The sequence below is a fragment of the Pteropus medius genome, unplaced genomic scaffold (genome assembly GCF_902729225.1).
Source record: "Pteropus medius unplaced genomic scaffold, Ma_sr-lr_union100, whole genome shotgun sequence".
In the NCBI taxonomy this organism is placed as follows: Eukaryota; Metazoa; Chordata; class Mammalia; order Chiroptera; family Pteropodidae; genus Pteropus; species Pteropus medius.
Window position 1 is genome coordinate 16,915,859 of NW_024346667.1, and position 249,827 is coordinate 17,165,685.

The window sequence follows — 249,827 nt, forward strand, 5'->3', positions numbered from 1 at the left end:
TGTTACTCTATTGCCTCATGTTCAGTGTCTGAAAATCAGTTTCATATGTTTTCTCCATTTCTTTAGTTGTTTTATGGAGGAGGATATATTTAATCCCTGTCACCACATTTTGGCCCAAATCTAAACTTTCCTAACTTTATAATTTGTTTGCTTAATCTTTGTCTCGTTTTCAGTTATAATCCTATAAGGTCAAACATCTCCAAGTATTTTTTGAGTTGCTTTCTACAAGTTTTTATTTTTGTTCAACTATTATTTTCTAATTGTCATTATGATTTCTTCTTCTACGCATGAGTTATTTAGAGTTGTGTTTTTAAGTTTCTAATTTTTTATTTTTACTATATATCATTGCATTGTGATCAGAGAATATGGTCTATATCAGGAGTTGGCAATATTTTTCTGTAAAGAGCCAGATAGCATATAAATTAAGCTTTGTAGGCCAGTGAGTCTCTGTTATTACTATTCAACTTTGCCATTATAGTGTAAAAACAACTGTAGACAATTCCTAAACAATGACCAGTACTTATTCCAATAAAACTTTATTTAAAGAAGTAGGCGGTGAGCTGGATTTGGCCCATAGACCATAGTTTTCTGACTTTTTTTTCTATATGTTAGTACCTAGTTGAAATTTGAGATATGCTTTTGCCTAAAAGAATGTGCTCTCCACAGAAGTGAAATCAAAGTTCTATACATGCAGTGGGTAAACTGTTAATTTAGTGTTATTCATTGTTTTTATCTATTGATTTTTATTGACTTTCTGTCAATTACCGAGAAATTGCTAAAATATCCCATTATGATTGTTTTGTGCTTTTCTTCTTGTTGTTTCATTTATTTTTGCTTTATATATTTTGAAGCTGCCTTATTAGGTGCATATCATTCTTATAAATTGAACCTTTTATGATAATATAGTAATTTTCTTTTGAAGACTATTAGGCAAAAATCATATCTAGAGATAAAGAACATTAGTTTACTGCAAAGTAAAAGCACTCTTAGAGTAAATTCTCTCCTCTATGTTGTCTTCTTGGTGTGTTGGAGGCTCATTCCAACTTGTAAGATCCAATTATTAAATATATAGGATTTTTATAAACTGGTTGTTAGAACATTGGAACCTGAAATCAATGTAGTGAGAATATCTATATCGTAGAGCTTGCAAATGCTACAAATCAAGGCTTTTTTTCTCCTGAAAGCCAGTATGTCAGCAAACCACTGAGTCTAATCTACTCTTTAAAACTTCCATTGAATTTTTTCTCCTTTAGGTAAACTCCTTTTTGAAATGGAAACATACATATAGAAAAGTGTCAAATCATAGTTGTTCAGCTCAGTATTTTTCAAAAAGAGAATATATTAATGGGGCCAGCATGCAGATAAAGAAAGGGAATATTTCTAGTACTCTAGAAGTCTTATTCTACTATTACCCCTCATGAGTAACTTCCAACTTTTAGCATTGCAGATTTGATTTTGAACTATATGTAAATGGAATCATGGTATGTACTCTTATGTGTCTCTTTTTGCCCAATACTGTGTTCGTGAAATCTATGTTGTTGCACTTAGTGTAGTTTGTTTACTTTGTTCATTCTCATTGGTATATTCTGTTATTAAAATATTCCACAGTTTATCTGTTCCACTGTTCCAGTGTTTGGATATTTTCAATGGAGCTGTAGTGACCACTCTTCTGCATATCTTCTGGTGAACATATGTATGAATTTCTATTGAGTATATACCTAGAAGTGGAATTTTTGAGTCATAAGATATGCATATGTTCAGTTTTAGTAGACAATGATAAACAGTTTTCCAAATGGTTGTACCAGTTCACACTCCCTGCATTACTGTATGAGTGTTCCAGTTGCTCTACATCACTGCCAACATTTGGTTGCAATTAGTTTTTAATTTCATTTATAATGCTCTTTACTTATATAGTTCCAAATGTGTTTGAAACTGTTTCAAATATATTTGAAAGTTGGAAGATATGCATGAACTAAAGATAGAGAACTTGTGTGTAGTTCGTGATATTCAAGAAAATATAATTTTTAATAGTTGTTTGATAGCAATTTACACTACCATCTTTTACATAAATGTACAAGCTTAATCTTTATAAAAATCCTATGAGATCAAATAAGTGTATTATTATTTTCCTTTTATAGAAGAGGAACTGATGCTCAGAGCATCTGTGATGTACACAAGACCAAGGTAAAGCTAGACTCAAACACAGATGTTCTGAGAGGTCATCCTAAGTGCTTTCCATTTCTCTCACTGACGATTCATATCAGTGGGCTAAAGAAAAACCCAATGTGCCAGTGGTGCAGACAAGCTTGATTCTACTATCTAACCTATTACGGATAGTAAATATTATTTTTATGCACATATTTTGTGTATAAAATTGATTTGCCAAAGACTTTGGATCCTCAGAGTTGAACAAGATATATTAAGGACGTCCATCTCCTCATCATATTTTTTATTTAATGAGTTATGGGCATACATATATAAACATGATAAACATTATGGGATATTTGATAATCATAAGGAATTAGAATAGAGATTGAGTTTTGAATTTGTAAAAAAGTCCACACAATTAACTCAACAAAATTTTTGAGTGCTTATTGTGTGCCAAGTCCTGTTTGAGGCATTGGGACATAGCAATAATAAGATAAACAAAGCCTTACCCTTTGGAGCTTAGCTTCTAGTGGGGGCAACAGAATCAGCAACCACAAATATAGTAATGATTGCAGATAGATATAATCCCATTAAGATAAATGATAGAATAAATTATAAAAGTTATAAAGCCTGGCAGAAGAGAATAGCTAGATTTAAAAAGTTATTTTTAAAAGGGCAGGAAATTTATTTTCCAATTTAAAGAATAATAGATATGTGAAAATGGGGTTCAGTGTGAGGAGAGGAAGATCAGACATGACCTGAAGCAGGCAGGATCTCTGGGCCGAGGGGTCAGCAGAAGACAAATAGGTGGCTAAAGGATTGATGATAAGCGAATGAACTGAGATGAGAAAGTAAGACTTTTCTAGAAGGAAAATCAGTCTCATTAGCAGTCCCTTCTTAGAGAAGAATATTACATTGCCTGCCATGTGACTATAAGAGTTTTCTGTTTAGTGCTATTTAACATGTAACAGCGTCAGATTAGTGTTTCCTGAGCTGTGTGTATCACTGAGGTAGGTAGACAAGATATTTTTTGAGTACAAGGATAAACATTTTTCCTTTTCATGGGGAAAGAGGTCCATATTGTCTTAAGTTCCTCAGAAACAGATCCTGACACAGGGATTTGTGTGCTGGTTATTTCTTAAGAAGTGTCTCCAGGCAAGGCTGGCACAGAGGAGGGTTGGGGTAGGACAGGGAAGGGTGCAGTTTAAGGCAGAGTTTTCAAGGGTAGCTTCAACCTGATCTCCCAGGGGAACGTGAGGAATTGCCCAGAACCAAGGTAAGAGAGCAGGAATTTCACACCGCTCAGGCATTGGTTAAATGCCATCCCAGGATGTAAATTCCAGGCTCTGTAAATGTGGATAAAGTGGCTCTGATAGCTCAAGGGCAGTTTGTCAAACAAAAGTCACAAGTGTTGACTATTGGAAGCAAAAGCACACTGAAGCCTAGACAGTACACAAAAATGTTCAAAAGTGATCCGAGGAGAATAGTGTACACCACAAATATTGTTAAGAAAATGTAACTAGCACATCAAAGACAATTTAATTTTTTAAAGTAAGTCATTTAAAAGAATAATATCAAGTAAAATAAATGATACATAAAGTAAAAATGGTTAAATTGACACATGCTGGGTTTTTTTTTCTCATTTATATGCTGCCGTCAGCAGTTTAGTTACCATTTGGTGGTAGCTACTTCAACCTTTGACATTCTTGATGTCATTCCCAACACAATGCTAATTCTTCCTTTTTCTGTGAACTCCTCAACACTTTGCATGCGGCAAATTTTTTGCACTTCATATATTGCATAAAAATTATTGATTTAATAATTGTTAATTATTAAATAATAAACTAAAAGCTTTGTTAGAGCAATAACTGTCATAATCATCTTTTGCATTTCTAATATCTGGCTTCATTTCCTGGCTTACAGTAGGTAGTCAATAAACATTTGTGGAGTGGGTGAATACAGAAAGCCTTTACAGCTTGTGGAAATTCTAGAAAATAAATTTTATCTTCAGTATAAAATTTGTGTCTTGTATTAACTAGACAAAAGCAGTTAAAATGATAAACTCTCTCTAGCAAAAGTAACTGTGCCTCAGCAGATAACTTTCACATTTGGCACAAAAAGGTTCCTACCTGAAAATGGAAACTTAAAACTTTAGTTGAGAAAAGCATTCTTGATTAAGAGCACTTGATTAAAAAGAGCTCATTAATGAAAACAATACTATTTTTTATGAGGACTAAGCTCCCTTTATGTTACCCTGGTTTGGTTTCACGCTTCAACAAATAGCACCCTTTGGCAGTCACGGCTCCTTGCACTGCCAAATGCAGCATTCGTGGCTGGTCGTGCCCTTCCTGACGTCATTCTGGAAGAGGTCATCAGCTAATTAGCTGCAAAAGCTGGTCGTCATTCTTGCTTCCAAGCTCCAAGTGGTGCTGTCTAATGGCATCACAATAACTAAAAAAAAAAAATATGAGGGTTTTTTTTTTCTTGATATTAAAGAAATGCTTCTGAGAACATTGAAACTTAGGACAATTATAATGGAATGTATCTGATTAAAGGTGACCTATAGGTATTCAGGAGAGCAGAAAAAAAATCTCTCTGGGATAGGATGAATACTTTGGGCTTTTTCCCCAGATTAGATGTAGAAAAAATGTCTATTTCTCAAATTTTAGCTTCTCCCTCTTCAACTCCCATCCCCTAACAATGTTTCTGTTATTTGTCATAAACAGTACTACTTACGGCTTCTCACAAAAGTGGAATCTGTCATCTAGGCTTCTGTACTCAAAGCGCTTTAACTTTTTTCTCTGAAGAGTCACCACCTTCACTCTGCCCCTTGCCTGCTCGAGCCCCTACCCCTACCCTCAAGAGGTCTTGTGTGTCTGTTTTCTACTTGTGAAGGCCATGCTTTGATTTTCCAAGGCAATATCTGGTCACTTTAGAACTTGTCATTTATGTCTATGTAAATCTATTAATAGGTCATCTTTTCATCTTTTAAGATCAAAATTGCTTAAAGAAGCAACTCTGGATTTTATGTCCTATTGCAGACTAGAAAGGAAAGGATCATAGAAGAGGGAAAATTATTTCTGAAGGGGCCCCCTGAATTATAGTGTATTTTAGGTCTTACCTTCTTTTCCATTCCTCTTTCTGGGGATGAATTTACAATGTAAAGCTTTTAGCTTGAAGATTCAAAGAGACAACTAATTTGTGATTTAGCCCAAGGCCATTACAAAATACAACATAGTCTTTAAGGAATAAAACACCAAAAAAAAGACTTTAATTATGGGCACAGAACTTTGCAATGGAAATCTCATGTTTATTTAAAATAGGTACTCACCTAATTGAAGTCACAAGGAATAACTCACTAAGTTTTGAGTCACATAGTAAGGAAAGGGACTATATTTAGTTCCCCTTGGTTTCCCTAGGGTATCCAGCATGGAACTTCAGAAATTTATTGAATTTAAATTTTATTAATATTTGTGATGCAGTTAATACAAAGAAGAGTCCTGCCTCTTCAGATCACAAACTTTTGTATAAAATGGTAATATACTCTGAGAAAGTCACTTAGACTGATGAAATTTGTTCCAGAAAGGTGGTTTCTAGCCTGGTAACCTAGCTCAAGTTATAAATCTAGACATGTTACCTTTTTTGGTAACAAACATCAGTTGGAAAAGAGAAGTTAAAACACAACAACAAAAAGACCAAAGCACCTTGTTCATTTCCTTTGACAAAACCTAATAATGGAGGATTTCCTTGTTTTTTGCTGTTTTCCACCCAAAAGCTTGCTCATGTTGTTTAGCCTTACTATTCTGGTGGTGGTGGTGGTGGTGGTTATTGCAAGCAGAAAAGGAATTTTTTAAATATTGAGCAGATCAGGAAATCACGAGGAGTATTAGAGAACCATGCTTGAGAGATCATCAGGACCACAGGGTATCCACGCATCTGGAACCACAGCCTTCATCACACCAAAAAGCAAGTGTAGGTAGGATGCTACTGCTTTGAAATGTGGATACCTCTCTTCACATCACCACTTTCATCAGCAGCATGCAGGACTGCTGTCCTGCTGCCCTTGAAAAGGGTGTTGCCACTACTGTCAACAGAATGGATTCTTCACATTCTGTCTGTCTGTCTGTCTGTCTGTCTCTCTCTCTCTCTTTCATCACTGTCACTGCTCCTGGTTCGAAGTCCTGGGTAGGAGCCTCTCCTTGGCTAAGTCTGTCACTTAATCATTCTCTATTTGCAAGGGAGAATGGGAAAATGAGTACAAATGTTTACAAAATCTTTTTTCTTATCTAATCTTTATAATGAAATGAGGGTTCTGTGTCTTTCCATAGTCACCCAAGGAGAATTTCCCCCAAATAAGAAGATTCAGATCTTGTACCGCAAAATAATAATTGTCAACTCTAATCCGTTCCTTTGCCTACCTAATAGCCACACACATGCACTTTTTTTTTTTTTAATTAAAGGGCATTTACCTAACCAAAATACACAGCAAAAACACATTTCTAACACATTCTCTTTCTAATGGGATATAACTCAAAGTCTTATTAGTCACTACAAACAGCTTCATTCCTACACTAGTTTCATAACAACCTTGTCTCAATAATCCACAACCTATTTAAGTTTTACTCTTAACATACTCTATATAAAATAATATAGAAAAGGGAGAAAGAAACTTTCAACTTAATTGAAATATATAAACATTCATATAAGGAAAAGAGGTAGATACTCTTTATTCAACATATTCTACAGAAAAACTATCAAGCAAACGAGAAATTTTGATCAATATAGAATCTTAGTATCCTATTAAGATGTAAAAACAGACTTTAAAACTGTTCATTTCCTGGTTAGAATTTGAGTAACAACTATCTTTGTAATTTATCAACAGAAATATAATTCCAAGTTTCAGTTTGCTCTTAATAGAATGTTAACATTTTATTGAGATTTATGAATTCATTATTCTTGTAGATGATTTAATTATATAGTCTTCTCTGTGTTTTGCATACAGAATTGCAATAAGCAGGACTTCCAGCATCATGAGGGTTCAAAATGAAGCATGAAATCTGTGGTTAAGTTACATAAACAATGATGTACTTGAAAAAGCCATATATATGATACCTATCTCCAGAGTGTCTGCCTACTTCAAATAAAATAGTAAACATTCCTCTTTTAGTGTGCAAAATAACACTTCTTAAAAATTCTCTCCAGAATTGAATAACATGGGGTTCTGACTTCCTTTTGAAATACTGAATCACCAGACGCATTTTTATGTCTTCCTCTAGAAAAGTTTTATTGTCACAGACATTTAACTCTTTTCTGCAAGTAAAACAGTGCACTGGAATCAGAATAAAAGCTGGAATGAACCATGGAGAGACATAATCTTGTCAAATACCCTCCTATTACAGATGAGAAAGACGGCCAGTAAGATGAGATTATTTTCCCAAGGCTACATCTCTAGCATCAGCATTATTGTTCACAGACCTTATGGTAGATTCCTCTTGGAATCTTTGTCAGAGGTGACAGTGGTTGAAGCAGGTGTGAGAGTCATATGAAACAGAATTACTTGTAAAGAATTTTAATCTCTTATAGACTCTCTCCATCTCTGGCATCCCCATGCTATGGTGAATACTATGGTCTTTAGATTGGAATTTTATGGACCCACGATGAGAATAACATTAGCAACCCTTTATTCTTCAGAATACTATCAAATATTTTATTTAGAATCATTGAATTTTTAATTGAATGGTGACATAGACATCTAGCTAGTGGTATTCAGTCTTGGCTTCATAGTGGAATCTCCTGGGGAGATTAAAAAATCACTGATGCTGATTTAACCACACAGATTCTGATTTAATTGGACTCAGGTGTGGTCTGGGCATTAGAACTTTAAAAATTCCCCAGATAATCCGAATGTACCATGGGGGTTAAGAACCCTTGATCAAGTCTAGCTACTCCTCAACTCTCTTCCACATTCATTTTGTGAATAAAGTGAGACTTGGAGAGTCTGAGAGTTTATGACTTCAATTTAGCCTTGTTTTCCTGATGAAGAAGTAGGGCCAGTGACTGAATTTGAGATTTTCACCAGCAGGACTTCTTTAGGCTGTCAGAACACCGAAGCATCTGTCCTTGCAGTTCCTGGAATGACCACACGAGACAAGTCTCCATTGTTGGATCAAGACATCTGTATAAGGTTGGCATGAATTACCCCCATATCATAGATGATAAAATCAGTGGTCAAATAGATTTTCATAAGGTCACATTTTAGGTTCTATGCGAGCTTTTGAATAAAATCCTATTATAATTACCTCTAAAGTACATCCAAATTATTTTATTAGAAACCGTATTCCTTAGTACTTAAAACAATTGATTCCCAGCCTCACTTATAAATTAAGTGAAAAGAAGTATTCTTAAAAAGTGAAATGTATAAAGCGATACACTTTTTCCCTTGTGGCCATGTACAGTTAACAAGGGTTTGTGTGTGTGTGTGTGTGTGTGTGCGCGCGCGCGCGCGCGCATCAATAATTCATTTGTAATGCCATCCATATATAAAAGGATTTTTGTTATAGTAAAATCTCATAAGAAACCTAAAACCTAATGGGAAGTATTGAATTAGTATGAGTAAAATGCATGAGATCATAGGTAAAAGGATCATACATAAATAATGCATTTGTAAATTCTATTCTGAGAGTGAACGGTAATTTTGGTTTCACTGGGAAGGCTTGTTTGAGTCAGCATTGCCCTATGAGCCCACTGGCATTTGGAATACTGTTGGCAGAATTCTTCCTGTCACCACTAGATCTGTGGCTAGGGCCTGGCATTGAAGTGGGGTGTGGGGACGGTATAAAGGAACAATGCCTTTGGTTGATGAGAGTCGGGTGAGTGCATAAAAATGGGCCATGCTTGATGGTAATTCACAGTGACTCACACTCCAGCCTTTGAGGAGACAGTCACATATTTCACACTGTTGCTTCTTTTTTTATTATAAATCTAATGATTTTTGAAAACGTGCCACTCTGGGCAGGCAGCCACTTCCTTAGTGTTCCAGTCTCCTTCCAATTCCTGGCCAAACCTAGAAACTAGTGGGTGTGTTCCTCTTTGAGCCCCTGCAGTAGACCCTGGCTATCTGCCTGCTGATAGACAGTCCCTGTACCTGTTGGGTAGGGAATTGTAATTGGTTATAGTCTTGGAAATTTGACAAACTGCCCACGAAACCTGCTACCCCCATCCTTTTTCTATAGTAAAGGTGAGAGAAAAAGGTCTAAGAATTGTGTCTCTTATGGATATGATTGATTTCCATAGATATATCAATAGATATATCAATATGTGCATAGATAAATAATAGTTCTCTCTCAATCTGTGTGTGTGTCTGTCTATCCCTCTCCCTCTCAGCAAAGAAAAAAAAATTGAAAGGAAATATACCAAATTGGTAAAGTTGTCTTTGGGCAGTAGATGGGTTTTTTCCACTTCCTTGTTACTGTGCTTTCTTAAGGTTCTATTATGAGCTATTTTATTTATATTTAAAAATATAAAATATTTTCTTGTTAAGTATAAACCATCTATCCCTTTGCTCTGTGGTAAACAGTCTAACTGAGGTGCTCATTTACCTTAAAACCAAGAAAGTGAGTTACTTAAACCTCTATTCTTCACAGATAAAGTGAAAGATTGGCTTAGCAAAGTATATTTAGAGAAAGTTGGGAAGTTCAAAAGATATTGCTGGCTATAAAAAGGCAACGTGAGGGATCCTAGTGATGATAAGAATATTCTGTGTCTTGACTGTATTGATGTCAATAGCCTGGTGGTGATATTGTTTTTTTTTTTTTCTTGCATGATACCATTGTGATACCATTGGGAAAAATTGAGTAAAGGGTATATAAGATATCTTTATTATTTCTTATAACTTCTTGTGAATCTACAATTATTTAAAAATAAGTTTAATTTAATTTAATTTTTTTTTTTTATGCCTACAGAACCTGGTCTTCCTAGGTGGTCTCCCATCCAAGTACTAACCGACCATGCTTAGCTTCCTTCCGAGATCAGATGGGATTGGGCTTGTAAAGGGTAGCATGGCCGTAGACAAGTTTAATTTTAAAAAGTCCCTAGAAAGCTCTGGTATTTCTTAGGTACATTAAAGACAGAAAGCTTTATCATTATTATTCATCTCAGAATCATTCTGGGGGTGAATATTTAATATTCTCTTTTCATGATTTTCATATAAAATTTTTGTTGCCACAAATAATACCTGAGGCCACAGATATGCACTTCAGAATAACTGTGAATAACTGGAAGAGTACTTTGTCAAATAAGAATATGTGTTGTTGGGACCCAAATCTCCATGGGCCTCATGTTTCAGCACATCTTTTGAGCAATGCAGTGATTGCTCTTCATTGATCTCTTCAGGGAGGTTTGTTTAGCCAACAGCCTTGGGAGGTAGAGTGTCTCCCTTCAGAGCAAAGGACAGGCATTCTTATTACCCATTGAAAAAGATTTAGGTTGCCTAAGTTCAGAGTTCCTCTCTGTAGCACAACCCAGTGGCTATGCAAGTGTCATCTGGATCTCTTTGTGTCACTTTGTAGGAATTGGGGCTCAGGGAATTAGTGTAAAAAAGCTGATATCAGGCTACTTCTACTGCTGTAAGTTATACATTGTTCTTTTCCTCTGACCCAAAAGTCTCATGTCTTCTATCAGCATCCATGAAACTATACCAGGCTAACTTGTTAAGTTGCAAGTAGGGTAAAATCTCAGACCCTTCAGAGTTCTTGACAGTTTTGTTGATGAGGACAGAGATGTCTTTCTGGAATAGGAAGGATGAGGGCCTTATAAGCTAGCTAATGGGATTTGGAGAAGATCCATGGGAAATGGCGGGGAGCATGCAGATGAAATTTTATGACCAACGAAGAAATAAATTATTTTCCACTTTATTTCTACTAATGAGGAGAAATTGGGAATTAGGTTGCTAATAGATGATAAGTTCAAAGACAGTTGTTCAAATGGCGCCCTGGTGGTTGCTGACTGTGCTCCAGATGGAGGACCTCCCTGTCAATCTGGCAGTCAGCTTCAGGTCCACACTCCATTGTAACAACTAGTACCAATATTTATCCTGGGTAAAGGACAGAAGGTTTTTCCCCTTTCAAATAACAGTTGCTGCAATCTGCTCCTACACTTAGTATGAAAGGAGGGAAATTCATGACTATTATAAGCAGAAACTGGGTATATCATTAGAACTTGGGCTGGTTTGTGAAGGAGATAGAATACTTTGGGAAGTATATCTATGTTTATGAAGAAAGGCTAGCAACAACCATGTGTCTTATGGCTCAAACCCTCCGGTAGCCCATCTGAACAACTCTAGATCTATTTGGAGACTAGAGTAAAAGGTCTCAGATTTTTTTGTAGCGAGTCCTGGCTGCTATTTAGCCGTCTCAGGAATGTTTCTCTGAGACAAACTAGCTCCCATAGAAAACCATAGGTGAGGCATTGACTAGGATTTGGGCTCTATCTGCACTGGATTGAGTTTATTTAAAATGCTGATCAACTGAAGAATGAGAATCTGATTTAAAGAAATATAAATACTTGTGGTCAGTCTTGCCACCCTGAAAAATTCACCTGACCCTGACGTGGAATACAAGATAAGAACATGAGATGTATGAGTAATGGGCTAACAGTTGTCCCAGATTATGGTGAACTCCTCGAAGAAGATCACAGTTGTGTGAGCCATACTTGCATCAGAAGAGGGTACAAACCCCATGATCCCAGGAAATAGTGTGACTGTGGCTGCAGAGTCAAGGGTTCTCAAGGCTGAAAAAATAGTATTAGCCATGAGGATGTCACCACCCAATACAGAGCACTGTGAGGGCTAAGAACAATGGAAGTTCACTGAGTTGAGCAATGAGCCTCTGCTATACTGTTTGAAACAAAGTAAATGAAAAACCTTGTTTAATGGACAGAGGCTCTGTATTAGTCTGCTCAGGCTGGCATGACAAAATACCATGACTGGGTGGCTTAAACAACAGACATTTATTGCTCATAGTTCTGGAGGCTGGGAATTCCAACATCAAGGTGCAGACCAATGGCTCCTGGTGAGAGCCCTCTTGGCTTGCAGCTGATGCTTTTTCAGTGTCCTCACATAGGGTAGGGGGCAGGGGTAGATGGTGGGAAAGAGGGAGAGAGAGAGGTAGATATCTAGTCCTTTGTTCTCTTTTTTCTTATAAAGACACTAATCTTATCACGGGGGCCCGCTTTCACGACCTCATCTATACTTAATGACCTTCCAAAGGCCCCTCCTCCAAATACCATCACATTGGGGATTATGGATTCAACATATGAATTTCGGAACAACACAAACATTCAGTCCATAACGGTCACTATCAACTTTCATGCCACGGATTCCTCTCTTCCACTCTACCCCCATCTCAGTCACTTGAAGGAGGAAAAGAATTAGAGGTAATGCTGAGGTCTCTCTATCCACAAGGGGGATCAAAGGCCACACTCAACCTGTCTAAGTATAGGGATTTGGTGTAAAGGAGAGGTTTAAAATGTTATGGTTCTGTTGGATATGGGTGCTCAAGGCAGTATCCTATCTGGTCCTGTGAGAGGAGGGGGCTCCAAATTCAACTGATGGAATTTGGGCAAAAGAGAAGGGAAGCTAAAGTGGACTTGTACCAGGGAGATTTGGGTCAACTCAGCATACTGTTGTTATGGATTCAATGCTCAATGTATAATTGTTATTATGTTTTACGTACTTGTATTAAAAGGTCCAGAGGGGGTTCTTCCAATAGAAAAGAGCCACATTTAGAGAAATGCTAGTGAAATACATACATTGCTCCGCAACCCACCTCCCTGACCCTCCTGGGTGGTCTAATACAAACTACAGAATTCTAAGGCAGAACAGACTTTATTAAGAATTTAAAGGCAGCAAGGATCATAAGATGCAGTATCTCAACATAATAGTCCTTTACAGCCAGTGACAAAAGCTAACAGGAGCTGGAGGCTTACAGTAGATTATTGCCAACTGAATTCAGTTGTTGATCCCAATGCCCCGGCTGTTCAGACATTGTGACTATAACCGAATCCATTACACAGACCAGCAGCACTTGGCATGCTGTCTTGGACTTTGCCAATGCCTTCTTTGCCATACCACTGGCACTTAAGAATCAAAAACAGTTCCCATACACAGTGTAAGGTAAGACCTCCAATATACATTTGCAGTATTCCTTCAGGAGTACCTAAATTTCCCTGCTATGTGCCACTATCGAGGAGTCTGAATTTAGTGCAAGTGCCTCTACCTCTGGTGTCCAAACCTTTCGTTATGTAGATGACATCCTGTTGATTGGCAAGTCAGAAACAACAGTCTCAATGGTTTTGACTGTGATATTATCATACCTCTGCCACCAGGTGAAGCTGATAAACTCTGACAAAATACAGGAGCAAGCTTGCCAAGTAAAATTCCTTGAGACTATTTGGGCACATTACAGTGCTGTCATTCTGACAGGGAAAAATGGCTGTCTCTTCAGCCCTACCACCACCATCGAAAAGGATGCCTATTACCTTAATAGATTCTTTGGGTATTGGAGACAATATATGCCTACTGGGTATTCAAGTTGTTCCTTTATATCAGGAAACTGAATGAAGCCTACATTAGAAGCTTTCCAGTGAGATGTGATATGCACTCTACCTTTGGGGCTCCACAATTATAATGAATCCTCTGAGCTATAAATCTCTGAGACTAATTATTTTGCTGATTGGATCCTCTGAGGCAGCCTCCACTCAGAGTCAGTCCTTTGGGTTTTGGACTTGTCACTTCCATGAGATGGTGACCAGGTACACCCATTTTGAAAAGCAGCTCTTAGCTTGCTACTGAGCTTTGGTTGAAACTGAATGCCTTATCCATGGAGGTCTCATGACTCTCCATCCTATGTTCCCATTTTGTGTTCGATCAACTTTGACTCAGTGACTAATATGGTAAGAAGGCCCAGCAAGCCTCACTTGTCAAATGGATATGGTACGTTTGAGAACACAGCTTGCCTGCTCCCATAGCATGTTGGCTTTACCTGAAAAAGTGTATTTCTTTGGGGGAAAACTTCATCCCCATTCTACCACCTGAAGCAAATCTGCTGGCTCAATGGGATGCTTGACTCATAGTGGTTCCCCTAAGTGCCTGGACCTGGTTCACTGATGATTGGCTAAACCAATACCTGACGATATCCACTGGGCTGCCTTGTCTGTTTAACTTTAGTACCAGCTATTACGAACCAAAATGTGGTCATTCTACTCTGTGAGCAGAAATCAAACGCATTCTCATAACTCAAGCCAGTACTCTTCTTGATGAATCTAGTTATATTTTTAATGTCTTGGGCTATAGTCAGTGACCTAGATGCACTTTGAAAATTACAGACTGGCAGATTAAAGACACCTATCTTTGGGGTTGTGAACTATGGAAACAAACTGTGGCTGCTGGTGGAACTGTCTGGGGTATTCACATAGATAGCCACACTCAGGGCCCATTCTCTGATGAGACCAGCTGGAATCAAGTTGTCAGTTAAGCCTGCACCCCTCAGGTTGCCACCATGGCTGTCTGGATCCAGCATCATACTGGACACAGCAACATCTACGATCACAGACTTGGCAAAATAAAGAACTGTTTTTGATGCAGAGGCCACCACTGCATGCCAAGGTTGGGATTTCTGCCATAAGTTGACCCGTGGCATTGAGGTGAGGAAGGCCACATTGAATCAATTGGCCCTTTCAGGGGCTATTGTTGACACTTCTTAGGTTACAGCATTGTTATTATAGTTGAAACAGTTGCCCATACCACGATGGCACCTGAAACTTATCTGTAACACGTTTTTGTTTTTCTGGATGATTTAATTCCAGTTATGGGACACCTTTTATCACAAAAGCTATTCAACAAAGTGCTGATAGTCAACATTTTCAGTGGGCATTCCATGCTGCCTACAATCCACAGGCATCTGATATTGTTAACCAATGGAATGGCCTCCTCAACACTCAACTCAAAAAGATTTCTGAGTCAGTTGTCCTCACCCCATCGAGGTTCCTACACCTGTGTATGGCAGTTTGGTTACTGAATCAGCTGTCTCCAGAAAGTGATCATCTCCTCTCAGCTGCTTTATAGATAATATGACAAAAGTTGTGGGGAGATCTTTTTTTGGAAACTCAGGATTCTGCCCTAACAATACCTGGGTATGGTGTGTATCTCTCTTTCCCCTAAAGCAAATGTTGGCTGGCCTTGTTTTTACATTGTCTGGGTGGCAGCCTGTTCAAAATGGGGCCTTGGGATATCAAAATTAATTCTGCTTCAGATATCTGGATCTTCTTTTTGGATGGACTTGTTCTAGATCATCTGGATAATGACCATTTGGTTGAGTACACTGCTCACTGAGTCCCCATGTTGGCCTACAGGGGCCAAAATGGAGAACATAAAAATGTCCTTATCCTTCTTGCTCCTACCTTATCTAGACAAAAGGTCTAGATGCAAGTGGGAGATAATTAGAAAAAAATTATAATTACTAGAATGGATGCACTGATTTTGTGGTGGAACCTGGGAAGGGAATACCTCAGACCCCGGTAAGTACAAGGGAGAGAAGGACAATAATAATCTTTAAAAGTCACCCCGAAGCCTTCCCCATGAAAGAAAGTGCCCTGTGCATTGAGTGCCTTGTCTTTAACTGGCTGCCGGGTCTGCCATCCACTGCTGCGCAATTCTGACCAGAATTTGATCTCCATTCAACTTAACCTTGCCAAGAAGTCTAATGACAGCAGCAGGAGATAGCCCCAGTTCTTGCAACACTTGTCAACAACTCTGGATTCTTTTTTAGGCATCAATCATTCCATGTAGCAAATAGATGCCACTCTACGAAAGGACAGATCAGACTGAGTCAGTACCTCCAAAACCATGAAGTAGACTCAGTTATTCTGCTGCACTGAAGACTCTAATGCCTACCAGCCAGCCAGCAGACTATGATCTCCAACTGATGTAGGTCTCACGTGAGTGGCACCAACAATTGTAAATGCATTTTCTTTTTAGGGTACCATGTGCATTCCAGAGACTATAATTCTTATGTGGAAGCCAAGCATTAACTTGCCTCCCTCCTTGATCTTCAAGTGTTTGCAAAAACAAAACTTTAGCCCTGGAAAATATTCAGATAATTTCAGCTTACCGGCCAGCATTGTTATAGATGAGAGAATTACTCAAGACTTCCTCCTGTGTAAATGCTAACACATCCTACTCTAGTTGGAATAATGCCTCGAGCCCAGGGGATTTCCAAGGTAGAATCTGATGGTTTATAGAATTTGTTCAAATAGGGACTCGGGGATATAGATGTGGTTGACTTTGTAAGTTGACCTCATCCTGGTGCTTGGAGTCCTGTTAATAGTAGCTTTAATTAAATATTGTCTGAGAAAATTTGAATAGATTTGGTCTTAGCATCTGTCAATCAGAATAATCAGTGCATGGGATATTCATGAGAAAATTTACCAGAAGCTGAGAAAAAGTATATTTACAGATTAAGAATCTTGAGATAAGATTATCCAGATAGGCCCTATATCAAATGACAAGTGTCCTTATATGAGACATACTGAGGAGAGACATAGGAGAGAAAAGGAAGAAGAAATTAGAGTGACACAGCCACAAGCTAAGGTACACCCAGCTGAAACAGGCAAAGAAGGGTTTGAGCCTTTGGAAAAAACATGGCTGTGCCAATAGCTTGATTTCAGATTCCTGGCCTCTATATGAGAATAAATCTATGTTGTTTTAAACCATCCAGTTTGTGGTAATTTGTTAGGGCACTCTCAGGAAACTAACACAGTGGTATTGAACTGAGGATTAGATATTGTTGAGGCAATTTTTCATGAGTATCTTATTTTTCTGTGTGTCTTGCAAGCAAGGCACTGATTGCCCTTTGTTCTAGATTATCCTTCCAAGGAACAGTCTTGGAAGATAGCCATAGTGTCTCCCTTCAGAGCAAAGGACAGGTATACAAGTACTGCCTCTTATAAAAGATTTAGGTTCCCTAAACTCAGGGTTTCTTCCCTGTAATGCAGTACACTGTGTGTGCAGGAATCTTCCTGGCCCTATTCACATCACTTGTGAGAATTGGGGCTTGGAAGACTGGTGCAAAATGCTGATGCTTTGGCTACTGCTATTTGAGTTGTAAATTGTCTGTTGTCTCTAACCCCAGGAGTCTCCTATCTCCTACCAGCATCCAGGAAACTGGCAGATCAACTTGGTAGTGAATGTAGATTAAATCTCACCCTCTTCACAGTAACTGACAGATATTATTCTTAAATCTTCTGTAATTAGTCTGTGCGTACCACTTCAGTTCTGTCCCCACCCTCTGTAAGTGCCTAATTTAATTCTGTTCCCCCTTACAATTCTCTAAAATTACGTGAACATTATTTGTCAAAGAAGCACATGAATTGTAAAGAGGTTGATTTATTATAATAGTTTATATTTTCATCAGTTAGAGAAGGGGAGTAAAGAAGGAAATATTTGCTTTTGAAAATCTGCTGAGTCAAGGAGTGAAGACGTTGATGAACGTAGGAACATGAACAAATTTTATTATTTTTACAAAGTCATGTGTAGTCAAGAATCCTTTAGTTAGAATATATCATCCCTACTTGTCACCTCAAATTAAATGGAGAGTTGATTTGTTGACAACTTTTCTTCAGGCAAGAGACACATTCTGTTCCCAATTACCAACCCCACCCCAGCCCCAGAGCCGAGATAAGGACTAGTATTGGTGCATGTTGAACTTTATGAAATGACTAATTGGTGCCATTTGTGGTTGTATGTTATAAATGCATCATATCAACAATCCTGTCATCATTCAAAACTAGGCAGGAGAAGGGAATAGGAAGCATGTTTTAGTTAACAAGCCTAAGCTGGTCAAGGCAGCCTGTAGGCATAGTCATGAAACTGTTGAAGCTTGTCTCTCGCACCACCTACTCCTTTTCTCCTTTTAGCACCTTTCTCATGCTAGCTCCCAGCTCCAGTCTGTGGTGCCAAAGCTCTGGTCCTCCCCCAGTCCCTAACATACCGTTAAAACATACCTACCCAAGAATTTCCAAACTGTCTTTATGGCAGAGTTACAGTACCTCATTCATCCTTGTTTGCTTTCCAGTTAAATCACTCAGGAAAAGCCTCAGAAGACCCAAGTGGGCAACACTATAGACTGAAAGCCATCCATGTGCTAAAACCTGGGAAACTGTATCTTTGACGGGTTGAATTGAGAAATCAATTTCTATGCTGTGTACACTCTGCCTTTTTGAGGAAGCGGCGGGGATTGGGGGGTGTGGCCATCAAGAAGTGGGAGGTTTAGATCTGGCTGTAATCTTCCCCTAGCTTTAAGGTAGGGAGGGTGTGAAAACCAGAAGGCTAGACTGCACTGCACAGCTTCCTTCTCATCCTTGCAAACTGTGCTGCCTGCCTGCAGGACTTCACTCTTGACACATTTATTTTGTGACTTCCACTCCCTGTGAGCAGCATGGATGAGGGTGGAGGGTGTGGGCCGTCAGGTCCTCTGGAAAGGCTCAAAGGCAATAGGGGTAGTACACATGAATAGAGCCTCTGTTTATTAATCTTTTTTAAAATGGAGAGAGAAACCAACCAACAGTGACAACCATCGTATTAAGACTCTCAGTCATAAAGGACAAAAAAACCAAATCAAAGTAGTTTCATTAAAAATGGATTTATTGACTCATAAAGTCCAGGTGTGGGTACATATCAAAGGCTCAAGAAACTCCACTGCTGCCAGCATGTATCCCCCCCTTTCTTTCTGTGTCTCTGCCTCTTCTCTACCTTCAGCTTTTCTGTGTCCGCTTCCTCCTCTCCTATGCATATGGGTGTCTTCCCTGTGGGGTAGGGGTTAGAGAGCTCCAGGCTTCTGTTATCCTTGCTTAGCAATTTTAGAAGAGAGAGGATAGTTTTCTTCAAGTACTTATATATAATCTCCAAGATAAGGACTCTCAGTTCTAGCTTAGGTCACATAACTGTCTGGGGACCACTTTCTGAACTAGGTAGGCCTGGGTCACACACCCAGTCCTGTACAGTGATAGTCCCCCCGGTGCTACTGGAATGAGGCAGGCTAAGCTCCCCAAAGGATGGGCAGTTCTTTTGGGTAGGGGGAGAATGAAACAGGGGCGTGGAGAGCCTAGCCAAATCTCAGAATAGTTAGATGCCTGCTTCCAAAGGCTCATGCAAATGCTGCTCTGATATGAAAAACCTAGGTGTTTCCACATCTGTACACATGGTACTTGAGTAGTTTACCACTTAATCACACAGCTGGCCTGGGCTTAGTCTACTTATCTCTGGAGTTTTGGCCAATTTCTGATTACTAGTGTCAGTGGCAAGCACTTTACAAGAAACATCCACTGTCAAATAATGCTGCATCATGTGGAACTGAGTCCCTTTATAAGTTTCAAGGAGAACAGGGCACTTGAAGCATTGCTGACTTGATTGCTACATCTTATGTCACACTCATTGGCAATCATTAGGCTAGGGGCAGCAAATAGTGGCCTACATTCTGCCACTCCCCACTCCCATGCTCCTAGCAGATATAAATAATAAATCAAAGCACTCTTTCCCCCTGAGCCAGAAGGGGGACCTCAGAATCATTCCAACGTCTCTAGACAGTCACTCCCTGGTATGTGAGTTTATATTGAAGTGAGACCTATTCATTATTCCTGTGCTATGTTGTCCCAAGCTGATTGATAACCTGTATTATGCCTTGAGTAATCAGCTGAGGGAGGACCTATATGTGAAGTTTCCATTGGTAAAAATTGCATATAGACTGCACTAGATTGAAAAAGGTGTGTGGGCCTGTGTTCTTTGCGGGATATGGCAAATGCTGAATAGTGAAAAATCCTCTTTTATTAAGACATTGTGTGAAAATGCATACTAGAACAATATGTAACCTTTCAGGCACAACAATGTTTTTCAAGGTAACAGATGTCTAGTAGATATCCAGATATTTTCCAACTCTCAGTATATATGTTATCTTTCCAGATTTCTTTATTTAAGGATGAATAAACTGAAAAAAAAAAATAGGGGCCATAATTTTTTTTTTTAAAGTATGAAAAGCCTGGGTCTGAAGATACAGAGCAAATCTATATTTTAAGGAAGGTTTACTATAGGAGAAATGGAAGTCAGCCTTGGAAAGCAGCTTCTTTGTGATCTCAAACAATTATAAGAAAATACTAACTTTACAAAATAATATGAAAGATACAAAAAAGCAATAGATTTGACTGTGTAAAAAACAGAATTTTAAATGTAAAACACAAATTTAAGAATCTTTCCAAAAACATAAAAGCATCAGGATGAAGAACATAAATGATCTGAATTAAAAAACTAACAATTTAGTATTGGATATATATATACAAACCCACTCTAGGTCCAGATAGTTTTATAAACGATCTCTACCAAACATTTAAGGAATCTTTATCATGTATATACCATTTTGGAGAAAGGAAAAAGAATAAATTTCTCCAACTCATCTGTGAGACTACAAAGATTTTCAATATCAAAACCAAATAAGAACAGGAAAATTATAGGCCAATTTTACTAATAAACAGATTTTTAAAAATATCTCTATAAAATATTAGTAAATCAAATCCAACAATGTATAAAACAAGAATATATCACAACCAATGCAAAGATATAGGATGTTTTCATATTAGAAAATCTAATATCATTTAACGTATTAGCAGATTAAAGAAGATACACCATCTCAGTAAAGCAGAAAATGCCCTATGTAAAGTTCAGCATTCATTTATAATTTATAAGAAGAGATTTAAACTAAGACTAAAAGGGAATTTCCTTAAAATAGTGAAGAGTATCAGTCAAAAATGTACATCACACGTGATACTTAATTTTGGAATGGCAAATCTTTGCCTTTACAAATCAGGAACAAATATGCCAGCTATCAACATATCTATTCAACTTTGTACTGGATGGAGATCTTAGTTGTACAGTAAGACAAAGAAAACAATAAAAGGGATAAGGCCAAAGAAGGAAGAAGCTGGCCTTTCATTATTCACTGATAACGTGAGTTTCTACATAGAAAATCCAAGAGAATCTATAGAAAGATTTTTTTAAATGTGTTATTAAACACTTTGTATGTGATATATTGGTATGCGAATGTGTGAATAATACCGAATGCCTATCCTCTGCCAGGTACTGAGCTCCATGCAGGGTATCCAGTCATGAGAAAAAGATAAAGACCCTGCCTTCAAAACTCAACTAGTGAAGGAGACAGGCATTTAAACAAAATGATAATATACAGTGAGATAAGTGTTGTTATAGGGGGAGACTTGGAGGTTGTAGCAGGAGCCTCTAATCCTGTTCAAAGAGAGGCAGGGGGTCAAATAAATCTTCCCAAAGAAATTTTGAAATATGAGCTGAGGTTTAAAAGCTGAAAGGCAGTTAGGCAAAGAGCTTGGGGAAGAGTGTTTTAGCAGAGAGTGCCATTCTGAGGCGTGAGAGAGAGCATGGTAAAGAAATTCTGTCTAGCTAGAGGTGGTGAGACAGAGGTGAGTGTGAACGCTTAGGCAAAGGGCCTTGGATGCTTTGGTCAGTAGCTTAGCATTATCCTAAGGGCAATGGAAGCCATCTGAGGCATTTACGCAGATTTCATTTTAACGAAACTACTCTAGCTGCAACGTGGAGAATAAATAGAGAGGGTTTGCCAGACTGAAGCCAAAGAGATGGATTAGGGGAAAATTGCAAAAATCCAGGCAAGATGATGATAGCCTATACAAGGGTAGAGGCTGGGAAAAACTGGATACATTTGGGATATAGTCAGAAGAGAGGGTTGTAGGACTAGGATACTGGTTAGATGCAATGCATGATGAATGGTATTCAAGTTTCTTGCCTAAAGTATAACAGACTGGAAGGAAATGCAACAAGATGTTAAAATGATCTGTTGTGAATTTATGGATGATTTTTTTTTAAATATTATTTCCTAGTTTTCTATAAAGTATTACTTTCATAATCAAGAAAAGGTGATGAATAACTATTTTCTTGATCCTAATATCTATTCCTGAGGATTCAGTTATCTTCTAGGAAAACTTGTAATGAGTTGTCCATATGCTCTTCTCTCATGTAAAATATTTTTCTCTCGAGTGGTGGTTTCCAATGGCAATTTGTAATTCCAAAGGACTGCATTGTTTGGAAGCTAGCAGTTAATATGAAAATGTGGTAAAAGCCCAAGTTTTGCAGAAACAGGGATCTCTACTGCTTACTAGCTTAGTGGTCTTGGGAAAAGTCACCTAACATCTCTCTCTGGATTTGCTACCTATCATACTTTCAGTGTCAAAATAATAATGTGAATGAAAACACTTGTCAGACACCATACAGATGTTAGTAGTTACATGGCATTGCCTACAGGTAAAGTTCAAACTCCTTTCCTGGCCCTTAGGTCCTTAAACAACTTTCTTGAAATAAACCCTCCAATTCTGTCTTTTCACACTTCTCCCTTCTGTAAAGTACTCCTCATAGCTATACTTCACTTTCTCAACCCCTTGTACATTTGAGTCTTTGCAAAGGTTGAGGCTGGTTAAAGTCACAGAACTATGCTTTAAAATGATACTCAGATGCTAAACATTGTCTTGCAGCAGCTTTTTTGGAGAGTTAAAACATTTAGGTGAACCCTTATATTCAAAATGGTGCCTTGTAGCTTAAGCGATCATATGTTTGGTTTTCCTGTTATCCTGGCATCTCATGCATTTTACATTTATCTTGAAAAACTGCCCTTTATTGTGCTCAACTTTAGAAACTTTAGATCTATTTGGTCTCCTAAATCCTGATGGACTTTGGATTCCATCCCATGGAGCTTAGAGTTAGGGCAAATGATCTCTCTTTGAACTTCAGTTTACTTATCTGTAAATTGGAAGTAAGAATATCTACATTGTGGTGACATAAAACATATTCATAAAGTGACTGGCACATAGTAGGTACTCAATAAATCAATACCATTATTCCAGAGGTGCTGTAGTAATTAGTCCAATGATTTTGTATTTTCCAAAAACAAGCAAAAGTACATTATTGTAATCAATATGACCAGCTTTTGGTGGAGAAAGAATATAGATTTATTTTTTAAATGATATTTTCCATGTTCTTATATATTGTACAATTTTCTGTGCCCGGTCTATGTAACTCTTTCATAAATTCACTGGATATAGTCCAAGTAATGACTAACTATTCAGTCAAGACAAGAAGTTCTCCAAATCTTTAGCACCCACCAAATAAGTTACTTGAGAGAAAACTTCATCTTTGCACCCGTTATTTCTCTCAATCTATTTTATATTTAAAACTAGGTTTTCAGACATAATGGGTAAAACTTAGCAAAGCCACAGAGAAAGGAAAGGTGGAGTGTTAACAACCAGTAGAAAATTTATCCATCAGTCTTCATCCCTTCCTGACATAAGATGACATACACTTTTAATTAACATGTCCCCCTGGGAAGTACAGAATAAAAAAGAACCACACATTGTGTAAATAAATACAAAATGTTTCTTTAAAATTATATTAAAATTAAGTTTTACCCTTTCAAACATCCAGACCATGAACTGAGTCTCAAAACCTTCAGAAGCTACTTCCTCCCTTGGGATAAGAAAGTGTCAGTAGCAGCAGCTGTCAAGTGCTTCAAAGGGCTGAGATGAGATAAGGCCCAGTATGCCTTACCCAGGACAAGGCTGGACTTCTGGGGCAACACAACATTTCTCAGTTGGCCTTTGGGAGAAACAAGCATTTCTTTGCCCTTTTCTAAGATCAGGGAAGCAAAATTCCACTGTCCATTTTTCCTAGAATTCTGGCAAGAAATGGTGTTCTAGAGGCATTCATGCACCTGCCTTGTGAGGACTTTCAACCAGGAAGCAGGTCCACAAATAGGACAGGCACATGTGATGTGAGGAAAACTCCACAAAGAATTAGTCAGCGAGATGTTATCTTTCTTGCATAAGCAGCAATGTTCCTGTGGATTCTCTTTCCCAGAGATGAGTTAGCCTCATCTCATGGGAAAATAATTCCTTTCTCTATCTATGCTTGGGCAGCCCTGTGAAAATAAGTCAAATTAAACTATTGATATGGCCATATCAATCTTATTCTCATTTTTTTTCTGAGAGCCATAGGTTGTCTTGTTCATAAACTACTTGAAATAATTTTAAGAAATTATTTCATTTTTAATTTTTCTTTTTCTACTTTCTGATGCCTTTCTTTGACATTAAATGAAATAATTTATTTACAAAGAGAAATAGCTTTCAGATGGCTTTTCCCAGATGAGAAATTTCCAGAATAGGCTGTAAATTAAGATAATCAGATGCACCATTTCCCAGAGATGAATCAGGATTTCAAATGTTTTGAGGACTTTGTATAGAGCTTTTAAGACCTTCTAAACTATGTCTTCATCGCACCTCTATTTTTAGAGTTGGAAGAGCGAAGACACTTGTCTATTAAAAACGAAATGGAATCCTTGAGAATTAGATGTCAGTGGGTCTCCAGGAGAGCACACTCTGTAGCAGGAACACGAGCTCGCCAGTCACATGTTCAGGCAGTGAGTCTGAGGCTGTTTTGGCTACAATTCAAGTAAGCATGCCGCTGGCCTGGAGCCAGAATCATGAGCTGCAGAAACCATTTGCACTTTGGACTGCCTGGAAAGCGCCAGCAGATTGTGAAGCATGCACATACAGGTAACCTCTCTGTAGGGCTCATGTACTTTCTACTTGAACTCCAGAACCACATATTCTTTCTTTTCCTACCCAGTGAATTTAAGCATATTCACATTCTTGTGCTTAGTTTTTAACAGAAGAATTGGCACAATACCTGTATCTTTATACTTCATTGCAGGAGAAGCATTTGCATGGGTTTTATTAATTTATGAGCTGAAAAATCATATAAACTGTTTATAGTTTTGGAGTGAGACATGAAATCAAGAGGAGACATTTTGCATACATCACAGGCCTGAGGATCAAGTTCATGGGTTTTGTTATCTTTGTTTTACCACCTCATGAAGGGACAAAAGGGTAGGATGATTAAAAACTACAGGCTTTAGAGACAAAAACAGCCAGTAATCTACTTCCTGTCTCTACTGCTTATCACCTGTGTGATATCTGGTAAGTAATTTTTTTTTATGTTCATCTGTGTTTTGGCGATAACCACTAGAATCTCCTTAGGTGGTTGTGAGGATCACATAGTAACAATATTTGGCCTACGGTGGTCAGTAAATAGTAAGTTCCTTTCTTTACCCCAAAGTTTAACCCAACAGCTCAGGAAAATGTTATTCCAGCCTATTTGTTAAATATGTGATAACCAAATGATCCTTTTTGAACACCAGACATGCACAAGAGCACAAACATTATCCCCATCATGTGCTCAGTACTATTAGGTACGCTGAGAAATATTTAAAAACTGAAGTATCAAAATAGTACAGCTCAATAAGAAAAAGGCAACCTAATTATGCAGGGTATATAAAGAACTTTTACAACTCATCAACAAAAAAGACAAATGACCCACTTAAAAAATAACAAAAGGTCTGAAAAGACATTTTTCCAAATAAGACGGCCAACAAGCACATGACACGATGCTCGACTTTACTGGCCATCAGGGACATGCAAACCAAAATTACAGTGAGATAACACTTTGCATCCGCTAGGATGGCTATACTTAAAAAAAAAAAAAGATGTAATAAGAAGTATTAGAAAGGATGTGAATAAGCTAGTATCCTTATACACTAATGATAGGAATGTAACATGGTGTAGCTACTTTGGAAAACAGTATGGCATTTCCTCAAAAGGTTAAGTATAGAGTTACCACGTGACTCAGCAATCTCACTCCTAGGTATATACTCAAGAGAAATGAAAACACATTCACACAAAACCTTATACATGAATCTTCATAGCAACATTATTCGTAATAGTCCAAAGTGGAAACAATCCAAATGTCCATCATCTGACGATTAGATAAACAAAATATATACCCATATACTGGAAGTTATTTAGCAATAAAAAGGAATGAAGTACTATTACATGCTACAATGTGGATGAACCATATACTATGTGAAAACATACTAAGTGAAAGAAAGATCACATATTGTATAATCCCACTTATATAAAATGCCCAGGATACCTTAATCTATATAGACAGGAAGTAGATTACTGGTTGCCTAGGGCAGAATAAAGAGGGTCGTTGGGCAGTGTATTGATTTCTATGGCTGCCTTAAAAAGAATCACATTGGGTAGTTTCAAACAGAAATTTATTCTCTCAGTTCTGGAGGCTAGCAGTCCTAAATCAGTGTTGATAAGGCCACACTCCTCCTGAAGGACCTAAGGAATAAGGCTCCAGGGACCCAGGGAAGAACCCTTCCTCACCTCTAGCTTCTGGTTGTCTGCTTTCTTTGGTTTATAGAAGCATCATTCCAGTCTCTATCTCAGTCTTCACATGGCCTTTTCCTCTATGTGTCTGTGTTTCTGCATCCAAATTTTCCTCTTCTCATAAGGACATCATTCATACTGATTTCAGGGCCCACTCTAATCAAGTATGACCTCTTCTTAACTGAATTAAATCTGTAAAAAAAACTGCTTCCATATTAGGTTCTATTCCATATCTCGTGTTAGGACTTGAACATATCTCTTGGGGAACACAATTCAACCCACAACATAGAATGGGAAGTGACTTCTAATAGATATAGCATTTCTTTGGGGAATGATGTTCTAAAATTGATTGTGGTGATGCTTGCCCAGCTCTATGAATATACTAAAAAACATTGAATTGTATACTTTAAATAGATGAATTGTATGGTTTGTGAATTATATCACAATAAAGCTGCTATTAAAGAAGGAAACTAAAGCACTGTCCCTGCCCTACTGTAGTTTATGGTCTAGTTAAGGAAGCCAGTTTGTTCATCTGAAATAAGGGAACGAGAGAAGTCACTAAAGAATGACATGTTAAGTCATGTACTATGATGATAGATACTGTAGACTCTTAGAAAAGGAGGAGATGAATGAGAGCAGCATAATCCCAGAAACTTCATAGGTGAATTGGGATTCAAATGGAACCTCGAAATATGAGTAGGATTTAAAATTACTTCTCTGGGGATTTAGAATGGCTTGAAATTCCCTCACTATCCAGTGCTGTTTTGTCTCCAGGTATTTACAAGAGGGGTCTCCACTGCCCTGAACACCCCTTCCTGCTACTCTCTCTCATACCCTGGGGCTGCTTCTGACTGCTGCTCTGGGTTCCAGTCAGAAGCCAGGTCCCTGGCCTGCGGTGCAGACACTGCCTGCATGGCAGGGTGGGATGGACTTTTCCGGCTTTCTCTTCTGTCTGCTCCTCCCCAGGGCAGGGTGGAGAGGGGCCACTTCGCTAAAACTGATCCTGAGAGGGTGGTTTGCTGGTCTTTTCCATACTCTACTGGGGCAGAAATCCAGTCTCTACAACCGGCAAGAAGGGGCGGTCAGGCTCTATCTCTTGCACAGAGCCAGGACTCTTGGAGGCGGGTGAGCGGGAGGAAAGTGGTGGGGTGAGGAGAGGAAGGGAGACGGGGGAAGGCCAGGGACCCATGTAGTTCTTGGAGAAAGAAGCGCTGGTTGCCCCTGTGTGTACTGAAGGGGATCCATTTCCCTGGGGATAGTAAAGAATTGGTTTTTTTCATCATTTTCTGGACTCTAGTGGCTGAGGGCAGGAACCGAGTCTTGTTCATTATAGTGTTTCTCAGCTAAAGCACACCTCCTGGAGCATAGTGGCCCTCTTTAGTATTTAATTGAATGAATATATTATTCAGTTTATTTCTAGCTCTTAGGCACGGCTTTAATGTTTCACTTAATACTATCTTAATTTCAGAAGAAAATGTAATAGGTATTTATTGTAGAACACTGTAATCATAAATCTTGTTAGAGAATGCTTTTCATACATTGTACCAAGGTCAGGTAAAAATCAGGATAATACATTAAGTATTATTTTAAGTAATGCTATTAACATTACCTAAGGCTATCATCATCATAATATGTAGGATATTTTCTCATAAGTTCCCTTTTTTCCCAAGAAAAACATGGGATATTTTATAACAAATTGCATATAAAAATGGACCACAGAGTCTCAAATTTAATTGAGCATTAGAATACCTGGGGTGTTTGTGTAAAACACACATTCCTGAGTCTCACTTTTGGAGATTCTGATTAATAGGTCTGTAGAGGAATCCAGAAATCAGCATTTTTAATAGACACCTCCAGTGTCTGATGAAGGTGGTTCCCAGATCACACTTAGAGAAAACTTGTGATAGAATCCCAAAACTGAAAAATCAGGATCAAAAAGAAGAACATATAAAAATGGTACGTGAAAGGATCAATATGGTGTCTCTAACATTGCTTAAATTTATTTTGAGGTTCTTGGAAACTCCGGCCTAAATAAGAAAGAGGTGATAGTTACATGGCTCTATTGGAAAAGTGAAAGTGTACTATTCCTTAGGATAAAAGTGTCCTCCTAACGCTAGATACTAAACATAATTTTTTATTAGTGATCTTTACCAAATAGATGCCCAGGTTTACTCCTAGGGTGCTTGCAAGTCTGAGCACAGAAAAAGATGTTTACTGAGTGGGAGGCTGTTATCAGTGGCTCTGTTCTCAGGAATGCAGCAGCAGGAACCATGATAAAGCCGCACGCAAATAAGTTCTGTGCAAGAAATATTTATTTGCCAGTTATTATGTGCCAAATATTCTGCTAAATCCTGGTCGAACAGCATAAGAGAGAGCCCTGCTCCTCAAAGGCTGATGGCCAAGTGACACAGGAGCTGGCAGGAGAAGCCAATGGTTGTGAGCCGAGCAGGCAGCTCACTAACAGATGAGCAGAGTTCAAGTCTAGGAAGTGGGCTGTGGAGAGTATGGAAGATTTGTCTGACATATGCATGGGAAATACCAAGGTTGGATGGAGGCAGGAAATTGTGCCTTTCAGTAGGGTGTTTCAGCTCACAAAATTAGGGGCCTGGCCTGACAGGAGCCCCAGCAGGTCAGAAAAGGTACCCTAAGTGGTGATATCCAGCATGACTGGTCTTCCACATGAGTTCCATATTAGGGTATAAGAATAAATTATATTTAATCAAAATTACTCTTGTAAAATTCCTTATGCTGTCTATAAAATAAAAGATACATATATATAACATATGTAGAAACATGTGGTATGTAACAAATAGAACACATGCAAAAGGGAGTTTTTACTTATTTTAAGTTACATCATTTAAATAATATCCCTCTTCTTACTCACTTTCCAAGCATAAATGGTTGCTTCACATAAATTAAAATCATGTATGATGAGATGGCACAGAAATGAATAATGTCAATAGAATTGTTCTTTTGCAACAAATACAAAAACAGATTTTATATGAGTGGTATACTTACAGCCCTCTTCAATAAAATCTGAATGCTAAACATTAAAGTATAACTCAGTAAAGATGATTCTCGCATTAACCAATGAGTTATTGGGGTCTACAACATAGGGTTTCGAGGGCTAACTTGCATTAAGGTACAATTTAGAGAGCCTAGAATTGTTGAATTCTAGATACTTCATCTTATGACATTCCCAAAATACTACCCCTCTGAAGGGCTTTGTAAGAGTTGAATGGCAAACAGTTTAATATTTACTGCCTGGTAAATGCTGAGGTACTGGTCTTCTCTTTCTGATTCTGTCCAGTTACTTTAAAAAAATCAGCGAAGGAGATTGATGTTCAAATATAGAATTGTAGAGCCTGTGTTTCTGCCAGAGTAGAAAGCTATCCCACTTTCACAAAGAGGTGAGTCTACACATAAATAGAGATTTTTCTCAGGTACAGCTTTGGGCCCACCTTAGTACTTCAGTGCTGTATATGTCACCCTTAGATCCTGAGTTCCCTTAAAAAAAGGCAGAAATAGTTTTGGTCTGGAAAAATGTGCAAAGTAGATGCTACTAGTTGCCCACTATGGACATAGAAAACCTTAAGGAGTGGATTATCTGATGGTGGATTATCATGGCATATCATAATATTTAGTCATAAAATGTGTTAGGTTTCTGATCCCAGTCTATTTCCAATTTGCTTGCATTTCATGGCTAGGTTTTGGCTTCATGTCCACATTCTCCCTGACACCTGAACCTTGGCAGTCCTTATGTTAGAGTCCCCCCTTTTCAGTGTTGACAGCTCATAGTGACCTCACTTTGCTCAACAGCAGAGATAGGCTAGCTCTTTTAAAGCTAATCACCTATGAATAGGATTCCAAGACAGTATTGTCCCAGAGAACCTGAATAGCAGAAATCTCAAATACTTTAAGCCAGCATAGAATAATTCTGTTACTTCCATGCATTCTAAATATAAATTTTCCATGTGCAACATTATCTTACTCTAACCATAAAGAGTAGCTGTTAATTGTGATTTGACTTATATGAGGTTTACTTTATTATTTAATTTGAAGAGATTATAGGCTTCAATGAGCATTCACACTTGCATTTTTTTTTTACCAAGTTTCAAATATACATATAGGTGGGCTGCCTTTGAAGTTGATCTGTTGGGCCAACCCTACGGTTTGAATTTCTATGGCACCTGTTTTGAGGTAGTCCTGGGGTCTTTATTGGCAAGACTCCTGGGCCAGTCTTAAGATAGGTTTTCTTGGCATATAATCTAATACATGAGACCAGTCCCTCCCAACAGGGGTAGGTCTTGACAGAGATCAAGGTAGTTCTAAAGCTATAAGCATTTTTCTAAGATGTCATCGCTATCTCAGACTTTGTAAATAGAGCATGGCTCTAGTTTATCTACAAAATAGCCTACAATGTCCATGGATTGACCTCGGATGAGCCCGGAGATACCATATTGAATTGGGTTCATTGTAGAGCAGACAGAGACTCTTAATATATTAGGTAGTGACACCGGATCCTCAGAGGTGAGGACTGCCTGTAGACCCACCTGCATTGAACCTGAAAGGGAAAATGTCAACATGGATTGAGTGCTTGGGTGTCCTTCTTTGCCATATCTAACGCTAGGTCCTTTACATATGAATTCATTGGACCTGATGACATATGTAAGATTCCATACTTCCATTAGATCAGGAAACCGAGGCATCAAATGATTGGCAATTTGCCTGAGGGTCATATACATAGTAGGTGGCAGAGACAGAATTCAGATCTGCTGCTGCCTCCACATTACCACATTGGCCTGTCATCTTGGAACTATTATGAGAAAACTTATTATAATAGTTTCTTATATTTCCTATCATAAGAGGTTATAAGAAACTAACATGAAAAAAATGTGTTTTGTGTGTTTAGATACATAGATGCTTAGTGCTTGCTGTATAAATACTTTCTATACTGTTTTATTCAAATGAACTATCAGGTATGTGAAGCAGTTCAGGCCTTGAACTCTACCATTTGTTTCTCTTTCCCTCTAGGGCTTTCATAAATAGAAAGCCTAGATGGTAAGAATCACCAGTCAAATGTGGGTCAGAGCATAACATTTATATCAATGGTTTCATATGTAATAAATGGTGTTATATTGGTAAGTGGCTGAGCAAGGTTTTCAAAAAACCATGTTGGAGAATGAGGCTTAGAACTGAAGTCCGTTGGGGTCCTCTGCTCCCTCCCAAGATCTAGACTTTTGCAGCCCACTTGGTCCACTTACAGAGCAGCCACAGAGGACATCAAGCTGGCCTCATCCTCCCAGTTGCCAGAAGAGAGAGGAAAGAGGGAAGTAAGAGTACTCTACACACTGGGGATAGGAATAAAAGGGGGTTCACAGGCTCTCTGATGGCCAGTAATCCCAAGAGAGGCACAGGCTACCTGTGACCTGAGACATGTAATCCTGTCTTCTAGCAAGGCATGGCCCAGGGAATGCCAGGCCCTCATTCATCGTATCTGCTGCCCCCTCCCCCACATGGGAATGACAGCAGGTGCCTTCGCTCCATGCTCCCCTCTCATGGCAGGGAACAGCAAATCCTGTCCTCTTTGGAAACATGAACAGGGATGATAAACGTTCTTGAGCATTTGAGCTATGCTGAGAGCATGACTGAAAACCAGAAATAACAAGAGGCTTTGAGCCAAGACGGGATCACAGCGACTATCTCGTTATCCAAGCAAACTTTTCATGCTCAGAGGATTTCATAGCCTTGTGAGTGTTTACCCTGAAGCAGGTGGCATAATGTTTTCATAACACAAAGTTTTTCACAGTATTTGTTTGATATAAATCTATATTAGCTTGCTCTTAAATTTTCTTATTTTTTGCAGTGAAATACAGTGCTTTATTGGAAAGGATTGTCCTATTTTGTACAAAATGATTCCAAATACATTATTTTACTAGTTTACACTAACTTGCATAGTCTTGAAGTAGGTGTGTCAATATAGCAAACACTGATGTTGCAACTACTACCAAACTATAGCAGCTAGAGGATTATTTTTGGTTTTGCATTTTATTTGTAGAATAATATAATTTTCTATAGTAATTACAAATTTACATCATTCCTATTACCAATTTGATGCTTGAGCTTACTTTTCCAGTAGCACAAAGTGTAGCTGTCATGCATCAATTACAGTAGCTAGCACATATGTGGTGCTGACCATGTGCCAGACACTGTTCTCTATACTTAATTCATTTTATCCTTTCCACAATCCTACAAGGTACTGGCTAGTATTATTAGTACCTTTACAGATGAGGAAATCGAGGTAAATAAAAAGTTTGAAACCTATTTGTTTTTATATGAGATGGAGATATAGTCTATTACACACATACACAGTTTTTTTTTTTTTTCACTAGCAGAATGTGTGTATTATTGTGTGTGTGTGTGTATAATAAATTCATTTCTCATATGCTCCCTAACCCCCACCCTCCACCGACCCCATTATCAACATTCCCCACCAGAGTACTGTATTTGCTACAGTTGTTGAACCTACATTAAAACACATTATCACCCAGAGATCAGAGTTTACGTTAGGGTTCACTCTCGATGTTGTAAATTCTCTGGGTTTGGACAAATATATAATGACATGTACCCACCATTATAGTACCATACAGAGTAATTTCATTACCCCAAAAATCTGTGCTCTGCCTATTCATCACTTCTTTCCCACAGGCCCTGGCAACCACTGATCTTTTTACTGTCTCCATAGCTTTGCCTTTTACAGAAATGTCATACTGTTGGAATCATACAGTATATAGCATTTCAGATTGGCTTCTTTCACTTACTGATATGCATTTAAGGTTCCTCCATGTCTTTTCATGGCTTGATAGCTCACTTCTTTTTTAGCACAGAGTAATATACCATTGTTTGAATGTACCACGGTTTATTCATTCACCTATTAAAGAACATTTTGGTTGCTTCCAAGTTTTGGCCTATTATGAATAAAGATGCTATAAACAACTTTGTGCAGGCTTTTGTGTAGACATAATTTTCCAGAAACTTTGGGTAAATACTGAGGAACATGATTGCTGGATCATGTGTCAAGACCATGTTCGGTTTTGTCAGAAACCACTAAACTGTCTTCCAAAGTGGCTGTACCATTTCGCATTGTCACCAGCAATGAATTTTTGTTGCTCCACATCCTTGATAGCATTTGGTTTTGTCAGTGTTCGGGTTTTTGGCCATTCTACTAGGTGTGTAGTGATAATTCATTGTTTTCATTTTCATTTCTCTGATGACACATGATGTGGAACATTTTTCCATATGTTATTTTCCATAATTTATTTGGTGAGGTGTATGCTAAGATGTTTTGGCCCATTTCTTAATTAGGTCGTTTTCTTATTATGGGGTTTTAAGAGTTCTTTGTATATTTTGCATAACAGTCCTTTATCAGATATGTCTTCTGTAAATATTTTTTCCCAGTCTGTAGCTTGTCTATTCACTTGATAGTGTCTTTTGCAGAACAGAAATGTTTATTTTAATGAAACCCATCTTATCTTGTTTATCTAAAAAATCACCAACAAACCCAAAATCATTTGAATTTTTTCCTATGTTATCCTCTAGGAGTTTTAATAGTTTTGTGTTATACATTTAGTTCTGTAATCCATTTTCAGTTAATTTTTGTGAAGAGTGTAAAGTTTGTATCTTGATTATTTTTTTCTTTTTTGCTTGTGGATGTCCAGTTCTTCATTTATTGAAAGACTACCTTTGCTCCATTGTATTGCCTCTGCTCTTTCATCAGAGATCAGTAGCCTGTATTTCTGGAGGTCTGTTTCTGGGCTCTGATGTGATAGATTTCAGTTGCATTGATCTATTTGTCTATTCTTCCACCAGTGTATTACTGTCTTAATTATAGTAAGTCTTGAAATTTTATAGTGTCAGTCCTCTGACTTTGCTTTATTTTATTTTATTTTTTCATTCAGATCGTATTGGCTATTCTGGGTCTTTTGTCTTTCCATGTAAATTTTAGAATCAGTTTTTTTCTTTTATATCCAGAAAATAGTGTTTTGAAATTTTTATTGGGATTCCATTGACTCTATAGATCAAATTGGGAAAAATTGAGATCTGGACAATATTGAGTCTTCCAATGCCTGAACATGGAATACCTTTTCTTTTGTTTAGTTCTTTGATTTCTTTTATCAGAATTTCATAGTTTCCCTCATATAGATTTTGGACATATTTTGTTAGATATATATCTAAGTGTTCCATTTTGGGGGGTGCTAATGTAAATAGTATTGTGTTTTTAATTTCAAATTTCACTTGTTCATTGCTGGTATGTAGGAAAGCAACTGATATTTGTATATGAACCATGTATCCTGCAGTCTTGCTACTGATTAGTTCCAGGAGTTTTCTTGTTAATTCTTTTAGATTTCCTACATAAATAACATGTCATTTGTGAACAGAGAGTTTTGCTTGTCCCTCTCAATCTGTATACCTTTCATTTCCTTTTCCCATCTTATCACATTTTCTAGGACTTCCAGTACAACGTTGAAAAGGAGTGGTGAGAAGGGACATCCTTGCCTTGTACCTGATCTTAGTGGAAAAGCTTCAAGTTGCTCGCCATTAAGTATGATATTTGCTGTAGGGCTTTTGTAGATGTTATTTAACCAGATGAAGAAGTTCCCCTCTATTTATAGTTTACTGAAGGTTTTTTTTTAAAAATCATGAATGGGTGTTGGAGTTTGTTAAATGCTTTTCGTGCATCTATCGATATGATTGTGTGATTTTTCTTCTTTAGTCTGTTGATGTTTCATTAACTGATTTTCAAATGTTGACCTACACTTGCAAACCCGGGATAAATCCTGCTTAGTCATAGTATTTAATTCTTTTTATACATTGTTGGATTTAATTTGCTGTTTTGTTGAGAGGATTTTTGAATGTACGTAAGAAATATTCTGTAGTTTTCTTTTAATGTCTTTGTCTGGTTTTGGTATTAAGGTAATTCTGGCCTCATAGAACAAGTTAGAAAGTATTTGTTTTGTTTCAGTCTTCTAAAGGAGATTGTGGAAAGATGATATTTCTTCCTTAAATGTTTGGTAGAATTCACCAGTGAACCCATTTTGGCTTGGTACTTTCTGTTTTGGAAGGTTATTAATTATTCAGATTGTGTATTCATTTACACCATTTTTGTTTATTATGGAAGTTGCATTTTATTTCTCTAGAAACACCAAATTCAGCTTTATTATCTATGAACATTTGGGATATTTGTTTTCTAATAGTCAAGTCATGTAGTATATGTGATATATGTTAGCTCTATGTCTAAACCATTATTGCTAAGTTAGGAAAATTATAAGTAAAAAAATCTTTAAAAGTCCATATTACATTAAAGATTTAGGAAAATTGGAAATTATAATATTTAAAATTAAGAGGTTTAAGCATTTAGAAAATAAGTTTAACATTCATCTTCAGACACTGGTTTTATTTCAACTTGACGGTAGGGATATCATTCTGAATGGGATTGACTCAGAGAGATCCCTGATGTGAACCACCCAGATTGACCTGATCACATCTCAAATAAAAGTTGGCTGGAAGGACCTGGATTGTCTGTCTTTAATCATGTCTTTGCATTCTTCCATTATCACAAACACAGTATTTAATGTACAGGTGTCTCTCCTCTGTAGTTTTGTCCTTCCATTGCAGTTTTGCCCGATTCCTCTCCAGCCAAACTGCACAACTAATACTCGGGAACTTCCTGTCACACTTCTTGGTTTGATCCTCTCTTTTTCACATGTCATATCTTCTTCTTTCTTGTTAACTCCCTTTTTTGCTTGAACACATCATCACATTACTTCTGCAGAAAAATACTTGAGAAATAGGCTGAGTGCTTGCCAGTCTGAAAATATTTTTGCTTGTTTTCTACATAATTGGTAGATTGGTTGGTTACAGAGCTCTAGGATAAGAATCATTTTTGTCACATATTCTATGAATGTTCTCTAAATGTGTACCTCAGCAGTGCTCTCTCCTGTCCCAACTCTGTGTAACCGTGAACTCCTTCTTGAGTGGAGCCCTGGATATGGGAAGGAAGGATACGCAGGGCCTTTGGTGCTGTGGGGGGGTTCCATTTTGAAGAGAACCATGGACCTTGACATCCTCCAGGCCAGTGAGAAGTTGAGGTCTCAGAAAGGTGCCTGGAGGCAAGGGTCAGAGCTCCAGAGTTATTGGAAAGAGCTTAGCCCATGGGACCTATAGATAAAAGGAAAGATTAGAGGAAGAACCACCCTCCTGACGAGGGTGGCCAGATTTAGCCAGAGAGAAAGGGGATCAGGAAGGAAAAGAAATAGAGAAATATAGGACACACAGTTAAATTTGAATTTCAGATAAACAATGAATAATTACTTTAATACAAGTCTGTCCCATGTAATATATTTTATCTGGCAACCCTACAGCTGATACAGCTGTCTCTGGAAGGACTTGTTGGTCTCTCTGGCCCTCAAGAGTGGCTGGTGTATTAACAGGGGAGCTGAGTCCTCTGTATCTTTGAGGCTGGGAGAAAACTAACCTTTGTAGCTGAGGAATCCAGGGAGCAGAGAAGCTTGGAGGAGAAACTGAGAGTTTTCCAGCTGATACCTTGTCTGTCCACAGGGATGGAGACCACTGAGCCTCCCATAACCCTATAGCTGTTGCTTAAGACTTAGCCCTAGGGTGGATAACATTGCAAGCTGCAAATAACAAAGCCAGAGAGAGGGGAGTGAACTGCGCACCCTGGGTGGGCAGCTGCCAGCAAAATAGATAGGCTGGAGGAGTGCATAGCAACTTGAACAACAACAGAAAATGTAATTAGTGCAACCACGGGGCTCCAATTAAAGCATTAAACTGCTATCACTGGAACTCAAGAACATGATTTTTAAATTTAAAAATAGAGATGTATTGAAAAAGAGTATGGTAACACTTGAGAAGTGAACAAAGGCCTGGAAGAAGAAGTGGGAAAAAATCTCTCAAAACATCAAAAAGTTAGAGACAGAAATCATAAGAGCAAATGTAATGTAATAGAACCAGAAGATAGATCCCGAAGTCGTAGAAATAAATAGGAATTTCAGAAGGAGAAAAATCAATAGAAGGAGGAAAGGCAATGTTTAAATTGTGGAGAAAATATTACAGAGCTAAAGAAACTGCAGATAGAAAGGCTTCTTTTGAGTTCCAAGGAAGGAGTGACTTAAAAAAAGGGAAAACACTAGACATTCCAGAAAAATATCCTAATTCCAAGGATAATGACAAAGTTCTATAATCTACCAGTCAGGAAAAAACAAGTTATTGATACAATAAAAAGAATCAATCTGGCTTTAGATTTCTATCTGTGACTCTGAAATCAGAAGACAGTAAGATGATATCTACTGACAACTATCAGTGGGTTAAAAAGCAAAATCCAGTCACATGTTACTTAAAAAAAATCACTTTAAACAAAGTGCTAGAGGTTGAAATTCAGAGGCTATAAAGAGATACCATCAGATAAGTAGAAACCAAAAGAAGTCATCTGACTATTAATATTAGAACAAATAGATTAATATTGATATTATATATTCATAAAAAGGAAAATTTATAAAATAGGTATAACAATAGGTATAAAATAGGTATAACAATTGGTGTTCACCAATCAATATAGTAGCTAAATATATAAAGCAAAAACTCTTAAAAGAATGTAGCAAAAGTACAGTTTTAATAGGAAATTTTAATACATCTTTTTCAAATTAGACAAATCTAGCAAACCAAATAAGAACAGAGGAATAGAATAAAATAACCAACAAATTTGACCTAAAAGATGTATGGAATGTTACATCTCATAACTATATTTCTTTTGTATATAGTAGAACATTTACAAAAGTTAATCTTGTCTTTGGTCCCAAAGAATATCTAGGATATCTAAACCGATTCACAAAAATAGAGATTTTATAGGCTACATTCCCTAATTGTAATAATTTTTTTAAAGGAATAATGAAAAGGGGATACCTAAAAAAATCATCTCTACTTGGAAATTGAAAACAACATTCTAAATAACTGTTCATTAAATGTGAATAAAACTGAAATCAAACCCCTACAAAGCAATGATGGAAAAAACTTCATACCAAAACATACCACAGCTCAAACTATTCCTATTGGGTATTTATAGCCTTAAATTCTTTATTATAAAAATAAATAAATAAAGAGAAAAATAAACTTAGAGTTCAATCTAAGAAATTAGAACAAGAACAACAAAATGACCCAGAGTTGAAAGAGAGAGTAAAGATAGAAATGAATAGAAAATAAAGCAAAAAGAATGAGCACAGCTAAAAGCTGACTCTTATGAGACACTCCTCTAAGTAGATAAAGTCCCTGCCTGAGGAAGGAAAGTGCAGGGAGAACAAGTGAACCACTAGTGTAACAACGGGTGTATTGACTTGGCCAGGCTTCATAGGGTGCAGTCAGGAAACAGCTTTGTTTTCTCCCACTACTGCCTCACACATTTTTTTTGTCAGAAATATTTTCTTGCTCTTGGTAACATTTCTGGTGGATCTCATGGCTTTTCACCCACTTTTGATTCTAAAAACAGTCTCATTTTTAGATATTTTGTAGTTTGATCCATGAAAACCTCAATATCTCAAGCTATTCAATGCTTTCCTTCTTTTCCCAGCTCAGGGCTCATTTACTGCTTTCTAGACCAGAGACGAGGGTGTGATCGCCCATTTTACATGCGCCCTCTCTCCTCCCATGCCTCCTCCACGGTTGGGGCAGGGAGTATGTGGAGAGGAAAAGAACTAATCCAGCTGGCACTATTTGTACTATTCCTTTTTTATTTTATTTTTAATTTATTGAGGTAACATTAGTTAATAACATTATGCAACATGATAATTCAATATCTGTATACCCTATTGCGAGCCCACCGTCGAAAGTCTAGTTTTCTTTCATTATCATATATTGTACTATGTCTTATGTTAGTCATGTGACACATTTTCAACTTCTGGTCCTTCCTTGGTGTAAAGCAGTTGAGACTTCAGAGATTTCCCTTGGAGACCTCCACACCATCACTTTTCCCTGGAGCAGCGGACAACACTCGCCAGCTGACCTCTCTAAAACGCCTCAGCCACCCCCCAGTGCCTTGCCCTCCGCCTTTTGGTTTTTTAGGGGGAGGGGAGTTGTGTTGTTTTGTTTTGTTTTGGAATTCAGTTCATCCTGGCAAGTAACACTGTTTCTAGATGACCAAGCCCTGCTAGTTCAGGTACTATGAAAAAAAATAAGCATGCTTCTGTCACATGCAGAAATACATTTTATTCATTGCAGCCCTCCCTCCCTGCCCTGTTGTAGGGACTGCTCCAGTCCACCTGCCTCCTCCAGACTCCTTAAGGAAAGACACAAACTCTGGCTCTATAAAGTGACCCTCAAATTTAAGGAGACACAAGTCAGGCTCTCCTAATGGCCCCCTACGGTGCTCTGCCCTAGTCTCACCACCAGGGAGAGAAGTGCCAGCCTCCTTTCCTATCATACGTCTATGCCTACAAGTATATTTCTTAAAGCTTGCTTCCCTTGGCTTTTTGTGGGAAGTGAGGAAAATGAGATTGCTCCTCGCGCTGCCCATCTAGGCTGGCAAATTCTGCTTGACTGATTCTCTTCAATTCCAGTTTTGAACTTGTAGTTTTCTTCTGTCAACTGGAGGAGTGTGTTGAGGTAAGTGATGATGTACAGTGCCAAAAAGCAAGGAGGTTCTCAAAGAATTTGGGGACATAGCAAAAAGAATACAGAAGCCAGCTTGAATGCCCAGGAATCTGGGACAAATTGAGCATCAAAATAACTAAGGAATGCCTATAATTCAAAACCATGAGAATATATATATATATATAAGTACATGAATAAATTGAAAGTTTGATAGGAGAATATTTACTTGTCTCAAAATATTTCCTAAGAAAATATCACAAAGGGAAAGCATAACTTTACATTGGAGAAGACTGGAAGTCACCATCTTAAACAAGTTGTCAAATTGGACAACACCGAATCCAAATCATGTGCCACCTGATGGGATGCTGCAGGAGGAACTCAACTTCACTTCTGTGAATTCTTTTCCAAAGGTGCATAACCTGTACCTAATAATGAGGAATATTTTCAAACCTAGTATCTGGCTATGATCTTCAAAAGAATTCAAGACTGAAAAATGATTTCCAAGTCGAAGGAGATTAAAGAGGAATGAAATGTGTGATTCAGAACTGGATGGACTTTTGTTACAAAGAATATTATTGGGGATGATGATGATGATAATTAACAAAACTTAAGGGTAGTAATATGTTAATGTCAGTCTCAATTTTGATGGTTTTCATGGCTAGGTAGGAGAATATTTGTGAGGTGATGGGTCACCATATTGGTAAGTTATCTCAGATGGCTCAGAAAAATGAAAGTTTTTTATATTTTACTTGCAACTTCTCTGTAAATTTGAGATTGCTTCAAAAATTTTTCAAAGTAAATTTAAATATATAATTTATATGTAAATATTAAAAATATAGAGAGCAAAAAGACTAATTCCCAATTGGGAAAAATATTAACAATGCCAGTGTCAGATGCAGCTAATATTTTTAATATACAAAGGGCTCTTATGAAATTGATGAAGACTAACGAACTCAAATAAGGAAATCCAAATGACAAGTAAACAATAAACAAATAAAAAGAGGTTACCTCATTAGTTGTCAGGGACATGCAATTTAAAATATTAATACGATATCATAAGGTACCTACCAAATGACAAAAATTAAAAAGAATAGCAGCCAGCAAGAATGACTTCGGGACATGAATGAGTACTTTCATGCTTTGATGGTAGAAATTTAAATTGTTTAGTTTTTATAGAATGAAATTGGGCAATATCTGTTAAAAATATGTATTCCCCTTAACCAAGAAATTCTATCCTGAGGAATGTATTCTCTATATAAGAAACAAGAATGTTTATTGCAGCTTTGTTTTTAGTAAAAACAAACAAACAAACAAAAAAGTGAATGACTACTAATAGGAAAAATGATTGGGATACAACCATTCCATGGAAAACTATGCAACTATTATAAAGGATAAGTTAGCTCTATGCCAGTTGACTAAAAAGGGACTCCTACAGTATATTTTTAAGATGGGAAAAAAGCAAAATAGAAGGAAGTATATAAGATATCCTAATTTTTAAATTAAGTCAACTCAATATATGTACATGTCTTTTATATATGGTTACAGAAGGGGTGGATATAGGTAAGAAAAAGAAGATGATGAATCTTAAGGATATTGCTCCATTTTGTCTAATTTCTATTGCTCTACATACATTTCTTATAGTCTGGGTTAGTTGATTACTGAGGTGCTAACAGTTTGGAAAAATCAATTGAAAAAGACTGCTATTGTGAAAATAGTGAGAAGTAATAGTCTGTAGGTCTACAGCCAAGCCCCAACTAAGAAGGCTGGGATCTGAGAAAAGGAGCAATTGGAAGTAGGACAAGTGACTAACATGCTCAGAAAAAAATGTTGATAGTGAGGGAGATCCACAAAAGCTTAAGATAAAACTCACAGGTGATGACTATTTACAAAAGCGGGTGAAGAGGTGCTGAGTAGGAGAGGAAGATTCCAAACAGAGTCAAACATCAGAGGATGTTGCGGGTTAGGAATGTGAAAAGACCTAGGGTCAAGTTCTTATGGTAAGAATCACACGTAAGTGGAAGATGAGTCTGGAGCTTATCACAGAGAGGTAACAGTGCTGACAAAGCAGTGTAGTTGGGTCGGGCCCTCATCTCGTTCTTCCTCCTGTATGGCAGTTCCAAACCTTCATCATTAAAAGGTTTGGGCAGCTTCTAGTGCCAATAGAAACGTAAGAAAAACAAAAACAACAAAGATAATAAACACAAGATTAAAAAATATAGAATTCTGATGTTAAGAGAACAATGCTCCTAAATTTCTCGGTGTAAAATAATCACATTAGTCAATACTAAAATTAATACTGATATTAATATTAAGACTAGTTAAGCTTTACTGAGTTCTTCCTTTCTAACTGCCATGTAAATATACTAAGCACTCTCTTTTAAAACATATTATCTCTTTTAAGCTTCAGAACAATCTATGAGGTAGGTACCATTATCTCCATTTTATAGATGATGAAACTAAGTCTGATAGAGGTTAAATAACATTCTTAGTCACATAAGTAAAAATGATCAGAGACAAAACTCAAATGCAAGTCTATCTGATGATACAGTTTTAACTATTCTGTTTGTAGAATAACTGATATTTACAACGATGGCCTGGAGTCATCTGTAAATGTTAATTTTTTGTGTCTTTTATTTCAAAAACTCAGGGAAACATTCTGTATTTCTAGTATTTTCATCAAAAGTTGGTTTTCCAAAGTGACCCATTCTTCAAAGATTCTGGGTAACTGAAACTTTAACTGTACTTTGCAGCTTCTTACTAGATTTCAGTAATTAGAGCTGTACAAATTGATTGAAATTGAGTTGCAAATAAAATTTTTATGAATGCTATAAAATATATTGGTTATAAATTCTGAGTACTACATAAATTCTATTGCATTTCCTTGCAAACTTCAATTAAAATAACATTTTAAATGTTTTCGGCAGGATTTTTTTTTCTAAATAATACTTCAATACGGTCTTTTCCTTGGCAATCTGTGTGATTTCCTGGAAGTTCCTGCTGAGTATACCCTTACTATGTAAACATAAAACTTGATTCCCCCAGTAAGAGCATCAGCCGTTTGCAAATGCCAACTGACTTTATAAGCAATTTGCAGCCTGTGAGTAAGGTCATCCTCTTTTTTCCATATTTTCTCTAATGCTTGTAGTATGGGCCACAGAACTCTTAGTAAGGCTATTTTCAAATTCTTTGCTTCAAGACCTCTAGATCTTTTGACTAAACATTCCTTCATTTTCATGGAGCAAAGAATCTGATTTAAAAACTCTAGCCAGCTTACCTGATTACATTTCCTCCAATATGTCAACTTAGCCATAACTGCTTTGAACATCTAACCTTTCCTTAACCCTCGTCACATTCATACAACTACACATAACAATATATACAGTTCCTTTTCATTTATCAAAAGAATGAATCCTTGGGGAATAAAGATTTGACAGCTCCTGTTACGAGGTAATTGTAATACTTAAAAAAGAGAGAGAGAAAGAGATGAGACAGATGGTGTACACTGGAGACATGTGGAAGTTTGCTTGAAAAATAGCTTTAAAATTCAATTGAGACTGAAAAGAAATTATGCAAATCACCATTTTTGCATAAAAGCATCATGGAAAACAAGGAAATTATTTTAATTTTCAGTCTTCCACAATCTTGTGAAAGAGAAAGAATGTCAACCGGACTAATACCATCTAGATTTCCTATTAAAAAAAAAAAACAACTCTAGCTACTCATCTGAATTATAGAAAAAAGATTATTTTGACTGAGATGATTAAAAACATCTATATTGCTTAGGTCTAATTAATATCAACCGTTAATACATTTTTGATGAGTTATTCAGTATTTTTATTATATATTATGTAACTTACATAGGGAATTCTTTATAAGAAATTTATTAGGTATTCTATTTGATTAATTTATATAGCATAAATGATGGAAACGTAATTTAACAAAAATTATGTTTATTACTTTAAAAAAGATCAACTTTATATACTTGCCTGATTCATACATTTTACACACATAAAGGCATGTACAGGAAGCTATGAGGACAGAAATTCTGTAAGAACAATGTGATGGTTGGGGTGAAAATTTTGGCGGTATAAGTTGAGGGGAATGAGGGGCAGAAAAATAGTAAGGAAACTGATTTCAGTGAAAGGAGGAAAACCACGTACTGAATTCAAGCAAGTTTTTAGAAAAAGAATTTGAAGTATGCATGATCAATATGCTTTTGATATGCCATGACAATTATGCTTTTAAGAACATGAATTAACACATTTATTTAGGAGCAAAAAAGAAGGTAAAGCGGTAAGACATAGACAAAAGAAAATGTTATGATGGGATCATTTCTACTCATTATGAAATTGTGGAATATGCTTGTATTTGAGTATACATATGATTGAGAGTGGATAAATGGAGAAAGGCCCATATTTTTTGCCGATTATTATAATGAAAAAAAAATCAATCTCATATTATGAGCCTCCAGTGAATTCATCACATATTTTCTGCACGTGCATGTGTGTGTGTGTGTGTGTGTGTGTTTAAGCTGGTCTATTTAAATGTATTAAAAAAGTCCATCTTTATCTTTAATTTGGTCAGAATAAAATAAGTCTGAAATTGATAAATAATCTTTAATATATAAAGATGGGTTACCAAGCAAGATTATGGAATTTCATTTCCCAAAGATGGTTAAACCAGTTTGGGTTAGGTAAAGTTTGCTTAGACTCAAAACACCACTTCAAGTTTAAACTTTTAAAATAATAATGGAATTTGACAAGAGAAAGTATTTTTAATAGGAAGAAATCCGGTTTACTTTCCTCATATAGGTTAAATTTATCTTTGAACTTGGGTCAGGAATATATTAGGAGCACCTAGTTTTACACATTTTTTCATTGAAGTTTAACAGTACTAAGCAACAGGACCTTCTGAGGCTTGATGTGGGTGACCCACTTGTAGGGTCCTGGGGTAACTTGGGGCCAGTCATGAGTGTTTCTCTGGACAGGCTAATATTTTGGCTCCCTTTTAAACTGATATTCTTTAAAAATCTGTCGAGCATTTATCAAGAGGAGAAGCCAAGCACCAGAGGGTAGAATGGGCAGGAAAGTGGGAACAGACTGGAATGAATGGAGGAAGCAACATTCAGTGGCTCTCCTGTTGTCCCCAGCACACCACCAATGGTTTCAAGCTCCCATATTCTCAACAAAACCCAAACCTTAGATGGCCCTTTATAGATTAGCTTCCCTCATCAGTGCCTGGGTACCTCCCTTTTAATGTGCTTCTGGGTGACTCTAGTGTTTCTCATGTTATAGTCCCAGCATCACCTATATTAGAATCTAATTCTTGAACCTATGTGAGACCTGCTAATTGAGAATCTCTAGGGAGAAGGTTAGGGTGTCTGCATTTTTAAGGAGCTGTGCAGGTGCTTCTGACTGCACTAAACCTCAAGAACCACTCCCTGAAGGCTGAGTTGGACTTACAAGTCAGCTTAGAGAACTCTAGCTCTCCCCAGGTATTCTGCTGTCAAACAGCTCCTCAAATGTTCAGACCTATTTCTAGAAGTTGGAGGAAGATGCCGTTGAGTTACCTCCCACTCATCAGTCTTTCTCCCTAGCATCCATTCTGACTGAACTGAAATCCTTGGAGAGTGCCTATAAATACTCCATCTGCTCTGTTTTTTTTTGCCAGACAGTGGATTTCACACCACCTTCCCACTACTGTGGACTAAAATAGCTTCTCTGGGCTTGCCTGACTCTAACTGCTAAGAGCCCTGTTTCCTGACAATTATGGCACCTCAGACCATTTGGCTTTGTACAAGAGGATTCCATTGCCTTTGGGTGTCCTTTATGCAGTTAGGATGGAGATAAAAACTTTTAATGCTGGAAAGAACCTTAGAGATAATCCAACCCACTCTCTATATGAAAACAGATACAGACAGATACACATAGAAAAGGAGGCAAGAAACATTTTATCAAGTCTTTACTATGTACCAGAAAGGTGCTGTGCTAGTTCAGTAAGTTTTGTCATTAATTTTTTACCATGAGCTTTCAAAATGGATAACATATCCATTTGTGTACATAAGGAAGTTGCACTCGGAAAAAAATAGAGAAATTTGCAGTCATTCAGTTAATAGGTAGATCTAGGATTGAGCCTAGATTATAAGAAAAATAAGAACTATCATTTATTGAGCACTTACCATGTGTTGGGCATAGTTCCAAACATTCTATTTTTATTAACTATGTAAAGTTGCCACAAAAACCCTGAGGGAGGTAGTGGTATTATGCCCACTTGACAGGGAAAACTCAGGCACAGAAGATCACCCTTGGTAGGGGAAGAGCCTTTGTTTGACTCTAAAGCTCTCTCCAGAATCAAGTACCCTGGAGAGACTGGACACAGGAAAAGTAGTTATCATCCAAGTAGGAGACAAACAGACCTGAAATAAGGATTGGGAGGAAGGGACAGATTTAAGAAGCACTTCTGATGATCTCTGCATCATCTATCTGGGTGAGAGGTGGATGAGGGAGCAGAGGGAGAAAGAGGAATTGAAGATAGCTGCATTTTCTTGTTTGCTTAATTAAGAACATGGTGACACCATTAAGTAAGACCTAGAATGAAGACAAACTCGCATTGCATTTATGTTGTTACATAGCTGTATTTAGCTCTTTTTCTAGCTTAGCTGTGAAACGTATGAGAAAATCGTGTCCTCATCTACATAAAAATGTGCTGATTGATTATAAAGAAGACTGTCAGTGGATTTGGGAACATTGCAGGACAGTGAAGTGCTAAATATATATGTAGCTTTAGGATGGCAGTAATTATAATTCTATACTTGATTAATTTCTTATTTAAGAATTATTCTCTGGTACCCACTATGGGTTGGCTGTCAAGGATACTATGGTGAAGAAGACCCAGTGAGTCCATGCCTTTAGGAAGCTAATATTCAGAAAAGGAAGACAGGCAATAAATAAGGAATCAAAAATTAGGCTGTGAGAAGTACTATAAATGGAGTGCCATGGTAAAGCATGATGGTTTAGGGTCCAGGTGACATAGGGTCCTGTTAGATGTGGAAGCCATTTGATTCCAAGTATGATGAGAAGAAATTGATGAGTTTTGAGCGAGTAATAATCTATCATGGTTTTTTTATAGCTCACTCTGAATGTCATTACATTCAAGGCAAGATTGTGACGATAGGAATGGAAGCAGAAAAAGCTGGTTAGGAGGGCCAGAGGCAAGAGTGATGATGGCTTAAATAAAGGTGCAGTGAAGGCAAATGGATGTGGGTAGAAACTGAAATATATTTTGGGGATAGCTGGCAGACTTGTTGATGGAGAGAGATGAAGAAAAGGGAGAAATCAAAGATGACACCTAGGTTTTTAGTTTAACCAGCTGTGTAAGTAGTGCTATTTACTAATATTGGGCAACTAGAGGAGGAATTAGTTTTGAAGGAAAATGATGATCAAACTCATGTATGTATATACATATGTAAGCATGATACCAAAGCTTATCAAAGAGTGCTCTGGACTGGGAATTTAAAAGCCTGATTTGTGTCATATCACTAAGAGGAATAACTTCTCTACACCTCATTTTTTCCCATCTGTAACATGGGGATGATTATATGTGTCTTTGCTGGTTCAGAGGAAGGGATGCTGAGAAGATAAATGAGATAACATATAAAAGTACTTTGAAGTCTTGGGAGGATAAAAACTGTGTAAATCCAAGCTATCATTATTTAAGTACAGGGTGTGTTTATATTTTCTATGTATCTACTCAAAGTCATAGGGCCCATAAGTATATCACACTTACATTCTTCATGTTCAGTTCTCAGAAATGGCAAGATGAACATAATTTGTTTCTCCAGCTGTCCCTTCACCTAGAGTGTTTTCTTGACAGAATTTTGCAGTTATTAATGTTGTCTCAGACTTTTTTTACAACCCTGGGAAAAAAAGGGGGTTTTACTCAGTATAACTCAGCCTGGGTAATTTTTGGCAGATAATGATCTTCTTTAACAGAGGTGTACAGATTACAAAGAACCAACATGTTGTCTCATTGACTCTTCCAACAACACTCTAAGAAAGGTATTTTTCACCATTTAACAAAGGGAAGTTGGCTCAAGAGGTTAAAATAATTTACCTAAAACTTCATTTTACAGCTGGAGTAATTAAGGCTAATGAAAGAGTTGTGTTCTAAAAAAACATAGTGGTTACCAGAGGGTAAGGGTTGAGGAGGAGTAGGGAGGTAGATGAGATAAAGGGGATCAGATATGTGATGACAGAAAGAAATCTAACTATGGGAGGTGAACACAGTGTAAATATATATATGCCTTACTGTTAAAGTGTACAGTTGAAACTTACTGGATTTAGCTAACCAACGTCACCATAAAAAATAAATAATAAAAGTGAAAAATTCATAACATTCACACACACAAAATATATAGTGAACTAGCACCAGAGATGCTCAAAGAACAGCAGCTATGTCCCAGATAATATTCACGGGATGGGTGTGCAATCTTCTTTGATCCCTGTAACCTTCTATACACTCTTCAGTTCTTTGATAACAGGTCTAACTACTGATTTTTCTTGCCCAGTTTCAAGAGCTGCCATCCCACCCATGACCTTGTGTTAATGTTCTAACTATAAACAAAAGAAGAAACAAAAATTGTCCCTTGCTCTCCAGAGTAATTACACGATTGACAATATCATCCTGCCCTTGGGAGGAGACATAGTGCACTTAATTGTGCCTGAGGTGATGTACAAAAGAGAGGACCTTGGAATAGTGGAAAGACAACTGGACTTGGAATCCAGATATGTGAGGTTGAGTCTTGGTTCAAAATTACTTATTTGTGACCTGGGGATGAAGTGAACCTATTGGAGCTTCAGTTTTAATAACTGTAAACTGCATATACTATTTCTGTTTACTTGCTATAATCTTCTAGTCAGCCTCACCTTCGTCTGCACAATTCCAGAAGCACAAGTATATGGTCTAACTAGTCGCTTTCAGAATGCCTATTTTGTAAATCATTGCATTTAATATTCTCTATTCTGTTCACTTCTTCCCTTTCTCAGCAAAAATGCATGTATATTTGCTCACTTCTAATAGAGGGGGAAGTGGGCTATTTTGGTATTCATGCAGTATGACTCTCAGCATATTAGTCTATTTAGAACAAAGCTAAGAAGGAATGACATACAGGGTTGCATGAGGATTGAATTAATGCATGTAAAATGTTTAGCACAGTGATGTATACAGTGAATGATAATTGTTAGCTGTTACAATTTTTTCCTACTTTGGTGATTTGTCTTGAATGGGTTAGCTGTGGCTCTGGCTGGAGACTAGAGGATAAACTGATTCCCTTTAAAAATGCCCTCCTGGTTCATCACCAGGTAAGAGTTTCTTACATAGTATCTGTAACCTTTCTCCTTATTGTCTCCTAGTTTCTGCACACCTAAGAAGGTATCTGGGATAACTTTTTGTAAGTTGATGGTAAATACAAATAAAATAACGACAACTTTGAGATCAATGACAAAATTTCAACTTTTTTTCCTCTGAATTGAGTCTGAAAAACAAACTTCAAAACCTGTGAACATGTTTTTTAAAACTACATTTCAGAGTTTACAGGTGTGTGTGCCTGGGGCAACCAAAACAAAGATTACAGTGGTTATGGCTGCCTCCCAGACTCAGATAAAAGAGGCGCCTCTCAGCTAGCTTTACGTGCCAGCTCACCTGAGGTCACACTTTGAATTTTCCCCACTTAGGGCAGATAGAACAGGGCCTCCCAAGGCTGGGTTTTAAACCCACACTACTGTTTTCCCAGCCTCTCTCCCTTCCCGTTTTGAGTTTCTGGGTCAGCAGTCCTCAACTTACTCGGGCGGGTGTCCCGGGGGAGGCAAAGTGGTGTCTGGGTGCAGGCAGATGAGAGCAATGTTGGGCGGCGGTGGCCCGGGAATCGGCGGGTGGACAGCTGCCCCGGGACTGTCCGCGCACTCATTCAGCATGCCGCCCTCAGACCTGAGGAGTCACAACTCTAGGCTCTTATGCTACGCAGTGTGTCTCCAGGGCTGGGCGAACCGCTGTGAAGCGCAGTGGGGTAGTTCCCGCCCTTTCCCGGGACCCAGCCCCTCCCGCCCCGCGCGCCCGGTCCCGGGCCGCCCCGCAGCGCGGAGCAGGGGCAGGACGCGGCCGGCCCCTCCCCCGTGGCCCCTTCCTCCTTCACGCAGTCGCCCCCCCAGCGCTCCCCGCTCCAGTGGCTTCACTCGCAGCGAGGCGTGTGCCCCCAGCCTTCCTCCGCACCGCGCCCCGGGGCCCCAGCTTCCCGGACCCCCGGCCCTCGCCGCGCCCCCTCGGCCCGCCCGCGCCTCGCGCCCCGGGGCTGGCCGGTCCCGCGCGCAGGACCTCGGCGCTGGGAGGAAGCCGCGGGGGCCAGGCGGTGCGGCGCCGGATCCGGGGGGAGGCGCTGTGGTGCGGGGCGGCCCCTCGCGCCCCGGGCGCCGGCTGCGGCCCGGCCTCCCCCTCCTCCTCTTCCTCCGCCCTCTTTGGCGGGGAAAGTGGGAGGTGGCGGCGGCGTGTGTGTGCGCGCGTGAGGGGGGCGGTAGAGAGGAGACTCCGGTGCCGCCGCCGCGTCAGAGGCACTGCGAGCGGCGAGCGCCGCGGGGCCGCGTCCGCATCGGCCGCCGCCACTGCTGCGGGGCCGCGAACAAAGAGGAGGAGCCGAGGCGCGAGGTAGGGCGCGAGGACCGGCGCGGGCAGAGCCCCGCGGGGGCGAAGGCGCAGGTCGGGGCGTCCCCTTCTCCCCTTGGCGCTGGTCAGGTTCTCTGTCCTCCACCCTCGGGTCCCTGTGGGCCCGGAGCGGGGACCTGCGGGAGCCGAGCCCGCGGCCTCCCTGCCCTCTCCCGGCACGAAGGGGCTCCGAGCCGCGGGCTCCGGGCGCAGCCCTGCCGCCGCCGCTCCCCGCGGGCTGCGTCTCCCTGGGGACTCCCGCCTCCTCGCTGCGGGGTTAGAGCTGTTTCCCGGTGCCACTTTTAGGGGCTGACTTTCGCAACTTAGGGCTGAGAATTTATTTTTAAGTCCTTGAAAACTTGCAGCGGAGAGATTTTGTGTCCGGCCTGACCGAAAGGGAGGCGGAGATGAGGCTGTTGAATGAGATCCCCATTCAGGCACCCGCCCGGCCGCAGCCCCAGGCCGAGACCGTCCCCTCCCCGGTGCCGGCGACACCTGGCTCTGGGGTGTGTCTGCGGCGCGCGGCCGCCGCGCCTCCCTGCGCGTCTGGAGTACCTGTGCCGGGCAGCGTGGGAGAGGGGCGCAGCTCGCGCGCTTCCCCCGCCCCGGCTCTGTCAAGAACAGCTGTTGACGCTCCCATCAAAATCTTTTTACCCCCTTTCTCCCGGGCATTCATGTTTACATTTATTTTGGTGTGGTGTGAGACCATCGCAGTCGCTGATTTGAAGGCTTTTTCCTGAATGGCCTCATTTTCATATTATGCCCACAGTTTTCAGTCCAGCATTCCATTGTCAAATTCTTTTGGTGATAATTTTGCCAGATTTTCTGAATGGGATTAGGACAGGCTGTTCAGAAATCTGTTTCAGAGTTTGTCAAATACTACCCTGAAGGGTGCTTTTGTGTTTTAGCTGCTTTCAAGCAGATCTGTAGTTGTGTCCTTTAGAATTGTCACAACCTTCAGCTCATTTTGGTTGGGCACGATTAAACAGTTCTATTTTTTGAGGCCAGTGAAGAAACATGTGCATTTAATATTGGGATCATTTACCACAAGTGATCACATGAGGCATGGTTTCTTAAACACTAAAGTGCCTTAAAAATTGAGAATTTTGTTGGATTTAAAAGTAATTTCAGGTGAGGAAACTTTCACTTGCTTCTGTTCAGCTTTCATATGAGTTGAGGATTTTATTAAGGCAGCTAACATCACTTTGAGAGCTGAAAAAAATTATGTTTTTTTTTACAGTTCATAAAGCCTATTTATTACAGGAACCCTATATAGTACTGGATACCTGTTTCTGCACAATGAACTCCTAGATATCACTAGGGATTAATTTCGAATTGTTTTAAAAGCCTATTTTGTTTTTAATTGTTGACTTTGGAGTTCAGGAACCACATTCCAAAGCAAAGCCACGCTATTCAGAGGAAGCACTCTTGTGTACTTTTTGGTTCTTGGCTCCTCTGTGAACCTTTTCCCCAGTTAACAATATGAATTTTACATCTTTTCTCTCCTCCAACCTTGACTCCAGAGCAGAGTCTGAAATGGATGTTACATGAGTCACTTTAAGAGCTGAATACAACTATGAACATTTCTGAAGCTTTTCCTCAGTAAACTAGATAAAGATGGATGAGTCTGCCTTGTTGGATCTTCTGGAGTGTCCTGTGTGTCTGGAGCGGCTCGATGCTTCTGCAAAGGTCTTGCCTTGCCAGCATACGTTTTGCAAACGGTGTTTGCTGGGGATCGTAGGTTCCAGAAATGAACTCAGATGTCCCGAGTGCAGGACTCTCGTTGGCTCGGGTGTTGAGGAGCTTCCAAGTAACATCCTGCTGGTCAGACTTCTGGACGGCATCAAGCAGAGGCCTTGGAAACCTGGCCCTGGTGGAGGCAGTGGGACGAACTGCACAAATGCATTGAGGGCTCAGAGCAGCACTGTGGCTAACTGTAGCTCAAAAGATCTGCAGAGCTCCCAGGGTGGACAGCAGCCACGGGTGCAAGCCTGGAGCCCCCCAGTGAGGGTGAGTAGCTTGCAGAAGCAGTTTGGTGAATGACAGTGGTGATGAGCTCATTTTTTTTCTTTATTCTTTAGGTTGATGTTTTGTAAATCAGCTCATTGCTGAAAAGCTACACTTACTATAACAGATAGGAAATTATGCTTCAGGATATTTTCCTTTTGGAATGAGATTATAGATGAATGATAAATTTTCTTGTTTTAAAATTTTTCTCCAGATAGTCGGTATTACCTTTTAAGATAAATTTTGGGGAACTGGTAGCAGTTTTTTGTGCCCATTTAAAAATGGAAATTTATTATGGTTTTGCCTTTTTGATGAAGTTGAGAGAGTTATAATCACATATGTATATTTGCATATATTTATGGATATTATAAATATATGTGTGGGTACCATAAGTAGGGAGTCAGGCCTTAATTTTTATGTTGCTTAGAGCTATTCTATTGGTTTTATGAATGCACAGCACAGAATTTACCGGTTGGAGGAATTCTAAACAAATCATGGCCACAGGTAGCAGAGTTTTGTTGCTATAGCAACAAAATGTCATTAGGAGTGTGCTAAAACAGCAGAGAATCTGGCTTTATGTTTGGTTTTACAGGGAGTGAAATGAAACGTTTAATCAAAATGATTTTTTGGGGGGGTTGGGGCTAAAATAATTTTAAGTAAAGCTAAAAATTTGAACAGTTACCTTAATTTAAATTTCTAAAGAAATTTAATGCATAAGACCTTACCTTATTCAGAAGGTAAGTTCTTCTGAATAAATCTGAATTTATGTTGTGGGTGATGGCACATCTCATCTTTGTAAAAATAAAAAGTAGTGACAAACATCAAATAATTAAAACAATTCCGTTTTGGTTGGAAGAAAAAATTTGATAATTGGCCAAACTGATAAAATCTATTTTTAAAGAACGTAATGTGGAGAATATTTTTTTTTCAAATATTCATAGTAAACAGTCACATATGACTTCCTTCATTTATGTAGAAACATCCCATTGAGATGGCATTAGATAGTATAAATTCACAGATGTGACTATCAGACCTTAACAGTAACAGCTTTATAACCATTCCCTTAGTTCCTTCTCAACTCATCTTTTAAAATGATGTATTTATATCACTAGATGTAAATTATGTAAAGTGCTTTAATCACTAGAAAACAGTTTCGTCACTAGGCTATCAGATTTCTTTTGATTCATATTTAATTTTTTTTTTAACGTTGGTGACGACTTTGGATTAGGAAGTTTTTCTTTCTGTATTTGAAATCTACATGTAGAATTGATCAACTTAGATTTTTCTTAGATTTCCTTTATTTTATGGAATTTACTAGTACCTTGATTAATGGATATGGATTCATGAATATATTAATCTCAGAACCAGTGATCAAGTTGATTATTTCTGAAATATCTGACCTAGGCCTGCTTAACTTAATTAGGGAGTAAATTTGTTTCTTTGGAGAGATTTTGTTTCCTTGTTAATTAGACAAGAGAAGCTATAGCTTCTGGCTATGAATAGAAATATCTTAGTGGTTGACACTGGTCTACCTGTTGTGAGGAATGCATTGAAGTTTTTGATTACTGATAAAAAAAAATTAACAAGAGGTCTCAAACATTCAACTTAACATTTTGTTTCTAACAGAAATTGACTAAGTAATGCTGTAACGTTCATTTACTTGAACTGCTAAGCTCCCAAAATTGAGTTTTACTTTTCTTAGGTAAATTATTGTGAGATTTTGATGATGTTAGTATTATTTTTCTGGCTTATATGGTTTTCCTAATTTCCTGTTTCATCTTTAGCATGAGAAAATTATTCACCAAGAAGCCCAGCTGAACTTGAGCCTTATAACTGGGATAACATAGTTGCGATTGATAAAACAGGAGAGATAATGTCTGTTACTTTTGGGGTGGCATGGAGAGTGGAAGACAAAAAACAAAGTTTTTCAGTTATCTGAGTTTTGGAGTTGATACAGATTGCTATAATACTTATAAAAGGAACAGATTTTTTTTCCCCTAGTCTAAAATAATTTCTCATTAGCAGTTAATAGTAGTACTTTTTGTTTTCAAGTATTCATAACAACCAGGGCTGCATAAATAGACCAAGTTTCTGAAAAGTAAATACATCTCAGAAAGTACTCCTTTAAAAATAAGAAATCTATAACGTACAGACGTGTGGAGGTTGTAATATACTTCTTCGGACACTTTCCTGAGGTGAGTGACCATAATAAATCCCAAACGTGCATCCTTCTCCCTTAGATGTTCTGACACGACCAAGTGGTGCATTAGCCTGTTTCCACATGTTGCACAAAGCTGAAAGTGATAACATGTGGAATGTTGCTTCAGTTTATTAGTTATGTTCTACGTTCCGTTAGATTGTGACCATGTGGCTTCCTCATGTGTTTAGCTGGGGTAGATTGAATGTTATCAGCAGATTCGAACATTTCCAATGTGTGACACACATCTTGTTCCCAGAATTTTAGTGTTTCCTGCCTAATATGAAGGAGAAAATGAAAAAGCATTGGGTTGGAGTCACCCTGGGGATCCTTCAGTTCTTTACCCCAAGTAAAGAATTATTGTTGGTTTTAAGCCAAAGTCGAGGAGTGGAATGAGCCACAGGGAGAGGGTGACTGCAGATACCTGTTTAATGGACTGAAAAATACCTGCACATACACACACATACAGACACACACATGCAAAGTGAGATATGGATAAGATGTTTAAGTAATTCCTTTAGAATTATGACCTAATAGAATTTCCTGCTTTCTGTGTGTGGTTCCATTGGTTCAAGATCCGTATCTGTGCATGTATCTATCTAGATATTGTTACTTAATAATTACTGATTTCACATTGCCTCTACCTCGGATTGAGTTTATTCAGGAAAAATATATCACATGACCATTGATTTACAGTCATTTATACTTTATTTCTTCTTTCCTTTAACAAATATTTATTGAGTGCCTATAGGTGCCAGGCAGTGCCCTGGATACTAGATAGATAGTAGTGGATAAACCAGATATAGATTCTTCTTATAAGTTTATGAGTATGTGTCAGTCTCTTGGGAAAGACATTAACATAATCACAAGCAGGTCGGTAAGTGTTATGATAGAGAGCTAAGGGAGAGGATAGGAGAAAGTCTTGTGTTAAATGTGAGGGTAAATTAAGTGCCTGTAAAAATTGTTTGGTTTCTAGTTACCCCCTCAAATGCTCAATATGTGACTACATATGAGACACACCAAAATTTTTGGAGGAGAGGGAAGGAAATACCAGAAGGGTAGTACTGCTCCTTTGTTATATCTCACAAGTTCTCTTGTAAGTGGAGTCTAGAGAGGTTGCTTTATTGGGTTTAGTGGGGTCTACATGAGACATCTCCCAAAGGGAAGGCAGCAGAGGGAGAATTGAAGGAAGGGAGGAGGAGGAAAAGGGAAGACAACAGTGTGATTCCAAGTAGGATATGGAAAGTGGTGCTAGCTGTGAATTGCCCAATGGGCCATCTTTGACATCCAGTTAGTGTATAAATACCTGTGGAGAGTTTCTTCAGGCTCATTTCTGTGCTATAATCTGTGCTGGGACAAAGGTGGCATATTAATGCATGTTTCTTTTTAAAAAAAGTTTACATTTTGGGGAGGAAAAACACACAACAAACAGTAAATAAGGCAGCATATAGCGAAATGCCAAACTATGGGATAAGATATGGAATAAGTACAATGACGTTTATATCAGATGGCCTTAGATAAGTGGTCAAAGGATGGAGTTAAGTGTGGGTCAGAGTGGACAGGGACACAGCAGGACATGCTCCCCTGATGTGGAAGGTTCAGTCCACATGCTGACTAGCAAAGGAATCGACGTCTCTGCATAGACCCGGATGGTGTCTGCGTTAACCCATACTGGACCCAAGCAAGATATTTCCTGTGGTTTGGACGAGGGAGACGTTTGAATATTTCCGAATGGCTGAGTTGAAGTAGAAAAAGATGTTCGTTTTTGCCAAACAATATGTGTTGCAGACATTTTTTTGATCTCTTGTTTTACAATTTCATCCGTGATTGCTGCTTGATCAGCCCTCGTGTCTACCTCATCTCTGACCTTTACTTTATTCCTGAGTTAGGCCCATTGGCTCAGGGCTGGGATTTGAAATGGGCGGCAGGCAGGGACCAGGAGGAAGTCCGTGGTGCACATTTATTGAGAATTATAAAAAAGAAATGCTTAATAATTTTTTTTTTTTATCAAAAAGTATCATGTAACCATTATCATATAAATCTCACAACTCTCTGGGGTTAAGTATCATTATTTTAAAAATTAAAAAGAGTATAAATTTCAAAAGTTCTGAAAAACATTCTGGTTATTTAAAAAAATCAACAGTATAGAAGTAGATATTATGAATTGTGTAGATTCTTCCAGATCTGTTCATATATATTTATATGTGTATGCAGTTAGTTGTGTTATTTTTTATGTAAATAGAATTTCATACTTTGCATATGTGGTGACTCAATAGCTCATTTAATATATCTGGGAAATCTTTTCATGTCTGAGCATATACATCTGCCTCATTAAAAAAAAAAAAAACTGTTTAGGGAGTGGCTCTTTAGGAGGTGGCTCCATAGCGTAGTGGTTAGCTCTTCTGCTTTACATGCAGAAGGTCCTGGGTTCGCACCCCAGGTGGAGCCACAGACCATACCCCGGGTGCGCCAGGCCCCGAGCATGTAGGAGGAGACACCCCGCCTTCAGAGATCCAATTCTTAAGGGGAAATGCAACATCCATAGGTCAGGGGTGGAAGTGGTGGTGGCGGGCGCGGGAATTAAAAAGAGGGGAGGAAAACACCTCTTCATTAAAGTATAATATACATACAAAAAAGTGCATATAATTCATTGAATTATCTTTTTAAATGACTACATAATATTTTCCTCTCCATTTTAAAAATTAAAGGTAATATATATGCTCTAATAAGAAATTTAATGGTGGAAAGGATATAAAGGAAAAATCGTGGCTTCTTATCTCTGTTTCTAATTTCCAGGGGTGACCACTGTGAAGAGTGTTCTTTTTTCCCAAGAAAAAAAAATTATTAGAAATTGGATCACATTATACACACTAGTCTGCAATTTGAGGTTTTCTGTTTAATGGCATATCTTTCATAGCTTTCCACATCTACTCTCATTGTTCTACAAGAAGGCATTATGTACTATCATTCTCATTTTATGGACAGGGAAAGGATAGCCAAAAGAGGCATAATAACTTGTCCAAGGTCCCCTAACAAAGTGATGGACACAGGATTTCACCTTAGGTCTGTCTGATCCCAAGTCCTTCTTTCCCTTAACCTTACTTTACTTAAGTAGCAAATGTTCTTCCTACATCCTCATGATAAGTAGTGGAGGTTCTTTTGTTCCCACCATTCTTGCTGCATTTTTAGGAAACAAGTGAAGCTCCTTTACAGGGCTAGAAAAACAGACTTTCTTTAGCCTAATGTATGAGAGGGGCTTGATTTGGAGGTCAGAAATCCTTCCCTCTAGTTTCAATACTGCCATCAACCAGCCATGTGGCTTCGTTTCTTCAGCAGAAAAATGCAGAACCTTAGGTTCCTAAGCTCCATGCAGGGAGTAAGGAGACAAGGATTGCTGAGTTGGTTCATCTTTGATTCTTCAGAATCCTTCATGGTATCTGATACATAGTACACACTCAAAAGAGATTTACTGAATGTGTACTCATTTCCTAGGGCTGCTGTAACTAAGTGCCACAAACTGGGTGGCTTAGAACAACAAGTTTATTCTCTCGAAATTTTGGAAGCCAGAAGTCTGAAATCAAGGTGTTGGCAGAGCCATGTCCTCTCTAAAACCTTCAGGGGAGAATCCTTCCTTGTCCCTTCCTAGTTTCTGGTGATTCCTGGCAATCCTTGGCTTCTTTGGCTATAGATACATTAATCCAATTTTTGCCTTCATCTTCACATGGCTTTCTGTTCTGTGCATCTGTGTCCAAATTTCCCTTTTCTTATGACAGCTGTCATGGATTAGGGCTCACCCTAAATTAATGTGACTTCATCTTTACTTGATTATATCTGCTAGACCTTGTTTCCAGAGGTCACATTTATATATCCTGGGAGTGCAGACTTGAACCTATCTCTTTGGGAGACACAATTCAACTCATGAATGAGTGAGTGAATGAGTGACATGAATTCTAATCACCCTCTGGGGATCCTCAGCTGTACATTCTCTCATCAACTGATGTGTACTTAACCCCTTTCTTTGTGCTGTTTCCTCACAATCTGTATAATAGGCTTAACACTTTCTCTCCCTATTTATAGGTTGTTTTGTAGATAAATGCAAGAATGGATGTGCAAACATTTTGAGAATTATAAAGCCAATGTAAATGGATGTATCATTAGTAGTGTAATTATTATAAAAATTATCAGTCTCACTCGCAAAGGAATATGTCATTTCTGTTTGGAGTGACAGGAACCTAAGTAATCACAAATGGATGTCATATTTGGATATAGAGCTACATAAAGGCCATGAGCTCAGTTATTTTGGTCCTTTATGAGAAACAGCCTGATGAATGGCCATTCTCTTCAGCTACCCTTGGGGGTTACCCCATTTCCCCCATTTATGTCACTGTTTCCTCAGCCCATTCTTATTTCTTCTCTGGGTGACAGAAAGAGAGGAATGGAAGGGGATATCATTCTGTTGTTGCTGGCTGGGCAGAGAAAGGGAGGAAAATGGGGGAAAAAGCTAGTTTTGTTTGAGTTATAGGTCCCTGCTATTCTGCTGTTCTGTGAAAAGTCCCACCTCTGGCCCCCGGTTCTCTGACTTCAGCCCCTCGCCCCTGGCTTCAGCATCAGCTGGTGTGGAACCTCTGTAGTTTGTCACTTCTCTGCCTGCCTTTTCCTTGCCTTGCCCTGTCCTGCAGCCATGGCCTGCATTTTCCAAGTGGCTAAGAGGGCCAAGATGGGAGAAGTGGTAGAATAGAAAGGGGGAGAAAGAAAGCAGGACTCCTGGGCTGTTCTATTTTCTTCCTTGAATTGCATTTCCAAGTTGCTTTCCCTGATTGCTCTTTTTGCCCCACAATTAGTCTCTGGGCTTCTAAAGAGGAAGAGTAAAAACAGAGGTGCTCTAAAAAGGCATGAAGGTAGGGGCAATCTGTTGGTTCCCACCTCTGACTCTTTTTCTGTTGCCTGTGAGACCATTCCAAGAGCCCCTGGCCCCACTTTGTATGCCCCCGTGCCTTAACTCTGCACCTCTGCCAGGAAGAATGCCTGCTTTTCCCCATTCTAGTCAGGGACTACTTTGTTTAGTAATCCATCCCTTCTCTAGTTTATTGCTTTAACCTGAGACAGTACATGACAAGCCTTATACACTCTGAGGTCAAAAGGCAAGTGCATTTGCAATTCGCTTTGTAGCAGGATTCTTCAGGAGGATCCACAGTAGTAGAGCAACATCATATGCATAGTATAGTGATGCATACTAGTGATAGAAATATTACACTCAGAAACAGCTTTGCTGGTAAGACCCCCTCAGTATGGAACTGAGACCCTTCACCCTCTCAAAGCTTTTATCATAAAAATGTTTATATCTCTTCACTTCTTTTTTAATTTCAGGGACTTCTGAAAGTGGTAACCTTAAAAAAGAAAAGTTATGAGCCCCGACCACCCTTTTAGTGGCCCTGCAATTCTTTGCAGTGTCTGCGCCTGCCAATGCCTGTTTAAGAGGGTGGTAGCAGTTGCTTCATGAATGGTGACATATGGGTAGCTGTAAACACAGCCAATTTAAAGATAGACATATGAGTGGGCTCTTTTCGGGTAGCTGAGAAGGGAATGGAAGTGCCATTTCAAAGGGTTGACAGTAGCAGTTAAATAGATTATTTGCGTTGTGAAACATGGGAAAAGAGAGCAGTGGGAGGATGTGCAAATGAATGTTTAAGTTATATTAAATATAGTGAAGTAAGGCAAGGACTGTCAAGCATAAACATTTTTCTGTTAGCCGAAGGAAATAATAAATTCCATAAAGAATTTTTTTAACAAGAAAAAAAAACCTTTGAAACACTTGCAGGTTTCACTCTTTATAATTCAGCAATGAATTGACAAGGGTGAATTTTCATTATTTTCAAATGTAGTGAGTGGTCCTAAGCAATGAAGAATTATATAGAAATGAAATTAAAGTTTACTGTAGGGTGCTCCATGCTCATACAGTATCATTACAGTAAGAATATCAACGTGCGATACAAATAGCCTTGGCATTTGTATAAGGTTCTTGGAAGTGTGTTTGAGTGCTAATATTTGAAGATTGAATTTAGATTTGTTATAAGGAGATTTAGTTCCTATATAGCTAAAAATAGTCTTATACTCCTAATTATATAACTGCTTAGTTTTTAAAGATCTTTAAAGAGCTGGAAAAGCTCTTTATCATGTTAAATGCATAGATGAGACATTAATTTACGTAATAAAGTTAAATTTGAAAACTTCAGTTTTCATTTTGCTCAGCTTATTTAAAGAGACATTTAGTTAGCAAATCTCTCCATTTTTTCCATTGTTAAACTTGTCTTTTAAGCACACTCTTTGATAAATTATTTCTAGCATTTCATATGTTTTAACTTTTTTCCCCATAGTTGAGCACAATTGAAAAGCTAAGTCCGCGAGGCAAAATATCTTTTCCATTTTGGGTAGACTTAATTATTTTAATTCAATATCTTGTATTTCATGGTACATAATATTATGTACTAGTATTAGCACTTCCATTTTTCTACTTTTTACTTATTTTACAAAATACATCAGAATACTAGAAAGTATTGAAAGCCTTCTGTTGTACAGTGATAGTGATGTTGCTGAAAGTAAAGTGTTGGTTGAAAGGCATCATCATGTGACAACTCGAAATGTTTACATGTTAAAGGAAGTCCAACTCTGGCGCCAGAAAAGTATTGGGTCTCAGCATACGAGTATGAAAGTGTATGGTATGTGGAAATTGAAGGCCATCTCTGCAGTGGCAAGAATGATTGAGACCTGTTTTTTAGTCTTGCCTTTGTGACTTTAAGCTAGTGATCTCTCTTCTACAGGCCATAGTTTCCTCTTTTATAAAATGAGGGCTTATCAGATATCTGAGTCTCTTGGCAGCCCTGACATTTTTGAAATAATTACCCAACAAAGACCAACTTTGATATTGAACATTTAGAGTGAACTGAGATTGGTGTCCGGATATCATTGTGTTGCAATGAGATGTATTATATGTGCCTCTCACAGTCACCCAGGGACACCAGTATGTCCCCTTGGAAGCCCACACTGTGCCTGCCATGGGAGCCTCCAAATGAACTGTTGGATAATCTGGGCATGCAGAGCAGAAAAGCAAGGACTGCTTGAGGATCCTGACTTAGGATCAAGTTCTAAACAGGACTGGTTTGCTTGATGGGCCTCTGTGGCCTAGAATGAGCTACCTCTGTTCTGTCTGAATATTACCTTCCTGTAAAGTTGTCACACTGCCCAAAACTCCAATAATTAGAGATTGAATGTCCACATATTAAAATGTTTAGCTCTTTGGAAGGGTAGGGATTCATCTAACTACAAGTCAATCAGTCACTCTGATGGACAGGATGTTTATGCTGAAAGGGAGAGATGGAAGAAACTGAACTTCTTTGGGGTCGGACAAGACGGCATGGGGTAAGTGCAGTGAGGGGCTCAGGCGGGTGACCATGTAATTTATCCTGTACACTAGGACACTCTTGGGACTGAAAGGGATGCTGCTGATAATTTTGCAGAATCAGCAGAAGTAAACCATGGCTGTCTGGGGCAAACAGGGCCATACGGTTACCCTAGCTAAGGGGAGTGTGAGTGAGCTCAGGATATAGAAGAAGTGTTTTATCAAGTGTGGGGAAGATGCCAAAGAATACAGAAGCTCTTTCAGAAATTTTCAGGGTAAGTGAGGGGAATCGATTTCTTCCTCTGAATGCTTCTTTCTGTGTGCTTTGTGGTTTTTACTGGAGAGAAAATGTGATGTAATAGAAAAGGCAGGGGATTTTCGCATCAGGCCCATCTTCTTCTATTCCTTGTTACCTCTCTGGCTCTTAGGCATATTATTTTCTTAGTCTAGTCTAATTAATTCATTTGTAAAATGGTGAAGATCTGCTTTCCAGGGTTGTGAGGATCACATGAGATGAAGAATTTTAAGTGCCCAGGACCTAGAAGATTCTTAATAAATGTTAATACCTTCTGTTTCCCCTCTTTCCAGAAATTAGAACTTTTAATACCATATATCAGTTATATTGTAAAATAAACTGTGTGAAGGCATGCACATGGGCTCGTGTAGTCTGGTAATGTAATTAATCAATATTTCTAATGTTAATGCCGTTGGACATTTTGTTCTTTTTCAGACAGCTAACTTAAACTTCAGATACAGAAGCTGTTCATCAGTTAGTGACTACAGATCATTCTGGATATGTGGTTTGGCCCTGTTTTTACCACTTATTGTAGTGTAATAACGGTTCTCTGGGCCTCATCTGTAAAAAGAGATGAGCACCATTATCTCTTATACCTCTTCCTATTCTCTCATCTTGGGATAAGAGACTCCACCAAAGGGATTAGTTATGTGTTAGACCACCTGTTACTGGCCATTGTTTCTTTTTTTTTTCTTTTCTTTTCTTCCTTTTGCCTTTTTTTTTTTTTTTTTTTTTGGATCATATGGGGAAAATAATAGCTCAGGTATTTTAAAATAACATGTCTTTTGACTTTGTTCCTTGGCATAGTATTGAAAAGACAAAGATCCCTATGACTTCAGTCAGGGAGACTAGATGTGCTTTGTAGTGCAGTTATAATTTTTTAAAATTAGTGTTAGGAAAGATTGTTATGTTGTCAAATGGATGGTCTTTTAATGCCACTGTGGGATATAGTGTGTGTGTGGGTGTGTGTGTGCGCGCGCGCGCACTAAGTTCGTGGCTGATTTCTGTGTACCCTATCACTCTCTCCTACTCCTCCCATAGCATCAGGATTATGTTCTAAATAGATATTACTGGTCAGATTATCCATGTTTTGATTTTTTTTTTATATCTCCTATCTAGAGCAACTGATTTTTTTTTTTAAATCTGGTTAGAATCGTCTTTGACTAAATAAACACATTTATGTGACTTACAATTGGTAAATTTTGGAAATGCAGCAATAGTGAAGAGCCTTACTATGCATCATTTTTCAATAAGTTTGTGTTTTTTTAATGGAGCTTCTATTTATAGTTAAAATATTCACTTCCTGATCTTGTAGAGTAAGAAAGGACACTGAGCGAACATTTTCTGAAGATGTATTAAAAAAAAGTCTCTTGAAGAGGACATTTAAAAAACTTCTTGGTAACTCATTCCGGTGCCTTGCAATCTTCATAGCCAGAAAGTTCTTTTTTTGTTGTTGTCGTTATCGAATACAAATCCCTGTTCTTGCAGTTTAATCACATTCCTCTTGTCCCATCCTTAATGGAAAAGAAGTGCTCCCTGTACGCTGTCCTTCATACCATTGCAGGCTGTTGTGCAGCTGACCTCCTCCCTAGCCATCTTTTATCTGGCCTAAATAACTGTGTTTCCTTACATGTCCTCTTAGGACCCATTTCCTAACATTTTAATCATTTTAGTTGCTTTCCTTTGGATGCTCTCCAACTTCTGCTGGTCTTGCTTGGGTCCAGAATAGCTTTTAGCCTGGTAATGAAGTTCTGAATAGATTGTCCTGCTGGGGAAGAGCTATCACGTGACCCTCCTGAGCAAGCTGCTTGTTTTTGCCTCCTAATCTCATGTACCTTTAAAAATAATTGACCACACTGCGGATATGTGCTTTGCCTAGATCCTCAGATTTTTCTTTTCTACTTATATAAATTTGGTTTTCTCCCCTCTCTTATTTGAGCAGTTAGTTTTTACTACCTTTCTAATTAAACTGCCTCCTGTTTTTTCTATCATCCTTGTGGTAGTGTCAGCAATTTGCAACCATCGGCGGGAACTGAAAAATGTCAATCCAAAATGCTCTTTCTTTAATACATATTTATAATTATATGAATGCTTGATTTTAAACACATATGTAACTTGTTCATTACATTTATTTTGAGTTTCCTCTGCTGCCATTTGGTATTTGAATGTTCTCTAATTAATTGTTTCAGTTTTGTCTCCAAACAAGTAACCTGAGGTTATACCTCTTTTCTGTTCTTTACAGTTAAAAAAAAATAGTAGCTGTTCCGTTCAGTAAATACATCTTGATGGCATTGATAGATTGTTCACATTCCAGAATCCCAAGGTCCATTTGGATACATTCATATCTTCATAAGAGAAAGAGTAACTAACCACATCTATGTTTTTGGTGCGCCTAATGATACTTATTTTCCATTATTTAAGTCAGCAATGAAAGTATTACCCAAAGGCTGGAGAAATCCTCATGAAACTTCGCTGTAATTGGATCCTGAATAACAATTCTCTTGAGGGTGGCCCTCATAACATTTCTGTTGCACCCACCATGGTGGTCTATAAATCATGTTTTCCTAGCTTATTAGAAAGAATTTTCTGCTGAATTTAATCAAAAGCCTTATAAAAGTTAAAATATATGATCTATTCTCTCATATCCCCCAGGCACATCATTATTCTGACATAGAGGAAAATGAAATGGATCTACTAGGGTGTGTGTTGATCTTTAGCAAACACCTTGTGATTTCTCTGTTTGCAAATCTACTTTTGGAATAAAATATTACATGTAATAATGGCCTCTATTTTGATGCAGATTATCTCTATACTAAGCAATGCCGGTGTTAGGTAATCCTGTGGATGGTAGGAAGCAAAAGTAATGATGTGGTTTAGCAGTAGCACCTTCCCATTCTAAATCCCACGAGAGGCAACATGCACATTCAAAATTAAAATTCTTAAGAATGCAGTGGAAAGGGGGAAGAAAGGGCAGTTAGAAGAATAAATTAGCCTCACGGGATTCTTTCTCATTCTTGAATCATAAACCAGCCAGCTATGATATGAAACATGACAAGGACTCTGGGCTTTCTAGTTCAGGTAGCTGCAAAGCTGATTCTCTGTGATTATTAATGTATCATATATTTAACTATAATGAGTGGAAATACCTTGAATTATTATTACCTCTCTCAAGAGACTAAGCTATGTGAAACTTGCAAATAAGTAACACTAGGTCTACCTAATATTTTCATTAGAGATGAAAGAGAATGGCATATCTTGAGGAGCAATGCGTCAGAAGAGCTTGGTAACTTTAGAAATGTGTCACGCTATGGTTTCTAGGTATGCTATGAATGAAGAGCTTTGTGTGGAAGGAGTGGCAATGCTGTGTGAATATTTATTATGTAAATGTTTGTATGTTGCTAGGTTTATTTAAGTTTCTTCCGTGTGATGCTAGCTTTCTTCATTTCCTTGACCGAGAGGCATTTATTTTTCACATTAACCTAATATGTAAATTTCTCAGCCCTCCGCGGGTGTTTTTGCTCTTGCTAGTTTAGTAGTATCAGGTCAGTATCGGCACAGGAGTACCTGTCATGACCAACTAGCTAGTGTCTTGTCTTTTTTTAGCTGCAACCATTCTGTGATCTACCCATCTCTGCTATAACTGGGGGTTGTTGGCCAGTGTGGGATTGATTTAACATGCCTTATGTTCAGTGATACATGTTGAAATATAGAATATAAGAAAAGAGAGGTAATATTTTGCTTATACGTGTATCAGTTAGTCAGTGTACATTTCTTCTCTGTGCCTAGACAGAAAGGTTGCCATTTCTTGGCACTGTTACCGGACACACTGGCATATTAAACAAAGGAAACACATAGGCGGGTTAAAGATATCAAGGCCGAAATTGATTTCTGTTTTTAGTTTGATAGCAAAATCACTTTTAAATGGCCACGATATCATTTTAAGAGCTGATCCTATGGAATAATGTATATCTGATTCGTGAGAGTAAATTCTTGACTACCGGGACCTTGGGGGAAAACGTATAACAAGATGTTTTATCTTGAAAGAATGAAGCAGTATTTAGTAACTCTGTGTTCTCTTTGTTGCATCTAAGTTAGCCATGAATGAATTCATTCTGTTCTCAAAGAACTTGCTTTGCATTGATATCACTGTTTGTAAATGGAAGCTGTGATAAATTTCACAAGGTAAAAAACTCGACATACCTTAAAATGTGAAAATGCAGGGCTTCCACTTATGTACTAAATACAACCTGGAACATCAGGTCAATTGCCTTTACCTTCCACATCTCACGTGATTCTTGAGTCACATGGTTCTGGAGAGCACACGAGTCCTTACTCTTGTAGACATACAATCCTTCATTTATAGTCTCCACCTGATAAACACACTTATTTGGCACAAACACATATGATCAAAGGTGATCTGAACAATATGTAGTTTTGATTAATGAATATGCTAGGTTGTTCTGTAGCTTGGACAAAGAATGGTTTCACAAACAGTTCTGTTAATAAAATAAATAGAAGTTAAAGACTGGAACGGTTTCTAGTAGACTATGCAGCCTACATCATTCAAAAGTAATGAAGCAGTTTTCTGAACCAGATTGTGTTTCCTTATGAAGGAAGCCACCTTTGTTCCATGTCACGGATGCATTCTTCCTAGGTGAGGTCATTCTGCATTACTGATATCTTTTTCCTTTCAGAAAAGGGAAATGTGGACCGCTCCCAGTGCATTCCATTTCTCACAGTCTGTAAAATAAAGCTTAAATGTACCTGTCCATTAAAACCTTTTGAAGGAAGAAAGCCAACCTCAGAGGCTTTGCGAACCATAAATTGACAATAAAAGACACTATACTTCTGTTTTTCAAATAGCCTGTTTAAGGACAAAAGAACTATTCACTTCTACATGACTTTCATGTAGTTACAGTAAAAGAAAGGAGGACGGTCATCTTTTGTGCATGATATTAAGGCTGCTTGACTGCAGTTATTTGAAACAATAGTTTCCAATTATTCAAACTAATAAAGTCACTGGGAGGGGTGTGTATAGAGAGTGTATAAATGTCTTTATGTCTTTCTCTTTAGATAGAATTAAATTTAAGAAGTAGCTTCCTACACCACCACCACCACTGCCCTTTCACCCCCACAAAATCTAAAGAGCGAAAGCATTTAGAGAGTATCAGATTAAGCTTTATCGAAATAGTCTTCCTAACTAATCTTCCTATTGCACCCTCCACCTGTGACTGCTAGAGTCCTTCCCGTGCATCTCAGTATGACATGACACTCTCTTGATCAAAACTATGTAATGGTCCATTAGACCAACGCAGTATAACTGAGTCATGTCTTTTCCTTCACCTTATCTTTTAAGCTCATGTATTTTGCTCCAGCCTTACAGGCTTTCTTGCTATCATCAAACCACCAAGGCCTTTGTACCTGCTCCTTGCCCTGCCTGGAAGGAAGGTCTTCTTTTACCCAGATTTCAACATGCCTTGCTCCTTTGCTTCAGTTTGATCTCTTTTCAATTCTCAGTTCCTTAGAAGGGTCCTCTCTGAGCACCATATCCAAAAAAGTTCCTTACTCTTGTCAGTCTTATAGCCTTGCCGTGCTTTATTAGTTTATTTTTGGCACTTAACGTTCATTTAAAACTATATATTTATATGTTTACAGCCCACCTCCCCGCCACCTACCAGTAGATAGTAAGCTCTGTGAGGGCCAGGACTTTGACTGAACTTATTCCTGTCCGTATTCCCAGCAGCTAGAGCACTGCTTGTACATAGTAGGACCTCAGTAAGTTTGTTAAATTAACAAACTAGTGAATGAGTTTTATTTGATGTATGTTGGTCTTAATTGCTCTGCCAACCTCATGTTGAAAAATGTGACAAATAGAAAAATGATTGTTAATCATTCAGATGTTTAAGTTGGAACTGAATATTTCTATAGATGAGAAAATTAAAGTGTCATATTTTTTCATTTGGTCATTCATTTTGTACTGTTTTGTTTTATAAAGGTAAATATGGAATGATTTTTAAAAATTATCTTGCTGTGAGACTTTTTTTCTCAGCCCAGGAGATGAGCAACATGATTTCTAGCTATAGCAGTATCTCTGTTTTTAGCTTTCGGAAATGAATACACGCCCTTTATAACTGACAGCGTCAGTGTACTTCATTACTAATACTTTTAAAGCTACCTGGGACACCAGATAATGAGAACATGAAAGGAACACTATCTTTTTCACTATTTCTGCAAATTCTTATGCTTAAACTGTTCTTGGAAGAGTAGTAACATTGTTTTCTGTACCTAAAACTGTTTAAGAAGTGGGTGGAAACACCTATTAATCTTGGCTGTGTCGTGACTTCAGCATATTTCCTCATACGATGTAGTGTGGGTTTAAATTAGCCTTCAGATATCCTTTATTTTTCCTTTGCAAAATAATACAACTGAATTGCGGGTTGATTCTGTTGAATATCCTGAGCCTTTGGTTAATGTTGGAGATGAATTTCCTTTTCCTAATCTAATCGTGGCTGTATATATGACATGTGGAATTCACTTAGTGTAGGCACTCTGTGTAGGCACTCATGAACATAACTGTAGCCACGTTTCATTAATTACCATGCTTAAAATCTGCATGTTTTCTCTAACTTATTGACTCAAGGAATCACAGCTTGCTGAAAATTCACTTTTCTCATTGTTGTCCTGTGTGCATCCAACAATGGGATGGACCTTTGTATTTTTTTCACTAACAGACACTTATGTGCTTTACCATGTATTGGTACTTGATCTGCTTTCCACATAGAATTAGAGGATGTCTTCTCAACTCCTTAATGGGGAATCACCTGAAACGATTTGGGGCAGTTCTGCAAGGTCACTGTTAAGTAGGCAGCACTGTTCAAACTGGAGTAACTCTTGGTGTCAACATCTGGATCATCACTGACACCTACCGGGTGAGCTATTCCAAGCAAGCCCAGCATTGGGAAACAATGTGTCTCCCTTTCCTATTTCTATTCTCATTATCCATTTTAGAGTTTCCGTCATCTACAGGAATGTCACGATACCTCCTCAGACTCAGATCACAAAGTCAGAAACCCTTGTGTCATCTTCAGTTCAGTAATACTATTCTCTGGCCCTAGCACAAGATTTTGCCCTCTGCCCCGCATATGTGTTACTGTCATTTGTCAGGTGACACCACTTTCTTCACCTGTTCCGATTCCAGCCTTCCTCCTGAACTCAGGGTCAAAGCTCAGGCACAGATTATGGTTATCTCAAGTCCACTCACCCAGCTTCCCATTCTCAAAGCTCTAACTCCCACCTTCACATTTGCCGCACATCACCAGGCCTGTGGGTACGACTCTGTGGCTCCCCTCACTTATCACGTATTGCTCAATGTTCCCTGGATCAGGTACACACCTCTAAGACTGCTGTGGACACTGTCCACCACTCATTCCCTCCGCAAATATTTATTTGGGAGAGCCCTAAACTAGTTTGACTGCCTCTCCTGTTCACCTGCTGCATTCTCTGTAAACCTATCAAGCTTGCTTTTTCTCTTTTACACCCTTTTCACTGTTTGCCTCTTCTTGTCCCCCTCACTGCTGCCTCTTCGCAGCCCATCTCCAGTGTCAGTGTCTGAGCCTTTGTCCTCAGTGACCACCCTTTTTCCAGAGTTATCACGTCTTACTCTGTTAAATAGTCCCTAATGTTCTTTTTTAATTCCTTAACTACATTTGATTTATACTAGAAAAACCAGTGGAGAATGAAGCACATGGTAAAAGGTAGCTTTAAGAGTGTAATTTTCTAATTTTCTTGCAGTATGGAACTTTATTTCCTACCTCCCTTTTTTTAGATAAACAGCTATGAGATTATTTAAATTTTTCTACAACAGCCTTGCAAGATTGTCATATTTACCAGGGAATTATTTTATAGATGAAAAAATTTGAATTGGCTTTTACTTTCAGAGTAAAATAATTGCTAGTTAAATGACTTACATTAGTGGATCAGACCCAATTAATGTAAATTTGTCTCTCTCTTAAAATAAAAGTTGAAAAATTAAATTTGTTCCTTGGTAATTCAATTTGTAGGAAGTGGGGAACAAAGGATTCCAAACTGGCTTTTAAAATCAGTTCTAATTAATTGCGTGTGCAGATGCATCAGCTAAGATTGGGAGGCAATTAGTCTAATTATGTTTAAAATACAGTTGCATGCTTAAATAGATAATCACACCCGCAGGCCTGCCTATCTCTTTCTGCTTTCTCCTATAGGCACATAGTGAATTTTTTGGCCATTAAGCATGACCTCATCAGTGTCTTTGGAGCAGAACAAAGTGACAGAATGCACATGAACAGGATTACACATCTTCCCAGCTCAATCTGATATTTCAGAGATATACCCATACAACATACGTAGATGGAAAGATTAAGACATTCTAGGGAAATTTTATGTTCCCTCCCCCCCTTTTAAATCTTATTTTTGGAAAGCTGAATTCTCTCTGTAAAATATTTTTCTTATGGTCCAGTTTGGAGTAAACTATACCTAAGTCCTATTCTGAATGTTATGAAATAATTTGAGTTTCAGAGTAAAACTTGAATAAGTAACACCTTGCCTAACAACATACCATTAGCATGAAAGACCATTAGCAAGGTAGAGCGGCCAGGTAAAAGTGTCATCTGGGCTTCTGAAGTAGTTTTATACCCATCAGATCTTCAGTTGTTGCAACTTACAATAGATGTGACACCCCTGACAAAACTGTTTTTCTTGCTGGCTTAAGCAATTGATATTTGTACAGGTGAATGAACAGAGATGTTTTCCCTGCCTTTCTTTAAAAACTAACGTGACCATTTTTCTCTTCAGTAGATTATTTTATGGGAAGAACCTATTGAAGGTGGTCTTGTAAAAATACTCCCCTATTGCCTTTCCTTTGGTTCTCGGTAGCATTAAAAATGATTTATAAATTACATTTTCATTTTATAGGATACCTTGCAGTTACAAGGCTGGATTCCTTATTTCTGACCTACCGCAGCAATTTTTCTTTCAGCCGCGTTTGCTTTATTTCTGACCAATTTTTTTGTAGCAAAAAACTGAGGTTTACTATCATTATTTATAGCTGGATTATGTGTTTTCTCCATGTAGGTTTTCTCCTTCAAGAGCAGGATCTTGAGGATAAAGAGCTGGCGATGTTAGGCTAGTTGGAGCTTTGTTTTCTGGACTTTGTGCTACTCATGGTTTAAGAACACAAGCTTCATCTTTGGCTTCATCTGTGACTATCAGTGGATTTGTGTGAACAAGAGACAAACTTAGGTGGAGATTTGAAACGTGAGCGTTGGAATATGTAGATTATTGTTCAGTGTGGTTTGTGCTATGACTCTAGAATGCACAGTCATTAGAGTCTTCTGTTCACATTTCTTTCACAGACACAGCCTTAAATCTAAATAGATTTGTTCAGAGGGCACAGTTTCATTTCATTTCCTTCTTTGAGGTTACCCTATTGGAGCTGGTAGAGCTAAAGTTGAGTTCGATAACTTTATTCTTCCTTTAATCTTTGGAACTAACTATTCTTGTTATGGTAAACCTAAGCAAATTCTTTTAAATCTAGACCAATTTAGGAATTTGGTTTGTAATATAGCAAAAGATAATTATATTATTTTAGCAGATGTTTGATGCCAGTCATGCTATCATCGTGATGGAATATCTGCTTACAGAATATGGGTATGTTTACTGTAGATATTTACCTCTGTGTGTCAAGTGATCTATATAAGTATGTAACTGTTTCGCATAACCTTTACTAAAATCTAGGTAATTCATATTTCTGATTTTTATAATTTCAGTACCTTGTATACCACCCTTTTTGTTTCTTATTAATAAAATGTTAAATAATAGGACGATTTAAAAATATTAAAGGAATTAACAGGTTATAACAATAGAACCAAAATATGTGCAACTTAAAAAATCATTACTCTGTCTTGTGTATTATTTTATTAGATATTCTTCACATATCAGCTTATCTTAAATATCCCTCTATGCATTTTGCTTAGTTAGAACATTGGATTTTCTATCTTTTGCCTTCAAGTAATGCTGGTTATAGTTAGATGAATTTAAATTATTAATTTATGGTCTAGGAGAATTTAGATTGATTGACATTCTGGCACTAGCAGTATATTCTTGTGTCCTCAATAAAGATGAGAAATTTTAGAATTGGTTAGAAAGAGGTCATCTGTCTAGTGTCTTTAAAAAAAAAACTGGGAAGAGTTTTTCAAAAGCAGCAGGAAGTACTTACTGAATCAGCACTGCTCCATTGTGTGGAGGGGTTTGCAGTTTTCTAATTAAGCCACTGAATACTTATGGTCCTCAATTCACATGGAAAAATTTTAAAATATTGGTGAGGCGCATGTATGTTTGTGTGTTTATATAGGGCAGCCACATGTGATGACTAATAGTGAAAATCAAAAAAAATCATGTGTGGAAACAGCAAGAAAAATTGAAACAGTGTCTTACAAAAATAGTAGAACAACAATTCAAAAGTCACTCCATGTAATTTTGAGATCAGACAAAAGGATGGCCAGAGCATAATGGGAGCATGTAGAAGCCTGTTGCTAAATCAGAAATGAACAGGAATGCAGTTCAAAACCTCATTTACTACTCTTTAGTCTGTTGCCCTAGAGACAGACTTAACATATTGACTTTGGCAACTCCAGAGTAGCTTGCCGTGTCTGCCATTATTTAAGTGAAAATCTGAATTTGTGATTTAAAAATATAAGTTTACCGTAGTCAGTGCAACAAATTACATCTGTGGTTGGGTAGGAATTTCCAGAAGGTTCTAAGTCATCTTTTGGAAAATAATGAAATAAAGGGATAAGATAAAGAATCCCAATTCTAAAGTTCAAACAGGAAAACATGGTAAATGAAAGCAAGACTTACTGAAAACCCAGTGTAAGAGGCTGTTGAGACTGATTTAAATTTCAGGCGTCCTCTTACTTTGTAGTGTGAATGAGGTAACTGGAGAATATAGATAACAAAATTAATAGTTGGGAGTGCTTAAAATATTGTTTAAAGATTAAAATGAGAGAATTAGCTTAGAATGATCAAGATCCCATTCAGTTCTAATTTCCAGTGATTCCTTAGAGCAGGTGAGCTTTTCAGCTTTCTCGTAGTCTGCCATGCCTTTTGGTGTTATTGTTATTCTGTAGTTGCGATAAAAATGACATTTCAAAAATTTCCTTGAAAAATAGTAATCCAACTAGGGATTGTTTAAAAAGTGTCAAATGAAAAAAAAAAATCATGGAGTTGGGAGAAGGAAATAAAGACTAGATAGCTATAATGGAAATGAATTCTCTTCCCAGCTGTGCTATTTTTCAAAACTACCTGCATCAGAAACACTAGGGTGCTTATTGAAAATTCAGATTCCTAGTCCCATCCCAGACCCACTGATTTTGATTTCCTGGGGCTGGGACACAGGAATCTGTATTTCGAACATGTTCTTGTGCCCACTGATGTTTGAGAGAAAACACTTCCAAAGTGTAAGTGCCAATCTTAATGATTAAGACATGAATTTAATGTTTCAAATCTTTCTTTCCTCAGGGTATCGTGTTGGAAGTGGTATTTCATCCTAAAAATATTGCTTTACAGAAAGAGATTACTTAGATGCTAGAATTTGGGCCACAGCACAAGGGAGGTGTCTTTGTGGGGAAAAAAGTTTTCATGGAAGGAAGTTTTATGTTTGTGATTAAATCACATATCAGATTAATGACCGAAATGGTTTAGGCAGAGTATTTCCCCTTTAGGGACAATGACAGAGGATAATTAAGCATTATAATTTTTATTCCTCTGTTGTAATCTAATTGAAGTAGAAAAATATTTAATTAAGACTCAGATTCCTCCTTTCTCATCAAAGGATCCTATTTATAATACTTTTGGCATATAAGCTTTATTGTTCTCATATAATCTTCAGATTTTATTCAAAATATGAATGACCTGAAACTTTTGTATCATATTTTTCAAAAACAGTTTTGATGCTATGCTTTCTGTTGTTTAACTGCCTGGTCAATAGTCTTAGGGACCCTGGGCATAAGGGCCAGAGAAACCTACAGCATTGACTTTGCCAAGCATTAGACGGCTTTATAGGAAGGAGCTAGCTTCTATGTCCCCAGAGCAGTATGTGTTTCAGCAACCACGCTACCGGCTCAAGTTGTCCAAATGACATTTCAGCAGGATCTCAGCCTGTGCTTTCAATTTTTCATTTGGAAAAGATAACCATATTCACTTTTCGGTTTAGATGAATCTGTGGCGCAGCTGAACTTGGCTCCTACTCCAGGACATGCTAGCTTTCTCAGTGTCTGCCCGGGTGGAACTCAGTTGTACTGATACTGACAGTGGGCCTGTAACCGAAACACATCTCGTTGTTCAGATGCTTACAAGCTCTTCTCTTCCTCTAATGCCTTTACTTTAGTAGTTGGTGATTTAAAATGCGAACAGAACCCCCAGAAATTCAGGCCAAACAATTCTATACAGAATTGGGGGTGAATGTCACTGCCTGTCTGCTGAAGAAAATCTGTTCAAGTCCCTTCTAAATAGTATTTAGCATGTATTTCCTGTATTAATTAGAGAATATTTAAATTTTGGTTCATTTCTTATAGACTTGAGCAGGGGCATAGGATTAAATTTGTTAACCCCTAATAAATGTTTCTTTTTCTTTTCTTTTCTTTTTTTTTAAAAAAAAACGAAGCTTCACTCCTTGCTAGAAGTCTTCCCTGTGATGAGGGGGATGCTTAGATGATGTTCGATTAGGTCTTATAAGCACATGGATCATTGTGCTGAATGAAGGGTTCACATTGAAGTGTAGTCAGGTAATAAATAAAGCAGATTAGTATCCTAAGTTGAACACAATTTCTCAAACTTCTTCCTTAAATAATTAAGTGAAACTGCATTTATTATAAAACATCTTGAAAAATTTTAATTGACATTGAAAAAGTTGATTGTCTTAAGATTTCACTCTTAGATATTCCAGTGTCCACTTTGAGAGTTTGTACTTTGTAATTTTCATTGTAGATCTTTATTTTTTAAAGAAGTTTTTAATTGATTGGTTTTGTGTTATAATTGGCAATTAATTGCAGTTATTCTGAGTGCTTTAAAATAATGTACTCATTTCATCAATGTAGAAATGTTTGATAATGAGACATTGCTAAAGCTAGAATGGTTAAAAGTTTTAAACCTTAGACTATGACTTTTAATTTCTTTGGAAAAGTCTTCGAATAGTTATTTCAATAAAAACGAATATAGTATACCCAATGAGTAGCAGTGGCTAGTTCCAAGGTTGATCCTTACAGATGTCTATTTTATTTTCTGAGCAATGCTTGTGACTCAGAGCTTACTTCATTAACCTCTCATTATTTCCTTCTATGCTTGACTTCTTGAACATCAGGTTTTTTTGTATGTCACTTATGCACTTGGCCTGCATGGTATTCTTCACGATTCAATAAAAGTATGTGATGGTAACAAAAATATTCCCTTTATACAAAGTAGGTAGATTTATAACCTTTCTTATTGTTACATTCTTGGGCAGAACAGAACCCACATATGGTTGTAAAAAGGCAAAAAAATCTATGTTGGGGAAATAAGAAAGACCAACAAAGCATTACTTAAATAAGCCAAATGTATCTCATATATTCTAATATTTAAGAATTGAGCAAGGACAGTGCCAAGCAGTTACACTATTATTTTTGAGAGTGCATGAAAGATAGATATGATATACTAAGACTAGAAAAGGGCAAGGGAGGAAAAAGAATTAGCTTGTGAATTATTTACTTATTAATTTTGAGCCTAAAATTGCTAATTATATATCCTAAAAACCAAATAAGAGGAAAAAAGATAGGGAAGCTGTGAATGCTGCTTCTGAAGTGTTGGCAGGCAGAACTGAATGCGAGGCAGGAGGGAGTAGATGGAAGATGATGATAATAAAAGAATTCTTTATATAAAGCAATGTGTTGGTGCATCCAAAGTGTTTTCACAGTGGAAGTGAATGTTCCCTAAGCTAACCATCCTGTGGTGATTTTTATTTAGCAGTTAGATGATGTGGAGGAGTAGACCCTGGCAGTATTTTGGCTGAATTGTGCCAGAATGAAGGAGGCAATGACTTGTTCCTTGTGAAAGGAGCGCAGAGATGATTCTTGACTTTCTGCTGTCAAATCTGATCTTAGAAAGTCATTTCCCCCTGACAGACAACAGCCCTTAATTCTCAGCCTTCTCTACCTCACAGGCATTTATTAGGACAGATCTGTAAGAATGGACTGTGTTTGGAACAAGGCATCGGTAATGGGTGGTGGGGGTATAGCAGCTTAATGGAAGCTTAATATTCTGCCTTTTTCTTAGTAGCGAAAACGGTTTGTGGGGTCACATCATTTGGCCAGGGTCAGACTTAAGCTAATGTCCCAATTCTGGACAAACCTGGAGATATTCTTAATTCTCAACTTTTTTTTTTTTTTAACCTCAAGCCTCAGTTTTGTCACATCTCATCAATCATAATGTAGAAAAATTATGCTACGTGAGCAGCATTTTTCTAAAGGTGTCTTGGAGTGGTGGCCAAGTGCTTACAGAGGTCGTGTTGTCTTTCTGGCTCATCCCTTTGTTCTGATATTCAGTCTTTTGTCAAACCATTGGTTTTAGCTTCCCATCTTCTAGTTCCAGAAGAAGTTTCTATTCTATTCCCTCATTTCTTCTTCTCTGTGACCTTAGATATACATAAGTCTAGAGTGCCCAGAAATCTCTGTTTTTTTTCTCTTTTCTTCCGAGTTTGTATGAAGAATTCTGTGTGTACATGAAGTTGTACTTTTTTTCTTTCTGGAGAGAGGGGCCACACACACTCCTCCGACCCTCCTAAGGCTCCATAACCCAAAAACGTTAGGAACCACAGGTCTCAAATAAGCTTATTTCTTGTTCCTAATTAAGATTATAGGGTATTCGCTCTTATTAGTCTTATTACTAATTCCTCACCAGTAATATATGTCCAGTTGACCTTCATCTTCACTCTCTCATATCTTCTTGCTGACCTTTCTGGTCTCAGGGTACCCCTGAGTTTTTTAAAAACTCTGTATAACTCACCACAACAAAACTTCTGATTCCATCATACTACATGTGACTCAGGTGGATATGCCATAACCTCCTTTGAACATATCCAGGGCCTTATTCAAATCTGCATTTAAAAATATGTAAAACTCCATGTATGCATTTTATTACACCAGCCCCCTGACTAAGTTATGTTTCAGTAGAGGAGGAGATTTTTTCAGTACATTAATGTGGTTTATCTCTCTATTTATAAGAATGTCTTTTTCACTAAAATTTATGTCTAGTGAAGACTCGAGAATCTTTTATTTGTAGCATGCTAGTTGTTGGTATGGTCAACCAGCTTATGGGCATGAACAACCATTTCCACTAGTGAAATGTTTTACTTTTTTCCTGAGTAAATAAAAAAGCACCTGGTGATTATGGACGATTATGTTCTTTAAAATATTCCATGATTCTAAGCATGACCCTCTTTCTAAACAAGTCACATTCACTATGTGGCTAGGAACATTCCAGGTTGGTTTTCCACATCACATCACTTCTTTTCTATCTGCTTATTCTGTTCCCAGATACTAGATGTCAGGTGCTGGTTCATTAGTAGACATTACTGTGCACGTCACACAGCCAGTTGGCACCACATTTTTGGCTCCTTCTGATGAATCTCTTTCTACTTGGTTGGTAAATTAAATCTGTTTATTGAGAAGGGTACGTGTGTGTGTGTGTGCACGTGTGTGTGTGTATTTGTTTGTGTTTGTTTGTATGTGTATTACTGGCGGAGGATGAAGCAGAAGCAAAAGCTGAGCTGTTTGTTTAAGTAGTCATCTCTCTTCTGTTCTCTTTCTTTTTTTCTTTTTTCTTTTGGTCATTTTATAGCAGAAGGGATCCTGGGTTTTGTTATTCAGCTTAATGCCTGTCAATCAATTATTTATTAGCTTTTGAGTCTGCATATTTACCATTTTATTACTAGAATAATAAACAACATAGACACAACATTTATCTATTTACATATCTGTTGCTCATGTTGTAGACTCCCATGACCACAGTGATAATGTGAGTTTGCTTTCAGGAGAGTATCTGGGGTAAATAGTGGGTTCTCGCTATGTGCCAGGCAATGTCCTGGGTGTTTTATGTGTATTTACTTGTTTAATTCTCACAGTAACAGTATGAGGTAGTTGCTATTATCTCAGTTTTACAGGTGAGGAAATAGAGAAGTTATATAACTTGTTTAAGGTCACACAGCTAATAAGTAACTGTGTTATGGTAAAGTAACGAACAACCCTTAAATTTGAGTGACTTAACACAGCAAAGACTTATTTCTCACTCATGATACAGTGTGGTATCTCAGGGGACCTCTACTCAGGGAACTTTTAGTAGTTACTCAAAGACCCAGGTGGACAAAGGCTCTATCTCAACACACACTTTTAGGATGGGAACTGGCGAGTCAAGCTCTAGCTTCCACTTGGAAGTGACACATTTTACTTCTGCTCATATTTTATTGTCTAAACCAGGTCACTTGGTGATGACTCCATTTAAAGGAAGTGGGGAGGGGCAGTCCTGCCATGTGCCCAGGGAGAGAGAAGAATTGGAATGTTGGTGACCAGCACTAATGATTACCACAGTGGTAGAGCCAGGACTGGAATCCTGGCAGTTGGGCTATAGAGGCTGTGCCATTGTTGCAGCACAGTGACTATAACTGTAAGAAAATGTGTGGCAAGTGTCCTGAGGCATGCATTATCCTGAGAGTTTTGTCACTCAGGATACAGAGGATATGTCATTGAAAGAAATTAAGTTAAATCCCCCTGTAAATGCTCATTATTATATAACTTGTGATTAGTAATATGGCTTGCTATTATATGAGAAATGGTATAGCATAATAGGTAAGGACCTGGATTCTGGAGTCAGGTTTCTTGGATTGAAATGCCAGCTCTGTCACAGATTACCTGTGTGACCTTTGGCAAGTTACTTAACTGCTCTGAGCTTTGATTGCCTCATATTTAAATAGGAATAATAATAGTACCTATCATATGCAGTTACTGCATCATTGAAAGGGATTTTAAAATTATGTGTGTCTGTGTATTGCTATTAGAATAGTAAGTTTGGAATTCATAGTAAATATTGAATACATGTTAGAATTTTTTATTACGAATTTTATCATGTTACAGAGTAAATGACATCTCTAAAAACTTAACTATAAGCAAAAAAGTTTGATGACCAGGTTTGTCTGTAGGGATATTATGCATTATGTAAGCCAGGTTTTCTTAATGCTTGGATGCTATCTAAAGTTTGTATATTTTCACTTATATTTATTAAGAATTAAGGAAATGTGCTGAGTCTTGTTTCCCATAGAAAGATTATAGGTGGAATCCTGTTTTAAAAATATCAACAACATAAAAGAACTTGTTGACTTAGTTATTATATATATGTGTACCCTGCATACCTAATATATGAAATCTAGATGTGGAAAACTTAGAGGTTGCTTTTTGTTTTGTTTTGTTTTTTAGTTCTAGAACAGTAGTTGTTGGGGGGGGCATGGGAGTGGTTTTGCACCCCAAGAGACATTTGACAATGTCTGGAGACATTTTGTCATACTGGACGGGGGAAGATAGTGCTACTGTCATCTAGTGAGTAGAGGCCAGAGATGCTGCTAAATGTCCTACAATGCATAGGACAGCCACCTTCCAACAGAGAATTATCAGACCTAAATGTCAGTAGTTCAAGGATGAGAAACCCTGACCTAGAAATAGAAATCGATTTACTATGAATTACTTTAAATAGAAAGAATCCTTAGAGTGCAAGTAGATTCCCGTTGTAGTAAATAGCATTGTAATGACCTATTGGAAATAATATGAGGCTATTTTCAGACACTGCCAAGCAGCTATTCTAGCAAAGCTGTACTGTGAGGTATAGCAAAATCAATTGAATGAGAAGTCTGTGTTAGAAATGTGTTAATCTTCACTCATGGAAGCAGTTATTGGGATATCTCTCTTCAGATGTAGTAAATGTTCTTCACCAAAACCAATGTTCTTTTAACTGTTATGGCAGTATATTTAAGGAGTTATATGTTAATATGTTTCCTGTTAGAACTGGAAGATTGTGGTACTTGGTTCGAGATCATGTTCTCGATCAGGGTTTCTGAGCCTCACATTGACATTTTAGGCTAGATGATTCTTTTTTGGGGGTGGGATCTGTTCTGGGCATTGTACAATATTTAGCAGCATCCCCGAAATCTACCCACTAGAGGCCACTAGCACCTCCAGCTGACCAGCAGAAACAACAAAAAAATTGGCATTGGCAAATGTTACCTGGTGAGGAAGGGAGAGAATGCACTCACTCAGCGGAGATCTCTTGTTCTAGAGTAATTTGGAGGAGGACACTGCTCTCTTAGGGGTATTCAGGTGAACTGAATGGGCAGATTTAGCAGAGTGAGGTAGGAATGGAAAAACAACAACAAACCAGGAGTACTTTTCAGCTTTAGGGATACATAAAGAATCCGAATGATGGTTGGAGACTTTCTCAGAGTACAGGATGGGGAAGCAGATGGTAACTAACAGAGACAGAAAATGTTCTATAGCTGCTCTGGGGCAGGGGTAAAATTAGAGAAAATGAGGAGAAGGATGACCCTTAGACTTACCTGAAAGCTAGATTTTCAATTATGTGCCTTAATGAAATGTCAGCTTGTAAGGGCAGAGCTGACAAGTATGGAAGAGTAATGGTTCTGTGAAATAATAGGGTAGAGGGAGGTGGTTTGCTGATTAAGTTGCTCATTATCTGGAGGCTATGAAGAAAATCAGTCAATGAGTTATTATGATGAAATATAACTTTCGTTTTTTCAGAAGCCAAGCCACAAAAAAATTAAAATAACCCGATTTGTTTTTCATGACTTTTGACAATCCTTGTTTATCAACGAGTTAATGAGGTAAAATGTAATGCAATGAGTTAATAGATATAAAACACTTAGAGGAGTACCTGCCTCCATGGTAAGCTTTCAGTACATGTTAGTTATCTTTAACTATTAAAATGAAGACCATGAATAATCATAGTCAGTATGGTTTTAATTCTAAATTATTTTAGTCTAATTCTTTGAAAATTGGTAATTCTTCTATGATATATAGACTCCATGTTAACTTCCAGATAATCAGAACATCAAGGTAACCAGAACATCCCATTTACCAACTATTTTGAGCAAACTAGAATTTTATTATAATCTACTGTATACTAAGGTTTAATATTTATAGCCAGGCCCTTTCCACCTCTGATCAGATTTGTAGATTATATCACATTCAGAGAGATTTAGGGATTAAACTAACATCCTGCTTAATTGTTTGATGGGCGTGAACCTTGTTTGGAGGTTTGAACACATCACCAGAGAAGAGTAAAAAAAATAACTAATGGTAGTCAACTTTCAGGACTAAAGCACAGTTTATAGGAATTTACTGAACCGACTTCATTTTATGTAGCTATGGTCTATGTACAATGCTGTTTCAATTAGAAAGTATCAGATTAGTCAAGGTTAGTTCATTTGCCTCACTAAACCAGGTTCATTATTACCCTGGGGTGTGAAATGACCAAAGATTGCCTTTTACTTTAACTTCAAGGAGCTGAGGAGGGAAGGCCAGTGGAATGACAAGACCTGCATTCAAGGGGCTCTTTTAGCCATTATCTTACCATTATTATGTGGCCTTGGGCAAGTCTTTTGATCTTGTGGAAGCTCAGTTTCTGACATTTAATGGGACTGATAATGCCCCCTCCACACAAAGTTATTGTAAGAGTAAACTAATTTTGAAAGGATATGAAAATCATGAAGCTTGATGACCTGGTCTACCCATTCTTTCTAGTTTCTATTCCTATTGTTTTTTTCTTCTACATAACTAAAAACGATCTTTCTCAAACATATCTGAACACTAAGTGCCCTGTTTAAATCTCTTCAGAGCCTTCTATTGGATAGTGAATGAAGTCTAGAAATTTTAGCACAGTCTACAAGGGCCTGTTGGGTCTGATATCCACTTACTCTCTCACCTCACATGGCCTCACTCGTGCCCTCACTGGCTATCCAGTATTTAGAACACTCTAAGCCCGTTCCTGCATGTCTGCCTTTGTGCGTGCCACTCCCTCTCCCGACAGTGCCTTTCTTCCCTTCATCCACCTGCCCAACCCTGGCTTTGCACACTCTCCCCTCAGCAGGGCGGTCAGTATTATATTGTTGCCAGTGCTATATCTTGGATACATTTCCATTTTAGATTTTATTTTTAACCGTTGAATTTTATTATTCACTCTCCTTCTAGACTAATAGGTTTTTAAAGACAGGATCTGATACTTATATATTTCTTTGTATTTCTAATGTTGGATAGTGCCAAACATACAGTAGGTATTTGATGACTATAGTTGGGCGAATCAATAATTAAAGAAAGATGGTTCAGGCAGTCAAAAAAGGCCTTGATGGTTCAGGACTCCGACGACAACAGAAATGGCTAGTTGTTGGTGGTTATGGGTAGTTGGTAGAGGAGTAAGTGTCCTGTCATAGCTTTGGGCAAAAACTAATCTTGGCCATTTAGAATCTTGAATGTAGGAGGAATTCATTTTCCTTTTTATTTATGAATAACAAATTTGGGGCAACAAACATTATCAGGTAGAGTGTAGTAAAGACAACAAATAATAGGACACATTTGTTGAATACTTATAGGCCAGTACTATTCTAAGTGTTTGGCATGTTTTAATCAGTTAACTTTCACAGCAATTCCATGAGGTAAGTATTATTACCCTCTTCCATTTGTAAATGAAGAAACCTAGGCACTGAGGAGGTATGTAAGCCCAGCGCACACAGCTGCTGTGAGGCAGAGCTGGGATCCAACCCCAGGCTCCGGAGCTTGTGGTCTTTACACTGTACTTTATCATCTCACAGCAGGAGGACACTTATTGTCCAGACATTGTTTTTCAACCTGTTGAGCTGGTACCGTTGTTTTTACTTGATAATCATAAACTTAAGTAGATTGCATTTTCTAGAATTTTTTAAAGGGAAGAGTCAGTAATATTTGAATAGTTAATACTTAATGTTTTAAGCTTAAAGTTGAGATTTTACATTTAGATTGAAATATTTCTAGAATTTTATTTAAAAACAGGGTGAAAATTAAATTTCCCATTTCTTCAAAATTCACCTCGGTTTATTTAAATTTAATACTAGTTTTGATTAATTCAGTGGATGAAGAAAAAAAATCTTAGCAATGCCTTTTATAAATCCAGATCTACTTTTTCTATGTAGTGGGTGGACTATCCATGGCTCTGTTTCAGAGCCAGCATTTTGAGTGAGGTACATTTTGACTATTTATAAACATGGTATGATGTGTTTAGACTTGGATCATTTAAAGCCATACTGAGTTAAATATTATTTTTTTTAATGGCCCATCCATATAAATACAATTAGAGGCTGCAGTACATTTTCATAGTTGTGTTGTTTCAAGTAAATCTTATTCGTAGTTGCAGTTTGGCATCCTTTTTACATTTGGCACTCGCATGTATATCTCATAAACTCTCAAGGGCTAAGCTGGGGTTGTTTTTTCCTCATTTGTGATGAGAGCGCTCAATAAGTAATACTCTAAGGAGATATTCTATACATTAGTATTTTATTCTCACCCTCCTGCCTCAGCCCAGGGTATTTATTGGGGTGTTAGAAAAACTTTCTGAAAATAGTTAGGTTGAACAAAGTTAGAGGTTTCAGTGCTTTGAGACTTAAACAGTAAATGTGCCTTGTGGCCTTCAGATGAAGGGCATGGTATATATCCTTCCCTGAATGTATGTGACCACAGAATAGGGTGTTTATTTTGTTTTGTTTTGAGGTGCACCAATTTACATTTCCAAGTGTTCCAAGGAACACAGGCAGTTTGGGAAACCTAAAGTCATATATTTTAGAATAAATTAATTACTATTTAAATTGCTATTTTGAAGATTCATAAATTATTCTTTTGAATTCGATCATTATTTAAAGAAAGTAGCCAAAAGGAGTATTAGAGAATTGAGTTGTTTGACAAAAGAACCATTCTTAATTTAAGTTCAAATATTTTAATTATTCTATGTAAGTCTCTTCACTTAATAAAAAAAGTAGAATTGTAAAGATGAGTCCATTTTCCCACAACTGAGGTTGCAATTAAAATGCCATGATTTATTTTTATTGGAAAGCAGTGACGGTTGAGACAGAGTTCAGATATCTTTGATTAACCAAACAGAGACTTTTGAGAGTTTCTGGAAAAACTCAACTCTTTTGAGATAAAGTAAAATTAACTTAACAAAAGTATAGCCGTAGGTCAACCTGCCTATAGAGGATACATTATGACCATGGACTTAGGGCCTCCAGAACTTAGGACCTTTTCTAGAATAAGCTCTGAAATGTGATTACTATAATAGATTTCAAACGATTTGTGAACCTAAGAGAGCTCTTTGGCTGCTGTGCTTTTATTGTTATTTTTTTTTAAATTAAAGCAAGATATTTTCTGGTTTACACTCTTAGAACCAGCTGGAATTTCTCTCAAGAACAGACTTTTTTTTTTAAATAAAATTTAAAACTGCAAAACTGTAGATGTTTATAGAGTTATTCATCAGAGTTAGTCTCGAACTCATAATTTAGAGCAGGGAATTGGAAAGAATTTTTTGTTTGTGGGTATGGTGTATGTCTATGTGTGTATGTCTGTGTGTTTGTATGAAAAAATACACTGTTACGTGTACTAATAGGTGATTACAAATTGTGGCAGACCGAATAATGTCCTTCTCCCCCAAAGATGTCCACATCCTAATCTTTGGAACCTGTTACTACATTTTTACATGGCAAAGGGGATGGAATTAAAGTTGCTAATTAGCTGACCTTGAGATGAGAAGGTGATCTCAGAGAATTCATATGGGTCCAGTGCAATCACAAAGGCCTTTAGAAGTGGAAGAGAGAAGCAGAGAAAAGCAGAGTAATGCCAGCCAGGTAAGGAAGGCTCAAACTGCTGTGGCTGGCTTTGAAGATGGAGGAAGACACGTGCACCAAAGCATGCAGGCAACCTTCATAGGCTGGTAAAGGCAAAAAAATGGATTCTTTCCCAGAGCCTCCAAAAAGGAATATAGTCCTGCTAACATCTAATTTTAGCCCAGTGAGACCCCTTTGGGACTTGCAGCCTCCAGAACTGTAGGATAATAAATTCATATTGCTTTCAAGCCATGAAGTTGATAGTAATTTGTTACAACAGACATAGGAAACTATTACAGTACACACATACATTGTGATCTGTTTAGGTGGAGTACCTGTATTTGTGACCAATATTTTCTAGTGATTTTTAGTTCTTGTAGAAAGTATACATTTAGAATATGTATTCAGTAATGATCTACTTATTACTCTGAAAACAGTTTAAAAAGTAGAATAGTGATACAACTTGCTGAAGGAAGATAAGAATTAAAAATGCATTATGTTACTTTTATAGGAAATAAAATCCATAATAAAGTTCAGATCAGGCATTTGGGATTCAGAATCACTTCACAACTCCAGGATTTATGGAGTTCCCTTTATTTACTCTTGTGGCATTATTTTGTTAAATTTTCCTTATAAATTTCCTGAATTGGAACAAATTGGGATGCAGTAGATTATGCTTAAGTATCCAAGATAGCACGCTTCCCTATGGGAAATTCCATTATAGCTATTCTACTATTGCCCTTTGACATTCCTCTTAAAAGTGGCTGGGTTTATCTCGATGGCACTGTTCTGCTGCCTGGGGGTATGTAGTCTTTCTACTCTCAAGTCGTTTCCAGTCCACTGGTCGAGAAAGGCACACAGAGTAATTACGGATCAGTATGGTAGTACAGTAAATTAAATAATGCAGAGATGTTATGAAATGCCCAGAGATCCCAGTTATCCTTGCCAAATGTTGTTTCAGCATATAAAATGCTAATTTAGATTTTAAAAGAAACATTATGTTGCTATGGGCTCCATTACAAGTTATAAAGCATAAATTCTAACTTGACACCTGACACCTGTTAAGAAAACCTCATATTTTTGTAGCCATGGATGGTCTCCATAATCATTTTGCTATGTACCTTTCAGAGAAGGATGAAATAATTTGGAAGCCGATATAGTTTATTCGAGAACATTTGTGAAATATGTGAAATAGAGAATAGTTATTTGTTTCTTAATTTTTTTAGTCTTTCCTATTCTTATCATTTTGTAATTGATATTAATTGAACTCTCGATTATGTTTTGTGTATTTGTAAAACCAGTTTGGTAATTGAAGTAGTACAGCTTAGATTTAGAATTGGGGGTCAGTAATGTTATTTCAGCTCATGAATTTGTCACACAATCACAATTATAAGACTTTAGCTTCACTGACAATTTTGGCACACTGTATAAAATGTGATTACAAAGATACATTTTCATTATCTACAAAAGTTTCCTATAAAATTGGTGGTGCATCATGCCCAGTTATTTAAAAAGCTCCTGGCCTAAAGATAGTTGCTGTTGGCTTATGCTTTTTCTGTAACTCCCTTTTTTCAGGGGAGGGGTGGTTAGCATGAGCCGTGATTGATTGATTGATTATCTCCGTAATTACTTAATTCATCTATATATTCTGTTTTCTCCTGCTCCTTTTTTTTTCTTTCTTTTTTTTAATCAGGCTACATCAAATTTTCCCTCATTCTAGCATTCTATGTATGAATTTTCTTTTCACTGCTGTGGAATGGCAGTGTTATGGAAACCAGGAAAAAAACTTGATATATAGACATGACAGCTAAGGGGAAAAGCAGACTCCTTTTGATTTATGAAGTTGAGACTGAATTATAAATGTCAAGTGATTGTGAAAGACAAACCAAGTAGGAGTTTAAATTATTTTCAGAAACAAAATACGCTCTTTTATATATAGCATGTTTTGCATTGTCTAGAAGGTTCTTCTTCATTCACTTACCAAAGGCACTTAGCCACCCACCTCTTTCATTCATGTTAAGTATACTAAACAAAGGAGACAAACTGTGAGTCACAGCATTTGGTTGTTCTGATGTCACGACGTTGACTGGAATGATGGCATTAGTCAGAATATTGTTCCTCCTAAAAGTGATTATCAGAACTATGTTACTAAATATAGCTTTATTCCTTGCCTCATTGGTCCCCCAGTAGTTTCACATACTATTGACTCCAGTCTGTTATGTTCAGGGGGTGCTATCAGCAACATGGCAGCAACTGTGGATCATAGGCCTTATCATCTTCCCTTGTCTGCCGAAGGAAGAAGTGTCCCTTCTCCTCTCCGAGGGTATCCTGTCTCTGCCCATCTTTTCTGTTATCTTGTTCTGTGGTACATGATTTCATCTCACAATTTTAGTCTCTCCCTTTCCACTGACTCTTCTCTATAAGCTCCTCAAATTAATTCTCACCCTTAAGACACACACATACACATACACACACACACACAACACCCCCCCAAAACAAAAAAAACCTTCCCCTCAACTCTGCTACCCCCTCAAGCTACCACTTTTATTGCTTTTATAACCAAGCCTTGACAAATAATGTGCACTCATCTGTATTTCTTAGACTGACTCACTTCCTTCAGCACTTTGCAGTCACCTTTCTCTCTTGACGAAGCCGTATTCTTGACAGTTCCTGCCTATTCTTTGTCACAAAATCCATCAGGCTTTTCTCAGTCTTTATCCTCCTTTACATCTGTGCATTTGACCTTCCATACAGCTGGATTCTTGAAACTGCCTCTTTCCTTTCTCCTGTATCTGACATTCTATCCAAGATTTTCTCTGCCCGTCTCCTTTCTGGTGGTGACATGATTTCAAACTTGTGACTTTAGTGGTCACCACTTTGCTGATAACTCCCAAACAGTCATCCCCAGCCCTAACTGGTGCTTGAGCTCTGGTTGCAAGTATTCAGCTGACTTTCCTACCTGCGAGATTGGCCAGCACTCAAACCCTGTACGTCTGAAGCTGAAGCTGGGCTTACTGCCTTTCTTCTCAAATCTCCTCCCTCCATGGTGCCTAGCCTTGGCCATGGCCCTGTCATCCTTCCATCAACTTGGGTGTAATCTCAGGGTCAGCCAGTCGCTAACCAGCACTACTTTGTCTTTGCGATGATGTCTTTTGGATTCATTATTTTAGAGCCTCTGCCTTTCCTCACAAGGACTAGGGTATAGATCTTTCTCTGACTGGTCTCTTTTCAGTTTCTCATCTTTCTCAGTTAGTCTGCACACTGCCATTGGATTGCTGTGCTTACGCATGTAGTCCACTTTGGTACCCTGTTACCTACAGAATGAGACAACACATTTTGGGCTGGCTCTCTAGGCCCTCAGCGATCCAGTCCCAATTTTCCATTCCGACCTCATCGTTGACTTCCCCTCTTCACACTCTGCTCCAACTGGGTGAAGCCACCTTTGGCAAATTCTGATGCCTCTTTCTTTAAAATGCCCCCGAATAGCACTACTTTCCAGCACATCCACTATAAACCACCCAAGTCCAAGCTGTCATAGTCCCCTGGAGTCCTGCAGTAGCCTTGTTCTCTCATACTGTTTGAATCACTTCATGTCTCACTTGATTCAACTCTGCTCACCTTCTCTTTGATCACTGTTATAGAAATCCTCCAAAATCATTGTGCCTTTCTTTACCCAGATTTATATTTCTTCTTTATATTTATCACTACCTGTGTGTGTGTGTGTGTATGTGTATGTGTGTGTCTTGTATATTTATTTGTGGATCTGTTTGTCTGTCTCCTTCACTGGAAAATAAGCTTCAGGAGAGCAGTGACTTTGCTTCTCTTGTTTGCAATATACCCAACACTTAGGACAGTACCTGTGGCCGTGTTCTCTGTGTTCAATAAACATTTGTTGACTTTCAAGATATGGAGTAGAATAAGTTTAAAATACGAATTGACTGAATGAACCGGTGCCTGACACTTGCCTGCCTCATGCTGTGGCATCCCAACTTTTCTTCCTGGGAGAAAGGTTCCCCCTGCCCTTGTTTCATGCCTGGAGGCATGCCATAAAGTCATCTACATGTTGGAGGACTGATGCCACTTGGGAGGAAAGTTGGAGGCAATATTGCAGGTGCTTCACCTTTGTGAAAAGCTGCACCTGGGCAAGTCATGTGAGACATGACACTGTACCTCATAAAAATCCACAGGAGTACAGGGATGCTGTCCACATAGGCATTTACAACAGTCCATGTGGCTTCATCGTTAGCCCAGAACTTTTCATTTAAGACTGAATTTTATCAGCCAAACTCATGTATCAGAGGCATGGTAGGAAACAGCACGGAACATGGGGAATAAACATGTTCCATAAAAGTTAAAGTGTCACAGAATAGAGAGTTGTTAATGTTAAAGTTCTTTCTCACTTATAGTTGTAAAATGCATTTTAGAAGGTGAAAGATTAACGAGGAAAGTAATAAACTGCCTGAAATATGTCCCTCAGATTGTGATTCCACTTTTATTGATGCAGACTTTGTTATTATTTTGTTATGATATTTATCTAACACTTGTTAATTCAGAGTTAAACTCTATGATCCTAAGTCCCTGTTAGGAAGGTATCAAAATATACAGAGCAACCAATAATTTATAATTTTAAAGCATGCAATAATCACCACATCGCTGATTTTATATTGCAGTATGTTTTGCCTTGAGAGGAAAAATAAGTCAACCTTAGGAAAAAAAGCAAATGGATTGAATCTATATGTTCATCTAGTAGACATCAATACTTGATAATATTATAAGGAAAAAATTTAGTAGAGTATTTTTTGGATGGGTGAAGGGAGGAAGTCTTTCTGATAGAAAGATGAATTATATAATGTATTGTTATTCTAGTCTGTTTAACCACTAAGCACTAATTTATGTTTTAGCTTAGCAGTTCACTGTGTGTGCTATATAAAGACTTAGGATCTCTTTAATAAATGGCTATCAGAATTGTAGAATGCAGATATTACATGAATGATAAATTTAAAATTCATGGCAAATTTTAGGGAGTAACAAATGAAACATTATGTCACCTTGATTTTAACAGCCGTATTCTTATGAGACATAAAAGATGTTGCATTTCATTGTATATTATAAGGTAAGTTACAGGGAGTATAGTGTCTGTATGCTAAAATGAAATCCTGTCATGAAAGTTTTAGCCTAATGCATATATTTGACTGAATCTTCATAGCCAATGTTAAGGTTTTCTAAATTTTCCAAGAACAGAGTTGTTAGTATAACTGATTATGGCAAATCTTAACTTATACATTATTTTTCTTTTATGGAGAACAAAACCAGCAATTGGGGCAATTTTTGAGTTTTATTTTTGTGGAAACTAGGTCTAAAAGTACTTCCAAATCCATATCTGCAGGATGAGGACTCAGCTGGTTGATTGTCCGTCACAGTTTGTTGGAAAGACCTTTTTTTGCATTCAGATGCTTCTCAGAGTTGTTTATAAACATTGTCAGAAGCAGAGAGTGTTAGGAATCTTCCACTTGAAAGAAAAATGACAAAAAGAATAAAATCATTACTTGACTTGCCCATGGTTCCGTGCTCAGCCTCTCATCTTAATGCCATTGAGGATTACTCTTGCTCACTAGAGAGCACAGAATGATGATGTGTCAGCAATCTGAAAATAGTCTAAAATGTGGTGTGTGCCTCTCATTTCTGATTAACCACTTGAGACCTTTTGGTATTAAAGTTAAGTTGTGTTTAAACTGTTTTGACACGTGTTGTTCAAAGACCATGTACTTTTAACTAAACCAGAATTACTGGTCTGCTAAACTTCTGCCTTTAAGGCAAATTTTACCTGTGACTGACCTTCGATATCATTAATTTTAACAATAATGAAAACATCTGCAGTGACTTTGTTCTTGAAAATTATAGATACTAACCTCATAAAATATATGGATTTATAGATTCTTACTCCAGATTATGTTTTCATGTAATTTCAAGCTCCTTTATGCATTACATACCAATAAATAATAAGAGGTTTTTAGTGTATTCATGCTTTTTTCCCATAATTATGAACTCTAGAGCTTTATGGATCAGTTATTTGACTGAGGAACCCAGTCAAATATGGTGAAAGCTGATTCCCCTGGAGCTGACTGTTCAGGTGCCCAGACTGCTGAAAGGTGGGCAGGACTTTAGATCGCCAAGGCCAGATAATGGCTGCTTTCTTGGAACAAAGCGAGTATTCCCCACCCCTAACACCTGCCCGACTCCTCAATCCACCCTTGCCAAAATATGCACTCTAAAAGTACTAGAAAAAGGAAGATTTATCCAGTGGAGGAGAGGCTCAAACAGAAGTTCATTTGGTTCATTTTTGATTGAAGACAGCTAGCGTAAATATTTAATCATAGATCTCAGTAATGACATGTGTTTAAAATAAAATTTATTCTTCATCTGTCTTCATGTGAAGAGTCAGCTTACCATGGACACCACTTGATGTTGTAGTTACAGTTGTAGTTATAAGAAGTTCAGAGTAAAGAAAGAAAATTATGGCAATTTAAATGTCATTATTAAAACAATGAAAATTATGCACAGTTTATAACACAAAACAGTTTCCTGCATTAGTTACTTCTCTCGTAGTTACAGATGGGCAATGTAATGTGAGGCATGCTGGTAGACAGACGATTCACTTTTACTGACTTGAAGTAATTTTCCTATTTCTTTGAAGCATAAACCAGAAGTTTCTCCCTGCTCTTTTCTTCTTTCTTCCACCTTTCCCCTAATTCAGATTACCACAGGTTGATAATTTGGATTGATCACATGGGTGTTGATTGTTAATAAAAAACTGTCTATCCAAGTATCATTTAGTCAACTGAGACAAAATAAAAATCTGGGAAGAAAAAGCATAACATTTAAGTGAATAAAGTTAATTTACACAGGGTGTCAAGTAAATAATTGACCCTGATGATTGCTTGCTTGGTAATTTACTTCTAGATTAAATAGTAAGGGAGCCCAAATGAAATATTCTAACTTTTAACATTTATAAACCCCTGGTTGCAAAAGCAAGAATGCATGAACACAGTTCTTGAGTTTGGGCCCTTGGAGAAATCAGAGCAGCTGTCTGCTGGCCCTCTGCCTGCAGATAGGCCCAAAGGAAACAGAAAACAGTAGACAAGAACAAACAAAAGCTGCCCCTTATATGCCTCCCTCAAATATTTGGTAAGGGATTTCAGGAGAGCACATTATTTTTTTAGTAGATAATCTTTGATAGCATTGAAATAGTTTCTTTTAGGAAGAAAACTTTGAAAATAAAGCAGTGGCTCCTTTATTTGACATTGGATAGGAAATGAAGTATATTCATGGATGATTATTTATCTAACTGGAGTTTATGATGTCAAACTCCAAAACCTTTTTTCTTTTTCTGATTTATGTTAAATCTTTCCTTAAATACATCAAGCACTTCTTACACTGATTGAAGGGAGAGTACACAGCATAGATTAACCCTATCTGGAGGATTTAGGATTACTACTACATAACTCATTATTGCTCCGTGCCTCAACACAATCCAGAATCTGTCTGTCTTTTGTAGATGTTAGACGGTCAGTTTTCACCTCTTCCACTTCATTAAGCTTGCATCTCTGTAGCTACTCCTAATTTTTTTCTTTATGAGTTGAGAAATCAGATGACTTACTGTGAGTTCTGTTACGTAAGGAAGTTATTAAGAAATCTGAGTATGGAGGCTTTGTGGTGAATTGTATTTGGGTGGAGGAATCCTGCTTCTGTGCTCAGGGCTATATTTTAGAGGGTGGATCCACCCAAACTCTGATATCACTGTTTTTAAGGCACCTTGAAAGAACAGTTAACTCCTAATTACCTGAAGCAAAATTTACTTCTAGATTACCTTTACTTAACATTTTTTAATTCTGGGGTTCTTCTTCCCATTAAGTAACTCATGTATTTATTAGACAGTACACCTATGTTGCATACCTACAAATGCATTTTAATATTAGCTTTAACCAGCTATAAATAGGCAATTAATGCTGATCTAATTCTTAAGTGAACAGTAAATGGTTTTGGCTTTTTCTGCATTTGGATCATGGGTAGTGGTGTTTCCTAACGGGCTGTGCTCTGCAGCCTTCCTTTTCTGTGTTGAAAGTGGCTGAACCTCAGTCCTGAGGGTCCTGGTCCTAACTCCAGGAAAATGGGTGAAAGGAGTTCCAGTTCAGGCCATTGATTTTTATGGGGAGAGCGGCAAATATCTAAACATTTTAAATAATAAAATATTTGCCCCCCCCCAGCGTGTGTGTGTGTCTGTGTGTATGTATGTATGTGCATATGTATGTAAGTATAAATGTGCATATATGTACATACATATTTTAAATAAAGATGATTCTATCAATCAATCCTAACACAAACCCTGGCTACTGCTTGTTCTCCTTAGGGATAAAAGCATTCGCATTTGAATTAATTTCTTTCTGTAAATTCAATCTGTAGACTGTTCTTTGTAATGAAGTGCTTTGGAGGATCATAGGGCGTTTCCCAGGGAAACTGAAGAGAACCAGTGTTTGTGATCAGCGATGCTAGAAAACGTTTTTGAAAATTTTCTTTTCATTGTAGTAAAATATATGTGACATAATTTACCATTTAAAAATATTCTGTGGCATCAAGCATATCTACATTTTTGTGTATCCATCTATAGAACTTTTTCAGCTTCCCCAACTGTAACTCTGTACTCATTAAACAATAAGTCCCTGTTCTCTCCTCCCTCAACTACACCAGTGTTTTATTTCTAACCATCAAGTGACATCTTGTGGCTTTACCCTTTGTCTAGAACCCATGGTAGTAACCATTTTTGTACACCCTCCAGGTATGGACTTTGCCTTTCTGTTTCTAGTGTTTCTTCCCCTTTCAAACCCCGCTTCCCCTGCCACCCCCCACCCCCACCCCAAGTTCCAGACTAGTGTCCTGGGCTTTTTTCCTGACTGACTTTACCTGATTTTGCCAGCCATTACCTCTGATTGACTGCCTGGTGGCAGACATTCCTAATGGCGATAGCTTTGTTGCCCAGCTGTTGGTGTTGGTGTTCTGCCTGCGAGCTTCTGGACTTCTTCCCAGGTTAAGCTGTTCTGCCCATAGCTCCCTTTGCTATCATCGATCCTGTCCAGCCCGCCCAGCTCATGGTGGTTAACCAAGCCTTGCCTGACCATGTAAGGAATAGTACCAGACAGATTTTAAATTCTAAACCAGCTTCTTTTATAGAAGGCCATAGGAAGTCTACTATACAAGGTACTAACTGATATTTTACTTTATTATAATGTGTATGAAAAATGAAATACCAAATTCATTTCATTTACCAAAAACGTAAATAGTGGGGGAAAAATACTAAAGACTGTTAACTAGCTTTCTAAAAATAATTTTCAAGTTAGCAGTTAATGGAGAATATAAAAGAGATGGATGAATAATTCCCATTCATAAATTTGACTGTAAGTTTAAGAAATTTATATTAACTCAAATTATAAAGATATTCGCCTATATTGAATTGCTTTTTATTGCTGTATAATAAACCAACACTACATCAAATGTCTTAAAACGATCATTTGTTATTTGTCATGATTCTTGGGTTGGCGGGGCTCTGCCGTGCCCCTCTGTTGCGCACACTCCTTAGGCTGCCTTCATCTGGCAGCCGGGCCTGCGGTGGAACATCGAAGGCGCCTTTACCCTCACATCTGGCACCTCAGCAGAGGCTACCTGGGCCTCTCTCTCTCTCTCTGTGGTCTCTCAGTCTAGCCCAGCTTCTTTACGTGGTAGCAATATCCTAAGACAGTTTTTATGAACTTTCTATTCTACCATTCTTTTAAATTTTATTTCTAACTTGATTTAATTAGTTTAATTTTAACTCTCTTAAAGAAATAATTAAACACACCCAGATAATGATTTGTTATAAAAAAAAGTTTGTGTATGTATGTATATATGTGTATCTAGTGGACTAGAGAAAATTTTTGCTTGGAATAACTTAACAGTTATACTAGTGTACACATGTAGATGTAATTTTCAGATGGATTGCTCTCATGAGATATTTGTCACATATTAGAGTGTAACATGGGTTTTTGATATGAAAACATGAGGAGAAAGCACTTCTTGTTTCTGAACAGACATTTTTATGCTCCATAGCAGTCATTGAATAGATTTTGTTTATACTTAAAACAACGACAAAATAAGTAAGGGCAGTTATAGCAAATTTGCCTACAAATATATTTCAAAAAATGGCTGGAAAGCAATTAAAAATAACTGGGTATCTTTAATTCAGGAATCATGAAACGAATGCTAAACTAATTTTTAAAATGCTTAAACCTCTTAATTTAAAACATTGTAATTTCTAATTTTCCTAAACTTTTATGGATTATGGACTTTTAAAGATTTTTTATTTATAGTTTGCCTGCCTTAGACATATAGCTAACATATGCTACACATACTACTTTACTTGAATATTAGAAAACAAGCGAGTATCCCATGTATTCATACATAATAAATCAATGAATTTGGTGTTTCTGAAATAAAATGCAACTTCCATAATTAACAAAAATAAATGACTAGGCAGTCTGAATAGGGCTATATCTGTTAAAGAAATTGAATCAATAATTAATAACATACCAAAATAGAAAGCACTAGGCCAAGATGGGTTCACTGGTGAGTTCTACCAAACATTTAAGGAAGAGATTGTATCTCTTCTCAATCTAAGAAGAGAGAGAACAAATACTTTCTGAGGCCAGCATTACCCTAATACCAAAATTAGACAAAGATATTATAAGAAAAGAAAACTACAGACCAATATCTCTCATGTACATACATGCAAAATCTTTAACAAAGTATTAGCAAATTGAATCCAATAATGTATAAAAAGAATTGTGCAGCATAACCAAGTGGGATTTATCATAGATATACAAGCTCATCTTATTCAGCATTCAAAAACGAATTAATGTAATCCATTGCATCAACAGGCTAAAGAAGATAAAACCACATGATTATCAATATATGCAGAAACAACATTTGACAAAATCCAATAGTCGTTCATAATAAAACTCCCATTAAACCAGGAATAGAGGGGAATGTCAACTTGATAAATAACATCTACAAAAACCTAACAGCTAATATCATACTTAACAGTGGGAAACTTGAAGTTTTCCCATTAAAATTGGGTTCAAAGGCAAAGATGCCTCCTCTCAGCACTCTTTTTCACCATCATACTGGTAGTCTTAGCTAATGCAATAAGACAAGAAAAGGAAATAAAATGTATACAGATTGGGAAAGGAAGAAATAAGTGTTTTTGTTGGCAGACGACATAATTGTCTATGTAGAAAATTCTAAAGAATTGACCCCAAAACTCCTAGGATGAATAAGCAATTATATCAACATTGCAGGATATAAGATTAATATATACGAGTTCATTGCTTTCCTCTATACCAGCAATGAACAAGTGGAATTCAAAATTAAAAACAATATATTTACATTAGTACTTTCAAAAATGAAATACTTATGTATAAATCTAATGAGATTATGTACAACACCCATATGGAGAAAATTACAAAACTGTGATGAAAGAAATCAAAGAAGAACTTAATAAATGGAAAAATACTTAATGAATAGGAGAACTCTACATTGTCAAAATATCAGTTCTTCCTACTTGATCTATAAATTTAATGTAATCTCATTTAAAATCCCAGCAGGTTATTTTGCAGCTATCAACAAACTAATTTCACAGATATATGAGAGGCAAAAGACCCAGAATAGCCAACACAATGTAGGACAAAAACAAAGTTGATGGAATAATCAACTTTTAATATAAAGCTACAGTAGTCAAGATAGGGTGGTACTGGCAAAAGAATAGATGAATATTCAACAGAAGGCTCAGAAATATACCCATGTGAATATAGTCAACTGATTTTTGACATAAGAGCAAAGACGATAGAATAAATAAGAAATAGTCTTTTCAACAAATGGTGCTGGAACAACTGGACGTCAAAGTGCAATAAAATGAACCTAGACACAGACCTTACACCCTTCTCAAAAATTCACTCAAAATGGATCACAGATCTAAACGTAAAAGCCAAAGTATAAAACTCCTTGAATATACATAGAAAATTTAAGCGACCTTAGGTATGATGATGACTTTTAGATTAAACACCAAAGACACAATCTATGAAGGAAAATTTATCAAGCTGGCCTTCATTGAAATTAAAAAATTTCTCTAAAAAAGACACTGTTACAAGAATAAGACAAGCCACAGACTGGGAGAAGATATTTGCAAGACACATCTAATAAAGGACTGTTATCTAAAATCTATAAGAACTTTTAAAACAACAATAAGAAAACAAACAATCCTATCAAAATCAGGCAAAGGACCGAAACAGGAACCTTACCAAAGAAAATATGCAGATAGTTAATAAGCGTATAGAAAAACATTCCACATCGTATGTCATCAGGGAACTGTAAATTAAGACAACAGTGAGATACCTACCACACAACAGTTGGAATGGCCAAAATCCAGAACACTGACAACACTAAATGCTGTTGAGAATGTGGAGCAACAGGAACTTCATTCATTGCTGGTGGGAATGCAAAATTGTATAGCCACTTTGGAAGACAGTTTGTCTATTGCTTACAAAACTAAACATACTATTAGCATACGATCCAGCAATTGTGCTCCTTGGTATTTACCCACATGAGTCAAAACTTATATTCACACAGACATTTATATCAGCTTTATTCATAATTGTGAAAAATTGAAAACAAGAATGTCCTTCAGTAGGTGAATGGATAAATTAACTGTAATACATTCAGACAATGAAATATTTTTCAGCATTAGAAAGAAATGAGCTATCAAGTCATGAAAAGACATATAGGAACCTTAAATGCATATTACTAAATGGAAGAAGCCAATCTGAAAAAGCTACATATTATATGATTCCAACTATTTGACATTCTAGAAAAGGCAAAACTGTGGAGACAATGAAAAGATCAGTGGTTGCTAGGAGTTACATAGAGGGTTGAAGGAATTTTGCAGCAGTGAAACTATATTCCATATATTGTAATGGTGAATGTAATTATACGTTTGTCAAAACCAATAGAATATACAACATCAAGAGTGAACTCTAAACTTTAGAGTTTTGTTAATGAAGATGTGTCATTGTAGGCTCATTGGTTGTAACAAATGTACCCCTCTGGTGGGGGATGTTGCTAGTGGGGCACCGGCTCTTCATGTGTAAGGGCAGGGGATGTATGGGAACTCTCATTCATACTGCTTTTTTTCTGTGAGCCTAAAACTGCTCTGAAATAAAATCCATATAAAAAGAAAAAGAATGAAGGAAATTTTGAAAAAAGAAAAAAATATGTAGATATTTGCTTAAATATTAAAAAGAGTCCTGAGGTTATAGTATCATTCTGTTACTTTAGACTAGAAATTTTTACTTTTTCTTTGGTAATGATTAAATATTTCAGAGTTTATTTTAGAAACTAGACAATGAAGATATCATAGAAACATTTCTCTTCAATACTGTTCATGAAAGGCTAAATAGTAGTACTGTGAAAATTGGAGAGAATCATTAGCTACAATTAGGAAGAAGTATCTAAAACTGAGTTTCGCAGTTTTTGTTATATTTTTGGTATTAGAGTGTAAAATAAGTTATTATCACTTTGAAAAGCCCTCTTTAAGAAAGAGGGTGGAATCAAGTGTGGTGGCCAGCCAGATGGTGACTTTCGTTGGGGTCAGCATGACTTTGTGCCAGTTTTATTGGCATCTGACAAATTCTCTGATATATATGGAAATAAAAATTGTGAATGCTTTCATCCATCAATTACACACATACATTTATACATTCATTATCTAGGCTCTAACTCTGTTCATGGAGTTTTCCCTCTTTAATTATGAAGAATGCTGTAGAAGCACACAAGGCCTTCATTCAAATTGAAGTAACTATCTAAAAAGAGTTTGACTTAGTTCCTCTTCACAGTAGACAAGTGCTGATGTGATAACCTGCTTATCTGAGTTCCCCTGTGGGTGTGGCAGCACAGTGATCTTGGATTTAGTTTCCTAGAGAATGGGTTGAAATACCAAAACCTGTTCACTAATGGACAATAGAATAGAGACTTTTCATGGGACTTTGGGTTTAAGGATATGTGGTGGTGGTGGTTGTTGTCGTTTATTCTTATTTTGTTCTTATTTCACGTTGTCCTGTGAACCAAATTTTGTTTTGATGAAAGTGGTTTTTTTTGAGAACATGACATTGAAACAGCACCACAAAAATAATTATGTGAAGTTGTACATATTATTATGAAAAGAATTTTTTTTTGCAAACTATATAAATGCAGTTCTATTTCAGTAGGTTTTTTTCCTTTAATTTTAAATACCCCATTAGGCTTAGATCTCTTTTGAAAATAATAAACTAAAGTGTACATAATGTTTCATTGCTAATTTATAAAACTCGTATTTCTTCAATTTTTACATCATATTATACATCATAATAAACATAGGTTAAAATATATCTAGAGTATGAGCCAAGTAGTCACATAAAACATTTTGTCTTAGAGTGAATTAGAAGGTCAAGTATGTAGTTTTCAAATGCATATAATCCTTTGTGGTAAAAGGATGGAAATAAACATCAAGGCAAATACAGAAAGAGGAGCTGGAGGGAAAAGCAAGAAAATGGAAAAGGGTAAATGGCAAAAAGATTCATAGAAGTTGAAGGTGAGAAGGGAAGAGCTATTAGTGAGGGAGGAAGGCAAGAAGGGACCTATCAGAATGGAGAGATTTGTGGACTAATGAAAAGGCATGAAGAAAGGAAAACATTTACATTTAACACTTAGTGAGTGCCATGAATTGTGCCATCACTTTCTCGTATATCTTACTGTCTCTATTTTGCAGGTAAGGACACTTGAGTATTTATGTCACAGTGTGAATTAATGGTAGAACCAGAGTTTGAATTCATATTATTTAATTTTTCTAGTAATATTTACTGACTTATCATGGGCCAAGCTTGATACTGAGAATACTACAATTACAAGCTAGATATGGTCCCTCTCCTCAAATGGCCTAAATTCCAGCAGGGAATAATTATACAGTTAAAATGCATGCCAATAAATGCTGTAAATAGGGGAATGCAGTAGGAAAATTTGGGGTGGGTGACAACAACTCAAATAGACGACAGGGAAAGCTTCCTGAATGAAGTGGATTCTTGTTTGAGAACTGAAGGACAGGTTGGCTAAGACAAAGATCATTCTCCAACAAGCTGCCTCATTTTTTAATTTTGTATGGTGTTTTTCATCTTTTTTCTCATTTCTATTTTTTTTTTCAATTCCATAGAAACTAGAGTCTTGAGAAAAATTCTTATATGTTATTCATGCCTGGGGGTTTTGTATATAGTTAGGGCTCGCAGCCTACTTCTTGGCTTTCTCTCTTGAAAGACAAATTACTTGCAGTCAGTCAGTGTTGGGCAGCTTTCTAGGGAGCTGGATCTGAATGAAGGAGGTAGGGATGTCTGACGGCAGTTTCAGGCTAGATATTTGATGCTTGACTCAAAACTCATTATCATCTTATTTTGTCTTTGGAGTACTAGGACAAGTTAAACTGGTATAACTGAAGATGGCTAATTGTCATTTACTAGCCTTTTCTGTTATGTGTATTTGATTTAATAGTTAGAAATGAAAATTATTTACTAAATCATTAGGAAAGTAACATTTGACTTGATAGCAGTTTTTCAAGGGTTATTAAAAAAATAGATTGTGTGTGTGTGTGTGTGTGTGTGTCTGCATATACATACACATATGTTTTTTAGAAACTTTTATGTCTGTCTTACCAAAAAGAAGTATTGCTTTATGGTATTGAAATTTATTTTTCATCTTATTTCCCCCTAACCAGTGATAACTATTTCCTTTCTCTGCTAAGAGTTTCTTTAGGACTATAAGTAAAAGTAAGAGGGAAAACGATGGTACAATGGGTTTCAGTTGCTAACAAAGGATGAATGGAATTCCTATAGAAGATAAAGTGGGTGGAAGGGCATAGGTCATTAAAACTCTGGACAGAAACTGCTAATACTTGGAGTCAGCCTGAGGGGGCATGGATGAAGGAGGTTAGTGAAGGAATGTGATTTCCTTTTAAGAAAAAAAGAAAACCAGAAAACTGGAGGCCTTAAATAAGCAAGTCTGAGCTAAATCTTTACATTTCTAAATAAAGTTCTTTTCCTGTAGTATGTTTCATTTTATCTGCTGTGTCCTCTGACATGAAACCTTGGCAAATCAGACGAGAGGCTCCCCTGACCTAGTTTTGTTTGGGTTTTTTTCCCCAGGCCCTGCTCCTCAATGTGGTGCAGGAGGACACCCCCCATAGTGTCATTAGCCCTGTGATCTGAGTCCAGCCCCGCCTGTGGAAAGTGGCACCTGTGTAAACAATTCTGTCTCCTGTTGTCCCCTGTTGTGTCTTGGTGTTTTTTGACCCAGTAGACAAACGGTTAAGGAACAGGGAACTTTCTAAATAGTGTCCTCTGCAGAGGTAGGCTGGCTGGAATTGGCCCAGCCAACACATTCCAGTGTTGGGTTTATCTTCCTAGTGGAGCTCACAGCAGCAGGAACTGGGAGGGCGGGGCTTCCAGAGCGCTGAAGACTACCCAGGGCTCCAGGCTTTTCACTTCTTCCTGGAGTAGTGGTGATTCAGAGGCCAGAGTCTAATCCTAAAAGATTTTAGTTTATTGTGGTGACTTGGTTTAAAATGTAAGAATTTTGGTTTAGTTGTTGGTTTAACATTCAGAAGTTAGCAGATCTCATTTCCTTTTAGATTACAGTCCCATTCACTTTCTCCCTGACCAGTTTTTCATTTCTCATAGCTAAAATGACTAAACATAATTTTCTTACATCTCCCATGGCTTAGTGTACTTTTTGCTGCACACCTTGTAAAGGTTAGACCTCTAATACACTCAGGGTATCCTGAGAGCCTGGGCCAGGGACTCTCAGTATAACATATCTTTATAGCACCTTTGTGGAGCACTGCACCTGGCAGCATTTGACTCAAATGTTTCTTGACTTCATTTATTTAATATTATTGAATTCTATGAGCAATCTATTTTGGACATTAGGCTCTGGGGCAGTATTGGCAGACCCCTGGGTGCTAAATTATTGCAAGGGGTCATGAATCCAGTGGAACTTCAAGCATCCTCTGTAACTGGAGTCATATGTATGGCACACAGAAGTATCATTTTCAAGTATTTGGAAGTGCCATGTCATTTATAGCAGTAAATATTTCATACGTTTTGTCATATTTTCTCTATATTCTCTTGAAGTGTTCTGGTATTCAAGAGTGCTCTTTAGAGCCACTGTTCTAAATTCCTTGAAATTATTGATCTTAAGAGAAACTTTAGGTGCCGTCTCTCTCAGGTTGCTGCATTTACTGCATTCCAGAATTCTGTGATTACTTATTCTACTTAAAATATGAATTTAAAAATTTATTTATTGTTCTTGTGTTGACAGTGAGGGAAAGAACTGACTGTAAAAGCCCCAGAATTTTAAGCATAGCTAAAATGTAAATGTCTCCAATGAGCCGGAATTGCTTTTTCAGAGGTCTTTTTGCTAAAGGGGATTTGAGAACTTCTTTAGATATGGTTTGCTTATTTTTCAAGTCAGGATATGGGTTTTTCCTGTGTGTATGTGTTGTTAAGAAATTCTTTAAATATTCCTGGTTTTCTTTCCTTGAGTCAGAAAAATTTCACTCAGTGTCAGTGGTGTGTTGGCAAATTTCAAGAAAGAGAAAGATAGAAATTTATTAGTCCAGTGAAGGATGCCATTGGGTTCCTCTCAGAGTTACTGGCTGTATTACTGTGTGAAAAAATATGCTGGAAGATTTTTCTGACAGGTGAGTATTTGTCAATACTTCAATGAGATCAGAATGGCTTAAAAATAACCTAAGCTCAGGGCTGCACTATGCCCCTCTGTTTAGAGCAGTATATTTGACATGCCTAGAAACTGGCCTGTATTTTTCAGTGATCTGATCGTATTTGTATAAAGTCACAGTTCTTAAGAAAAGAGAGATAGCACTTGGGAGAGTTTGCCATGTATATTATTACTGCCTTATCAGTGAGATTACAGAAATACAAATTAGTTTTATGATAGAAATCTGACAAGTCATTTCTTTCTCTAAAGCCATAAACATGTGGTATTAATTTTGACCGGATTCATGGGGCCTCTGATACCCTAACACACAAAAAGTATGTATAAAATAGCTAGACTTATTGGCATTGACTTTCTTGAGGCTCTTGCCAACAGAGAAACACTATGTACTAAATTTGAATCTGGTTTCAAAACAAATGTCAAAATTTTAAAACACTGGATTTACTGGAAATGTAAATAGCACATTTAATGAAGCTTTTTCTCTTGACTGCCTTGTCATTTTGTCAGCACATCAGGTAACTCCACGTTGCTAGTGCATTTCCACTTTAATACGTGATTCTCATTTTTCCTTCATTCACTAATCACTGATTGACACAGCGAAAGGAAATTCAGCCCTCTTATAAAGTCTTTTAATCAGCAAATCAACTTCTCAATGTTATAAATAGCTTCAAATTTCAGAAACAAGATAAATATGAGCCCAGACTCTTCAAAAGGGAGTTAATATCTGAGATTACCGAGCAAGAATCATTCTTCTTTGTGTAAATTAGGTGTATATTTAATGTCCAACTTTATACTCCAATTGTTTTTAGCATATGTGGAAAAATTAAACTTGGTTTACTTTGGAAAATTTTTATGTTTGAGGATTGTCGAAGGAGGGAGACAATATGTTGTTTTATTGTAAAAATTATGCTGTTTTGAGTTTGAAGATGATGTAGTCTTTGACAGGAAATAGGGTAATTTAATGAAATTATGTGCTACAAGTTTCACTGAATTAGTTTGGTTAAAAGAAGAAATACACATTAAAATTAAAAGAAACTACAGTACTCAAGACCTTTAGTAAAATGGACTGAAATAATTTTAGCCTTTAGAAACGAATTCTTTATTTTATAAAGTAGTGTGGGATTTGTTTTAAGTTACTTTATTTCATTTAATAGTCTGTCAAGAAGTTTTACTTACCTCTGAGTTTCCTCAGGGTTTAAATTAAGGAAAAGTAAATTAAGAATGAGGGAGAAAGAGAGATGACTGTAGTTTTTTTGAATCTTTCTGTGTGCCAGGATTATGCCAGGAACTTTCTTCACAGTAGACTTGGGAGATGAAAACAGTTTTAATTCCCGTTTTGCAAAAAGTAACTGCTCAAGATCACATGGCTAGTTAGTACAACCAGACTTTAAACTCTTATATGACTGTTTAGAGCCAGTCTGTGTTCTTTCTTCTATATTGTGCTCCTAAATAGGTGTTTTCGTAGCATCACACGTTGCTGACACCTCTTAGAGAGTCTGGAAGAGCAGTTTAGAAGAGTTATCTCTTGACTAGAATGAGGGGGGAAAATGAGGATTATTTAGTCATTCATTCAACAAATATTTTTATATGCTGGAAAGTGTTTTAGATGCATCTTCAACCAAAAAGGCAAAACCAACATACTTATACATTTATAGACGGTAATTCCTGTTTCTGATAGGGGTTGGGAAGCAATCAGAGAACAATCCCAGGTTATCTTTATTTTGAGAGAACTACAAACAGCAAAATGTTTTGAGTTGTGAGTTAATACTCTGGTACACTTTAGATATCTAGTAACTATGTTAGTATGTGACATAATTAGAAAGTACTAAATAGCCTCATTTTTTTAGGTGTGTTCTGTGGGGTATTTGGTCAGTTTTCAGAAGTGCTTGGTTAATTAAATAAACAGGTTTCTTTAATGCAACTTCTTAGAGCCCTTAATATGCTAATGTGCATTGTCAGTCTTGTGCAGTATCTCCCACCCTTATTTGATCATAAACCTTTTTCTCTATGAGCTGTCTAACCCAAAAAGTGTTCAGGAGAACTTACATTACTATTAGATACAGGAAGCTATGTCTTCCTCCTTTGCCTTTTTTTTTTTTTCCTTTCTGCTCATAAAGCACAAGGCCACCTCAGCATTTCTAATGGTAGATTTATTAAGCTTTACTTTAGGTGTAAAGATTAAATATCTGATGACTATAATGTACCTAAAGAACATTAACAGGTTAGGTTTTCATTTTGCCATAAACCGCTTCTCCACTTGTCATGAAGTTGCTAGATGAAATTATTGTTATTTCTTTAGAAATAGGCACTTACACAGGCATGGAATTAACGGAATTAACCAATACTTTGGTTTCTGAAGGTAGGTATTTACTACCATTATGTTTTCAGAGGTTCAGACAATTGTCACTACGCTTTAAACCCAAATAATAATTATAAACTGGCTGCAAGCTGAAGACTCTTGTTCATTTTCAGTTACCCTTAAAAAGAAACACATTCCCTCCTTCCGATGAGATGGTTAACTGAAATAGTACTGCCCACCCCGGACTCCACTTCTAGTCCACACAGAGGCTCACTGTTTAAGGCTGTTAACTGTGCGCTCTATTTGTCTGAATGTGTGGGCACAGAGAAAATACAGAGGGCCGAGAATCAAGGTTGATCTCATACCAGGAACCAGCCTCCTACAGAGGGAGGTAAGCATTAAACTGAGGAAGCGAGGTACAGAAAATGTTTTTATTAGAGCTGTAGGGCAAACACTGTTCTTTATCTCCCCAGCACCCAGACCCTATGTGGCACAAAGGAGGCACTCAATAAATATTCGCTGGATGACTAAAATAATAACTTCTTCTTTATTTCCGTATCCTGAAGTCAGAGGTTACTGTGAGGAAACTGAAGATGGTTTCTTTTTTAAGTTGGTATTTGCCAGGTGCTGTGCTAAGTGTTATATGTACATTGTCTCATTTAATTCTCGCAACAACCAAATGAGGTATTTTTCCATTTTACCCCTTTTCCTGTTTAGAAAAAAAAAAGTGCAGCTCGCTGCCAGCATTCATTTAACATCACGCGTAGGAATGCTACATTTTCTAGGATTTGACATGTTCAGTAATCGAGAATTACTATATTTTGTAAATGGAAATACCACTACTAAAAACAGAATGCTATACCTAGAATGATGTCATTTCTTTCCAAAGTCTATCGATATACTAGAGCAATGCGAAAATAATAATAAAAGCAAGCTATTTTGTGACAAACTTTGGGGTAAGGTTAGGACAGTAATCTATGAGTTATCTTGGAGTAAATGGGCTATAGCCACAAGTGGTATGGGCAAGTATTCTTGAGGCAAACGGGAAATGGGTTACAGATGGGTAAACTGAAGCTTGAAACCATTAGATAGTGGTCCCAAAGACCCACCTCATAGCTAGTGGAGCTCGTATATGAATCCAAGTAGACTGACTCTGGTATTTGCAGTTTTAACCAGTATCCTGTGCTGCTAGGTTTCTCTACTTTCCTCTGTAGTGATAATAGATGGAGTTTCAGTTTTAAGACCGTATCCCCAGAACTTAATAGTAAACCTTTATTTACATTGGAAGGAATAAAACCAACATATGATTTTAACTAGGAAATCAGAGCTGCAGGGAAGTCAGTAGTGTTTTCTCTGTGACATCACAGGAAGTTACCATAGAAAATGATTATGGTATTATAAATACTGAATTATAACCTTAAGTGGTAAATAAGCTGCCTGAGGAGACAAAATGCTGAGGAATAGCAAAGTCATCATGAAAGTGCCTTTTAGATTTAGATGAACAAATTTAGCAACATGAGGTGTAAATGCCTAATCTCTTTCAGTATTTTCGAAACCATATGTCTCTGGATGTATATTTAGGGAAAGGTCGGGTTAGTGGTTGGTTGCCTTTGGGAAAGGGAGGGGCTCATTATCAGTAGGCTCATGAAGAGGGCTTCTGGGTTTTGGCAAGTTCTGTTTTTTGGCCTGAGTGTTTCCCTTTGTGATAAATCTTTGAACTGCACATCTTATTTTGTGCATGTTTCTGTGGATGCTTTATTTCACAACAAAAAAGGTTAAACTACATATTTATGTAATTTTTGAGCCATACAGGAAAATTTTTAGACGGAGAACTATCTTCATATCTGATTGTGTGTGTCTCTGTCTGTCCTTCTTTTTTTTTTTTTTTTTTTTAATATATCTTAGAGGTTCTCTTGGTATGGTTTTTCAGCACCTCTCATGCTAGCTGCCAGGAGTAGGCTAGTCCCCTAGTCCACCTTTACAACCCTGGCCCACAGACAAACAAAATCCCCATCGCTTAGGTGCCTTAGCACAGCTGAAAAGAGATTTTACCAAATATCCAGGGAGGAAAAGGCAGAAAAAAAAAAAATTCCAGTAACAACAAAGGAACATAAACCTGAAAAATAGGCTCTTTTTTTCAGATTTGAATCTCACAACAGCTAATTTATTCCCAAGGCTCTTAGACTCTGTCCTCTTCCATCACTGAGAGAGTGTCTATTAACTCTTAAATAAAGACCTTATACTCGGTTCCAGTTCCCAGGCCAAGGGACCTTTTCTTCATGTGACTGGCAGGGCTGTGTGGTGAGACCTTGCCTCCTGATTATATCGATGGAGTGATGTGTTCCCTGACAGGGCCTACACTGTAATAATTACTCAGCTGTACAATAAGCCAAGCATCCTTAGGAACAAAGACTATTTGTCCCAGAGGGAACAATTTTGGAATGACAGTTTTAACTTGCAGACAATATCTGTATATACTGAAGTAGAACATAACAGCGCTGGAATAGCTACAGGCACTTATTTATGTTTAAAAGAAAAAATATGCCCCAAATAACTCTGCTGGGGGTGGAGTCCTTGTGCTTTGTCTGTGGGAGGCTGACACATCTGAAATTTAAAACCTACCACTAACCTTAGCTGGGGGAAGGTGAAGAAGAAGAAAAGGAGCTAATATTTATTGAGTGTCCTAGACCTCTAGCCTCAGGTACTTTGCATATTTGCCCTCTTTTCAGCCTCCCAGCCCACAAATGAAGAAATAAATAGGAAAGTTGAGCAGTTTTCCCAAAAGCACACAGCTAAATGTGACAGAACAGGGAGAGGTCTCAAAGCTTGTTCTTTTCCTACACACTCTACTTTCTCTTACAGCATCGGGAAATGTTGATTTTATTTTAAATGTAGGATACTGCATGAATGACTCTTGAAACAGAACATTTGTGACTGATAATAAGGTCTGCGGAGAAGCAATCAGCAGGGGAGGGCAGTCACGTACGTGCCTGCGCAGCCCGTTCTTTCCCTGCCCTACTGCTGACCGTGTTCTGACTTTTCATGTCCAGAGCTGTGACGAGGCGTAAGAACGCTCATGCTAATTCACCATGACTTCTGTCACACTTGGCCCCAGGTGGCACCTATTGAATAGAACGCCAGGTCTTTAAAAGAGAGTGTTTTAATGGGACTAAAATAACAGCAAAATATCAGTACTAGTTGCTGACGGCTTTACTGCTTTATGACATATTTGACTAATTTCAGAGTCCTTTCTAAATTGATTTAAATGGTTTGGGGAGGGTATTGAGTTCATTACTGTGATAAATGTTAGCTTTATTCGGGATGAAGGGCATTTGAATGTGGCATCGATGGAAATAAAATTGTGAAAACCACAATGTATTTCATCTTAAACATTTGAAAAAGCTTCTACTTGAACCGCTAAGAGTCTCTTCAGAATAACTATTTAAGCCAAAGCTATCTTTACTAGAATGAGACAGTTGAATTGTATCCCCAGGAATTTTCAGTATGTGTGTGTATGTGTGTGTATATTTTGTTGAAAATGTCAAGGTGACTACATAATTCCATTGAAAAAGTCAGGTACAAGCGATACATTAATAAACTATTTCCTTAGTGACGCAGCCACCAAAATATTGGAGAATAAAAGAGCATGTGTTTAACACTCCTTGATGAAAGCTTGAAGCTCAGATTTTAAAAAACGATATAGGGAATATGGAAGAAATTATTTTGCCAATTTTGGCCACTTCTGCACAAAGCTTCTCATTTAGAATTTATTGAACTGCAGCAGGCAGGTTGAAATTATTAAATAAGCCTGAAAAGCTTTAAAGATTTTGAGTATGTTGATGTTTTTAGATGTGGGCTTTTTTCCTGTCAGATTTTCAATGAATTATAATGATTACAACTACATTTTCATTATTTTTTGTACTATAAATAAGGGCAGGCTTTTCAGAAATATTGAGGAAAACAGTGTATTATTCCTCGGTTGTCATAACTATTAGAATAACAATATTTGTGCTGTGCCTTTGATTTTTGTAGTTTTGCTTTGCTTTCATCTTGCAGCAGTACGAGGGTACAAAGAGCTACTGAATGCATGAACACTACGGTTTACGGAAGTGATGAACATGGAAAGATTGTGTTGTTAAATGGGAAGTCAAACTAGTATGGTGTGTCTTCACTGCGTTAGGATTTCACTTTAAGAACGAATGGATCCTGGGGAAGCTATTTTTCTACAATCATGCCTTTCAGTTTAAGATATTATATTAGTTTCCAAGCTATTGTAACAAATGACCAAAAATCGGGTATCTTAAAACGAGAGAAATTTATTCTCTCAAAGTTCGCCAAGTGAGAAGGCTGAAATCGGGCCACTGGCAGGGCCATGCTCCCTCAGAAGCTCTTGGGAAGAATCCTTTCTTCTGTCTTAGCTTCCGAGGGTGGCCAGCAATCCTTGGTGTACTATGGCTTGCACCTTCGGGGCTACAAAATCTGCCTCCAATGTCGTGTCACATGGCCTTCTCCTCTCTTCGTGTCTCTATGTCTTCACATGGTCTTCATGTAAGGACACCAGTCATTGGATTTAGAGCCCACACGAATCTAGTATGACCTCATTTTAGCAAATTATATCTACAAAGACCCTATTTCCAAATAAGGCCACATTCTGAGGTCCCAAGTGGATGTGCATTTTGGACTGTTTAGCCCAGTACAGATACCCTTCCTTATTTGTTCCAAAGCACATTTACTTCATTTTACTGACACCTTATTTATAGCTGGTATTAACGTGCTTAAACATTTTAGTTTATAGGTGGCATATGCCTGATTAATTTTTAATGAGACCTTAACTTCTTTGTTAGACTGGGTATTGCTTTTATGAAAATGGGAATAAACTTAAGTGCTTAGGTTGCTTATCAGCTAGAAGAGCAAGGGTGAGAACGAGACAGGGGCAGGGGCGGGGGGAGTTGTCATAAAATAAAACTATATGAAACAAGCTAATTTAAAACTTTTAATCAGAAACTAGAAAAATAGTTGCTAGTAGCCCTCATAGTTAAAAAATATAAAAAAAAATCCTTTTATGTAAGATAGGGACCTTGAGGTTTTGAAGAGAATTTTAATTTACCTTAAAGTGGAGATAGTGCTATAAATTTAAAGGTCAGATTCTTTACTGATAGGATTGGATATTTTAATGGTCAAGAAAATGTATCCATGGAAATATTGTTTTTATTATTAACACTGGTATTTTCTAAAAAATATTTCAGAATATGTGACATTAAAGGAATCCTTTTAAAATAGTAAATGCAATTTTTCTTATTCTTGGAACTAAAGGAACTAGAAACTTTATAATGGGATCTGAAAGAAAATAGGTTTTGATATAAACAATTACTTTCTAGTCAGTTTTTGAGAAGAAATAATTTCAGTTTTAAAAAGTGAGATATCTACACTGCCTAAACAGATCCCTAACATTGAGTTTAGGCACTTTCCAGCTACTATTCTGAAATTAAGTACTCAGAAGATAGGGCAGTCATTACTCATGTTGGAAGACAGATTCATTTTTTTACTTGCACTGAATTTTCCATGTAACTTACAGGTCCCTAATTCTTTCAGCTCTGTAACATTACTCTTTCCTTAGTAGTTAAAGAAAATGAATCCCCATCTCATATATTTTGGGAAGCCCAGTGTCCTCTCTAGAGTTTCTGAGGATCTTCGGCGGGAGGTGGACAGTGGAGGGTATGCCGGTGGAGCTGTGTATGGAGGAAGCTTGTGATGTGCATTTTTCTGGTCTTCAACCTTGGAATCCTGCTCCCCAAGGGTTATTTTTTTTTTTAAATTTATTTTTATGATGACATTGGTTAATGAAATCCAATAAGTTTCAGCTGTACATTTTAACAGTAAGGCATATATATATTTACACTGAGTGTTCACCACCCATACCAAGGGTTCTGATTACCATGTATGCTTCTCTCCAACCATGACTACTGCCTTCTCTCAGACTTTGTTGCTTCAAGCAAGGGGAAAAAAATCTCCCCTCATTCCTCAAAGCACCATTTACCCAAAGCTATTGTGTGGAGGACTCTACTGAAGTCTTAGGGGATGAAGGAGACTAAATTAGAACATCGTTTAAACCAGACAATTTAACACCTTCAAGTTCCTGTTTCTCTTAAAACCAAGGGCTTGGGGCTGTGACTGTGGTGGTGGGCTTGTCCCCACCCTCCCACTCTTCCACCTGGACCCGTCCTTGCCCTTTTTGGGGCCCTCACCCATTGCTTTCTCCTCATACTTTCCTCCTGAGCGAACAGAACCTGGATAGCTCTCCAATTCTTCTTACCTAATTATGTAGAATAAGTCAACTCTCTCTATCTCTGTTCTTTCCTATCCTCACCAGCTTTGAGGGTGGGGCGGTAGCAGTTGGTTAGCACCTTTCAACTAACATTTTCCTCAGAGAAAAGAATAATGCTCCTTAAGGAAACTATTTCCTTTCTAATAGCTAAGGAGATCAGCTGAGACGATCTCACTTTTAAAATTTTAGAATTCTTTCTCCCCACTACACCTAGAATATTTCAACTGTTTGAGAAGGTCTAGAGTCAAAGGTTACCGTTTCCTCCTGCTACTGTTTCTCTTGGCAGTTGTCCCTGCATTCAGGTGTGGGCTCCCAACTGCAGAGGCTGTGTCTTTCTTATTCATCATTTTCCTCAGTGTCTAGCAGAGTGCTTGGTGTGTGGTAGGTACCTAATAAATATTTGCTGGATGAATGAGAAAAGTAGAAGAACAACCTCTTCATAAATAGAGAAGGAAATCTTGAAATTCCTATGAAAACTTATCCCTTTCAATTGGAACTTCATTATAAGAAACAGATATCACACAAATAACACACTTGGAAACATTTGGAATAAAGAGGTTTTTATCTTAGTGGTCCTGCATCATCACTATTTGAAAACTAAGATGAGGCCCAAAGAATTTCAGTCAGGAAAGAAAATCCTTTATCTTGTAGATAATCTCTCACAGGTATAATCTTGTCCACAGGTATTCGTTTTCTCCCACTTAGTCCAGTTTAGTTTTAGGTGGTGCTATTCAAGATATAATTTAGATTGTATGCCGAGGGCACAGACTTTGTCCTGGCATATTCCACACTTAACCAGTGTGCAAAAACTAACAAAACTTACTACAGGTAATTAGCTGGGAAGTTAAGGACCTTTTCTCCACCAGCCTTCATCATCCACAGATAGGCATCTTCTTTTCAGTGGCTCATAGTTAATTAGTGGTTGCTGTGGATGCAGTTAAAGGTCATGAGGCTTAGCTCTCTTCAGTATATTATACTATTAAATATGCCCGGCTTGAAAGGAAAAGAATAGTTCTTATTTGAGGCTCAAGAAAGTGAAGTAACTTACGATGAAGTGATTGAAGCAACCTGGATTCAAGCCCAGGTCTGACTGACTTTGCAGCCCATGTTGATTATACAGTGCTCCATGGCCTCACCATCTGGTTCTAGAACCTTCGAGTGTGGAAGGTCAGATCTGTTTTGATGTGTGATGTACCCTGGTAATGCTGATACCTGAGAGCTAGAAACACCCTAAAATTTACAATTGAATAAAGATTGTGCTGTAAAACATTCAGCAGATACTGTACTCTGTAAATATAAATTTCCTGCAAGAGATCTCCTGCTATGTAAATGGATTTCAGAGATAAGGGATATAGGTTCAGTCAGCCTGCTGATAGGGTGCCCAGAGGTGTAGTTCATTCTGTGAGTGAATTTCCATTAGTCACCAAGGATTGTTTGTTAATACTCTTGGACCTCCTCACTATTACATCCCAGGTGACAGATTTAGGGAAAAAGAATGACATAAGCTATTACTGCTTTTAAAAACAAACAACCCTTCCTGTTAGCCTTGCTAATGGAGACAGTCTGTCAGCTTTATCTGTGCAGTCTCATAAACTTTATGATTTTATAGAAATAATAAGTCTCTTTCCTACATTCCTATTATCTTAGCAAAGGCTCCCAACAAGCAGTGATGTCCTAACTCATTTATTTCTTGTCGACATTTTTAAAATTTAAGCGCATATTAAAATCTTGAAAAATACTACTAAAAGCCATCGAGATTTCTCCTTTCCTTTTATGATAGAAAAAAAGCAGTTCTTTACCTACTCACCTATTTCATAGTATAACCTCTTTAATGAAACAGTAAACAACCTAGTATCTGGACAACTCAAGTGTATTGTTATTCTTTACACTTGACTATTTTGTCTCTTTTAAGCCCTTTTGTAATAAAACCTATAGAGACAGGCAGGGTACTGCAGTTAATCATTTGTGTTCAAAAAAAAAACATTGTCCATAAGTCTTTTGTAAGTCACATTAAAGCAAGATTGGATCTAAAAATCCCCAAATTGGTCTATGATAGAGTCTAATAAAATGTCTCTTTCATTCTAAACTGTAGAGGTTGATTTTTATGTTATGTTAGTTTCCACACTCTCAGAGTTTCCATCATAATATTTTTGAGGAGTTTTGAATTTTTTAGGTAATGTTAGGAAATTAAGAAGACTTTGAAAAGAGAGAATATCTTGGCATTCTTAATTAAAAATGTGTTGAAACACATGGCTCATGCTACACTGTGTTCTCCTGTACAAGCAGCTGCTCAGTAAGTGATTTTTCTTGGTCATCTTCTTTTGTAAATGATTGTGTTTTACCTCATTTGTATAGAAAAATCAGCTATTTCTAACAAATCAATTGTAATAATGTATTTTTTCTTTTCATTTATAGCGTAAGCTATAAATAACTTTAATATTAAGTTGATTGCATTTAATCAAGGATATATAGTGTAAATGGGACAGTCACGTATTTGGATTTTCCAGAATAGTCTCCATTTCATATATCCTATTCCATTCTCTCACATGAGCCACAAAACTCCATTTATTCATACAATAAAAATTATTTGAGTATTTACATAATGTCAGGCACAGCCCTAGATACTGAGGATACAACAGTAAATAAAACAAACATAGTCCCCTGCTCATTTCAGTAGGTGAGGCACATTATACAACAAAAAATAGAAATCTAATAAGAGTATCACATATATGTGTATAGATATGAAACAGACTGTAAGTACCATAAAGAAGTAAGGGAATAAAGATAGCAGTGGGAACTTAAGTATCAAACCATTTTTGTCAGACCATGCATCTTAACTTTTAGTTTGAAAAATTTACTCATAAAGATGGCTATTGGGCAATGGCTTTTGCCAGTAGGGTTGGTGAAACTCTGAAGAGAGAAGTGAACTCACTTAAGCCCCTGAGACCATTTGCAGAAATGACCAGTTAGGGGATGACCTTAGACCTTAGACCTTATTTTCAACTCTGAGAACTGAAGAAGCTTAAGGCCTCATGCTGGTCTCCATTCCGTTCTAATCTGGTACCACAACCTTAGAAGAATGAGAACAAGAGGACAACAGTAGCAGTTTCAAGAGGACAGAGTGGGCAAGATAGTGGGTTTTAAGGGTATAAAGTTTCAGTTATATAAGAGGAAATGGTTCTAGTGATCTGCTGTACAAATTGTGTCTGTAGTTAACAATATTGTACACGTAAAAATTTGTTGAGTGTTGACCTCATGTTAAGTGTTCTTACCACAATAAAAAATAAAATAAAAATGGAACAAGATAAGGAGTTAAATTTATCCGAATGTAATAGATACCCACACGCTATAGAGGTGAGAGAGCTGGGGGACTTGTACACGCCCAGGATCACGAAGGTGCCTCAGGTTTCACCGTTGTTTTCATTTACTTGGTACCTAAAAGGTCTTATTAATCTTTAGGAGTCTTCTATTTAAAGGTTCTTCCAAAGCGAGTGTTTGTTAAAATAATTTTGGACATGGGACATAGGTAGGGAGGGATGAGGAGAAGATGAAGTACCACCAAAATAAGGGAGAACAGAAACAGGGTAAATTACACAGATAGGCCATTATTTTCAGTATGACTCCCCTCAGGGGATGTGAGCCACAGCTCTGTTTTTGCCTTGACCTTGGAACATTGGCAGGAGGAACTGACCCACATGGAATGCTCGGCATAGTAGAGTTTTGTCATTTAATTGCAATTGGAGAGCAGAGGGATTGCTCTTCTGTTTCTTCCTTAAAACAAGAGGAATGGAATAGATGATCTCTAAGCTTCCTTATAAATACAGTATTTCATAGGACTGTGGTCTCAAACAACTGTAAAGAAATTCTTGACATCTCAATGGAACAATCGAGCATTCCTGTACAGTACATGTAAGATCATTCAGAATGCCATGTGTGATTTTCCGGAGTACTTGGGTTGGGTTTTGGATTTAATTACTAAGAAAGAGATATAGCACCCTCTGTTCCCTAGAGCAAGTGTGTGATTAAAGAGGAAAGGAAAGGTCGCTGGCAGGTGAGACTCCTCCTCTGACTACTGAGGGGAACAATATAGGTGCCTGAGATATCCGAGGATTTTTTAAAATTATTTTTTGTTCAGATTAGAGTTTAAAAAGTTGAAGAATAAAAATGTCTAAATGTTGGGTTTAAGTTGTTTTCTGAGGGGTTATTAAAATTTATAAAGGTGAATAACAAAAGTGAATTTGTCTCATGTACTCACTAATCTGATGTAAATTATTTTTTTACTATATCACAGTGTATATGAGGTGCTTTTACTGAATTTTATTTACTGAAGTAGGCAACAACCAAAGTCTGGACCGACTAAATAAAACCAAAAAACAAGTGGGGTGGCGGGGGGACCCAGGAACCCAACTTCTAGATGGCCCAGACCCCCCTTGTTTATTCTGTGTCAGTCTGCATACTAAATGTTCATCTCTTTTCTTTCCCCATTTTTACTTTGAAGCTCAACACAAATGTAGCTGGTGACAGGCAATTCACTAGAGTAGTTAAAATTCCTTCGGTTGTGGCAGTGTGTTAAACTGTAGTGTTATTATTGTAACTGGCTAATTATGTAATGTCAACAGTTCAGTGAGGTGGAGGATCAGTATTTATATAAGCAGGACTTGGAACGTGAGCCTTTAGACTCTGGTTTGTGCTCATTTTTCTCATCTACAAGTTTTTAGTTTAACTTTTTTTTCCCCACACTACTTTATTCTTCATGGCTAATTCCTTCCTAAATTAGGGCACAGTAAATTGGAAATTAGAAAGGAAAAAATTCACTTAAGGCTTGGGTCCCATTTTGCTGCATTTGATGCTCTTGCCTCTGCTGTTACGCAGATGATCTGGCTTTGGATGTTCAGCACAAGAACTATGAGTTTTCTTTCAATTTGGTTTGCCCCTCCATGCAACGGGTGTGGCCAAGGTTCATACAGGTTTTCTTTGCACTAAATGTAAAGTATTTTATAGATTCACACCTTCCTCTAAGAAGCTTAGTGCAGAATAGAAATCTAAGGGATTTGCGTTCACACTGTAATTTACCATGATTACTAAGGCTTCTGGCATGACTTAGGGAGTGGAACATGTCTTGGGGAAAAAAAATACATAATTCTGACAAGATGCTTTTTGAAAAGTCCAACCAGCTGTTTCAAGTAGAACGCTGTAAAATTTATTCAAAGTCAATTTTATTTCACTTGGAAGCAAATGCAGTTCAAAGAATGAGTTAAAGTAAACAGTGAAATTTAACTCACTCGGAGTGTGTGCAGTGTTGTCTTTGTGTAGGGCTTTCAGCAGCTTGCTTTCCCATTGTCAAGCTGTGCACCGTTCTCCTGAAGTTATCCTCGTATAACCAGAGGAGTGTGGGAAGTTCCTCAAAGGCAGATGTGATGGAAGGCTAGGTCTGTCCCATGTGGCCTTGGACATCAGACTGGCCAAAGGATGAGAATGTTGGATATTGATTCACATAGTGAATTCATTTTCTTTTGCTGCCGTAACAAATTACCATAAACTTAGTGATTTAAGCAACATGAATTTATTACCTTATAATTTTGTAGGTCAGAAGTCCAGCACAGGTCTCACTGGCCTAAAACCAAGGCATCAGCAAGGCTGTGTTCTTTCTGGATGTTATAGGAATCTGTTTCCTTGCCTTCTCCATTGTCTAGCGGCTACCCACGTTCCTTGGCTTGTGGTCTTCCTCCATCTTCATAGCCAGCAACAATGCATCAGTGTTCACAGCCAGTTCTTCCATAGTCACATCTGCCTCGGATTCTGGGCTCAGCTGGAAATCTTTTCTGATTTTAAGGATCCTCTGACTACATTGGCCCACCTAGATAATCCAAGATAACCTGCCTATCTGATAGTTCTTTACTTCATCCTATTTGCAAAGTTGCTTTTGCCATTAAAGTAACATCTTCTCAGGTTTTAGGGTCTTGGCTTTTGCCATTAACCAGCTGTGTGATTTTGGGCATTCAGTTCACCTTCCTGCCTGATGTGTGGTATTTGGACTAAATAATGCTAAGGTCCCTTTCAGCCCTAACATCCTATGATTATGTTCCTCAAAGCAGGGTTAGGTTCCTAGTTTCCAGTTTTTTTTAACTCTCAAGGATGTCATCTGTGAGAACCAAGGCCTTACACCTTTATCTATTAACTTCGTGAATATCTGTATATATGTTAACATTACACACACATATGTAATGTTTTTTATTCAGATACACAGGGAACTGTATGAACTACATACAGAATTTTTTATCTTTTAACCCCTTAACTCCATAGAAACCCGTTTACATATAGATAAACAGTTTGAAAATATAACTGATTACACAGTTAATGCATAACATGTAAATACTTATATTAGATTAATCCTTTTAGTGATATGGGCAGATACAGTGGATTATGAATGTTCTTTTTTGTTTATTTAATAAACTTTCATTGCATTTACTATATGTTCATTAAAATTAGTGTGGGGATCTCTCAAAGATCTCCCCACTTAATTTTATAACTTGTCTTTGTTTCTGTCCTTGTGTTGTCCTTTGTTTAGTTGATGTCTTAAGATGAAAAATGTCTCCTTTGGTACAAGCAGGTGTTGATAAAGTAAAGCTCTCTGGGGTACAAGCTGAGGAAATCTTTAGGAAAAAATCTATGTTTCCTGAAAGAATTTTAAATTGGAGACCAAAGAGATAAACAAAACCCTAATTCTGAGTTTACTTGTGACTACCAGGCAGTCGTGTGCAGGATTGACATAGGATGGCATAATATCCCTTATTTATTTTATAATAATTGAATTACATGCAAGTTCTGTACTTAGAGATGGTTTATTGGACAGTAAACCATTCAGATGTAACTAGCTAACATTGCTTTGAAGACTCGTAAAAATCACCATTCAGTGTTCTTTGCTGAGGGTTTGAAGGAGGTGTTTAGATAAAAAAGGAAACATGAATTATTGAAGAATAGCACTGAGAAGAGGAAGGGACCTATGAGTTCCCACCCAAATTGGCCATTTACTGGTCAGCATACTGACAGATAGTTAGCCAGCCTTTACTTGAATACCTGCTGTTGACCAGAGCTCATTAGAAAATTTCTTCCTTACATTGGAAATGAGCTTGGTGCATTGTAACTTCCCTCTGTTTTGCACTCTAGAATTATAAAGAGTAAGTTTAATATTGCTCCGTTTTCCAACCCTTTAAATTTTTAAAGACTTCCTCCTGATTTTGAGTGCGAGCTATGGAATTGATCCATACCACTTCCCAGGTATATAAACTTGAATAGATCATGCACCCTCTCTGTGCCTTGGTTTCTGCAACCATTACATGGGAATAATGTTACCTAATTGTAAATGTATTCCATGGCACATTGAAAATGCTCAGCAACTACTATTATTATCATCATCTTCATTTTCTAGGTTTTTTCTAAGGCTTTTTAGTCTTTCAGACATTTTTCTCTAACATGATTTCTACACCATTCACCCTTCTATCTTTAGAGATAATTTCACTAATATTCTTCTTAAGCTGGGATACACAGAACTGAACAAGATTTTCCAGCAGTCACTGATCGGTCAGTGCATGGAAGGACTGTTCCTTTCCCTGATTGTCACCAGCATTTCCTTTGTGCAGGCAAATGTCCCTTTTAATTTTCGCAGTAGCCATGTTATTTGTGGATGATACTGAACTTGCAGACAGCAAAAACCCTTGTCTTTTATTCAGTCTGCTGTTAAGGCAGGTCTTCTGTAGTTTCCTGTACCTGTGCAATTGGCTTTAAATAATGAAATACACAAGTTTATGTTCATCCCAGTAGACATTTGCTTTATTTGGTCCACATCAATCATTGGTGAAAATCTTTCAAAACCATATTTGTGTTATCCAACATGTTAGTTAGCTCTCCCTTCTAGGTTTGTGTCTCTGGCAAATTACTTATGCCCTAAATACTTTCATTCGAATGATGGAGAAAAATGTTAGGCATCCCAAAGAATAGACAGTTACAGAGTTTACAGGGGCACAGTACAATGCCCTCCACCCAGGTTACTTTGTGTTGACTCATTCATTTTACCCATGTCTTAATCAGTTTGGGCTACTATAACAAAATATGACAGACTGGGTGGCTTAAACAACAGACTTTTATTTCTCACATTTCTGAAGGCTGGGAAGTTCAAGATCAAGGTTCTGGCAGATTTTGTTCTTGGTGAAGACCTGCTTTCCTGGCTTGTAGATGGCCATTTTCTTGCCGTGTGCGCTCATGGCTTTTTCTTGCTACACATGCATAGAGATTGAGGAAGAGAAAGCAAACTCTCTGGTGTTAACTCTTAAAAGGGCACCAGTCCCATCATGAGAGCTTCACCCTTATGATCTCATCTAAACCTAATTACCTCCCAAAGGCCCCTCCTCCAAATGCCATCTCATTGGAGATTTGGGCTTCAATATGTGAAATCTGGGGAGGACACAAGCATTCTATTCATAACAGTCAACGTGTACTGAGTGTCTGCAACTTGTCTAGGTACAGACATAGGCATAAGATCCTACCTTGAACAAGACAAACTCACTGTCTTTTAGAGCTTATGGTCTAGTGTTTTGGGGTGGGTGGGGAGAGACAATAAATAAGCTAACAAATAGATAACTAGCATAACTTCAGTCGGTGAAAAATGCCATGAAATGAGCAAGGTTGAAAGTATAGGGCGAGGAGATTATGGTGGGTGCTACTTGTGTGAGGCTATTTTGGTATAGTTTAAGGAAGACTTGTCTGGGGTGACATTGGAGTAGAGACCTGAACAATGTGCAAGAATAATCCTGTAAAGAATAGTACAGTCTGAGGAAAAACAGGAGAAAGATCCGGAGGGAGAGACGAGTCTGGAGAAGTCATGAGCAACAGCCAGGCCCATGGTTAGTTGTAGGTTAGCAAGCATTGGAGTGTAAGGGTGGGAAGAAGTTGGAGGGAGAGCCAGCAAGTTAAGCGGGGGCCAGATGATGGAAAGCCTTGGGGGCCATGGGGAGGAGTTTATATCTTATTATAAGTGGGAGGGAAAGCTGTTGGAAGGTTAACAGGCAAGATAGTGTGGACAGCAGATACTAGGTATTTAAGACTGGCAACATGGAGATAGGGTTGTCATGGCTTAGGCTGGTAGCAATGGAAGTTGTAAGAAGTGGACTGATTTGGGATTTATTTTGAAGGTAGGGCCAGCCTAGCAGGCTACAAATTGGAAGTGGGATGTGAAAGAATGGGAACAGAGGCATCGTGGTAAAGTTCAGTCTTTGTACCCAAGCAGCGAGGTTAATGAGGGGGCCATTTACCAAGATGGGATTTTTGTGGGGGCGGGTGGAAATCAAGAGGTCTATTTTAGACAAGTCAACTTGAAGATGCCTATTTGATATTCAGGAGGAGATGTGGAGCAGGCCCTTAGAGTGCAGGAGAGAAGTCATAGCTAAGATCAAGTCTGGGAGACATCAGTGCGCAGATAGACAGGTCTTAGCCCTTTATATGCGAATCATTAAGGGGCTTTTTAAAAGCCTATACTTCTGTCCCAACCCCAGAAATATTTATTTAATCGGTTTGGGGTGGGGCCTTAGATAACTTTAAAAGGAGAAGAAAACTCTCTAGTTGATCCTAATAATGCAGCCAGGGTTAGTAACAGCTGGTATAAATGATTTTAAAAGAAAGGAATACATGAGATCTCCTTGGGAGTGAATTTAGAGAGAAAAGAGAAACTGTCAGGAGATTGAGCCTTAGAGCAACTAAGGAAGAAGAAACAGAAGCTCTAGATCTATTCTCTCCTCCCCTCTCTCTCTCTCTCTACCCCCTGCACACACACACACACACACACACACACACACACACAATGACTAAGGGGAAATTAAAATGGAAGTATATATAATGCTATATCCTTGAAGTTAGGTCGGTGGTGGCAGTGGTGTGGTGCTGTTATATTTCTAAAAGACATTGTAAAAAAGAGAGAAGTGGCCTTATTTTAAGCATTTTAAAATCTTGTCTCTGACTAATCAAGTTTTTGTGACTACGGTTCTAGGAATTCATTCTTTAAAAGCAGCTTGTAAATGATTAAGTAACTGATAGTTTGGATCATACTTTGATTTCTTAAGTTTGCGTAAGTACAGGTATTTTACGTGACATGTCAAGAGACTCCCACGTATTTCACAAGTTCAGTAAACTAACCCCTCTTGAACTGAAAGAAGGTATTTACACTTTTGTTTTCTCCAAAGCTAACATGCTTAAGTCTCCAGGCTCCATGCGCAGTGTCTCAGGATCAGCAGCTCCTAGCCATAAATTCTCAAGGTGAAATCACACTGATTAATCAAATCGCACTGTCTTGTTAGAAGTGAGGAGCATGATTGTGGAGACAATTTATGTCTTTCTTATTTTTTTCTTTTTAACAATCGGACTTATTACATACATTTGCTCCTTTTTATATCCATAAAAGAAATTAGCACAGCACACTAAAAAGTCTGTATTTATTGTAAGAACTAGAGTCTGAATAACAAGAGTGCATAGTAGAAATCTTACTGGTGTTCTGTCGATATTATATTAATGTGCCAGAGTTGATTATTTAGTACAACTGAATATTCTAATCATAATAGGAGTAACGGGGAATTGGGAGTAGGGGGTGTGTATTTAGGGTCTGTCTAGTTTTTCTTCTTTTCATTTTCTTTTAAAAGCTACTGTGTGCTCAGTAAAGGAGACTTCAGTTTCATTTAAAATGCTTTATTTCTCGTTAGACTGTGAGAACAATTATCTTTTTATTATTCTTTTTTGTGTGTCTATAATAAATAAGATAATCTATTAAAATTAATAGCGAGTACATTAGAGTTTTACACTCTTCATTTCCTTTTCTTATGCATTTTATTTTTAAAGTTATCTCTGTTCATGATAGGAAATATATAACCACAATGTTTCTATTTCTTGATTTCTTAGCCTTTGACAATATCAATTTCAGATATTAAGTGAAAAAATTTAGATTACTTTGTCTAGGTCACACTTCCCTTACCTAACTCCTGGGTTTTTTTATGTTATCAGAGTTTATAACATTCCATTCTGTAGGTATAACTAAGTCTTCTTCGCTGTGTGGAAATTGATTCTAAAAATCGAAATCCCATAATGACAGCATTTGTGGTATCGTGATTATATAAACACTATTCACTGCAGCGTGGTTGGATCCATAAAGAAGGAAGAGTAACTGGTGTCACCAGATCACACTGCAAGTGTGATGAATCCAGCTTCTAGAAGTCCAGAGGATACTCTTTAATTTTCTTTTCCATTTTCTCAGCCATCCAAGTTTCTTGTATCACATATCATTTCTAGGAGTCTTCTGTGGTTTTGGGGGCCTGGGATGGGAGATACCTCCTTGAATAATTTGTTTTCTTTTGAAATGCACAAGGCATAAATTTTCTGAGATTTTATGTGTTAAGAAATGTGGGTTTTGTTTGTTTGTTTTTGGCCACACATTTGTTTAACAGTTTAGCTGGCTAAGTTTTTCTAAATCATGTTAGACATTTAAAGATAATGGTCTGTTCTCTTTTTTCTAATATTGCTACCAAGAAATCAGATTCTAGTTCCATAATGGTAAATTCTTTTACTCTAAATCTTTTAGAATGTTTTTTTATTTTTGGAGTTTTGAAGTATAACGAGATGTGTCTGAATATGATTCTATTTTTTCTCTATTAATCCTGCTTGGTACTTAATGAAGCTGTTCTTGCTGAGATCTTGGGTTTCATTAGCTGACGAAGATTTTCTTCCATTACTGTATCTTTCATGATTCTCCTCCCACTTATTGTCTCTATTCTTTCTTTATGAAGTTCACTTCAGATGGATATTGGAGCTTTTTAGAGCTATCTTTCATATTTTTTGTTGTTTTTCATCTCTATTTTGGGGTATACACTTAATAAGGAAGGTCACCACCATGGTCTTTAGCCCTGCTCTCTGTATTTTTTCAATTAGTCTTTGAAATTTTTTTGATTCACTTGCTTTTACTCTTCTAGAAGTCCTTGAAAATTTTCAAGTATAGTAATGGATGTTTTTCCTATTTTCTAGAACTGCTATGGTTTATTTATTTATTTTTTAGTTATTTTTGTTACTGCAATATAAACTTAGGAGGGAGGCCATTCAGACAATTAAATGCATGTGTTTAGCCCGCACCACTGCAATCTACTGACTTGAATTAACTCTTTCTTTGATTTTTTTTTTTTTTGCCTAGATCAGGTAAAATAACAAAAAATACAGGCAGACACCATGTCAGTCCCCTGACCTTCTATTTGATTGCTATATATAGGCAAATAGCATACAGGCCACTCTACTAATTTCCTAAGCAGAATTCCGTAGAGTGTAACACCAGACATAGACTTACAACTTGAACAGAGGTGCAAGATAGCTGTGGAGAAACTTCGTCTTCTTTCTTAGACTTGTTTAGGAGGTGGGAAGAAGAGTTGCCCAGAGGGAGGGATTGATCTGATTCATTTCAGTAAATGCTTACTGTATGTATAGCACAGCACTAGACTCTACAGGTGATCCAAGGAGGCATGAGACAATCCCTGCTCTTGAAGGGATTCCAGTCTGGTAAGGTTATTAAGTACGCAAATGTATATAATAAAAGGTACAATAAAGCCATAGTTCTCTTTAACTATATATTATTATAGTTAAAGAGAACTATAAACAAAACCTTCTGAGATTCAAAAGAAGAATGTGCATCTGTATTAGGGAATAAGGAAAGGCTTAGAAAATGTGGTATTTGAATTGTGTCTTGAAGGGCGAATGGACTTCTGACAAGAGGACATGAGGTCTGGGAAAAAGGGCTCTTTGGTTGGAGAGACTGGCAGAGAAAGGTCCTAGAGGTGGGAGAAGAGAGACCATATGGCAGGAACCAGAAGGAATCTAGTTTAGTTAGAATTTTGGATACTCATTGGAGAGGAGTGTGAAGTATTTGAGAAAATAGTTTGGGGTCAGACTACAGGCATCTTAAGAGCCGAAGAGCAGAGTTTGAACTGTTTGTTAGGGAGTTAGAAAAAGTTGATCAGACAGATAATTTGATAAAAGCTATATATTTTTTTTTAATAAAAGCTATAATTTTTAAGAAGATGCATCTGGCAGATCTCTCTAGGCTGGAATAAAGTAAGTGGCAGCAGAAAAGCAGTCATCTCACAAGCTGACACTGTGCCATGTGTTAGGCTGTCAGGACACAAAGATGAATGAAATCCAGTCCCTGCCTTTACGTTGCTCACAGCCTGGTGAACATGAAAAACTAACTGCTTTGCCCAAGGAAACACTTAGTTAAGTATTTTTTAAAAAACATAAAGATGTGGGATATTTTATGAATAGATGTTTTAAAATTGTAATTTAATCTGTTGCCATGGCCATCTCAGATTATCAACTTTCTCATTATCTCAAATTTTTTATTATTATGAATACAGTTAGATAATCTGTGATCTTCTGATGTAATATATATTAAATGCTTAATAAAAGTTGTCTCAGATGCACACATGTGGATCCTTTCTTAATTTTATATTCTTTGCTATATAATCACCTAGAAACAAAAAATATATCACTTTTATATAATGGTTATTTTTATTAAACTGTTATTTTTATATAATGGTTATTTATATAATGATAAAAATACCAGTAATTTATATCCCATTGTTTAATTATTTAGGAGAAAATAAAACAATTGTATTTGGACTTGTCCGAACTGGCTTAGTTTAATCTTTTAAGTTTCTCTTCTTTTTTTTGGCAACCAGTATACTTAAACTGGAATACTTTTTTTTTTGGAGGGAAGCGTCAGTAAAACTGCTTGTTTTAAAATAACAATCTATCTATTGTTAAAATTATTGCAAATAGATATTGTTTTCTTTACAGTAGCATTTTTTGCTCAGTCATGTAGTGGAGAAATTAGAGAGTAAAGGCACTTAGTGTTCTCTGGTAACTCTCATTGTAGTACCACAGAATATTTACAAGTATTTAAGCATCATTTTACAATAGGCTTAATCAAAGGTGAAATAACTTAGCTGAAACAACTATAAGATTGTCTCTACATTCAGTTAATACTTTTAATAATTTTTGAAAGCCAAAATTCCAAATCATATGCATATAGATAGATTTTTTAGTTTGTTTGTTTTGTTTCTTTTTTTATGAAAAGAATTTTGTTTTAAAGACCTTGATTCTACCCTATGGTTTTCACAGGATTGGTTTTATGTCCTTGTAATAGATTTATTTCAAAATAGCAGGATATTATCCTACAGAAATTATTCAATCTTCACTATGTAAATTTCACATTTAATTGACTAGCAGAACACTCTTTTGAAGAGTAGTAACAGAAATACACACATATTATGTATTACTTTTTAAATATAAGCAGAAATAATGAGAAAAAAGCTTGATGTGCCTGACTGTGGCTGAGCTTGCCTCTACTTTTCCTATCAAGATTGTAGCAGGTTGTGATAGACTTTGGAGTATTGAGGCTGGCTTCCTCTGATTTGATTCCTGCAGGATAATTCATATTCTCATTTTTTTCCTCCAAATACCCTCTCCCTGATCACTCTCCCATACCCTTATTCTTACTATTCCACACCTAAAACTTTCAAAAAGGAAAAAATTATCAAGACTAAAATTACTCTTTCAAATGATCTGATTGCCAAAGAAATCATAGTATTACTAGAGATCATAAGCAATAATCCTTTCCTTTGCTTTTGGGTGGAACTTTATGAAACTGTCCTTTCAGTCTCCAATGAAAGAGATATCATAATCTATTGTAATATTTAACAACCCTCACCATCAGGAAACTCCTTTATCCAATTTAAATAATGCATGGATCAATTTCGGCCCATATTTTTGTCTTTAGTCAATATGAAGCTGACTTACTTTCCCAGTGAAAGACCATTTCATTGTATTCGAAGACTTACTTTAATACTACCCACTAATATACCACAGTTTCTTCAGCTTGTCTGGCGTATTTTCTAGATACTTTTATCTGTATCGCTTCCCACCAAGAATACTGCAGTTTCTGTTTCTTTTTTTATGGGATTCAGAATGTATCCTGGACATCTAGTGAAAGACTGACTGGTGCTAAGTGTAGGTCCGATTTTAGCAGAAACCCTACATTATGTACACCCTTTTCTGGATATCAGTGATAGATTTCCTTTTGGAAAAGGAGACATCTTTCTAGGTACTAAATCTTTCTCTTTCTAGACTTCAAATTTCTTGTTTTTCCAGTTTTGTTTCTCTTGATTGCCAGTGTAGCTTGTTTTGCATCTTTTTCTTCACGTGCATACATTGTCATATAGCTAGTATATATGGTCATTTCTAACTATTTGTCCTAACTGCTGCTACTGGTTTATTTTTTAAACATTTAAATACATCGAGGTAAAATTTACATATGTGAATTACAGTTCTTAAGTGAGCAATCTTATAAGTTCGGACATGTTTCTATACCTGGATAACCAACATCCCGATCAAGATGTAGACTACAGTAGTCCTCCTTATCTATAGGGAATATATGTTTCAAGACCCCCATGGATGCCTGTATTACTGTGTTTTTTCCTATACATACATACCTGTGATAGTTTGATTTGTAAATTAGGCACAGTAAGAGATTAGCAACAATAGTAATAGAACAATTATAACAATATACTGTAATAAAAGTTATGTGAATGTGGTCTCTCAAAATATCTTGTACTGTACTCACCCTCCTTGTGTTGGTGTGAGATGATACAGCGCCTCTGTGATGAGATGAAATGAGGTGAATGATGTAGGTAGGCATTGTGACAGAGCATTAGGCTACTACTGTAAGGGTAACTTCAACACAAGCTTTGCGATACCATCACAGTAGCTCCGACAACCGAGATGGCTGCTGGGTAACAGGCAAGGAACATCCACAGTGTACATACACCGGACCAAACGGTGATTCATGTTCTGGGAGGGGGTGAGACTCCTGAGATTTCATCACGCTACTGAAAACAGCATGCAATTTAAAGCTTATGAATTTCTTTATTTCTGGAATTTTCCATTTAATATTTCCGGGCCATGGGTAATGGAAGCTTCAGAAAGTGAAACCACGGGTAAGGGAGGCCTACTATATAATCTCAGAAATTTCCCTCATGCCCCCTTCCATTCATTCCACACCCTCTACAGACAACTACTGTTCTGATCTCTATTATAGTAGGTTGGTTTTACTATTCTTGAATTTATGTAAATGTAATCATATAGTATTCTGATTTTTTTCACTCATGTGTATCAGTAATTCTCTCTTTTTTTAATAACTAAGGATTTAGTGTTTATCTGTTCTATTGATGGACATTTGGGTTTTCAGTTTTTGATATTATGAATAGTGTTACGATGAGCATTACTGTACATATTGTGTGGACATATGTCTTTATTTCTTAGATTATTAACTAGGATTGGAGTTGTTGAGTCCTAAAGTAGGTATATGTGTAACTTTATAAGAAACTAACAGTTTTCCAAAGTGGTTGTACCATTTTAGACTCCCGCTAGCAAAGTATGAGTTCTATTTGCTCTATATCTTTTGACATTTTATGCTCTCAGTCTTTTTAATTTTAATCATCGTAATGGATGTAAAGTAACATTTCGTTGTGGTTTTATTTTGCATTTCACCGATGACTAATGATGTTGAGTACCTTTTCACGGCTATGTATTTATCTTCCTTTTTGAAATGTGTCTTCAAATGTTTTACCTGTTGTTGAGTTCGGTTTATTGTTGATTTGTAATTCTTTATATTTCTGGATGCAGGTCCTTTGTCAGTTATAGTTAATGCCAATATTTCCCCCTATGTGTGGCTTGAATTTTTATTTTCTTAATTGTATTTTTTGATGGACAGAAGTTTTCGATTTCTTTTTTTTTTTTAAATTCTTTCTCTGACTTCTACCCCTGACCTATGGATATTGCCATCTCCCCTTAAGAACTGGATCTCTGAAGGCGGAACATCTCCTCCTGCACGCTTACAGTGCATACCGGGGGCGTAGCACACCCGGGGCCTGGCACACCCGGGGTATGGGCCATGGCTCCGCTGGGGCTCGAACCCAGGACCTTCTGCGTGTAAAGCAGACGTGCTAACCACTACTCTATAGAACCACCCCAGATATTTTTCAATTTTGATGAAACCCAATTTATATATGTTTATGATTAGTTAGGCTTTTTGTGTGTGTGTGTGGTCTTGCCTCATCACTAAGGTATTCTGTGTTTTCACCTAGAAAACTTATAATTTTAGCTTTTACTTTTGATTCTGAGATTTACTTCAAATTAATTTTTCTATATGATGTGTTAGTTAAGAGTCAAGACTCATTCTCTCCCCATTCCCCACTTGCCCCCACAGGCTTCTAATTGTTCCAGAACCAGCTGTTGAAAAGGCTTTATTTTTCCTAGTTGAATTGCCTGAGCACTTTTATCTAATTGTCCATATAGGTATGGGTCTGTTCTGATGTTTTGATTCTGAAATTATGAACTATCTTTTATATTTAATGTCACGTTGAAATTATATGAGTGTATTCTCTTCAGGATATTAATAAAAACACTGGATAAAAAAAAATAAGACCAGACAATTGAATTAGATTGAGGCCTTACCTAACCTTTCTATTTAATATTAAAACCTGCTCCCACACACCCCTCTCTCTCTGTATTTCTGGCTCTCCCTACCTTCCTGGGTTCCAGTGAAGATTAGACCAGGGCCATGCAGAGTTCCTCAGATGGTCATTCCTCTAGGTGGAGGCTTATACAGGGGCAGAGGAAGGATGGGTGCCTTGCCAGGAATCAAGCTGTTTTGCAAATAGATAGAAACTTGACCTTTTACCAGGAAATATCCTTCATTCTGCCTTAAGTCCTCAAGATGGAAGCTCAAGTTACTGCAAGGAATTTTCCCAGTAAATTTTTCCTGCTCTTTGCAAAATACTATCGTAATTATTAAACACATGATAAAGCAGAAAACTAATATTCAGGGCAATGAGTGACATGAATTTTCTGCATTTTATTTTGGTGACTGCATTCTCAATAGCTATCTTCCCTTAGAGAAATGTAATAAGATTTGTTTTTCTTCAATGATTTGTCTGTCCATTGAATACTCTCTTTTTAAGGCCATCCAAGAATAAAAGCTATATGTCATCATCATGACTATTTTCTCATAACTCCCAAATGAGTCTGTAAGGAAATTATTTGTTTGCTGTGGTTTGCTGTTTAATTTGTTTGACATTTTTCAAATGCCAACAATTTGCTTACTACAAAGAACTCAACTGTCCATTGCCAGAATGTATTGTGTTTCTAAAGCACATTAAAGTGGACACAATTAGCAGTACTAGCTCTCATTTCCCAGGTTTTTCTGTACCACATTTTTGTGCCACAGGTTTCCCAGCAACCTTAGGGAATGGGGAATGACATTCCTCCTTCAGTATTCCTGCCCCTCTCATCAGTAAGGATCGAGTACCCAACAAGTACTGTGTACTATAGGAGACACGAAGAGGACCAGAGATACATAAATACGTTAGTGCATATATTGTGCAATATATATTCAAAGCTGATGAGCCTGACTATTCATAGAATTGTCTTTTAAGTTGCTTTTTCATTGAATATGCTATTTTTTCAATTAGCCATCCATATCTTTGCACTCAGCCTAGTAAAGATAACATTCTTTTTTTTTTTTTTCATTCATCTAGCAAGAATTTATGTACATACACTAAGGTAGATGCTTAGGACTTAAAGATGGATAATATATAGTCCCAAATTTTCCGGAAGTTACAGCCCGATAGAGGGAAACAGGCTGTAAACTGAGCGAGAGGAGGGCCATAACAGTACGCACGAGCTGCTCTGGGTGTATGGCGGAGCAACACCTTCTGCAGACTTGGGTGGGGGAAGGTTGAGAGAATCTTCCCCAAGGAGGCAATGCTATGGGGGTCCCAAAGAACAAGTGGCCATTATATCTGAAAAAGAGTCTCTCCTATTGACCTACACCACAATCATCTTATTTATATCTGATTCCACATAACAGAATCAGTCATCCTGGAAAGACATAAAAATGTAAATGAATGAAATGCAGTATAATTATCAACTACAGCTATATAATGATACTTAAACAAGTGCCAGGGATACTTGAGTTAGGAAGATGGACTGTTCTTAATAAATTTTGGTGCAGGAGTGTCTTAGTCCATTTGGGCTGCCGCAATAAAATATCACAGCTGGGTGGCTTATAAACAACAGAAGTTACTTCTCACAGTTCTGGAGGCTAGAAGTCCAATTCTGGGGAAGACCCTCTTCCTGGTTCATAGCTGGCACCTTCTCAGTGTCCTCACAGGGCAAAAGGGTCTAGGGAGCTCTGTGGGGCCTTGTGTATAACAGCACTCATCCCATTCACGAAGGCTCCACCCTTATGCCTTAAGCACTTCCCAAAAGCCCCACCTTCTAACACCATCACCTTTAGGGGTTAGGATTCCAACATATGAATTTGTGGGGGATACAAACATTCAGGCAATAGGGAAGAAGGGTGTGCACGAGGTTGGAGACAATGACAGCAGCCTAGTTTGCTTGCTAAGAGTGGAAAAGATGAAGTGGAATGGTCAATCCAAATGGAAGGCCATAAAACTCAAAGTTTAGAACATTAATTTGAAGAGGTCATTGGGAATCGGCTCCAGATTGTGAAGACATAGGTGATGTGCATAGGAATAATTCTTGATACTATGGTTATATTCTTCTGGTCCTCTAGTTCTTAGATTGTTTTATCCTCTAAACATGAGTATTTTCTAAACAAAGCCCCTTAGTCCACTTCTCTCCCTACAACACTGGCTTCCAAACTGTGCTTCTGGGTCCCCCTCAGGCTCTACTGGACAAGTAGGAGAGGGGAACCAAGGGAATGGGCCTGACTCTACCCCACATTTATCTGTCTTCTGTATCGTGGTTCTTAGAAAAGAATTTAACAAAGAGTCTATAAGATCATTGTTTTCTTAAATTGAAAAACTGCTCTTCATTTTCTCTCTGGAGGTTTGAACATAGTCTTTTGACCTCAGCTAAGTTCATTATATATTTACATTTAGTTAAGTATTTGATTAAGTATTGATTAAGTAAATGGTTATGTGTTGTCATTTGATTGAGTGAGAGTACAGTCTAGAAAATTTGATAAGAAAGTTAATACTTCAAAAAAAAAAGAAAAGAAAGTTGCTTCTTTATCTCCTCTCCTTCACTCCTAGGTGTTTTTTTTCTCCTCCTACTCCTTCCCTAAATCAGCAGTCCCCAACCTTTTGGCACAGGGACTGTGCTGGCAGGGAATCTAATGCCTGATGATCTGAGGTTTCACTGAGACGGTGATGAGCAGCTGCAAGTAGAGATGAAACTCTCTTTTGTTTCTCCGCCACTTACTCCTGCTGTGCAGCCTGGTTCTCAACAGGCCAAGGACTGGGACCCCGCAGCCCGGGGTTTGGGGACCCCTGCCCTAAGCCATTCATATTCATACCACTAAAACAACAAGACTTAACACTATAACTGACTGATTGCTATTTGTTCACAAGGTGGGATAGAAGCTCCATAATAGCTGGTGGATTGGATTGCAGGAGCTAAGTGTGAGTAGTGGGTGGAGAGTGAGTGAATGGATTTGAGCAGGAACTGAGCATCCAGAGGAGAGTGGATAGTTTGTGGAATGTGAGCAGGAGCCAAGTGCACTCGGGCCCTAGGGCAGTGCAAAGCCTGGCCTTGGGCAGCCTGCTACCTTGAGGCAGGGTGGAACTGGAACCAGACGGCATAGAGGAGGAAGGTTGGCAGGCTGGAAAGAGACTACTTAAGGAGAGCTCTGAAGAAAATGAATATTGAAGAAAAGGGACAGTGGGATAGTAGACTGAGGACAAAAAGAATAAATGTGAATGAAGAAAACATGTTTTGTTTATTCACAACTGTATCCTCAAAGTGCTAGCAGATATGCCTAAAGTTTATCTGTTTAGATAATTTTATGTGGCAAATTTGGGGTGGGTGTGAGGTGGAAGGTTAAAAAAGTAATCATGAGATAAAAAATGTTCCAGCACGGCACTCTCTACAAATAAATATTAAAGGAAAGAACAAATGAAAAGGTAAACTATTACAGGATGTTGTGATTCTCAGTCCCTTCTGATAGTGCTTTGATAAAATAACTTGTAATATTCACCTTAGATGTTTGTTATATTGAAGTTGAAATATTTCAAGTGATGATCAAATAATATTTGATAATCCGACCTAGACTACTTGAGAACAATACTTAAGACTTATTAACTATTAAAGAATCAGTATTTTTATGAAATACTGTTATTATACCCTATAGGTATTTCACTTTGTAGGAAAAGCCAGCATGTATTTTGTTATACAACGGACATTTAAAAAGTCCTTTCATCCATTTTGATATTTATTACTTTGTACAGTACTTCTTATTACTGTGATGTTTTTGTGCCTCAATTCCTTCCGGATAGTTTTTTGAAAGTCAAGTTGGAATCAGCCAGAGTTTGTGCCAATTTAGATATAACTACATTACTAAATTATACACATTTTATTGCTGTTCTCATGACAAGAGTATCTTCTAGATAGTCTTTTTAGTAGGTCATTGAATCTTTTTTACTTTATGGAGCAATAAGAAATGCATGAAGGAATTTGAATTTCAGGAGGCTGTCTTGCATGTATATCTGAGCATTGGCATTTAGAGTCTATAAAATAAATTGGCAGTGAATGTTTTATTTACCTGTTAGAATCTCAGCTAGATCATCAAGTAATACTTTGCCAGATATACTGGAATATACTTGATGGCACAGAAATGGAGTGTAAAGCATTTAATCAAAAATATTTGTGTGTAGGTCTCAAGGATTTTAATGTCATGAAATATCTATATGTATAACGTAGACACAAAAATTATTTGAAAAGTAAAACTGGCTCACTGTCATATGTATTCTTTTTTATATGAGCAAAATAGTCACTGTTTATTGAAATATATTTTAGATTAAGAATCGTTATAATACTTCACCTGTCTAAATTGCCAAGCTTTTTGATAAAGCAGCAGCATGAATGACAGCTGCAAACCCAAGGTTAGACTACAGAATTGGTTTCTCTCTGGCTTTCTCTCCTTTTAAGCCTCCCTTTCATGTGTAGCCAAGTGAAATGTAAGCTCTGCAGATCCTCGAGGGTCTTGGCCTGTTGGGAGGATACGAAGACAGGCAGCAGTTTGGAAAGCCTGCAGAAGGCATGGAGGGCAGAAGGCCCAGGTGATGACATGACACTCAGACCTTTTTAAGGAGATGAATGAGAAGGCAGTGCCTCCATGAGCTCTGGATGTATTTTACCCATAAGAGTCGTCCTAGGCTCTCAAACCAGTATTTTGGCTTTAGCCCTCAGATGTTGCAAAAGAAAAGTACATTCTTTTATTGTTCTTCCAAGTCGTTAACCATTTATCCTTAATCATCTGCAGCCTGTGTGGGAATAAGTCTTTTAAAGTTCACTGAACTTTGCTTGATTTGAAATCAGAGTAGAATTTATTTCATTTAATATGGGAAGCCTTCTTTTCAGAAACTTGACACAAACTGGCTTCTTAGAACTGAATCAAAAATGAATATCATAGAAAAACACAGCCAGATGTCTGCTCATGGGTTAGATTGCTATAAGTTTTATTATTCTTTCATTATGGTTATTGATTATTGAAATAACCTTAGCAGTCAAGATTTAGCAAGTCAGTGTGAATCAATAAATTTTAGGTTACAATTACAGGGATGCAATTTGGCTAACTATATGTCTATATATCACTGTTATCATAAGTTTTATCCTTGCCACTCATTGTGTTAAGAATGATGATTTTAGGAACACTTAATAGATTTGCATTAGTGGAAAAGTCATTAAGTCCAGTAGGCCTCTGGTGTGTAGAAGTGGTCTGTGAAGAAATAAATTCCTTCAGTTTCCACATCGGCATATCGCAAAAGAACCATACTGTGGATTGTTTGGAATTTTACAAATCTCCTCAAGATGAAGTTCAGAATGGTTTCTAAGAGTACTAAATCAGTATCTTGGTGCATGAATTTGGCTGGCATGAATTTGGACAGAGTGGGCCAAATGGAGCTAATTGAGGTGGAGAAAAAACTCAAGAGAACAGGCCATAATGGTGAATAGAGTTATTTGTCACCAAGTTTGTAATAGGATTTTCAATTAATTCATGCAGGCATCCAATGCCTTATATTAGCTCTGTCAAGATGAACTACAGCCACATCTAAAATGCCATCCCCTATTAAACGGTGCATGTCAGTGAATTTGTAATTCCTTCTGTTCAACCAGAAGATGAATGGATTCCACTCAGAAAACAAATGTGTGCTTCAGAAGTGCACATTTCGAAATCCCGAGCGCTTCCTAGGAGGAACATTCTTTGCATTGTTATACAGTGAATATGTATTAAAATGTAATTGCAATGTGAATTTGTCCAAAAAGGAAAGCATCCAGCTGCATAGAGACAAATCCATTTTCAGGTGCTATGTTTCACTGGTGAACAGACTTTTCATTCCGGGCGATGATGGCGATGATGATAGTTCATGCATGTAGCACTTACTGCCTACTGGGCTTCTGTAATGATTTCCATACATTAATTCACTAAACCTTCACAACAACCTAGATGAAGAAATTGAGGCACAGAGAGATTAACCTGCTCAGAATCACACAGCTAGTTAAGTGGCTGAGCTGGGATTGAAACCCAGGCATTTTGGTGTCTGTGTTCCTAACTGTTACCATATATACTGCCTGATCACGGTCCCATCAGCTCTGTTCCAAGAGCTGGTTTACTACAGTACTTGTTAGTTCTCTGTCTCTGGCTTGGTCACTCTTGCTCTCTCATAGTCATATTTATTGATGTGTTTATCCACTGTTACTTCCTCTGACCATCTTGAGAAATACTGTTAAACAGTGATGTCCAGACTTCAAGAAATACATAATAAAGAAGAGAATGTAGTGAGACATCTCTGTGAGGGTAGACAGAGATTAGAATCCTTCCACAAGGTTGGATCTTAATGGAATATGACCAAAGTTCACAGGATTGTGAAGCTCCAGAATTCCTGATGGGCTTTTCCCTTCAGGGGAAACCAAAGGGCACAGCAAGATTGTTTACCAGATTAGGTCGGGACTAGATAACAGGAGTCATGCCATTAGATGCGGGATCTTCGACAGGGTCTAAAAGGGCACATCAGGATCCCAAGACTTCTAGAAGGTGCAACTCCCGTCTTCCCTGCATATTGGCCCCTAGAGCAGCTCTAATTAACCAAATACAACATCAAATGGACCAAGCCAAGAAGAACGACTGCCAATAGCATTTTGAGAGCCAAGAATTGGCTGGCTATTCTTCTTAAGCCAAACAAAAATATTTAACAAAAAAGTTTGGCTTATGAATAGGTCAGACTCTAAATCTCTGACTAGAAACCAAACTAACTTTTTAAAACTATGTTACGAAGTTTTACTGCAATCAAGAATATAAAAACTGCGACCCACTCTTTTGAGGGAGAAGGGCTAAGGAGACGGCAGTAATATAAGCAATGCTCCCTATCGCTCTGCTTCATTAGAAAGATTAAACTTAAAAAAATTTTTTCAACTAGTTTAGGCCTGTGCTTTGCACAAAGCTGTCTGCCTGCCTGCCCACTTCCTGTCTATTTTCCACACTACTGCCAGACTCATTGGCCTGGTACATAGTTCTTACCATGGCCGTCTGTGCTTCAAACCTGTGAGTAGCTAGCTGATCATTGCCTGAAGGGCACAGCTATCGAAACACTTTAACATGTGATTCAAGACTCTCTATGAACTAGCCTCTGCCTACCGCTCCTATACTTTAAAATTCCGTAATCCCTGTCCAGGAACATTGCAGTCTTCATAAAACCCTAGTTCCTCTGCACAGCATGCTCCATGTCTTTGCTGGTGCTATCGCCCTGCCTGCAATGCCTTTACTTTTCTCTTTCATTTTTCCACTTCAGCTTTGCCTGACAAACTCCTCTGTATCCTTTAAAACTTGGCTCGTGTATTACTTCCCCTAGGAAGTATCTCATTTTTCCACTTACTAAATTCCAGAGATCTGTTCTTTCTGCTCCTTTATCATATCTCTATCACTGCATTTACTATACTATATTATAAATACTTTTAATATCTTATTTTTAAAGGATAAGAACTGAGTCTTGTTCCTCTTTAAATCCTCATCACTATCACATTGCCTGGTAAAAAGGGAAAGTTCAATAATTGTTTTCTGGAAGAATGAATATATGAATAAGTACATGAAAAGCAGGAGCCCAATAATCTCATTCAGGAGTTACTATAGATATGTTTGATTTGCCATTCATTCTTTGAATCAGTGATAGACAACAATGTCCCAGGGAGACCAGAGATCTTTTTAAAGTGACAACTAATGATCAAAAATGGGTACCTTAAATGCCATAAGGAAATATTCTGTTTAATCCATTTGATGATAGATTGCCTTGGGGCTACACACACATTTTTAAACTTGTCATTTAAAATCATAATGCAATACAGTAACATTCAAAACCTCATCTATTAGCATATCAGCCTAAAAGTACTCTAACCAGGAAAGGGCAAAGTTGAATGATCTTATACAGATTTTAAAAGACTATATATCTATACAATTACAGATTTTAAACTCTGAGAGGGCAGCAACTGTGACTGTCTTACTGTTTTCCAGACCCTGGCACATAGTAGACCTCCAATAAGTACTTGAGTTCATGAAAGAATAAGGTCTACTGCTCACTTTTTGCCTAAAAGCTGAACTCTGATTCTTATCAATCAAGCTTAAGAGCAGTTACTAAATTAATAAATTGTTCTTCTGTTTAAGTTTTTCTTCTCAATGCTTATCATTTATCCTGCTGAATAAAGTAGTTAATATCAGACATTAAGGGTTTTTTTTTTTTTATGAGCTTTTAAATTTTATACCAGGAAGCAAGACTCAGCAGTAGCATTTCCATGCAGTAAAAACCCCAAACAAAACCTGCTAAATTAGACTTAGGAACAGAAGGCTAAGTCACAGAGGGTACATGGATAATCTGCTGTTCTTATTTCACTGTGATATTTGTTTGTGTTTGCTATTTCTTGTTGACATATATAGTTTTTTTATGTTGGATTTTCTTCCTAGTATTAATTTGGCCTTGACTTAAAAACAATGATAGTTATATTTTCAGACATTTCTCAACTGTTCTTTCATTAAAATTCACCTCTTTCTATATTTTCAGACATTTCTGAACTGCTCTTTCATTAAAATTCACCTCTTTCTTTAAGGGTATACCTCAGTTACCATGTGCCAAAGCATTATACAACTACGAAGGAAAAGAGCCTGGAGACCTTAAATTCAGCAAAGGTGACATCATCATTTTGCGGCGACAAGTGGATGAAAATTGGTACCACGGAGAAGTCAATGGGATCCATGGCTTTTTCCCCACCAACTTTGTGCAGATTATCAAACCGTTACCTCAGCCCCCACCTCAGTGCAAAGCACTTTATGACTTTGAGGTGAAAGACAAGGAAGCAGACAAAGATTGCCTTCCATTTGCAAAGGTAAAGTTAGAGTGACATTGTTTTCCGCTTGCCAGCTATTTTTTTTGTACCTCAATATGTAGGAATATGGCTTGAATTTCATTTTGCAAAAAGATACAATAGTTTTATGTGAACTATATCACTGTGCTTTTAAAAATACCTGAAAGCAGCCTTCTTTAAAGGCACAAAAAAGTAATTTTGTGCTTGTATTGTTCTATATGAAAGATAATTTTGGTTGATGCTTTATGTGGTATCATTTTCATATTTAGAGCTCTAATTTAATTCTAAGCTACTTTACAAGGTATGTGTATCATTCAGGGATTTTAATTCACTAAATTATGAATAACAAAGTGAATCATCATTACTTCCTTATTTTATATGTAAATTTCTTTGCTGCAGAGCACACAGGAATGTAGCTACTGAATTGATAAAATGCTTTGGAATTTTAAGTAGAATATTGTGTTTTTCTGTAAAGAAAAACAGTAGGATATGCATTCAAATGGACATTTGATGTATTATCAGAGAGAAAGTGAGAAGAGCCTGAGAATCAATCTAAAACAGAAGTTCAAGAGGCTGGGTAGCATTTGAGGTTACAATTTGTAGATCTAAATGAAATGAGCAGCCAACCCTTGTGTAGAAGGGGCTCTTAGTTTAACAAGTATCTGAAAGGACATCAGGTTGACTGAAAGTTACCATTCAGTTTATCAAAATGTTGGATTCATCTACTAAAGATATGTTAGGGCATTTTTATTCATGTACTCTTAAAACTTCAGTCCGTTTATTAAAAAGGAAAATTAAGTGACAAGCTTAATGGGATTAGGTAGACTAATGTTTGTTGTTTCTTCAGGATGATGTTCTGACTGTGATCCGCAGAGTGGATGAGAACTGGGCTGAAGGTATGCTGGCAGACAAAATAGGAATATTTCCAATTTCATATGTTGAGGTAAGTTATCTGTAGAAGCTTCAATAATATTAGCTTAGCAAATAAGTCTTAATTATGCCATTTGAGTATTAAGAAGTCGTAACAATCATTTTGCATATGTACATACATCAAATCATTATGTTGTATACCTTAAACAAATACAATGTTTTATGTCAATTATATCTCAGTAAAACTAAGAGAAAAGAACAAAGACAAAAACCTAATTTTTTTTTAAAAAAGTCCTCATAACATGAAGCACTGGGAATGCCCTGTTCCAGATCATTGGATGGATTAGGAAGAATTCCTCCATCCTACCATACAATAACTAAAGACTATGAGACTATGAAATGCTTGAAACTCTTCACTTTGTCCCCCTGCTAAAAGCATTCCTGTATCTTATTAAATGTTACAGTATGCTTCCTATCAGCACTTATACTCTTTCCATGTGTTCTATTCCATTTGCCAACTTTGGGTTCAGAAGGTTGATAAAGTTCCTGAGTAAGATGGAAGATGAGTGCATCTGTTTGTTTACTTGTTTCTTTCATTCATTATCTGCTACATCATCAAAATGAGAATAGTGATTTACAGAATAAGCCTCCAACAAACTACAAATAAATGAATGAATCTCCCTCCATCCTATCCCAGCAGCAACTTAACCTCTTCTCCCCTTCTTAATTAGCTTTTTTCAGAAAGATTATGTCCCACCTGATTCAGTGAAGTCTTTTAAGAGAATGTGTCTAAAGTAACATAGTTGTATTTTAAAGAATAACACAAATTAAAAATGAAGTAGGAAGTTACAATTTACAATAGGCCTTCATTGCATCGTATATCATAAACTTTCATGTTCTTTAGTCATAAGAATTTCTTGCTGAAAACAAAATTGAAGGCATTTTCAAGGAATGAAACACAGCCTAAACAACCATACAAGGTTAGCTAAGGTCACAGAAGAGTTTCGGAAAAGTGAGTTCTTAGTAGATATCTGTGTGATGGATATATAGGGGTTAACCAAGAGAAATGGAAAAGAATCATTTTTATGGCAGAAAGAACATTCATGCAGGAAGACCATCAAGTGCAAACGCCAAAAAGTAAGAGACAGCACAGATTGTTTGGGTAACTGAAAATAATTGTTTAAGATATCAAAGCTTGTAAAGATGTTAAGCATGTAAAAAAGGAAAACCACCATCACTTATTTTCCCATCTTTTTATCTGAGGCATTTGTTCTGGCATGATTCTGAACATGAATATGACAAATTGTGTCATTGTAGCCAGCAGTCAATTTACCCCACAGATAGTGAAATTGCCAAATTTTCCTAAAAAATCAGTTTGACTACTATATATCCATGGAAAAGTAATTCAGACCACATATAAGCCTTGAACTTTATCCATACCCTTTAGATGTTACCACTTATTGAAATATTTTTTCCTCCTTTGAAAGTAAACCAAAAAAAAATATTAACTCTCGGTCCTTCCTGCATATTATTTATATATTCTAAATGTGAGTCATGAAAAATTATAACCATTTCCAAATATTTGAATAGTTCCACTGAAGAGCATGGGTAAGCACAAGCTTAGTAAAGAAAGCCTGTCTTTACTTGTTAGGTATTATCAATATTACATGCCAGTACTTGGTGTGTGATGCGTGAAAAGGATCTGTTATACTTTAGTTATTGGGCAGGTGTAGAATTGTACAGATAAGCATAAAAGATCCACCCACAGCAAGTCCAGAGTGACTTATAATCACTGAAGTCATTAGGTTGTTTTCTCTGATTTAAATTGGAAAGATGAACTTATGCCTAGGTGAGAGTGTTTTTATTCTTCTGCCTCTTTTCTGACAAATGAGTATTTTCTTCATTTGAACCAGAATTTTGCCAATTGAGATGAGGTAAACAAATCATCTATCTCTAGAAGACTATCTATGAATCTATGACTATTTCTTTGATGTCAGCCCATCAGACTGAAGTTTCTGCTGGGGAGTATAGCATCTGGAGATTAGTGACACCTGGTTTAGCCTTTAGGGGAATAAAGAGGAGGCAGATTTTAATAGAAACCTATCAAAATTTAACTATTTAAATAAAGTATAGACTGTCGTATAAAGCTGTCCCAAATGGAAGAAAGCTAGCTATAGGAATAAAAAACTAGGGCCTTTTCCTGGAATAATGGTCTTTTTTCTTACTGTGTAAACTGCTTTAGGCCCAGACCATCCTCAATGTAAAAACAGGTCATGTTACAAAAATTTATCTGTAAATCATTTTGTTATATCTTGTAAACATACATTTAAGTCTCCATTAGTGTGAGCTGCTTTCGCTTTTTTTCCCCAGTGCTGCCAAAGACTGCCCCCTCCCCAGGTGTTTTGATGAGATCAAATGTGATAATACATCTCAAAGGGTCTGACACTGCTGTGTCTTATGCACAGTGCTTTGGAGCTCAGATTAGACAGTGACTCAGAGTGTGCCAGTGCAGTCATGATCAAATAAAAGAATCTCACCACCTCTTATAATGAGGAAAATGAGTTCAGAATTGAATTCCAAGTCTCTAGAGAAACATCATCTTTGCCATAGGCCTGTCAGCCAAAGCTGAAACTCCCCCTCAACTCCTACTTCTTGGCTTTGCTAATGGAAAGGCCCAGGAAACTTGCATGTGGCAGAAACTTTAAACAGGATGGGCCTGGGGGTAGGATTGCAGACCTGGAGTAGAATCTCTGGGGTCAGAGGTTCAGCTGTGGATTTAAGGGATGGAGTAATTCTGTAGGAGCTGAAATTTAGAAGGTGGGTAAAGAGAGAATTGAGTGGGAGGACTGAGGTAGTGAGAAATGCTACTGGAATAGTTGGTCCTCCCTTCTTGTCTTCAATTATTCTTTCTCTTCTCCCTCAACTTCCCATAACTATGGACTGCAATCTCTACCTGTGTTAGAATAGGGTGATAAAATGGTGGTAATGGTATAGTGATTTGCAAACAAATAACCTTCCCTTAAACTACAAAATTCTTCAAGAGAAAATGAGTTGGGTAGTGAGTAGGGGAAAGAATAGTTATATAAATGGCCTCAAATTCTGTCCTTTGGAGTCTTTGTTTAAGCTCTTAACAGGGTTCTCTTGCTTTGATCACATTCATTCCTCCCCTCTGGGGATTCTCTCATCAGACCTCTCTCCTGTCAAGTCATAGATGTTGTGGATTCTCTCCTATTTGAAAAGGGTCTCCCTAGACTTGAGCAAGTAGGAAATAGTGAAAGGTAAGAGTTTCTTGGGGAAACCCGGGGAATTTTGTCAGGGACCGAATGCAGTTTAAAAAAGAGATTAGTAGATTGTTTCTTTCTTTGTTTAAAAATACCAGTCTTCTACAAAATAGAGTGAAAGATTTTAACCTCATTAAGTCAGAGCTGACTCATTCCAGTTTAGCGCTCATTTGGACAAGGATGACATGATTCTTAGCAAGCAAAAAGTTTGAATGAAGTAAGTGCTAAATATCAGATTTTGGATGTTTTCCAAACGTTGGGTGTTGTAGGCTTTGATGAACTATAAATTTTTATTAAGTTTATCACTTTTCTTTGATTCCTAGTCCTTCATTTAAAATATCACTTGTCTGGTTTTAAAAAAAAAAATCATTTAGTAATTTGTTCCTCTGCTGTAGATACAACATAAAAATAAGATCACAGATGGCATGAAGTAGGTCTGGCCTAATAGTCAACTACTCTTTTTAGTTCCTGCCAGAAAGAAGGGCTGTATTTCTGGTTCTTTAGATCTCTGCTCAAATGTCAGTTCTGAAAAACTTTCCCTCACCACCTTATCTAAATTAATTACTCCTCTTCCACTTGCTGTACCTCACACAGAAGGTGATGTGATCATGGGGAAAAACTTGGCCTCTGAACCCAGGTGGCTAGGAGTCAAGTCTTGGCTCTACCTCTAATTGAGTGACTTTGGGCCTTGTATCTTCATTTGTAAAATAATAAAACCCCTTCATAAAGTAAGTTAATTCCAATGATACTTATTCATAGTGCATGGCACATGGTCAGAGCTGTATAAGTGAATGATTATCTCCAGGGTTTCTATTACTCCTTTATAGCACTTTTTACTCTCTGTAACTATTTTAAGTTATTTGTTACTGTGGTTACTCTCTCCCAATAGTCTGTGTCTCCATTAGAATGTGAACTCCCATGTGCCAGCAACTTATCTTTCGGTTTACCTTGGTCTCCCGAGGTCCTTGTACAGGCACCTGCCCACAGTAGGCTCTCAATAAATATTTGTCGAATGAATGAATGGGCAACCTAGAAACCTTTTGAACCTAAATCAAAATGAACTAGTTTTTAAATGTTGCCAACTTTTATATTTTTTTTCAGCAAATATTCCCATCATTCACCACCTAGATATATATTTTATCATTGGTTTCTCTTCATGTCATATCAGGGAGTTACATTCCTCAAAGCCAGATGGTCTCTTGTGTTACCTTAGTGAGATTTTTTTTTCCCCCCAATGAAACTGGGTATTTGTTTAGAATTTCTCCAAACTAAAATAATGGTGTATTATTTTGGATACTGTGGAGATTAGATCATGGAGCCTCTCTTTTTTATCTGTTAATATGGAGGAGACTCCCTGATAGTTTCTGAATTTTCCCCTGAGGTTATTCCTTTGGCTTACTTTGAACACAGATAGGGTGGCCTTATTGTCAAGGAGCCTCCTTTAAAAAAAAAAAAAATTAAAAACTTTATTGAATTATAAGTGACATACAATAAACTGAACATATTTAAAGTGCACAGTTTCATAAGGTGTTGTTTGTTGTTTTCAACCTTTAGGATCAACCCATGAGCAAACCTTGGGAGACCTTTCTAGGACTAGAGAATCAAATCCGTACTATCAGCCTTAAGAAGGGAAAATCGTATGTGTGGTATCCTAGAGCATGAGTGGCCTTAAGGGTGGGAGTGCTCACTTCCTCTTCTAAGGAGGTAGGAAGCTGGGAGACATCATCCGTGTTCCAAGGAATAAGAAGTAGAGGTTTACATACGTAGTTTGAAGTTGCCAAGGTAGCCTGTGGAGGAGCTAATGTTAACTTTATTTCTTAACTTAAAGCCTTTGCTCTAGAGAATAATGAGAACGGAAGGCCAAAATAAGTCTTTGATTTAATAATCAGAGATGATTGAATGATATAAAAATATATTTTATCATTTGTATTTTTGAATGCATTCTTTTCCTTTAAAATTAAGAAGTGTTCAATTGATTGAAATGATCTTTTATTAAAAATGTGAGAAAATTTGGGGGACGTTCAAAAGACAGAATTACTATATGGCTTAGCATCCAAATTTCCCGTTTAGTTCTGAAGTGAATTTTTATAAAAAGCAATTTAGAGAAAATGTTGAAAAGTCAAAAAAGCGGAATTACTATGTTGGTTACCACACTTTCTCCTTCAATTCTGAAGTAAATTAATTTCTGTAAATGAAAGTTAGAGATACTGTCAAGAAATAAGTAAGGGAGAATTAGCATCATACATTCATCTTTGATTCTGATTGACTGAACACTTTGGAGCAGCATATTTTTTAACACTGTGGGCCCTGTCCTATGTTGCTGGTTTTCATATTTTCTAATGTTATCATTTTGATACAATTAATCGTTGCCTTTCATTCTTCCACAATGATAGAAAGAGAAATGAGCACTGGCTTCTGAATTTCTAAGGGCAAAGGCGGGTCTCCTGTGGACTCCAGGAACAACTACTTAATATATACAGCTAGAGGCAACTAGAGTAGATTAAATCTAAAAAGGAGTCCTTTAAATTAGTTAAGGAACTTTATTTAGGGCAGTTTATGCTCCATCTATTATTCATCAGCCTCTTACTAATTTAGGGTTTGTTTTTTTTTTCTTTCCAGTAGAAAAACTTCAGGGAGCTGAGATTTCTAAAGACTGGTTAATGTTTATTGAGTTCTCACTGCATGAGTTGTCCATTTCCAGTACTCTGGGTAGTTTTACAGGACATAAAAACGCAGGTACCCTGTATAGGCTTAATCCGAGGCCGAGGATAATGACCAAATGGCGTCTAATGTCCACAATGACTCCCCAAGGAATCCTCAAATTCTGTAGCCTGGCTATTTTCCCCTGCATGTACCCAGAGCCCCAGCTAAGTTGGTGAACTGATCATTCCTGGAAAACATACCTTGGAATTGCTGCCTTTATAGCTCATCTGGGATATTTCTTTGTCCCTTGATCTGTGGAAAGCTCTCACCCTTTCTTCCAGGTTCAAATGAATATTCTTATTTCTCATGAAGCTTTTCTTTCCTAAATCTCGTAGGCAGAAACAAAACAAAACAGAACAGAACAACCCTCTCCTTGCTTGAGACTTCTACAGTGTTCATTATGTGCCATTCTTACAGAGTTGGCACATGCTAAGATTATAGTTCTGTGTGTAGATTATTTAATGTTTCTTGTGTTCTTTGGGAGGCACACCTTATATAATGAATATTTTTAATGATTTCATTTCTATAACATAATCACATTCCAGAAATGTTGGGAAGGAAAGAAATAACTCTTAGTCCCATCACGTATAATTTTGTTAAATATCCTTCCATTCTTTTTCCTTATATTTTAATGATACTGCACACATGACTTGGCCTTTCTCTCCATGATTACAGTACTACTAACCATCAGTTTTTACGACCATGTAATAAACATTCTAGTAGCTAAACTGTAATTGAGTTAATTATTTTTTCCATTGTTTAGACAAGTTAAGTATCTTGTTTAGGAATATACTCTCAGTAATTGAGAAGTGAGTCATGGTGTCTATCCATCGCTGTCCTCGATGCCTCCACTAGCCTCTGACAGAGCACATGCCACACTAGTGAGTGTTCTAGTGTTGATGCACAATCACTGCTCTTATCAAGCTTCCCCTGAGTGTATAGCACATTTTGATTTTTCATCAAGAATTATGACAACCTTTAAGTTTTAACACTTAAAAGGTTAATTTTCAGAAATGATTCATTACTCAACAATTTCAAATATCTGAGGTGGCCTTTTTTAAGAGAAAAAAATCATAAATTGATTAAAATGACAGTATTTTAAGGTCTTCTAATTTTTATTTAAAAATTTTATTATGTTTCTATGTAAAGCCTCGATTTTACTAGTAACTAAGGCTTTAAGAAGCAAAGCTGGGTCACTGTAACTAACCAAGTGTTAAGTCTGTATCCTATGAATAAGACTGAATGAATGTCCTGAACTATTCTACACACTTTATGTGCATATGTGGCATATCAATGGCATGAACAGATGAAGCAAGCATCTTGTTCATAAAACCAATGGAGAACAAGTGTCTCTATAATGAAGTAGAATGTGTTTCAGGAACATTTTTCTTAAATGTTGTAAAATGGTATTGCCTTTTATAGTAGAAATTAGTAGCAATATACCTATTAGGTTTCACGTATGTATAGAGCAAAAATTATATACTGAGAAGAAGGAAGATTTTAAACAAAACTATGTAGTCATTATGGTTAGTATTCTCAGCATTGTCTTTCTGTGCCACCAGATTCTTTCTTAGTGATTGCCCTCTTCCATCTCTCTCCTCTCCTCTCCCCTCCCCTCCCCTCCCCTCCCCCTCTCTCATTTTAGGTACCAGGGCAGGGGAAATATTCATTCACTGATTTATTAACTAATTACACATCACTATGGAATTTTTGCCAGTGTGTCATTTCACACTGACAAAGTTTTAATTAGAATTTAATGAACATTCTATATTCTTAACCTCCTGAGATATATGTATATTTCTTCTTTAGTATTCCTACATCTGGCAATGAGGTCCTTGAAAATGAATTGTATCATCGGAATGATTTAAAATAAGCAATGAGCTGAGTAACCTGTGTTTCCTCTTCCTAACCTAGAGCAGTGAGGCAGTTACTTTGAAAATCCTTTTCCCCTGGCAGGATGTCCTGAGGGTTGGATTGTGAGTCTGTTCCTGTTCCTCACTGTCATTCCTAGCGAACTACTTCAGGGCTTAGGGAGCTTGAGAATGTGGGCCCTAGAAGTCGGAGAAGAAATTTCAGTCGTTCTTTTTGTGTTCGGCAAATCGTGTGTAATGAGCTTCTGGAGATGGCCACCTTGGGTGCAGCTCCACTCTCCTCATGAGCCCCTGAGGTCTAGAGCTGTGCTATCCAATACATATGGCTATTGAGCACTTGAAAGGTGGCTAGTGCATATTGAGATGTGATGTAAAGATACAATGCACACTGGATTGCAAAGACTCAAGTACAAAACCAACAACAAAAAAGAGTAACTCTTAATAATGATTGCATTTTGAAGTGATGATATCTTGGACATTTTGGGTTAAATAAAATATATTGTTAAAATTCTTTTTATCTATTTTTTATCTTTTTTAAAAATGTGGCTATTAGAAAACTTAAAATTGCACATGTGACTAATGTTATACTTTAATTGGACAGTGCTGGTCTAGAGGCAGCCTGTCCTTCTCGTGGTAGTTTTAAGAGACCAACATTTTTATTTATTCAACAAATGTTTACTGAGGACTAAATGAAGCTGCTACCTGAGGGAGGCTTTGGAATCAATTTAAAGACTCCTGAGTAATCCCCTCAGTCTCCCTAATTACTCCTCTTCTGTGGGGGAATCTTGTATTATAAATGAAGACTGAGCTTGCTTTTTTATTTAGATCATCCCCAAACAAAAACCTCGTTAACCTAAATTGTAGGGAAGAATAGAAGACTAGTGGAAATAAAAATTCCCTGTCGCCATTCTGTAAAAACTATTTTGCAGAGGACTGTGAGGCAGAATATTTTCATTTCTGCTAAGAGGAGGTAAATAGCATGAATTTTCATCCCATAGTATTCATTCACTGGTTTTTTCCAAAGTGTCTGACTTTCTGGGGAAGGCACACTAGACCTAGTAATGCATCAGAATGTTGAAGTACTTCAATTCTTTTTTTTTTTTAAATAAATGTATTGGGATAACATTGGTTAATAACATTATATAAATTTCAGGTGTACAATTTTATAATAAAAAATTTAAACATGACTTTATGACAGGGATGGAGGAGCATGGTAGGGAATGCAGACAGCAGTAATATAATGGCTGTGCATAGAGCCAGAGGGAAGATAATCAGGGAGATCGTTTCATAAACTATATAAATGTCTAATAATAAAATGCTAAAAAATAACCCTCAAAAAATAAATAAACATGACTTTATGAAGGTGGTGTTTCAAACCAGTGAGGAAAAGATGGACAGTTAGACAAATGGTGCTCGTACAGCTGTTGAGCCATGTGGAAAAGACAAAGCACTTTCCCTACATTATTCTTTACATAAAACCAAATGGTTCACATGGTTCAAAGACCGAGATGCAAAAAGAAAGAAAAAAGAAGGAACCATGAAAATACTAGGAAAAAAGTAGTTTTCTTTTAAAAAATAGTTATGGAATACAGTTTTTAAAGCATGATGTTAAATTGAGATGCCATAATGGAAAAAGATTGAATTTGGAACATAAAATAAAAATTTATATATAATGAACATATATCAAGTGAAAAAACAAATTAAAACTATATTTCTCCTTTGATGGATATATACATATATATACCTACATATTATATTAATAACATATAATTTATAAAGAGCACTTATAAATCTATAAGAAAAATACCAACAACCTAGTAGATGTATGGATAAAGCATGGGAATAAGCAAATCTTAGAAAAAGAAATTAGATGCTTAATCTCATTAATAAATGGATAAATACAGATGAAAACAGGTCTCTTACCTCTCCACCTAATAGAAATTTTAAAATTTATTGATAATAATACTGTTAAGAATTTGAGGAAACAGGCTGTTTTATACACTATCGGAAATGATACAAATCAACACTTTTTTTGGAGTGCAATTTGATGATAGCCTTCAAAAAAATATTCTAAGCCTAGTTCAATCTAACAGTTTTACCCTTAGAAGTTTACCCTACAGATATGCTTGCACAAGCATAACAAAATGCATGCCATCTCTATACAGTGGAATAGTGTACCAACTTGTGTCTATTGACATGGAAAAGTGTTCATGAGATACTGTTAGAGACGAGACTAGTACATACTGCTTGGTTTCATTTGCCTTAAAAATAAAGTAGATGCGTATTTAACAACATCTACTTAAAAATATGTGGAAGAATATGTTCTAAATGGTTAAATGTAGATACATCAGGTAAATGGGGGGAGACAGATATGGGAAACTAGCTGAGGCCTTTCACTTTTTACTTTATAATAATCTGTACTATTTTTTAAAAAAATAACATATATTACTTTTATATTTTTTAAAACCTTTATTTGCCGTTCATAGGAAAACTACTAGGTTCAGGGGCACTAGTGGGTTACAAATTCTTCAAACCTACTGTTTGTACTCTAATATTCATATAAAATAATAAGTATTCATGTTCTCATTAAATATTTTGTTCTTTTAAAAAAAATCTGAGTCCCATCTTTTAAAAAGGCCATATTCTTTTTAGCAGACAATCACGCACACAAAAAAAATATTTTTGTATTTCTTAAGCTTCCTTGTTGTTGTCATTATTATTTTGTTAGTATTTTCTTTCTCATGTTTACTAATACTTTTGATAATCTCAAAGACTAATTCTTTCTAAATTTTGAGGTTTCCCAAAAAGGGATTTTAGCGTTTTAAGATCAGCAAATCCCATTAATCCGTTCTTTTAGCTCCACTGTGCTGAATTTTACCTTGTATCCAACCTAAGTCTTATCAAATATTCTTTACCAAGTGCTCAGAAGAAGGTATTTTAAGATATAAATTTATTTTGCAGATGATGAGTGCACTCCTAAACTTAAAGGTCATGGGTAGATAAATGTCATGGAAAGTCTATGCTACTGAGCTCAAACAAACATTCATAAATGAACTTTATCAAAATGCCATTAAAAGCTATCAGATCCTTGCTTTCTTGTTGTTACTCAAGGTTAAGTTATACTTACAACAAAAGCCTCGTTAAGTTTCTGCTTTACTTAATGCTTCTACCAAATAGTCTTAACTTTATGATTTTCTTTGGAACTTATAAAGGCTGTAAATAGCATTTCTTAATACTAACTTCTACTTCAGAAGAATTCTAGAGTACTATTAAAGTATGACAGCATCCTGCTAACATACATTACCGTCCATGTATAAAAATAAAATGCAGGAAAAAATATACTAGGCTATTTAGAGGAACGGAAATGAAATAGAAAACTTAACTATTTAGAGTGAGATCATGCGTTATACGGGTGGAGAACTAAAAGAGACAGACAAAAAGATCACTGACTCCAGCTTCCTTATTTTATAGATGAGAAAGCTATGATCAGGAGCGGTAAAATAGTTCTATGAAGGTCATAAAGTTACTTACTGGTTGTGCCAGGGCTATAACAGTGGTCTTCTACGTGCAGTTTGCTCGTTCCATTGCAACATCATTTGTCCACCTGCAGACACACATGCTTCTGCATGTAGACTATATTTTTCTGAACATGGCAACCCTGTGGCCCAGGAGTTCCACTCCTGGACGTATATCCAACATCCACCAAAAGACATGTACAAGATTATTCATGGCAGCGTTGTTCTTAATAGCCAAAACCGATAGCAGAGAAGGTAGGAGAAAGGGGAGGGGAGAGAAGGGGAACTGAAATATAAGTCAACAATAGAATGGGTAACTAAATTGGTGTATATCCACACAATGGAATATTACACAGCAATTAAAAGATTCATGGAACGAAATGGATAAATCTCAAAAAAGCATATTGTTGAGTGAAAGAAGCCAGACATAGGAATTATGGAGTACATCTGTATTATTTATATCTGTATATATCTCATTAAGGTCAGGGAACATTTCTCAGCATCTGTAGCTCTCTAGCACCTACCACGTTATCTGGCACATAATAGGTGCTCAATGTATATTTATTTTAATGGAAAAATATGTGATATAGAAAAAGACTCAAGGGATGTGTTTTTCTATTGTGAAAAACAACAGGAAATATAGGGAATAATACTTTAATTCTAATTGTTTACCAGAGCACGGCATGTGGAAACCTTAAATATTAACACAATATTAACCATAACTGACACTTGGCTAGATATGACCACATCTAGACTATGGTAATATTTCAGACTATTGCAAAACAGACACTGCTAATGGAGCCTATGGTATGACCCCAGAATTAATTCAACCATGATATCAAGTATATGTAATAGTTTTCTCTATTCATATTTTTGGCCTCAGTGGAGAGAAAGTCTTCTCAACTTCTTCCCTTATTTCTTAAGCAGCAGCAGTGCTGCTGAGTTAATTGGTCAGATTTTAGCACATTGATTAGGTCGTGCTTTTGAGGATTTGTATCTTGGGGTCTAAACGAGCTTATACTAGAAGGAGGCTTTCTCTGACTCCTTGTCCTCTGACACTGGTGGGTGTACTGGCCTTTCATCTCATTGGGGTGATAAGTTTAGGATGAGGGAAATGGAGTAGCTCATCCATTTGCTTTGATTTCAGACTCCTTACACCCAACCTGTGTAGGAATGAGGACCCTACCACCACATGATTCATTGCAGTTTATTAGAGCTCTACACTGAGGTTTGGGCCACTCCTACCGTAAAACATCACATTCCTTCTTTTGACATTTGATTTCCTTAGGGACTACCCAGAAGGTGGGTTGGCTAGACCAAGGTAGGATTTATAAATTCTGTATCTCTTGGCCAAATGCCATTTTAATGCTATAATAAGGCCACCATTTCATATATATCATTTCTTCATTCTTAAACACATAACACAAAGAGTCGTGATCCTTTCTCCTGCTGTTGGCACCTCAGGCATCTATAGGTGTTACTGCCTATTATTCCAAGTTATCACGTGGAAAAAATCCTTAAAGTCTGAAGGAGAGGTATGCTCATGTTTGAAAAAGATGTGCCCTACTAATTATAGATTAGACAGACCAGATGAATGTGAGTCCCTGGGGGAACCACAGGAACAAATTGTTAATCAATTTGCAATCATCTGTAGAAGCACTGGCTACTGAGCTGCAATTAATACAGCTTTGTGAAAAGCCCTTTTTGCCAAAGCAAGTTCACTTCGTTAAATATTGGCAGACAAGATTTCTATTCTTCTAGTAGATTTTTCTCATCAACAGGATGAAAAAACATGATCTGAACCATTAGGTGGGTAAAAAATGACATTTGATGATCTTTTATCTAAAGGCATTTTTAAAGTGCTGAGCATGCAATGCTGCAATGGAAAAGGCTCTGTTATCCTTAATATTACTTAAATTACCTTTTAAAAGTTTATTTTTTTATCAATTTTTTTTTATGAGAGGTTAAACTTGATTCAAGATTTTCTCATTATTGTAATATCTAGGTAGGTTATATGCAGCTTGTTTTCATTGAAGCTTTCCAGAAACATTGTATTTTACCTCAGGGAAAACAAAAAGCTTGTGTTCTTTCCTTTCTTGCTGGTGTTATCAGCCCATGCAGCTTTTGACCCCTCGTGCCCTTCATAGTGAGACAACTTTTCAAATGGACTAAGTTAGCTTGCCAACATGACTTGAATTTCATGTTTTACCCTGTTATGATTTAAAATGTTAGCACATGTGGAAATAACTAACACAGTGACATGACAAAAACATGTCAAGAGTTCCTACTAACTATTTCATGAGTCTCCCCCAAATACATAGAGGCAAGAGGCTATTTTATATGAAAGTGCATGAGTTAATATTTAATGGTTTCATTTTTTGTCCTCTTGCTCATTTTTCCCAAACCCAGAAGTTGCCCCTTCACTGTTTATCTGTGCTCTGAGCAAATTCCCAGTTGTTGGGCAACAGAGTTGTTAGACAAATGGTACCCTTTTAATTGTTTTTCTCTTAATCTCATCAATGGACTAAATATATCTTCGTTTATTACTGGCAAATTTTTAAATTAGATATTTCGAAGGTTCTTGGGGGGAAAAATTTTAACTGTATCAGTCTTTCATTGGAATTATTCATTCTTGATTTAACATCTGTCTGTGGCATAGATACTACAATGAAATCCCAGATTTGAGAGAAAAGATATCTCACACGGTTAAAAATATATACGTACTCGCATATGCAAATTTTAGTGATGTTAAATTTTAGATAAAAGCATGTCGAAAAATAAATCCCAGTGAGTCCATGAGAATTGTCTAACCTTCTTGTGTTGATTTGGTTTGCAGTTTAACTCAGCTGCCAAGCAGCTGATAGAGTGGGATAAGCCTCCTGTGCCAGGAGTTGATGCTGGAGAAGGTACTTCGGCAGCAGCTCAGAGCAGCATTGCCCCAAAGCACTCCGACACCAAGAAGAACACCAAAAAGCGGCACTCCTTCACTTCCCTCACCATGGCCAGCAAGTCTTCCCAGGCGTCCCAGAACCGCCATTCCATGGAGATCAGTCCCCCTGTCCTCATCAGCTCCAGCAACCCCACTGCTGCCGCGCGCATCAGTGAGCTGTCTGGGCTCTCCTGCAGTGCCCCTTCTCAGGTAAATTATCCCAATGGTATGAAAAGAGCTCGGCCACAAAAATGATCCACTTACAAACGTGTTTGTTCACTAGCTGAAAAATGTTGTTTATTTTAGCCTTCAGAAGATGGGCTCTCCTAAGGAGCAAAGCCTTTCTCATTTTGTAGGTGGGAAGTGGAGAACGGAAAACTGAGTTATGAACTCAAAACTACTCAGTCATTTTCAAAGGAAAGATCAGAAATTACAAGATGATTTAAAGTTTCACTAAGCAATCACTTGGTATTACAGAACCTTCTCACAAAGCTGCTTTGGGAGATCTTGCCAACTAAAATTTTCTCTCCATCCAAATTGAAGATGCTATGGTCAAAACTCATAAAGTTCGCAGTTACCTGCATCTCTGTAACTTACCTTGATATTTAGGCTTCCCAGTTAGAGTTATAGAGAAAAGATGTGAAGATACATTTACTTTAAGTTAAAATCGACATAGGATTTTTTTAAAGCTCATGAGTTCATCAAGATTTTGGCCTGCCTTGGAAAGTAGCTGCTTATTATTCTTGTGTTAAGTAAAATGCACAAGATGATTGGGAGCATTCGTTCATTTATTTGGCAAACATTTATTGAGTGCCTTATTATAGATCTTTCTAGGCACTGTTTTACTATCTTTATAAAGATAAATAAGACATAGGACTTCTCTCCGTTAGACCTTATTTCTAGATTGCAAAATAAGCCTGACTGTGGCCCTGCCTAAGTCACAGGGCTGCTGTAGTTATCCTATTAGATGACAGCTGTATTTTCCTCACTGCAAGATCAGAGAACCTGGTCCAAAGTAGCCTGCCACAAGCAGGAGAAATTTTTTTGAAATCTTATGTTTTATTTTAAAAATTTATGCAGCTTTTAAATTCTACTCTACAATATAGCTGTGATTAAAAAAAAAAAAAAACCATAAAAATAAATTATTTTCCCTTAGAAGGAAAGGAGGGAGGGAATGACACAATCTTTGTCTTCAAGAAGCCTACACAGTTTAATAAGTACCTGTTTGGGACCACAGTAAACATTTATAATACAGTTTTTGGTATTCCTTGCCAATATAATTAAAAATTATTTTCTCTCAGACTCATTTATTTGACCCAGCTCCTTTAGATTCATACTCTAGGTTGTGAGTTGAATGCTTTTACTCTCTGAATAGGATTATGGTTTGTCAGTGTTTTTTAGGTGTAGGGCCATGAAACTTTCCATCTAATATGGGGAATAGGACACACGCAGTGCACACACACACACACACACACACACACACACACACACTAGAACAGAGGGCTATGAGGGCAGAGGTCTTTGTTTTGTTCACGATAAGTCTCAAAGTCAGACATACATTAAGCACTCAATAAATATTTGTTGAATGAATGAGTCATCTGAAAAATGGATAGAGGGGAAAACCATATCATTTTACATGTAGCTCATTATGCTATGTGAAAAATAGACATGGTTTGTAGATTAGAGCAAGAAGCATCATGTAATCTTTTGGCAGTAGAGAAAATTAAAAGAGAAAGGAAGATAAACTTAGCGTTTATATATTTTGCTGCAAACTTCGGAGTCAGGTGTGAGCTTGTCTCGTGCTGCCACTCCAGAGCTAGGAGTGAAGACTATAAAGTAGATTTATTTTTGTTTTGGTTTGAGTAGTTTAAGAAACAAGGCTCTTTCTGTGTTCCCATTAAAACAGTTTCCCCTTCATCTGAATTCCACCCCTCTTCCCATATTCTAATTTGTTCTGTTTTTGGTGGCGACGTGATGCCTCAGGGAGAAGTTATTTCTAGAAGAGGATGGGAGATGTTTGAAGTGCTGCCTAGTTTCTCCAGTCTAGGTTTATAGAAAACACTATTTATCTCTGGTACTGTGTACATTGGAGGGAACCACAGTCAACAATGAAGCAATGAGTATGTGTAGCATATGTGACAGGCAATCACTCTCTTAACCATGGAGAAGAGTGGATATGGAAAGACGGCACTTGTGAGACCATTTAAAACAGGACTCTCCTTTTCTTATGCCCAGAGAAGGATCTATCAGTAGATTTGACTGAGGTACCTGGCTGATGTGTCTCCTGCTATTGGCCCAATTTCTGTATTGCTTTTTCTTAATTAGGTTTGGTTGAATTTATTTAAAAATCCAAAGTGAGGGGCCTAAAGATGTGAGTGTTCATTTTTTTTCTCACGCGAGTGAAATCCATACACACATTGGCAATTTCATGATGGTGCAATGGTACCTTCCAGCTCACCTTTCCACCATGTGAGTAGATCTTTGTTCTCATGTTTCTGTATGGCAATTAGAGATCTATCTCTCTGTCACATACAAATTCTAAGCAATACGATGGGGAAATGGAGCAAAGGAAGGAACAGAGGGATTGCTTGCTATTGTTTTTGGACTATTGATTGAAGGCTGAAGTTTCAAATACATAAATTGGAAGATTATTTATAAGCTGTACTGTCCAGGTGGGTCACCGGGACAGATGTGCATGGATGTTTGTGATTGACATCTATAAAAATATGATACTATAACCAACCAAGACATTTCACCTATTCCTCTGATACTACCCTATGCCCATGATATTTTTTTGACCTCTGCCAGCTGGAGGAGTGATTCATAATAAGTGTTTTTATGGCATTCTTGTATTGCCAGTGGCTTCTAGGGAAGAAAGATCTACCCACTCTCCCATTAGCTTTCTCACCTTTTCTCCTTCTCCACATAGCCCTTTCTTGTAGGAGAACCAACCTAATATGCAGGTCCATGAGAAAAGGATAAACACAGCAGAAACTCAGATTGTACTTGCTCAGGACATGCCCACCTTCAGGCAGTTTTATTCTGCTTTTAGTTATTTCTTGGTGACTTCTGTCTCTTCCTTTACCCCAGTGCTAGGAATGGCCTCGTGTTGAACTAGTATCTGCAGGATTTGTCTTGTTCAGTGCTTCATTCCCATGTCTGCGATGACAAAGACCTTAGGGAACCTCTAGTTCAGCTCTTCACAGGGGTCCAGAGACATGAAGTGACTTGTCCAAGACCATGGGCTTATTAGCAGCTAATTATCCTAGCTTCCATTCTAGGGCTTTCAAGAGAAATGTCAGTCAAAGAGTGATATCTTTTTCAGATATTTGTAGCGTCAGTCCCAGAAAGCTATATTTTGGTGAATTTTTGTCTATCCTAAAGGTTCCTTGATAATGATATGCACCTTGAAATGAGCTTCGTTGTATCTTCTAAGAAAGCCTCCATCTTTTATGTGGTGCCAACTTGTAAATGATCTTGAAGTGTGTATGTAAACAGATTTATAACAGGATAAACAGGATAAAAAGCTGAAGGCCATTAGGTTTTATCTCAGAATGAAAAACCAGTGTGCTTGCCATTAGAAATTGATCGGAAATAGACTTTGGAGAGACCGAAAATGAGAGTTTGGGGAGAAACTCTTGTTTGTGGCACCCCTTGGATCTGCTTAGATTCAACCAATATATGAACTAACAGGTACAGAGGTAATTTTAAAAAGATGTAGATTCCATGTGTAACAGATTTATTTGTGAAAGTAAACTGTATGACGTGATGCTGATTCTCACTGGCCTTGGCAGGGTCTAATCCAGTGGGAATCTGAAAGTTCTTTCAGGCCCTCGGGGAACTAAACTCTCAGCTTTGTCCTAATAATCTTTTTTCTTAATTTATGAGAATTGAGGAAACTATATTTAGCTTAAGTTTTTATTACAGAAGGCCTAGCATTTTGGGTATAGCATTGCTTCCTTGAGGAAACAAAGTACGAGCCAACCACATTCTTTTAATAGCGAAAGAAAAACATCCATTCATGCAGAGAGCCCGCGTCCCTACTTCAGCATCTAGTACCACGCATTCGGTAGTCGGACTTGATATGCAATGATTGAAATTGATCAAGTAACTGAACACAGGCAATGAAATGACCTGAATAGCTCAATTTCTTCCTAGTAAATTAATCTTGAGTAGTATGGATAAGACACCTTTAGAAACAGAATGAGGATAGAAAAGATTCCTTTAAAGGTTTATAAATAATTGCCTGCTATAAGAATGTCTAGGCAGCTGCATTTTAATTATGTGTCCCCACTGAAAGGTAGAAATAGTGAAAATGATTCTGAAAATAGCAAAATACCTTAAGCATTTCACAAAGACTTAACATATTGATAGACAGGTGAATATTCATTGGGATCTTCAGGGAAATTGTTAGTAGGCTAATCAGACCAGGCTAACCATCCGAAAGGCCGGCTTGGTTCACGGTAGCATCCCAGGTGGGGCAGCATGTTATTGTGAAGGGCAACAGCAGTTGGATTCTATATGTACAACACTGTAGTGACCAGTATTTATCAAATGATTCCCCAGTATCTTAATACAAATTAGGTAAGCAGTAAATTTGGGTTGAATAAACTGAAAGGGATTGATTCTGCCTTCCAAGAATAATAGAAACTACAGATTTTTTTTTTTTTTTACATCATGACTTTCTTTCCCAAGGTTTAGCTGATATAATCTGTTCTATTAAATATAGTCTTTTTATTAACTTTTTTTTTTCCCTGGCAGGTTCATATAAGCACCACCGGATTAATTGTGACCCCACCCCCGAGCAGCCCAGTGACAACAGGCCCTTCATTCACATTCCCATCAGATGTTCCCTACCCAGCTGCCCTTGGGGTAAGTACAGTTTCTCCCATCTCTATTTCTCCAGTAGGTATTAGTCATGTTAATCTGGTGCATCCACCTCCTAACACCTGCAGTTTACATAACACTTGCTAGGTGGGGTGGATCACTATCTTTCATCTATTATTTCTGTTAACCTCACAAAAACATTAGGAAGTCTCTTGCCTGCAGCTTGCAAAAATTTTCATAGTATCAGTGGCCTGAAACTATTAGAAGAGCTCTGTAAAATACTTTTCATTTTCCTTGTAGTTCATCCTGATTTCTTGAATGTTTAACCTTTATTTCTTTTGAGTTTCTAGACCTTGCTTATTTCTTACAAAGACACATCAATAGAACCAACGAGGGAACTGGTATACCTAATGCTAAATGATTTTCTTTGAGTCACACCATAAGTCGATTTCAAATCTCTACGTTTACTATTCACCTTTTAGTTTCTTGTCTTCTGTCAGTATAACCCAAAGGTCTGTGCTGCCTTGGAAAGCCCTTCAGATTATGCTGATTTTCTTTCTGAAAACATAGCATTCTGCAGACAGTCTAAACACTAATCGCTTTAAAGCATCCTAACAGGGGAAATTAATAGGAAGAATGAGACCAGCCAAGGGAGATAGATACAAAGAATACTCTAGAGAGAGAATTAAAAGAGAAGAAACAAGCAAGTCCAACAGGTTAGCAGAAACAATAGTTTAAATCCCTATTTCCTACAATTGCAGGCAATTGAACTGCAAGGAGCCAGCAATTTGAGACATCTCTCAAATTATACTTTTAGACTGTTTCTTCCAGTGCTGAGTTAAATGAGGGTAGAAAAAATTATTAAATCAGATCACTCCAGTGAACCCCATCCCTGTAAGTTGCTTTATTGACTCTCACCTGGTTGTGATGCTCTCAGAGAAATGGTGTGGCCTGGAGATGAGGATACCGACCTGGTTTGGAAGCCCAGCTCAGCCACTTATTTGTACTGTGACCATGAAAAATCACTCAGCTTTTTTAAGCCTCCGTGTCCCTGCCTATAAAATGAGAGTAATAATATCTACTTTGGAGAGTTAGCACCGTACCTAGAATGTAGGAAGTGATAACTATTATTCATCTCGTTTTTGGCCTCCATTGTTGCAAGGTAGGACTGTGTGTGACATGCGCCATTGGTTTACTCTAAGAATGCCTTGGGAGGGCTTGGTTCCTTTTGTTATGGTTTCTCTGTTCTCTGTGTCAGGAATGGTGAGGCTTCTAAGCAGTGGGTTTGTTTTTAGGTTGTGGATTTTATATATATTGTAGATTATATTTCCCCCTGCTAGAATGCTTAGAACTAAATTGATGCTTCCTTCTAGCGGGGACATCACAACATGTTGGTCAAAATGTTGGCTCCAACTGGTTTTATTGTCTTCATTTTCCTTTTGCTTCATTTTTTTTTTAGTTGTTTTTATCTTGATACATTTTATAAGTAATTGAAAACTGACTTTGAAACAAGGCAGGATATGAATAAATGCAGAGTTATTATCTAGCTTGACTTAGATTTTCGAAACCTTTTTATAGAATTGAGCATGTTCTTGTATTTAAATGGAAGTTAATAATGGCTGACTAGAGGTTAAAGTTTTTCTTACGTTACCATAAAAATTATAGCTTCCTTGATAGTGTATGTATGGTGCAGGAGGAGCAGTTGCATTGATTCATCTGGAGAGATGATATTCAGGTGACTTATTGAAATGTAGTTTCCCTGAGATTCTGTTAGCCCTGGGTGTTTTGACCAGAGCTGAGTTCCATAGTCATCCTGCCCTCTCACCTCTGGAGAAGACTCTTCTTTCCTTCCTTCCTTTCCCGTCCCAGTACATTCACAGCCAGTTGGTATCCCCAATGCTAGATGACTACTTCACATGGAAAAATTCTAACCTGATTTCTTAAGGAATAAAAGACTGATATTTCTGATCTTAGAAAAATTAATTAGTAGAAAAGACATAGAGCTGGCCGAGTTTCATCCCTTATGGGCCAAACATTTTATAACATAAGAAATGGCTAATTGCTCTTAGCCGGTGGTGCACTCTAGGGCAAACCAATGGGACAGGTCATAAGGGAGCATGAATATACAAAAATTAATTTACGTTCAATCATTTCATCCTAGGATTACATAAGAAAAACTTCATGTTAAGCCAAAGGAAGGTTTATTAAACCGGTAGTCTACTATGACAGTTCCACTCAATGAAAAACTAAATATAAACAGACATATCTGCCGTCCCAGGAGATGTCTAGATTTGAAAGTCCCCTGTAGGTTGGAAGAAATGTTTTGGATTTAATCTGTTAGGGGTAAGTGGGAAAAATCTGTATAGCATGTGCCCTCTGCATCTTAATCATGGCAAGTATCCTATGTAAAATTTGAAATATTTCGCAAGACTTTGAGACTATCACAGCAATATTATGCACCTTGGTAGGAAAGAAACTGTGCTTTTCATGGTGTAGATATATAGATAATAACTGGCATGAATAGACTTGAAAGTGAAAGTTATTTCTAGTACTTTTTTTATGAATTGAGACTTTTTAATCTTTTATGCAGAATGAAGTTGTGAGCATATTGTCTCATACATCTCACATGTGCAATTAAAATGTTAAATATCTAATATTAGGAGCAAAAGCAGTATTACATCTATCTAATTCAGACATCAGACTATTAACAGTGGTGAGAGTTTTTTCTGACTAATTTTGTGGGGGCAGGAGAATGAAGATTTTAGTCTTATATCTTTTGCAGAATGGAAGAAGAACTTTTAAAACAAGCGATTAATAATTCTTAGACTTCTGGACCAGCTGAGAGGTAGTTAGCCAGTCGACAAAGGCCAAATATAGCCCATAACCAATTTATAAACAGATTGCATCCAAAAACGTATAACCTTAACTTAAAAAATTTTACACACACACACACACATGCACGCACACACACGCACGTGTGTGTGTGTGTGTGTGTGTTTAAAGAAACAATTAAATGATGTCAAGTTCTCAGAATAGCCAATACGTAATTAGTTCATTATAGCCAATGATAGAAGCTAAACAGGATTTACTGCTATCAACAGGGTCAGGGAAAGGGTCTGGAAGGAGAAGGACGGGACTGCCAACCTGGGTAGTTTGAGAAGAAGTAGAGCCTTTGGAATTGTCTCATTTTCAGGAATTCTGAAAATCAGGATGAGGGGTAGGATATCGCCAAAACTGTCATAAGAAAGGGGCTTTAGCATCTCAGAAACTGAGGCCTCTTGATCCATAACCTGTTGTTCTAACGGGGTAGAAGCATAGCATGTTTTCTCATTTGTGAAACACATGGATCAGTTATCTTCTGTCTGCAAAGCTAGGTGCCAGCAACATGAAGGTAGGTAAGACAGCCTCTGACTTCTGGGTCTCATGAATCATAACAGTAGCTTCCATTTATTGTGCTTCCTGTGCTCCAGGGAACTGAGACAGGCAGCTTCCCTAATCTGTTTTTAACTCCATCTCACAGATGGGTATATTAAGGCATAGAGACCTTATATAATTTATACAAAGTCAATTAACTTGTGTAGGTATCTCTTCTAACAAATCAACTGTAGAACAGTAAGTCTACAATTTGTGAGGGAAATTCCATTCCCAGAGAGATATTTACAAATTACCACATTCTTAATTACTTCTTCTCCTTTAGACATCGTCTAAGTATCTGTTTCTAACATCTTTTAAATATTCTTTAATTTTTTTTCTTTATCTTCATAGCTATACCCATTGCTGACTGGCTTAATTCCAGTGAGCATCCACTTGAGATGAAAGACTCACTGATTTCCATATGTATCTTAATTTTATTGAATTCTGATACCTAAGTTATTTACCTAATACCTAAGTTATACCTAAGTATCAGCACTTTCATTTTGCTACTCGTTACATTAAAAAATAAGGTGAAATACTCAAATAACTGCACAAACATTGCTGTATGTCAGTGGTAATGCTGCTGAAGTTGATAACACTGTGGACTTGAGGGAACATGATTATACAGCAGCTTAAACTGTTCCCTCACTGGCCAGTGTACATGCGTCTGAGTTCAGTACACATTCCAAAAAAAAAAAAAAAAAAGACTGTTTAGAGATGATGATGTATATTGAAAGTGGGTTGATTAGAAATCAGATGTTTAGAAAGAAACAATAATGGAATTGAGGAATATTAAGTGTTATTTGCCCAAGGGACTCAAAAATGCCCAAACTCTATCCTGCCAGTTACTTTTTTATTTTGGGAAGTATGTGAGGGAGATGCAACAGAAGGGACAATTGGAAAGGAAATGAACCTTTTATTGTCGGTTGAACTTGGACTTAAAACTACAATGCAAAGTACTTTACATCTGATAAGCTGGCCTACAGACCCTAGTCCCCTATCCTTAGCCAAATTCAGATCTAGCCACTATCTGGGCTGGTTACATGAAAGGACAAAAGGAGAAGAGAGCACCAGAGAGGAGGAGTTTCACATCCACATAGTTGAACTTTTCACTCACAGCGTCCACTAGCAAATGCGGCCTGTCAGTGGTCTGGAATCCAACCCACTCAGAGTGAGGGCACTTTTTTCCTGGTGCTCATCCTGACAAAGGAGGAAAATCAAGGACTGACCTAAAAGGCTACGCCAGGAGAGGAATCTGCGTTTTTCTCACTCCAAAGCCCAGGCTTCTTCTATAATGTAAAGCTGCCTCTTCTTTCAAGATCAGTACATCAGGAGAATAGAACCTGGACGTGGCAAAATATGACCATTTCACAGTAGTAGATCAGTATGTCCTATTTTTAAGCCAAGTATTACTCAAAAATACTAATTCTTGCCTCAGACCATCACCAAATGCTGGTACAAAGAAGGTCTGAATCTATAGAAGCACAAGCAGGAAGCTCATTTTTAGTGAATATCAGAATCACATCCAGTTTTCTACGTCAATATTTTTGCGGCCTGGGCCATAGCTATAGACAATTTTACTTTGATAATATAGAGCAGTTGCATTTTCATAAAGCTAAAACTACAAGTGATGAGCACTTTTCCAGCTCCTATTGATTTAACAAGTAGTATTTAGTGAAAATGTTATTTAAATATGATATTAGGTTCTGAACAATATTAAATTAACAAAATACTGTTTAGCAAAATGTCACCTATGCTGGTAGCAGGCCCGCAGATGTTTTCTTGCTGCTGGCGGAGAGTGCTTCTTGGCCTCTGGTGCCTGGGCTGGCCCCGGCTGTGAAGTAATAGGCAGGTCTCCAGGTCAGCTCTGGGTGAATGAAAGGTTGTGGTTTGCTCTGTAGAAATTTTAGGTCTTGCAGGATGGCAAGCTGCCTGAAGCACAACACATAGTGGATTACCTTTTGAACTTCCACATCACCAGATTATTTCAGTTTAGGTTGTTTATAGAGCAACCCACAGAACTTCCTAGTCTGTCACCACTCTGGACTCACCAGAGCCCTATCATTTTACCAACCCCACAGGGCCAAGCAACATCTAGGAACCTGATTTTAATCAGACTGTCTCTCTTGGTCTTTGTGTGCTTACATACCCACAAATACACATGCACACACACATGTACATTTCCCCAGACATAGGTAACCCAGCTTTGGGGAAAAAAATCTGTTCAATTTTATTAAGACCATCTATGTCTCATCCACAAAAAGAGAGAGATAATTGTATTTTCTCTCAAGCACGACCTTTGAGATCTTTCATAATATCCTCTTTTATGCTATATTTCAAATGCCTACTAAGTTATTCTTTGTAATAGTAATGTGCATGAAACATTTGCTTACTATATTGTTTAACTGTGAGAGGTGACCCTTCTTTTACATTTGTTAACAAAATATGACATGACACATTTTATCAGGTCAATAGATGTTCTTGCCTTCTTCTTAGGACTAATTTAGTACAGCCTCTGGTTTAATAAGTTAAACTATAACTGATAATTTCCTTTCCTCTTGAAAATGGAATTCTACTTTGAGTGTAAAATGGAGCTTTTCGGTTCTGTGCCTTAGGTACTATTTTAAGTAATTTCTAGGAGTGATTATTGTTGGGCTCCTGTTGAGCATGTGCCATTTGTCTTCTGCCTTTTCCACAGCCATGCTGTTTTGAGATTGGGTTTAGGAAGATTTAAATGGAAATCAGTTAAGTGGTAATTTTACAGTCTCTGTATATTATTCTACATACAGTCTAGACTTGTTATCTCACCCGTCAAGCCGCTGGTGTGTTATTACCCATGAACTGCCCAGGTCACATGTGCTGACTGTTTTACCAAGGATTAGCTTCACTTCTCTTCACTTTGTCCCTGGGTAGAGACGGAATGGAATGAGTGTTTGACCTTCTCCTGGTTAAAGGTTTTGAAGGCTCTGAGCCCAAGTACATGCAAATTCCAGAGCTGTCACAAATCCTAATTTTGCCGCGTTTTGTGTGGAGAAAGTAACGTTCATGGAGCTCTAACTCTGTGAACTGACTTCCCTGCCTCGTCCAGGTTAGCAGCACTCTGTAAGCAGCTCTGCACCTCATTTATTTCTGCACTGACTCTTCAGCAACAGGTTCAGCTACAGTATGGGAGAAATCCTTCTTGGAAGTCACTTTAGCAGAAAATTAAATATAATGTGTGAAAGAGTGGCAACGTATGTCTAGACGTTTACAATGTTTTTCTACTCAGTTTATGATGTTTCTGGAATTATGTACATTAACAGGCAGATGAAATCAATATTGATGAGATTCATATTTCTCTTCTAAACAATAGAAAGAAAATGACTTATGAACTATGTTCGAAGTCATTGGATTTGTCTTATCAATATGCTGATGCATAGAAACCATTGATGCTTTCCTAGGTGCATTCTTTAGTCTCATTTCTCCTTTGATTCAGTTTTTACATATGGCGATTCAAAGATTTGGAGAGGACGAAGTGGGGGTTCAGGTAGGTCTTTGTTTGCTTGTTTCCCCAGGAGTTTTAGTATACAGACCCTGAGGAATTATCTGGGGTTTATACACCAGAAGGTAACAATTGCTCCATTGATTTTCAAAAGGCATGGAGTCCTGAAGGCAGAACCACATTAGTCTGTGACCATAAAGGAAACTGCAGCTTTTCACTGGTGTACTTGTTAAAGATTACCAGCCTTGATAGTACTAAATTTCAAAAGCTGGCATAGTTAAGAAAACAATAAGCAAAAAATAACAATAGCCCAGTGATTGTGGCTTGCTGTTGTTTGGGCTTTTTGGAGACTAGGCATCAAAGGAAATTTTCTTCTGAAGGCATGATTTGAGATATAGTGCAGCTCAATTGTTTTGTTTTGTGTTGTTTTTAAGTTTCAAGTTACAGAAACAATAACAAATTAATTCCTTGCAAGCAATGTGGCATTATAGCTGCCACCTTGAAAAGCGTTTGGATTCTTGTCCAATTCTATACTTAAAATTACATGCAATTGTTTCTTTTTTCTTTTCCTCCTTCCAAGTGTGATTACTTACCTGTTTGCTGAAAGAGGTTGCTGTGGCTTTAAGATCTTAAAGGAGAACAAGGTAGATTTTTTTAAAGGAGGTTTTCATGCTAGGTAGCCTGCTGGTTCTGCTCTGTGTGGATTCCATTAAAGTCTTTTTTTTCATGGATTTCTGATTCCTTTTCCTTTCCACCTTACATAAAAGATGTAAATAAATGTTATTTTTTTTCCCCTTTCTTTTCTTCTTATGCCAGACTATGAATCCTCCTCTTCCCCCGCCCCCTCTCCTGGCCCCCACGCTGCCAGGCGCTGCTGCTGCTGCTGCTGCTGCTGCTGCTAGAATGGGACCCAGGCCCACAGCGGGACCCACTGACCAGATTGCACATTTACGGCCTCAGACTCGCCCCAGTGTGTAAGTGAGGGTATCATTTATTACTGCTTACACGTTCATTTCAAACTAAGCCCAAACAGCAGAGGTAAAGAAACACCTCTCTGATATGAGGTGGTGACAGGCTTATGGCTCACAGAAGTGGTTTGTGTTCTGCAAACTTCTACCCAGTCATGCATATAATTAGGAGACTGCTGAAACAAATAATGAGCTCTAATACATGAGCTCTCTGGGCAGCCATCCTGCTGAGTGAAGGCCTTCCATAGTGTAGGGAAACAGAGCTGTTTGCTTCTTCACAATATTTTATGTGTATGGAACTGCCTTTTGAGCCTTTTGTCTCCATTTTCGTTCCTTGCCTTAGGATGCTAAGGAATGCGAAGGTATTCCACACAAATCAGGTCTAGTTGTAGTATGGACGTGAAAAGCTCTAAGTCCCCAGCGATAAGTATGCAGAAAAGTCTAATTACCTTGTTCAGAGTTTACCAATGGCAGAAACAGCTAGAGTTTTCTGGATCCTGTATTGTATGAGTTTATACACGGAACAGCTTAGAGCCCTGGTACAAACTGATAAGTATTGCCTGCCTGGTTTCCATATGTCGGTGGTACGGTCACCTTGCCTCGTGGGGTTGTTTTGCAGTCTCTGTGATCTGGACTTTCTTTCCCTTTGACTTTTTCAAACTCGGTATTTTTACTGGCTGAGCATTCAGAAACAGGTGCAGCCCAAGCTTCTCGGTTCAGCTTCTGTGTGGAAGGCAGCACGCTGTGCTTCCCAGTGGGATTTCATACCATATGTCCTCATTTGGGGCTCCTTCCCAAGTCTAACAAGTGCCGTTTGAAGAGCTCAATTTTCCCAGTGGGTACCTAATCCCCAACAACAAGTTAGGCGCTCTGGGAAGCTGCATTAATTCTTTCACACCCTGTGAGTACCATTTGGTGGGATAGTCACCTTCACACAGAGAACCAAGGTGGCAGTTCTAAATCAGGAAGGCCTCTGCCTTTAAATGTAGATGGCAGAACCTCTTTCAGTGGAAAATTATGAATGCTACTTGCAGGTTAAAGGATTATACTTTCTGTTTACATTTGTACAAAATGTTTAAGACTTTATACCAAGGAAGAGTTTTGTGCATCTTGGGGTTTGCCTGTTACTCAGCCTGAACTCAAATATTTTTTTCTATTCTAGGTATGTTGCTATATATCCATATACTCCTCGGAAAGAGGATGAGCTGGAACTGAGAAAAGGGGAGATGTTTTTAGTGTTTGAACGTTGCCAGGATGGCTGGTTCAAAGGGACATCGATGCATACCAGCAAGATAGGGGTTTTCCCTGGCAATTATGTGGCACCAGTCACAAGGTATGGTTTTGAATAAATAGTTTACTAACTTCTAAACAGAGAAGCTTTGTTCTTTCCATGGCTCTCAGCCTATCCAGATTCCTTCTCACATTATAATTGCCTGTTATAGAGCCAACATTAAAAAAATCCACATCTATGTTTGCTGAAATCCTCTTTAACTCTAAAATTTTTAGCTTACCTTCCACATGGATGTATGTGAAATTGTAAGTTTCTACAAGTAAATCTACTGGGTTTTAAGTTATTTGCTTTAAGTTATACGTGGAAGACTCAAGTAGACCATTTTCAATATTTTCTGCTTGAAAAAAAGCATAATGTTTAATATAAATAAAAGCTATATTATTAATACTTAGATGTTTCTATAATGCTTAGTATATGCTAGCCAGGCAGATTTCTAAATGTGTTGCACATATTAACTCTAAGCCATTAAACAGCTCGTTGTAGTTGTCATTATCCCCACTTACTAGATGAGGAAATAGGGCCACAAAGAGATTGAATAACTTTTCAGAGATGACACAGTGAAGAAGTGCTCAAAACTATGTGGTCTGACTCTGTATCCCAATAGCTTGATTACCTCTGAATGCTGGCACTTAATTTCTATAATACAGTCAGAAGTAAAGTTCCTTAAATATGACTTAGATCTTTTATCCTTCTCAACTGAAGGTGATTTTGCTCCCTAAGGGAATTTGCCAATGTCTGGACACATTTTTTATTGTCATTACAGGAGGGTGGCGGGGTGGAGTAGGTTGCTATTGGCATCTAGTGCATAGAAGTCAAGGATGTTACTAAACATCGTACAGTTCATAGGACAGCCTCCTACAGAAAGGAATTATCTGGCCCAAAAAGGTCACTGAGGCTGAGAAACCCCGTTATACGGAAATGGCAAGTAAGAGCTTTTAAATATACGAAATTTTCTTTATTTTATTTAGAGATAGATCAATCACCTTCTGGTTACTGAGGAAAGTAGTCTTGGAAACTGAATGAAATGACCTATAATGGCATCAGCATTGAGGGAGCCTCAGTTTTGTCCACTGGGCTCTTAAATGGTCCAGGTTTAACTGTGTTAAATCATTCTTTAAACCACCCTGATTTTAAATAAATGGCTTAATGAACTGACATATTTGTCAGTTGTTGGCCTTGATTTATGTTTGGCCAGCAGCCTGATCAAATAAAAATCACTATTGTTGCAGATGGTGACAGGATGCTGGCTTTAATTTGACTTGCAGATTTTCAATCAGTATAAACCTTATTTTCTGTATATGTTAAAATCTACATTCAGAATCCAGAAGATAGTAGATAGACACTACCTGGTGGGGAAAAACAAAAAAACAAACTGCAAAAACAAGGGGAGTAAGATAAACCAAACAACAACAAAATATTAAGTTAATAAAGGAAAACATTTTCATAAGATTCAAAAACAAATTGTCAAAAGTCTCTGAAGAGATGCTTACTTACAGTAAATTTTTTGTTATTCATCATGGAAAATAATAAGGACATTTGAGTAAATGAAGTATTCTACTTAGTAGAAAGTTACTATGTATAGAATTGTTTAAATGAATTTAGAATATAAGAAAATATATTGCACAAAAATATACCAAACCTAATTTAATTAAATTCAACCAGTAAGTATTTGTTTAGAGCTTACTGTACCACTATACCTGCAAATCCTGGAGAAATGGAAAAGAAACATTTCACACTAGCTCTGTCTTCCAGGAACTTTTTTACTGAGTCAGGAGTACTTAATAATAAATTTACTAAAAAATAACACACCACATTTTGTAATCAAGGGCCATAGAAGGAAGAAATCCACATGAAATAGAGTAGTCAAAGCCTTAAACTTGAACCTTAGGCAAGGCTTCTTGAAATGATGGGATTTCCTCTGGGTCTTGACACATAAATGAGATTAAGGTAGGTCAAGAGAAGCCAGAGAGGACATTCCGAGAGTGCTTATATATGTGTATGTGCACACGTGTGCATTACACAAGCACTTGTGTGATATGGAGCTAGGGACAAGCAGGGAGAAGGGCAGAAAACATGAGCAAGGCTATGGAAATGTGATTGTAAGGTAAGAAACTTGGCTTCTTGGTAGATGAAGGAGGAAAATCCAGGGCATTAAATCAGTGGAGAGGTTTGGCCTTGGTATGGAGAGCTGACTGCAATAACTGTACATTCTTGAGCAGTATGATGTATGATTTTTGTGACTTAGAATACATTTCAAGACCTTTCTCTGCCTCAGGACCATTGTTACTTTGAATTTTCTATTCTTACATTTATAAAAATAATTTCATTCATTTTTTTTAAATGTTCTGTCTTAAAGCTCTGAGTCATTTTTCTTGCATTTAATTGTTCTGTCTTCCACTTTACTGAAGGACTGAGCTTTCTGTCTGTTTTTCTGTCATGGCAGAGCGGTGACAGGTGCTTCCCAAGCTAAAGTCCCTGTGTCTACAGCCGGTCAGACAAGTCGGGGGGTGACCATAGTCAGTCCTTCCACTGCGGGAGGATCTGCCCAGAAGTTCCAAGGAAATGGTATGGCCGAGAGTCCCAGTGTTGTACCCACAGCCGTGGTGTCAGCAGCTCACATCCAAACAAGTCCTCAGGCTAAAGTCTTGTTGCAGATGACAGTCAGCCAGGCCCGAAATGCCGCAAGGACAGGTAAGGAGGAAACCAGACTGGGAAGTATCAGAAAAAGGGCTTGTCTGCCTAATATCAGATCTTTAATGACAATTATTGATAAAAGCAATTGTAATATTAAAATAATGAATAACAGGAAATGGAAGTAGGCACAGTCTAGTCAATGGCACCTTACATCTGCTTATTTTGGCTAAAACGGCCCTGCATGTTAATTCAATCCTGATCTACAGATCGAAAGCCTGAAAGAAATTAGGCTGATCCTAAGAATGCCAATAGTACTTGAAACTATGACTTCTGTAGACAAGATTGTATGATCTCAGATCTCACTGCTGTCAGCTGCGTGTCCGCTGCATGATTGTCTGGTAACTGATATGCAGACGATTTTTTATGAATTTAGTCATAAGTCTGTTTTAGACCCAATGGGATCTTAAATAGCTTTCTCCTTTCTATAGCATTGAAAACCTACCAAGAGTCTTGGATAATGGTGGGAGTAAACCTGTGACTTCTAACAGAAAAAAAAAAAAAAAAAAAAAAGAAAGAAATTAATAAGAAAAGGGAGAATTATTTTTGAAAAGGACTGGATGGAGGCCAGGATAGTTTGACACTGTAGAGCAGGGGCCCCCAACCCCCAGGCCATGGACAGGTACTGGTCTATGACCTGTTAGGAACTGGGCAGCACAGCAGGAGGTAAGTGGCAGGTGAGTGACAAGCAAGAGAAGCTTCATCTGTGTTTGCAGCTGCTCCCCAATGCTAGCATCACCGCCTCAGCTCCACCTCAGATTGTTAGGTGTTAGATTCTCATAGGAGCACTGGTCTCTGGTGCCAAAAATGTTGGGGACCCCTGCTGTGGAGGACCGTCAGAAACTGGCTCCGTGTCTCTAATTCCATGGAAAGGCCTTCTCTCTAACCGAAGGGCCTCAGAGTCATAGCTGAGCTTCTAGGCACTCGATAGATTTAAGGACTGATCTAGAAGGAGAACAGTGTCTAGGGACCCCACTAAGATTAAGTGCTTTTAAACCTCCGTACATCCATTATTTATTGTAATAAATGCAATAGCAACCTATCATTATTGTCTGATACAGTGAAATGACTCATGTTTTGGTGAATAGCATTTATTGGAAAGTTGGATTTCACTCTGTTCTCTCTTGTCGTCTGCTAGTTGCAGCACACAACCAAGAACGGCCTACAGCAGCAGTGACGCCCATCCAGGTGCAGAGCGCCGCTGGCCCAGGCCCGGCAGCCGTGGGCCTGCCGCATCATCCCCTGGCCTCCCCACAGCCCCCACCTCCAATGGCAGGCCCTGCTACCCATGTCACTGCCGTCAGTATGGGTCGGGCCAGTGCACCCCTGGCCTGTGCTGCAGCTGCTTCACTGGCATCCCCAAGCATCCCCCACACTGCTCTGGAGACCGAGCCCAGTGGCCAGGCAATGACCATTCTCTCCGGACTTTCCACCTCTCCTGAGAGCGCTTCCTCCGCTTGTGGGAACAGTTCGGAAGCTAAGCCAGACAAGGATAGTAAAGTAAGACCAACATCCCATGTCTCTGCTTATGTGGTGTCCCATCTTTTCTACTAGTGAAACGGCTCATGCAGCAGATGCCAGTCACTGTGTCAGGGGCTGGACTCATGTTTCTCTGTGTTTAAAGGCCCGCTCGTTGCTAGGCCTTGTGTTAGACTTTGGGAAGCTGCAGCAAATAAGACGTGGTCACTTCTCCTGCAGCTTAACATCTCATGGAGGGGTTTCCTTTTCCCGTAGTTACTCATTCTTTCATCATTTCGCTGTCCTTAATTCTTCCTCTTCAGTCAGTTTTGTTTCTTGTTAACAGTCTGCCAAAAAAAAAAGAAAAAGGAAAAGAAAAAAAAATTAACATACAAAGGAGTTGAAACTGTTGATCAGAAGTGTTATTTTTGGATTTATTTCTTCTGTGGCATATTTGGTTATAATCAGCATGGATAGTTTTTCTCTTGACTTGAAATGTAGGGGGAAATTATTTTCTAAATCCATCGATCTTTTAAAACTCTCTCTGTTGGGCTGAATTTCAAAGAAAATATAAATGGAAAGCTTTGTTTGAAAGACCGACTTATGGTTGAGTTTGGACACAGGTGGTTGGAGGCAAGGAAAATAGATGATGATTAAATGTGAACAGAAAGAGAAGAGTAAGAACAAAGTCTGGATATTGTATTGTATTCATGACTTTTTCCTCAGCATTTCATGCATTTCTTTTTAAAAGCTCAGTTCCAAGAAGCTCTAGGGTAGTCATAAACTGTTAGCCACCTGGTGTAGTCATAATGGATGTCGCTCTATTTAAATGGTTAGGTAAGCCTGTAAATGGGGGTTTATAAGGAAATAAACTTTATAGCCTACTAAAAAGTTAATATTTAATTGTTGGGTTAGCATGAGTGTTTTTCAAAAAGATTGGTATCTCTTCAGCGTTTATAATTAACTACATTAAACTTACACTCAAGCTGACATGTTCAACTTTGTCAATATCTCTAAAAGAACTATGGTTTTGATTTTAATGTTTGGAACAATGTGTCTCAGGGCCCTTGTCACTGAGGAAAACAGAGACTCTTCAGCCTCTGCCCCTCCACCCCCAGGAAAGAATTCATTGAATCTCTGAGGCTTGAAAAGGACCTGTGCTAGACAGAATAATGGCTCCCCAAAGTTGTTCACGTCCTAATCCCTGAAATTTGAGAATACGTTTCCTTACATAGCAAAAGGAATTTTATAGGTGTTATTAAATTAAAGATTTTGCGGTGAGGGGGTTATCCTGGATTATCAGGGTGGGATGAGTATAATCACAAGGATCTTCGTGAAAGGGAGACGGGAGGATCAGGGCCTGAGAAGATGTGACCTCAGAAGAGGAGATCGGTGTGATTTGAGGAAGGAGCCATAAGCTGAGAAATGAAGCAGCTTCTAGAATCTGGAAAAGACAAGGAAGCGGAGTCTTCCCTAGGGCCTCCAGAAGGAATGCAGCCCTGCCAACACCTTGATTTTAGGACCTGACTTTCACCATGAAGTTTATGGTAATTTGTTATGGCAGCAACTAATACAGAACCTTGGGGATTATCCTGTTGAGTACCCATCCTTGACAAACACTGGCCTTTGTTTGGAAGCCATGTTGACTGTGAGGGCCTTCGCTCCAGAGTGTCCCCTGCCATTTTCTTTATTTTGATTTGCTGGGTAGAAAGTGTTGATCTCCTTTCTGTATGATCTCTTGAGGTATTTCAGGTTTATCTTCTTTTTTTAGGGTTATACTCTTAAAGTTTTTTTCATTGTTCCTCATGTCACAGGTTGCAGATTTTCTCTACCTAAATTTATTACCCCATTTAATGTTCCAGGTCCACTAAAGAAACTTTTCCTGGTTGATATAAATTTAATAATTCCATGATTGACATGTCGTTTAGCCCACATTCCTCCATCCTATCCACCAGGGTATCATGGCAGAACTTAGTAAATGCCCATTGAGATATAAATGTCTTTTACATTCTCCAACCAAACAATTCCCCAGTGGCCCCATCATCTCAGCTGTTAGTTATTGTCAGCAAACGTCTCCTGGGAGAGCAGTCTCATTTCCTTTTCTGAGTAAACCTTTCATTTAATACACTGTTCTAGAATTTTCCGGACAGTCTTCAAAATGCATTGCAGTCTTTTTTTTTTTTTTTTTTTTTTTGACAATTATGACTGTACATGCCCTTCTTTGGCCTACCAAGTTGACCTGATCCCAGCTTCACCAGGATCTGTCAAAGATTATTGGTTGCATTTCAGCTCTTCATTTTCTTTGCACACTGAGATGAATTCAGCCTGTCAAGAGTAGTCGTTTGATCTCTAAATCCCAATCTCTTCACCCATTTCTCTCTTACTAAGGTTCATTCTTCCTTTCTAGTCTGAAAATCATCCTTCCTTTTCTTCATACCATCTAAGAACCATCATCTCTTCCAAACAGCAGGTCTATGTCTTTCTTGTTGTGGCTTCAAACATAACTTTAAAGCAGCCCACGCACACACGCACCCTTTTTTTTTTCTTGGTCTTTAGAATTTTTGCAACTTTAAGTTCATGTGGATCATGATAATGTTCTTTCTTATGAGCTCTTCTCTTGATCTTTTTGTAGAAATCTTTTAAAAAATTTGAGCCCATTAGGCTGCTCCCTGGAGGATCACATCAGTGCCTTTATATGCCTCTACATTTTCATCTGCTGGGACAAATTAGCAATTGTACATTATAGTTAGAATTTCATTCTGGAGAGCCCTCCCAATCCTCTTGAAGTATCTTCCTTTTGAGTTTCAGGTCATGCATATATTTTTTTGAACTTAAAATCAGTTCTTTTAAACTTTAGAGTTCAAATCTAACTACAGCCAGCTTCTCTTTGGGTGCTTGCTTCCAAGTTCTCAATATTTCTGCTTCACCAGCTGAACCTCTCCATCCCCCACCTGGTCTCTTCCTTTCCCTCAGTTGATCAGAATCAGATCCAGAGTTGCAGTTTGCTCATGTTTCTGTAAGATTAAATTATCAGCAAGGCAAGGAAAAAGTGGATCAGAGATTCTAGTTTTAGTTGAGACTTCCAGCAAATATCTAGGTATTTGACCATTCCCTTGTTATTTTTGTCTTCTTTTGTCATTAGGTGATCTGCATCATTCATGTAGTTAAACTCTTGAGGCAGTGTGGGGTGCGTCCCCCAAACGATAGCTTGTCGATCATTCTTTTCTCTTTACCAAAATGCACCACAGAGGTGCGTAACTTTTCAGTGTGCACAGAGGACTATTGCAGCCCCTCGCCTGACTAGGCTAGTCCTTTCGAACAATATTTTACTTGGAAGTCCTCTCTCACAAAGTCTCAGAACTCTGTTTTTGTCTCTGATTTAAAATCTCTAGCTAATTTTGTCTGGTAACCGCATTCTGTGGTTTGATAAATAGGCATCTGAAACTCTGTAATATAATTCCCAAATGTCATCTCAGTTATTTCTTGGTTGAAATCTTGGGCCTTTCTGCAATTGCTATTCTTTCTGCAAGATCCCTGATGTGTTCTATAGTTACCGGTTTAACAGCTTTATCTGGACATTTTTCTAACTTCATATTCAATTTAAAGTCTTCCTTGTTTGATCAGCTTGTCTCCAGGCAAATATGTTTTCCAATCCTTATGAGATACTCATGTATATGCATATGTATTTTTTTTGTTTCTTATTTTTAAAAAATTATGCATTCTTATTTAGAAGTTAGGGAAAATCTAAACATCTGAACAAAACCTAAGTATTATCAAAGATTTCAAAGAAAATCATTAATATTATGGTGCATGTATGCTTTTTTTTCCCTTCATATACCAAAACATAATAAATATTAGTTTAGTGTAGTAAGCTTTCTTCACAAAATAAAATCTTTTCTTTAGCACCAATTATGTAGCTGGCTGTTCTTATATTCTCTCAGTTGTGTTAAAATAAGAATTTATTTGATCAGATATCTATTCAAATCAGGCAGTGCTAATCCGGAAGTGGTTAGGAGTGCTCTACCCACAAGAACTAGAGGCAAAACTTTTATAGAGAAGACAGGAAGCAATGCAAGGAAATTACTTGATTGGCTATAGCTTGAGTAATTGCCTTATTTGGGAAAGATTCATTAGTTGTTTGTGATTGGTTGTCCTTAGATTTTGATTCCTTAACCTTGAGGCATTTATAGGTTTAGGTTTTCCTTTGCTAATGTAGGTTGCTAAGGCATTAGAACCACTCCAGTCTAATGGCCTCTAATTATACCTCTACTCATTTAATTTAACAGTTTTAAACCTCACATCAGAAAAAGAGGAGAAACCACCTCTGATCTCCCTTTACCCCATTTCCTAACCCTACCTTCTTAGTCTCTGAAGATGCTTTCTAAGTCCCCTGATGTTGTTATTTATTCTCCTGCAAATCAGCAGGAGTAGGTGTTGGCTTTCCCACTCTCCGCTGTCAGCTGGGTATGTTCTTGAACGATAGCATTCCTACACGTGGTCAACATGCAGTGCCTCGACCCTCACCTCAAATTCCTAATGACTCTCTCCCTTAAGGAGCCAGCCACAGCTTTTCTTCAATCAATCCACTAATGTTTGAGGACGTTTGCTATCATTCTTGGTTTTCTTAAGCACAGGGTCCATCTGGTTTTTAAATGCCCGTTTTCTTCTATTCTGAACACTTATCTTGAGGTCCCTAGTGATCACTTTCTTTGCTCACATGATTTTCCTTCGTCCCAGTCCTTTATTTTGCTGTCAGAAACCAAGATGGTCTGTGGGCTTTGCCATTTCATTTTCTTAAGGAGAAGCCCACCCTCCCTTTTAAATGGTTGGAGTCACTATTCCTGCCCCTCCCAGCAGCCGGGATCCAGACCAGGTCTGGACAGTGCAGATGTGCACAGAGTTCAGCTCAGAGTGACGTTCGTGATCACCAGCCTTTAGGTACATGTCTCTGCTCTTGTCATTCCATGGCGTAGATGTGCTTCTAGAGATGATGCCTGTGCTGAACTCACAGAAGAGTAGGGGCTTGGTTCAAATCTCACTTTTGCCCCTTACTAGCAGTGTGATTTTAGGCAAGTTTAGAGAAGTTTAGGCAATGAGAATAATATTGATGCCTATCTCATTAGATGGGTGTGAAGAATAAATGCGAAAATCCTTGGAAAAGCATTTAATAAGATTCTTGAATCCAGTGGTGTTTAACCATCTCTAGAATTTTACATGGCCTTTCCCTCTCTCCACACATTTCCTTAAAAAAGCCTTTCCTGAGCCCCCTGCCTCCCCAATCCCCTTCCCCAGCAGACAGCAACCCCTGGTCATTTTCTCTCCCCTTCCCGAGCTTTATTTTTCTGCAGAGCACCTGTTTTACAGCCACGTTGGTGTCTCTGCTGGAGAATGTGAACTGCTTGTTGTCTTGCTCACCGTTATATTCTCATAGCCTAGCATGTTGGTGGTTCATATAAAACACTCAATAAATATTTATTGAAAAAATGAATGATTATTATTAGACAATTATATGAATTAAGTTTTTGAGATTCCTTACCTAAGAACAGCGACTGGTTATTGGGAGTCTTACTGTGTAGATTTTTGATGGCCAATGGCCGAGAACACTATCTTTTGCTACTTTCTCTGTATATCTGAGAGCAAGGAGACAAATAAAGAGGAAAATTTAATGGGTAGAATGTGATTAATTATAAGTAAGAGATATGTAAAAATTTCTCTTTCTGGTTATCTGGTAATTATTTTCCAACCCAAATAATTCTTTTTTTTTTTTTTAATCTGAAATGCGATTTTAAGTCATCAAATCTTCCGAAGAGAAAATTATGACTACAAAAATATTATTTCATCTAGGAGTAATTCCGTGGGAAACCCACAGGAGAGTAATTATTAAGGTTTATGTTATAAGTTATGTCCCTTTTTCTGCATTCTAACATTACATTTAAAAAATTGCTTTGCTGATGTGTAGTCTTTATTAATTTTTCTATAGTTTTCATTTCTGCTGGATTTTGAAAAAACAAAGGTGCCCTTAGATGATAAGTGTCTGAGTTTGCAAAATTATCTCTCAAGTGGCACATCGTTCTGCTAACATAGGAAACATCAGAATATGATACTAAAAGCATAGCTCTTTGGAATTAGGGCAGCATCTTCTCTATTTAACACCCCCAGCCCCTACCCCCAATCCTGCAACAGCACTAATTCTCTGCCTTCTGCTCCGTGGGTAGTCTGCAGTGGCTGATGATGATAACACATCCCCTAGAAGTCATTAAAGCAATCTGTATTTAATATGTTTAATCATTTTAGATGAACCAAGTCATCTTTCTTCTTAATCACTTTATAGGCTGTTCCCTGAGCACCATTCAGTTAAGTGATATTTTTCTGAGTGCCCAGACTGAGCTTTTAAGAAACATCTTTAGCTGTGGCTTGCTGAGATTGTAATTTATCAATGGACTTGATGTTCTTAGTAGATCTGTGGGGGTCCAGGGATTAGAGATGCTTTCTTACATCATGGCAGGGGAAGTTGTGGCTGGCTGCTGCTTTAGATGTGTAAGCTGTTGAACATTACTCTTTCCCAGCTCATTTTTCGGCCCTCCAGACCTCAGGCTCCCTTAAAGAAATGTGGCAGCAGCTTTAGCAGATGTTTCCTCAGACCATTTTATTAGTCATTGTGTAGAGAGAAGTCTTTATCACCACTGGATTTAAGAAATCCAGAATATCATCTCTTACTTGTTTAGCGCTAGGATGAACTAAATATTTTTCCTTCCTCCCTCCTGTGTCATCCTATGCCAGTCTTAGCCTCTCAGCTCAGTAGGTGCAGGGCTCTGCTCTAGGCACTGGGTGTGATACAGAGATATATGAGGTGCAGGCACTGCACTCAAGCAGGTAGTCCATTTTTATAGGGTCATTTATTGGAACGCGTATAATAACCTCTTGGAAAATGTGAAGTTAAGTAAATGAAGCAAAAGCTAGTAAGGTGAGTCGAGGCCAGGTTTTAAAGAGAAATGCAAAAGAATTTTCCTCAGGCCGTGGTAGGGAGAAGAGGGATGTGCACTCAATCATTGATCAGCTTTGCTCATCTGAAGCCTGTGTTGAGCATGTACAGAAATGACAGGACTTCCAGCCGTCTCGCTCCTCCCTCTGTTTCTAACCCATAGGTTAACACTTGCTGTGAGCAGCATTAGGTAAATGGGGCCTGTGGTGCCGTCTCCCCAGATGCCTCTTCATCGTCTGATAAATGATACTTTTGTCTCTCTTTTTCTGCCATTCTCTCTCTAATGGAACTGTGTTATTATGAAGCCAGACTCTTTTCCCCAAGGGATTTTTACTGAGTATGAAGTAACTCATTCCCAAGAAAAATTCCTCAGTATTTTATCTCCTTGTGGGCCTCTCATAATTCTATTTTTCTATTAGTGGACCTTAATAATTCCAATTTGCCTATAGAATTTTCTATAGAATTGTTTCTCTATGAAATATTTTATTTCTAAGTCATGTTTCCCTTCAGAGGACTTTATAACATGGTTGACATCTTAGTAAAACAATCGAAAATGATGATTGATATCTATGCTTGGTCATCAGAAAGAACACTGACCCTTAGGATTTGAGAATGAAGGAGAGCTAGCTCTAGATCTGGTTTTCCTAGAAGAGCAAAGAATGAAAATGTCAAAAAAGACAAAGGTTTAAGAGCTGGTTTCTGTGGTGCAGTATTGCTGGGAAAAATTCTCATTTCTACATTTTCTTACAAAAAGAGACGTAAAAAATAGTTTTGATTATACTGAAGCTTTCTTTAAAAATTTGTAGGGTTATTTTTGGCTTTCTAAATAAGGAGGTACTTGTACAATAGAAATGGTTTGACTTCTATTATTTTGGGCTTATTAAATTTCATAAAGGTGACAGGTAAAAAGTGAGTGGTTTAGCCCTTAACTCTGTTCAAGATATTACTACCTAGAAGAAGTCAAGTCTGTGGATGGAGAGTAAAATGCTCTTATGTTTAATTCAGCATACATGAACTACAGATAGGATAGGCAAAATTTCGTGAAATTAAATCCATAATCTCAGATTTCCATTTTGTCCTAAAGTGTCTACTTCTGCCTTCACCAAGCTTGAGATGTGAATTGGTGAGTTTTTTGTTTTACATCTTTTTTATCTGCTTACTCTGCCTCAGTAGAAGATAGTAAGGAACAATGGAATGTTCAAAACAAGCAAAAACATGCAGGCAGAAAGAGAGAAGAAAGAGAAGCAAAAAGTTGGGTTAATAGCACACAGACATTGGTAGGTAGAGCATAAATAACTAAATGTCCACAAAAATAATTTTAAAGGTTCAAGTAAAAAATTGCAACTATAGCACCCTATAGATAGCAACATTAACAATACCGTCAGCCTCCAACTAATTTACTTTTTTTTTTCTAGAAAGAAAAAAAGGGGTTGTTGAAGTTTATTTCTGGCGCCTCCACCAAACGGAAGCCCAGAGTATCCCCTCCAGCTTCTCCCACCCTGGAAGTGGAGCTGGGTAGCGGGGAGATGCCGCTGCAAGGAGCAGTGGGTCCTGAGCTGCCGCTAGGGGGCGCCCACAGCAGGGCCGGCTCCTGCCCCGCCGAAGGGGATGGTCCCTCCACGTCACTGGCCAAGTCTCTGATCCTGGATGCAATTCGTCGCAAGACTAGCTCCCTGGACTCTGCTGTTCCCATAGCACCGCCTCCTCGTCAGCCCTGCTCCTCCCTGGGCCCCGTCATGAATGAGTCTAGGCCTGTTGTTTGTGAAAGGTAAGTTCATTGCTTTTCCAGGAGAAAACTAAGAAATGTATAGCAGGGTTTATGCTGGAATATTTATTCTGACATTTAAGATATTTCTCTACATCCTCCTAAGTTTTTCTTTTTTAACTGAATCTGTAATAATAAACAAGTACTGACTTTCTTTTACCACTTGCTGTAACATTATCTAGTCTCTGCTTTTCCCTCCTATATTTCTTACACGGGTTAGGCCTCCAGACAACCACTGCAGAATAGTATCCGGATGAAATTTGACGGTCACTGGAATCTTGCTCACATCTACCTCCTCTTCTTGCTTCTCTTCCATCACCAGCAGTCGCTCCCCTGTTTGATCCTTTGCCTTTTTTACTAGTTATCTGCTACTTGTCAAGCTACTAGAGAATTCTGCACTAAGAGGATTCTCTTTGATTCTTCCTGAGTCAGAAGAGTGTGGTTCAGTTTCAGAGACCTGTCTCCCCTCCTGACCCAGTGACCTGGTTCAGTTACACTCAGAACAATGAGCCCAGTTTTAGTGATTCTGGCCTTGAATAACATTACAAATGTCAGCAGTTCTGTTTGATACAGTTGCTGGGGTTCTAGGAGTGCGCTAGGAAAGGAAATATATTTAATAAGACATATCTACAGGACTCAATGAATTAAAAATGAAGCACTGTTTGTTCCCCAGGAACACATCTTGAAGTATACTAAAAATAGTGGACTATTTTCACATAATGCATAAATATATAAACATTTGTTTCGAAAAGTGTCATCTGTTTTATTGTTTCTATAAACTTTATTCTCTCTGAACCTGTATTTCATAAATAAAGCAAATTTCTAATTTGTGAAAGTGTTGCCTTTTAGGTGGCATTTCCTATGTTACTGGTTTGAAATCTTACTAAAAAGTGTTATACTTTAAAGTAGCTTAAATTCACCTTAACCCAACCTTTCATCAAAATCTCTCAGTCCTTCATTTATATAATTTTTTGAGCCTAGTTTTTTACCCCAAAATAAACTGGAAAATAATAAACTTCAAATAACCTATATCCATTGAGTACAAAGTACACAATTTATTATACATTTTTTAATGAAGTGAAATAATTTTCTGTCCTAATTCTTATAAAATCAGTTTTGAAATGAGACATTACCCTAAAAAGTGTTCTTTCCCCACAAATAAAATCATTCTCTGTCCCCTCATCTATTGTGCTCTTTGTAAAGCTTTGAAATTTTGTCTTGAATTCACATAATCCTTTATTCTGAGGGCCAGTCTTTTTTCTTGCCATATTAGTCTGCTTTCCAGGGATAGACCCCTTCTGTCCCTGGAGTTGGTCCAGTGACTTGTTTACTGTCTTTTGGTCAAGAGGCTCCTCCTCTCCCCACCCCGAGGCATTGATCTGCAGTTTTTCCTTCGTGCCCTGAATGCTCTCCTCTTTTCCCTGTCATTTGTGGTGTTTGCGTTAGTGTTCTGAGTGCTCATTCACTTTGCCCAGACTCTCCCTAGGCGCTGGCTGGGGCACTGCTGCCTCCCACCCCATTGTGCATTCTTTTTCAGTTGCCAGATGTCCACAAGCTCTGTGGCTCCTGCATTCCGGCCCCTTCCTCTTAGAGGAGCTCATTTCTAACAGCAGGCTCCTGCTGTTCAGTGCGTCTGAAAAGGAGAACAGACAGGTGATGGCGGTTCAGGGAGCACAGAATGCACATCAGATAAGGAACACATAGATTTTAATGAAGGGACAGATGGGCACGGGCACTCTGGAATTCTCTGGAAGGTTTTTCATATAACCATTTCTGTTTTTACAAGTAGGAAAGAGGTCTTTGGAGAAGATTTGTGCCCAAGTTTATATTTTTATAATCCACATGTTCAATGGAAGATTAAATATAATAGCCAGCCTGACCAACTTTTCACAGCCCCTTTGCCTTCATATACTGATGGTGATAGTATTCATTTAACAAGGATTCTTACATCTGCCTGGCTTTAAAAACAATAGGAAAAATTTGTGGAAACAAGTAGTATAGGAAAACAGCCTTTACCCACTGAGAATGAAGTTATTTTTAATTAATAGAAAGCTACCAAGTATTTCATTTAGGGATTACCTGTTTTGATATTTCAAAAATTTCAACACAATGAAAAATACTTAATGCTAAAAAATGAAGGAATGACTTAGAAAGCATTTCAGGATCTTGAATTCCTTGATTCACAATCTAAATATCAACAGCTCCTGCCTTGGCAAAGTGTAGAAGCCTAGGGTTCTTTTGGTAGAATTTTTACTGATAGAATTTCATAGAACTGTTTTTCACTGTATAGTATTGGTATAGTATGAGATAGGATTCATCTACAGATTATGAAAACAAGCATAAATTTTCTTCTCAAACCATGACCCTGTTCCATAAATCTAAAGTACAAAAATGTGACTAGGGCAGCCAGTGCTGTCAGTGGAGAGAAACCTTCATGTGATACAAAGACTTAAGCAATCTCACAATGAGGGAGGATGAATGTTGAGGTGTGTTGACAGGTCTTGGTGTCAGCTGAGACAATTCTTTGAGGAACGAAAGGATTCTTTTGTGTTTGTTGAAGAGACTGAAGAAAACAAGCAAGAAATAGTGCTATATCCTGGAGGCAGAAAATGTATGATTGACAATAGCATTAAGAATAGAACAAATATTTGGGGCTTTATTTTAGAGAGACTGAGAAAAAATAATCAGAAAGTTGCAAACAGAAAATAGAAATAAAATATTTCAGAAGGGGTGGCAAATGAAAGAAAATATGACAGATTTTTTTGTCTTCTAAAAAAATACAGATAAAGGGCTTAAAGAGACACAGCAAGTCATCTTTATCTGTGTATATTTTTAAGTTTAGGAATTAAACTGATAACCCATACTTATAAACCCATCTCCTAAATTAGAAAAGAACCTGTGATCTTTGTTCAGGGATTAAGCTAGAACACTTGGAAACATACGCATTGGATAGAGAGACATTCAGAGAAAGGCAGTCGGCTTAACCAGCATGATTGATATTTGAGTCAGTGAAAATGATCCCACTGGGTGTAGCCGTGGACATAATTTACTTGGACTTCAAGCAAGCTGCAAAGTGAGTTAGTATGGTTTTGCCAGTGAAATACTTAATTGGATATTAGATTATTGCAGCAACTGGCAGAAAGCAGTAAATGGTTAGCCACCCAGACCAGAGCGATGGGCAGGGTGCCTCCCAGAGCCACAGAGGTTCCAGTTTGGGCAGTACCAGGTGAGATTAGAGACGAAAATGTATGAACTGCAGAGAATGTAAAAGAGACTAGAAAAATAAAGGAAATAGAAAAATTATACTAATAAAAAAGTGCAAGTGCCCATTTAGATGGAAGCCAGACACCATAGGCCAAACCAGGAAGATTGACATTAAGGTGTCAATGGAACTTCTTTCTGTAGCAACCCTCTATTTCTCTAATTACACCCTGGTAAATAACACCAAAAACTGAGTTAGAGCCCAGCAACCACCAAGAGGCAAAGGCCCATTCAAGGCCAAGTCTGTGAGCCACACTGTACCCTCCCCCACTCTCACTCCACAGGGTGCTCTGTGCAAAGCGACAAGAGGTGCTTTCCAACAGCCAGGATGCTGCTCAGCTTTGGATATTTTCCTTTTTTGTTTTTCTCTAATTTTTCCATTATTTTTATTCACTCATGGATTCATTCATTTATTTTTAAAATTGTGGTAAAATATATATCACATTTTTTCAAGTGTAAATTCAGTGCCATTAAGGGCATTCACATTGTTGTATAACAATGTGTGTTGTTGTATGCATCGTATTGTATAACCGTCACTGTTAGCCATTTCTAAAATTTTTCCATCATCTCAAACTGAAACTCTGCATCCAGTAATCAATAACTCCCATCCTTCCTCCCACCCCCCCACTCCCACCCCGACCCCAGCACAGCCACCATTCTATTTTGTGCCTCTATGAGTTTGACCATTCTGTGTACACGTGAAATTGTGTAATTTTATCCTTTTGTGTATGGCCTTATTTCATTTAGTATAGTGTTTTCAGGGTTCATTCATGTAATTTTTGTCAGACTTTTATTCTTTTTTAAGTCTTGTACATTTTTTAAAATAGTTTTACTGCACAATTAGGCCTTTTCTTCTTTGTCATTCAGTATGCTTATTTAGAATCATGCTGTGTGCTATGCCAAATGGTGCGAGGCATGTAAGTGAATTACCATCGTCTCACCCCTCAAGCAGCTTACAGTCTAGTAGAATAAGTGAGACAGAGATGCAGATGGCAATAACACAATGTAAATTAGGCTAAGTGCCATAAAAATATGCATGAGGCCTCTGGGATCTGGTCAAGCATGAAATTATTTCCAGTCATTGGGACCACAGATTTCACAGGGAAAATTGGAGCAAGGCTTTGCGAGGCATCGATTGGGTGCAGATGGGCAGAAAGGTCGTCAGAGGGAGTTCCTGGTGGAAGGAACCACACGAGCCAAAGTGTAGAGTGGGGAAAGTGAAGGCCGTATTTAGGGGACACATTCAGGTGTCGAGGAGAATTTGGTGTATTCATGGAGACAATAGTAACTGTAGCTGTAAGGAGAGGCTAAGACCAGATCATTGAGGGCTTTCTATATCCTGCTGAGAGTTAATTAAGCTTACTCACAGACATTGATAAGCTGGTAACAGTTTTTGAGCGATAGCTAGCTACGAGTACTGTTGCCAGTTAAGAAAATTAATATGTCAGTGTAGAATAGAATGGAGACAGGAAGAGATTTGAGGCAGGGGGATTATTTAAACAGGTAGATTATTTTAGTAGTTAGAAGATAATGAGTTTGTCCATCAATGATGGTGGCAATGACAAGGAAGAGGAATGGGTGGGGTGCAGATTTTGTGAGTGGATCAGCAGGTCCCTTGGAGGTCATGGGAGAGTGGTCTTTGACTCCTGAGGTTCAGAGCTTCCCAAAAGCCCTATTCAAATAAAGACAAGCATAATTTGAGTGAAGCAGAGAGTGGAGCAGCAGATGTGAAGGGCCTCATCAACAGCTGCACCTTACATCTGCTCGTTGGTCTGGAAACATTCTACTTGGCAGAGCCTTTCCATGCCTGAGATAGTTGGCCAGTTGTGCCTAGTATTTGGCCTTAAGAGTCTATATTAGAAATCTGTATGCAAACTGCCTCATAAGGTTTGAGACCAGGATTGAAGCTGGGAGATTTCTGAATAGAATCTGTTACTGCTGCACCTGGTAGTCTTCATACAATCAAGACTGTGTCACAGTTTCCATTATGCACATGATTTCTCATTCCACCCCCCAGAGATTTATAACTTAGCAATAAAAATGTGCTCCCACTGGAAACTTAGCAGGAAGATTATGTTCTTAGCCCAGCAGCAGTTCTAGTTTGAAAAATTTTTTGACAAAATTGGTTTAGTGCATTTTATAAAATGCAAATATTAATCAATTTACTTCAAGTTTTTCAAGAACTATTTTTGTTCCATTTTACCTTGAAGGCAGCTCATAGAGAACTGGTGGGAACACATTTCATCAGAGATCTACTCTAAATGTGATCTGAGTCACTTGTACACTTTTTTCCAGAATTATAGAGCTTTGCTCAAATTTTAACTTTCCCCAAATGGCAACTCTTACATTGCTTTTTATGTAGATTTTTAGCCTGTTGGCAAGACTTGAGAAATCTCATCTGGATCCCTTCCTTCAGATAAGTCCAAGATGAAATTATTTGTCTCGCTTTTAGAGGTGTCAGAGAAGGGATTCCAAAACCTTAACTATGCCATTCTAAAGTTTGTCAAGTCTCATCAGGCAGTTTTTCTTTAGGCTGTAGCTTGAGCCTGTTTCCTGGGTAGTGGTGGCCAGCTACTGACTGGCCCATTCTTCACCTCCTTGAAGCATCAGGCCTCTCCCTGCCTACTTTTGCTTAAGCCATATGATCATAATGAGAGCTAGCATTTTGGGGAAGGGGGTAGTTTAACCATTTGACAGACACCTTATTAAGAGCATCACACTTATAATCTCACTACATTTCATGATAATACCTGTTTGACTCACTATAAATCCTACTCTACAGATGAGGAAACAGAGAGAGAGAAAGCTGAGACCATTGGCCCAAAGTTAATCTGCTCCAAATGACCTTTAATGGCTGTGTCAACCCCCAGGCCAGAGCTTTCTGCACAATGCCATGCCTCCTCCCTCATTCCATGCTTGATTGAACTCTGAGCCTCATTGTCTGTAAATACTCATGTTTGAATTAACTAAACCTTCCTTAGAAATGATAAGCCTGCTTCTGTGCTGTGCTTTTGCTTCAGATCTTGGAGAATAATTTGGTCTGTGTGCCCAAAATACCTTAGAATTGTTTGAGAAACCGCATGACCTTTGCACAGATGCCGTTTTAATAGAGTAAGAGCCTGGGACTCTTGCTATGATTCTTCTTATCGAGCGTGGATTCTGGTTTTTATGGGATGGAGATTGGTGACACGAGCAGTCCTCTGAAAGGACTAGGCTCTAAGCTGGGTTTCATGAGTTATGGGGCAGTGCTACTGAATTCGTTCTATCATTTTTTAAACCATAACATTTTTTACTTAGTAGTCAAGAGTGGACCCTGTAAGGCTATAAACTTACTTTCTGACTTTGAGAACGAAATGAAAGCAGAAAGTCAAAATCACCTTTATGACTGAATACTACATAGCATCAGAGAAAGATGTATATTCTCATTTTTTATAGTGTAACAAATTACCTCCAAAATTTAGTGGCTTAAAACGATAAACATTTGTTACGTCATAGCTTCTGTGTGTTGGGAGGTTGGGAGCCGCTTATCTGGGTAGTTCTGGCTTAGGATGTTTCTTGAGATCGCAGTCCACATGTCAGCCTGAATTGCAGTCATCTGAAGACTAGACTGGGCTGGGAGACTCCCTTCCAAGGTGGCTCACTCCCATCACTATTGGCTAGTTAGTTTTGGCTTTTGGAAAGAAACCTCGGTTACCCACCATGTGGTCCTCTCTATAGGAACGTTGAATTTCCTCTCAACATGGCAGCTGATTTTTCCCAGAGTGCATGATCCAAGAGAAAGTAAAATAGAAGCCACATGACTTAGCCTTAAAAATCACACACTGTCCTTTTCACAGTATATTATTGGTCACACAGTTCATCCCTATGCATTATGGGAGGAGACTGCACAAGAATCTGACTACTAGGAGGCAAGCTCACCAGGGGCCATCTGGAGGTTGGTTACCATACACCACCTTTTTTCCCCTTTGGTTGGGAAAAGCAAGAGAGGAGTAAAGGAGGGCAATAATGCTTGGAAAATAGAGAGGAATAAAGGATATGGAGCATAAATCAAGTCACTTCCCTCTGGCTTCCATGGCTGCCAACTATAATTTTGCAGAAGGAGACTAAGAAGCATGGAAGCAGGGAATAAATAATATTAAACCAACAAGGCTTCTGGGGTTTTGGGGTGGTAATTACAACTTTTCCCACTGATCGTCTGAGTTGAGAACCAAAGGAGAAACAGACACAGTTATCACACTAATGGAGGTCAGAATGCTCCCCGTCTAGATCTTGGCGCAGCCTGTCTGAGGGAGAATTGGGGTGGGTAAGGCGGATGAATTTCCTTAGATTTGCTGCCATATCCATGTCAAGCCCCAGTGGAAGGGACACAGAGAGACGGACTTCCAGACCCACTTGCGGAAGGCTGGCCTGATCCCTGATCACTCCGTGCTCCCAGCATGGGCACAGAGGCAGAGCCAGAGGCCTCTTGGCCTGGAGTCAGGCAGTTCAGAGATAGGTGAACCTACCTGCTCAGCTACTTCTCTCAGTCTCACCAATCAAATAAATCTGCTCCTTTCTTCTTGGAGAAGACGTGCAAGCCATTTCCTCCTGGGAAATGGAATAAAACTTTCCTTCTGTATGTCCAAGGTACAGACCCTGGGAGTGGACAACGTTGGCTCTCTCTGTAAAGGGCGTTCAAATAAACCAGTCTGGGTCACCAATGGCAGACTGTTCCACAGATCCAAACTCTGTTAACGCCAAGTTTCTACTAAACAGAGAATAATTGTGTTTTGAGTTGTTTTACAGACATTTGAACAAATCATGCTACTTCCTATTCTGTTTATGTTTAAGGCTGTACAGACTAATAGTATACCATTTTTTTCCCACTATTTTGAATGGTCTTAACTAAAATCTCTCTCTCTTTTCTAGGCACAGGGTGGTGGTTTCCTATCCTCCTCAGAGTGAGGCCGAACTTGAACTTAAGGAAGGAGATATTGTGTTTGTTCATAAAAAACGAGAGGATGGCTGGTTCAAAGGCACATTACAACGTAATGGGAAAACTGGCCTTTTCCCAGGAAGCTTTGTGGAGAACATCTGAGGAGACTAACGTTGAGAAGGCTTAAAATCATATCACACAGCAAAATAGCACAACACAATGTAATCGAAAGAGCACATTTGTGGACTTCCAGATGGTCAGGAGATGAGCAAAAGATTGGCATGTGACCCCAGTGCCCCCCAGCACATTTAGACCAGCAAACAGCGTGACAAAGGCGTTTGTGTGGGTTTTGTCACTCTGGATTCTGATGTATAAGGTGTGCCTTGTACTGTCTGATTTACTATACAGAAAAGCCTTTTTTTTTTTTTTTTTAAAGATATATAGCTACAATGGACAATTGTTTACAAGGCTTAACTAATTTATTTGCTTTTTTAAACTTGAATTTTTCTTGTAATAGATAAATTCCTTGGATTATGATTTTAAGAAATTATTAATTTATCAAATGATAGCTAAGGAGAAGCTGGATTATCTCCTCTTGAGAGCAAGAGATTCTTTTTGACATAGAATGAACCTCCTCTTCTCCCCACGCCGGTGTTATTTTTTGTTTTTTTTAAGACAAATGCCAGTTCTCTGATTTGATTTTCCTCTTTGGGAAATCAAAACACACGACTGAATCAATATCAATAAGGGCCTGGGGTAGGGAAACAGAAACTTGAGAAAAGAGGTTAAGGATTGCCTATCTTTCTGGTTTGGTCAGGAATCATCCTTAAGACCTAGTCCTCAATTTAATTTTGTGGGTTTTTAATTTTCCTAGAATGAAATCAATGAAGCGATAAGGAAGAGTAAAGCACAACCCTTGAACAAAAATATATTCAGAGATATATTTAGTTTTATAAGAGAAGCAGCTCAATTCATTGATTGGAAATTGGAAAAATTGAAGTTGTACTCCTGTCTGAGAATGGCTATGAACTGTAATTGCCCATTTTACCCCAACTGCTCTGCATGCCCAGGACACAGTAAAGCGTTTGTGAGATAGTGGTGGTAAGTGATGCACTCGTGCTAAAGTCAAAGGCTATGTAAGAAACACTGTGAAAAGTTTACATTCATTCATTGTGAGTCTTTTCCCACCATCTTGCATGTGTTACTGGATTCCCACAGTAATCTAGGCTCTGCATGGTGTGTATATTTCATTGCAATTTCCTGTTGAGGTGAGTTTGCGCTCAGAATTGACCAATGCAGGAGCTGTAAAATAAACAGTACTCTTTTTCTCTACTCCCAAAGCCACTACTGACCAAGGTCTCTGAGTGCACTCACTCCCTCCCTGGCCAAGGCATCCGTCAGCCATGACACAAGTCATTAGTGAAAATGCTCCGTTATGTCCTCCCAGCTGATGGATATGAAGGGAGAGCTGGGAGGCTGCTCCTGTGACTGTTCTCTGGCAGCTCTAGGAGGCTTGGCACAAGTGAGAGTGCCCACACCTTACAATTGTGGCAAGACCCAGCTGAGCCCGTCTTTTTATATCCATTCTTTGATGTCATTGGCCTCTTTTACCCATTTCACTCCCGTGCCACGCAGTCGTGGGTCTGGGTAATCCTGAAAACAAGAGGGAAGACAGGCTGGTAGTGAATGAAATCATTGCCACAGTTTTCTCATGGATGAATAAACAAATACAAAAACGCTTTTCATATTTTGCTTTTAAGAATTACAACTGGGAAATAGAAACATGAATTGAAAAGTCTTCTTGTAATAGCAGGAGGTTTCATGGTCTTAAAAAGATATATGTGATTGAAATGAAATCATTCCTAAATTAACCATTTTTTTATAAGACACTGTACATTATGTTCCTGTGTGTTGAATTTTTTTAAAAACACTTGGATATTCATGTAATATATAAAGTTTTGGTGAAATGAACTTTAGTTAGAAAAAAAAGCTGACATCAGCTTTCATCTGTGTAAGTTGACACCAATGTGTCATAATCTTTATTTTGGGAAATTAGTGTATTTTATAAAAATTTTAAAAAGTAAAAAGACTACTACAGGTTAAGATAATTTTTTACCTGTCTTTTCTCCATATTTTAAGCTATGTGATTGAAGTACCTCTGTTAATAGTTTCCTGGTATGGTTGGTTAAAATTTCACCTGTTAATAGATCACTTAGATAATATAATGTACGGGTTTTTCTATTGTTTTTTTGGAGACAGTAGGTGGAGATTTTGTAACGAGGGCTTGTTACACGGCAATAGGGTAATGATAAAATTGCAATTTATCATTTCTCTTCATGTTAATAATTTGAAGACTGGAGAAAAGGTTCAAGATTAAAATTTGATGTTCATCCTTTATATGCCCCTTGTGTCAATCTTTAAAATCGTTTTCTTTTTTTTTTTAACCTGGGACACATTAGACTTATTTTCTACTTCATAAAAATTCTGTGCATGATATCTCAAAGAGAAGTGTCCTCAAATAATCAATTTGGTGGTTGTGGTACATTTTATCTCCAACTAGCAAACCTTATTTGGTTAGTTCCCCCAAGAAGTTTAGTCTTCTTAAAGTGGTGTGTGAAGTTTCACCAGGGGTTATGTAACACTTCTGCTCCCCTCTCCCTCTTTGTGGTGGCTAAAACAGTCTGGCGACTGCTGGAAGTTTTGTCTTAGCCGTAGAAGGCGTACCGGACCTACAAGCAACTTGGGTCTCATCAAGGCTTGAAAACACAGTCTTTAGACTCACTGTGATTTTAATCTTCCATGGAATACCAACAAGTCGTAAGTTTAAAAGAACCACGTATGTCATTTAAAAAAATATTTTCCTATTTTAATTTTAGTTACTTTAACTTTAGTTACTATCAAATTACTTATCAGAATGAATAATTAGGAATTCTACGTTGTATCATAGTTTTGCCAAAAAAAACCTCTTTTTGTAACCATCTGGACAAGTCAGTTATTACTCAGTTTCCTCCTGTTGCTGGTCTGTGTACCTCCCTGAGTGAAGGTGAGGCACGCGAAGGAGACAATGTCACCATTTTGAAAAGTGCTATTTTAATATATGGTATTATTTTCATCTAGTTTCAAATATTTTATCTCGCTCCTTTGGAGTATATGCATCTAATGCTCTTACTGGGTCTAATTGAGTTTAGAAGGAACAAATTAAGGTGATGTTTCAACTGCTATGCATTTAGTTTTCTATTCATAATGATAAAAAGACAACTTTTTTTCATGCCTCTAAAAGTTCAGGTGAATGTTTCAGTCTAGAACTCTAATCATTAGAACTGAAGTTTGGAAAATACTTTTATAGACTTTAGACTAAGTTGTACAGCTCACTGTATGTATCCATGTGAAATTTTTAGAAGTATTTTTCAAACCAATTAAACTAACTTTTTACCAAGGTAGCATCCTATTGAAATTCCTCCTTTCCTGGAAAAAAGAAATTGTAAAGGTAACACAGTAAATGAGAGGAAGTATAAAGAAGAGATTAGCCAGTGTCCAGGCCTAGCAAGGGCATGCTCCTCACTGTCCCCTGGGAACTCCAAGTGGGAGCAGGGTGTGTGCCAAGGGACTTTGCTCTGTCCCTGGCAGTAACTGTCAGCAGAAACAAGACGGAGCTGTTGGAGTGGGAACCAGCCAGTATGAACCGTGACAGCTTTAAGATACCATCCCTCTGGTTTATCATGAACGTTTCTTTTGTGTTTCCTGTTAATAACTTTTTGACTTGGCTATTTCCATTTCAAAAACCACCTTGATCTCACTCAATGCAAATTCTTATTGTATTGCAATGACCCATATTTCCAGGAACCGGGGTGAAGGTACCTACAGTTGGCATTAATCGCTGAGCCACCATCCAATACTGTTATTATTATTATTGAGTCAGACTGCTTTTACCCTTAGTGCCATGTCCTCTCAATACAGCTATTGTCGGCTAGAGGATGAGGGGTAACAAAAAAGTAAAAATAAGACCTTCATAGAGCTGAAAGTGTGTAAGCAAGTAAGATGTAAAATTCATAGAGCCCTTGCCAGCACTGTGGCTAGAGGCTTTCTTGCTCTTCCTGCAGATTCTGGAGTTTTTCTTTCAAAGAATTCAGTTATTTTTGAAGGTGGAGTCTCTCAAAGACCCATTACTATTGGACATCACTATGCCACACCCAACCGACCATTAAATTACAAGACCTAATTGATAGCTTAGTCTAATGGCAGTTGAAAAAATTACATTTGGATTGATATTTAAATGTTTGGGCATTCTGAATATATATGTGGGAGCATGAGAGAGAAATAAATTTCATTAATATCTATTTTCTAGAGCAACACTGCCCAGTAGAACCTCTGCTCCAGAAAGCGATAGGAATGTTCTATATTTGTGTTTCCATTATGGTAGCCACATGTGGCTGTTGTACCCTTGAAATGTGGCTACTGTGACTGCAGAACTGAATCCCTAATTTCATTTGATTTTAATTAATTAAAAATTAACTATAAATAGCTGTGTGCAGGTAATGGCTACCATATTAGACAGTGCAGTTTTAGAGAATAAAAATCTGTTTTTAAATGATCATCCAAAAAAGGGACAAACAAAAATGTGGCATTGCTATACTGTGTCCAGCCTCTCCTTTGGAGGTACCAACTTATAAGTTAAAATTTACAGAACTTGATTGTGTTAGAAACCCACCTAAGAGATGCGAAAACATCTTAACTGAGCAGTGGAGATTATTTCTTTAATTTTGAAAAGCTTCTTCCTTCCCCTGCCCTCTAAAAAATAGATGAAGTAAGAGATTAGATTCAAGAAGAGAATTGGGGGATTCTGCTGAAGCCTTTTGGTGCGGCTGAGTGGACCAGTGCCTTCTCTGCAAGCGGAGGTCCTGTAAATTCCTCAAAGGTCAGGTCTTGTCTCTTCTAAGTGTGTCTTGATTTTAACATTCACCATGGTCTTGACTATACCAGGGGTCACCAGAATAAACACATGACTCCCAGAGCTGTTAAGATGATGATCAGATGATCCGCCTACTGTGAACTTAATGAACATTTTCTCAGCAGATTGAGGATAGGGTTTATAGAGAAAAAAAAAAAAAAAATGGAATTCTAGCCCTCTAATTAAACATGAAATGACACCTCTGGAACAAAGACCATGCTTCTTTTCCCCAACCCCTGGAGCAAGGTCAGTTCAAGTGAAGGCCAGTACCTTATCTTTCCAATCACTACTAGTTCATTTCTTTTGCCAGTGGAAATTGAAAGCTTAATGGAATTACCTTTTCCCTTTTTTAAGCACTCAAGAGTGCTACAAGACATAAAGCAAAAACGTCCTTTTGAGTAAAACCAATTTCCTTATAAATTATATCACAAAAGCACATTCAATAAACTCCCTAAAGGCAGAAACAAAGTAAAGACTGATGCTTTGCTGCCAGCTCACTCTTTAATACAAACTAATTTGATCATTGCCTATGGTCTCAATTTGTAATCCCAACCCCCTTTCGTTTTTTCTTTTTAGCTAAGATTTAGTAAGAAGTCCTGTTCAGGACTGAGTCTGATTGAGAATCCTGATTTTGGCGGGGGGAGGGAGGGTTCTATGGGTAAAAATCCTTTTTGTGTTTTAGGAGATACCAAGTGATAGCAGCACCAAATCTTGTGTTTCTTGTGAAAAAAACTGGTGGCTTTAAACCTCTCCATTTCACATGAAAGCACCTTGGTTGTTAAAATCTTCTGTGTACAGTAGATAAAGATGGACATAGAGACTAATTTAAGAAGACGTGGTGCTTAAAAGTGGCTCATATTATATTGGCCCCACGATGCTCAAGCAGCCAAGCCCACGCAAAGTAGCTATCTGCAAGGACACAGGTCTAAGGTAAGGAGTGAGGACTTGTTCCTCCATTCCTGTGTGGAAAGGGAGGTCTGGGCTCTCACAGATGTGAAGACATATGGTAAGCTGCCTGCTCCCTCTTTTCCTCCAGCCACTATGGCCATGGGACAGTCTCCATATATAGCCCACACGGCTTGTCCTGGGGTAGCAATTGTGGATTCTTATGATGTGGTGATGGTTGCAGAAATCAAAGCTGGGCTTGAATTTCTACCCTTTAAGCTGAAATATTCTTTCCTGTGATTTATTTACCCACTACGACAGATGTGTGGGATTGGCATATTATCAGTCAGCCCCTGTAATAAACCTAAAGTGAGTGAAGCTTTCAAGAAGAGGGTATCGCAAAAGAAATGCTTCACAAAAGGAAAGCTGTAATAATCTCTCCCACCATCTAAATTCACCCAGTGGCTTAGGCATGAAGAAAGCAGACTCAAACTTATAAAACTGGACTCTTAGCCTTTGATTCTGAACGATTTCTTATGCCGGAGGATGTATTTTTTCTTAAACTTTGTTTTGATTACTGCTTTCTTATCTCACTGTCTCTGTCTCTGTCTCTGTCTCTGTCTCCATCTCCACCTGCCCTACCCTCCTTCGCCACGTCCGTCACTTCAGTGAGGGTGTTGGCGAAGGGAGCTTGGCGTCTGGTGGAATATTCCTCAAACAAGTATCCTCATCTAGAAGTGGTCTATCGGCTACTCCCTTAAACTGCCATCTGAAGAGCTGTTGGGGTTTTTGTTGTTGTTTTTGTTGTTGTTTATTTTTACCTTTTCTCTCTTTAGTTTTAGTTGTATCGAGTCATTATCAGGATACTATGATATAAAAGAGTACAGCTGAATCAGAGGGGAAAATGCCTTAAATGATTCCATTTAGATTTGGATTTTTAAGCAATTGAACTGTATTTTTCAGTTGCCTGAAATTAATACATATATGCCCTACTATATTTCAAAACCAATTATATATTTATTGTGTGGGTTCTCACAAACCACTGTGTGTTTAGCTAGCACAATGATTGGTATTGTGAAAGATACAGAAGAAATGCCTTTTTATCCTGCAAATGTTTGGAATAGCTTACAAAAACATACAATAAAAATGGTAAAAATAAAAATAAGTAAAATGTGGGATCATGGAAAACAAATAGGATATCAAGAAGTGGAATAATTAGGAGGAAGAAATAAAAAACATTGTCCTTGTTCTCAAGGTTACAGTCTGGTTTGGGAGAAAGTACAAACTGAAAATTATAAGAAATATTAGAGGACAATGCATCATCATAGTAACTTTGAGGTACAGATCACAAATACAGGATGAGCTCAGAGGAGAGAGAGAGGCAGGAGTAAGTTTTAGATAAAAAGCTAATAGGACCTGGACAATGAAGGGAGAAATTTTCAGCAGGTATCAGAGATCAAAGGACATGCTGGGGACAGGACAAGAGGCACAATGGCTCAGCAGCAGACATCAGGCTGGCACATTTGTGGGGAGATAGAAAACCCATGACTCATGTAGAAAATGTGTTTTGTTTTGTTTTGTTTTGTTTGTAGTTAAGTTAGGGCCAGATACTAGCAAGTCATGAAAGCCAAGCAGAAGTATTTACCTTGATGCTGCTAGAGCTTTCCTAATACAGAAGTGGAGAAAAGATTAGACTGCCAACTGTGTGTAAGATTACAGCTGTGGACAGGAGCAGGTGTATCAGGAGTGTGGGGACAGGATGAGGAGCTATACCATGTGGGGGGTGTGCAGAGGGAATGACCAGAGAAAGAAAACTAAGTGAGACATTTCTGAGAAAAAAATTTAAAAAGCCAATAGGGATTTATGGCTGAATGAATATAGGAAATGTAGGTAATCCAACAAAAATAACACCTGAGATCTTTATCAAGATGACTGTGACAATGGTGGGGCCTTTGAAAGGGATCCAGAGGTTGGATGGGAAGAGTGTTTCCGAGTAAAAAAGGTAAGTTTTATTTTGGAAATGTCGAGTCTGAAATGATGGCAGGACTGTAAACGTCTATGGGCAGCTGAAAATATGACATTTAAGTTCAAGTGGGTGACAGTGAGAAAAATCAATCAGGTGATTTTGAACTCCTTCGAGGAAAAGGGTTATGTGGAGAAAGACAAGCCCAGGACCAAAGACCGCGGCTGGGAAAGGCTCACAGGCAGAGGACTTCGTGAAGCGGAATATCCACAGCACTTCCTCATGATAACAGGGCCAGAAGGAGGGTCAGGATGAGTCACACATCCCAGAAGCCAGGAGAGCAGCTCCAGAAGTAGAGGTCAACAGGATCCAGCACAGCAGAGAGAGGAACTGAGAAGGAAGTTTATATTTCTCAACCTCTTCTCACATCGCCGACAATCCGACTGAATCCCCGAATGGGATGTTAATTTGACATTCTGAGAGATTCTGCTCAGAATTCTTTGGAACTAAACCAAGAAGTTCTTGGCAGCCATCCTGACCTTTTTCCCTCCTGTGTTTAAAAAAAAAAAAAAGAAGAAAGAGGAGGTAAAAAGCTATTCCTCTTCTGGAAAAGAATGTAAAGACCTTGTAGACCCAATCAATGCTGAAATAAAATTTCTATGTTCTCGCTGTATTGTAATTGTGCAATGACATGTAAATCCTGCTGGCAGATCGTATGGGGACTGACATAAAAAGGATGTCTTTAAAATCATACAAGGATCTCATTGGACACAGCACAGTATTAGCTATATAAAAATGACAGTGTTCTCGTTGCATTGATTTTTTTTCCTGTGCAAAATAAAAACAGACCTTTTATAAGAACAGCCATATCCCTGCCCCACCCACCCACCCACCACACACACACACACACACACACACACACACACACATACTGGCCTCCAGTGCCACTCAGACAATTTTGTGCAGAGAACCCACGTTCGTAGGATGAGGAGCAATTTTGGCAAACGCTTGCTGCTGTGGACACTCACAAGCATTTCCATTTGCTATGTGGATTCATATCTTGGCCAGTCATTCCCTTTATGTGATTTTTTTTTCCATCTCTAATCATTTTTTCTGCTTCTTATATTACATCGCTCACTCTGGGCATGTGGCCATGGAGAGGGAGGAAACACACATTTTTGTTGATTCTGCAGTGCTTGCGATGTCTGTTAACTCTGCTGGTGATTTCTCAAGATCAAGAACATAGCGTGACTTTAAAAAATGTTTCCTTCCTGACGGGACAAAATGAGAAGTACCCAGAATTGTTTGTGTTTCTTCAATGCAGAAAGGAAACATCCTGGGAACCAGACAACTCTTTGCCGGTCCTCAAAGACTGCGAGTCCAGACCATGGATTCCTTTGTCTTGAATTGCCATACATGTTCCCTTTGCTAATGCTGGAGGCCCAATGCTGCCCCCTCTGGGCTGGCTTAGCACAGGCTGGGAGACCTGGGGAGGTGTCATCTGTAATGACTCAAGATTCTCTCCAGTGACCTGTGTGTACCTACTCTTCCTGTTTCTTCTGTCCTCGGTTGATAAGTTATTACACATAACTGTGGCATATAATGGGCTGTCAGGTGTCACGGATTACCAATCTACAGGGTGCTAGGTCCCATAGAGGATGGGGCCATAAAGAGTCATCTTGTTGCAAACTTAAGCTCTTCCAGGATCAGCCCTGCTCCACTGCCTACAGGTAACTAACTGGCAGGCGTTTTGTGCAGAAAATTGCTGAGAGTATTGTGATTTATAATAATATGTATTTAGTTTTCTTTCCCATTTCTGACACACAGGTCCTAAAACCCTTGGAAAGTCCCAGTAAGAACAAAGGTGTATCTTGTTATGCTAATGAGTGACTTGATGCATTTAAGGGGGTGGGAGGCAGCACTGGTTGCCAGTGGAGCCTACCTTGTGATTAGAGAGTTGGAGCTCTCAGTCCCACCCGCTAGCCTCTGGGAGGGGAGAAGCGCTAGGGTTTGACTCAGTCACAGGTGGCCAACGATTCAATCAACCATGCCTATGTAATGAGCCTGCCATAAAAACCCAGAGGGCAGGGCTGGTAGAGCCTCTGGGCTGGCCAGCACGTGAGGGGACAGGGCATGGAAACAGCCCTCTTTTCTCACGTCTTGCTCCGCGAATGTCTTCCGTCTGGCTGTTCCTGACTTATACCCCGTTGTAGGAAACCAGCCACCAGGTAAGTAAAATGTCTGTCTGAGCTCTGTGAGCCGCTCTCGCAGATTAATTGAACCCAAGGAGGGTTAACCTCTACTTCTGAAAATGCTCTCCTGGCTTCGGGGATGTGTGGCTTATCCTGACCCTTTCTTTGTGCTCTTGTCGGAACCTCCATTCTATAGCCCATGGGTCAGAAGCACAGGTAACGACCTGGGCTTGTACTGGTGTCTGAAGGTGGAGAGGACAGTCTTGTAGGACTGAACCCTTAACCTATGGAACCTGACACTGTCTCCTGGTGGATATTGTCCAAACTGAGTTGAATTCTTGGACACCCTGCCAGGCTCTGAGAATTGTTTGGTGTTGTGTAGGGAGCCCCTCTCGCCAACACACGCTTAGTGTACAGGCCCAGGAACGTAGTTTAGAGGCCCACGTGGAAAGTCTCTGGTAATTACTCATTAAAAACGAGTTAAACATTTTAAGCATTTCTCCTGCTTCTGTTCTTCGAAAGGGACCGGTTACTCTGATATCTCAGGTTGCTCTCCTCTGCACTTTTCATATGTATGGTGATTTTTGTCTGTTGTGATTTTGATTATCCTTGATGGGAGTTCTGTGTATCTGATAATGGGAATGAAGTGTGTTCTTTTAGAGTGGCGTATATTCTGCAAACCTTTGGGAGATGGGAAATGTTTGTTGCAGTTTTCTTTAACATCTTACAGATAAGGATGAGAGCAGCTGGAAGGTTGTTGGTACCAAAGGCCATATCTTTTGGGCCTAAAAATTTCTTAGAGGACTGACATGACCCATTCCATACCCAGAGAGCAAGCATGCAAGAGCTCCCTTCCCATGATGGCAGGGAGCCCAGGTGTCAGTCTTCCTGAAATGCTCCAACCCCTTCCTTTGTATCTGTCCATGAATATCCTGGTAGTTTGGGCCTGGTCCACCTGGGCCTGATCCCATGTCAGTAAGTGATTAGAGTGGAGGGGAGCTGCTGACTGAATAGAGCCTGGTGTTGGCAAGTTATGTCCGGAGCCCAGAGCCAGACAAAGCCCTGAACTCACCTGGTGGCCGAGGGTATTCAGGAGAGAGGCAGCATCTCCTGCAGGAATTGATTTCAGAGTGTGCACTCCTTCTCTTCCCATCTTACTGGCCAGGGGCCTTCAGGTTTAAGATGTTCTGCATCACCTTCATCTCAGTGAAGGAGGCTCCCAGCCAAACTGGCCCAGCGACTTTAAGCCCAACCCCTTCCATTCCTCATCAGCCTGTGGGTATAGGGTGGCAGAGGGTACTGGTGAGCACAAGCAGCTGAGGAGTCAGGAGTGGTTGGATCTCCTCAGTAGAAGGGGGTTGACTCTGTCCCTGAATTTTGTGTCTCTGTCCCTGCTGCTCCATCTAGCCTAGGGCAAAGCCCTTCTGTAGGAGCTGTGGAAACGGTGACTCCCTGGAACCAGGCTTAGTCTGGTAGTCACTCCCTACCAGACCCAAACCCAGAGAGTTGCAGCCCTTAGCGACCAACTCTTTCATCATAAGCACCCTCGCCCAGGGCATAACCATCCCCACTCTACCCCCCACCCCCCAGGAGATGGGCCACAGCTTTGTGCAGCTGCAGAGAGCACCAGCATTGTGTCTTCTGCATGACTCTACCTGCAGCAGCGCCGCCAGGAGCCTTGGGTTGGAATGATTCCCAGCTCACCTGTCTGGACCAAGACCACCCACCCTCCTGCTCTTCCAGGGTCTGCTTTCCGAGGGCTGGGGCCAGTTCCTCAAAGCACACAGTGTCTTGTGCGTTTTCTCCTTTCTCCAGGCAATGTGGGTTTTGACCCTTTTCTGCTCTCAGGGAGGGTCTTCTCTTTCGCTCTCACCAGCCTGGAAAAATAACTCAGCTAATTTCTGGCATGGCATCACCTTAAAGAGGCACCCCACCACGTGTTGTACAGCCATCTGAAGTTATCCAGGTTGGTGGCCTTGGTCTAACGGCTATGTAGACGTCCTCGTAGGAACCAGAGTGGAGAGAGACGTGACTTGCTCATCTCCCCATTTGTGCTAAATGTAAGCCCCAGACACTACAGCCAGCTGTCCCTGGCGTGGGATCCAGCATCTAGTCACTTCTAAGAAGCATTGGTGGAGCCAGTTGGCCTTGTTCCAACTGTCCAGTGGCCTCATCCCAAGCCTTGCCCTACCTTCACCCAAACCAGAAAAGTCGGCGGGTTCCCACTGGGACTGGCTTTCCTTCTTTCAGACAGGACTTTTCCTCCTGATACAAAGGATCACGGCCTGGCTGATACTCCTTTTTCTCTGGTCTTGACCACAATCCATGCTAAAGAAATCCCTCCTAAGCTTTTGGCACGTGACGGCACTATCCTTTACCTACTAGGAGTCAAATAGATGTTTAATCACATTATTTTCATCAAGTCACTTCAATAAGGATTTAGGAGTAAAAGGGGGGCATTCAGGGCATGATGTGGTGCGAATTCTTTTGGAGTGCATTATGGAACCCACTTCCCCTGCCAGAAGAAACATCTCAGTCCTGCCAAGGTGCCCTGGTCACTTCACAGTGTCTTGGATTTCTTAAAATTGCCTAATTGCCCACATTTCTGAATCACCACTTCTACAATGGTGGGCACGGTTTAATGACTTAATTCTCAGAACGCCTTTAGGTGAGGGTAAACAGAAAAATGAAGCAATGTTAAAGCAATTGAGCACTGAATGTATTAAAACTAATGTTTTAAAACTAATAAGGAAAAATGTAGTCTATCAGGATGAGTTGGTATAACCTCTGAGGAATCATAAAAAATAACACCGTCAGTGGGAGGTCAAGAGATGGCAGGGTATGTGCTCTGTCTGTTCTGCTCTTTTCCCTCTTCTCTTCCTTCTTCTCCGTCTCTTTTTTCCTCTCCCTACCCCCTAACCCTCTGCTAATTCTCTCAACCTCCTTTCTTCCCTCTGTGCACTTTGTTCTTTAGGAATTGAATAAGAGTCTGACAATTTTGAGTTCAAATTGCTGCTGGTTTGCAGCTTAAACAGTTTTGCAGGAATTATGAAGGACATTTTTTTTTAAAAACAGAGGAATATGAAGTATTTAATCCTAACACTCTGGATATAATCATTCTCCTTGAAGACTACCTCTATTTTCTCACCTTCCTTATTCTCATCTTCCTTTCTTGGACATTTTCTCACCTGCAGTCCCATTTCTCATGGTCTGCATATGTCATTAACTGAATAGTGTCTATTTGTGCATACATTAATTGAACGTAATATGATTTTAAGATTGATGATTCTAAGAAACAATGCGAAATAACCTTCAATGCTTTTGTTAGCCAAAGATATGTAAGCTATATTCTGACTAAAAGGTGATGCTTAATGAAGTTAAATAAGACCCAGGTGATATAAACTACCTTTTACAAGGTCGTTGGTATTTTTCCATGGTAGAATTTAAGCATGCAATGATAGCAGTGAAGTTCAAATGGCCTGAAGGTATGCCTGCGAGTTATAGTTTGTTAGCTTTGTTCCACCAACATAAGGCACTCACTATGTAAAAGAGTGGTATGTTTAGGCTTGAGGGCATGGGGTTCTTTTCAGACATTTGACATTGCCCGCTTGGGCTGTTCCTTGCCTTGGTCTTCAGGGATGTAGAAAGGCTTTGAGGAAATTTTGTAATGTAAACCGACAGTGTGGTCTTCAAAAATAACAAAGATTTTCTCAACTCTTGCTTTACTCTGCCTTCTTAAAGAATGTAATTGAGTACTTTTATAAATGGTTAAAGGACCATAGCTAAAGGTTGCTAATCCTTTTTACTCTAGCAGGTTTTTATTGGGCATACCCCAGGACTCTGCGACACAGGGTGTTTTTTAATCAATGGTTTGGCTAAAAAGAGAAAATATGCTTATTTTTTTTTTTTTGCAGGTGACAAAAAAGTAGAGCGGAATGCTAATACATTCAAGGGAAAAATCAGAATCACAAAAGAGCTCCAAAAGTCTGAACCAGTCAGCCCACATTACAGGACCAAGTCTATCAGTAGTAAATGGCAGGCTCTGTTTTTAGGTTTTAAAAATCCAGCTACTCAAATATGTAGTTGCTGCTGAGAAACAAGCCATAGTTAAATGTGGTTGCCAAGAAAGCTAATTAAACCCTAGGCCGTGTGAATAGATGCATAGTATTTAGAACAAAGCCTGCCTCACTCTGCACTAAATACACCACAGCTGAGCACTGTGCCAAGCTATGAACACCCCAGTTTACTAGGGATCTGACAAGTTGGAGGATGTTTAAAGGGGAGAACCGAGATGGTACGCAGTCTCAGACCCCTAGTATAGGGAGAATGGTCACAGAAACTAAAGGGGCTTTGCCGGTGAAGAGAGGCCTTGAAGGGAGGCGTACCTCATTTTATTGCGCTTCACAGATGATGTGTTTTTTGTTTGTTAGTTTTTTTTTACAAGTTGAAGGCAAGATCCTCCACCAGCGAAATGATTAAGACTTGCTTTATTAAGACTGTTGCTTTATTGTTGTGATTTGGAACTGAACCTACAATATCTCTGAGTTATGTCTATAGTGGTGACCAATTACCCAAAGAATTACACATGGAAGAGGAATAAGATTTATCATATAGGGTGTTAAGAGGCAAACCTATGGGCAATAGGGCAAATTATAGGTAGTCTTCAATAAAAAGACTTTCTATCTGAGCTATCCAAAGCTGGACGGGCCTGTGCTGGGATGTAGTCAGTAACCTGTCCTGAGGATGTTCAGATAAGAGATTGGTGGCCAGCATTTGAAGATGCTGTTGAGGGCCCTCAAGCTATGCTTAAATTAAATAAACTTTAAAATTTTTTTCAATTTTAATATTTTTATTAAAAATAGTTTATTGAAATATAATTTACGTAACAGTAGTTTTTGGTATGCAACATAACATTTCAATATTTGTATATATTGGGAAATGATCATCACAATAAGTCTAATTAACATTGGTTACCATATATAGTTAGAAAATTTTTTTTCTTGTGAGGAAAACTTTTAAGATCTACTCTTTTAGCAACTTTCCAATACACAATAGAGTATTATTAACTATAGTCACTGTAATGTACATTACATCCTCATGACCTATGTATTTTATAATTAGAAGTTTGTAATTTTTGATCCTCTTCACCCATTTTTCCCACCCCACCCCCACCTCTGGCAACCAGCAGTCTGTTATCTCTGAGCTCAGGTTTGTTTTGTTTTAAAATTGAGATCCCAGATGTGTCAGACTATTGTTATTGTCTTTGGCTTATTCACTTAATGCTCTCAAGGTCCATCCACGTTGTCAAAAATGGCAGGATTTCCTTTTTGGTGCCTGAATTATATTCCATTGTGTGTGTGTATGTGTGTGTGTATATATATATATCACATCATCTTTATCCATTCACCTATCAGTGGACACTTGGGTTGTTTCCAAGTCTTGGATATTATAAATAATGCAACAATGAACAAGGAGGTGAATCTATCCTTTTGAGTTAGTGTTTTTGTTTTCTTCTGATAAATATCCAGAAGTGTATTGCTGGATTATATGGTAGTTCAATTTTTAATTTCTTGAGGAACCTCTGTACTGGTTTTCATAGCTGCTGTGCCATTTATATTCCTACCAACAGTGCACAAGTATTCCACATTCTCATCAACACTTATTTCCAATCTTTTTGATTAATAACCATTGGAACAGGTTTGAGATGATATCTCATTGTGGTTTTAATTTGCATTTCATTGATGGTTAATGATGTTGAGCATCTTTTCATGTACCTGTTGCCCATCTGTATGTCTTCTTGGAAAAATGTCTATTCAGATCTGTCCACTTTTTATTGGATTATTTGTTTTTTTCTATTAAATTGTATGAGTTCTTTATATATTTCGGATATAGCCCCTTATCAGATATACGATTTGCAAATATTTTCTCCCATTGAGTAGGCTGCTTTTTCATTTTATTGTTGGTTTCCTTTGCTGTTTAGAAGCTTTTTAGATTGAGAGGGTCCCACTTGCTTTTTTTGCTTAGAACTTTCAAGATTTTATTTTTTATGAAACTATAAGGTTTTACAAAGACAATATAAATATCTTTAATATATGTGTTAAATACATGTTAAAATCTTTTAATAAACAAAAGATTGTTTAATATTAAAAAATGCATAAAGATATTCTGTGGATATCTCCAAACCTATAAAGATTGCTTATCCCTGTACATGGGAAGCTCTAAAGGCAGAGAAGAAAGGCTGCCAGATGGGGCTCACCGATGGCCAAGGCCAAGGCAAGGATCTTCCTGGACCTGTTTGGTTTGGGCTGTGTGAATACGGGCCACAGTAACAAAGAGTAGCGAAGAATTTAGTTCCTCTCTCAAGGAAGGACTCAGAACAGAGCCAAGACTGCAGTCCACGGGAGTCCCACGTTTTCTGGACACCCACATAAGCCAACATGCTATTCCCTGAGGACAACCAAAGCAAACAACCAGTAGTCTTTAATTCGATCTCCACTGAATACTCAGGCTACACCAAATTTATCATGTAAGGAAATTTAAAGAACATCCTCATTTTACCTGTATGCTTTGAAATGCTTTAGTTCATTTACTCGTGAATTATTACAGACACATAAATCTGTGAGCTGCAGCCTTTTTGTACAAAGGGAAGAAGTGATAAATGAAATTACTCCAGAGAAAGCTTAATAAGGGCATTTAGCTCCAGAGTACTTGGAGAACCACAGTCTGAGCCTCTCATCCACATACCAGGAAAAGAATAATTCAGAGGCCTAACAAAGGGAAGCTAGTGGTCATACAGATTGAACACCTGGCAGACTGCACCCAGCTAGACAGGGCTAGTGTCCGTCCATAAGGTTGCCCTAATCATCGTGGATGCCATTTAAAGAGGACAGTTATAGCAAATGTTTACATTGTAATTTTCTGCTTCCAAGATATCAGTCAGATTAAAGTGGAAAGAAATGAGGAAAAGGTAGACACCATGCTATGTATCATATCGTCTTCGGTTAGGACAGCATGGTAGTCATGATTATGAGGATGATATTGGGGCCATCAATTTTCATGTTGGTATTCAATATTCATGTCACCTATATAAGAAACCAATTGTTCCTCTCTCCTGAATACTTTCCCAAATTAGATTTCTGGAAGTTGAGTCATGCTTTGATAGTAGTAGATTTCTGAAGTCAAAGTATTCCTGTATGTCTGATGTAGGTCCTACTAACCACAGTCCCCAAAATGTAGACAAATTCTCAGCATACAAAGCTGCCTTTGTGATTGGAATTTTTGGGGGCATAAGGAGGGAGGGCAGGGCTTTCAAATGTGTATAATGGGTTTCAAATTTATAATGACATCTCAGCTGTGCAAAAGTAGACCTTTGTTTCTCTGTAACTGCACTCATTTTGTTTATGAGGTAGTGGAAAACTCAATCTTGTCACTTTAGGACAATTAACTCCCTCTTGGCTTAAAAGCCTCTTTGGGGTAATTCCTCAGTCAAGTCAGAATTTTAACTCCACCAGGGCTATTTTCTCTCGTATTTTCCTCCTGAATGAGTCCTGGGTACGAGTCTCATGCTTTCAGTTCTCTGGCCCAAATAGGCCTCCTTGGTCTTGTCGCCTTGGTCATGGGTGCTGGCCTTGGTCTCTATTGCCTTCACCACTGACCCACCTTGTCATGTCACGTGACATGGGGGTGCTGCTGGCTCCTGACCAGGCCCCATCTCTACAGCAGATGGTGCTGCTCTCACCAGCTCTTCAGTGTCCTCGTCCCTCCCATGGAGTTGTGGCTCTTTTCCCCACACAGAAAGGAATTAGGGAGACTCAAGGCAGACAGTTGCTTGAAGCCCTCTATCAAACTAGGTCTGCACTGCCGACCTTTCACCTCTGCTTATCTTCTCTCCCCGTGTTCTTGTAGGGCAGGTGGTAGGAGTTTTAGAAGGAAACAAGGCCTGAGTCCCTTCTGCCCTCAGTCCCCTGCCCTCCACCTCCAGCCAGCAGAATTTCAGCTCAGGAGGCACAGGGCACAGCCCCACAATCACACACACACAACATGCACTCCTATACAACCCTTTCTCTTCTCTCCCTGGCTGTCGAGGCTCCACCCCTACCCCTGTGTCCTGAGTCAGGACATATTTTTATTGCTTTCATTCGTGATAGAGAAAAGACCTTATGCTATGACCTGTATTCCTTAGAGGTTAGCACCTATGAATTCTATGCTCTGGTCCTCCAAGCTTTACTGTCATCTTAAAGCTAAGCCCTTTTGGAGTTCAGAATAAAACCACCTCTCTTTCACACACACACACGCATGACCAGCTCTTTCAAGTCTCTTCACCTTTGGATGTTGTGAATTATAAATCCATTCAGCACTTCCACTTGACTGCTCTCTTCTGGCTATTTCCACTTTCTCCTTTAGTAATGAATGCCGTTGAACCAAGGGGTGGAGAGCCAATAACTTTGGGAAGGAAAAGAACCTCAATTTAAAAGTTGAAAAAAATATATATATTTTTAAATCCGTATGCCTCTACTTTAGATAAATGAAGATCAAAATATGTGAATAAAAGTCAAGGTGACATCAATCTAGTTTTTCGCAGTCCTTGTGTAGCTTGAGTAAGGAAAAGCAGGTATCACTAGTAATAGCTCAAAGTAACTCACCAAGTTTGTTAATATTTCTGTTTTTAAACTGTCCCCCCAAAAAAATCGTACTGCCTTCATCAAAACCTAGTAGAGGCTTATACCATCTACCTTCTTGTTTTTGTTGACAAAGAACTTATCAATTTTTCAATGATTGCAATGGTCGTGATTTGTTCTGTATTGTCATAAGGCTTTAAGTTTTAGAGGGAAACTAGGTTTTCAAGTCTGCCTTGGACCAGTTATATGTTGTCTCTTGTATTTTTTGTAAATTTCTGTTGTAGAAATGATAGTGCAGTTCAGGGTGAACACCAGTGATTACTGGGATAGCTGTTATGCTCCCTCCAGGCCTTCTGTGGAAGTGTTGCTTCTAGTACAGGCATCACCAGAGGTCTCCTCACTTCTAGAGACCATCTCCTCTGCCAAGCCCAGTCCATCCCCAGTCTCCTGGATCTTGTAAGTGTTGGTGGGCATCTCAGCAGAGTTGATGAGATTTTGATGGATGATCCTGATGGTAGGTAGAGAAAGTGGTCTAGAGGAGGCAGCTCCAGGGAACCTAGAGAAATATGTGAGTCTGATGCGACTGAGGCTTGGCTTATTGGTGAAACAGAAAAAAGCAGAGGAAATGCTTTTTAATGAGAAAGAGGAAACAGCATTTAATTTGGCAAACATTTCAACATTTTACCCAGCACTTGTCTACCTTCTCTAGGGGATAGAGGCAGATCTTGGTTTCATGGAGCCTGAAGTTTATATAATCTGGGGTGGGAGCGTGGTGGGGGGGCTTGTTAAAAAAAAAAAGAATATAAAATGTATACAAAATTTGTTATGACATAATGAGAAAAGAAATCACAACAAATTGCATATTTTAAAAAGCTAACAAATATTACAAAATCACTAAGTCGAGAAAAAGAATACAGTATTTTTACTAATTAACTGCGTGCTCTACTTTCTTCTACTTTTCCTTCTTATAGTCTGTGGCTGTATATTTTTCAGTTACCTTTTTAAAAAAAAAAAAATTTATAATTTCATTTTCTCCAGAGTAGAATCCATCTTTCCTCTGGCATAGTTGATTGAAAGTTGTTCATGGATAGTATGAAAAGATCGTTACTGGTAATGTCATTTAAAATTTTAGGGTTGTTGTTGAATTTGGGATAACCTCTATTGAGTTCTCTTTATATGTAAGCTATAAAATCTGGAAGAATTTTTCCCCAGACTGGCTTCTGGCTCCATGTGTTTCAAACTACGTTTTAAGTTCGTGACCCACACACTTGTGGGTGCCAGAAGCCACAGTACAATCTATACTGTGATGCAGATTCTGGTCCTGCACCTCTCGTCATAATGCAGGGCGAGTTGGCACAACAGGTGGTACTTTTCCTGGAATCCATTCCTGAGTCGGATGACCAGCAGGAACTTTAACTGTACACAGACGTGTCTGTGAACCAGATGAATATATTCTACTAAGTCTAAATGTGTCCTTAATTCAACTTTCCCTTAGCAGGATCCCCAAAATGATTGTGACCACTTCTGTGCCATCTAACACAAGGGGAGGCATAGGGTGGAATGTGAATAGTCTTAAACATCTGAAGTTAAAATATCTTACCTTTTTGTATATTTTATTAAAAAACAGATATTGCTAGGGGCCCTCCTAGGACCTTGGCAGGGGCCTGTGCAGACGAGGGATTCTGAAGCTTCTATTCCCTTGACTTCGTACTGTAGCCATATCTGATGGGGTGGAGGGCACTGAGCAAGGACAGAAATCAGATTCTTTCCGAGAAGACCAGCACAAAAGACCACAATGCGTAGCGTCCATTTCAGTGACTTGCTATGTTCTTTTGAAGGAGAGGTAAGGGGTGGGGGTCAATAAAGCATAAAGCTGCAACTCAGACAGGAGTTTCTGCAGGCTCTTGAGCATTTGCTTACCCCAGCACCCATAGTCAAACCACCCCCTGCCTTGGCACAGCCTCATCATGATGAGTTTCAGGAGAGATTTAAGCAAAGTCTCTGCCACCTTCACTTTTTGGACAGTCAAATGATGTGATTTTTGTTATCACTCTGTTTTCTTTCCTCTGTTGCTGCTGCGAATGGCTGGTGATATTGGTGCTCGGTGACATATCTGTTAACAAAGGGCGCATGCTTTTATACATCAAAAATGCAGTGACTCTGCCATTCTGATGTGCTGAAGTTTGGTGGGGAGCACATTGAGTTAGAGGCCACAAAGGCAGCATTTAGCTGAGGAGTTACAGTTGTTCCCCATTCGGGTATATTTTCTCTTGTCTGGAAAAGTTAATGTGTTTCACGGTTGCTACCAGGGAAGGACACAGACCCTAGGACATCTCGGTTCAACAAAGACTGTCTTATGTAACAACCATTCACTTTACGACCACCTTAGGAACCACTAAGGAACATAAGAAGGAGTACAGAGAACTGGTTGTGAGGCTTCCCTTTCTCCTCCCTTGGACACAGATGAGAAAAGATAAAGCCACATGGCCCTGGGGACCTCTTGCTTAAGAAATGCCTTTGTTTAATCAAGGCCAGAATGACGACAGTCAGTATGGAATAGTGACTATGTGGTTATTAACCAACACTTGTCCTAGCACCGCCGTGTCTATCTGGTGTGATCAGAACTATTTTCTATACACCTTTCCTAGTCAATGCCATTAGGATTTTAAGAGTGATGCTTAAAGTAATTATCTCTCCCCACTCCTGTTTTCTTTTTCCTCTGAATCGCTGCCAAAGCAACTAGAGTCATATAATTTTAGAGCTGGGAGCTCAGGGGGAGAGGTTTGGATCCTGATGAGCCAAGCATGGGAGAGACTTGAAAAAATTTGAACAACCCTCAGTTGTTGATCCTACACACTTAATATTAGCTGGTGTTGGCAGAGGTTTATATTGGAAAGACTGCAGCTTTCTGTGCCCCGCATAAGCAAGATGAAACTCAGAGAAAGGAGTGTTGGTTTAATTTAGGAAGGTTCTGGTTTTTATTTGATGCTAAACAAATCATGCAGTTTACAAGTCCTGTGACACTCAAAGATTTAACCAGTATTTTTTAATACGCTATATAGGGTCTATGAAAGACAGATGCTAGGATGGGGGCTTTGAAAATATAAAACAGCTGTAAATAATAACCCTTGGACATTTCACCTGTGGTTGCTTCTTTTCTTTATATTATTTTGTTCTAATATTAATTTTGATCTGGCATCCTCTTTCTGTCCCTCCGAATGCTTTTTCCCAAAACATATTTTTGGAATAAGAGGCAAATTGGATGGTTAAACTTCATTACGTTATTCCCTAATCTGTCACCTTTTGCTTCTTAACTCTAGCATTTGTATATGTGGATTTATAAACCTCATCTAGTGTGAGCAAGGAATGTACATGATAATATTTTTCAACCTGAAAGCCCAGGATTTCAAACACTTTGGTTTAGCTAGTAGAACACAATCTGACGTTTTCCGGGCTCTGCAAGCTGGGTGCTGCAGGAGGCACACCCACTCTCCCAGGAAGACCATTTGGAGTTGCTCAGAGGGAACTCATTTCCTCTTCTGCCAGACATGTATCCGGGCCTGGCCTGGGCTCTGTTCCCACACCCTGACATCAAAAACAACAACAGCATTGCTGAGAAGATGACTTTTTTTAAATCTCCGCAGTTAGTGTAGATGTGTAGAATTGATTTAGCCTTCTAACAGGCTCCAGTCACAACAACGACGAGATTCTAGGCCATTTTGTCTGCTATGCTGGGCACAGACAGACAAACTTGGCTACAGGAGAAAAGAGAAGCCATGTTTTCTTACAAGATGTCTATGAAAAAACATATATAGGGCAAGAGTGGTATATGAGCCATTAGAAGAATAGACATGTGTTGATGACTAGGTTTCTTCAATTGGAAAGAGAACTCAATGGTACTGACCTTCGAAGCTTAAGACTCCAGGGGGCGTTGTGACTCCAGTGGTCCCAGGAAGCTGAAAATGAGGAATACAGTCAGTATGACTTTTATAGTCTTTGATCAACTCATCTCCCACAGTGAAATTTGGTACTCGAATGTTTTGCTGGAAAGGAAGCAGACTTTAGGAGGTCTGGTTTCGGGGGTGCTCCAAGAGCTGAATGTTAAATTTTATTTGTTCCAGAAAGTCCTGGCAACTTGGTACAGTAGATTCGATCAGTACCATACGCTCGACCTGTCTCAGTAATGGTGCCGTGTGTGTGGCGAGGACTGCAAAGCAGCATGTGTTAGTGGGGGAAATGACAAGCACAGGAAGGAGAAGCTGGGAACACTGAAACTGTTCCTAACTGTGCAGTGAGAAAGAGGGGGCTACTGCGTGGCGGAATGGCACGTTGGCTGGAAGGCGGGAGTGATCAGCTGGGCTGGCAGGAAGAGCGTAGACGTGTTGTGTGAGCTGACAGAAGAGGCAGCAATCTGGAGGAGCCTCAGATCACGAAGCCTGAGAAACAGGGATTTCATTTCTTCCACCAGGGAGCTGGGTGGGAGGCCCAAAGGAACCTTTCATGGGAACTACGGAAAGGGCTGCTCCATTCCAGAGAGACGAGCTATGAACTAGATAGATGCGAACTATTTTCAAAGGCCTAAAAGTCAGAGGCAAATTTGCTTTAGTTTGCTGAAAGAAGCTTTCTTGAGAGGATTCCCACTTAGGTTCTATCTACCCTTTCTCCCCTATCAAGATTCCTCCTCCTTATAGAGGTCTAAAGCTCACAGCTTTTCCATAGGAACATGTTTTTTTCAAGCGGCATTACTGGTGTATTTGGTCTGAAAAGCATCCGATGTACTAGAACATTGCTGTCACCACAGTGAGCCTACCATGTGTTTGGTGTGGCTGACGTTTGTCAGACAGTGGTGTTTCCAACGTAGGCCTGAATGAAAGAAAAAGGTAAAGATGAAGGAGATGTTTGTCAGCTTTGGGAAATGCTGAATTGTCTAAAGCCTAAGCCTTAGAGTGTTGTAAGTCTGCAGAAGGAGGCTCTCATTGACTTGTCCAAAGGGAAGAGAAAGCGGGGAACCTTTGGAGAGCTCGGAAGAATTGTCACTGGGGAGCTCTTTTCCCACCTCCCCAGGTCACACAGGCTCACACTGAGCTCTGGGAGGAGAATAATGGTCCCTAAGACTCACAGCATGTTTTGGTCTGTTTGCTCAGAAAGGTACCATGGCATTGAACAACATAGTGGCCCTGTCCTTGGAACTAAGCCTGCGCTTAGGGGCACAATGTGAGGTTGGACATAAAGGAAGTTCCCTTGTCACTGTGCTTGGGTTACAAGTAATTGTCAACATGGGAGTGGTGGATCAGTGACTTTCCAAGCTGGGCTGACCTCAAGAAGACTTTTATAGACATTGTGGGAACCATGGCCTGAGAAAAGAATTACTACCTCCCTCTCTGTCCCATGACCCTTGAGAGTCTGCTCACCATGATGGCCTTTTGTTCTTGGAGAGGACAGGAACTTTGGAAAGTGGGGTCACTCCCTTGCTTCTGTAGGTCATCTTCCCAGACTTGTCTAGGAAGCCTCAGCATCTCGGTCTTCAGCTTTGTTTTGCATATCTGTTTTCTGAAAGTTTTTTTTTTTTTTTTAATCACGAACTATTGTATTTCAAGCATACAGAAGAGTGTGAAAAATAATATAGTAGATATCCAAGTATCCACCATCCAAATTTAACAAATACTAACTTCTTGCCTCATTCGTATCATATTTTTTTTAAAATTGTAGATAGAATTCAAATCCATGCATATCTATTTTTAGTAGATAGAAAAGCATAAACAAGTTTCATTCCTAGTAAGTTGTTGGCTATACACAGCAGCTTCCCTTGAGTCTTCAAATAACGGAAACTTTGTGGATTTATGCACAGCACTGAAGATCCAGCAATTTGTTGCAACCAGAAAAATTGCCAAGAGTGTTTATCTGAATGCTAGAACAGATTTTTCTCAGATTTGTGTATATTTCTCCAGTTTTCCAAATGTCCATCCTAACCAAATGCCAAGGACCCTCTAGTTCCAAAAGTTATAGGTGTGAAAAAGTTCACTCTATCTACTCAGTCTTGCCTCATTGAATAAAAAAGGATTACTAAATATTTTTGGAAAATTAAACAGCCCTTTAAATAATGTTCAAAACTTTTCAGTGTCCACATAAGCAAAACTTTTGAAAAGTTAAGTGTTAATTCACCTGCTGTGATAGAATATTTAAGGCTTTATAGAGAGACATCTCTCTTGAATTCTAGCCCTAAATTTCCAATTTAATTCATTTCTACCAGAATGCCTTGTGAATGGTTCAAACTTGAAATGCCTTAAGCAAAACTTATTCTCTTTCCATCTGATTATGTCCTCTTTCCAATTTCCTTCCCCCACCCACCTAGGTACCACTAGTCTTCCAGCCACACTAATTCAGATTCTTGGAGTCAGCCTCAATTCTCTTGTCTCCTTTGTCTTCAGCACCCAGTGATTCACTAAGTCCTGTTGAATCTTTCCTCAAAATGTTTGTTACTGCATTCCAATTTCATTGTTATTTTTCACCTTTATGGTTTGGCTATAGCAGCAGATTCTGCTTTTCCTCTTTCTTTTTTCAATCTATTATTAATATCAGATTAATCTTCTGAAGGAAGCATTCAGTGCCAGTCTGCTCATTGATTCAGTGTTCCTATAGCTTATCAAAGACCAGTTTGTTTGTTTTTATCTAAAACCTTCAGTATTTTTCATAATTTATTTCTATCCCCCACCCTAAAAATGTATCCCACATCACTACCCCACTGAAGGCTCTGCCCATACACACAGTACTACTTGCCGTCTCTAATTCTGAGTCCTGTTCAATGATTTCCTCTGCCTGAACCTTCCTTCTCCTCCATTAAACTAACCAACCTTCACTGGGCACCTAATATGAATCAGATCATGTGGTAGGTTCAAAGAACATCAACGAACAAGATAGAAACCACCCCTGCCGATACAGACCTGCCAGCCTCGAAAATAAAAGAAGAAATAAGCAACCAGCCCTCTGGGCTCTGCAGGAAGCGCTGTGAGGAGGAAAGAAGGGACCCCGAGACCCAGGAGTGGAGATCTGGAGCCAACGTTCCAGAGGAAGGGACACCTAAATTATGATTCATTATTTGATGGTTAGCAAGCAGAAGAGAGGGAGAAGAAGAGGGAAAGAATTGTGCACCAGAGGGACTCATCCCTCTGAACTCCTACCCATCCTTTAATACGCAACTCAAATGCCTTCTTGACAAGTGTTGTACTTGAGAGAGCACAGGTTAGAAGTTGCACAGACCCAAATTATAACCCTGACTCTGCTGCATGCTAGTTGTAGGAATGACCATGCTTAATTTACACAGTTTTACTGAGTCAATCTCTTAATCTGTAAAAACACAAACTTCTGTATCAAGAGTTTACCCATTCAGTAAATATTAAGTGTAAGAACAAAGTATTCTCCTTGGTGAGAAGGATACACAGTAGAAATCCTGGCTCTTATGGTACTTATTTTTTATTAGGGAAAAGTAGACCTTAAATATGTAAATTATGCAGTATATTAGAGGGTAGTAAGTTCTATGGAGAAAATAGACAAGCAAGAGTGTAGAGGGCTTGCCATTTTATTCATTCGTTCTTTTACTTATTAAAAAAAAAAGTATTATACATGACAGGCACTGTTCTAGGCCCTGGGAATACAGCAGGAAGCAACAAACAAAAATTTTTGCTTTTATGGAGCTTACATTCTGGTGGAAGAGACAAACAAGATTTAAAAAACTGGAAAATACAGAGATGTTATGTAAAGTAGGAAGAATGGATGGGAAAAAGAGTAGAGATATTCAAATATTAGGCAGGGAGGCCAGCTAAGCCGACTGAGAAAGCAATAGTTTAAGGACCTGGAGAAAGTGAAGAGGAAAACCAAGGGAACAAATGGAGAAGACGATACCAAGCTCAGCAAGTCCAAAGGTGCCGAAGTGGGACTGTGCTGGTGTGACGGGGCGGGCAGAGAGATGGGGAGAGGTAAGGACGGTGAGGCAGGGCAGGGTCCCGTGGGTTGTCGTGAAGACTCTGACTTTTATCTGGAATGACACGCAAAGACGATTTGGAGCAGATAAGAGACTAGATCAGGCTTATATTCTAACAGGATCACTCTGGCTGCTATGTCAACGACAGTCTGAAGGGGAACCAAGGCAGATCTGGAAGGGCAGCTGGGGAGCTACTGAAATAACTTAGTCAAGGGGTAATGTTGACTTGGACTAGGGTGGTAGCAACAGAGAAGGGAGAGGGCTCTGGATATATTTTAAAGGAAGGACCAACAGGACTTGTGATGGATAAGATATGGGGCACAGTAGAAATAATTTGACTCCAGTTTTGTCTCGAGCAACTAGGAGAGTGGAATGTCTTTACCGAGGTAGGGAGGACTCTGGGAGGAGCAGGTTCAGGGAAAATAGTAGGAGTTCAGCTTTTGACATATTGAATTTGATTTAGAATGATCCAATGAGGTCTCACTGAAAAGGAGAAGACAGATCAACAAAAACTTGAAGGAGATGAGGCAAAACTTGGGAAGACTAACCAGAAGGACGTATGAGAAAGCACTTAGCACAGCACAGTGCCAGACAAGTTCAGGACCAGTTAATTTCATTCCATCATCCATAAAGATCTGCTTACGTTCCAGGGGGAAGCAGCTGATGCTTACTCATCATCACATCCTCACTTTAGTGGGTAGACCTTACCTTTGTGCATTCTAGTTGCTAAATGATGTCTTCTGAGTGCATGAGAGAAAGGAAAAAGCTTAATCAGTAAAGGAGACTGTCCCAGCAGTCTTCCCTTCCAAGGACAAGAGTCTGTGGGGGTTCTCCAAGTGCGGCTCCACCTGCAGCAGAATCAGCAGGCACTGGGGTCAAACACAAATTCTTGGACTCTTTCCCAGACCTTCTCAATCTGAATTTTTAGTGGAGAAGGCTGAGATCTCTCTTACAAACTCAAGTGATTTTTCAGAAACTAAAATTTAGGAACTACCAGCACTGAAGATGACCGCTCATTGACACTTTTCCTTGGAAGGAGATATTTTTCTAGCTGTGATGTGGTGAATTACAGCTGCTCTGCAATTTTATGATAATGTGTACTCATCACCTAATCAAACCGGCCCAGCTGAGTTAGAACCTGGCCGGCTCAGATCCCCGCTCACATTGTCAGGTGATTGCTTCAGCAAGAGAGGCTTTTTGCCAAGTATCTCTCAGTTGAACTTTTTGCATCCTGAGGAGAGAAGTACGAGGGAACACATAAATGCCAAAAATCTTTTATTCTAGGAGTTTTCAATGAATATGATTTCATCACAGGTTCTCAAGGAATAAGGCAGCACACGTACTTCACTCCTGACTATAATGAAGTAACAAACTTGGTTTCTTCATACTGTCAGTGAGTCTATGCCACAAACAGGAGTAAAAGTCTCGTGTTGACTTTCAAAACCATATATTGAAAGGGACAAATTAAAAGATGAACCAAAGATTAAGCTGTTCAGGAAGCCAGGAAAAGGAGATGAAAAAGAATTGGATGAAAGAGAAAATGCTAAAAAATTGGACAAAGAGAACCTGGATGTTGAAAGCACCAAGGGCAAAGCTATGCATGGCCCTAGAGTTCTGATCGTAAACTTACAGGGGAAAAGCCTAAGAGCCCTGAAGATGAGAGTGGCAGAGAGTAAGGGGAGACGGAATGAAATTATAAATGAGGTCAAGAGCTTGTACTTCAGGAAACAGAGACTGCAGCCTCAAGGACAGGCCAGAGGCAGAAGGAGAGCCAGGAGAAAGAGGCTTTTAAAAGAAGAAGAAATAGAAAGAGAGGAAGAAGCACTTTGGGATAAAGGAAAGACTGAAAATACAGAATTTGTAGGCAGCTCAGAAAAAAACCTGAAAAAGAAGAGGAAGTGGCTGAGATCGCATAAGAAACAAGGATTGCCCAGCAATGCAGATTTACCAAGCTCAAAGCCGATATCCACGCTGTCCTGATGACAGCACCAAGTCCAGAGATTCAGGAACAGGGAAAAAGCAAGTCTCATAATCTGAGTGCATACCCTCTCCAGGTGCACCAACCTTCATTCCTGTTAAATAGCAGCTTTTAGTATTAGCTTGTATTGCAGTGATGTCAAATATCAACATCACTTAAAAAAAAAAAAAGAGAAAAAAAATTTTTTTTTAAAGCCCTTTATGGCCTATCTTTCCATGCCACTAAAATATCATCTCCATGAGGGCAATTTTAGTGTTTTTCATTGCTCTTCCCAGTACCTAGAAGAGTGCCTGGCACACAGAAGTCACTCAATAAATATCTATGGGTGGATGAATAAATCCATTCTGCTCCCAGAAGTGAAAAGCCAAACTTACATACATTTCCATCTGTGGAGGATCACTGTTTTCTGTAGTTTACTTCGTACCTCACCCCACCAGTTAACTACCCCCTGTATAAATCGGTGCAGTTTCACTTAAGATCTAACTTTCTGGTGACCCCATAAAAAATTGGCAGAAATCCTAGGAAAGGATGATATTGTAATTGGTCTTGTGGGGGATCCCCGGAGGGATAAATTTCACATTATTCATGTTTCCAGATGGGCTTTAGTCCCCAGGGCAGTCATTCCAGAACCTTTCCTCAGTCATAAGTTTACTTCAAGAAATATAAATAGTGATTTAGGGCTTCGTGGCTCCCACCAAGGCTCCCCTGTTTTTGGTGCAGAGTGGCAAGTAGGGCAGAGGAGAAGGCAGCCGGGGCGAAGGGCTGGCGCCCACAGGGTGGGCACTGTGTGGGAGATTCTAGTCTGCAGTGTCTCTCTGGAGGATGAGGGCATAGAGGGGCAGAGGGACAGGTTAGAGATAGAATTGCCTCCGTGGCCAGGCTGTTTGGGACGCTTTCAGCAGCATGAGCCTTAGGTGCTGGCATGCCAAGTTCGTCGTGGGTGCAGGTCCTTCCCGCCCTTCCACAGCAATAGTCTTTGAATGCCAAGGCTAGTGTCCAAGTCCACTTAGCTCAGTACATTAGAGTGCTTTGTAACTAAGGCTTAATTGTAGCATTTCTTGAGCTTTTACTAGGTAACTCCAACAGATATTTATATGTTAACCTCCTTGCTGGGTGCTACAGATACAGCCATGAAGAAGGATGTGAGGAACATTTTTATCAGTGAAATCTGTTCCATGGCCTCTGATTCTAGCCCTAGTCAGATATTTCTCAAATGTCTGTTGTTTTCAAAGGCATGCATGCAGAGGTAGGTCAGAGTAAATTCTTGAAGAATTCTCAGCTACAGGTCAGAGGAACCCCATATTCTAAGGATGTGATGTAATGAAAATCAGTCACACACACATTAGGCATTCAACTCCCGTAAGGCTCACCCAGAATTCCGGGGTAAGCCTGAAAGGACCAAGCCTTCATTTATGAAGAAGGGAACTGCAGCTTGCCCGGACCGCTGCAAAGCCTCCTCAGTGGGAACCCTTGATGCCACTCTTGCTCTGCAGAGTCTATTTTCCCCATTGTAACCAAAGTATTTTATCATGACTCGGCTCAAAATTCTCCAGTGGCTCTCTGTTGCAATTAGAATAAAATCCCATCTCCTTACCAGGATCTACACAGCCTTAGGATCTGGCTCTTGCTTATATTGCTGACTTCATTAAAAGCTTATTCTGGCCTTAGAGTTGACCTGAAATTCTTCCCCACCTTATTTTTGCTTGCCTAGCTCCTCATTATTCAGGGCTCAGTTCGAATATCTTCTGAGAGAGGTTCTCCCTAACCACCCATCTTAAATGGCTCCATACCTTTTCCCCACGGTTTCTTTATCCCTTTAGCATATTTCATATTCTTCGTAGAAGAAACTTCAAGAGGTTTATCTTATTTATTTGAGTACATGTTATTACCCACCTCCCCCGACTGGAATGTAAGTTCCTTGAGAGCAAGAGAGTAGATGGCGCTCAGTAAATGTTTAATTGAATTATGGCCTATCACATTTCCTAAACCCAGAGGTCTTCTCAGGATGGCTGTTACCAGACTGCTGACGCTCCAACAGCACTATAGAAATCCTATTTGAAAACACAGTCCATGACACGCAGCCCCAGCACCTGGTATTAACCTAGTGCTTAATGTTTTTTGTTAAATTGGCTTAAACTAAATTGGCAGCAAACCAATGACTGGAAAAATCACATGTGACCAAAGAATCCCATTAATTCTTCAGTGAGTCAGACAGTGTCCCAGGAAGATGAGTTCATAATGACTGCTTGTTAAAAGCCGATGTCATCTCCTTTCCTTTACTGGAAATGCATGGCTGTGACAGAGCCCAGAGAACATGATGCTACCCGCTCCCTCCACCCCCCAAAAAGAAGTCCATAACTGGGCCAGGGCTGGTTAAAATGTGATGGAAGGGTAATGGCACAGCATTGCTGAACTTGGTGTCATATTGAGACTGATTGTCGGTAGGATGATGCCCTTCTGTAATATGTTTAGTAGTTGCTCTTGCCAAATTGACAACCTCTCTGTTTAAAACTGACAAGGAGAAAATTAAGGTTTCTCTTGTTTTTGTGTGTGTGTGTGTGTGTGTGTGTCACATGTGAATAACCCATTGCTTGACAGCTAGTTAAAATTTATATTTCCCTTGTCAGATTTTTAGCAAGTGTGAAGATCGGGTTCACATAAGTCTCCTCTACCTTTGCCCTCTTTAGTAACCAGTTAGCTATATTTGCATTTCTTTTCATATAAATCTTTTTTCCATCCCTTTGACAGCATGGTATCATAAATGGCATATTGTCTTCACAGATGTTCCATGTTGGAATGTGTTTGCTCTTATAATAAAAACAGAGGCATAAAGAGTCACGTTGCATGTACATATTCAATCCTTTTAATGAATTAAGGTGAGAAGTTGTTTTTTTTTCCCCCCCTTAGCGGAATGACCAACAAAAAAAGATTTGTCAACTGCTAGGAATTTGAAAGTTTCTAATCCTGCTGGAACAAGAAATTCTAAACATTTGAGAAATAGATTTTCCCATCCATATAGATTCACTTACAGATCCTAAACCATACAGTTATGTCACTAACTTGTGGAAAAGAAGACTCACTTCAACTTTAGCATGGTTTTCACGCCTGTGAAACACCTGGAGTGGTGTCTTCCTGCTCTTTTCTCAGCTCAATAGAATGATCAAATCTCAAAACTGTGGAAAACAGACAAGTTTTGCTCTGACCCTCTCTTCATGTCTCTTCTTGATGCACAACTTAACATAGAATTGCAGCTGAGAATCACTTACTGGCTGCTGTAGCCACAGATCTTCTCTCCACATCTCGGAGAATTAAGAGTCATCTCAAGTTTTCACAAACAGTGCCTCAGAAACAGGGCCGATCGTCACCCTGTACAAGGGACAAGAACCAGAGAGCAGGATATGAATTTTTTCACCCCAGAGAAACCCAGGAGAGATACTCTCCGAAGGCCTATAGGAAATTTGTTTCTGACCTGAGGGTCACAGAATAGCTCACTATGAATTTTAATTGATTGGCTGCCAAGTCATTGCCAATTCATCTCTGATTTCGGCAGAAAAAAATTAAGTGTTACAGAAATGAATTTAGCAGGAAGTTTTATTTTGGGGGGGTGTTGTTGTGTTGTTGTTTTGTTTTGTTTTTATATGAGCATGATCTCACAGCTGCTGAAAGTCTCACAGAGGGGATGGTAAAAAAAAAACGTGGAGCAAGGGCACATTCATTTTCAGAATTTTCTGCTTGAAGAGGAGTCTGGAAAACTGTAAGGTTTATTTCGCATTATAAACCTTTTATTCTGACAAGGGAGTTCTCCGCCTACTGCCCCAAACAGGTGAAACCAATTTTGTGATGCTGTGAGACAAGGCTGAGGGATAGGGCATAAGAAGACCTGTCACATGGATATACGTCAGATGAAACCAACACCAACTTTGGTTTGAGAAACGGAACTCTTAGACCTTTCCTTTTCTTGTAGGCTTTAGAAGATCCCTCTTTGTTCCTACCCAGTTCTCTCATTTTTTTTTTTTGTTTTTCCCAACTTTTCTCTCCTCAAAATCACATTTTCTCTTTCTCATACTTGATATCTATTACATATATTCATTATAATATTTTAAAAATTCACAGTTGAATTATTAAACATCCTAATATATGTTAAAAACTGAGCAGCCTTCCCAGGAATTTATGCTTCTTGACAGATAATGTCGATCTATTCATTCAACATGCATTCCTGGTCACCTTGGCCCTTGTTTCCTTTATTGACTAGAAAGGAAAATTCTCAACTTCCCAGCTTCTCTTGCAGCTAGGTGGAGCCTGAGGAGTCTTGTTCCTGGGTGAAAACCTGTGTGGGATTTTTCTGGCCTGACCACAGGCAATTCCAAAGGCTTCACTTGGCAGACCTCCAGGGAGAAAGCTGCCTGCTGGACACCAGACTCCTGCACAGCTAGTTTGTTATAGTCTTGAAGGGGCTTGCAGTCAAAATAACCCAGGACCCCTGGCCTGCCGTGCTCTTATATGTAGTTGCATTCCTAGCCCGGAGCCTTTGTTCGGAGATCTGGATTGAGGAAACCTTGAAGACTTTTTTTCCCACTCTGACTCAATACCTTTCTACTCCTAGCCCTTCTCCTTCACACTCCTCCCTTCCTCCAGGCCCATAAAACTATAGGAATCATTTGCTCCGGGCTCCCTCAAGAGTAAGACAATCCAGGTTTGTGCTGACCTCCCCCCTCCATCCTTCAGCGGTGTAGAGGTGCAGTCCATGGGGTAAAATGAAGCTGTGGGGTAGGTGCTTTCTCAATTTAGCCTCTTGCTTACACTGTTGCATTAAACAATTTAAGGTTTCACTGATGCTTTCTTTTTGGTTTGTTTTTTGCTTTAATTGGCTGCTCTTACACCAGCTCTCTCTCCCACCTCACCTGAGCTCCTGACAGAGCTAGGTGACACAACTTTGGGCAATAAATCAAAGAAGAAGTCAGCTTGATGGTTTATAAGAAAGCTTTTACTTTCTTGCTCAGGCAAGTAAGGGAGTAGGGGCTGAGGAACAAATGGCATTCTGCCTTTATCTTGCTTAGAATGCAGAGTTGATGCCTGCAAAGGCAGCAGCCATTACATGAATGTAACATGATTAATCAAGTCCTTACAGATGCTGAGAAGGTTTAAAGAGCCTGGGTTCTTGATAACACTGTTGAGCTACTCCAATAGCCTTGCGATGTATATTTTTGTACTTCTTATGCAAGTAAAATAGACTTCTTATAGTCATTTTAAAATATGTCCACAAATTCTTCCCATCGAAAGGAAAAGTCTAATTTCATTCTCCTTAGTTATGGACCAGCTATAGCTCATTGCTTCTAACAAAGAGAATACTGCAATGATGATGCTGAGGCCAGGGCATTAAAGGTGATACAGCTTCTCTCTCTCGCTTTCTTTTTCTCTCACAACACGTGCCTTGAGAGCCTTTAGCTGACAGATAAGATGTCCAGCTATACTAAAGCCCCCATGCTAGAGAGCCCACATTTTATTATTTTTCTACATGAACATGATCCTGCAGCTGCTGAAAGTCTGACAGATAAACATACGAGCCAGGGATAGAGAGCTGGAATGTTGAGCACTAGGATTTGGATTACTTAGGATTTAGCATGAATCATTCTTGGGGGACCAAGGGGAGAGTAATGAATGCTACTAATTAGCCTCTAAGTATTCTCTGTAACTAGAGGATATTTGGTTGCAACTAGAAAGCTGCGGTAATTATCTTTTTATTATGCATGAATCTACTTACATGGTCCACCTGGGCATTTATGACTGGTTAGCTCAGATAAATGGACGGCCAGGCTAATGACAATATCATGGATTCAGGCCCTGTAGCTTCCTTCTATTCTAGAGAAATAGGCTCCATCCCTTGTAATAAAAGATGGCCAATCAGTCTGGATGCACAAATATAACTTTATCAAGTAATATTAATAAGTCATTTATTATGCGTTTTATCTGTGTTTTCAGAATTTGGTGGTCCCCCTGGAGACACTCGGGGTGGGGGTGGGGGTTCTTTACCAAAACTCAACATCGCAGCTCTCAACCCATTCCAACTTCTCTGAGAAATGCTCCTCATCCACCTGAGTGAGCTCCTAGTGACTCTGCCTATGTTATGTGACTCACCTTGCTGGCCCCGGATGACTGAAAAAGAGGTAACACTTGGTTCAGGCAGGACCAACCCAATCTCTACCAGGAGCAGGAATGGAGAGCCAACTAAGCAGTCTCTGCTAACGACTGAAACAGTCACAGATAAATTCATTAGCTGTGGTTCAGCCATATTCAGTCTTATGGAAAGGGAAGCAGAGAAAGCTGGGCTCTAGTGTAAGATGATGTGCAAGAAGAAACAGAGAAGAGATGGTCCAAGAGTACATCTTGAGATTGTGGCTGCTTTTCATTTCTTAATTCCAGCCCTTCCTGAGGTCTGGCTGTACTCCTCCCCTTATTTCCTTGCTACACATCTGTATCCTTACACCTGATTTCCCCAATTGTGCTTAAGTTCAGTTGTTTTTTGTTACTTGCCACCAACAAGTCTATCTAACATAACTTTAAACTGTAGGAGAGGAAAAGTAATTTTCCCTCTAGTCTTCTGAGTTCTTAGCTGAGACTCTTGGAATAAAAAACAGATTACTAAGAGAAAAACAGAAGTTTATTAACATGTTTATCTCATGTGTAATTGGGAGATGCGTAGGGAAAGATGAGTAACTCCCCGAGGTGGCTTAGAATTCAGGGTTAAATGCCATCTTAATAGGGAAAGGGGATGGGGGAACATGGGCCTCTTAAGGGAGAGAAAAGGACGTTTAAGAAAGATGAATGGGATCTTAGAAGAATCGTTGGGAAGTATGACAGTTTGTGACAAAGTCAGGTGTGGTGTCAATTTCTAGTCTCCTCATGTGACAAGAGTTAAATCTTCTCTAGATGATGAAACTCCTGGGGTGGGAGGCAGTTTATGACAAGTGAGTTCCTTTGGAGGACCTGTCTTTTGGCAGCTAAGTGGAGTTCAGGGAAAGACTTTCCCCGCATTTGCTGTTTTTCAAATGCCTGTAGCTCAGCATAATCAATACACCCAAGTGGCATATTTGGGGTGGCATACCTGCTACCCTTCAAAACCTTGTGCACTGTCTCCCCCAAGGACTTTCATTGGCCGTGAGGGGCAGGAAGTAATGTGGAGCTGAGTATGCATCCACTGTCGCTGAAGTAGAAACCTTTTAAGAGCGCCGTCTTCTGGAATGGCACCAGCAGCGTGGTCTTTAAACAAAGGGCAGCTGTACTGGTCCTGTAGAGCGTGGCAAGCTCTTCTGTCTATTCCCAAGTTGATTTTTTTCCTTAATGGGAAAGAGTTTTCCTGAGGTAGTGATGGAAGAATCTGCGCTTTGCAAAACGACTCCAGATCCTCACACTGCAGCAGATCCTTGCTAAATGGGAAGCTGTCCTCAGGTAGCCACAGCTGACTTGTCCTCATAAGTTATTCTCACTGTCCTTCGCTAAAACTATTTCCATGGGGTGTCACCAAATGGAATTGCTTTCCCAGGCTCGGTTCCATAGACAATGTCCCCAAACTGTACTTTATTAGGTGGTGTGTCTGGTGTTTTCAGTTGTTAGCAAAAAGGAGCAAAATGAGTCTACTTATTTCAGTATAATGTGCCTTCTTTATCAGGCTGGACAAAAAGTAGAGGGAAAATAGGAAAAGACTTTAATTGTGAATGTGAAAGACAAGAATGAAGGAAAGAGGCTAACAATCAAAATAGCATAATGAGAAGCAGTGGTCTGGGAGTAGGTCAGTATGTGAATTCCTTAAGGGCTAGAGGATTACTTTGTCCCAGAGCCAAGAACTTCGCCTAGAATAGAACAGGAAATGAATAAATGTCAGGTTAACTGATTGAATGAACAAATGATTGAAAGGATTGATAAAGTGAAGGCCAGAAAACTAGATTACCCACTGCTAATAAGACATGCATTTGTTTCTGTCGAATTGCAAGTATTAAATCTTCCTGAATTTGTCCACTCCAATTTGAATCTGATGTAGCCTCTGGATATAAAAAGTAAAATTCTGAAAGCTTGTCAGACTCTTACGGTTAATGCTCTTATATTATTTTGAATGTAGACGTAAGTTTTGACCCTTACCTCCCCTCATTCATATATAAGCAGGAGGGTTCACTCTGCCTTCAGGTAGATCCTCCTTGAGTGACCACCTCAGTAGTCTAATATCTTCTCTGTTTGGGCTGCCAACTCCCCCAAGGACAAGAGTGGGAGGAAATGTCTCTGACCTGGTGTCTCGAATCTGGTGCCAGTCCTGTCGCAGGGCACAGGGAACTAGTGCCACCCATTTTTAATTACAGTCTCTGGAAGAAGAGGTCAAACCTCCTCTGATTCAGAGTAAGGCTGGTGTCTTCATCTTATTAACAATAACGTATCCCAGTGCTCCAGTAATTACAGACCTATCCCTGAAGCAATCAAATTGCTTATTTGAAAGAAAGATGATTTCCTTTCCCTAATGAATGTGAGCAGTTCCTCAGAGCCTGAAGGTGATTGTGTATGAATACCTTACTGTAACAATGAAAAGCGATTATAAATAAATGACACAGAGCTGCTCTGTTCTTAAAAATCACTGCATGATCAATTTGAGAGACATGCATAGAGATGGGACTCATGAGATTTTTGTTTTAATTATTCTGCCGGAAGGAAAATGATACTTTGTTCTTTGCTGGCACCATTGCACATTGGAGCTTAAAGAAACTTTGAAAATATGATTCTTTTCATCTTTCTCAAACCACAGGCAGAAACAGTTGCCCTCATTTTTTAGGAGGGGAAACTCGGGTCTAGATAGATAAGTGTTTCTGTTCTTAGGATCTTTAAAGGTTTATAGCCAATAGATTTTTATGTCTCTTCCCTACTCAACTGCTCTGATAGTTTGTATTTGAAAATCCACCGAAAAGGGGAGAAATTAACAGAAGGCTGTAAAGAAGGTGCAAACTTCTGAAAAATAATGTAAAGCGAGAGGGATGTGTATGCGTATATCCATATGTGGGTAAACCTTGGTTTGGGGGTCAAGAAATAGTAAGGATAGAAAGATGGGAGGAGGTGGACATTCCACTTCAGCCATCGATGCTGGAGCAACCATCTTTCCCTGAAAGTCGAAGCATATGAGGTAGAGGGCTTGCAACAGCCAGAGGTTGGAGCGGGAAGGGGACCGGTGAAAAATCATCTAAATTACGGTTCTTTTGGAAGAAGGAAAAATACCTTTGGAATAAAATATTTTAGAATAATAAAGGATAAATCTTGTTACTCATTGATACAGGACCCCCCCATTTGAGTCAGACTGCTACCTAGCATGGCAGTTTATAATTTTCATTCAAGGGTCATGCTGCAGATCACCAAGAAAGCTCTCAGAAAACATATTGAGGAATCAACTCGTTACCCTTCACCATTTCTAAAATATGAAAATTGAACCTGTTTGAAATTCATAGATGTGAGTGTACAGAATTGTCAGCAAGATAAACTAAAAATAGTTCCTCAGGATCCCAGATATTTATATTTCCAGAAATTCTTCCCTGAAGTATTAAGTTATCAGTATTTCTTCGATGCGTTTCTTGGTTCTGATGACATGTGCCATTGCATTGCATTGCATTTTTGCACAACTCTTAGCCATCAGGAGGTGGCAGAATTTCCCCCTACCCCAATTCAGAGGAGCCTTATTTCTGCTAACTTTTAAAGGACAAGAACACAAATTACTTAGAATTGTTTGTGGAATTTGGCTATAGATATGAATTAATAGTTTTAAGGGAATCAACTAATCATGTTGACCAGATAGTTTACTAGGCAGTCCAGTAAATCAATCAGTTAACTCATGGTCTCATTGATGATCAACTCAATTAACTGCTTTTGTTTGAGTTCTTTGTTTTTGTTTCATTTTTGCCATCGTATAGGCACAGCTCAAGTTCAGCAAAACAATCCTGTCAGTGCCTATGGAGTAGAAGTGGACAATATGTTTAAAAATCTGAGAGTCCATGTGGAAAACAGAGCCTCATTAAAGAATTAGGTGGAATTAAATGGGTTAAGCTCACCAGAAAAAAAATTAAAGGAAAAGGCTATTCTTGCCAGGGAATGTAGTCTCTGCAGAAATTGATTATGTGGAGTGTCCCTCTGGGCCTTGGAACAATTAGCTCTCCGAAAATTAGAGGACAGCCTTTGTGCTTCTGGGGATTCAAATGTAACAGGTGTCTCCTGTCTCTTGGGAAACCTTCACTCCTTCCAGCCTCTCATTTTTTGGATGTTTGCCCCTGCAGGGTAAACGCAAACCCTTGAGGGTTAAAGATTTAGCGTCATAGAGAGTCTGAATAATTGGAAAGTTGGAAGGCATTACTTTTGCAGGATTCTGCCACAGATGTACTTCCTTGGGTGTTTTCTATCCAGAAAAAAAAAAAAAAAATCCTTTCTACTGAGAAAAGGCAAGAACTAAGATGCTGTATTTCCTAAAGTGGGTGATAAGAGGAGACTATTTTTTCTGTTCCTTTACTAACTTTATTCTTAGGACAAAGTGAGCAGTGGGAGAAGATAACTAGGCCTTAATCTTCTAGATGCCTGAGAAGAATGAAATGTAATCGTCGTGAGCGGAGGCAGTGTCATTAGGCATTTAGAGAAAGCAGGGGGAGCACAGCAGAAAATGGCAAAGGAGAGCAATTTTCTCATTTTATCTGCTGAGAACGTTTAGATGTATTTATGCCAGGGTGGGTGTTATTAACCTGATGCAAGACAATCTGACAGAGTTAATGAAGGATCTTGAGTGTAAGGAACCAGAAAAATAGATATCTATCTCCTTTCCTGAGTGGAGGAGGAGCTGTGGGAAAGGTGAATTAGAACTGGAGGGTGAATATATTTCCCGCAAGGAGGAGTCAGCACATTCTTTCTTCAGAGTAAAAAACTTGACACATTTCGGAATGAGGTTCAGCATACCGTATATTTTTAGCAACTGATGTGAAAAGTCCTCCTATGGAGAGACCGGTCTTTGGGGAAATTGCCTCTACCAGCCCCACTGGGAGGACCATGGTGCCCAGGTTGACGAGGCCAGGGACCAGCTTTCAGAGGCCGGAGTCAGGCAGAGTTAAAGGATGGGGCCTGAGAGCAAGAGGAAGAGGCCATAGAAGGTCCTCAGAGAGGCTTCAGGATAAGCTGAGGTGACATAATGTTTGTTTGATGGGAATGGATTTTTTTTTTTTTTTTGGAAAGCAATGGAGGTGATCACCTAGGAGTGGAACGAAGAATGTGTGGCTGTAGGATCTAGATACAGAGGGGTTTTTAAAACTGTAAGTCCATGGTAGGGGCACAGGAACCACAGTGAGCCCCACCTGATGTCTGGGTTACAGAGTGAAGCAAAGTCGATATTTGAGAGGGTGTGTTGTATTTTAATATGTGGTTGCACATAACACAGCACATCTGACTTTCACCAGAAAAAGAGAGAACCACTGCAATATAGAAATCTACTCCTAGTGGTGATTTTTACTTTAAGTAGGTATATTAACACATCTTTTTGGAGAGAAATTTAGCATTATCTAACAAAATTTAAAATGGGCACACCTCCCAACTCAATAATTACACTTCAAGGAATCTTCTCTATAGAAAAATATGTGTACAGATATGTAAGTTCAAGGGCGTTTTATTGAAGTACGATTTGCAAAAGCAAAGACTTGGAAACAGCCCGGTTGTCCATAAATAGGGGAACGGCTACATCAATTATTGTACGATTGTAAGAGAAGATCTCCAAGGTACTGATAATTGATTTTTTTAATGATGTAAAATTCACATAACAGAATTAGCCATAACCATGTTAAAGTACACAATTCAGTGGCGCTCAGGACCATCGCGGTATTGTACAGCCATCACCTCTGCCTAGTTCCAGGACATTTTCATCACTCCAAAAGGAGACCAGTCCTCACTGGGCAGTCACTCCCCTTTTCCCCAAGAAATGGTTTTTAAACATCAGACTATTGTGTACAGTATTATCTCACTTATGTTTTATGAAAACCTCCAAGCTCTGTCCTGGATTCCCATACACCTGTAGAGGCAGGGTAGAGCTGTGCTTATAGGTAGGCGCTCTGGAGCCCGCGGCCTGTTTCCAGTCCTGGCTCTAACAGGGGCCAGCTGTGCATCTCGGGCAAGTATTTAGCCTCTCTGCGCCTCCATTTCCACAGGTATAAGTTGGGGATAATAACAGTACCTATAGAGTAAAGCAAATTAGGACAAGCCTCATCCAGTCACTATTTAGTCTGTCTACATCTATGTCGTTTAAAGTTGTTTAAGCCAAAATCATGAGCAGATAACTGTTTTCAGCATAGAGAGCAGCTGTGCTGAGCATGCATCCCTAGAGTAATCCCTTTCTGGACACTGAGGGAGGGCTGCAGCAACCATGGTTGCCTCTTGCTTAAAGCAAAGGCTGCGGGGAGATGCGTTTTAGTGCAAGCAACAGAGCTGTCAGTTCGTTAAGTATAAATAAAATCCCTATTTTTGAATACATCTAAATCAAAGGCCAACGGGCATTTCAGAGAGGAAGGGGAAGGGTCTCTGAAGCTGAGATACCTAAAAGGGTAGGGAGAGAGGGAAGGAAGTTGGAAGGAGAAAGGGAGAGAGAGAAAGAAGAAAGAGAGGGAAGGAGGGAAGAAATATAAAGAAACGATAGTTTAGGTTGAAGGAAAAGAAGGGAATGGTGAGGAAGTGCAGAGAAACCAGCATGCATGAGAGAGACCTCCCTGGCCCTGCCGTGACTGCAGCCTCAACTATAAACGGTTCAGGTTAAAACATAGCACGTGGAAAGCATTTCATCCAAAACTTAAAAAGAGAACTAAGCATTTGAGATTTCCTTTTTTTTAAAAAAAATCTGCATTGAGGTCAGAAGCACAGAAATACAAAGCTGCTGTGTGTCAAGAAACATGCATGACCGCCGCCATACTTTCACATTGCATGGTTCTTTCTACCTTTCCTCTCCGGGGTGAATATGATCCCATGCCCCAGATGTGCCTGCAGAAACCACTGCGCCGACAACCCCTCGAAAAGCCTCTAACTTTGTTTCTAGGTCTGAACACAGCCCCGTGCCGATTCTGGGATCCTTGGCCATCGAGGGTTTGTGAACATCTAACGAGGCTTGGAGGTGGTAAACAAAGTTCCGGTACGGTCAGTTTCTGTTGCAGAAGAATGTGTACTGTCTTTTCAAAGGGAATATTTTAGATCTCAAATGCTACCGAACCACCAGAAATGAAGTAGCATTTTGCTAGCATACATTTTCAACGATTTAAAGAATGTTTTGTATGCTTCTGTTGATTTCATGAAGTGATTCGAAAGGGTTAAGCAGGGCCTGGCATCTTCAAAATGGTGATTTTGCTTCTGAAAGCTTTCTAGAAAAATTAAATGTGTTGGGAAGGATAAATTACAGTTTGAGTTGTCTTGTTAAAATGTCATTCCTCTTCCCCAGCAACCTACTTCCCGTCTCATTAAGCCAGTTGACTAGATATATCTAGATAATTATGATGGTGATTTACTACCTTAGTGCTCAGTTGTTACTGGACGCTGAAGAGTGGGGGGAGGGAAATAATATTCCCATCTTCTGTGTCTCATGGAGGGATGATCAAGTCCTCAGCTGTAGCATTAAACACAGCAATAGAAAGCAGAGACACAGTAAAGCATTTTCACTGCTGTTTTGAGCTGAGATATAAATGAGATTTATTCGCAACAGTCTGATAGAGAAAATTGAGTCCTGGGGAATTGATGTCCCAGAAAGCCTTTCAAGTCAGCTAGGAGTTACTATAGGACGTGAGTCACACAGCAAAATATGAGTCAGAAGAGAAAAAAAAAAATTGAGCTTTGACATTTTCTGCAGCAACTGTTAAAGATAAAGGAATTGACCAGTTTATACAATATAAATTATGGCCACAATTACAGTCTTCCCTGCATCCAGTCTCTCCTAACAGTTGGCTATCTTGGGCCCTTAAATTGGTGCCATAATTCAGCTTTTTGCATTTTTTAAATGCTGTTCTGCAGAGGGCAAATAAACAAAACTCGCAAATGGTGCTCTCCTTTCCCAAAAGGTTTAATCCTAATAATTTTAAATAATTGTGATGATTCTTCTAGCATTTCACATTTTATTTCTTGAATTTTCTGAAAATTACCATTGAAATTTGAATTTGATGATATAGACATTCCCAGCGGATATTTTAAAATGAGAATGGAAATTACTTGGGCATTTTTCAGCAGCCAACGTTTGTCACAGTTTTAATGTGTGTCTGATGTTGCTAGGCTATGTTTGAAGAGAAGATATATGTGATTTTTCAATTTGTGTAATTTGCTTCCAGACCGTTTTTCAAATCTATACATGTTTGAAAACTATCAGAAGTCACAGGTAAAACTAAAAAAAAAAAAAAAAAAAAAAAAGGTGAGGGTGTCTAAATACATGAAGGCTTTACTAAAATCAGGATGACCCCTTCCCTGTAAGGTTAACTTCAATTCTTTTTAATAAGCAAGGTCTCTGAAGCTTCAGGATACCAGGTGACAAACTAGTTCTACTGCATCCTCTATTGTACCCATGACGATGCTGTACAACATTCGTGTAATACCCACACCCATTTCAGCTGCTAGGGAGAGTCTTTTTTTCAAAAGTTATAGCAATATGGACTTTCACCTGATTCGGGGATTTTTGTCCCTAATCTACAGCTATATCTATGAATAACCAGTTGACCATTCCCAAAAGGGAAGACTTTCTGACACTTTGTTACCCGCTCTAGGCAGAAATGGGGGTCGTGGTATCATTCCGGAGTAACTGGCACATTCAGTCATAACTCACTACCTCACTCGAGGCAACAGCGTGTGCTTCTCTTTCATTCTTCTCAAAGAGGGTCAGTGTAAGAACTTTATAAGCATTTCTTGTTCATAAATATGTACAATTTATCTTTCTGGGAAAAGGCATACAGCTTTTGTGTAACTTGCTTAATTGTCATAGTTTGTTAATTTCTTCTTTTTTTCCTAAGAGAGGTAAAAAAAAAAAATGATGTATGGTAGGTGACAGAGAGTCTTTTTTTGGCCCATAAACAGTAATAGAATCAAGAGTTTCCCAAAACAATATCATTGACTAAAAAATCACGTCTGCATTGTATTTATAAATACCTTATTTTTTGACTCATTGCTCATGCTTGAATTGGACTTAATTTCAGTTCTCTAAAAAATTTGAAATTTTTTCATTGTTTTATTACAATTCATCTCTGAGTTCAAAGGATATGCATTGTTCTCTGCTTTCTTCCTTCCTACCCAGAACTTTCCTCTCTATAGTTGTGTCATATTAATTTTATTTAATAAGATAAAATATCTATCAGGCTTGAAACTATATGAGAGAACATAGATTCCATTCAGAAAAGGTACTCTGGATAGCAGTTATCTCTTTTCTGATTATTCAGACTGACTTAAAAAATTTTTATATTTTAAAATAATTATAGACTCACAGAAAGTTGCAAAATGAATAGAGTTCCCTCTACTCTTCACCATCTTCCTATGATGGCAGCTTATATAACTGTAGTACAATATCAAAACCAGTAAACTATTAACTGGATTGTAGACCTCATTCAGTATTCTGCCAGTTTTGTGTGTGTGTGTTTATAGTTCTATGCAGTTTGACCCCAGGTAGACTATCTGTATAACCATCACTGCAATTAAGATACAGAATTATTTCATCATTGTGAAGGAACTCACTCGTTTTTCCTCCTTTATATTCTCAGCCTTCCTCCTTCTCTCCTTTCCCTATCCCTAACCCCTGGCAATGACTAATTAGTTCTCCATCTCTATACTTTTGTCATTTCTGGGATGTTATACAAAGAGAATCACACAGTCTGTAACCTTTTGAGATTGACTTTTTTTTACTAAGCATAATTCCCTTGAGATTCATCTGGATTGTTGCACTTATCAATAGTTCACTTTTTGATTGCTAAGTGATATGTGGCTGCAGGCTGAGTAGTATTTCATTGTATGGATGTTCTAGGTTAAACCATTCACTCTTTGAAAGACATTTGGGTTGTTTCCAGGTTTTTCTATTATGAAGAAAGTTGCCATAAACATTCATTCCAGGTTTCTGTGTATGAACTTTATAAGCATTTCTTGTTCAAGTGTGTGTGCATGTGAACATCAGTTTTCATTTTCTTGGGATAAATGCCCAAGACTGTAAGATTGCTTGATTGTATAGAAAGTGCATGTTTAGTTTAATAACAAACTACTGAACAATTTTCCAGAGTGGCTTTATCATTTTATATTTCCATCAGCAGTACAGAAGGGATCCAATTTTTCTGTATCTTTGCCAGCATCAAACTTTTTTTAGATAGGTAAATAAACATCAAAAACTTTGTAAGAAGTTGCACAAAGGCCACATACATACTGAGCAAAGTCTGTGAAAAGAGATACTTGGCTTGTATATGAGCCTTAGACAAAATTTTCAGGAGGGCTGACAGCAGCGTTTGTTTAATAATTTCCCCAGGCCTTATCAGCCTGCGGCCACGTATCACTTAGCAATCAATGGCTGCAAAGTGAGAGAAGGCTCAAGTACAGCAGTTAAGCTCATGAGGCTCTTTTCCTCATATAACGAGACAACCAGAAATCAGAAGTTGCAGAGGCTCAAAGAACATGGCAGCTGCTGCTTCAAGAATCATGTTGACATTCATTTGGGAAAAAGATAGGAGAAAAGAAAGTGTTTATGCCAGGAAGGAAAGCGTTTTCCCAGGAATATCACTACAGTCTGTTTTTGTCACATTGCCCGGAACACTGTTCTGAGTCCCTTGTGGCTGAAATGCTGTAAGGAGAAGGGCCTAGGAATGCTGGTTGGATCAGGCATTCCACATTGTCTGCCACAGGAGATAGTCAACATTAATGGCCAAGGCCAGCTTAAGGCTCCACCTAATGATGTATGGCCTCGTCTTGTTGTACTGTCTTCCCATCCTCAAGTATTTCTGGTGTGACCATGGGGTATCTTATCTGTGCTTATAAGCAAAATCCTGTCCCACTTAGCACTACTATGCTCTGGCAGGTCCCTGTGAGGTATGATGATGTCCACAGGGCCCTGCTTTAGGCCTCTGACGTGGTTCTCTTTCTGTCACTACTGAGGAACTAGAACTCTCACAGTAGGTGAGGCTGCATTTCTTGCCAAAGTGGGGAGAGAGCTTATCCTCCCTGCTCTGTGCACCCCTTTGCCACGGACAGTGTGCCTTGTGTTTCGTGAAGCCCCTCCTGAACCCAGGTCCTCATTTGGGCCTGCCACCCTTTTCTCCATCAGTTCCAGCCTTGTCCATGTGGCTGGGAAGATGACCAGACACTGGCCATCTTTTCCACTGATATGTCTGTCTCATTCTTGACAGTCTCACAAAAGTACATCCTAGCATGCCCTTTCAGAGGCAATACATCTCAGACAGATAGACAACTGTCAAGGGGACTCCTGCAGTCTCATCTGCCCAGACATGAATGTCAGTTAGAGCCTGAAAGGATCACCCACATAGACTGTCTTCCTGTTTGATCACCTGTGTTAATTTAGCTGGTCTAACTGGCTGGATCACTAGCTCTATCCAAGCTCACGGCTCAATGTTTGTTTCTCTGGTAGTAGTGTTGGAGACAAAAGGGACTATTTTCCAATCACGAATGGAGACTCAGAGCCTTTCTTAAATTCCATTGGGGCAAAGAAAGCTCCTTCTATCTTAACCACTGCCTTCTTAACTTAGTACATGCAACAGTAGTTGGGACTGGCATTAGTTAAGATGCAAATGCTAGTTGCTATAACAAGGACTCCAACATAACAATGGTTTAAGCAAGACGGAAGTTTATTTTTCTCTCTGGTCTCAGGGCTGATCTGGCACTTCTCTTGTATCAAACATTGTCTTATCCTATTGCTCTGCCATCCTCAACAGGCAGCTTCAATCCCTGTATCCTGCGTGGCTAGCTGTCACCATCATGTTCAGTGAGAAGGGAGAAAAATAGAATCGAGGGACTAGTCCTTTCCTTTTATGGGCATGTCTAGAAAGTCACCCACATAATTTTTGCTTAAATCCTATTAACCCTTGTTTCATTGTCCCATTTAGCTGCAAGGGAGGTGGGAGAATGTGGTCTTTATTCTAGACAGCCACAAGATTATCCGGAGCTTCTATAGTTAGAACAGTGTTATAGATATAGGGGAGCGCGTAGCAGAATCAGTATAATGCCCTCTAGATTTGGGGCCAGGAAGGAGTTCTATCATTTAGGGCAGTATTTTTCAATGAAGGACAATTTTGCCCCCCAGGAGACATTTAGAATTTCTGGAGTTATCATTAATTGTCTTAACTGGGAGCAGGGGGCAAGTGCTCCTGACATCTAGTGAGTAAATGCTGCTAAACATTCTATAATGCACAGACAGCTCCCTACAACAAAAAATCAATTATCCAGCCTAAAATATCAGTAGTGCTGAGATTAAAAAACCCTGCCTTAGGGATAGATCTTTAAAAAGCCTTAGCCTACCACATGTTAACAATCCCTCTTGGGTTTCATTTTGTGCTTTCCTAAGAAAATTTCTAAGACCAGCGTCCTCTTAGGTGAGATTTGAGTGATATCAGTATGCTTCTAATAAATTAGAACTGGAACATGCTATGGTCTGAATGTTCGCTTCTCGCCACCACCACCCAATTCATATATTGAGATTCCAATACCTGATATGATCGTATGGGTGGGGTGCTTTCGGAGGTGCTTAGGTCCTGAGGGTAGAGCCCTCATGAATAGGATTAATGTTCTTATAAGAGATCCCACAGAGCTCCCTTGCCCCTTCCACCATGTAAGGACACAGAGGAAAGTTCCTGGCTATGAACCTGGAAGAGGGCCCTCACTCAACCTTGCTGGCACCTTGATTTTGAACTTCTAGCCTCCATAACTGTGAGAAATAAATATAGATGCCCAGTCTGGTATCTTGTTATAGCGGCCTGAACAGATAGACAAAACTGTAAGACAGTTTGCAATAGGTCATTTTAACCAATATCACTAGGAATGAAACTTGTCGACCCTCATGTAGTGTTGTGTGGTAGCCATTACCTGCCCAGCTCTGGGCTAAGAGAAAGATTTTCTTCTTTGGGTTTTCCCAAGTATTTAATAATATATAATACACCATTAATCTAGAGGAAAGAAGGAAATCTATTTAATTAAAGACAAGTGTAATTTTGTATAATTAATCATAATCTTCTTAAGGGAAATAAAAATAATTTGTTTTTAGTAAGAGGAAACCCATAATTATTCATGAGAGGAAAACCCACTCATTAATATATCCTGTTTATTTTGAATGTGGTGACATACATTGCAGGTTTTGCTGTTAGTCTTTGGCATGAAAATCTATTAAATCTTGTCATTTCTGGTTCTGATAATCTGCTTTGATGACAGATTAAAAATGCAGCTTGGCATTTCAGGACATAAATCTCAAATAATCAACCTGAGAGAACAGCACCAACCCTCCAGAGACATCTCTAACATGAGACAATGACATTTCTTAATAAACTCAGGGTTAGTGATGTGACTTGTCACCGGTTCAGCCAGAAACAGCAGGAAAATGTCACGGTCGCTACAGTGACCCCTCAGAAGTTGTGTTCTATAAATCTGGAAAATCAACTTCTGGAAATTCTCCCCTGGGATGAAGATATACTGTGTGTCAGCCATGCATCACGGAAACCTTTTATGATTTTGGGTTGCTATTTAGGTATCATACATTTTTCTTGTGGACAGAAACAAGCATAGTGTTCCTCATTTCCTATTTCCCTGGATCTGTGAGGCCTTCTAGGTCCTTCATAAAACTTTATCATCACTTCTCTTAAAACATCTATTTCACAGTGAATCACTTACTATTTTTGAATTTTTGTTCCATTTCTATTTTGCTTTTCATGTCTTTATTTTTGTCTTTTCAATTATACGGTAAATATATTGAGGAAATTTTTCAATTTTTATACATTTTTTTCCCATGACATCTCGTACATTTCCTTACACATACAATACATCTGTGTTGATGTTTGTGTTTTAGCTTTGCTTAATACCGTGGTTATTAAGTATGCTCTTAGAGTCACAATTACACTATGACAATTACGAGACTATGCAATTAAGTTGTTCTTAATTACGGACTACAAAAGAACGTGGAACATAACAGAATAGAAAATAAAAGATCTGAATTTTATGTCAGGATAAGATATTTTAAATAGGGAACTAAGTGCACATATATACATTAAAATAATTTATTTTGTTGTATCTTCTGGTATCTGGTAAAGACCATTTAAAGTAAATGCATCTGAAATGTTAAGTTTATGTGGCAACAAAGGAAAACTTTTACTATTCCTGTGCTTTTGTGAGAGGAAAGGAGCATAGCCTCTGGTATCCAAGATGAAGTCGAAGACCTGAGCCCCTTGTCACGCTTCACCACTTATTAGCTGTGTGTCTGTGGGCAAGTTACATTAACCTCAACCAGCCTCCTTGAGCATAAAATGGGGATTACGTTATCTTCCTTTCAAGGCAGTTGTGAATATAAAATTAAAGGAGTTTACATATAAAGCACCTAGCACCCTGCCTGGGAGTGTCAGAGTTCTTGGATTACAAGCAACAGAAATCAACGCTGCCAAACTTAGGAGAGAAAAGCACGTCTATTAGACTGATATTGGATACCTCACAGAATCAAAGAAGAGGTTTCAGAACTGGGGGATTCTGGGCATCTCAGCAGCAGGAACGTCTCACTATTTTCTGTGTGCAACCATTTTCATGGATGAGTGGATTCATCTCCAGCCACACTTGATTCTTCTCAAGATTTAAATTCCCAGGAGACAGATGCCATTGTTCTAGATTAGGTCACCTGATTTTAGAAAGGCTGAGTGATTAGATTAAATCATTGGCTTCCTCACCAGAACCGTAAGGAAAGCGGGAATGACATTCTCCATAGGAAATGGGAGATATTGTTATCAAAAGAAGAAAGAAGTAATGCCGGGCAGACAAGACATAGATATCTGCTACAGCAGCACATAGTACATGCTCAGTAAATCTTAATTTCCTTTTGGTCATCCTTTTTAACCCTGTTTGTTTTACACCTTACTATAAAACTTGCATTGTGTGTGTGTGTGTTTAAAATGATGATTTCTGAGCAATTTTGAACAGTTGGTAAGCTAAGGCCCTTATCTCCCCTCTCCCCTTCCCATGATGGCCTTCTATCTTGTCCTTGACACTTTTCATCATTCAGCAGAGACTCTGGTATCTGACTCATTGGTCTCTCTTTCCACTCTAAACCCTGCCATCAGCTTGGTTGACTTCAGTACCCTTATGGTCACTCCACCTCTCCAATACTAGCCTCTCACTCCTTTAACTCTTCATTGCCAATGGCCTTTTCCTCCAACTATACCTAAGCCATTTGTTTCCACATTTATCTAGAAAATCACCAATGCATACATCACTTCTTTGATTACAACTGACCTCCTAGCCTTCTAGCTTGCTTTCTCAACTACTCTCACTATCGCATTTTACTTCATATTATCTCTTCTTGCTTTATTATCAATTTATACAGCTTGGAATCCATGGTCTCTCATTTCAGTCACTTTCCTGCCCGTCATTGAATTTCCTGAGTTGTTCATTTTTCACATTTGCCTAGAAAAATGGACATCTCTGAGTAAACTCAATAGCACCTGGACTGTAGAGTTCTTTTGAGATAGTCATAGTTATTAGCCACAAATAAAACCTCAGTATTCTCTGGCAATTCTACATGTTTCTCTGGTCTGCTCATATTCCAACTCTGTGTATTGACATGTTGCATTAAAATAATTTTTTGAAAATCCATGTCTTGTTGCTTTTGCTCTTAAATATCTCTTAAATCCATTGACTTTTCTCCATCCTCACTAAGGCCACCCCAGTCTAATCTATCATAATCTCAGGATTACTACAGTAGTCTTTGGTTTCCAAATATTATCCTTTATTTCCTCCCAATTTGTTTTCTCTAAATGTATCCAAGGTCATATTTTAAAACTCTTCTATGGCCATGTCCTTAAGATAAACATTAAAATCTGCATCGTAGCCTATGAGGCCTAGCATAAACTGGCCTGTGCTTATTCTTTTTCTTTCTTTCTTTTTTTTTGCTTATTCTTTTTCTCATCTGTTTCACCTTCCTCTCAAGCTTCAGGCACATTGGCCCAATGTTCAGTTTCTAGAATAGTTTTAATCTCAGATCATTACATAATCAAATGCCTATGACTCTGAATAATGAATGAATATCTTCTGACTGCATCTGCGGGCATGTGCCTCCAGTGAGCCACACTAAGGCATTCCAGTGTTGGCCCTGAAAAACAGGGGTCTTTTCCTAGTGCTCAGAAAACTGTAAATCAATTTTTCTCAATTAAAATTTTTTTTCTCCAATTATTATTTTGAAACTCTGGTTTGGGTCCTCACAAATACCTAGGTGGCCCCCTAAATTAACAATAAAATACTAATTAAATATTAATCAAAACTGAAAGTAGCTTATCACAGATGGCTTTAGAATTGTTAGCCTTCCTCATTGATATGGACCTGAGTTCGTGATATATTTTTTTTAAAATATGTATTCATGCAGTACATGTGTTCTGGTAAGGTTATTCTTAGATCATGTAATGAAATTAAATTCATTGCTATTTTGTGGTGTTCCACAAAAAAATTCCATGTCTTTCATGTGCTGTTTATGCTATTGCTGTGAGGTTAGTTTGTGTTAACATTTCTTCTTTACAGACGAGATGAGGACAAGACAGTGATTCAGTGTCTAGTGCACACTGTATTAAGTATATATCTATTTCTATTTGATTTAACACTTTATCTTAAATCCAGACTTACACTAAAAAGGAAAAGGAAAATGTGATAGTTGCGAACAGAGAAATATACTTTATTAAGGAATTCAGTATCATTCTGAATACTAGAATATTAGAAGCCTATTTGAAGATAATTCTTTACAGATAAAGAACCTTGTCTGAGTTGAGCCCTCAGGTAATAAATATATTTTTTATTCATTGATTTCGAAAATAGAGGTGCAAGTTAGAAACCAGAAATATGATTCATATATTTTGAGATACAAGAAATAGCAGATATGAGAATAAAACAAGCTGAGGAAAAGAATGTTTTTTAAACGAGAAACCAGAAGAATGATATAAAACAAGGCTCTAACTAATAATTATTAAAACGTAGTTCTCAGTGCATATGCCTAGAGTTCCCATTGAAATAAAGTGCTACTAATTAATGATATTTCTAAAGTGACAGCATTGTGCTTAAGTGCTTTATATAGGATCAACTCATCTTATGCTTGTGAATAACCTTATATGAATACTATTTTCCCTACTTTTCTGATTCAAGATCTTGTTCAAGTTCACACAGCTTATGGTACAGCCAGGATCAAAGTCAGATAGTTTAACTCTAGTTAAATACCGTACTCTATTGCCAATCTCATATTTATTTATATAGTCTTGCCTAAAATAGCAGACTAAATCTTCGTTTTGACTGAAAAGTATTCATGTTTTACTTCGTCACCTTCTAAGTAAATTTTCAACTGATTTATTCTATCTCTGCAGCAAAAGCGGAAAAGGATACTTTCCAAAATTTTGGTTAAGGATCACACACTTTATATTCATTTATTTTAAGTTACTATGGTCTAGGGGTTAGCCTAATAAATTATCCAGCTAAATTAGTATGTCATTTTTTAAAGTAAGAAGTTGAAGTCCCCATTTTTTCTACTCATAGGTTATGTAGGGACCCATAAATATTTGCTCCTTAACTCCCTAACTTAAGCAAATCATGATGCTGCTTCCCAGAGGACACTGATTCTTATTCCTGATAGTTTGGCATCTGTTTCACTTTTAAAAATTCATCTCTCTCTCCTCAGATATCACCTCCTTTTTCATTTCACTGCATGTTTAATGTTACGTGCTGTTCTGAGACCCACTACTACTTACTTGGAACAAAATATTTACAGATTTCATGGGGCATTGAGTTCAGCTATTTTTAAAAGAGAAAAATGCAGTACAGTAGTCTGTTAAAGAGATTAAATGATGTGCATTTTGTATTTAAAGCGAATGCTTATTTTTAGCAAGGATCACCTAGGGGGATGATGCTTGTGTGGATTTGTCTGACCCGCTGTGGAGTACCTGCCCTCCCATGTCTCTGTTAATAACAGCCTCCACTCTGAGCCCCTGTGGAGGAGATGTTTGGCTGTGGTTGTACCTTAAGTCTGTGAGCTTCTGACTTACACAGCACCCTGCTCCCCCAGCACCACTCTTAATCCCTCACCTGGTGATGACCAATTCAATTCCCTGTCTAGAGAGACAGAGTTTAGCCACGGGAAATGAAAAGCCCTATGGGGCTGGAGTGGCCATTTTCAACTATGTGCATGTTGATGAGTAAATAAAGTGGCTTTGTGGGAAGAGGTAGGCATTTAGGACAGAGGAGAGCAGAGAAGGGAGATCTTGTGGCCTCAGAGCAAGAAAGAAGGTGAGAGATGTGCTGCTGTGGACCCTGAGGCTTCCCCGTGCCCACTTCCAGTTCCTGTGGGGCCCTCGCTGGTTTCTTTTTCATGTGACGTCATATACAGCAATCCCTGGGTGTTTGAATTGCTTTGGTAGGCTTCTCTTCCTTCAACCAGGAAAATCTCGAATGCCATTACAGCTACTTAAAGACTGTTTCCAGATCTGGCTTTGTGCTTATGAGGCGCACACTCAGAGCTCCTGCAGGATCAGAGTGAGACACTATAAGGTGCTGGCTAGGAGCACAAGCTCCATAGCTAGACTGCCTGTGTGGAAATCCCAGTTCTGCCACTTACTGGTTGTGTGATCTTGGACAGCTTTTTTCTGTGCTTTGTTTCCTTTATTCGCAAACATGAGGATAATATTTTCAACATCATAGTTTGTTGTGAGGATTAAACACATGTAAACTGTGTACTTGGCATGTAGTATTTAAGAATCCAATGAGCATGAGCTGTTATCTCAGTAAAATCTGGCTTTTACACATACACACACACTCACACGTATATGCATATATGTATATATACACATATATACATATAATGTACACATGCCTATACTATGAGCATATTTTTATGTGTATATATACATATATGTATTCTCATACATAGGTGTATACACACACCCCCTCATTACCTGGCCTGAGTCCTAAGATCTGTGTTCCTATAGCACTTTGTCCATATTTATATTATAGCCTTCCTCATACTGCATTATAAGCTATTTATATGTTGTTTCTTTCACTACATGTGAGCTCCAGAATGCAGGCAATTGTCTTTGTTCTCTTATCCCCAGAGCTTTGTGTCTGGTACCAAGGATATTCCTGAGATCAAAATAGATTTATGTGTTTGGATAGGGTGATGCTAGGTGATACTTTACTGTTAGATTGTCATTCCCCTTTACTTAACACTTGGCTCTCTCTTAAATTTACATGTCCCTAGGCAACTGAATGCTTCATGCCGTTCTATTATTTATCACTTAGAGGGAATGAATTTCAAAGTCCTCCCTGAAAGTAAGCTTTGGCAAGAGGATAGGAGAGAGACCTTAGGAGTCTGAACACCTGTGGCTGGTGGGCAAGTGAAGAGGGTGAGATTCATGGTCTTCATACTTTTGCTCTAGAATAGTTCTCGTGGTAACATTTCTCTTCCCAGTTCAACTCACATGATCAGCAATGGTGCATGATATTATCTAGCAGCTTCGTTGTAGTAGACAAGAAAGCAAATGGTCACATTGTATTATTCTGCTGGGGCTGCCATAACAAAATCCCACAGACTGGTGGCTGAAATAACAGATGTTTGTTTTCTTAAAATTTTGGAGGCTGGGAAGTCCAAGATCAAGATGCTGTCGTGGTTTGTTTCTTGAGAGATCTCTCCCCCTGGCTTGCAGATGGCAGCCTTCTCACTGTGTCCTCACATGGCCTTTCCTCTGTGTGCACGTATAGGGGAGAGGGAAAGAGAAAGAGCTCTCTGATATCTCTTCCTCTTCTTATAAGGACATCAGACCTATGGGATCAGGGCTTTACCCTTACTATAGACTGAATGTTTGTGTCTCTGCACAATTCGTATGTTGAAATACCAACCTCTTGTGTGACGATATTAGGAGATGGGGCCTTTGGGAAGTGATTGGGGCATGAGGGCAGAGCCCTTATGAATGGGATTAGTGCCCTTATAAAAGAGACCCCAGAGAGCACTTTTGCCCCTTCTGCCATGAGAGGTTTTAATGAGAAGATAGCCATCTGTGAACTAAGATGAGCATCCTCATCAGACACTGAATCTGCCAGTGCCTTGATCTGGACTTCCCAGCTTCCAGAACTGTGATAAATAAATTTGTTGTTAATAAGCCATCCAGTCTGTGGTAATTTCTTATAGAAGCCCAAATGGACTATGACAGCTCTTATGACTTCATTTAACCTTAATTACCTCCTTAAAGGCTCTATTCCAAATACAATCACATTGGATGTTAGAGCTTCAACATATGAATCTTTGGGGGGACACAGTTCAGTCCATAACACACATTAATCCCAACTGGAGACCTATTTTAATTAGAAGTTTTTGTGTCTGGTAGGCCCAAGCATTCTGCTCTGCATAAATATGTAATCAAAACGCAAGCTGAGGGATGGGTCTCTGTAGCCTATAGAAAAGGAACAAAAAGCAGTGATCATTAAAATGAAATCCCATAGTCACAAAGGTATGATCTGGAAATGCAGAAGCCCTTACGTTTCAGGTCAGTCTCAAATGTTAAAACCACACAGTGTAGACTCTGGCTTTTCCAGCTGAACTTGGAACCCAGTCAAAATGTGCAGAGGCCAAGTGCAGTCAGGGCTGCCAGTTGGAGTGTCTGGAGGAGGTGGGATGTCCCAGAGTCATGCCAGGACCTCTGATACAGATCTGTCAGGCTGAGGTGAGGCAGGGCCAGGATGAGAAAAGCTCACTGAAGTCTGGGAAACACAGCAGGTGACTTGAGAGCCAACTGAGGCTCTTCGGCCAGAAGGACAGAGCAGGGAAGTTGCCAAAGAAACAAAGAGGTAGAAATGGAATGATAGGAGGATAGGGTGCAGAGAATTGAGGCCATCTTCAGAACTACTTTTGGGAACATCAAGTTCTCTTATGTGTGGCTTGGCAGACATACCGCTTTGGGGGCTTGATCTTAAGTATTCAGAGCTGGCCTTACGCCATTAGAAAAATTTTGCCAGATCAAGAAAAGGAGTTTCATGAAATTTCAGGCGTTATACTCTTCCATGGTACTTCCTGATGAAATATCCAAGCTATACGATCTCATCTGGGAGTAATACTAGCTCTACTTTGACTAATGATCTCTTTCATCATTAAAAGTGAATTTTTAAATTAGAATTTTTATTCTTTATGGATAAATTATGCTATCTCCTGGTTAATCTTGTAGTATACTAATGGGTAATAACTACTGTAGCTATTCTTTGTAATATTTTTTCATTATTATTCATTTACTTTATGAATGTTACATCCTCAGAGACGCCTTCTCTGACCTCAGATTCCACATTGGATCAAAGCCCCCAGTTATGCCCTCACCTAGCAACCTGTATTTCTCCTTTACAGGCCTTCTCACTGTTGCAGTTAAATAGTAATTGCATGGTTGTTTAATATCTGTCTTCCTTGCCAGATCATTTCCCCAGTGAAAACAAGAACCAAGTCTATTTTAATAATAGCTATATCCAGCACTGGTTCTTGCCCATAGCAATAAATTCTTTATAAGTGAGATATTTCATTCACTCATTTATTCATTCATTAGCTAAGATATTTAGAGTTCACAAGAAGCCCTAGGAACTGTGCTACAAACAGGGGAGCAAAAATTAATGTGTCTACATTCGAAGAGTTCACAATTTAGTACAGAAAGTCCTTAACCATTGTAGGAGAAAGTTTCCCTTGAGAACCAATGAAAGACATGCCTCTCCCCAGAATCTGCTCATTTAAAATGGATGCAAGATTTTGTACTTAACTATGTTCACAGATCCCCAAAAGTCTATTTACTATCTTCCTAAAATTCCATGAATTCTGAGGTCAGAATTCCTCCATGAAAGACAGACTTAAAAACATACAAGGTAAAGGGAAGGATGAAGGAAGGCATCCACATGTCATGCTATGGGTCAGGAGAGGCTTCCATTGGAAGGAATATGATTTCACCAGAAGAACTAAGAGCATTAGAGGTGAGGTCGAGAAGACAGTGTTTGGAAAAGCATGGAGGTATGAAAGAAAATGGTTCTTCAGGGAATCGTTAAGTACCTTATATAGATAAGAATGTGCAATTGAGCAGTTTGGGTAGGGACAGGTAGTCAGAGGAAACCGGAGGGGTAACTAGATCAGAGAGGACTTTGTTTTGTCCTGGGCTTGAGGGGGCATTGTTGCAGGGTTTTATTCAGGGAGTGACAACATCAAATTTGTATTTCAAAAGGAGCCCCCAGGTGATGGTGTTGAGGGCAGGATGGAGTGCACTATTCTGGAGGATGGCTGACCAGCTGTACTAGTCACACAGGCCCCAAGGCCTGAACAAAGGTTGGGCATTGGAGTTTAAGGAGATGGTCCAGGCTGACGTTACATTTAGGAAGGAGAATCAGCAGATCTTTGTGAAGTGGATGTTGAGTGTATGAGAGAGGGTAGTAATAAACTCTGCATTTCTGCCTTAGGCTGCTGAGTGCGTGATGGAGGTAAGTCTCTCCTAGGGCAGCCTCTTTGGCGTGAATGCTAATTCAACAAAATAAAAGTGTTCATGGGACACTTTTCATTCAAAATGAAATAAGCTTTTGTAAATGGTAAAAAGTACATTCCTTACAACTTAGATTACCCAGCAGATTGGAATGGAGAATGTTGGGAAAACCAACACTGCTTTTCAATCACAGAAGTTGTATCTGTGCAATCACACTGAGGCAGCGTGTTGAAATCAGAGTGTGGGCTGTATTGAGCAGCTAGAGATTGGCCACACGCAGTACTTTGGGTTACTCATCACTGCCTGAGGAATCCCAGGAGGAAAGGTGACAATTCAATTATGGACCTGCTAAGTTAGAGGCACTTAGTACAGTATGTTGTGTAAGGAAGATTTTCAACAAATATTAAATCATAAATATAAATTTCTTGTAAATAAATTTTCTTATAGACAAGGATTCTTGAATATTATAAACCTTATGATAAAAATATTCATGAAAGACACAACCCACTTTCAATTGCTGCAGTTTCAAACCATGCACTAGGACAGTGGGCTTTCAATTAATTTTTTAAATAGCAGCTTCATTGAGATATAATGCAGATACCATGTAATTCACCCATTTAAAGTGTACAATGCTTTGAATTAATTTTTGCATGTAAAAATAATGTTTTCTCAAATTTTTTTTTGCAATTAAATGGTATTCCTTTTAACAAGAAAAAGTAATACAAAGTATTATGTATATTTAGAAATTTGGCTAGCAGTACTTATTCATAAGGGATTTTCTCAGGTGCCTCTGATTATTGGAGTTAAGAGAGAATTTAGTCTTATGTGGGTTTAAATTAAAGAAAAGTATAAAATGTGGTCAAAATATTATCACAGAAATGACATATAGTGAGAAGAAAAGACTGAAGGCGAGCTCTTCTAATGGCTCTCTTCAATGCCCTGGTGGGGAGAGGAGACCCAGTTTAATTTACAGCCTCTCAGTTCACTATCAAGGGGCTAGGGAGAAACTTCTGCCGGTAACTTCCAGGCTAATGGTGGATATGTTGCGATGAGTGTGTTCTCACCCAGGATAGCAGTGGTATTGTATTAAGAGGGGGAAGAAAATAGACTTGGGGTTTAAACTGAAGTATGTGTTGAAAGAAAACCTCGAGCTAACCATTACTGTAGATAAACAGTGAGAAAACTGGAAGGTTTTGAGAATTACCAATGTCACCTCTCATTGTATGTTCATGACCTTCGTAGTTGATGGAATAGGTCTAAAAATTATGCTTTTTGCTAACATAACTGTAGAAAGAATATGACTCTTTTCCTGTAGAAATCAGAACTGTCCATACAGGTTGAATCTCTGTGGTTTTCCCTGTGACACTGGATGCCAAGAGTACAATTGGCATTTAGACTGACTCACATATTGGTAATTTTTCAAAAACAATTTTCTTTCCAAGTTTGCATATGAGTGGATAATGGGAGAGGGGCTTAGACAAATTTGGTCCAGCCTATCCGGATATCACTGCTAGACTATTTCTTCTTTAATGCAGCTTTTATCTTGTGACTTCTAGAGTTAAAGTGCCTCCCTATTCGATGCCTGCATGTGGCTTTAAGCCTGCTATCACCCAGCACTATCCCAGCTTTCCTGTAATCAAATTTATTTCCTCATTGTTTCAGATATACAAAGACTCATTCTTGTGTCTGAATGTTTGCTTATATTGTTTAACTTCCTATTATATTTGCTTTTAGTAAACTCTGCTTTGGTGTGTTGTCCTCCACTTACAATGATAGATACTATGAAAATAGCCTTATAATATATTGCTTTTCATGACCATTAGAGTCTACTATAATGTTTACTTAGTGTGCCCTTTATAAGGATCTATGAGGAAGAAATTTCGCTCAGATCTCTCTGCTGCACAACCAGTGTATATATTTCTTATATAAATTACTACTTGTAACTAATTATGTTTCCTTAGTGGCTTTGGTCACTAGGAAACCCAGAATCACATATGCATCTCTTCTTTAGTACTGAATAGATTCTTATAGCATGAATTTATTTGTATAACTTTTCCACTCACCTCATGTTATTGCTCTGGTCTTGGGGGGTGATGGTGGTCCTCTGCCTATTAAAGTAATTTACTCATATATTTTTTGAAGATGACACACATTTATTAATAAGACACTTTCTGTGGGTCAGGAGTCTGGGCACCGGGTAGCTGGATCCTCTTCTCATGTCTCGTAGACTTGAACTCAGGATGTTGGCTGATGCTGGAGTTCTCACCTGAGGCTCTGGGTCCTCTTCTCAGCTCACTGATTATTGGCAGAACTCACTTCCTTGCACCTGTGGGACTGAAGTCCTTATATTCTTGTTAGTTTTTAGCTGAAGCTTGCTCTCAGCCTCTAGAGGCTGTCACTCTCAGTTAACAATTCACAGCATGGTGTTCTGCTCTCTGCCTGGAGGACAAAAAGAACACTTCATATGCCCTGAGTCCCCTTCATGCTTCAAATGTCTTTGGCTTCCTTTTTCTGCCACCAGACAGAGAAAGCGCTCTGCTTTTAATGGTTTCAGCTGATTAGATTCAGCTCACCCAGATAACCTGCATATTTTAAGGTTAATTGAATTAGGATTTATTTATCTTTAAATTTTTTTTTTACAGTTGTTCCTAGATTAGTGTTTGATTGAATAGCTGGGGTGGGAGAGGGAGGACCTTGGGGATGGTCACCTTTAGAATTCTGCCAATCTCAATCCTCATAATGTAGGACTATGCATCTATGAAAAGGAAAAGGAGGGTCTCAGTACACAGCTATGGAGCAATCTCCAAGAATTATGCTAAAAAAAAAGCAAGGCATGGAGCAATATTTATAGCATACAAACTTTTGTGAAACAGGAAAGATAGGCATTTTTTAATATTTTTAAAAAGAATGAAAGAATAAATTAAAAATTAACAAAATCGGCAATTTATAGGGGTAGGAAGAAAACAAGAAACAAGGGCAAGGATAAAAGCTATATTTTCTGAATGTACCTGTTTTGTGGTTTACACTTAAGAACATATAAATGTTTTATATATTAAAAGACAAAATTAAATAGAATGATAAAATAAGGCAATTTCTAAAAATTGAAAACAATGTAGTATCAAGTTTGTGATATCACTTCTCAGAAAAGATATATAAAGTGCTTTTAAATCATAGTATTTTGGCAGAAACCAATCCCATTAAGAAACCTTAAACTGTTCAGTGTTCATGTTGTCAATGTTAATATTTGTATTGCTGTGATTTTTCCCTTCAATTTTTAAAATTGTGGTAAAATACACATAATGTAAAATTTACTGTCTTAACCATTTTTAGGTGTACAGCTAAGTAGTATCAAGTACATCCATATTGTTGTGCAGTCATCACTACCATCCCTCTCCAGAACTCTTTTCATCTTGCAAAACTGAAAAATTATACGCATTAAACAATAACTCTTTATTCCTCTTTTCCTAGCCTTTGGCAATTACTATTCTTCTTTCTCTATGATTTTTACTACTCTAAGTACCTCATATAAGTGAAGTCATGCAGTATTCATCTTTTTGTAATTGGCTTACTTCATTTAGCATAGT

General features: G+C 38.4%; 2 protein-coding genes and 1 long non-coding RNA gene across 5 annotated transcripts; 1 reads left to right on the forward strand and 2 right to left on the reverse strand.

The window, feature by feature from the left end:
- Nucleotides 1-35,892: 35,892 nt before the first annotated feature.
- Nucleotides 35,893-51,577, reverse strand: LOC120613193 (translation initiation factor IF-2-like). Its single transcript, XM_039875782.1, has 4 exons — nt 51,551-51,577; nt 50,017-51,501; nt 47,962-48,091; nt 35,893-36,774 (listed from the first exon to the last, which is right to left on the reverse strand). Exons 1-2 carry the CDS (start codon nt 51,575-51,577, stop codon nt 50,362-50,364), a joined length of 1,167 nt encoding a protein of 388 aa, XP_039731716.1. The 3' UTR covers nt 35,893-36,774; nt 47,962-48,091; nt 50,017-50,361.
- Nucleotides 50,733-191,378, forward strand: SH3RF1 (SH3 domain containing ring finger 1). Of its 3 annotated transcripts, none has more exons than XM_039876336.1 (12): nt 50,733-50,871; nt 52,392-52,878; nt 138,505-138,780; nt 139,607-139,702; nt 153,836-154,138; nt 158,690-158,800; nt 166,467-166,624; nt 167,781-167,951; nt 170,353-170,600; nt 171,739-172,100; nt 180,456-180,808; nt 188,975-191,378. In XM_039876336.1, exons 2-12 carry the CDS (start codon nt 52,486-52,488, stop codon nt 189,141-189,143), a joined length of 2,640 nt encoding a protein of 879 aa, XP_039732270.1. In that variant the 5' UTR covers nt 50,733-50,871; nt 52,392-52,485; the 3' UTR covers nt 189,144-191,378. The 3 variants fall into 3 exon arrangements, with proteins under 3 accessions (XP_039732270.1, XP_039732272.1, XP_039732271.1); XM_039876338.1 differs by having other exon boundaries at nt 50,734-50,871; nt 52,397-52,878; XM_039876337.1 differs by lacking the exon at nt 50,733-50,871 and having other exon boundaries at nt 51,496-52,878.
- Nucleotides 171,150-173,159, reverse strand: LOC120613491 (uncharacterized). Its single transcript, XR_005655722.1, has 2 exons — nt 172,660-173,159; nt 171,150-172,405 (listed from the first exon to the last, which is right to left on the reverse strand). It is a non-coding gene; the product is annotated as an uncharacterized LOC120613491 (long non-coding RNA).
- Nucleotides 191,379-249,827: the final 58,449 nt, after the last annotated feature.

Coding starts and splice junctions, on each gene's coding strand:
- LOC120613193 (XM_039875782.1), bottom strand. CDS start 51,577: ATGGTCTCACACCACACCAAAATAAAT. Junction 51,502..51,550: donor CACACCACACCAAAATAAAT/GTAAACATGAAT, acceptor TTTTGATGGGAG/CGTCAACAGCTGTTCTTGAC.
- SH3RF1 (XM_039876336.1), top strand. CDS start 52,486: ATGGATGAGTCTGCCTTGTTGGATCTTCTGGAGTGTCCTGTGTGTCTG. Junction 158,801..166,466: donor CCTACCCAGCTGCCCTTGGG/GTAAGTACAGTT, acceptor TTCTTATGCCAG/ACTATGAATCCTCCTCTTCC. Junction 167,952..170,352: donor TATGTGGCACCAGTCACAAG/GTATGGTTTTGA, acceptor CTGTCATGGCAG/AGCGGTGACAGGTGCTTCCC.